Consider the following 288,358-nt stretch of genomic DNA (forward strand, 5'->3'; position numbering starts at 1 on the left):
CTAACTGGTTCCAATAATTGAAATATTTTATCTGTTTCTGGGAAGAGGGAAACTTGAAATTGACATTTCTTCCTTCAAGCTTTGTTCAAGGGGCTATAAGCTGCCAAATCTAATCAAAGCCAAATCAAAAGATAATATGTAATCATTAGTTGCTTTGACCCAAAATAAGTTTCCAGAAGTTTTCCGTATTAAAAAAAAAAGCATTAGCAAAAAAAAAAAAAGGCAAATTATACCATTTATATTTAATATCTTTCATTTTACCATTTTAAATAAACTGGAAATAAGTTTGAAAATTAAACAACATTTGTAGCTGTGAAATCAAAGTCTTCAATTGTAGAACATATTGGAATGTTTAGAAATGCTGAAATGAAACAGGTTTTTGGCCATTTTTTTTACTTTTTTCCCCAAATTGAAACAGTTCCCTACAAGCAGCGAAAATTTATTACTCTCTTTGTTTGACAGAAAACTGCATGCTTTAACCAAGAAATCAGTTTCAGATGAAACATTTGACCCTCTCCTCTGATGGCGAATATTAGTTTACCTTCATTACATGTGTGCTTATTGTGAGCTCTGACCTGTTTGTAATAGGGCAAACAATACTTTGCTGGAATTTTTATTTGTTAAATAAAAATAAACATAGTATTGTAATTTAGAAAACTAAATAGCTCACAGATCTTTTCAAATAATTCTTCAGATTCTGGGTCAAATATGAGGATCATCAACATTGACTGACTTACTCTAAACATAAACATTAGGTAATTTTTTTTTTTTTTTAATTTCCAAAATCCACCTCTTGGAGAAAAATAGTGATCAACCTATTAAATTTTCTCTAATGGCAATAGGAAAATACCAGTCAGTGTACAGATATTAATCAAAGCTGTGCTGATAAAGATGCCTGAAGGTGAAAAACCCTGTATATTCAAGCAATTGATTTAGCTGTTATTTTTTACCATCATACCCTTGCCAAACCAAATGAGATTTGAAACAACAGTGCCTGCCATTTTTCACTGTTAATGGCACAGGATTGGCTGTGAGTGTAATCAGTTGCTTGGTACCCACTAATCATCTTGAAACACAGGTAAATGTAAATCCGCATTTGTAAGAATATAAACACGTAATTAACACGTAGCTGCAGAAAAAAAAACTACTCAGACATAAAGACTTAAAGGTTTTGACATTGATCCATAAGGAAGGAAGGAAAAAGTTGTTGTATATTTAGGCTCTTCATGTTTATTTTTGTTCAGTGCCAAGTGCATTTGGTCCCAACCTGATGGTACACAGTAACCACCCCCATGGATTTTCATTAAATACCAACAGCCAGAAGGAACCAAGGAGCCAAAAGAGATCTTACACATAGACACAAATAATCACAGGGAGCTCAAATGAGACAGCTAATAGACTTTTTCCTTTCTGTAATTCTCTTCTTGAGGCACTTCAGCACACACTGATTTGCACAGAGGCACAAGAGCTCTGGGCTTACCCACCTTTCACAGCAACCAAGCAGAGCTGGAAAAGCTCAGTGTGCTACAAGCTAGGGCAAAGTGCAGTGGACAAGTGGGCATTCTTTTACATATGGCCAAAGCTACCTTCATTTTAAAATCCTAGGAAGTGCTCTCACCTATTTGATCAGAGGAAAAAGTGTTTACTAGCGTGTTAACAGGGCAGGGTTTCTGGCTGCAGTGACTACACCTCAGAACCCATTCTTGTCCTGGATTTAACCCGGCAATGTTGTCTGGCTTTCTCGTGCTGCCACCTGCCCAAGATTGTTCCAGAGCCCAGCCCAGAAGGTCCAAGTCTTGAAAGAGGGAAGATGAGGAACATCAACTGGGGGATTACCAACATGTTGGGAATTGACTATCACCTAGATTTGAGAAAATCTGCCCTGTGGACATGAGTTCTTCATAGTCAATATCCAAGAGTGTTCCAAACTACCAGGAAATTTCCTACAGTTTCTAGCCAAAGGGTAGCTTGAACTATACCTGCAAAAGGTGAATCTTTTAAATCTGGCACAGTCTGGAATGAAGCCAGGACATAGAACGGGAGCTGTTCAAGTGGCATTGATGGATGACACCCTCCTGTCAGTGGAGAGAGGGCAGGCATCCATCCTCATCCTCCTTGACTTCAGCATTAACCATGAGATATTGCTGTCTTGCCCGATGGGTGGCAGAAGTCCAGGGTAATGTACTAAAATTATTTTGAATCATTGTTGCTGGTACACATCTCCTGACTTGTGAAGAAATGTTATCTCCAGTGCTACATTCCTCTCTCCTGTGGACTCCTGATCTGTATTCTTTGTGGTGCCTCCCTGTTTCTACACAAAGCTGCTGAGTGATATGGCATGGACTGAATTGTCAGGTGAAATACAGCTATACCTAAATTTCTCTGTGAAAACACACACTGCTACCACAACATGGCAATGAAAGAAAAACAGCTGGTTAAATCCAAGCAAAACAGGGTAAGACAGATGGGAGACAGGAAAGCTTATCTGAGAGTTTGTCACTTGAGTGCACTGTACCTGGCCGGATGGTGTATTTCCCCAAGTGGTGTGTTGGTTTCGTAATTTAGGTGTGCTCTTGGATTTGCTACTGATGCTAAGCTTTCCCATAGTGACCTCTGCAAGAAACACTTCTTTTCCATTGGCTAGGAGGCTCTGTGCCACCCTGGCAGGTGATGACCTTGTCTCTGTTATTCATGGCTGTGTCACTTCTCAGCTGGACTATAGTCATTTGAAATACGCAAACACACAGCATTCATGCTTAGAAAACTTCATTTACTGCTGCAATGCATCTCTTCAGTGACAAAGGCATATCAAACCTGGCAATGGGCCTGGCACCAGCTTACTGTGGAATTCCTAATTGAGTTCATGGTCTTCATTCTTATAATCCTCATCACATCTAACACTGCATGAAGCTGCAGCGAAGGAACATTTGACAGATTCACTCCACCAATCCTATGAGCTCTCTGCAGAAAGAGTCACATGCATCTGTCCAGAGCCCTCAGCTTGTAGACTGAGCACCTCCAGGAAATGCAAACCTTCACCAAACTTCTCCTCCATCATATGGCATATTTGACTTGCATAAATAGTAACATCAGAAACACAGAAACAAGATGCACCATTACATCCACTTCTCCCTTGGCAGGAAGGTGGGAGAGGGAATCTGAGCGACTGATGAATGGATACAAGGCTCACTGTATAGTGCAGGGAGCTGGCTGTTAGGAGCATGACCCACTTGAGCTCATTCCCCACCAGCACTACTGACCTCAGCCACCAACAACACCTTCACAGGCCTCTCTCCCCATAAAAGTCTCCTTGTTGTGCTGCGTGATTCCACCAGAAAAACCTTTTCCACAATGCCTATTCCCCATGAGACTCTCTCCCTGCAGGTAGCACCAGTTCCACCAACCAAACTAAAGCTTAGTGAGCATGGTACAGCTGGCTTGGCATGACCCTGGCACCAGCTGTGCTATCCCTCCCAGGGAAAGGTGGCCACTCGGGGGGAACCAGTGTGCAGGGCACACATTTGAGTCAGGAGTCCATGTCAGACCTATCATGCCTGGGAGTTAGCCTAGATCTGACTGGAAAGGAACCAGATACGTCTCACTTACATTGCATTCACCATTTCTATTTTTATTGGAAATATTGTTCCAGTTCAAATAAGGAGTTTGCATTAATTCTACCCCTTGCCAGCTTCTTAGGATGGATATGATGATTGTTTAAACTGAGAGTTTATACATTCTTCTCAGCATATTAAACATGATTTTAAAGAATGTTAGCAGTTCATCTGGCCTTTAAAATCATGTGTTCTTCTCTGAAGTATAAACTTCAATCCAAATAAGGCTTTTTAAAATTGATTTTTAAGTGCTGCAGTATTTTTAAAGCATTATTGTAAATCCCATCTTCAAATACTGAGCTATCTCTGAGTCCTGTAATCTGAAAAATCACAGCAGATGATGGCAAGATGGCAGTCACTCTACCAGGAAGCACATGGAAATTATTTACAGTACAAGAACTTGTAAATATAATGAAGACCTGCATAAGGGATGAAATCACTTTGCTTAAAAGCACTTTTCACTGAAACTCACGCTGATTAAATTATTGTGGCAACAGTCTCTTGTTCTTCCCCACAGCTAACTTACAAGTGACTTACAATATGGTTCTTCCTAATATGTTTATATCTGGGAACCTAAGGGTTACATTGCACCTACTTTTTTTTTGCTGCAAATACTCTTTACATTCAAGGAAGATTAACACTTTTATCAATGTAATGGTCAATTAGACATATTTATTTTACCAGTGTATTCAAACTGGTACAATTCCTAAGGTACACCAGAACAGAGTATTTATACAGTACAAATCTATTTGTGTTGTAAGTAAGAAATCACTACCATAAAGCACCTTCCTATCAACTAAATTGCACTCACACAATGGAGGTTGAGTTAATTTAACTAGACTAACATGATCTGAGACAAATTATGCAAAGCTTGCTAAAGTCACTGCAGTTACCTGCTTGTAGTCTTCCTTGGGGAGAAGGGTCACCAAAGTTTACATTGTCTGGAGTGTTTTCAACTCTGTTAGTGTGGCTTGCCCAAATCTCAAAATCAAATGAGAGGGGGGAAAAAACCAAAAAATACCAAAGGACCTTTCCTCTCAAAGATGACGAGACCTGTGTTGAAACTTTGGAAAACATGAGTTGGCCAGAAAGTTTGCCAGATATGATCTACCCACTCAGTAGAAGACAGCTCAGAGTCTGGGGGAGATGGCGCTTCCTGACTGTCCCATATCCCCACGTAAATGCCTTACCTGGTTTTATCCACCATTTTGCTGTCAAAATCCCACCACCTCCTGCTCCACTCTTCTCCCAAAACCAGGTACAGATCAAAGATCACACAGCTATTTCATTCTCTTATTAATCTTACTTTTTTTTTTTCTTTTTTTCCTGAGGAAAGATCTCAAAAAATCCATGCCATAGTCCATGCCCTGCCACCCCTCACCCTGAGGCAGCCCTCATCTCCACCAGGGGCCTTGGGACAACTCAACAGGTTCACCCAACCCCATCCTCCTTTTCCGAAGTTTTGGAAGGAAAAGGGAAAAACACAAAGCTGAATCTGCTCAGGAGCTGATGAGCACAATCACCACAGGCAGCTGTGTGGGTGTTGGCTCCAGGGCGGGGCAGTTAAACATTCTGAGGGACAGAGTTACAGACAGAAACATATGCCAATAAGGGGTGGGCAAATTCCTCGAAATTGAGGATTTGCAGGGCACCTCAGCTTTTCTGCTCTTGTGGGTCCTGGGCAGCCCTGAAGGGAGGTTGCCTCAGTGACCCACAGCCATGTCCCCAGGCAGGAAAGAGACAGTGACATGGCTCCAGCCATCAGCAGTGGTGAGAGGAGCACCACTTTAGGATGCGGATTACTGTTCCTCATATTCCTTTGTTTGCCATTGTAATCTCGGCAGTCATTCTCCTTGATAAACAAACAAGTGAAAAGATGCAATGAGGTGTAAGAATAGATTTGCACAGGGCAGACAACTGAACATTTAATTTATTTACCTCTCCTAACAGATACCTGGGGTGACATTTATTAATAAACGGCATTATCAGGTGTCTGATATGTAGCTCACAGAAATTAATTACCCAGCCCATGGTAAAACCATAACAAGCCTGCAGTGCTGTAACATTTGTGCTAATTGAAAATGAGATAAGTGCTGTGGGTGCAATTTGCATTCAATGCAGTGTATTAATTATCTTCAGTTCTCTTCATGATAAATATACCTGACTGAACCACTCTGCTAATTTACTGGGTAATAGAGTCATAAGTGGATTCCCTTAGGTGACCAGCTACAGGCATCGGGCTCTTTGGAACATCAAGGCCTTCCCCTTTCCTGAGCACTTATATAGGTTAGCAACCATGGATCACTTTCCTTGTAGGCTGGGCTGGAAGTATATGGCAGCAAACGCTTCTTGTGGCCACACAGCCGTTCAGTACAAAATTGGGAAACAACACCCCTCACCCCAAAACTTCTGCGCTGAAGAGCAGGCAGTGTGCCTCTGTTGATAACACACCATGGTGTCTGATGGCAGCTCCATAAGGAAAGGATTTTCCCACTCTTCTCCTCACTCCCCCCCTCTTCATTTCACAGTCAGGTTATCGTGGGATTTAATTACATTTTGTGTGAAATATAAATTAATTGACTCTTGTAATACCCATAATGATCAGGAAAATTCAGATTTAAAGATACTGTGTAGTCCCAGTAGATTAAGGCACTAATTGTTCTGTTCTCACGAACTATGATTTACGTGGGGATCAGGTTACAAAACCAATATGTGCTCAAGTTAAAGCTCTGTGGTACCATACAATTAGGGCTAAAGCTTTTTGTAAATGGGCCCAATAATGCAAAAAAAGCTCTTTGCTAATCCTGGTCTTTTAATTCAGAGGTCACGCATTGTCTAAGGCAACCGCTTATACTGTACACAACCACTGTCCTTTATTCACCCTCCCCGTGTAGCTTGGGTATCTGAATTTGCCACTAACCTTGGACGTACTGTTACTAATTTCAGGGTAGGTGATGGCAATGCAAGAAGATCAGGGCCAGTGCTTTGCTGTGCTGCCCCTGGAGCAGCCTGGGCATGTTGTGACTGAGAGGTGATATCTGCCTCCCCCAGCTCCCCTTCAGTGTGCAGCCTGCAGATGGGGTCAGCTTTTGGGCTCTGCTGTCAGGCAAGCAGACATCCGGGGCAGCAGACGGATGGAGGTGACAGTCACTCTCACAGCTGAAGGGGGCAAGAGGTGGTGCAGGCAAGGAGAAGGGGCAGCAACAGAGGAGGGGGCAGCAACAGAGGAGGGGGCACAGGCCCTGCTCCCCTTCAACCCGCCTACCCCACGGCCAGCAGCACATTGTTATCTTCATGCAGACGAGTGCTTTTCCATCATTTTGTCCTTGTCCCTGGGGTGCTAAAATTCAGCTTAGTTTTCCCTGCTGAACATTACTAGGACAGCTCTCCACCACTCTTCATCAAGTACTGATTCCTGTGTAGTGAACGTGTGCTCACAGGGCAGGAGGTGGCATGGGACGAGCACGTGGTCAGTATACCAGAGGAACTAAAAGGTGAGAAAGATCAATTCAGTGCCAGAAGAATCAGTTTGCTTTTTCAAAAGATCATCTTAGAGCAAAAGAACTGGAGAGAAGGTGTGTCTGACAAAGACGGGTTCACATGTTCCAGTTTAAGACAGAAAAAGCTCTCTCAGCTCTTACTCTGGCCGTTTCTAAACACATCAACAACAAACACAAGTTGTGTGGCTGCCCAAATACTCCTTGCTTCTTGAGTTTGGTCAATTTAATATGAAAGGAGCACTGTAACATTTTGAAATTATTTTTATGGTGCTGATAATATCTGTGCCAGAGACATTAGCAGTGACAGCTACAAAGGAGGCATCAATTATATCTCCTCATCCCTTTCATATTCTTTAGTAAGGAATTCTTTGGAAAGATACAATCAAAGAAATCTTATTTTTTAGAAAACTCTGTGTGTTAGCTTAGCAGTATCACTTGGTTCAAATGATAGCCCAAAACCAGATTTCTTATTTTTCCCTTCAGTGGGCAGAGAAAAGGAAAACCTGGTGGAGTACCAGTTCTCCCAATCCAAATAATTATCTTGCTACAAGGACAAGGGATGAAGAGGGATCTTGTAAGGGTGGAGTACCTGAACCCAGGGCAAGGGCAGGGTTATCCCACTGACATCAGAGCTGTCTGACATCATTGACTTGTGGAAACAAGCAGGTATGGGAAAACATTCACTGCAGCCACCTTGCTTTACTACCATCCACTCCTTATTATCGCCCAGGTCCAAGCTGAGTTGTTCTCAGCTGTAACTCTTCATATGGACTCCACATTCTTTTTCTGGAGAGGAGAAAAAAGCTCAGAGGGGAAGGAGAGCCACAACATATCTGCAGTGCTTAAGGACCCCCAACACAGATGTCTGAGCTGGCATCCCTTAGTGAAATGTGCTGCAACACCTGCCTCTCTCAGCACCATGCAGCCCACCTGCATCTTTACCACCATGGAGTCCACCAGCGGCTTCAGCAGGGTCACAACCCCTCCTGGGGTGAGCAAGATGGCTGCTGTGCTGTGTTGTGAGGGCGTCAGCATCCTCACCCCTTGGGCAAACAGGACACAGCAGAGTGCAGGCACACAGCTTGCCCAGGGGTGCTCAGGAGGCTGCACCAGGGCTCAGCCAATGCCCTGCCCTGCTTCGTCCTTGTTTTGTTCTCAACATGCCAGACCTCACTGCCTTTGCACAGGTGCAGTGGGTAAAACACTTTCCTGCTCTTTCAGGCAAGCCAGCACTGCACAGAATAGGACATGAGATGCAATCAAAATCATGGCAGGGAAAACATGAACAAAAAAAGTCTTAACTTTTAGTGTGAAGCACACATTTGCTAAATAGAATCCTAATGGCATTATTGTAGCTAAAAACAGAGACTTGAAAATGCTGTATACATTATTATGTTCATTATCTACCAACTGCAAGAATGCTGTACTAAAACTAACTCAAAACACCTCAGGTAAGGTAATTGCTACTAATGGATTTGAAGTGTGCAAAATTGAGCATTATTACACAGACATCACATTCTCAACTTGGTGAAGCTGTTGGATATTGTAGCTACCAGCTCACTCATCTCTTGATCAGGGAGAGATTTGAGGAAAAGGGCAAGCTCTCTTTCATTCGGCACTGGAAGGAAAATTCAACAACATGATATTGCAGCAGCCTGTTTGCACCTCTGTAGTTAAGAGGGGGTCAGTGCTTGCTTTCTGAATCAATGCTTCAGAAAAACATCTACAAAAATTTGCTCCAGGATTCAATATATCAGGAAAGACCTGAAAGTAGACTTTGCATTTATAAACTTTTGCAACTTGCAGGTCAAAAGAAAAGAATGGAAGAGGAGCCTGCAAAATTATGAGGGGATCCATAAATCCTACGTCATATTCTGATGCAAATTAAGGGCTGGCTCTTCAAGTTATTCCAAGCCACTATAAAGCCCTCCTGCCTAAAGACAGAAAACAATTTTAATAGACTCCCTCCTGTGCTAGGATATGTCTGTGGGTCAATCACAGCAAATCTAAACTTCAGCAAAGTCCAGGTGTGTTTGAAACAAGATACTTGATTCACCTGCTGGAAAAATCCCATATAACAATATAACTAATACATTTAGTTTGCTTGATATCTTGATTTTCAGGGAGAGTAGGATTCATTTTTTAAATTAGTGACTCTGCATAAAAATCCATTATTCCAGTTTAACTGTTTGTAGCTACATCAGTAGTCCCCAGGTTATCCTCAAAAAAGGGCCTCCCAGGAGTTTTGTCTCTTTCATGAAAACAAAAATTGAACTCTAACAGAGCAGATGATTTTCTAATCTTTGAGAAGTTAAGGTACTATCTTATAAATTATTTTAGTAGTAACACTAAAGCTATGAATTGGTGTTTGGATAAAATTATGTAAAACATTGTCATTTCAGTTAATATGTAGAAAAAAATATGTGGCCAGGAGCTAGTAAGTATTCAATTCCTTCTGATTATGTTGAAGAAAAGAAATTAAAAAGGCCATGTATGTTCAAGATTAAAGCAGTCTCTATCTGAGTACAGAAAGCACAAAGAAATTTGAACTCACAGCTGCAACCGAAGGCAATGGGAGCTGTGCTTTGAACAGATAACAAACTAAGTCCTCTGAAAAATCAGACCATGCATCTCAGATGGGGAACTTAAAATTAGTGAATACTTTTGTACTTAATCTCTTTCTGCCTCAGTTCTTCATCATGAAATGGGGATAATACTACCACCCAATGCCTCACTGCAGTGCAGTGAAAATAAGTTCATTAATGTTTATGAAACATTCAGTTACCATAGTGATGAGTTCTATAGAAAAGCCCATGTGGAAATTAATATTTCTGTCTTCAGAGCAGGGTTTGAATGGAACACATTTAGTAAGGCCTGGGGCCACACAATGGGGAGAAAAGTAAACAGTAAATAACTTGCCATTGAAAGATAAAAACAATAATCAAATCAAAATGGCCTGTTAAATAAAATATTTTTAAAGAAATCTTGTATTTCTATAAAGTGAAATTTTAGTTTACAAATTTTTACCAATTTCTTGGTAAAAAATCCAAGCTGTTTTGCTTTTAACTTTCACTACTCTAGTTTTCTGCTTTTGTCCTCCTAGCCTGGGAGAGAGAGTTTTTCTAAGGAGATTATTTAAATAATCTGGAAACCATTATCTTCCACTTTTCAAAAATCAAAACTTTTACCACTTTGCTTTGGCAAAATACCTGAAAAATTTGTGACATTGGTGGCCTCAAGATTGCAAAGATGGGTTCCTGAACAATCCTGACCCATCCCATCCAGCAAGTCTTACCAAGTCAGTTTGCAAAGTGGGGACTATAGGTTTATATTTTGAACCATAAACCCAAGTACTTGGTTTGGATTGCTTGCAGGCATATCAGGTGCTGATTGGGCAATCAACACAACTATCTCTGAATTTGAGCCATTAACCTCTTGGCCATAAGTAAATCACAGGCAAGTACAAACTGACTCTGCATAACCTGTGCAGATAAATGTGTAGGTGAGAAGACACCCCATTTGAAGAAGAGAGATGGTTCTGGCAGGAAAAGAGTCTCACCAAGAAACTGCCCTCATGGCCAATGGCAAGTTCCTATGGCAGGTACTGAGTGACCCACAGCAAGCACAGATCCGGGATAAATTTGCCCAGGAGTACATTTTCCACCATTCCATAAGCTGCTTTTGAAATTAGACCCCCATTTTTTCCCTTCAAGCGGTTTTGCAGTCATAGGCATTGCCTTTCCTTTATGAAAGAACTTTTGCCAAAAAGCAAAGAAAAATCTGAATACACCTACCTTTCATTGAAATCAATTATTTAAGTTTTTGTCCCACTTGTCTGCTTTAGTCATTGCTTTCTCACACATCTCTCCATTGTGCCCAACAGAAATATCACAGAATCGCAAAATGCTTTGGGTCAGAAGGGGCCTTTGAAGGTCATCTAATTCAAGAGCCCTGCAATAAGCAAGGACATCTTCAGCCAGAGCAGGTTACTCAGACCCCATCCAGTGGGATCTTGAACATTTCCAGGGATAGGACACCCGCCACCTCTCCAGGCAACCTGTTCCAGTGTTTCTTGTAAAAAAGTCTTCCTTCTATCTAATCTGAAGCTCTTTTAGTTTAAAACCTCTACCCCTTGACCTATCACTACCTGTCTGTTTAGAAAGTTTGTCCCCAGTTCTCTTGTAGCCCCTCTAGGCACTGAAAGGTGCTATAAGGTCTCCCCAGAGCCTTCTCTTCTCCAGGCTGAACCCCAGCTCTCTCAGGCTGGACCTCCTCCAACAGTTCCATGTTTTTCCTGTGCTGAATATAGGGGTAGAGCCTTCTACAGCAGCTTTACTTTCATTTAGCAACAATGCTATTTTCTGAAAAATGAAGTTTCTAAATGTTGCAAGGTGACAAGATTGAGGCAGGGATAATGAACTACTGGAATTATTTTTTGTGCTTGTTTATTGAATTTGATACCAAACTGGGTTGCTCGCCTGCTTTTTTCTTTCTGATGAGTAACACTGTTATCCTGTAAATTACCAGTTATTTTAAAGCTATGATTAATAGTTTTAAAATATATAATAACAGAATTAATAGAATATATTTCTAATGTTCTTCTGTAGGAAGCAAAGGAACCTGTTCACTCATGCAGAACTTCCACAAAGCCAAAACTCCAAGGTGTGTGGCTGCAACTGCTCTGAAACCCTGTTGTCTTCAGCTGTGCTGGGAGGTGCTTCTGCCCCCTTCATTAGCACAGGGTGACTCTCCTACCACACAGGAATTGCTGTGGAGCTGAGCCTGGGAGCCAGCACTCCAGGCAAAAGACAGCATTTCTAGTTAAGCACAGCATCAAATGGGCTTGTGCAATCCACTGTCACAAAATCCCCTTAAAATCAAGACATTAATGGGATTTTAAAAACAATAAATAAATATTTTAAACCAAATAAATTTTAACAACAGTTCAAGCAGATCTAGTTAAAGCTGTTCAAGTAAACAAAGGTAAGACGGGTATAATCTTTCCATTTCAAAGTGAAGTCTGAAACTAATTGGACTTTGCAAGGAACTCCCCCTACAAGAAAATTATGTCATGGTTCTTTATTATAGAGATGCAATTCTTAGGCAGGCCTGGTGCTGAAAAAGAGTGAAAAGCAGGCACTCCGGGCAGAGAGCACAGGTTTTATTTCAGAATGCCTATGTTTCTATATGGCACCTAAAGCTGAGGACACTGCAGCATCACTGGTGCTGCATGTTTGCCAGGACATGCAGGGGGAGAAAGAGCAGCTGTGCCTGGAGCCTTCAGTATCCTGTCACAGGAGTGGCCCTGGTCACAGGCAAGGACCAAACCAGCCCACAGTTATGAACTTGTCCCTCTGAGACACAGAATCATGCTGTCCTTTTTCACAAACTTTAGGGAGCTGCACCAGGATTACAGAAGCTTTCAGGCTTCCTTTGGGAAAAGCTCTTCTAAGCCGAGGTAGCCTAATTATGAGACCTGAGTCTGCTACACAGAGCTCTCGTACCAGAAATGATGTGTGGGCCAATTGCCAGGAATAAACATTTACTGCATCAACAGGTGTTACATGTTATGCATCAATGAGGTGTACATCACCGAAACATAAAGACCCAGCAAGCCAACAGCACAGCTATCAACCAGAACAACACAGCTATAAAATCCTAATTAGCCTCATACACATGTTATGGACATTTTTATTTATTAACATGGTCAAATTAACAGGCAGCAGCATTTATTTTTAATGATAGCTTTGAAATCAGCTCAGGAAGAAAGTTAGCATTAATGTTTAGAATACTGCATGCCATCCCCATTTTTCCAGATGAAGGTATATTTTAAAATAATAATTAAATATTGTCAACCTAATTAAGTTACCTTGAGCAGGTGAGAGAAACACAGTTCTCAGTCAATGCTAATCTTGTTTGTCCTATTCTCAAGCTGTACAGAAAAACTACCCAGCAGAAGAAACTCAGCAAGTTCCATGGTTTAAAGTGTGCACTTAATTTAGGTGAATGATAAGCTGTGTCTATAAAGATTTGTGTTGGTCGCCATGGAATGGAAGATTCCTGTGAAGCAGACAAGATGTAATTGCCAGTAAATATCAGTGCTAGCTTGGCCACACAACATTTACAGAGCAGGAGGGAATATCTTGGTATATTTATTATTACAGTGGAGAATTTTGACAGTCACCCTAATCACTCTTTGAGACAGGTAAAGAGAAAGGAACTGGGCAGCAGCACAATTATCAGCTGGGTTAGAGAAAGCACACAGAGCAAAGAAGAATGAAGAGCATTTCACAAGGTATTTTAAACAGATTTACATTTGGATGAAGATATTAGGAGTTTTTGGGTTTTAAGCACATGTGGAAATTAAATCATTGCTTCAAGCATTTAAAATTTACTCGCTAGAAGCGCCTTCACAAACCAGACTGCCCACTTTAAAACTTTTGATCTGCCCACCTTAAACAAGAATATTCTATAAATTGCAAAGAAAGACTGGGAAATGATCTGTGTGTAATAGCTGAACCAAGCAATTTGCATATTTTCATGAATTACTGTAATGTGTTCTGCTTGTAATTTCACTTGTATACAAAGGATCACAGTTGCAAAACGTACCAACATCTCATGTTCAAAAGTGATTCAGGAGTCTAATTTCATAGTCCAAAATGCTGAGACACTTAAAAATTAGAAGTTGAAATCATTGTTCTCTTCATTGCACTAGAAAGTTTTGCACTAAATCCTGCTCAGTGGCTTAGATATGAGCTGAAAATTAGAGGAAGAGGAAAGCCCTAAACCAGGACACACTATGAGAGGCTCCTTGGTTCTTTTGACTTGGCATTCACACATGTGCATGTAGATAAACCTGCCTCAATCTATTAAAAAAATAATAAATAAATAAATAAATAAATAATAAAAATTTTAAAAAAAAGTAGCTAGAAAAATTAATTTTCACTGAAAGATTCTGGGTTTTTTTCAGGGAATAAAAGGTCTGTAAGCTTACCTGAGAAAAAGTTACCACAACAATTTTCTTTTTAAAAAATGGTGATGAACGACCCACAGTGAAGGGAAGAGAAGGATCCAATTTCTGCCCACAAGAGAGAAGAGTGGGTTCATGGTGGGCATCTGAAGCTGCAAGAGCAGGCACAGGATAGGGCATGGGCACGCAGGGCAGCTGCCTGCAGCTCCTGGCCAGTCTCAGGCTCTGTGGGGTCCCTTAGAGGGGCTGAATTATTGTGCCCAGGGAGCTCCCCCCAATCCTGGCCAAGTCAGGATACATTTTACAGCCTTTCTTCAAGTGATAGAAATATCAAGGGGAGGGCAAAATATAGGGGAAGGGGGGAAAGGGAGGCAGTTTTCAGTATTTGTCATTATTATAGGTTATATATACAGGAAGAAAGTTAATTAAGCTTTAAAAAATCCATCACACATCAATGGGTGCATTTTAATGAGTACAAAAAGTTGAGATGTTTACTGCCAATTAAAGTGGTTTTTAAATAAGCATTAATTAACACAGAAATTCAGAAGAAAGTTATACCTTGTCAAAGAAAGGCCAGTGCAGTCTATGCCCACTTCTGCTCCCATTCATACTCAGATAGTAATTACCACCAACCCTATATTTTCCATAATAATGAGGAGAGGCTGTCATGGCTGTCAAACAAAAACAAAACAAAAAAAAAGAAAAAAAGGTGCTGCACAAAAATACCCTCAATCTGAAGTAAACTTTTGTTTTTAAATATATAATAAAAAGCCACAGGAGACAGCGGTGTGGGGCAAGACAGTGAGTGGGGCAGTCAGGCAGCCATGCCAGGGGCAGCTGCACACACATGGCTCCTTCCTAGGGAGCAGAGACTCTGGAATTCGGGAGGAAGCCTCTCCAGACAGTCCAGCTGAAGAAAGACTGAAGAAAAGCCAAAGAACAAACAGTTCATCCCTAGTTTCAACCCTAGCACTGGAACTCGTGGAGGAGCTGATTCCCCTGTTAAAGCCAGAGGAGCTGGTTTTTTCCACAAACAAGTGCAGACAGACCAGCTCCATGCTTCCCAAAGTCAGATCAAAGCAACCACTGCAAATAAATTCAGCTTGCATGTGCACTTCCAGCTGGTGCAACTGGTGACATGGAAAACAGTACGACCCTCAATTCTGTCACTTCTCCATTCTTGAAGGATTTATTAATAATTGTCAGGAGTTTCAGCTCTACTTCAGCTACTGTCAAATCCTGAGGGGAGAGCAAAGGAAGTGATTTCTCTGATTGTTAGTCAGGTGAACGTTTAAATATCTTAGGAAAACCTTCCTTCCCCCAAATGCGTCTGAGGCACCAAGTAAGATTTTCAAATTGCCTTATTGAGAATGGCTTCTCTCCTCATTTCCCCAGCTGTGGAGAGATAAAAACCCCACTGCCTTTTCAGCCAACAGAAGAGGCAGGTCCCGTTCCCAGTGGCCTAACAAATTTTAGACAAATCTTTGGCGTAGTGTTCTTAAAGTTGATTTAAAAAAAAAAAAACCAAAACAACAAAACCCAGAAAAGAAGGCTGTAGATATGCACAGACTCCTGTTCCTGACCCTTGGCATTTCACTCAGATAGTGTGCAGCTTCTCTGTAGCTTGTGTCTATCAGGGAGTATCTGGGAGCCTTTTTCCTACTCCATGTCCACAGGCAATATCTGCAGTGAAATAAAAAAGGAGGGCATTAAAAGCCATGGAAGTTTTGTTGAATTTAGCTGGACAGGGCCCTCAGATCTTGTACTAATCTTCCTAACATATCTGATGGCACTACAGAGGAATATTTTATTGCTAGAAATAGTTGAGTGATTACTTCAGAGAAAGGACGGACGTAACACAAAAGAGTTTCCAAGTGACGACAGGAAGGAGTGTTGCTCATGCAAAATTCCACATTAGGTGTTACAAAAATAATAAAAAAAAACCACCGGCCCTTGTGATGTCTGAACTCCCTGACACTGATATATGGACAGGGGAACAGAGGAGGAAAAAGACAGGGAGAGCAAAGCAAATACACTGGGATGCTTACGAACAGAGTACAGAAGCCAAGTGTCACAAGTTGACCCTCTGTGTTTGCACTGAAATTTGACCACTCCAGACAAATTTCCTTCAGTGGGTTTTACCTGGTTGGAGTTCGGTCGACAATGGCTATTTCTTACAGTATTGTGACTCAATGCTGGTGAATCAAGACTTCAGAGGAGGAGTTACAACTTCAATTCCTAAAAAAAAACATTGTAAGACCTTTATGTTTTCCTTAGAGGGATTTGACCCAGCTCTGATTAAGGGCTGGAATAAATAAGCATTGTGCATAGAGTGGCACACCAGGAACACGGCTTGCTTTGTAACAGATGAGCTGCACACATCCAAGGAAAACACTCTGTCCATGATGACTGCAGAAAAGCCCTGTTGTATTCCATGCTAGAGAATCTCTGACTTCCCACAGAAGAGCTGCCCGGTGCCCAGGGTGGATGTACTGTACATCATCCTCTGGGACTGCCATGGCAGCAACACCTGGACACCAGCATGGGGTTCTCATCATTCAGGAGCAAGGAAAACAAGCGAGAAAGTTGTGCTGGATATAAATCATCTACACCTTTATTATTAGGGTGAGTGTGGCACTGGGCTGGGAAATAATCAGGCACCTGAGGAGAGACTGAAGAGCTCAGTCACACCAGGACCAGTGGTAGCAAACACGGTGCCTTCAGCCCCAGTTTTTCAGGCCCTCTGATGTGAGGCCATTTGAACTGTCAGTTCTCTGGGGCTGAGAATGTTCCCTCCTTCAGGCTTCTACATGGGTTGTATGAGATTGCAGCATAAAGACAAAATAGTGCTACCTCACTGAAGACAGAACAGGGTTTTTTCTCTTATCCATCAGACTTTTGGGTTGGTGTTCTTCTCCAGCTGGTCCAATTCACACTTAGTTGGAATGGGGACTATACCAGCCCCACAAATGGCAGGAATTCTTGGTGCTTTGGGTTTTGCATAATAAAAAAAAGCTAGCCTCCAGCCAAAAATCCTGTTCAAAAAGACCAGTGGAAACATCAGTCATACTATCAACAGCAGGGTTAAAAGATGGAAACCTGAAGAAACCCAATCTACTTTCAGTCATCTTCTGGAAGCTGTACTGACCCAGCTCTGAAGGTGGACTCTGATTTCAACTGACTGTCAGAGCTCTGCAGTTAGTCTCTTAAAATGATGAAAGATGAAGGACAGAAAGAAAGCTTTTGTTTAAAAAGGCCTAGCTGAAGGTTGACTTATGCTTTAAGCCAAAAGTGCTTCTAATTCTTCCAAAGCTCCTAATCTCGTTCACAGTGTTGGAATTTTTTAATATTTCTCATTCATATAGAAATATTTTAATAGACACATTAATTTGTACAGCTCTTGGGGCTCAACATACAAGCTATAAGGATGTACTAAAAAGAAGGGAACATGCTTTTAAAATGTTAGAATGGAAAGAAAGCCAACATTCTGCAGCAAACTGCCCTTGTGGTGGCTAGGAGACAAGTCAGAACCAAGTCCATCTAGAAAAAGACTAAAAAATAAATGAAAGTAAAAACTGCTGTCATGTGAATGATAAAACCAACATTCAATTAATAACTTGGTTGTAAATGGAACCCCCTCAGGAAGCACATAGATGGAGAGAGGAGGAGGAGGTATTCCCTTGGAAGTAATGTAGGAGCTGTCCAGGCTCCTAAGGCTTCAAATGAGGGTGCCTGGTCTAGCCAATAAGCAAAGCTGTGCCATACTCCTAAGACTGTATTTTATGCTGGTTTTTTGTGGCTTTTTTTAGTTAAATCAATGGAAAAAAACCCCACCTGTACCCTCTGAAATCTGTGGAAACCTAATTTCTTTGCATGCTGATCTCTGCAGCCTCATCAGACACAGCTGGCCAGGTGAAGTGTCCTTGTATAGGACATAAGCATCATGACACAGGTGTAAATCTCAATATAACCAATGTCTTGCACCAACACCAGGACTTAAAAAAAATGAAAATGTCAGACAATGTTGGCTTGTCCTGCACTTGCCAGGAAACTGATAAAATGTCTCAAAACCCAGCAGCACCACCAGGTTCAGCTCCATAAGTAGTTGCAGCCATAGGACAGCTTGCTTGTACCAACCACTTCAAGCATGCACAGCTTTATTTGTGATCCTGGAAGAAATTTACATCTCCTTCACTGCCACATAAATATCCAGTGACCCATCTCTCTAAAAATCAACTTGACAGTTCTACATTTTTTGTACAACTGAACAATAGGTTCCCATTTCAGTGAGGCCTTCTCTTTTGGTCACCCCTCAATAATAAAGCTTTTGATTAGAAAATCACTCACACACCAGAAACAGTTTGAAAGGACTAAAGAGATGCCACACTGTAAAGAGGGTCCAATGAAAATCTCAAAAGACCTCTCTCTTTTTTTCTCATTGACTGTGTGGCAGGAGCCCTGATTTATACCTCTCTACCTGTTCAAGTGACAAAGGTCAACAGAAAATTTCCAAAACGGAAACAAATCTTTAATTTTAGATACTACATTTCCAGAGATGAGGCCAACAATGTGACAAGATAGTATGCTGGTATGAAGGTGGATATTATTGTGAAATGGGTGGGAGGTGAAAAAGCAATCCCCAGGCTACAGACAGGAGGTGACCAGTAGCAGAGGTTCCATACCCCTGTGCCAGAAAAGCCAAACCAAAACATAAATCCTCACGTGCCTTTGCACACGTGCTGCAAACCAAGGTGTGGGACTGCTAAAGGGGCCATGCTGGTGCTGGTGTCACATCGCAGACAGGACCTAAGGTCTGCCAAGAGAGCTGCTACCTCCATTGTAAAGAGAGCTTGCCAGATTTTTAATTGAAAACCAAAAATTATACACTTTCTAGAGGAAAAAAATAAAAAAGAGAGAGAGAAAAAAAGAAGAGAGTAAATTCTAATTGACAAAACAAAAAAAATGGAGTACTGTGTTTCCAAGAGGGTCTAAATAAAAAGACACCCTGAAAACCTCACGTGAAACATCTCTGAGCATTTAGAGATTTCTCATGCATTGTATTGTAAAACAGCAGCTCATTCTTTTCAGAGCAGCAGAGGTAAGAGCACACAAATGATTAAACAAGCAGGTTTAACTATCTTGCACTGATGAGGAATTTGTCAACATGGGCTCAGTATTTATGCAGCTCTGCAGCAAATACTGTGTGGCTGCAGGAGTCAAACAGCTGTCTGTCAATAAAGCTATTCTCCTCGCTGGAACATAATAGCACAGACTCAACATGACCCTCAGAGGCCTCTTTAAGCTGCCTGGCTGTCTCCTCCTTCCCTATCCCTCCAGAGTCCTTCACCAGCAAGCTCTGAATTAAAAGGGAGAAGGAAAAAAAAAAAAAAAAAAGAGAGAAAAAAAGTATTAGAGTCTTTTCTATCAGTCTTAATATTAAAAGTGACTTAACCCTGGGCAAGTCAGTCTACACACACAAGCCTGAGCTAAAGCAAAGTTAGGGAAAGACAGCTTTGATTCACCACACGTGAAGGGCTACTGACAATCCCTTTTAATAGAGCTTGCAACATTAATGTAGCCAGAGCCACATGTGACACCCATTAGGGCCAGGGAGAGCACCCACGCATATATTTCAAGGAAGCAGTAGATTCCCCGGTCCCAGAAGCTGTCTTCATTACAAAAGTCTAATGCATTTTTTATTATTCAGCCTTCAGTGGAAATGTCACCTTTCTAAAGCAAGCTGTTATCATGTGTTTCCCATGCCAAACACATGGCCTCTAAGGAGAGGGTTTTATCTCTACATTTTTTGTGATTTGTATTTCTCTTTCAAGGAGCTCCATGCCTTAAGGCACCTGAAACGCTCACAGCACAAGAAGGTGAGGTTACACGGGATGCTGCCGACGAGGACAAAAAAACCCAGGGCCGGGAGCCGGCGCAGCTTCCAACAGTAGCCGCCCTAGCAGATAATTCACCTCCTTTAGCAGATTTAATTATTATCCCTGTTCTTGGTTGGGACCACATCCTCAAAGAAGCAGGGCGCCCACCAAGCGCCGCCACCGCCGCCTGACAGCGCAGCCAGCACCACTGCCCGGCGCCTGCCAACCAGCCAGATGCTGCCACATATTGGCATCTGGGGCCTGGAAAAGCAACTGCGGGCTCCGTTTGGCGGCGAATCCTGACCCCGACAACTGAAGGAGACAAAAGGAAGATAGACGGGAGTGGGGGGCGGAAATCTCTCCTGACAATTTCACTGGTAAAGATTTAGACAAAAACCTATTGTTTCATCGCTCTCCAAATGAATAAGTTTCGGAGAGGAGAAGAAAGAAAACCGGCCCGGCATATTCTAAATGCTGTCAGAGTCCAGGGTGCAAGGACAAGGGATTATTTATGAAAAGAAATAATGAGGAAACCAGATGCCTGCCTTTCTCAGCCCTCTGCGCTCCAGTCACCCTAACGGGGCTTGTGCAACCCTGCTCATCAAAGATTTCTCAGCCTTAAAACGCAGGGCAGGCTCTCAGTAACTCTTCCCATCTCTGCCACCAGCAAAATGCCCTCCGTGTTTTATAGGGAGGCCCCCACAGTAAATCAGAGGCACAGCAAAGGCTGAGGGAAGACTAGCAGATCTCACCCCAGCCAGGGAGAGTAACTGAACAGCCATATTAACTGCACCCACCAGAATAGCAAAGAAAGCAAAACATAAAAAAAAAAAAAAAAAAAAAAAAAAAAAAAAACCCACAAAAACCAACCAAACAAAAAACCCCCACGCTTATTTCACTAACACCAGGACTGAAACTACATGGGTGTGCTTAAAGTAGGAAAGCAAACAAGCATTCTATACCTGTTTCCAATAAAATTGGCTTCTCTCTGTAATTGAAGGGTATGCTCCTGACCCCAGAAAAGTCAATGGGAAAACTCCCAGTGATGTTAATGGGGCTGGGACTTCACACTGTGCAGTTGCTTTACCCTTGGAAGGTGATTAAGTCAGGACTCTGCAGTATCCCAGAGCACCTGTCGAGGGGCCTGCAAGGAGCCAGAGCAGCCAGGGTCCTTCTCAGGGGAACTCCCCTCTCACCTCACCCTATTGTGTTTGCTGGGCCCGGCAGGGGCTGGTGGCAGAAGAGTTCTCTGAGGCCAAAGAAGACATGATGCTGGATAGGATGGAGACCAAAGCAGCAAAGTAGCAAATTTTAAAATCTGGAGAAAGGGTATGTGCCACTTGGCTCATGATCCATGCTGTTGAAATAGCTCTTCTCCATGCCTGGTTTGTAAAGGAAGATTATGAGCTGGCAAATGTCAGACCACAGAGCACAAGCATGACCCCAAGTGAAGCATAGCTGGCCAGCGCCGTGCTCTAAATCATGGCACACCACCGATCTCTCTCATGGAGGCTCCTTCCTCGTTATCCCACCACCGCGCGAGGTGCCATAAAACTCTCGTTACTCACACACTGCTGGGGGAACCAATTTCCTAACGCTTTTGCAATCCCTGTACTTTCATATTGTGGGAGTAATCCTCTCTCTTTGCTTCACCAGTACATGGGGATAACAGCTGCATTTAAAAATCTGCTCCTGTGTCCCAGCATTTTGGGGCAGCATTTCAGAATCAAGGGCACAGAAAGGGCAAGAAAATCTATGACCAGGGCTGAAGGATGTAACACAGGACACGGATGGAGAGAGCTGAGCAAACCTAAAAAATACCCTGGAAATAAATGGCTCAGGTCATGGAAGGGGATGGGAGAAACTGGCACAAGTAAGGTTGCATCAAGGCAAAACATCTCTTCTCCAAGGCAAAGTAAAAAGAGGTTAGCAAGGCTCTGCTAAGGAAGACCACTGATCCCAACAACTGCTCATTCCTTGTCTGGTCCATTTCTATCCAGCTCCACCACTTGGCAGCAGCCTAGTCTAGCTTATTACCCCCAAAAGACTTTTCTCAAACTTGCCACCCTTAGGATCTCAGCAGCAAAGCATCAAGGTGACCACCCAAAGCCTACCCAAGACAACACCAATTCCCCAATGCCCAGAGCTGCACGTGTCTCCAGTGCTCCCACGCATCACAGAGCCACTGCAGTCCTCTGGCAGCAGCCCTAATCCCTCCTGATGGTCCCTGGGCCAAGAAGATGGAGACAGAGCGGCCTTTGGAGAAGGAGAGCCTCTGATCTGCCAAGAGACAGTGAGGTCCTGTTGGGGCAGCACATCAAGCTGTCACCCCCTGCCAGGAGTCTGGAGCATCCTCTCTGCTGTACCCTGATTAGCCTCCTCTGCCCCGCAGCAGGGGTGCAGGAGATTTCACTGCACAGCACCAGCAAGCAGTGGGATCACTTCCACCGCTTTGCCACTCCAAGTTGGGATTTTCTTGAGGACAACGCAACCTTTGGGCCAGGGCTGCCCAGCTCTGCTCATGCAGATGGCTCAGGCAGGAACCAGCCCTCCACCGGCCCCGCGGCGCAGCAGCCAGCCCTGTGCTGCCAGTCTCAACCCCTGCTGCCAGCAGCAGCTGCTCGGCACCTTTTAAGCAAGTCCCATTCCCCCTCTGGGAGTTGGCTCTGCCACCCCTTCCCAAACGGCAGCTGGAGCCACGTGAGGCACCCCGTCCTGGGGGCTGCCAGCATCCCTGCTGCTGCTTGGCCCAGTCCCTCATTTCCCCCCTCGCCCCCAGACCCATTCCCCGAAGCAGGAGCTACCCCCCAGCCTGGTAACCTTGCACAGACCTCGTCCCCATGCGGCGCCACGGTGTGACACCCACAGGGGGTCCAGCCCTGGAGGCAAAACCACATGGAAAGTCCTCCGGCACCGGGGTGGCCAAAGCCCCAGATCTGGTCCTCACTACACCCCAACCACCTTTGTTGGTGGGCACATGCCAAACAACCACCATTAACGCACGTGGTGCCACGAACCACTGCAGAGCAGAGCCTGTGGGAGGCTGCTGGGCAGGAGAATGGCTGAGGGGAACAGGCCCTGGCCACACAAGGGGCCTCTCCAGCAGCATCTCCCATAGTCCCCTCAGGACACCACGCAGCAAGCGCAGCAGTCCTCGGGGAACAAGTCACTGAGGGGAGGGAATGGGCAACATTCAACAGGGCGCTGCTGCAGGCAAACCAATCCTGCACACCAAACTTCTTGGGGCATGCAAACAGCTGTGGGGCTCGGATTTGAAAGCCACGGGTGTCTCAGCGCTCACACAGAGCTGAGGGCTGGCTGCCAGAGGTGCTGCTGACTGGAGAAGGACGTTGGGTGCCCAGCCACAGTACGGCACGTGCCGGGGCCCAGGAAATGGCCCCTCACATGAAGCACAGGACCAGGCAGCAGCCAGGAGCTACAGCACTCAGCTGACAGCACAGCCCTCACAGAAAGCACAAGCCCAAAGAAACTAACAATTGTACTTTTTCATTTTATTGCTGAAATCGCTACCATAAATCTCACCACAGAGGAAGTTTCTGTTTCTCCAGCTTCCTACTCAGTGTCCTTGAGAAAACAAATGATACCACACTCAAAAAAAAAAAAATCCCATAGTGGTTTACTTCACACTTCCCTGTACCTTGTTATGCTGAGTGCTTTATTTAGAGAGGGCTGACCTCCCCAGCCTTCTTCATCCCAGTGCCCTTCGCTGCGGGGACACACCAAGGAACAGGTTAGCACTGGAGAGAGGAGCCGGGTGGATGTTCCGGCGCAGGTAACCCTGCCAACTCAGCATCCCAAAGGTGCGCCCAGAGTCAGCGTGACAGTCACTGCTGTCTGCGAGGTGATTTTCACAGGAGACACAGGAGCTCTGCTACAAGAACAGAAGCTGTGAATACAGCCATTCAAAGTTATGTCCCTTGTATTTCATGAGATGCAGTTTCTCCTATAGGTCTGGGCAGGGGCCCAGCCTTACCTCACTGCAGTTCTACCCAAGGCAAGCCTGCAAACATTTTGTATCCCAGTTTTTCTTAGTAGGACACAAAGAACATTACAGGGTGGTTACACAGGGTGCAAAGAATTACCAGTTTGAGATGCCCCAAGTGTGTAATCTGCTGTACCTGAACATCCACAGAATAGGAAAATCTATAGGTTTATTTTATCGTGTTTTTCATAGACTGTAGCTAATTCTTGTGGGAAAAAAAGGGCACTGATTTGTTTTGCTGTTAGCTATTAGGTGTAACAGAAGGAAGTGGGAATGAACAGTCATACAAATGGAGATTTGCATCACAGGGCTTTGTAACAGGCAACAAAAAGAGGGTATCTAGAACATTTCAACTCATTAAAGCAAAGAACAAAAAGCACTGATCAGGTAAGGTCAGTCTTCAAGAACTAAATGTGAAGTTCAGAAAGCCAAGGTCTGAATTAGGTTTGAAAGGTTTTGTTTATTAAAGGAATACATGTAAACACCAGTACAACATAATACATGTTCAAGGAAAAAAAATAAAAATAGAAGCAAGATTGGTTTTGTGCAATTAACTCCAGACCGTGCTTCTCTTGACAAACAATTATGTGAGTCAGTGGAAATGTTACAAATACTTGTAGCATCTCAAAAGCTCATTTCTGGCAAGTCATATTGCCATTCCTTCTACCCTTCATGATCTAGATTTCCTCACTACTAACATACTTGACAAAAAATTATGTTGGTGGTATTAACTAAACCGAATGCTTTGCAGTGAGAGTGACTGATCATCTGGTTTCCGCCAGAACAGGGTTCTCCTGCTGCTGCTCACAGAAACCAGCTTGTGCTCCCGTGCTATCTTATCCTGCCTTTGCTTACGGCCAGCACACGAGCACAACCTGAACACAACAGCATTTCGAAGTAACATGGAAAATACTTTTTTGTACAGTTATCACCAGGCAAATGCAATGGGACAGATCAACACAGGCAGTGGCATTATCTGGTGGCTGGGCTAGAGAGCCCCAGGGAGGGAGTCAGGTGGCCGAGGGGAGGGAGGCTTTCCTTGAGTAACGAGCCATCTCCAAAGTCACAGCCAGGGCAGTGCTGGAAGGAAGCTCGGGATCAGCTTGGTCTCTGCATTAGAGATTTCCGACCCGCTCGGCACAGGAAGTTGTTCCTGTGGCTCACCTGAGGGAGTTCCTGTTATGAAGCCAGAGGGTGGCGGGTTGAAACGCAGCTTCTGTGAGTGATGTAATCTTGGACGGCACTGGGTAGGCAGTGATACTAGTGACCTGGTTACAGCCTGCAGTGTTGTGACAGCCCCTCTGCTGGCCTGGCGATCACAAGAAAGGGAAGAAAAAAAAAAGGAGGGGAGTGGAATAATTTTAAAAGGAAAAAAAAAAGTTTCCAGATTTCCTTTGTTTAAGTGAAGCATTTTCCTTTTCCACTTTATTTGAATACATCAACCTGGTGTCTAACAGATGGAGACTGTACAGATGCACTTTTGGGAGTGCCCGTAAAATACACTGCTAAAATACAAATGGAAGGATACCTTTTTTTTTTTTGAGTTGTAAATTCAATAATCGTTGCTGTCACCTCACTTTCCCAAAGGAATTTGCCCTTTGTTCTCCGGATAAAGCTGGGCAGAAGAAGAAAAGAGGGGGGGAAAAAGAGTGCAAGCAAAGGGAATATTTAGGAAAAAACCCATGGATACATACTCTGTACATTGCAGTGTACAGCGTTTGTACATCAGGAACCCATACAGGCAGAGCTGCTTAGCAGCACTCAGCAAAATATTCTGCATGTCTTATATTCCTCTCCCATTCTCCAGACGTTTCTAGCAAACAAACAGGTCAGCTAATTGGCTCCTGCCCAAGTCTTACCCACTAGGGTTTGCTCAGAGATGTCACTTAGTCATTTGGCATGAGCAAATCCCAGGCTTCTTCCTGTCCAAGCAGCAGAGTGGGTGAAGGCTTTCTTTGATTTATTAAGACTATTAACAAACAAACAAGGAGTTCAGAAGCTTCCTCAAGCACAAGAACATGAGCAGAAGGGTTTTTTTTCCTGAACTAGCAGCTAAAAATAGGACACTTAGAGGAAGTAAAGTTCATTAAGTGATAAAGCAGTGGCTGCAGCGATGAAAGAAGAGTTTTTCCTTTTTTATCTATATATTTATTTAGTGTTATGTGTTCTTGCTCCTTACCAGAGTGCTAAAGCAGTGTTTATCCAGCTGAGGAAAAGAAGATTTCCCTTTCTGTAGTGACTTTAACATGTAGCTCATCAAATACAATAGTCAAGAGTTTTAAACAGACAATGCCAGCCAACAAAGTACAACATTTGACAGCATTATTTGCCTTTTATATGCTTTTTCCAGAATGGGAAATGATACACTATTTTCAAGACACATTCCACAGTATTATGCAACAGCTTTCTTAATTTTTAATGGATATATTACTTTTAATGTGTCAACTTTTGCATAAAGCATTTTAGTATTTTATTTATTTTCTTTAGCGTATACCGTTAATAAATTATTTGCTTTTTCCTTCCCTACCCCCCCAAAGAGCTGCACTTAGCATAGGGAAATGGTCTTTTGACACAATAAAAAAATACTTTCAACTGGCACAGTCTATAGACACTTCCATCACCAGACAAAGCACCAGGAGGACATTCATGCCCCTGCTTATCTAGCAGTGCCAAACATGCTGCCCAGGAGTTGCCTCACAAACTTTCCTTTGATGAAAGGACTCACACACACGTAGCAACCAGCTGTGGTAGAAATAAGCCAGCACCCTATACAACCAGTGATTCCTGTTAAAAGTGTTCACTTTTGGCTCTGTTGCTCCAGCATCCTTTAGCCATTACATCCAAAGGAAGCGAGTCAGGGTGCTCCTGTGCCAGAGAAACCTGTCCAGTTGACCTGAGTTTGTTCAGAGGGCACGTGTCTCTCATCTCTGCAGATCTGCCCATTCTATAAGGGCAAAAAATGGATGAGATTTGATGTCTTCAACACCAGCAACACCAGCACCAAGACGCTCCGCAGGATTAAACTGCAAAAGCTTGACATAAAAGAAAAAAACACATGACTCAGTGAGTAAGAACAAAAACAAGTGCTTAAAAGTTCCAGAAAGGTCTAAGGTAAGGGACATCCTACTGTTTTCCTGCTCTATGAATTACTTTCAAGAGTGCAAAAGCATACTTGAAATTCCTAAAATCCAGTAAATGGAAGAAGACTCTCCTTTCCTTGAGTATCAGTCTTGCAGTCTTCAGAGACTACTGATCACAGCATGCAATTCCCTGAAGCACTGCACACTGGGACTTCATTTTAAGTGTAACCTCATTTTAAAAAGAGACAGCAGCAGCCAGAGCCTGCATCAGTAGAACTCTGGACGCTGAGCTTACTTCATGTTAACCTTTGCTCACGCCACTGTCTTATGGCTACATCAGGGATAGTGGTCTGTAACTTTCCGTTTCATAAATTTTGAGTTGGTCCTAAAATATCTGGATAATATAGCCAGCTCTCCATTTCCTAAAAAAAAAAAAAAAAAAAAAAAAGTTTTACAGAGTCCTACAAATGGCCTAAAACTGAAAAGTCAAAACCCCAGTGAAAGAAACAAAACAGTCTAATGGCTTCATGGAAATTTCCTGAAATTCAGCACCTCGTTTGCTTTTTAGTTGTACATCACATGCTGAATTCATGTGAAAAGGAAATCACAATATTTACATCTGTTTAAAGATACCAATCCATATAAAAAGGAATGCAAAGGTAAACTCCAAAGAGACTAATAAAGACACGCAAACATATTTTGCAGTTTTCAAGAAGTGTTTATACGCTATTCAATTACAGCCAGTACAAAGGCATGATCTCTTGCTTGCTTTTTCTGCAATAGCTAATAGGCTAACTTCTCCCAGTTGTCACTTGGAAAAATGTGTATTCATATCTCGATGCAGTCAACATCTAAGTGAGCCTACATCCATAAACATAGGAATGGCTCTGCTATTTGCAGTCATTGTCACACAGTTAAAGTAGCTTGCTGACAGTGAATGGTGCTGCTCTGCTATCTCCCACAAGCCACAGATGCAGCCAGGGTGTATCTGCCTTCCCTGGAAATACAGGCAGCACCAGCACAGGGAAATCACGCATGGTCACTTACTTTCTGGAGTTTGTCTTTCTAGAATAACTTTAATCTCAGAAAACAAATGTAAACTGAAACAGACACCTATGGAAAAGTCACATTACATATTTTGTTGGTAGTAGAACTTGAAGGTTCCTGAGAACAAAAACCTGAGTGCAAAATACCTAACCAACATCAAAAAACAAACTTTATCTTTCAGAAGAAATAAACAGATCTCTGTTTTTCAGATGCTGGCTAAATGAAGATGATGTTTACAATGAAGTCACCTGGACTGGAAGCCACAGCAGGAGACAACGCCTGACACAATTTTCTGTATAGCTGAACACTGATCCCGGAGAGTTACTCTGTGATGTTTTGACCTGTTTACCCTTGGCAGTGGGGGGAAGGAAAGTCGCAATGACAAATTGCTATCCATGCCAAGAGAGCTCTCTTCCTTTTCCTGACAAGGCTTCCTCAACAATGAATGGCAGCTTCCTTGGATAGTCACACAACAAAAATGTGATTTACTGCTTCATATAGCCAAACCTCCACCAGATAAGTCACCACCCTCCACTACACAACTTGATCTAACAGGCACTGGGGAGACTGTTCTCTGAATAGACATGGCCTTGTAACACAGCTGTGAGTGACAGAAATACATCTGCCACTTAAACCCACCAGTGGCAAAAGAGACATCCTATGGCATATGTGAAAATAGGCAATACATTAGTCTACAGCAAAAAAAAAAAAAAAAAATCCTGCACTGGCAGGGACACATGGACTGGACAACTTTGTTTGTCTTCTAGTCTTAATGGGAGGAATTCCCTTCATTAAATGTGATTTTGCTTTCCTTCAGCTATTTGTCTCTTATAGCATCTGTGGATGAAGGTAAAAATTTGCTACCATCCAACTATATAAATGCACATTATATAGAAATGGGATTTTTCTTCAGTCATTTCCCTTTCTACCTTTGCCAGACATGTATTTTCACCTTCAGTGACTTCATGTCACTTCGTCAAAATAGGTGGCGTCCAAACATACAGTGCCATTTCCACTAATCATTTCACAGTAACAGCGTAGAAATCAATCATCTGTCACTGGGTCTTCTCACTCACTGAATTTTCAAAATCTGTTTCCTTTGTTTTCTTCAAGAAATACTTTGTTCACTCTGCTCTGTTCAAAACTGCATCTAAGTCATGCCACTATTTATGCACCCACTAGCAAGATCCTCTTCAAAGCTGAACAGCATAATTCACATATATTGCTTCTCCTTCTCAAGTGGAACAGGTCAGATCTAGGCACCACTTCCACAGTTATGTCAAAATTAACTAGCAGAAAGATTGCATTAACTGAATTTCAAGACCCTGTACTACATGTTCAGTTATGACTACCTAAATCTAAGAGTAAACTAAAACCATCAAACAGTACTATTCCCATTAATTTAAAAATGTTGTATCAGTCTGGAAGCTTGTCTGTATTCTACAATTTTGCCTTTTGTCTGCCCTACCCACTTATCTTCTGACTACAAAAGTCACTGGATTCACCATTTAAAGTACTTTTTTTTTAAAAATGGCACCCAGAAGATTTCCTGGAATAGAGCTACACACTTTCAACCACAGCAAGGTTGTAACTTCAAATCAGGGTGCTACAGGTTTCATAGCACTTTGAGCTATTTTGCTGAATTGGCATCAGCATTTTTCACTTTAGTTCACGACAAATGTTTCCATGAACATTTAGGGCAGAATTCCTCAAATGTTCATGCATCACCAGCAGGTGTTTCCAAAGCATTTGCCAAACTTATTCTTTGAAGAAATGGCAAAGCACTCCAGTTTTCTACAGACCCAGCTGGCAGCACAAGTCAAAGTTTGCAAATGCAACAAAACAACTGGGCAAAACTCATCAGTGCTGACAAAAGGGCCACCCACGTTCCTACCAGCAGCTTTCTGTTTTTACATTTACTTCACCAGAACAAGTTAGGTAGGTAAGTATTTGTCCCATCCATACATACACATAGAGAAAACAAATCCTCCCCTCACCTACCTGCTGAATCAGTGATCTGGCCTCCTTTGATACATGGTCTGGTATATTCAAAGAAGTATGAGTGTTTATTCCTGATGGATGGCACTCAACCAGAGACTGGAGGAGAAAAGGAAAAAGGAAAAAAATAAATCAAAGCAGGAAGGTATATTTATTAATTTCAAAACTGCAGCGTTGGATTATCTCCTACTATCCAGGCAAATTTAACACACAAAGCCAAAATTCAGTGCTTCCTAGTATGAAGTACTGGTTCTGGGAGGAATGTCTACAGGTGCTGATGAGCTCCCTGAGATACAGCTTTAGAACATTTACATCTTAAGGCTTCTGTTTTATTACTCACATTTGAAGAGGCTGGGAATTTGCTGGACTTTGCTTTCTTTGTGCAGAGCTTGTCAACCAATCACCAGTTTGATTTGGCTGAGCATTCTTTGTCTCAATATACTGAATTAATGTGTAACAGCAATATATGGCTTCTACGCAGTTTCTGGAAATAATACTGGAAGTATTAAGGCAAAAGTTTTGTACATGTACAGATGGAATGTTAGAGAACTTGGATTTTATGGTAGCTAAGAGGGCAGCATAGTTTTGGTTATTTTTTTTTAGTCCTTAGTTTGGTACAGCTCTATTAAGTTGTTCTGCTGAAGGCTGAACATGTTTTGTTTCTCTGGCAGACTAAGCAAATTGAGAGTGTTCAGGTTGGCAAAACTCATCAGAGAAAGACAATCAAGGGAATCACACCTGGGCACACCACTGGTAAGAAACTACTGGCCAAGAAGTCACTTAGAGTCACTTGCCCCCAGCCATACCTTCCCAGTGAGGAGTTCAAAAAGAATGGCACCCAGGCTCCACCAGTCACAGGCTTCTGTCTCTTCTAGGATAGCACCAACCTCTAAACATGAGACATTTCAATTAATATTAAAAAGGTCAGTTACACCTTCAAAATTAACATATATTTACAAGGTGACTGTTTAATGCTGACAGAACATATACTAAATACCACAGAGCTTTCATTATGCCTGCAATTTAGTTAGCCCTTTAGCCACCTACAGATTGCATTGTTCAAGCACAGCAACACCATACATTTCATGCATAATTTGTCTTTTCCATGCATACATAGGCACTTTTGAGGCTTGTAGGCATTACAGTTATGATTTTTCTATTCTGGACAAAACTGAACAATGACAGACAGTAAAGCAAAGCATATTTAGAGATTTTACCGTGGCCAGAAGAGCTGGACAGATGAGAGTGGCCTAAAACACCCAGAAGAGCAGCACAATGGAGAGTGCAGTAGTCTACTGCATGCCTTAGTTTTGCCTTTGAGGGTAGGATTTGTCTCAAGGCTAACCCACGCCCTTTACTGGGATCCCCATGGGAGGCTTTTCACAATGGTCTCATAGAAAGATATCAAATCTGCTTCCCACAGCATAACCACAGCCAGTACTCTGTATTGCTACAGCCCAGCCCAAACTGTACATTGGTATGAAAAGTCGTTTCCCCTTGCATCCATCCCAACACTGCTATTGCTGCACAGGCACAAGGGACAGCAGGGAGGGGAGCCAGGGGTGACAGTCCCTGGCCATACACACACACACCTATTCAGTAGCATGATGCATGCAGAAAACTTGGCCTTCACTGACTCAGGCTTTAAACTACAAAAATTATTAAATACAAACACACCACGCTGTCTGCTCTAAAACAGGCAGAAAACCAGATTGCAATGAAGATGAAATCTTCATTTTGACTGTCAAAAAATTGCAGAAGCTGCACTAAAACAGCTTTGGTGGCAAAAGCCACACCAGCTCCCCAGCAGAGGACAACAATTAGCATACAGTCACATAGCTGTTGCTGTGAAGAGCAGTACAGCATAGGCAGAAAAATCCTGCTCATCATTTTATGGAGCTTAGCATGAGCATGGCCAAGGAGAGCTCCAGATGAGTCCCAGCCCAGGGTCAGGGAGAGGGAGGCGTCACCTCAGAGCTCCCCAGAGGCAGGGAAGCACAGCCATGCTGAGCTCAGGGATGTGCAGCTGCCACACAAGCTGGAAGAAGCTCAGCAACTCACAGAACTAAGCTCAGGCTGCTGTTGCAAGAGCAACAAGGAAGGATGGCTCAGACTTTGTTTCTTGAGGTAGCACATCCCTCACACTGAAAAGCTGGCTACATTTAACAGCCTTGGAATGACCAATACATTACTATAAGGGTGCCACACATGAAAATTTATTCCACTCCTTATAGATTAATGCTCCTATCAGCACCAAGAAACTTTTACAAAGATGTAACAGCAACCACATGAGGAACTGTATCAGGATAGTTACATGAATTTTTAAAATGTTATAAGATCCTATGCAAGCACCCAGATGAAGCTGAAATTACTGTAAATTGAGAGAATTTGTGTAAAAACCAAAATGTGTTCTTGCAATTAATTTTAAAGTCCTTCAGAAAGGCAGAGCTTCTAGGTAGCTATCCTTTAAAAAAAAGTAAAAAAAAAAAAAAAAAAAAAAAAACCAAACAAATGAAAAAAAAGCCACCAAAACCAAAGTTGGGCCTTTGCACACAAACCAGCTGGTGAAAGGTTTTCACAGCATTTTTCACTGAAACCTACTAAATAGAAATGCCTTTTCAGTTCAAGGGAGCTTTCTTCCCAATAAGTGAAGATTTTTATTTCTAAATTAAATTACACACTTATTACAGAATAAGGACAGCAAAGCCAAGAATTAATAAGATTGACTACTACATTCTCAGTTCCATTAACTATCCCATATTGACACACTTTAAATTTTAGAATAATGCCACAGAAGGAAATAATCCATTTTTCCCAAAGGCGTTCAGTGGGAATGGGCCTTATGAGCTACAGCCCAACTGAAAAAAAAATTACCTAAATGTGAAAGAAATACATCATTCAGAGCACAGGGAAAAGAAATTCTACCAAAAAAAAAAATTACTCAGTTTTGATGTTATTTTCCTTTATGCTGGCAGTCAGAGATGCTGATCCAATTCCCTATAGAACGGAAGTTACACTGCCTTCTTTCACAGAACTGTTCATTACAGGAAGTAGCACTGATGAAGAAAATCGACATATATAGAATAAGTCAAAAAGCAAACCAGAATCCACTTCCTCAAAATCCAAGCTCATCTTTTCAACTGGAAGAACACTTTCAATATATGCCAAAACAAATGTCACTGCAGTTCTCTGACAAGAGCAGCACTGAACTGTTCCATCCACTTTTGGCCATGACCAAAATGATACAAGTGGAATAAATTAAGAACAGGCAAGTAACACATATTTCTCCCAGGGCTGAAGGACTCAGCCCGTGTTCTCATGCACAAGCAGAAGCTGCATAACAAGTCATCTGAACCAACACAGAACACAAAATGGAAAACTCAGCTGAGGGCAACACCTGAGTCCCCTTCTTTACAAAAACTAAATTTTAGCTCAACTTTTTTCCTATTATGCAATGTCTGCCTTCCAGCTTCTTTCCCTAGGTTCCAAAGTTTCCTTATTTCAGGTTAAAATCAATGTTTTCCTTTAAAAAATAAAAGAAAATTTAAAAATCACTGTGTACACTACAAATAAACATGTTGTTTATATTTCCTTCCTTCAAACAGGTCTCATGACTTCTGATGAAATACTGATCATAATAAGGCCAGGATACCACATCAATATTACTGCATTTTATCTTGACTAAACATCATGGGAAAATTTAGAAACTGTAGATTATGAAGTGCTTTTGAGGAACACAGAGTAGCTGGCTAATGTAATATACCACACAGGGCATATGCTTTTTTTAAAGCTTCAATACTGCAATAAATCTGAACTACAATATCTGCCTTCACTAAGAAAACATTTTCATCTCAATCCATCAGCAAAGTAATTTAGATAATAAATGGTAGTGACACATAAGCTTAAGTGAATAACATGGGGATATTTGTGCCAGATCTTTCCTCCATGAACCTTGAAATGAAGGACCTTACCCGGATTTGTACAAAAAATAAACATGTGTACACATGTACACAGTGTTGGGGCTTCTAGGACTGGCAGAACAACATTTGCAGAAAAACATTCCTATCATCCTCAGATAGAAAATCAGAGAAATAATAAAGTAGGGTGAAAAAAAGTCAATAGCTCTTCCAACTTTACTGCAATTTCATTAAAGAGAGAGCTTTCCTCTTTCTCCCTTCCAAAAGCATGGCCATGACATCCAGCACCACAAAGCACAAGTCAACAGCAATGCTAAATTCTTGCACAAAGCAATTCCAAGAGCAGCCACTGGGATAACTGAAGGGAAGGAGATTTGTAAAATGCCATCAGGTTTAGTCAGAGACAGATGGTGCAGGTAAACAGCTTCACTACCCTGCACTGTCCTCCTTCCAGAGCAGCTGGTCTCAACTGAAAGGCCATTTCTTTATGGTTTCCATACTTATCTCAATATTTGCATTATACACAGCAATACCTTACTTCCTGGTAAGAGAGACATAGCTGACAACATTCTGTATTTTAAACAGAAGTGCCAGTTCCAAAGAAAAAGCAGAACTTCCCCTCTCCTGAACACATATTCTCAATAAAGCTATCTATGGCAAACCAAAGCTTATTTTCTCACTCTTCACACAGCAACGTGAACTATATACCCTATATATACCCTTCTTGCTGAAGGATTTCAAAGGCTTTTAACTACCACACCTGCCACATTTTTTTCCCAACACAGTTCCCTCCAGGGCTGACAATAATGCCTCATGACCAGCACATGCAAACAGTAGTTAACATGGAAGAAGCCAGGCTTACAGGAGGCCTTAGACATTCACTGTGCAGCTCAGGCCAGATGGCTCGTGAATCACCAAGAACAAAAACTTAATCAAAAAAATTGTGGGACAAACAGTAATATAAAAAAAATGCATCTCCAGTCAGCTCACAGGAAAACTGGTTCTAGGTGGATGCAGTGCATCCCCGGACACCTAAGAGTAGGGAAAGGCTTTTCCCTTACCCCACACTGCAAGCAGAAACAGCACACTCTCAAGTATCATTTCTGCACTGATAAGAAAATAAGGAGACCCATCTGAACTACCATCAGGTGTCTGAAAGTGTTCATGAGGAAATGGACTTGTTCAACATCCTGAAAAGAAATACAATGTTTTCCCCTTCTGTGGCCATTAAAATAACATTGCATGAAAAACCATTAGAGAGTCTGGAAATTCTATTTACCTTACAGTCACTTAATTTTAAAAGATTACTGTTTTATCATATTTTGATATCTATATATGTAAAGAAACATTTGCAGAGAATCAACTAAAATAATTCCAATCTAATTCACCCTCATCAGACTCAGTCAGCCAAGATACCATAAGATACAGTCACTAAATGAAACATTCCACAAGCAATCTGGCCATAATGCTTTGCCTAAAATGCTTCAACAATTTATAAAGCACAGTATTGAACCATCTATATTTAAGTATAAGAAGTTTATCATGGTCTTTAAACAATAAAGTAGTGAGGCAAGTCCAATGAACATTTGCTAAGATCAAATGGAGTATGAAAATAGGAGGTTTCATTTAAAAGTTATTAAAAAACATATGAGCATCTATGTTCCTCTCTGGAAAAAAAAAAAAAAAAGAAGAAGAAAAAATAATAGAGAGAACAGTGTTTGTTCTTTCTTTAAGCAGCAAGATGGAATCAAAACTTCCTCTAAAATAATCATGTGATGAAAGAGACAAAGTTTTATTACTGTTCTGTTATCAAAACAAAGCAAACACTAATTAACCTCACAGCTCCATTTATTTTCACAAGGCATCTTGTATGCTATCTTCAAGGTTTAGTCCCATCTGTAATATTAATATTACTAATAACAATAGACATAAATAAACACAGGTAAAGTATAGCTTCTTCTGGAGTTAAAAACTAGCTTTTATGACAGCCAGACTGAAACATCAGATTTTTACAAATCAACAGCTTGGCTACATCTTACTGCTTATTCTAGTTACAGAGTCTAAGAAAAACCACAAGATCATGTACTTCACCTGAAACACGTTGTGTACTTACAAGCCCGAGATCAGATTTTTTTTCAGAAAGTACCTGATGCTCTCTCGAAACCTATGCTTTCGATTACCAACTCCAAGTTCATGACATTTTGCTATTCTGGGAGCAGTCAGTTGTCACTATTTTCTGTGGGACACTCTGGGGTCTTTAGAGAGCTGTCCCACTCCAAATGGTTGCTGTAAAACTGCTACCCTAAGCCTCACAGGAACTTTCTCTGCACATCCATACCTTATTCACACCAGCCATGTATTTTTCATGTTTGTGTTTGATCCTGTTGCCTATTACCAGGGCTTTTCAAATCAAGCTAGCCCATCCTTCTGATTTTGATACCCAAAGCTCCTTCACCTACCCAGATATTTTCTTTTCTTTTTAGGATAATCCTGAGACATTAATGTCACACAAAAATCTAGGACAGAGTCAGAGATAAAAAGCAGGAAGTCCAGTCTTACACTATAACCAAGAGACCAGCCCAGCCCTCGACACCTCTCAGGGTCAATGGCACTTTAATCTACCACAGTTATTTTGCTTCTTAAACAATCTACTCAAATTAAATTACTATAATACAGAATAGCAGATTTAATGAGTGCCTGCAAACTCCTACTGAAAAACACATACACAAATAATATGCAGGTTTTTCTGCATCAAATGTCTATTTGGTAAACAGAGGCAAATAATCTTTTTCCTTATTCAGTAAATAAAAATTATAGCATGCAGGCTAATAATATCAACTAGCAATTTTTATTTTCGTGCCATCTATTTTAGGTGACCAGCTGCACTTTGCATCTGTATTTTCAATTGTTTAAGAGCAAAAGTGACATCTTTATTTGTGAGTACAAAAATCAGGTTGCACATTGAAACATTTTTGTCTTTTTTTTTGGAACAAAATCCTTTACACACAATGCCTTCTTTTTGCTTAGCTTTTGCACTGTGCACAAGTAACAGCAGGTTACATAAAACCAAATTTACCATATATTCATGTGCAGGCTTCTGTGAATGCTAGTTTGTGTAAATAAGACTTGATTATAGCACACAGCTTATGAAAGCATCAGAATAATACGATGCATTACTGATGGCCAGTTTCCTACTTACATTTTCTAGGAAGCTAAGCTCCCTTTGGCTTTAGGATCTCAAGCAGCAAATCTCCAGTTTTTAGTAAACACAGTCTGGTGAAAACTTGTTTAAACAAAAAATAAAAAAGACTCTAAAGGCAGCCCAGTTCTGAAACCTTGTCCTCCAAAAACACTACAGGGATGCAACAGAAAGCATCCCTGCTGCTGGAACAAGAACTCGGGGAGTGTAAATAAAACATCTCATTCACACATCATATTTACACAAGATGTCAGACCAGCAAGCTGCTTCTACAACATGACACTTCACAGGTTAGACTGAAAAAGTTCCTGAAAGATTTCCCTTCATGAGAAAATCCTCAACTTAAATCTGCTTTAACCAAAGATAGCCTTGACTAGGCAACAGCTGTAGACAATTCTGTCTTTCTCACAGGTATTAACCATACTGAGAATGGCTTTTTATAAAAAAAGTTACCAATTGCATTTTTAAAACTGTGACTGTCAAGAATGGAATACAATTATTACTGTATTTAAAATTTAACAACTCTTTATATTTAAGATCACAATGTTGGCAAAACCAATACTTAAAATAACAGAAGGTGATAATTTGCATTTCAAAATTCATCTATCTTGCTTTTCTCTCAATTAGACCAAAACATGTTGATTCACAGATTTGTGTGTGTGTGTTTCTTTTTTAAACTTATTTATAGAGCAGAATAATGGCCCCCCTGCTAGGCTGGCATTTGCTCAAGTTTCTGTCCATGTAAATTGAATCTGTTACTGGAATTTTCCCCACTTCAGAATACCAAGGCACATTAACCAAGAGATAAAGAGATACATTGCTGATACAATCAGCCACCAGGCAGGTGGATAAAGCAAGGGATTTTTTGTTAGTTTTCGTGGGGATTTTTTGGACAAATATGTGATAAGAGTTCTCAGGGGGCACGGAGAGCAAAGGGCTGTTTAAACAGAAGTGAATCATTCTCATCTGATCTGCTAATAACTTTGTATTCAGACATCAGCTGCTCCGCACACTTTTAAATGTTCAGAAAACAAAATTACTATAAAGAGGAGGAAAGTTAAAGGGAAAAAAACACATAAACCTCACTATAGTCACCTTAGCCATATTAACATAGCAGAAATTCTCAGTTACATGTGTTTAACTTCTTATTTAAAAGCAAATAGGTCATTCTTAGCCAAACCCCCACAGATTTACTTGAAGTGGTGTTGAGTTTATATGTATGATTTATAATCCAACGTTTCCCTTGTGAATTAGAGAAACAACATTTGACTTATCATAGGTGAACAGCAAAGATGTAGTTTGGACATTAATCAAAGTGTAGCACAGACACTATTTTAAGCACCTGCAGACACTTTTGTCAGTGCCAGAGCTGGTTCAGGAACTTTTGGGGTTTTTTTAAATTGAGCAGAACTGTACAGCAGTAAAGAGTTGCCCAGCCACACCAACCGATTCAGCAGCACCGTAACACACCTCGAGCTTGCAAGCACAACTCTTGATGTGCAAATCATTACAAATGAGCCGCATCTTCCGTCTCCAGCTCTTAGGAGAAGTTAAGCAAATTAGGGGCAGCCAGAGCGACAGCAACATCCATTAATGGTACAATGCCACCTCCCGTCGGCAGCGGGGAAGTGCCGCTCCTGCAACAGATGCAGCCCCGCTCGTAACTTACGCACGATGCAAAATGACCACTGCTATTTCCTACAGAACTAATTATACTGCTTGGGGAGCGGGATGCAGCTTTTTCAACTATTCCCTCTCCTCGTCTTTTTGACACTTCTGCATTTATAATCGTTGCAGGTGTTCTGTTATTTTATATATGCACTGCATGATGTCTTTTTGACATATGCATTCAAATTGCCTCTCCACTTTTTCTAAGACAACAGGAGCTGAACAAGTCCCTGCGCTTCACCAGGGCAGGGATCTGATCACTGCTGCTGTACCCACACTGCCTTGCTTTACCTTAATGCAAGGTTACACTCTGGTGCACAGAAAGCCTTCAACACAACATCCTACATCCTGCAAGCAAGTTCCACATAGGTGATCCTCTATTTTACTTTGGCCCTGCAAAGCTTCCACACTAATACATTATTATCCCTAGCCCATCCAGCCATTAGTTTTCAATATATTAATTGTAGAATTCAGACTCCATGTTTTTCTTCAACAAATAAAACAGCTTAAGGTTTAAATACATTTTCATGCACTTTACTGCAAAACACTTTAAAACTTAAACTGTGCAAAAGCAACATCTTCAACCTCAACAATTGAAAAGACACAATTAATTCAAATACATGTTTAAAATTTTCATATAACTCTGCAATACAATTTCCTACCTATTTTAAACTGAAGATATCCTGCAATGTGTTTAAATTTCACATTCATCCTCCCCTTTTTCTGCCTCTAAAATTTAATCCTCAAAAATCAATGCAGAAAAAGAACTGCAGCCCTAAACTCATCATCTGTTCTCAGTCTCCAACAGCACACCCTAAAAAGCAATGTTTATTGATAGACACCTTTCCTTTCTTGCATACATTGAAAGAGTGCACTAAATTGTTGAAATCAGGTAGAATACAAGTTATCATATCCAAATCTATTCTATCTCGAATTCTGTTAAAAGCACACAGCAAGCTAAACACACGATTTTTACAGGCCAAGTTTCAGTGCATCCTTCAGCAGGAGAGAAAAGGAGAAGGAAGGCTGACTACCCAGAGGAAAGGCAACACAGCACATAATCCTGAAAACACCAGGAAAATTCAAAACAATATAAAGACTCACTTTCAGTCACTTATTTTAGACACTGTGTTTTATTATGGTGAGAGATCTTAAGACCTGATAAAATTTTGTGAAGATAATTGTTCACCTCTACAAAACTACAGCCTTTCCCTCAGGAAAAAAAAAAAAGGCAAAAACCAAGTTGTGAGAAACACTTATATTAAAAAGAAACTTAAAAAATAATAATAAAACCTAAAAACTTATTCCTAGTGTACTGAACAGAAGCACAAATAATTTCAAAATCCTTATTCCAAGAAGCATCTTGAGAAGCAATGCTTTCATGATAAAGGGGTTCCAGGGACATAGTACACTCCTCAAAATGAAAAAGAAATTATCATCCAAATGAACCTTTTTTTCCCCCTGTAATACTGGAACCTAGAGAAAGCTTATTAACGCGATTATTTCTTTTAACAGTGGTCCAAAGTTCTTAAGCAACATTTATCAGCAGCAGTAGCTCTAAGAAAGCAGCTATACACCATTACTGAATCATACCTCATAACAGAATGATACTTGACTCCAAAATGTATTTTGTGCTGCTAAATTACGCCAAGTATTACTCTCCTTCTAAAAATTAACATGTTACAGATACAATGAAGTACAAGCATGCTTCACAGAGATAACACTAAGATCAAGAAGTATGAAATGCAAGAATCATGGAGCAGTACCAATTCATCCACCTTGAATATATCAAATACTTGCATTTGCAAATCTTCACCTTGCACACACACAAAGCAAATGCAGCCTGGGGTAGGGCAGAGAGGGCACAGAGGGGAGGGCAACTTGAGTAAAAAAAGTCTGGATGGGTACCACACCTGTGCTGTGAGGTGGAAATAATGATGGTGTGGAAAACTTTATTCTTCCATCCGGGGACTTCTAAATATTATTTCAACTGCTCCCTAAACACTTAATTACTGCAGGAGTTGGCTGGTTGGGGCTTAGGGGGCAAAAAGCACCTCTCTTTGGATCCTCATTAAAGTACAGAAAAATTAAGCTTTGACTTTCACAATTCATTAATGATGACAGGGTGGGAAAAGGCTGCACTTCCGTCTTTGCTAGAACTCAACTGGGGAGCGCTTTATTCGCGGCTGCGTCAGGGAGACAGGGAAACACCTCTCTCTAACAGGTTGTCACACATCTTGGCAACCAGGACAGCCATCTATTTAACAAACACAGTAAATGCTGGGATTTCCCAATTATCTTGTTCTTGAATAAAAGTGGCATGAGGGTAGAACAAAGGTGTTGGATTTACTTTGATAGCTGAAAAGAATAATTTTCTGTAATATCTGCCCTTTTGACTTGCATAGAAAAGATGTTATTTTTCATTTATCTCAAGAAGTTGACATTCAAAGTTTGTTGAGACCCTACCACCTTTATTCACAGAGGCATTTCCTTGCTGCATTTCACTTGCAGAACAAAAGCACAGAAGAAACACCTGATGCCAAACTAAATTCAGAACTTCCATGGCTGGTAACTCTTATTCTAAATTTTTCTAAGCACATTTGCAGACTCTGAGCTTGAGGACTACCTGCATGCCAAGTTGCAATGCCTGGCCAGACCACGCACTCAGCAGAAAGTTATGTTGGCATTTCAAAGTTGGAGTGAAAACATAGTAATTTCAACTCTAAACATAGTTTTTATAAGTTAACTATGAAATTTTTAAAATATGAAGCTGTATGTGGAACACCTGATTTTTGTCAGTCACTGCCAAAAATCACAGACCACTATATTAGCAGAAAATAAACTGGAAACAGGAAAAGAGGGAGGGCTCAGTTTCAAGTGTCATCCTTGCTATAAGATCCCAAGAGATATTGATTTTATCACCCTCATGATTGATGAAAGCAGTTCTAAGGAAAGAGCTCTCTAAACTATTTCAAAGCCCACTGTAGCTCATCAAAAATGTCAGAGGCATCTCTGAGCCTATTAGGGTTGTATTTTTCAAACCTCTGTGGTTCTCCCCCCACCACCCATGTCCTTTGCATGTATAAATTTTTGTATTTTTAAGGGTCTTAGTGCCACCTTTTCATTTGCTCTTTTCGTTTACCAAGATGTACTCACACAGGAAATAACTGGAAGAAAACAGAACATTCCTAACTTGCTCAAACAAGACATTCAGTACAATTACACGTTATGGAAATGACATAACAAACACCGCCACAGTTCAACAATAAAGCAGTTATGAGCCCTGTAGCTTTTTAAGACATTAAGGAAAAGAAGCAAAGAAAACTCAGATTGCATGATCTCAAGCCGTATGCCACAGAGACTACATGAGAAAATGAAAGCTGCTAATCTACTTTCCAAGTGAAACATTGTAGGTGATTGCTCTAACCTGGGGCACAGTACATTCTCTCTATGGCATCGTTGTCACAGGAATCTTCAACCTCCCTCCACCTGCTAAAATACGTTAGCTGAATGTGTCCTAAAAACAAAACGACAGGAGAAATCAAAACATTTTCCCCTTCCATTTTCTGCAGAAGTGAACTGTAATTACTCCTTTTGTAGCTAAAAACAGTATCATTAAGAATAATGGCATCATTAAGTACTAGAAGCTATTACTGGGGGTGAATTTGCTGCACTGATAATGAAGCTCTAGACAGGAAATGAAGATACTAATTACAAGATAAAACGCCTACTCAGTTAATTGGAAGCAACAGCGAATAAAAAGAAATGCATTTGCAAAAGTTCCTGACCTCTATCATTCAATAAGATGTTGTTTGGGTTCAAATCGCGGCACACAATTCCTTCTCTATGTAAAGCATCAAGGGCTACCACCATTTCAGCTGCCCATCTTTGAATGCAATCCTCTGGGATATTAAACCTGGAGGTTAGCGCTAATCTTTCGTCGAGGTCCTGAAAAATGTGATGTATTTCCTTCTGCCCTGCTCCTGCTACTTTGTCTTCCTTCTTTGGTGTAGTCTTTTTACTTTCAGCTGCTGGTGACATAGCTGAGTCTGTCTCCTCTTTCCTGCTGTCTTCAGTTTGATTGGAAAACAGCGACACTCCTTCATTCCTTAGCACGTCTGTGTCCAAGCTAACCTCTGGAGCACCTGAGAGCGGGTTGGAAACACATGAACTTTCTTCTTTGCTTGTCTTGTTTAAGGAGCAGGCCCCAAGCTCTTGGAACAGAGCCCCATCTTCTGAAGCACCTACCTCTTGGTCAGATGTAAAGAGGGTCCCAAGAGCTCCCTGAGTGATACCACTTTGCTCACTTGCTTCCTTGTAGGCAGGATCGCCCACTTCTGGTGCCACATGATTTGGCTCTTGATCAAATGCTTTGCATGGCTCTGCAGAATTATTTAATTGCAAGACATCAGGTGTTTCTAACAACTTTACTTCTGACATGTCCCTATCAGATTTTGTAAACTTTGCTGGCCTTGACACGGCTGGCTCCTCTGTTTCATCAGACATGCCTGGTAAGTTTATTAGGAGATCAGGCCTTCCTTCATCAATGCTATTCACATCATCAAAAGCAGCATCCTTAAAGGAGATAACTGGCACAGAGTCATTTGAACCCCTGCTCACAGTGTCATGAGCTTTCACACCCATTTTGCTCTCCAGGGCATCCAAGCTTCTGTCGTGATCTGGGACAGAAAACAATGGCTTTAAAGGCTCTGATTTCAGGTTATATAATTTTTCTCCAAACTCAAGCCCTAGAAGCTCACTAGTGCTATCTTTGCTGTCTATCCTGAAGAGCTCCATGGGGCTGTTCTTGGATCTAGTTAACGAGTCCAGTATCCTAGAAGGGCTGGCTATTTCTGACTCGGCATCATCGATGAACAGCTTTCGTTCCTGAGGTGCAATCTGGGAGGTGAAGCTGTCACTGCCAACAACACCGCACTTCTGCAAGGAACTCCTGTCTTTGGTATGCAGCCCTTCACTCTCTGCTTTAGCCACTGGTTCCTCATTTAGGGAGCCAGAGTCAATTTTTTCCTGCCCATATTCATTGCATAACGTTAAATAACTAGTGGTGCACTCTTCTTCTGAGCTGGATGCCGAGTCCATCCACTTGGAACTCTCCTGACCATCTTCCTGGTTGCTGCTGTCATCCTGAGAGCTTGGTGTCAGGCTGCTCCTCAGTGGGACCACCTTCAGCATGCTCTCCCCATAGCTTTCTCTGGAATCAGTGCTGCTACCAGTTTCTTTAGGAGGAGGTGTTGGTTGCTCCAGGTAAATTTTAGTTGAACTGGATGTTCTGGATTCAGGAATTTCAAAGCTCTCTTCAGGACTTCTGTTTAAGAACTTACTGACATAAGACCACAGTTTCCCTCCTGAAAAAAAAAAAAGAAAAAAGGGAGGGGATCTCTTAATTTCACTCAAAAAAGAATTTTTTTTTATGAAACAGAAAAATATCCTCACTCTCACTATACCCTTATGTCCACAGAGTTATTTGGATCTGCTACCCAAGCAGGATATAATTACAGGGACCACAAATTGCTTATCACACAGATTTGTATTATTACATAAATATTTAAAAAGAGCTGCATCTGAGATTCAGGTGCTGCTTTTTTTGTTTTTAAACTTCAGTAAAGTCTCATTTCAGAGTGTGTCTCAAGTTGCAAAGTGGTCACTACTCTCCACCTGCTGCCTCTAAAGAAGCAGAAACTAGGGAAGATCAAATTGTTTAGTGCCCATCACCCTCTGCCTACGCTGAATAATTCTGTATCACAGCTCTAAACTCATCAGCAACATTAGTGGAAATGGACTGAAAACTAAACAGCAAGTTCAGTAAGGCAAATTACCATATTAGCAGGATATTTTAAGGGTCTGTGTCTGTCTTTGAGGAAATTGGTGTTTTTAGTTAAATATTGATATATTTCTTCCATTAACTTTAGAATTCAAAAAAAGCTTTTTTATGCTTTGCTGCACCACACAAGGATTTATCAATACTTTAAGTTACACAGGCAAACAGCTCCTTCACAGCATCTAAGAAAGTTATATCTCCAAAAATAAGTTACATTTAAAAAATACAAACCAGGACTCTTCATGTTTCCAAATGCTGCACATATTAAAAAAAGCTCACAGACTTCAAAATGTAATTTTAGCAAAATAAATCAGGAAGTTACTGTACCTCTTATATGTGACAAAGAATTTGGCTTAAAGCTAGCAAGTCTCCTTTGATAGGGAGAAATGCAATATCAAGACATTTGAACTTAAAAGACTGTACAGAAATTCTGGAAAATGCAGGAGTTTGAACAGAATCTTTGTAAAAGAAAAAATAAGTATCCATCCCACTGGGCATCTGCAAAGTTGGCGTTTTTCTGTTGGATTTTTGTTACTTATTTGGAGAAAACAGAGTTTTATATTTTTCCAAAATACATTCCTTAATATTTTGGAGCTTTTTAAACACTCTCTTTATCAGTCAAAATTTCTTTAAAAAGTACAATAAAAGAAGAAACTATTTATCATTGCCTAGGAACAGATTTTCTATACTCCCAGGTATTTCAAATAAAACTTAGCAAAGACAGAAAAACCTTGACACTTTAAAAAATTAATTTGAATAATATAATGTGAAGTTTTCCTGCCCTTCATCCCCCTGGCTAAGACAAGACTTGTTTTTCAAGGGGAAAAATATCTCACTCGTTGTGGTGAAAGTAAGTATATTAAAAACACTAAGAGGGAATACTATCAGCTTGAGCCCAATGGTAAAAATGAAAATTTAGGTCTGTTAATCCACATGGGTTCTGCCCTAAGCGCAAACAGAGTTAGCACCAGGTCAGGATGACCCTTGCCACCTTCTAGAATGCCATGAGAAAGGATGCCAGGTAAACCAACAGGAGCAAAGGGAAGAAATGCTCACAGAGAAAGGAACAAGAACTGCTATACTGACCACAGCAAATATAAGCAGTTCAGATGCTTAACAGGAGGTGCACTCAGAATGTGCACCCCAAAGTGTGCCCTGCCACAGCAGCAGGGCACAGCCCCTGGGTCCCTCCCAGCAGAGCAGCGAGGCAGGGCACTGACTGACTCTGAGCCTGCCGGGGCACAAGTGACCCCAGGCCCTGTGCTGGGGACACCAAGGGCCCTGGCCCTGCCAGAGCTGCCTCACGAGCAGGATTTCAGCCCTGTGAGAAACAGGGAGCCCTTGTAGGCTCTTCAGGTGAGGCCACTTGCTTTAAACACAACAGGTCACACAGCAGCGCAGCAGGGCAAAGGCAGAGGCAGCCTGCCCTCAGAGCCCTGCAGCTTACACAGCACTTCAGGATTACTGGTCTGCAGGTGATTTGGTGAAAACAAGAGTTGTCCATCCCATAATCACCAGCAGTTATTTTCTAATGTTATACTTCTACATTTATTCATATTTTTGCTATAAAATGGCAGGGAGATAAAAAAAACAGAAACATGGATGAGAGAGAGAGCGAGAAGGTACATAATTTTTACACATATGAGAGTTTATCCTCTTTTTCACACTTTTATCCATAACAGTTAATTTCCTTTAAAATTTCAATTAAATTACTTCAAGTACTATAATAAAATAACTTTGCCCAGTTTATTAACTAGGCATGGAATTATTCAGGTCCATTTTATACCAAAAAATAAAATCTAATTTGAGAACCACCTACAGCATTTAATAAAGCACACTCTTTAATAAAAAATTATATAGTCTCCCCATCCCACCTGCATTAGGATTAATTAGTACAAGCTAAATATTTTCACCTACATATTACTAGTGTTTATCACAAATTTCTTCTGAAAACACAAATCTCAGGTGTCAAAGTGTGTTTGCAGACCATGACCCATGAAGACTCATATAAGATTTCTGGAGCTTTGGGAAGTGTCTGGCACCTCAGCCTCCAGGTATGGCTTTATCGCAAGTATGAGCACCATCAAGTGCTTCCTCTGCAGGAAATTGTAAGAAAAGATCTTTCTAACAGAGGCCTGCCTTGAGCTTTGACCCAGGGAGGCAGAAAGCTCAAAACCTTCTTCCTGTGCTCTTCTTGTCACATCTTTTTCCTGTGTCATTACTGGACACCAGGTGTGCTTTTACATGTGACACCTGAACGGCTCTCACTGACCCAAATGTTTTGTGCTCCTACACTAAGATAAGAAGGGGCTGGGCTGCCCAGCAATATGAAGAATGCAAGAATTATCCTTGCACAACTTAAGTTTTTCACCTATTGACAAGTCAAGCTGCTCTCAGGACAACTCCTGTCTTCAGCTCTCTCCACCTCACTTCATGCAAGATTTCATGCAGCCTCCACTAGATTTGGGCTTCTAAGAAATTGGTTTACTGCAGCTTAAGGGAAACCCAAGAAAGATTAAGGAAGGAAAAAGAGACATGTTGGGATCAAGACTTCAAAAATCCACAGAAAAATCACTGGCAGATTTGAGAGGCTCAGTAAACATAAAAATTGCAAAAGAGAAAAAAAAATCTCTTTATTTTTACAGTGTTGAGGAATTCACCACTGTCCACTTGCGAAAACAGGGAGAACTGCAACAACTCATTTGTTTTTGCAAATCTATTATCTTAGGTTTTCAAAAATAAGTTTTTCATTATTAATGACTTGTATTTAAAAACCACACTGGAAATGACTACTTATTGCAACTCCAAACTTAAGAGTTAAACACAAGCAAACAAAATAAAACAAAACAAAAATTATGTCCAAATATGTTAACATACATATATTTCAAGATTGGCCTCCTGGTCAAGTGGAAATACGTAAATAAATGCCATGCAATAATTGTGTTCTATAGTGAAAAAACAACAATTTCATTCCTTTTTGAAAACATTCAATCCAGGGTCAAACAAAAGTGATATTTGTATCTGCGTATGTAATTATGCCTTTATGAATGACATACTAATAATCTTTCCCTCTCTCCCCATGTGTTGTGTAAGATCAAGAAAACCCATTAGCAAACCATGCTAATATAGTATCAGGAATCTATAAAAACTAAAATTACAGAAATCAATCCAAACAAGTAAGCTTCAGTCACTGTCAAATAGTCCAACAGACTAAATAACTATAAAAGCTACAGTATTAAGCTAAAGTTTATTAGTGTTTAATGCAATTTCAGAACTATATTATTAACATAACGAATTATTGTTTTCTTCTACCATGAACTGATTCTACAGCCAGCCTAGTTCAGTCTTTCTGATTTTATAAGCACATGAAAATCATGAAGTTCCACATTCTTCTGCAGTTATTCAATGAAAAATTTCTTATTTGCAGTGCCATACTTAACCACATTTCCAGCATTCTGGAGCTTATACGTCTGCTTCTAAAGGCAGAATCTAAAAAGTTAGTGTCCAAAATAATCAACAGGAAATTCAGCATAAAGTTACCAAGTGATGAAGCTGAATAGGAATCTTTTGTATTCTTTGAAACATTTCTGCAGCTTTTTTATTAATAGCACTTGATGTAGGACCACCAAAAAGAAAATAAAGAGACTATACAGTCTGTATGACAGAATAAAACGAAACCTAACAGATCGGCAAATTTGTTTCCTAAACATATTTTTGTTCCAGCTGACAAGGAAAATTCATGACCAGTTGGATTCTTCCTCGCCCAGTGCTAAGACATTTCCCATTTCAGCATCACATCCTGGAAGACTGGCTGACTAAGGAGACATATTCCAAAATAAATCAATAGCTTTTGCTAGCTTGGTCCATGAGATTATTCCCAAGGATGAAGTACTGCAATTCTCAAAGAAGTGGAATGAAGCTAAGAATGCAGCAGTCACTGTATTTAGCAAATCCCAAACAAAGTCAAAGTGAACAACCCAGGCTTCCAAATAACTGTACTGTGATAGGGAAGAAAAACAGAGTACTGAAAGACATATAATTCAATTATTCTACAAAACTGGGCCCAACTCTCTACATCACTGCATAAGGATTTGTGTATGGCCAGGACTTCCAATCCCAAACCATGCACCTCATGAGAATCAATAGCCTTCCTTGCTGGAAAAGGAATAATTTCATGGTTTTCAAAGAATCACTGTCCTCCTTTTGAACAGAGACACGCCTGCTGGTAAACTTCACCACGCTAATGCAATGGCTACAAAAGTGAGGCTTGCACAGTTCCTAGGCCAAAAGCAAAGCAAAGCACACGGGCACTGCCACGGCACAACAGTCTTCCACAGCATCCCAACAGCAGGCACAGTGCAGCTGCAGCTCCACGTGAACGGGAAGCTGACCTCCTGCCTAATCTCTAACATGACAGTAGTTACAAGCACCAGAGTCCTGTATCTGCAGTCCTGTATTTCCAGTGCTGCTGCTGAATCTCTGCTGCAAGGTTTGCTAGTTTAGGCAAAGCTCCAATGCACTTGGAGCAAAAGCAACTATTCCAAAGCAGCCTCCTGAAAAAGTCACTTGCCAAGGAGCATATCACCTTCCCTACATTTTCTGATTGCTGTCAAATATTTACAGCTAGCATTATCTCCTCTCCTAACAACAAATCCCCAGCTTTGCAAGCCAGAGCGCTACCGTGGCACTGTCTATCATTTGCTGCGTGAAGCAAGCCTCTTCAGCAGGAAGTTTCTTGAGTGCTCTCCAGATTGATAGGAACTCCAGTTTGTTTATGCTTAAAGAGATTTGACAGCTTCTAACAGCCACTTAAACTTTGATGTCCCATGGAAGCCCCCCAGCCTATTTTTGAAGCATCTGTTTCTAAAATTTCTGTTGTTAGTAGCGCCAGGAAGAAGCGAGGCCTTATTAACATCAGACTGGCTCTCTCCCACACTAGAACTTGGCAAGTGCTTTCCAAAAAAGCTACAAGATAACTTTATGGACTTTTGTGATTCTGATGCATCCTTGAAGCCTCTCGCTGTGGCCAGGAGAAAAATCTCTAAGAGAATCCAAGACCTCGCTCACCAATTCTAGGCATTCAACACCATCATGATTTACCAAAACAACCCACCATCCAAAGTCTTCCTCTTGAGCCTGTGGTCAAGCTTGCAGAATTCCATACAAAACCCAACAGTGCTGCTCTTAATAATACAGTTAAAATATACTGTGATCAGGAAAAAGTGAGCAGCTTAGCAAATATATATTGTCCATTCATATATTGTCCATTCAAACCTCTGAATTTGCTACAATGAGCCACTGCCCATTTAAATTAATATTTTACCCTTCAAACTCACAATGGAGTAGTTAATATACCTAACATCATAAATCAGTACCACTTATAAATTTGACTAGCACAATCTGCTTTCTTATTGGAATAGAATTACTTGGAGTATGAATATTTAGAGCATTCTTAAGTCATGAAATAAAATTTCAAGAGACTATAACTTAAAAAGTATTGTCCTAGAAATTTTTATCCTTTCCCAACATCAACTACAAGCACGTTCTCTATTCATATCTGATCTGAGATGGACAAAATTTAAAATAGGTTTGTCTATAGGAATTCCTGGTATTATTATCCATATAATTTATAGAATAAGTACTACTAATGTAAGACTGATCTGATCAAGACCATCATCAGTGGGGTGAGAAGACTACTCTGCATATAGTGCAGCACAACTTTAGCCCTATTTTTATTCATCCTTTATTCACACAGAGTTAGGAGCCTTTCTCCTGAATCACTTTCCAGCATCAGTGTCATAGCAGGGTGAGGACCAGTGGCCATTGCCCCAGTTTGGGATTTGGAATCAGCCCCTACATCTGCAATACACTTATTGAATATATTCTCAGGCTATTTACTCATCACTGTATACCCCAGCTACCCCTCTTTTCAACAGAAATATTATATCACTCTTCCTCTCCCTTTGCATGTTCTGAGCCCAGACAGTAGGTTCACAAAAATGAAGGAGCTCTGTTCATGCAATGTCTCTGTTTTTCTTACTGTTATCAAAATAAAAATTAACACTTCCAGAAGACTGTCTTTGTCAGCTGCTCACATTAGGCCTTCCCTAAAATTTTTGTTCTTATATCTGCCCACTTCTCCCACAAAATTCCACTACTACTCCACTCACTTTTCCATCTGTCTCAAGGAAGAACATTCTTCCTAAAGAGAAGAACAAAACTGTAGGACTTCTGAAACTACAGAAGTATTACGAAGACTTTTTAAAATTATGTAATTATGCTAGTCTTAAGGGCAGCTGGTATCTGACAAGGGTTGTGGGTGGGTTTTTTTGTTTGGTTTGGGGCTTCTTTGGCTGTGGGCTTTTAAAAATACTTTTTCTCTGAACAAATTGTAACAGCAGCTTAGGTGAGAATCTCCCAATTATCTTGTGCATTATTATATACACACCTCAAAAAAAGTGCTGCACTGTACAGAGCAGCACTGTAAATTCCCAAGATCACCATCAGGCACTACTGCAATGTGAGGCTTTTCTTCCTGCATCAGTGCTCATGGCAAAACCAAGTCACACATTGCAGAAACATTCATTCCTGTTGCAAAGCTAACTTTAACTGGCCCCATATGACAAATTGTTCAAGAAAAAGCCAAAATCTAAGTTATTAGGGGAAAAAAAGAAATCATATTCAATGTAATAAAATTATCTTCTCTATCAGTCAGCTTAGTTCCTTCACATCACCCATTCTGTCTGAGTTATTAACATTTCCTAAAAAAAAATTACTATTAGCAACCCCAAAATTTATATTCTGCACTCATTCTAAACAAATATGGGTAATTACATTTAGGGACTATTTAAATCCAGGTGTTAGACAAAAAAATCAAAATGTAATTATTTTGTGCCACCTGTTCCCTGTACATTTAACAGGAATTTTATAAATAGTTTGAAGGCACAACTCTGTGGTTCTGCTTTGAACTCCTGTGTGATGCCACTAGCTATTTTCTTAAAAGTCCAGATCAGAGCAATATTAACCAACAGGAAAATGCTCATGGTTTTTAGCAGAGCTATTAAATTCTTGTGCAAATACTTGTCATTTTAACTAGAAGATGCTAAAAAGATTTACTAGTCAAAGTTTACGAAAGTAGCCAAAGACTTTACTGTGAGAGATAACTGTAAATAATGCATATAGTTGTTGCAGTCAAAGCACTCCCTCTCCTGTAGAAAATAAACAGTTGGAAGCTTTCAATACTGCTACAATTCAAGTAACCCATCAGGATTTGAGGCCATTTGAAGCAGAAATCAGATCCACCACAGAATGAGAGAGGATAAGGGGGAGGGACAGAGGAATGGAGTGGGGTGCCTTACATGACATCTCTCTGCCACACTAAAAATATTTTAACTGGATGTATGAAAGATTAATTTGACAATGAAGTGCACCATTGATTAAAACTGAAAACCTTTGACTCTTTCCAACAATATGCTTAAAGGAGAGACAAACCTTCTGCGTGCTGCAGCACGAGGAAGACAGACTCCTCAGAGATGATGTACTTGTGCAGACACACCATGTTGGGCACGCAGCGGGGGATGATGGTCGTTCTGCTCCTGCTGCACTCACTACTTTTCCTTAGACCCTGACAGAGAACAAAAAGGTCAGTTGTACCCTCAGTTGCCTTTGGAGCCTGCTGTGCTCTGTGTTTATCAACCAAACTAATCTATCCGAGTTACTCTGGGCTTCAGAGAAACCACTCATCTGCTGCTCTATGCCCCTCGGTCCCCCGAGGCTGTGCTGATGGCATCTGGCGCGTTTCCAGAGAACAGAAGATGGCACAAAGCTGCCATTAAAATCAATTACATGGGTCAATGTTTTTATTAGAATCTCTCTCAAACTAAGTCATCAGGATGACACTCAGTTATTTCCCTGTGACCTTTTTTTAAAATTTTATTTTTGCGCGTGACCAAAAGACACTATTAAAAAAATTCAATTCAAGTCTTAATGACAAAAGAATGCCTTAGCCTCACAGGTAATCCTCACATTTCCATTTTACTTTACTAAAGACAGCAACCACCTCAATAAAAAGGAAAGGATTAGTCTCCTTGAGAGGAAATGATTTTTGGGAGGTAGCTCAGGGATGAAGTTGCCAGAAGTGAAAAAATTGACGTGGGAGGGCGGAAGGGAGGGGAGAGAGAAAGAGAAAAAAAATTATGTCAATAGTGTGACCTATTACAATATTGATAAACATAGGCATTTACATGGGAAATTCAATGTTACCCTATCTGCCAGTAGATAATGTGAAGTTCTAATATACAATATTCACAAATGAACCTTTATAAGAAACAAACAGGTTTGATGTATCCAACACATACAAATTCAAAGGCCAATGCACAAAGTTAAGGAGGGTTGTAAGCCAGATCTGAAGCAAAGTCACAAAATGTTAACAAGTAATTAAAGCTTCATGTTTGGGACACAGCTTTTTTTCCATCCTTCCTGCCATTAGCAGTGGAATTCATGTCAAGGGGAGCCTGAAGTAAATGGCCACAAAAACAATACTCATAACTAAACCAGTTCTCAGCATCACAGATGTTCTGAGCCCACTGGGGTCTTGATCTGAACACTTTCTGAAACATAAAAGAGTAATGCAAAAAATTTTATTCTGACCAAATAAGTGTACAGACACGTGGTGGGTTAGTAACATTAAACTCAGTTATCTCAGACTATTGATGTAAAACATAAGGAAACAAATTTGAGGAAGGCTAGTTGTACATTTCATCCAGAACCCACTTTGGCCAGCAGGATATTCCTCAGCTAAAGAAGACCAAACACAAAGTGAAGTGGATGTGCTTGGATTAAGGAGAATTTTCACCTTTGTCAGATGTCATGAGCCACCAGATGCTTTAAAGATGTTTTAAGCAGCACATTAAATGTGTGATTTTTTACCAAAGTCTGCAAAGGTGTTGGCCTCAATAACCAGAAGCATCTCAGGTGACTAAACCAGCACATCTGAGCACTAGGGATGTTAGAGAGAAAGGAAAGGAATGCAACCAAATACTGACAAAATAATTCCAGGGCACTTAATATGTATTACCATAAAAACAATATATTGCAGGGATACCTCTATAAATTACATACAAATTGATCTTTGTGTGGTGGTATAATTTCAGAGGCCATATAATAAAAGATTTTACTCACCTTCAATATAAAAGTCTGCTGTGTTCTAGTATCCATTACAAGTAAAACCTAAGCAAAAAGTAATCAGAATTTATTTAGGATTCACAGGAATAAGCGAACAAAACATAGTTCTCGAATCTAATATTGAATACTCTTACAAAGAAAGTGATACAATCAATTTTAAAATTAAACCCCTGCAGCATACAGACTTGACAACCAATCTTTTTTTTTTTTTTTAGCAAAAAGATGACAGGATATAGATCTCTAAAATTAGGGTAACAACAACAAAAAAAGAGGTTTTATTTAGAGAGAAAAGTGTGGATGGGTTTGCTGCAGAGAGAAGAACACCTACAGCTGGCAAAGAGCATCTCTGCTAGCAGGGCATCACCTCTACTGAAAGCACTTTAAACACAGCAATGAGAGAAGCACTAAATAGCACCTACACTCTTAGCAAGCTCTATTTGGTTATGTGTTGAAAACAAAACAAACAAAAAGATATGTGTGTGTTTGTGTGTGTGTATATGTGTGTGTGTGTGTGTGTGTGTGTATACATTTAGGAAATTGCATCTTTAGAAAACTGGAACCCTCCACCTTCAAGTCACCCTGCTCAGGAATTAAGTGTTTTCAAACCCTAAGAACACACATGTGCTTAAAAAGCACCAGCTGCAAGACAGCCACACAAGCAGCACAAGCTCAATCCTCCTCTAGGAACAAGAACGTGCCCTCATTGTTTGTTTACAGCAGACATTGTAAGCTTCCAGTATAAATATTCACATATAGTTATAGCAAAATATTTAGGCTGCAAAATCAAACTCCTAAAGGGCTTCTCTCCCTTGCCTGCACTGGGGTTACCTAACACTGGGTTGAACAGACAAGATGCAGCAACTCCAATTGAACAGACAAGGAGCAGTGAAGATCAGGTCAGCTTGCACCCACAAAGACTTCTTGCAGAGGAAAGACACGTCAGGAGCAACACAGCTTCATCGGGTGGCAGAAGGAGAACACCACCCAGCCTCCCTCAGCTCCCTGCTGCAAGGGGCAGCAATGCAGCCATGCTCTGCTGTCTCTGGATGGCAGCATTCAAAACCTACTTCTCTCCCCATTGCATCTCAAACATGAGAAGGAGAACTGAAGTATTTTCTAATAATTTCTCTCTCACACTCTTTCTCCAAAGTAAATGAAGTCACAGACTCTACCCCATTTCAAAGACCTCCTCTTTTACTACGGTTGCAGGTAATTTTAAAGCTTTTCTGTATCTTTGGGGGGAAAAATATCAACAGAAGTTGGTGCTACTGAGATTTTTTTGACAAAGGAATGACACACAGTTTCCATTTCAAGGGCATGGTAAGGAAAGGCAGATATTCCCAGTCTTTTGAGATTGCCACACAACTTTTCAGACCTCTTACACAGGGCTTCCAGAAACAGTGGAAAGCAACTCAATAAATAACAGCTATAAAACCGGTTTTGTTATCCTTGCTTAACCAAAAGGTGTAAAATTAAAATTAAAGAAAAACACAAAACCACACCAACCAACCAAAGAAAATCAACAGAACAAGAGAAAAATAAAAGGCAGTTTACAAGAGGTGCCAAAAGAAGATAAAAATCGTTTGGAAACATCTATGTGTTTACAATCACTCTCTTTCCTCTTCTCCCAAGTTTGTTTGCAACTAGACACTGTTCACATTGAGGCAATAAATACGAGAACATATGTGATTTTTTTTTTAAATGTGCCCTTTGACTGTCAATATCTCCCAAACAGGTGTTGGCTAAATGATTATAAATTGGCCTCTGGATACACCTCTTCAACTGAGCCGTACAGGACTGGCGATAATATAATTAGACCTAAAAACATCAGGCTGGTGAATGCTTTCCATCTGTTTGGCAATAATGTTTAGTTAACAATAGTCTTTAAAAGAAGCACCTTCAACTTCAGTTCTTAAAGTTATTTATAGGGCCATTCTTAACACACCACCACTCTTGCTAACAAGAGCTTTAGCCACTTGGAAATTATTAGCCATACAGCTGTATATGAAAAGGAATGGCAGCATTTAACATCTGTATCTCTCCAGATTTACAAGCACCATCCTCATTTAAAGTCATTTCTTAATGAACAGTTCCATGGTCTGTATTAATATTATAGTTGCATGCACAAAAATCATAAGGAGCCAAACATTTTTTTAATACCAACAGTAGGCCAATCAGTAATGAAGCTGTCAGCATAAAGGACAGAATAATAGCTTCTTTAACCCTCAAACAGGATTTGTTCATTTGTAGAGTAGAAGACACCAATTTAAAAACTGCTCATGGGTTTGCTCACCTTTATAAAGACAAAAATCTAATTTGGTACTAATTTGATACAATTGTCTTTCCAATAAAAGGCTCCTAAAGCCATCTTTTATTCCATGATAAAACAACTGCTATAACTAAAACTGTCATGAAATAATTACCTTTGATAGCATACCTTATTGCACAAATACAATTAATGTATTCCTCCCTTTCATTTTTCACACTTGCTTATCAGCACTGTATTAGCATATGGTGCAACAGAAGAGATTACTGAGCCCTCTCCCCGTAAGTTGAGGTACAGAACCACCACACCAAGGCCAATAAAGCAGGCAGCAGGTCCCTGTAGGGTAACTTCATCTGCTGCTATATTGCAGCATCAACACGAAAGCAGCAGTTACTGTTTTATACCTGCAATTACAACAACTAAGATGCCTGTGCCTTTGAGGTTAACTACCTACATGAACTACCCAGTCCAACTAACCAGCTCCTTTCTTTCTGCTTCCTATCAAGCATCCCACCTTCCCCGAGTGACTAACACCTCATATACAGCTCCACTTCATTTTAGGAGCAATTATTTCTTTGTTGATTCAGTACCAACCTTTGGCAAGACTTTTTACTTCAAAAGGGACTCCAAGAAGCCCAGGAAGAGCCCTGGAAGTAACTTCAGAAATTAATGTACTAATGGTCCATTTGGCCCTGGCAGACTGCAGACTTTACATGGGCCCACCAAATCAAAAACTTGTTTCAAGGGAAAGCATGTAATAATGCATGCATTATTACAAAGATGTGGTTAAGCCAGATTCTCCCAAATAATTAAAGAACAACATGAATGAGTAAGTCACTCAGAAAGCTATTTCAGGAAGGGGTAAGTCCAGGAAACAGAGGGTCACAAGTATATTTGCTTGACTTTTTATCACTCATCCAGAGCACAGAAAGGTCAGCAGCTCTTGGATGCATTACAACGCTGCTGCAGAAGGGTACAACTGACCCAGGTGCCAACTTACTCTCCTCACTTCATGCTATAGCAAATTTATAGACAGCAGTGCACCAAGTCTCTTGTTTGCATTCCTTCACACTTCTCTCCCATGGCAAAAGTGTTTTTGTAACTCTAAGATTCCTTTTTAAAATGCAAAGTGACAAGTCCTCATCCTAAAGGCACGATGGGACAAAACAGGATTCCACAGAGCATTCCCTAGGACAGAACTCTGCTTTTCTCCAGAGCATATCACACAGAGATGCTGGCATTAGCCTAGGCTGCTTCTAGCTCACAGAGCTGACAGAACCTCTTTCACCATATAAGTTGTAATATTTAACTTCTCCTAACAATGAACTGTCAGCTGTAACATTCAGCATCCTGTCTCAGAGAGGAGGGAGAAGAAGGCACAGCAGGGCACTCCTGGACACTGAGCAACTAGACTGTGACACAAAAGGAGACAAGGCAAAATCCTATTTGTAATACTAATGGATGAACAGAGTCAAGGTCCACATGCTGGCTCTTACAGTTCTGTTGCTTACTCATTCTTTCTCTATTTTTTTGCACTGATGACAACCTCAACACGGCCAAAACCACTGACACACAAATAGCAATCACTACAAATAAATATCTAATGTAAATAAGTATCTTCAGCAGCACAGACATCCTAATTTTGTACAAGCACTGGAGCTCTCAGGAACATCCCAAAAAACAAGTGAACACAGCAGCACTGCATGACAGCATCTCAGTAAAGTGCAGACAGCAATACCCCTCCATGATGCCAAGTAGGATTACCTACTTGTGAATTTTATTTCCCTTCCTAAGTCAAGAGTTAATTCTGATGCTGACAGCAGCTACTTAAAAAAATTAGCTTCTTAGATTTGATTTACAGTGTACCAAACAGCTTAGAGGAAAATAAATTCAATTCAATTCAATACAGTAGGTCCAATTAATTGGAGAAAAATAAAATAAAACCTTCTTGGTAAATAACCATAGTCTAGCTTTAAGAAAACAGTTAATTTTAAGATCCTTTAAAAGCACAGAAATTAGCAAATGTTTCGGTATGCTAATTTTTTTTAATTAAAAGATATTTCTGCAGTAAAAGCTCTTTCATATGCACTACTGATTCTTCATCAAACGTTAAGTTTCCAACTTAACACCAGTATAGCCGGTGGCAGCCTGAAGGTTTACCATCTGCTGCCACCCAAAGTCACGGTGGCCACCTTCAGAACATATGCATCAAAGCCCTGAGATAAGAGACTGAAGGAATACTGCAGAAGTCAGCATAAGGGGGAGCACAGACCCAGGGGCAGGCAACAGGCAAGTCACCAGGAAAAAAGAACACCGTGAACCAGCAGTCACCCCAGCGAGCACCCAGCCAAGGTCATGGGGGACAGCACTGGGAGAAGGAAGGGCTGCTCTGAAGCGCGCTGCTCTCCCGCGGGTGGCTTTAGCACTAACACACAAATCTGTCATACTGCACACATTTGCTTCTCCAGCTCCCCTTCCTTTTCTGGGGATTTTTTTACCTCCTCCCTTCTCCCCTGACCAGCATCTCAATACTGATTTTTTTCCTAGTTTCTGTTCTTTCAGGACATAGCACAGAACATACCTATGCTTTTTATTTACCAGAGCAGCTTTTAACGCTAATCAAAACAAACACGTCAACACATTTGCTTACAAAAATGTGACTTTAAGTTCACTAACACTAGTGAAAAATAGCTGGTGCCTGATCAAAGACAATTGAATAAGATCTCTTACAGCAGTACCAGATAGCAGAAAGGTTTCTAAAACAAACCACAGCTAAGGGATTACTTTAAAACCAGCTCCATTTTGTTATTAAATTGCTGCTTTACACTGAAAACACATCATGTAAATATTGTCACCAGTGGTCCACCTATTAGCTCTGCTTATACCCTTATCTGCCAAACAAATGTACCCTTATCATAGGATAGATACTCTAGCAAAAGTCCTACAAACTTGAATATGTATCAGATGATCATCTAGGATTTTTTTTTGTGTTTACCCCACCAGCTGGAAAATGCTGTAGTGACAGATGACAAGGAATGAGACACATCATCCACCTGATCCCTGGCACAAGTATTTGGGACTGCAAGAAAACCTCAGCCGGGGCTGGAGCTCAGCTAGCTGGGTGCTGCACTCCGGACACGGCTGTGTTGATGGGCAGGAGCAGGGGTGCAATTCCTCCTGCTCTCCTCAGCTGTGCTGGCTGTCACAAGGCTACCAGGATTAAAAGATCTACTTAACACAGATTTATTCTTGTCACTTTTCAGATTACACCACCCGGACTCTCACTCATCTCCCTCTGTCGTTACAGAAAGAGATTACATTTGGCTAATATGTATGAAAAATGTGATTATTCCTTATCCTTGTACCTGTGCAATATGAATTATCTTCAGTTTGCAATTATTCCTCCTTTCAAACCATTATTCTAAGGAACTTACAGCCTGTATATTCTATGACTTGGAATAATAATGTACTTATAGGACAAATGGTGCAGCTTTAAATAATGAAAATGCTAAGAAAGCAGCATATATTCAAATTCGAATTTTTAAATACTTGGAGTCAGTTGGTAATAAAGAGGAAAGTCCATTTTCTTAAAGTAAACTAAAAACTGGCCAATAAATTACAAATGGTGAAATATTAACCTAGAAAATATATCTGGCAGGTTTTACTAGTAAAAGCATTTTACAATATGAAATGCCACTGGCATCCCACAGCAATTGCCCGTCACAAATTATGTATTAAGCAACTTAGTAACAATTAGGAAGACAAACTTGTATAATCTTGCTTTAAAAGAAAATATCTCAATAATTTATTTCTTTCTGAAGGCCTGAAGACATATAGTACAGCCTGCAGAAGAACATTCAACAATGCAATTTCTTTTTTCTAAGGGCAAGGGCAAAATTTCCATTACTCTACCAAATCTCACTCAAGTCAAAAGAAATTTTAGTGAGACAAACAAGAAAGAAGTTAGAGAGAAACTAAGGGTTACAACAACAAACACAGAGAAATATTCAGATTTGTGTAATTGGAAAGATTTCAGGAAAACAAGTGGCAGGTGTTTGGGGGCAGGGAAGAAAGGACAGGATTCTTTCTAGCTGGAAGAGAGACTACATTTTAAAGTTGAGCAAGCTTTGTTACTTGGGGCTTGAAACCTGACAGTAGCTTAGGAATAATCCCACAGCAGTAGAGAAAGGAAGGTGGTGAGCCAAGAAATCAGTTTTGACAACACTGTAGTTGGTTTGATTTTGCAGGACTTGGCAAACCACTTAAGAAAATAAAAGGTTACCAAAACATAAAACCAGCTCTTAAAAGTTTATTTATATGAATAGTTACTATTATTACTCAGTTTCAGATTTTCAACATTTTTGCCACTGCTATTTTCCATTATGCCCCATTTGTATGTACATTCCAGTTCCCTTTCCCCCACACTTCTTAGGCACACACAGTCACTCATTCAAATCTGTAAGATGATCTAAAGGTGCTCAACAGAGTGCACCTGAGAGCCAGGGGAGAGAAAACATCTGCTACGGTCAACTCAGTTTCACAGCTGCAACAGTCTTTAATCTCACCTGACAATAAAAGGCTGAATATTTAAGTTCCTAACAAACGCTAACAGGACATAGTGAGCTATGTTTGTTACTTAGGCACAACACCACACAGGCTGCCATAAGAAGGGACTGTTCCTCCTACCCCTCTGATTAAATTTCATTAGAACTAGCCATAACCTGTTTGAATTCAACTCTGGGTCTGCAGATTATGCATGTGAAGTTGACATATATTCTACCTATTTCTGCCTTTTGGCACTTTCACTCATTAAGCAGACAAGTAGTGATCACACTTCATAAATAATTAATAATATTAATTTGGTTCTCCTGTGTATTTTTAAAGTCACTTCACCAAAATGTACAGCCACCAGAATTAGGACTTCTCAGGACAGCATGTGAGACACAAAAAACCCTATATTCACAATTAACAGAATTGCTTCCATTTTCTAAAAAAGGTTATCTGTCGCAGAAACTCCAAAAATAATTTTACCACAAGGCCCTGATGAGAGTATGTGATTTTATTAGGTTTCATAATAAAGCTTAACAGTGTATTGAACAACAAGCTCAAATGGATGGACAGCTGTGGAAGAACTGAACACAGCCAGTACCAGCACCGACAGTGTGCCTTGATGGGGGACCAGGGAGGGGATAGAAGAGACATGAAAGACAGCCATTGGTTACAGAGGCATAGTTATTACTTAATGCACTCTGCTTTCAAGGTGAATCTTTAAATTGAATGAATCTAAATAACAGAGGGTTCTAAAGAATAAGAAATTGGGTTTGAAACAGCATTGTGAAGGTATCCAGCAGCACCATAACAAAGTCGCTTCTTTAGGGGCCCGTTGTAGCTTCAAAGGAAAGATTTGCCTAGGGCAGAAACTCAGCACAGAACCTGCAACCTTGATTTTTAATTAGGCAAATTTTGAAAGCAAAACTATTCCCTATTCCAAAAAAAGAAGTTTCCTACTTTAAGGTACATGAGATGCTGAAATAATTGATCACTTGTAATTGGTGATAACAATAGCTACAATATTTAGGTATTTGTTTCCAATGCAGTACCTCTGGTAACATTAATAAGAGCCTTGCTGCTCAAACAGCAGCACCTCACATTCCAAAACGCTTGCAGGACAAAAGCCACCTTTACAATTAGATTACACCTCCATTTTCAGAAACCTACTCACAGGCAGTCTCTTTACATATTAAACATATAAAAAAACCTGCAAACACCACCTCCTTACCTTTTGACACCATGAAGTGAGCAAACACAGCAGCAGCAGCAGCAGAACTCAAAAAGGAAAAAAAAAAAAAACCAAGAATGGCTTCCTCAAGAAAAATCTAAGTCCATTTTAGTCTACTTAAATAGTCAGATTTATACTACAGCCTTTGCACAAGAGCAAAAGCAGAAGGATGGGAGGCAAAGCACATATGGGCATAATTCCCTGAATTTTCACAATAATTTAAAGAGCTTAATAATGTTAAGATCGCTAACTGTCTCAGATTTAGCAGAAAAAGGTCAACGCAACAAAAATTATTGAGGTGACAAGGAAGGTGAAAGGGCAGACAGGGAAAGAAAGATTGCACATGGGGAATAAACTAAGCTAAAATTAAATATCTAATCATTCTGCCTGGTCTAAAATAGTTTGAAAAACCCGGAGTTTCAGGTAGCAACAAGCATTTTGTCCCTGAAAATGAAGCCAATTCAAAACACTTGAAGAGGCTTCAAACGAAGAACAAAGAGTGACATTACTCTAAGGGAAAGCACTGAACCTTTCAGCATTTGAATGAGGGAAGGTTAACAGCTGGTTTTCTCGAGGCAGCACTGTAGCAGGCAGACACCACTCTGGGCTTCAGCAGTGGGAGAACAAGTCTGCAAACCAACCAACACCATTTTCAAGTCGGTGTGTTTAAGCCAGTCTTGCACAGGGTTAGTCAAGCCAGCAGTTACAATGCCAGTGGCTCATTACTACCCACACACCCATTCTCTGCTGAAACCAAAGCAGCTACCTTAGGGTTTGAATGGAAGATTATTTTCCAGCAAAACTCTGCGTGGTGCTGAATCAGTTACAGCCTTGTGCCCAAAAGCACAGCATCTTCAATGCCAGCCCTGAAAATCAAAATCCATTTTCAGGAACAAGCACACTATGTCATCTACTTGGCTGCAGCAAGGATACTTACACATTGATTGGATTTCTCCATGATGAGAGCTTTAGGCATAGAGCTTCCATAGCTCTATGGAAGCAGAGAAGGAAGGAAATGACAGTGGTGGTGAGGAAGGAAGGGAGATGGTGCTTTAAACCAAAGGCAGGGCCATCATCTCCAGCCCGCAGATACATCTGCACACTTTTGTTTCATACTCACGTGCATTTTGTGTATGCATTATAAAACCAAATAAAATATTCTCTGGGTTTAGAGCAGGTTTTCATTTGCCTCACAATTTTACAGACCCCTAGAAATATATGCTAAAAAGCAGCATATTCAGAATAAGGCTAAGATTGTGATGTGAGAATCAGGAAGAAGGAACTCAAGAGTACAAAGACACCTGAAAGAATTTTCTACACAATAATTAAACATGAACTCTGAGCCCTATGATACTGTTCACACAGGAGCATTCCAGCTGTATACACAGGCCTGCTACTCCTTGCATACATCTCCAACTCTGAGAATCTTGTGGTTTTGTCATCATTAGAACCCTCATTCTCCCCAACTCTGCTTCAAAGATCTGGACATGTTCAGCTCACACCTGGGACGCTTACTGAAATTGCTCAGAGAGAGCTAAGGAGATCTGGTACCACCAAGGATTGCAAAAGCTTCATTCTGATCAAGCATCTTTTCCAGTAGCGGTTCATTAGCACTACACAAGAATGGAGATATTGAGAAAATCTTTCTTGATCCATTTCCAACATTTCTGCAGGCTCACTCTGTCAGAATAATTCACAAAATCCATGCATACCGCATCCATTTAGTGGCTACTAACTTAGCACCTACTAACAGGTGCTACAGATAGGTGGTCTTTCCAACATGTCTCTCTGATATGTATACAGAGTGGAATACAGGTTAAATTCTGTACTTACAACTGAGGAAAGAAGATACAATGAATATGAACTCAGAGATTAGAAAACCTTGTGTGCTATAAAAACAACCATAATACCTAATGTATACAGCCCCCTAAGGAGAAGTTATCAACTTATGCACACAATTACAACCAAACAGGCAAAGAAAAACAAAAACCAGTCCCAATAGCTAAGTTCAGTCCAACAAGAAAAAGAAACCAAGAAATACAGACCTCAAGGGATGAGCCACAGGTTTTTGATGCATGTTACAAATGCATAAATTGACCATGCATCAGTAGCTCATGCACAAACTAGGGACTACATAAGGAACTATCAAAAGGCACAAGGGATTTGGCACAGCAAAAAGGAAACGAGCCGTTACAGTCTGCATTAGCCACTGTCACACTGCTGAATAATGCATCATCTTAAAAGTATTTGGTAAGGTGGTAACTAATCAGCATTATCAAAACAACCCAACAATTCTTCTGGTCTCTTAATTAGGCTTGCAAAAAAATCCGTATGGCCCTTTACTGTTTACAGAGGGGTATTATCCTGGGATTCTGGAAGACATTATTTGTATGACTCAAAAATAAGCTTGGCTTCCATGCTGAATCTCTGTCTTGGCAAGGGATTTCAATTCTGAATTCTCAGGGAAGGAGAACAGTCATGTGTGTCCCCAGCTCCCATTTCAAGTAAGAGTTCAAAGGTAAGAATTTCTACCCTTCTATATTTTCAGTATCCACCAGACTGTTCAGCTGAAAACACATCAACCTGTCCTTACCCCAGAACAGCAACCATGATTTCATTTTCGAAAAACAGGCCTCATCCTATTGAATGCTACCAAACATGTACCTTATCCTTTAAGCTCAAATACATTTTGCATGACCTTACATGAATTGCTTAGATAAAAGCCTTTTTTTCTTCTACTTTTGTTATTTTAAAGTGCAGATGCATTTGAGTCATTTTCCCCTTTTGTTTCATATCCTTAAGATCCACAGCTTCAAAGACAAAATGCCAGCATGCAGTCGATTTATGACTGAATTCTTGAAGAGACACTGAAGAATTACCTTGTCAATCACCCCAAGGACTCTGAAGGTCTTCAGTTCCTCGGCAGGGCTCCTTAGGTTCCAAGAGGGCCTTGAACTTAGTGATCCTGGAGGCTAATGGAAGATATCAAAGATTACACATCAATCAGGGTGGTACTTGAAGGAAGACTGCCTGCTGAAGCAAATGCCAGGCCGAAGGAAACTAAATTTATCATAAATCAGAGAGACTGAAGATGAAAGGAGAAGTTTTCTGTTTGTCCTTAGTGGGGGGAAAAAAAACAACCTGCAAGTAAATAAAAGTCAAGATAACACTGAAAACAAAAAATTAAAAAAGAAAAAAGCAATGAATTTTTGTATTTTCTATGCTTAATGGAACTCAGCAATTGATTACTTAGTTCTTACCACATAATAATAATCAATCAAAGCCTTATAGGTATTCTGGGTACAAAATAATTCAGAGATCACTGAGGAGGAGAAAGCAAATTAGAGGCTTTTTAAGCCTGAAGAACATAAAATATAGAATTATAAATAGGGTTCTCTTGCTCTCTGGTGGGCTTTATGAAATCCTTTTAATAATAAGGTGCACAACAGAAACGATTCGTAAAGCTGCCTTAGAAAAAGTAACTAGCTATGTATCATTAATCTAGAAATTAACACCACAGCAAGAAAATTGGCACAGGTGCTAACTATTCAAGTAGTTAATATGCAAATACACATAGATGTTTGTCCATAGTGTGTTTTGTAGTTTCTCAGAGCAAATTCAAAGCTTGCATGTCAGAGGGGGGAACAACGTTTCAACTGGAAGCCTTTTGGGACAAACTTCAACATTTTAAGCATCCCATATACCTCTGGCATGTGAACAAATATTTTCAACAGTTTCTAGATGCCAACTGAGAGAATTTATTAGATCTTCCTCCAAAAATTCAACATGTAGCTTCTAGTAGAACCACAGACCTGTACCTCACAAATAAGGTAACTTCATCTGCAGAGCTGCTGAATGCCAAACTCCTTGGAAGCATAATCTGGCCTCCCCAAGTAGCTTTCTATCACACAAAGGTGCAAAGGAAGAGGAAGGTGAGCATTCTGAGGCAATATTTAACAGCTGTGTCACAAAGGAAAATGGTTGGTAAGCAAATATGCTGTGGATTAAATGCTTGAGTATCAGAAAAAAATCAAAAATGTTTCCCCAATGATGAGAAACTCCAAGATCCTGAACTAGGCAGAGCGATTTCCTGCCCCCCTATTTTTACCCCTCAGGCATCCTTACTGTGCTATCCTCAAAGGCCAAAGCAACTCCTTGAAGCCTTCCCCATTCACTCAACAACATTCTCTCCTTCCAAATTCCTTCCTAAAAATCAGTACTTATTTAAGGACTGATTGCCCACAAAATCCAAAAGAAAAGGTCATAAATACATGTTCAAAAAGCTTAGAGAAAAGTGTGCTTTTCTGGGCTCGGTGTTTGGGAGTTTATAAGTTATCTTCATTTTTTTTGTATGGATCTGATAATTGTTTTGTCACATAAACCACTGCCAAGCAGGAATACCAACAGCAGTTGAGAGAAAACAGCTCAGATTCTACAATCTAAAACTAAAGCCTTTAACAGGAAGAAGTATAAAAAAAGAAAACTTTACATGAACTATCTTCTCCAAACCTAATTTCGGTTCCACATTCCAGTGAGCTGTTGAAAGTATTTTGAAAGTGTGCAATTTTTCTGCAATAATGAAATACTTCCTTTGAAACAAAGAGTTGTGCTAACACAGTTTATTCATGACAAGATTTCAAAAGCATTCTAAGGAAGACATTTAAAGGAAGAGAACGTTTCCTAATCCTCTAGAATACTATAAAAGATTTTCACTTCTATCTGCTTGCTATTACATTGTATAACCATTCCTCAATAATCACGCTTTTAAAATTTTCTCTTATAAATAACATTTCAACCATTAATTACATTCATGCATCTCTACAGAAGTTAATAGTTGTCTAATAATGCTATACAATCATATTTCTGCACCCATCCTATCCAAAGAGCCAAAAAACCTCAGTATATATATTTTAGGTCCTTCTCTAAAATGTGATCAGTAGTGGCACAGTTGGTAATAGTGTGTATACACACTGATTTTTGTATGTGTGCTCTACAGTCACTTCCTACCTTAAAGGGATTTACAATCACATCCAGAGCGCCAAGCATGCTCTCCATTTTTATCAGTTTTGCTCTTTACAGTACTTTAGTTTCACTGTTTCAAAAGTCTAATAGAAGAGCCCAATGATGGGAAGGCATCATGTTCTGCTGTGAAGCAGGCTGGAAGCAGACTCTAAATTCCCAGAACAATTCCCAAAACTACAGCAATTAAGCACTCTATGAAACAGCCTGCTCCTCTGAATAGAGTAAAAATCCAAGCTCAGCATCTAGGCAGCAAGAAGAAAAATAACTAAAAACCCTCACTCTCATCAAAAAACAGAGGAACAAATATATAGAGGAAGGAGGATAACAAAAAAAAAGCTTCATTTGCCTTTAGAAATGAGACAAATATTCTGAACAAAGTGTCAGGCTACCTCTGCCTGCAGAAGGCCTTCAACAGCCTGTCCAAATGCTCAGCATGCTGCTCAGGTATCCCAGGATCTTCTCTGTTGTGGTCAGGCCCTCCCTATTTCCAGACTACACTGTGAGCTGCATAGCTGGATTTATCCAGAATTAGGATAGGCATCACCAGTTCCTCTCCCACCATCACCTTTTACCATGTGTAGATTTCAAGTAGAAAAGGCTGATGCTGATTGTGATGCCCCTGCAAGGACCCAGCAGCCTGCGGCCACTGCTCACCTTTGGAAAGTTCTGGTTTTACAAGCTACACAAGGAATATGGCAATAGCACTTGCCTCAGCTTTGGCATCACTGCCAGCAGGTAGAAGAGCAGAGGGAGACAGAGGAGAACTCCATCAGTCAAGTAAGAGAAAGGACATTTCATTTAAAGCTCATTTAAGGCAAGAGCACTATCCCTAGCCCAGTGACACAAACACCATTTGATGGGAAATCACAGAATATCCTGAGTTGGAAGGGACCCACAAGGATCCAGCTCCTGGCCTCACACAGGGAAACCCCAAAAACCCCACCATGTGTACATTTCAGGCTGGGGGCACCCCAGCATCTGTGAGAGGGGTTCCTTGCACCCTTTTCTTCCTGGGATGCAGTGAAACTCAAGGAATGGTGCAGTCCTGGTCCTTCCTTGGTTGCTCAAAGCAATCCACATGCTCAAGCAGTGACGCTACTCACACTGGTCTCTCAAAGCTTTCCCAGCACAATGCTATTTTCCCTGGATTTCCTCTAATTAAATATTTGATCTTTATTTTCCCCTCTTCATTCTTTCACCCAGAAAGCTCTGCTAATTTAACTGCTAATGCTGCCACCTTTGACATCAGTCACCACAGATCCTCAGGATAAGAAAAGAGAACTTTCATGAACACCAGTGCAGATCTGCACATCAAAATGCAATCTCCCCTTGCCATTCAGAGGTCTGAGTCTGATGATTTCAATAACTGTCTACCTGTAGCATAGCCAGAGTTTCACTTGCAGCAAGGAGATGCCTTGTTTTGATGCAGATACACTGGTATCTGCTTCAAGGGTGTGACAGTGCTTTCAGCTGTCCTGGTATGGCAAACATGCTGGCTTCTTCCTCTCTCTGCACCAGGAGAAAACCAGGTTGGATTTCTGCCTGCATCTGAACCAGACAGAACTACAGAGTGCTTCAGAAGGCCCCAGTGAGCACCCAGCTGGGGAATGCACGTTTCCTGAAGCTGGGACACACCTTGAATGTGATCCTAGAAGTTGAGACTGAATCTCTTATTTTATGTTAAATTTATATCTCACAGAACTACAACAATGCATTTTCTTTATACTTCATGTAATTTTCATGCACATTTAATGAGAATTTTAGGAAGATATCTTATGGAAACCACAAAGACTGCTTCTTCTGTTCGGGCATCAGGCTTGCATGTACCTCTTGTTACTAAATTACTTTGAAAATCAAAAATAATTGACATTTTAAAAGACAACAGCTTTCATGATGATGCAAAAATAAACAACTCTGAATATACGAAGTTAGGCGTAAGTAGAATCAGAACTAATTTTAAAGAGTGAATAAAAATATGCTTAATAAAAACTACCAAAGTTAAAGCAGCCCCACAACCTGTACTGCTGGGCTTTGCAGCTGACAGCTATGCAAGACTCCAGCTTTCTGATGGGCAGTCCAGTGTGATTCAGAGGCTGTTGCTGCAGCTCCCACTCAGGCTTGGAAGTGGCTCCCCAGAGATGCTACTTATAAAGGGGCAGAGGAGAAAATGCAGCTTGAGAATCTGCAAAATGACCCAGTGCTGCTCTTACACAGTGCTCTGCAGCATTTGTCCAAGAGAGGGCCCTTGAGGCTGCTGTGCTGCACCAAAGGAAGAAGAAAAGGACAGCATTTGCTGCAGCTTGTTTTTCCAGAAGGTTCACATGCCTGTTTAAAAGCTCCAGATGCTGGTCTTCACATCTCCTACTCTTATAGGTCACAGCAAGGCTTTTCTCAAGGTTTACAAGACAGTCAAATGAGTTCCCAGCTCAAGGTCACAGCTGTGTCAGTTCCATATGTTTCTTTTAAGACCTCTACCCAAAACCTTTCTTTAACAATGCCAAGGATTCTCCAAATACCACCTTATTGTGTTCCTCTCTTTGCCACTTGAACTTGCAAGCAGCAAGGTGGTTGCTAAGGATGCTATCCTTGAGAGCTATACTGCTGAAAAGTAACAAAGTAGTTGTTCTTCATTTGGTTTCCATGACATCAAAGAAAATTTTGCTTCTCAGCTCTCAAATACCAGACTTTTGCCTCTTTAGGGAAATCTGGTCTTGGAACAGGCGAGGGCCTGGCATTTCCAGCCACAAAAGAATGGCTCACTTCCTCCTTGCCTGGGCCCCAAAGAAAAGCCAGTGCTTTGTGCTTTACCTTCAAGTGGTGTTCAGATGGCAAAGGGGTACCTTGGGGCACATTTAGTGAGCACAGTCTTCTGAGACTGCTGCAGGTGGCTCAGCACATGGCTCAGCACATGGCTGGCATCCCAAGCCTTTGGGAGATCCAACAGGCTGAGAAGTGCGGGACAATAACTGAACCTGCACTTCTGAGCTTACCCCTTCCCTTACTGGACAGTTCTCTGGCCCAGTGGAGAAAGAAGTAAAATTCCATATGTAAGGAGGACAGGTCAACCTAGTTCTGATGCCCATGACTGCTTCTTTTAAGGGCACAGTAGGAAACACAAAGCCAGCTACAGTAGACAGGTGTGACAAAGCAGTTCTGCCCTGTGACACCAGGTCATGAACAAGAGCACTTTGCCTTAAATGCCCATGCCCACTTACTAGCTAGACCTCTTCCTCCAAGGTACAAATGGTCTCAGCACTCCCACTGCCCATGACATTCCCTGTACTGAACCATGTTTTCCATAACAAAACTGCACTCTGCCACTCCTAACAGGGGCCCAGGTACTGCACTAACTGTGCCCATCATGGACTTAATATCTTTAGGAGAAAGACACAAAGTATCAACAAGTTGCCACTGGTATCTCCCAAGAATCACGCTGTCTATAGATGGAGGTTCTTCCAGTGCACTGATCACTGTCCATATGGGGTGGAATAATTCATGCAAACTCCAATATAAACTATCTTGGGAAGTAAAAATAATAAGCAGTAACTAAAGTGCAAGAATTCAGGCCTGCTCAGCAACCAACATGCAGGAATAGTCACATTCCTCATTTTCCTTGAGACATTATGCAAAAGCACAGAGCATGCCAACTCTTTGTGGTCCCTACCACTACCCTCACAATAATTTTGGAAGTCCTTTTCCCAGGTAACTTTCAGTTATGAACAAGAGACAAGTTGTTCCTCATCACAACCATCATGACCCATAAGCACCATCTGCCCTTGACATCAGCAAATTCCAAAGTTCTAAGATAGAAGTAAAATTTATGCATTATGAAGAGCAGCAAATAAAGGACATTAACATACATGTACAAACTTAGGAAAAAGACAAGGCTAAATCATAGCTGCATGACCTTTTTTTGTAAACAGGAGAATCAGCCAGGTGCAACACTTTGTACAAAACAAGATTTACCATAATTTGTCAATTTTGTGTTTCAACGCAGAAGGAGAATGTTTATTTATTCTGCTTTTTTTTTTCCTTGTCTTATCCCAATTAAATCTGGTTTTCTTTGGACCTGCAAAGAAGGCATGTGTCTTATTCAGTACAGCATAAAAGAGGAAAATACTTTACCTCTCAAGCTCACACAGAAAAATGCAACCTATTTCTTCCTCCTTCCCAACTGCAGTTAGTTTTTAAACTTATAAAAAGGCAAAAATAGGTTGTTCGTGGATTTTTTTCTCTTGTTCTTCAGTTTCCAAACACACTGAGGATTCCATTCAATATAGCTTCTTCCCCATTTTCAGGGGTGTTTGACCCAAAGAAAGAATACCTAGTAGGAGTTCGTATCTGTCCAAAATATTAAATTGTTCAAAGTACAGTTCATAGCAACAGCAAGACTCCAAGCCTCACAAAATATATCCCATTTGGAACATCCTCAAATTGTACTTGTGGGCTCTCAACATGAAAAAATCTACCCTTAAAAATCAGTGTCTTTGCTTTTTAAATTTACTTATTAGATAGCTTTTAGAAGGCTTCCAATTTTTGCAGCAGTTGTCTCCTTAAAGCATTTTTAGATCTGTGCAATGTAAGAAGCAATAATCTTCTATCCCTTTTGTTACCCCTTGATATTAGAGAGTCAGGAAGTTTGTAGCTTTTATACTTACTGCAATAGGGCAGTCATTGACAATAACACAGTTTAACATGACTGCAGTAAAAGTCTAAAGCAGAAACAGATAAATCCTAAAGGAACTGTTTAAGGAAGGGCAAATTAGATATTTATCGAGAGTATCTTAGAACAAGCTTTGTTTGTCTTTTGTACAAGCACAGATAAAGGTATTCTGCTAAAGAAAGTGGAAATTAGCACAGAAACTTCTCAAAAATCAAAAAGGAACTGATCCCACAAGCATATCCAAGAGAGACATTTGAAAGGATCAGGAAGAACCTTTGCTCTATTAAGGACTTGTTCTGTGGAAAATTACCCTGATCCCCTCTACCCTGTGCTTGACTCACTTGTGATAGATCACTATGTGCTAGGCGAAAGAAACCAACAGGTTTCTCACTCCCTACAGGACTGACCAACATTCTCATGGAAAAGTCAAATTAAATGTTACATTCTAGCATGGCTTTTTCCTTTACCTTTAGATTCTTCAGCATGATGAAAAATGTCTACATCATCAACCATGAGCAGTAGGAAAGCATGTGAAAAGCTGTTCTGTATTAAACCAAGCAGTCCGCGTAACATTATGAAGAATCAGAAAGAATGGCAACTTAACAGAAACACAACATCATAATACTCCTCGGGCCTCCCAAAAGAGAAATTCTTGACAGCTTTTGAACCTTAAGCTTGAATATGCTTTGCTACTTAATTACACCAAATCCTGAAAAAAAATTAATTCAGAACAAAAAATAATTATAGCCTACCATAGAAACAGATACATCTTCACAGGTTTTATGGTAGAGACTGGAAATTTTTTCAGCACGCATAAGGTATTCTGCCGTCTTCCTTTTCACTGCTTCTCGACGAGTTGGACTTGATTCACCTCAATGGAGAAAAAAAAAGTTGTTTTCTATAAAGAGAGAGGTACTAAGTAATCAAAGCACATGACTACTTTGATTCTACCTCCTTGATTTGTTTTTGATTATTCATAATCAAACCTAAAGATATGCATCTTCTAAAGTCTAGTACTATGATCTCAGAGTTCTACAAAAATAACAAATTAAGATTTGCTATAGACTAAGGTAAATAAAAAGCCTTTCCTAATATTTCTGTGCTTTAGTATATGTTCCTATGGTAACACAGATAAGAACTGAAACAAGCCACTGATCCAAACCCTGCATTCCAAAAAGCAAAATCAATAAGAACAGACAGAATAAGATGTTTACAACAAAACAACAAACTTATTTTTTCCTCAGGTTTCCAGTATAGACTTTATTATACACTTTAGTATAGACCTTATTATACACAAAGTCTAGAAATGCTTTTAAAAGCAAGAAGGCAACAGAGGAGAGACACTAAGAACTCGTAAGAACTCCATAGCTTTTCAATGCTAGACAATCCTTGCCTCTTGTCTTGGGGTAACATGGGAAGAAAGCAATAAGCACTTGCACCAACTACTTCACTTTCCTGATGGCTAAACAACCATTTCTGATATAGCTAAACTCTTGGTGAGAACCACACAGTACCACACAAACTCTAAATTCACTCTGAAGCTTTCAGTTTGGTTTAGGCATTCACATCCTGAGCAATATTGCTGTAACAGACTCAACCTGTGATGGCAACACCCAACCAGTCAACCGGCCAGCAAAGGCAAGAGACTGTGAGACACAATTGTTATAACAGAGAAATGAGATTATTATGCTGAAAAAAAGACAGAGACAACTGTCCCAGAAGAAGACTGAAGGACAGCAGAGAGTTGATATGGCCCTGACAGTGTCTCCCAGCCCTAAGTGAGGCCATCCAAGACTTGCAGAAACAAAGCCTTGATTGTGACAGGCTCTGAACTGCCAGGTGCAAGCCAGCACCTCTCAAACCAATGCTCAAACAGGGCAAGGAACTGCAAGGATATCTGCCCAACAGCTACTCCACATGAAAGACAAGGCAAGGAACGGGAGAGGCAATAAACTGAACACACAAATACACAAACCCCAACCTACGGCAGATAACAGACATTATTGAAGACTGGAGCTCTTAAGACACTGATCACCAGGCCATGAAAGGAACCCGAGTATAACCTTGAAGGAGTTCAACCAGAAACTTAGTAACTGATAAGAAAAAAACAGGATTATTGTGGGTTATCAAGAACGAGTCTCATAAAAAAGGGCAAGCTTATTATGGAACTTCTGATAGAGAACTTACTGTGTGAATGCTTGCATTCAGACATTACTGCGGGAGGTTTTGAAGGGGCAGTTGTGGCAATGTGAGATTTTCAATGACAGAATTAAAGGTAGGGGTCACAGTGGATTGTTTTAATATAGAGACTCCCATTCCTTTCATATCACGACTAGAAACTACCCAAACACACAGAACCATCACACCCAGACTCCATCAAAAGTAAGCAGAAGAGACTTTGGATCTACTCCAAGTTCTGGGATAAGTGATCACTTGTAAATTTTACTATCTACCTCACTGCAGGAGGAAAAAGTGATTGTCCCCTCCCTGGATATAGACACAAAACTGTTCTGCAAAAATCTTTGTCTACACGTTGTTTGAGACAGACAGAAATTCAGTGCATTTTCAGGACACAATATTATGGATATTTATCAATATCTCAGTAATTTATCTCATTCTAAAGACCTAGGGAAATCTTGGTAAAAAGTTCCCTTCATAAGACTGCCATCTAGGATTAAAAAAAAAAAAACCATCACTCAACTCTTTGAAGTTGTCATTATCAAAAGAGAGTAGATACACAGTATTTTTTTCAATAAGCCTGTGTTGCAATTCCCTAAAACAGGAGACTAACTCTTGCTTTCATCTCTGCAGGTAGTGTGAAAGCACCATGCAACTTCCTTGTGCCGAAGCACTGGTGAGCACCCACGTTCTCTCAGACACACCGAGTGGCAGCCGCTCAGGGAAAACAAGACATCTGCACAGCAACAATGAACTCTTCAGCCAGCATTTCCTTCAAGCAGGCTGCTAGAAAACTGCTAGGTTAGTGTCTAAGGCTATCATAAAAGTCAAGCTTACCGCTTAATTGTTAGTTATGTGTATTTAGTTGGGATGTTTCTTGCTTTTTTTCAATGCTTCAGTAATTTTACAGTAATTAACGCAAACCAGCTAGGATGTCCCCTTAAGAGCTGTCTTTGTTCTCCCTATTTTCACAAGACATTAATTTCAGTTTTCCTTCTACTTTTCCTTCCCGAGTAATTCGTTAAATAACCTTTGCAAGCTGTTCCCCTCATTAAAATCTTCAGCCATAAAAAGGGTGTGAATTCAAAAAATAACATTTATTCAACAAGTTCCGGCATCATATTTGTGGATAAGATCATTAACAGTTCAGTCTCTGAATACTTTAACAGGTGGATGATTGAGAATTAGGTTTATGGAAATAGGATTTTGGCTTTTTATTTTTTTGCATTAGTTTAACCAAGAAAATGTAAAAAACTACATTACAATAAAAATTCCCATTTAAACAGCCAATATCTCACAAAATCTGTAAATACAGGATATAAATTTAATAAACAAATAAATGCTACTTAAAAAGCTTCGAACACAGAGTAACAATAAAGACCCCATTAAGCTAAAAATAATCTTTAGCATTTATGCCAAATTCAAGGTCATAGAACTGTTCACTTAAAACCAAATAAATCACTAAAACACAGAACTAGAACAAATCCTTATAGCTGACAGATGTCAAAGCTGTGATTCAGACTCCATTTTTTTTTAAATGCAATGCTACATTTTGCCATGAAATATTGGTTTTAGTTATGCAGGATGCATTTTCAAAAGCATCAATTTTAGTTTATAATAAATTAGGAATAATAATTTATTCCTAGTTAAGAATTTAAATATTGTGTGAGCATATTGAGCTCCTATTTCCATTCTGTGGTTAGCCCACAATAATCTAAAGAGGTATCTCTCTAATTACAATCTAAACTTGAAAGGTATTTTTCTTTAAATGCCAGCAAACAAGAAATGTTTAAACTGTGTCAAAGCCTTTGATGAATCTTTACAACTGTTCATAAAAGCTCATCCTGCTTAAAATAATATTGATTTTTCATTTATTTTCCTAGATACTAGAAGATTTATGTTTCATCTGATCAGGATCAAAGCTTCTCCCCCCTCCTGATCACTGGGATTAAATCAGCAATGTCATTTTACACTTTTAAAAACTACACTGTTAAAGCAAGATATAAAAGTGAAGCAAGGCTGATCATAGGGACCTTAGAATAAAAACCCCTCAAGATTCCCCATCTCTCTCTCTCTCTGCTTTTGCTACAGAGCAGCTGTGCCTCACACAGATTCACATGAATGAAAATATTAAGGCGAGAAACCACCCACTTAGTTTATTTTCCATATGACTTTCCTGTAATTATTTTGTAAACTGTTCACACAACAATATATAAAAACATCTGCAAAAACAGGTAATTAATGTGTCAAGCCAAACTAATGCATTTTTTATGGTGTCCATGCTTCGTCAACTGTAATTATAACTCTTTTTAAGCAAATGATGATGTGTTTGTTGCAATGTGCAAGTGGTTATTTTAGATGCTCTGTTTACTATTACTGCAAACAGAATATAAAAACTCTACAGCTACTTTGTTGCACATATAAGCCTTCATCCACACACAAGCACAAGCAGGCTGTTCCCTCATTTTCCAAAGGCCTTGCCTATTTCAAAGAAGTAAAAATATCCTAAAATGAAAATTGGCTTTGAAAAGGCTGACCAGGCCACCCACTGACCAAAGTAACAGTAAGCCAGGACATTAGGACAGCAGCCAATGATTTAAAATTTGTTCTTTAATTTATATTTCTAAAGACAGCTCAGCTACAATAGATTTACAAACATTGATATTCCAAACAGCATTCAAATGATTTTGAGGGCTTGACAGAGGAAAACCACAGATATCAGAATAATTGTGCCATTGATTTCTTCTGTGACTTGTCTGATTGTTTGCCCATAGTTCACTGACTTGAATGAAAAACACAAAGAGGCAGCACTTCCACAACATACAGCAGTGGCAATTGGAAAGCGAGCAATATTTTTCTTTATCTTCTGCTCAGAGTCTTCACTCATACTTCACAGTACCTCAGAAGAGGACACACCTTCGAGAGATCAGCTAACTCAAAGCTGAAGTATTCAGCTGTGCTTATTCACACATCAAATCTTCTGTAATTCTATCATATGGTAAAACTAACTATGCTTAGGTAGTAACAGCAAAAAGCTATTGAAAGGGGACCATATTCAATAAACTTAGACAAATTTAAAAAATTGGGTCAGTAAAGACGGTGGACAAAAATCTGTCCTTTTTCCTCAAATAATCTGGGATACTACAAAGAGAACTCATCTCAGATGCATAGAAGGGCTGTCAAACTTGCCCTGGTCTGTAGCTATTTTCCTCCAAGGATCCAGGATGAAGTCATGCTGAAGATCTGTTCCTCTCTGGATGATAAAGATAGCTCTAGATGCCACTTGCTACTAACAAAGACAAAAAAAAAAAAAAAACCCAAAAATCATCAGTAAATCATGATATGTAGCACCCACCCAGGAATTCTAGATATCCTTTCCTGTCTTTGTGCCTGACAAGGTCCAAATCATCCTCATTAAGGTGTTAAGAGGTTTTCCTCAGCAAGAGTTAATCTGTCAGGGCAACACAGGTGCACTCCCTGCCTGAGTAGGTAGTTGGCCAGGACAGGGATATTTTCACAGAAAAAGTAAGGCCATAAAGTTAGTATTACCTGTCCCAATCCTCTGTGACCTCCTCTTCCTGCTTTTCTCTCAGACTTACTAAAAATACATGTGGGCTGCCTTCCTTTAAAGAAGATATCAGAAGAGATTTGCTCCAGGAAGGAATATCCTCTTGCAGAACAAGCTACAAGGAACTTGTGTGAGACTGCCTGTTGTGCCAGCCCCAAACTCCACGTTCTTAACAATTTAAACAGTAAAACTTTCTCTAAATACTGAAATCTTCAATGAAACATTTATAATTGCCAAATCTAACAGCTATAATACCATTTTTTATTTTTAAAAGTTTCTTTATCTTCTTCACAGTCTTCCTGCACATATCACCCAGCTGGATTGCTGAATTTTTCAAAGAATTGCTCTCTATAAAAATGCAAGGGAGTAAGCCTTAAAAGATTTATTTCTTCTCACAATGAAAAGAGGTTTAGCAGCACCTTCCTTATTAGTGGGTAGCCCAGCTGTTATTTTTGCCTAATTGGTTCAAGAGGACCTCTGTTCTTCTTAGGGCAAACACTTCTTACATCATGTGAAGCAGACTCCTTTGTCCATATTAGCCAAACAAAAGCTCAGGCACACCGTAAGTGACAATGCAACTCATAATCCAGCACAGGTTTGTGATGACTTTGGACACTGTTTTATAACCCCAAAATTTATTTCAGGAAGGGGAAAAGCTGCTGATTTTGGAACGAGTCTCCACCAACTTTCACAGGAGGGTGGGTAACCTTTAATTTTCAAACAATTACTTAAGTGAAATGTGGCAGGTGCTGGGGTAGACGGATACTGCAGCATCAAGGAAAGAGCTATAGATTTGAGCAGCAGGTGGGGGCTTGGAATTGTGAAATAAGACCACTACCTCATCAGCTCTAGTATGCTTTACATTATATTAACAGCAAGTTCCTCTGAGGTGCTGATCAAATTCTGCAGCTGAAAAAACCTGTAAATACTAAATAATAAGACAAAGGTTAAGCCCATTATGATAAAACAGCTTGAAATTGTCTTTTTTCCTCTTTTTTTTCCTTAACATTTTGAGAGAGTCAAAATTTATTAAGATGCAACACATTTATCAGAATCATTCTTTCTTGCTTTTCTGAAGATTCAGGACAGTACTGCAATCTATCAACCAAGAAGAAAAGCCACTTAAACCTTTCACACTAAAGCACAAATTTGTGACAGTGAGTGAATGCCTACAAATTCTTCTTCCAACTTTCTAGTGTGCTGGTAACTATTATGTCCATATGTTACATACATCATCTTCACTGCAGGTTGCCTGAGACCCTTAGAGATCTATATTTCCTAAGAAATTGCCAATTCTGCATCCTGTAGAAAACCTATGGCTACACACCTTTCATGTAAATGTCTAGGTAAGCATCCCTCTAGGGGAAAAAAAATGTTGGCACATTTGCCAAAATTAAGATTACACAGAAGAATGGTGTGGATGAAATGTGTTTGAGTGACCAGTAAAGAAGGAGACAGTAATGCTGAAGATAAGAAATATAACTTGCCAGGAACGTTAACCAACAAACATCTACTTCTAGAGAAACTCTCATGTTAAATCCACAAGGTGGTGGTAGCTTTGCATGTGCATGTACAGCTACCTGAAAAAAAATAAAATGAATGGTCACAGAACCCAGCATTTCAGGGAGGAAAGTCTTAACTTCCCATCTATCTGCTAATACTTGTAGTCTTAATTGTAAGGTATTTCACCAAAATAAGACTTAATATGACAAATATTCTTGAACACTCTGCTGTTGAACTACTTCAGAAGGCAATAAACCCTGTAAGTGTTTCAAGACAGAAGGACAAGCAGTGACATTCTAGCACAGAGGAGGGAACAAAATGGTGACAGCAGCAGCAAGTCCTCCAACACAAGCATCATGGGAACAGGGGAAGAGCACTACCACCACAAGAGAGGAAATTTCCAAGTTCTCTACACTCCTCCTTCTTGACTAAAAGGACAAACTCAAGTTAAAATTAGCATCCACAAACATCCCTTGCTTCAGAGCTGAGGAAACCCACACACACAGATACCTACTCCTTCAAGTAAGAACAGTTCACTGCAGGGGAAAAAAAGAACAAGGCAGATTAAAAAAAATAATAATGAGATTCATAAATCCTGACAGTCTAATACTACTCATATTTATGTATTAAATGCAATTCATATGTACTTTTATATACTATGGGAAATGGACCTTTTCCTCGAGCAATCACAAAAATCTCTAAAACAGAAGAGTCAGCAGCAGGCCTTCTAGAGATCAAACCTATACTAGTCCTACACAGCTCTGAAGCTAAGGAGTCTATTTTAAGATACTGGAAGAGTTAAGAGGGAAAGAGGACAGGAAAAGAAAAAGGAAGATGTGAAAAGCGACAAAGCTGTATATGCAAGAACTGTTTAGGAGAGAATTAGAGCACTGATTATCATGCAGCATCATGCCCTTAAACCTATCTATGCAATTTTTTTATTCCAGCTAGCAATTTGCCTCAATTCACCTACAGTGCCTAAGGCATTGAATTCTGCAGCCAGAGACTTCAAATTTCTCACCTGAAGACAGCAGCGGCACTGTAACCTAATCAGTCTGCCCTGTCTACCCTGCATGCTGCAAGAACTGTGGCAAGCCCTACTGGGTCTTCTGATGGGAGGCAGAAACCCCACACAGCTATAGTCAAAAAAAGATTCCTGCACTTTGCAGCTAAGTGTTGTGGCTAACAACAGCTGAGATAAAAGGCAGTGCAGGCTGGAAGAGGTGTCTGTCAAAGAGGCCAGGCACAGGCAGCAACCCGGCAAGGAACTGCTATGAGGAAAGACTCAAATCTTGGAAAGGTCAGAACACCACCAAGTCAATGGATGTAGCTGTGTCCCGAGAGGGAAAAACAATGAGATTTCTAAGGCTCACCTGGTAACATATTTATTAATTCTTTAACAACTACATGCTAAGTAATCTCTGCATCACACCCTACACACTGGCTTGCAGGAATTGCTATAATTCACTTTCACATGTATTGCAAAGCTCTAAGCTCTGCAGCATGTATTAAGCCTCAGACTTTTATCAGCCTTCTGATGTAGAGAAGTCTTAGAGTTTAAATGGAACTTTGCCTTGAGTGTTTCTTTACATAGCTGAATCTGGCCATATTTATTCAGTAACTAGTTTCTGGCATTAACTATATACATTAAGCATTTATACATTTACTGGCACACGCTGTATTTTACTGCTTTGCCACAACGAGGTGTCTAAACCCAACACTTTCACATAGGGAATGGCATCACTCAGGGTAGTCCATCCAGCATCTACTGCACAGTGAAGGATCCTACAGCACTGATCAGCTCTGAAGCTCTGTATGGTCTGCAATGGGCTTGGAAGACAACACATTCCAATTATGAACAGTTCCTAGTCCACACTAGCATCTGTTTCAGTATCACTGGCAGCATGGTGAGATGTGACTTTTTTTTTTTTTTTAACCAACCACAGTATTTCCAACATCCATTCTTAATCCAGCTGCTTATCAACAGACAAGTCCTGTCACACACTTTTCTTCTAAAGCAGCAGCTGTGACCTCAAGGTTGTATGAAGCACTAGGAGAAAGAAAGCACTTTGTATCATTTTCAGAAAGCTCAGCCCAAACAGTTCTACAGCAAACAGGTTGAGGGATAACACACCATAGGAACACAGAAGCCTAAGATCAGGGCAAGGAGAATTACATTTCCATCAATCATCCCATCACCAACCTTCCCCGTGGAGTTCAGCCCAACTCTGAGGTTTCCCTGCAGACATCAGCTCACACCTCAATTCACCTTCTCAGAAAACAGGTCTGTTGTTTCCGTAAAGACATTGTCACAACCAGACACATCTGCTGGATAGCTCAGAAACTGTTAACATCAATGAGGAACGCTACTCAGAGGCCTTCCCGAGTGAAAGGAATTTAAATAGCTACTGTGTGGTAACAGAAGTTGTCTTCACAAGTGCCATTCAACAAACAAGCAAAGGAAGCCAGAAATGCGCTGGTGGAACACCATGGCTGCTTCCCTTTTCATAAAGTACTGTCTTCTTGGCATTCTGTCAAGCATGCTCCTGTTTGCATCCCTGGCTCCATCACAAGTTCAAATCATAGCCCATCATAATCCCAGTAATTAGACACAAGTTGGTTTGTTTTCAGTATATCCAAAAATATCATCTAGTTGTCCAAAGTATTCGCAGCATTTCATTGTATATGCATTTCTGGGTTAAAAGTCAAAGTCATTTTAGCAAGGTTCCAGTAATTTGTGTAATTTTTGTTCCAGCTCTGTTTACTGGATAAACATTAGAATAGCAGAGAGCAGTGCAAAACTGACATTCACAGCCTGCTTTCAAAGACACCAGCAGCTTATTCAGAACTTGCAGATCCCTAACACAAAATAGAGATACCTGGAAAACAGCTTGTGGATGCTGACCCTCCAGAGGCATCACATACTCCATGCAACAAGGTTCATGTTGCCTAAACTAAATCAATATTCATTCTGCCCAGCCACAGCTGCTACACATGTGAAAATAAACATCCCAAAACTCCGACAGAGTAAATGGATCATCTCCCTTCAGATGTTAACGTGCAACATGGACAGAGCAGCAATAAACACATTTGGTTTCTAAAACACATGGAACAGATCCCACCTGTACTTTTCCACACAAATTAGGCTGGCCATGTTGTGCAGCATTCTTGCTTCTTCACATGCCTGAAGTTATTGAAACACAGCAATAAGCAGAAGCATTAACTCTTGTTTATCACACACCTCAGAATGCCCAGATCCATAATTGATATAACTAAAGAAAGGCTACAGTTGTAAAAAGAGGAGAAGTTTATACAAACAGGACTCCCTTCTTTATTACAAAAAAGTTCTCCATAATTTCAGTCTCATGATCTGCTTCTTCCCAAGATAAACTGTGCCCTATACCAAAGTCACGGAATGCACTACTTTGCATAAAACAGAGTTAACTTCCAGCTAGAAGTTGGTGGCTTGCTCTTGATTAGTGCATTTTTTTCCATCACTAGGCCTGAAGCAATGCACTGACCTCAAAGTGCTCTCACATGCTAACAAAACAAAGGAACAGCTATAATTGTGAGCCAAAGTTTCTATCACTTAGCATACATACTCAGTATGCTTAAAAAGGCAGAAAACCTTGAATTCTAGAAGGTTTCAGCTCCTAAAGAATTGCTGAACCATCCTACACAACCCTTACAGACCCATCTTCCAAAAGCTTCCAAACCCTGCATGCAGCAATGACCAGAAAAGACAAGAGGAGCAGCAGAATTGGTATATATTCAGAAGAAAAAGGAAATTATAGCAGCTAGTCCCTGTCACTGCACGTAAGGCAGCTCTGCTATAAATGAAACAGGAAGGCACAAAAGGTGCAGTTTAAGGGCTACACTGCCAATCCAAGATTTCATTCTTCTTCCCACTGACAACTGGTTAATATTAAAGATGCATATGGAGCAGAAGTAGGCCAAACATGTATAAGGAGCAGATGCCCAGAGTCCAAGGTATACACCAGTCTCTGAGCACACAGGCAGCAGTCTTTCCACAAGGGACACAAATTGGGTCTCTTGGCAGGACTACAAATAGGACATGAAAGGATTTAGTACTAAACTCTTCAAGAGACTAGCAAAAGAAACTACATATGCACCGTGCCCAGAATAATTAACACCACTGTACATCTGAGAGCATGTGCACAGAGCTGAAAACAAAGTCAAGATGGCCATTTCTCAAATATACAAATATACAACACCTGCCTCGCCCAACACTCGTGCCAGCAGCACAGAGAGCTGGAAAGTCTTCAGGAATATAACAGGCTCAAGTGTGCTCAGCTGCCTTTAGGAAAGCCACCTACCTCAAACTAAGCAGCACAGGTCTATAAACCTGCAGCACTGAACTTTCTCGTGCATGGTTTTGACGAGGCAGCCTTGAGCAGCAGATCTTGTGCGGAGCCTAAAGGAGCGACTGCTGCCAGACCCTCACCTTCAGATCCACCGAAGCAGCTCACAGAGGCGCTGCACCTGAGCAAGCGGTCCTGAGCAAAGCCCAAGCTGGAAGCTCAGAGGATGGGCGGCATTCCTTCCCCCATCTCCGTGCGCTGCTACAATCGGCCGATTCCAAGTCTCGGGTGGCAATTTCTATTTCCTTGGCGCCACCTCGTGGCCAAAGTCCGTATTCCCGTGTCACTGTGCTTCCCAGGGAAAAAGCCACCTGCGGTTCCAGAGGCCACGCATTCTGCAGAGGCTGTGCAGAGACAACGGCACTGCACAGGTGTGCAAGGATCGATGAACAAACACTGTGTTTCACTCTCAGCTGTTACGAAGTTTTATTTACACTGAATAGGTGCAAAATAATCAGTGGCGGACGACCAGAGCGTTTTGTAATAACTGGACCATCCTTATCTTTGAAAGGACTATGTTATTATCTGTGTGAAATACATAACTAGGGGTGTTTAAATAACCGAAGTGATTAGGTAGAAGCTTTGTGGGTTTTTACTGCGATATGCATTAAATGTTCACATATTTATGCTAAACACACTGCCTTCACAAAGCAGCTACAGTAAAAAGTTTTGTTTGGGTTTTCTTTTTTTTTTGCTATTTTCACTGTCCTCATAGATCATGAGATGGCACATTTTTAGGAAGATATTTGGACCAGCCCTGTCATCATGAAGAGGGCAACAGTGTCTCTGCCAGCTTTCAGAAGCTTCAAGGAGAATGGGACAAAATGAGCTGGATCTACAGAAATCTAGTGTGAATGCTCAGAAGAGAATGAATATTCCTTCACAGCCATGCAGGGTAACACAGAGAAATGAAAAAACAGCTGACTGCTAGGAACCACCCTGTGTACAATTATCCCAAGGGATAAGATGCCACCTAAAACGCAACTCATTCCCATTACTCCCTCTTGTGTGATATACAGACACAATGTGAGGGACTGCAAAGAAAAAGGTGCCGGTGCTGATTACATGTTTCTTCATCCATCAGGAACACTGACACACACCACACAAGTAACCATCACTAAAAATTTATTAGTAACTCCCACTGCACTGAGCGGCATCAAGAAAATCAGGAAAGAACAAAACAATTTTCTAAGATTCCTTTAATTTCTTCCTAGCCTGAAAAGCAGGGATAAGTAGGTGATAGAAAAGGATTAACAGTTATCTGAGGCAGCTGGATGAGCAGCTAGTGAACAGCAAAAAAGAAAAAATCCTTGGAGGAAATTTTGGCAAATATAAGTAAGAAGTTCAGCCTAGTCTGGTTTCGCAAGTTCATATGCGTGAGTTGAGCATGTCACCTACATGCAAAAAGTCTTTCACAACTTTAAAGCAAACATATTACCCTAAAGATTACCATGAATTCAAAGCCAACATGTTTAACCACTGCCACAACTCAAGTATACACAATAATTACCACAGCAAAACTGATGTGCAATAGACTGACTTGTTTTCATGCCCTAACAGTTTGAAACTGTTTAATAAAGAAAGCTTTTGAAGTTGAAGTCTGAACTGTCAGTTCAAAACAGCATCATGGCAGCCTTGCATCATGGCTGGCAGACAGAAGTGTTTATGACAAAACAGGATATCCTTCAGAAGATCACAACTGAATGGCCCACAGGTCTATGAAAAAGTGTACTTGCAAAGAAAGAATAGCTGGGCTCTCCAAAAGAAGACTGCCAGCATATTCAACACTAAGAATGAAAAACATTTTGACAACATAGGCAAGAAAAGGTAGGATGTTATTGAAAAGCCACCCTGCAGTAGGGTTTGCAGCAAAGCAGCAACCCTACTGACATCACTGAGACTTGAAAAGAGGTGGGTTTACTTTTGCCAAAAAGTATGAGACACTTTAAGCAAAGGCTATGCACATATCTTGGCTCACACCTCTAGTTCTCATCAGTAACCTACCCATTATTTTTGCCAGGCCCCATTAAATCAGCTCAGCAGGTAACTTCCGTTGCCAGAACTGTTCAGAAGGTCTGGACAACTGCTGTGCATCCCACTGGGATGCAGCAAAGGTTTCTTGCTTGTGTGTGTTTGGTACATTCATGTCCAAGTCCAGATCTGGAGCAGCAGAATGCACCTGTGCTGTACACTGTCAAACAAAGGCACAATTCTAATCTCACTCATTTGATCTGTGTGGGACAGAAGCACAATACACAGACCCTTAATTCACTCCAGGAAAGAACAAATCTTTCCCTGTACTTTATAGCTTTAAGCCACTGTTGGACAAAACGCAGATTATATGAGGTTATCACTCAAGATTCTCAAGAGCTAGAGAAGGGAAAAAATTTTTCTCCCTTACTGACAAGGTGCAAAGAGGCAGAAATATGCAAGTAGTTGCATCCAGTCTACTAACAACAGCTTCTGCAGAAATATACTGACAGACCAAAATCTTTTGAAAAGGAAAAAAAACCCTGTTCTCTCCTAGCCATGCAAGCATGTATGTTTCTATGCATCCTTTAGCTAGAAAAGGAGAACAGTTTAATGGAAGAAGCAAGAGGCTGTGAGACAAGAGCAGTTCTAATCCTTTTGTGATTGGGAAGTTAACCTGAGTCTGCCTCTTCCCAAGCGTAAAATGGGGATAATTAATCCTCACTTAACCATGTAAATTAAATAATGTTTTAACAGTGCTGCAAGTGCCACATATTAATTAATGGCTAGGCAATAAAAAGGAAAGAGGCAAGAGTGGAGCACTTTGCTACTTACCTGCAAGTTGAAGGTTGTGCTGCAATTCTAACAGAGGAGATATTGGGCACTTGGAAGATGAGAGCCTAAATTATTATTCAGTCTTAGAGAGAAAAGTTTCCCTCTCTCTCACACGCACACAGCTATCGAGTACATGAAAGCCAAGCACATGTAACTGTGCATTTCAGATCGCTTCTTTGCAAGGCATAAAGCTGATGTTAACCATGGAAATGTCATAAACAAACATATGCAAGGAGAAGACAAACATCATGAGAAGATCCATACCTTGAACACCTTCCAGAAGTAGATCAACCCCCTTTCTATAAAAGCTTAAGGCAGTTTCATAATCTTCCTCCTCCTCCTTCTTCAAGGCTAGTTTTATTAACTCGCCTGCTTTCTCCAAGTAATCTTGTTTGCCTGGCTTGGATTTTAAGCTTCCAGTAAACAAACCATGGCTTTCCTTTTCTCCTTCAGGTTTGTTCCACTCCTGCTCAGATGCCTGTGTGCTTTGGACTGGGGGTTCAGAAGTAACAGAAAGGCCAGCAGCTCTACTGGGAGAACTTTGGTTGGATGCCATTCCATCATCTACCTCAGCAAGAGAATCTACATCGACTGTCAGAGAGATCAGGTCGCTGTCACTGGAGAAGCCTGAAAATCAGAAAGACATCCATTACTCTAGACTGCTCATATACCTTAGGAGACTTCAAAATTCTTTAACCCATTCAAAGATTTAGCTCTTTCCACTTATGCAGTTTCCTCAGAATGCCCACAGAAACTCCCTGATTGCAATGCTGTCGCTAAAAAAATTTTGTACATATAGAAACATATTTTTTAAAATTAACTACAAACTCTGCAGAACAACTGGTCTTCATTTCAGTACTGGGAATGAAGAGACCAATATCTAACACCCAACTTAAACTTCCAACGCAGCCCACCACTGGGAAATTACAAAAGTAAACCTGTGTGACTGCTATTAGAAAAGTCAACCAGCAGGAGCCAAATTGCTGTTGCAAGAAATCCCAACATACTGTTTAAAATCAGTAAGATGAAGCATCCCCAAAATAGTAAATTAGGAGTTTGAAATAACAGAGTTACTGTCAGCTTACGCATCATGCAGCACTCAGCTCACATGTAATACATATAATCTTCCTTCATTGCTAACATGTGGTAAAATAAATAAATAAATTACTTAACACCTCTTTCATCACTCAAATCTGAGCTAACACATTTTATTTTACATTTGCCACAAGTCACTACACCCTTACTGCAAGCTGACCTTCAGTAACTAAACCACAGGTACTTTTCATGGTTATTTGCAAATAAATGACAACAAAGGTATTTTATATATATATATATATATATATATATAATTCATTCTGTAAGGACTATCATCCACAAAAGGCATTCACTCAATTATGGTTTTCTAATTATTTAATTTCCACAAATGTAATGGAGACAACTTCTAGATCTCACCTCCACATTCCGACTGGCTTGTAAGCGTCACATCATCAAGCCCACTTAAATCCTTTCGAACTGAAAAGAAGGACAAAAATGTTTCTGATGCCCATGTGTACAATAGATTACAAGTTCCTTTACCATCAGAACGAAAATACATGACCCTCCTATAAGTAAAAGTATATATTATGAAACTGCTCTTTGACAGGCTATCAGAGATACCCATTTGTTAACACACCATTAAAATTAGGTATTAGATTTGCCATTTCTCACTGCTTCCAAGATTTAAAAACAAAACACAGGTCCTTGCTTGGATGGGGGATTATTCAAACATCACACTCCACCTCATTTCAACAGCAGCAAGACTATAGTCCCCTACCTCTCTCTGCTCTCACAATTTATGGCTAAGGAGACTTAAAACTGGAAGTTTTCAAAGCTGGGACCTATACACCAAGGGAAAAAAAAAAAAAAAAGCCTGCTTTCAGTCTCAAAAATGCCATTCCAGAATAGTACTCTGCATGAGACATATGGAGCAAGCCACAAAATTGGCAGTGCCACCTGGATATCAAGTAGCAGTTTGTTTTATCACCTTGGCACATGTACCCACTGAGGCAATAAAACAGGCAACAAGGTCAAGACATTTAGCTGTTTGCATGCACAGAGAAAGTAAATTCTGAGCTAAAACCTGGTGTCTGCTTTCTTCTATATTATTGTCAGAGTGACAAGTTTAACCACATTTCCAGGTAACAAATTCTGAATTACTTTCGAAAAGTACGTGGCAACAGCTAGAAGCTGACTCAAAAGAAACTAACTCAAACTTTATTTTACATTTTGCAGTTGTAGAGATATAGTTTACAATTTGTGGAAGAGGAGTAAGAAGGCATTGTAGAAAAAGCTAGCAGCTCCTTAACATGAGTGAGAGGAAAAAGACATGAAGGAAAACAAATTACCAGCCACCCTTTGTCTGAAAAGCAAGGGACTGATGACACTATACTACTTGAGAGGAAGGGACAGGGTGCACAGAAGACAATACTCCTATCTTCTCATGAAAGGGACATAAAGCGAAGTGTTCAGGCAGAGAAGAAAATTGCCTGTGTAGCCCCCCATCCTCCAAGAAAGAAAGAATACTCACAAGAGAAAAGTTGTAGGAAGACAGAGGATTCATTAACTAGCATAATAAAAATGGCCCATTCACCTGCTCAGTTTAGGGACAGCAATATCAAATTTGGGGGTGGAGAACTGAGCATTTATTAAACACCATTTAGAGCTACCAGGTGGTGGAAGCAGATCTGATTGATGGAGAAAGACTGCAGAGAGAAAGCATGAATGGAAAAGCTGGGGGTTTTGGAAGGGTGTTCAGGCCACCCAGGTGAGATGAATTAGAGCCCATCCACACAGCAGATTTCACACAGACTCAAGTTCCCCTCCCTACAGGCCAAACAAAACTACGTTTGCTCTTGTCTTGTAGCCAACTGGACCAAAAGCTGTATGAACACAGCTAGCATGGCACAGAGCCTGAGCTAATAAACTTTTCTTTAAGTCAGGTTTAGAGCCCAGAGCTGGCACCACACAACAATAGTCATGGGGTTTCCAGACAGCTTATGGGGTAGGAAGCATCTCAAGTGCACAGGATTATTTCTGGAAGGAGAGGGGAAAAACAGAGAATGAAAAAAAAATTACTTCCTGATGAAGTTCTCTAAAGAACCTGGTAAGTTAATTGATACAGAAAGATTTATGAAGAGAAAGTGGGATATCTGATCATCCAATGTACTCAGAGAAGACAAAGTGACTGTTTGTCAGGAATATAAGATGAAAATAATGATGTTGAAATCGAACACAAATCTTTGTACTTGTCTCTGCCTTGCGCAATTTTACCAGGTATCTGAAAAGTAAACACAGCTTCCAAAAGCTGGTGGAAAGCTTGGGTAACCTAGCCTCTTGAAAAGCAGATTCCTATGAAATCATGAACTGCCAAACTCCTTTTACAAGCAAGACAATTGTTGCTTATTTTGGTACAAAAACATTTCTACTACTGTCAATTTGCATCTTCCACCATTAATGTGCACACCTTCTGCAAAATGAACTTTGTCCGGAAAGAATAGATAAAAGTGAGAAAACACAACCGACCCTTAAAAGCAAACAGCAGCACCTGTTAAGGGATGGATTTGCTACTTCTCAGTAAAACAGCTTGAAGGAGCAGTGCCCACGTGGAGGCCTTTGCATGCCCACAGAAAGTGACAGAGTGAACCAGCCACAGTTAACTGCCAAAACCAGAAAAATCAGATGCAGGCAAGAGGCTGTGAGGAGAGGCAGGGACTCAAGGCCGAGTATTGCCACTGCCATCTAGAGGTTTTAAAGACAGGTGTTTCCTTCTGTCCACAGCCTCCCCCCCACCATAATCTGCTTTCAAACATAAGACGATGAGCTGGAAGACACATAGGTTTTTAGAAATAAGTCCACAAAATTCACATTCAGCATCTCCAACACCAGTGCTCAAAGTTGTTCCAAGGATCCTGTAAAAGCACTCCAGCCGATTTAGAAGGGTATCAAAGAATTTTTCTACTTTACAACATTTTTTTCTTTTCAGTATTTTATCTGACATAAAGGAACTGCTAAATCTGCTAAGAATGAGGCCCTTGTGAGTAATGAATAGAAACGTTCACATTAAGCACTTTTAGAAGCACTCTATTTTGTAGGGCACAGTGTAAAGTGAATGCATTGTCAGAATCTGAAATGTTAAATTTCACAGAAATCATTAAAACCCTTTAAAACTAGTTAGTGCTATTTATCATAACTGCCCTCTTCAACTAAACAACTATATATGAACATATATGCTATATGTGTGTATATACATATATAAACAACAACAACTTCTATACCTTTCCCTTCACAGAGCAAAATATTGTGGGGACATTAGTTCATTAACATCATAGAAGGTACTACAAAATAATTTGCAAAGCTCATTTCCTATGTAGAATATATTGTACAACTAAGCACAAAGTTATTGACATAGAGAGATCCCAGTGACAAGACATATAACCTCAAGAAAAAAGATGGGTTTTTTTTGTCTCCCACTCACTATTAGGAGACAAAATCTGTAGGAGTGTGGGTAGGTAGGACGGTTGGGACGGATGGGAGATTTTTGAAGTTAGGTTTTGGAATTTGCGGTTTATTGTAAAGGGTTTATTGTAAAGGGTGTGGGTGTAGGGGTTCTGTTTGGAGCTGCCAGCTGCAGCTCTAAGTAGGCTTGAAAGAGAGTTGAAAGAGTAAGAGAGTAAGAGAAGGTAAGAGAGTAAGAGAAGTTTTTGTTACAATATAATAAACTTTCTTTTGTGTCGAGTATTTTAATTTTTACTAATTTAGTACAAGATACAAATCTTATAGCATTTACATATAGCTTATAAGAATTATTATATTACTATACGGTGTTACATTTTAAACCTTAAAAACTACTCTTCGGACACTTTTTGCTAAGCTAGTAGGGTCTGTTCTGACCCTTGGACTTGTCTGTAAGCAGAGGGTATTGTTTAATTAAAAGGGGATTACCTTCAACTGGCCATACTATTATTTTTCAGTTGTTTAGTAACTAAGGTTTGGTATCTCAAAGCCTGCTTTCATTTCAATTTTGCTTACAGTTTCTATATTCTCAAAATCTTTTGCTAAGCAATCATATTTATAAGGTTTTCCTTTTTCATCTTCTCCAAGAAAAATCCATTTTTTGTTAGGACTGTTTTATCAAAGTAAATTCTATGCCAGAAAGATCAGATCCCTTCCTAAATAAGCTTAAGACGTGTTTGTGTAATAATGTGGATTTATACACGAGAGCTAAGCAATTCCAAAGGAAAACTTCAGAGTTAAAGAAGAATTTCCTAGAAATCACAAGGACCAAGAATAACTCAGAAACACATAAATATCTAAAAGATTGCATGGTACACAGAAATGCTTGAACTGACTCAGCCTAGAGACAGGCAAGAAGCTCTAGTACAGTATTTATTTGGGCTGACTGACCCTTCCTTACAGCTATACTATTATTTAGTGCAAGTCAAGTGCCACTAAAATTACTGCACAGGTGGTATCCAAGTCAGCATGCACACCTTTAGAATAAAACTTCCAAAAGTGCAGACAGCTCTGCTGAGCCAAATTTCTCTCTTGCCAATCCCAGCTCAGCATTTTTGCCATAACAAGCAAACAGAAACTGGAGGCCAATGCTCCATGAAGAAATCTGTCACTTGCCATTTTCGAGCTGCTTTCAAACAGATCATGCTATGAGGTTATGTGGAAAGAGAAAGCAAACCTTCAGAGCTGCAGTCAGACAGGTTGTCAGTCAGGTTGTCAGACAGAGGCTCAACAGGACCAATCAACTCAGAGCCATCATGCACCTCTCCACCCTAAAAAAAAAAGAGGCAAAGGAATTACTCAGCTGCTTTGCTCTACAGAAATTCTCATTGAATAGAAGTGATAGCCAAAATGATATTTCCTAATCAGTGAGTGCTCCACTACTTTAGAGTTAATGAATTTAATTAAACCATATAAGCCTGCAAAATTAAACAAGGACTTTCAGTTAAGCCATGTTTGGTTGCCACAGACTGATTGGGTATCCAAATATTTAGCCTACTGCAGCTTCAGAATTTTGAACCACACAGACCTGCACAACCAAGTCTAACAGGGAGAGAATAATAATGCTCATCTCTTGTGTCACATATAGTCTGTGCCCTTCAGTGGTGCTCCCAAGCACAGGACTGTCCATCAAACTAATGTCCCACTCATGACCCACTATCTTGAGTTCATTTGTAGTTGAGACTTTACAAAGATACAAGGAGGACATTCCTCTCCAAGCCTAAAAGGAATCAAAGCTAAGAGAAGTAACAATAACACTAGAAATCACCTAAATGTTTTCAGTGTTTTTTTTAATTTCTGCTTCACATCTCAGGTGCACACTTTCCATGCCACTTTAACAAAAAGTGCACCATTTTCAAAATCATATTACAAACAAGCATTGCTAATCTGTCTTGAACCAGCCCAGCACATTTTCACACAAGCCAGCTCATTCTTCTGGAGTTTATAACACACGGATGCACAGAACACTCCCTTCAGATGTTTCTAAGAATTCATTGTCCAAGTCTCTCCCTCTCCACAGCCACAAAAATCTGAAAAGGAACAAAACCACCCATGGGTAGAGCTAAAAGCACACAGCCTGAGCTGGTGACAGACCATACCTAAGATTCTTTTACAGGAAAGCATGACCACCACATCAGCTAACAAATGATCCTAAATTATTACATTTGCATAACCCCCCTGCCCCTTGAAGACATAGCTTGTCCTAAAAAAACATTGATTTTCTAGTTTTATTCAGTTCCCTGCAAAGCCAGAAAAGGTCCATTGGGAGGCTAAAATTAACACTTTTACTAAGCAAAGGAAGGAAAGAGAGGTCTGAAAAACTACCCAAAGCCACAGAAGTATTTCCAAAGAACTGAAAAAATGCAAATGCAAATAAACCAAAAAGTGAAATTGTCTAACTCAGTCTCCCAGTCATTTATTGACACCAAAGCTTAAAGAATATTATTTTAAGTGTTTTAAAGAACACTGCAATAACTTCATCACAAAAGCAAGTGAAGAATCTTAAGCTTTGATAAAATTTTGCCCTTGCATATATATCCTCTTAAATATACTAAACACATTAATATGCTTAAGTCCCATCTCAGCCAGATGAACATTTCCTTAATTCCAGAGAGTTACTATCATGGGTACATGTAAATTTATGCTTATGAGTTTGCAGAACATTAGACTAAGCTTACTGAAAATAAAGAGGTTTGAAGGAACCATTGAATAGAAACTGCTTCAGCTGTAATAAAGAGGAAGTCCACATCAATGTACTGTCCTAAAATTTGTTATGGAGCTGTTATGGTTCTCACAACACTGTACAAGCAGCAGGTTCAACTAGATACATGCCAAGTTTGTTGCTGTGGACTTGAATCCACAGAGACCAAAAGGAATAAGTGTAAACAGTCCTCACTTCTTTGGTTTGAAACTATTAACTCATACTGAAAATATAGGAACAGTGACAATATTTTTATTACTTCCCACTGGAATTTATCATCACAAATTTTGCTCATCATTCAATTAAAAAAATTCAAATCCCTTCACCTGAAGTTCCTGTGAAACTTTCCACCTTGTAGAGGTGTGGCATGGGGATTTTTAAAGCCACACTCCCAGAGCAAACGGAAAACTCCCAGTCCCTTCACAAAGCATGTCAGACCAGCTCTCTGTCCTTCCGTGGTTTATAAATTAAAGCAGAATCAGCACTATACTTCAGTCATGTTGGTAAGAACCAAATACTTCTGCAAATACTAACCAACCTTAAAAAACTCTTCCAGCTGTTTGCTGTTATAGAGAGCAGGGATATTGGCAGAAAACTGCAAGAGATCTTCAGCACATTGCCTTCTTTCTTCAATCACAGTTTCATCAAATCGCCCTGGAACAGACACACAGATTGACAGTTTTAGAAATAACTACACATTTATTTTGCAATAACAACTATGTCGAAAGAAAACAAACGAGACAAAAGCAACCTTCTGGAGACAATGCCCTGAGTCTATGAAAGTCACTCCAACGCTTCAGGAGAACATAGCAAATCTTCAAACTTCCTATTCTCAGTTGTCCCTAGAGTCCCATCTTCTGCAATCCGCTCGGATGATGAAAGCTGGCAGCTACGACAAGAATCCTTCGCCCTCTCACCGTAAGAATATGTGAAGCAACACACTTGATTAGCCAAGAGACACTAACGGATGTCCAGTGTTATCTGACAATAAATGATACATGCACAATTTGACAATATGCCAGTCAGTGTCAGCCTTGATAATGGCCCAAATCCTGTAAGGAGCTGAGCAATCTTCACGTATTCTCAAGAACAACGCACAATATGAGCGGGTAGTAAACAAAGTATTGCTAAAAGCCCCCAAACAGATCTTCAATTCCAAGGTGCCATTTATGGAGGAGACAAAGTGTAGGGGAGATGGTGAAGCCCTGCTACCAGACACTGAAGCTTTCCTCTGAAGTAACTCCATGCAGACAGGGTCTCATCTCCTTCTGGATTCAAGAGGTAAACAGAGCTGGAAGCATCTCATTTACTAAAATGTATGAACCTTCCTTTTTCTCTACCCAGCACCCAAAACATTCCAATTAGAAAAAACATACTTAAAAAACAATCCTACAGTTCACCTGAAGAGATTTACTTCTCAGGAGAAAACCCTTGGATTGCTACCTTAAATTCACATCCTTCACAATTGCACACAACTTATTTTAGCTTTTTATATCAACACCACTTTGTTGTTGAAATAGCTACAAGTTTACAAAAGAAAAAGGGCAGAGGTTAACTGTAATAATTGGAGGAGAATAGAACAGATATTGCAACAGCTATACAGAGGGGAAAAAAGGACTAGGAAGACAAGTTCAAGAAACAGTACTGCTATAACAGCATGACCAGAAAAATAAGAACCACCTGTGACAGCTCTGTGGCAATAACCTTTGAAGAGGACAAAAGAAACATTGAATACAAAAGCAAAATGCATTTATACTTAGAGCAAGCAAAAAAATAATCCCAGAAGAAAGTATCAAAGCAGGAGTCTTTCCAGAAATTCTTCAAGTAAATAGCTCCTGCCCATGCGGTATCAGAAAAAAGAAAATAAAACTAAAAAGACACACATATACTCACAAGATCACAAACAAAGCTTTTGGGGCTTATTTTTCCCATGAAAGAAAAGAAAAGACATCATTGGGCTAATTTTCAGCTGGATTGGTTCCGTGCCTTGCTCACCCTGCCGTTTCAGCTGTACAAACAGGAGCAGCTGTACAAAAGAGTGAGCAACAAGCAAGCAGAAAGAAGGCAAAAGCAATGCTACCACGGTGAGTGGTAACATTGAAATCAGGCCCTATTAAACTGCTCACCAAACTTCCTAAGTCTTCAGAGCAACACTGGGGGTGCATTAGGGCCCTTGGTTCATTCCATGCAAAATTGGACATCATGGAAAGAAAACAACTTCCTTCAGCAAAGCACAGCAGCATGGGCCAGCTAAATGAATCTACAAATTCACACGAACGCTGTTACAATGCAGTAGAAAATCAATGGTGAAGAAGTAAACACTTAACAATACCAGAAACACAAAACTTCTGCAAGAAAGAAAATTTTTAAGATATTTTTCCTTGTTTCTCAAGAATCTCTCCCTGTTTCATTTCATCAAACTCAATAAAAGCTAATTTTGCTTCTCTACATCTTCTCAGTATCTCCACTGGGCTCCAGATAGGACACATCAGGACCAGCTGTGCCAGGGTGACCAGTGTGCATTCACTGACTGCCAGGCAGCTGCAAACCTCACAGGCATGAGCTGAGCATGGCTGGCCCTCAGCAGCACCAAAACACATGCCCTCTTCTTACTCAGCTGTCATTTCAGACTTTGCAGAAGTATAATTACATTTGCAACCACCTTCACTCTCAAATTTAGCTGATATTAGCCGCATTATTAAGGGCTTCGACTTTCTAACAGCACAATTACACAAGCCTTAGTTTCTTAGGACAATGAGCTAAAAAAATAGAAATACATGTTTGAACAGAGCTGTTGAAACATTAGTCACTGTCGCATTTTCCAGCCCATTAGCATCATGATACACTATCAGGAAAACTGCTTTTAGAACTAGAGGGCTTTAGGGGAAGGAAGAACATTAGTCAGTACTGGTTCAGTTCACAGACCTCCTGGCATCTTGCTGGCAGTTTAATTCCCAGGCAACCCTGCCTAACTCCTTCCTCCTTTTCCTTTTTTAGTACTTTCAAGCAATGTTGTATTGCTCAATACTTTCACTGTCACTCTTCTCAAGAAAATGCTCAAAGGTACTTATACAGCCAGCTGACTCTTCCAGCATTTCTATCAGGATGTCACTCTGCATCTAAATCAACATTATTTCTGCTAGTCTTTACAATTCTCAGACATACACACACTTCATTATAGGTATCACATCTTTCTGATATTTTTAAGAAGTGTCAACTACAGCTTTAGCATATAACACAGTTCTTACTCCTCCAGCGATGATCCAGTCAAAATTTCCTATTTACATAAAAAATAAATGTAAGTTCCTGTTAAAAGAATCCACAATTAATTTTGTGGAGCAGATCTGAACAACTAAACACGCAGCAAAGAGTGTGTTCATGTTTCAGTTAGCTTCTCACAAGACTTCCTACTGTACACAACACCGAATTCATAAATATGTTACTTCATTCAGTGTCTTCAAATACAAAGAGCACCCTTATGTGAGCTTTACAATGAAAGTCATCTTTCTGACTCACTGCTAGCAAGTTATCAATATCTGGGGGGGTTTTGTTTTTTTTGGTGTGTTGGGGGGGGTGTAGTATTTTTTTATACTAGAGTCCATTTCTGCAGTTGCTAGATACATTACATGCAGATTTACCCATATTTTGGTAAAATGCCATGTATAGTCAACATATGGCAACAACAAAAAAAAAAAGAAGTAGCTTGAAAGTACTGGAAAAAAAATGTTAATGCGTATTAGGATAGGACAGTAATCACATCCCAGATATAGGTATCATAATTTTAGCTGCTGGATATGTTAAGACATTTTAGATTTCCATGATCAAATTCACTGAGGTTTTTCCTATAGAACAAGTAGGAAATGTTCACGTGAAGTACAGAAAAAGTCAGATGATTTCTTTTTCCCATCCATAGCAATTTTTCTGCTTTGATAAAGCAGCTCTACTGCAACAACATAAAAATACATACACTTTGTGGCAAGTCTTTAGTTGCATGAAATATGGAAGCACAGCACTACACATTTGTTTTTAAATGCATCTCAGTTCCCCACACCATCTCCTGAAACTCTGAGTGCTGAACTGGAGATGCTCCTCAGCTTTAACACTTCTACTACAACTAAGTGCAACTGTCAGAACCACCAATGCCCATTTTGCAAACTGTACCCTCAGCAAACAATAGGTAAATACATTATTTAAAGCACAGGTATCAAAAAAAAAAAAAAAAAAACACATAACACCAGTTGCCAGCAATTCTACTCAAAGGTTAATTAGAAAGTAGTCTAAAAGCTGCAACAATTGTAACATTTCCACAGGGAAGCAACACTGCAGAAATGGTCCATCAAAGCAGCGTGGAAACAAAAGATCTTGAGAGAGATGGACCTTGTAGGTCATCAATAACAGAATGAGACTGAAAACGAGTTTATCAAAACCTTGTTACCTATGAAGATTGTATTTTTCCTCCAGTACAAAAAAAAACCTTAGGATTTTTATTTTAATTTAAAATAAACCATATGGCAGTTACTATGTGCAGTATTGCAATGGAAGGATACACAGTAAAATTTTATGTTGTAAGTACAAAAATAATTCTTAAATTGGAGAGTCAGATAGGGCTGTTCCTTTCAGCTATGTACCAATCATTTAAAATTTGTTTTTACATTACTCCACTTTTCTGTATTCTTTTGTGTCTCAGTTTCATTTAAATGTAGGGGGGTTTGTTTTCATTTAGTTTTAATTTCAAAGAGCTTTTTAGTAATAACTGCATTGAATGCTTCTGTGTATTTCCCTCTCTCACAATGTACATTTCAGTCACTTTTGTTCACAAAATACAATAGAAGAAGGAGGTTTTTCAGAAGGCATTTCACTCAATTCTTCCCCTCCTTACAGAGGAAAATTGTAAAAACGGTTATTTGCAATTGTAGAATTTTAATTTCTTTTTAAATATTTAGGCACCTATACGAGGCACCTATACTCTCATCCACCCTGATTTTCTTTTACCCCTCTCTTTACTCCCCTATGAATAGCTATCACATCTTCTACCTGAAATTAAATTATACTCTGCAAATATTAGCTTTGTAAATCATTTGTCCATGAGAACTCTACCCTGTAAATCAGATTTTAAATAATCTCATAATGAAACTAATACTATATGCTTTATTCAACAATTATTGCCCATGCTCTGACAAAGCACCAAAACTTACCCCACTTCCAACTTCTTAAATAAGCAAAAATAAAATTACATGAAACTTGGACACAATTTGGCTGATGCGAAATACAATTTAAATCAGGAATTTCACCCAGCTCTATGTAGAGAGCCACAAAATCTGCATCAGAATTCAGCTTCATAGGTGAATATTTGCAGGTGTGTCCGAGTCCAGGACATCCCTCTGGCTGCCCTGGCTGTCTCGAGACCCTGGCAGTGGGCTCAGAGACCCTGGCATGAAGTCAAAAACATCTGTGGCTTTGATTTTAGCCTGTGGAAAAAACTGCCAACTTTGTATGAGGAATTACAAGCCACAAGGGTTTGAGTAGTGTAGTAGTTAAATTAACATAGGGTGAAAAAGTAGAATTTTGGGGTTTTTAGAATGTGGTTCAGGGGTACAAGATAGAGGGATTTGGGTATGTCCTAGCCTTCTTCTCCTTCTTCTTGTCCTCCATGTCTTGGTGTGATGGTGACACTTTTCTATTGGTTTAAGGTAGACATGCACTGTCTAACATAGATGATAGGTATTGGCACAATACTGTAAACATAATACACATATTTTCTAGTATAAAATGTAAACACCGCCCGAGGCAACACACAGAATGCCATGGCCAACCTGCTACAAGAGACCTCGGCAGGTCAGAGAAAGAATGTTATAGATAAGGAAAAATAAACAACCTTGAGAAGATGATCCTACACATTTCAGACTCCTTCTTTGGCTGCACGGGCTGGGAAACAAGGATTTTTACAATCTTGGGGTCATCCTGACACACAGAGACACTATAGACCCTGAGACAGGTGAACAAATGTGAAACATACTGGATGCTAAAACATACCAATCTGAGACACATGGAAAATTTGGGAAAATAGCCTCTAGATGACTGCCCAACACTGCTAAAAAATGCCACACAAAGAAAACCTGCAGAAATCAGCAGTAGATATGCACCAAAAAACACCAAATACTGTCTGGGTGCTAAAACGTGCACAACACAGCCAAACCATGCAAAAGCATGTACGGCAATAAACACAAAACCCAGACACAACACATGGAAACTGCAAATACACATGAAGCATGCACTAGAGGTGTGGCAAAAAAATGCCAAAGAAACTCAACACTAAAAATGCTAAAAATATGGTGGAGGAGGGGGGAAGGATGTGGTGGCAGGATGCACAAGGGAAAAAAAAAAGGCAAATCCATGCTGAAGTGTACTGCATGTTAAAAAAAAACACCAAAACATATTCAAAACACATGACAATGGAAAGCAACACTGCAGCAATGCCTAAGAAACAAAATACATTTTTTAAAAGTGCAAGAAGCTTAGAAAAAAAGAGCACATTGGAAATTCATGGCAAAAGATGCCAAACATACTGGACACCCAAAACACCACTGCAGTAATGCCAAACATACTGGGACAACACTGTAAGAAGCAAAATCCACACCAAAAAACACACAGAAATCCCAGACCAGAAACAAGAGCATATGGCAGATGCATTTAAAAAAATGCCAAACATCCTGGACACTAAACCCCTTACAAGGTACATAGAGAAACCATAAACACAAATGAATGGTAATTAAAAAAAAAAAAAACTAAGGAAAAAAACACCAAACTAAACCAACTTGTAAACACCATAAAAAGGATTTAATAAGCCCAAAACGCCTTAGGCTCTGAAAAGCCTGCCTAAGAAACACCTCAGAAACTGAAAACCTCAGCAAAAAGGAAAGAAAAAAAGGATCTGGCAGACACATGCCAAAAAAACCCACCAAACGTGTTCAAAGATTAAAAAACTTTAAAATGCTCAATGGTGAATTGCACATGGTAAATTCATGCTAAAAAGGCCCAGCAAACATACTGGATACACAGAAAAAATCCCACTGGATAACTCACTGAAAAATCATTCAGTGTATGTATGAAAAAAAAAAAAAAAAGAAAAAAAAAAAAAAAAAAAAAAAAAAAAAAAAAAAAAAAAAAACTAAAGAAATCCTGAACAGAAATAACATCATAGTCATGACCTAGGGACCATAGGGACCAAAACCACACCTAAAAACAGACCAAATCCACACTGGAAACCTTTAACCGCAGAAGCACATTAGAAACCAAAAAGCTCATCCAAAACCAAACCAAATGCACATGACAGATGCATGTAAACAAACGTCAATCACTCGTTAGACACTTTAAAAATACAACTTTAAAGTTCTTGGGGAAAAGGTTTCAAAAACAGGTGGTAAATGTACACCAAAAGCAACAGTCAGCAACACCTTAGAAATGCCTCAGAAACACTCAGAGAGCATGCAGCAGATGCATGCAAAAAAGATGCCAAACATGCTGAAAACTCTAAAAAATTGTTGGAAAACACTTAAATATTGTGTGATATATATGTACACCAAAAACACAGCAGCAGTTTGTACTGAAAATGAAGAACATACACTAAAAAAGGTGGTTTTATAAACACAACACTGCTAATTGTGGTAGGTAGAATTCTATACAGTCACACCACTTCACTGGAAGTCCACCTACAGCTCATTCATGAGGACATACACATCAGGATGAAGTTAAGACCTGTAAGAGCTAATTCCTTTTTGTCACCTGTTTCTCCTGCAGAGTCACAATCCTCTTGCAGATTGAAATATGTAAAACTGATCTCAAAAACCTAGCTAGATAAAACTGACAATTGCAATCAAATGGCCATATTTTTTTTCTTTAACTACCATTTAATACAGGCTCATCAATAAAAATCAAACAGCTCATCTATAAAATACTTTATTTGCTGTTCAAGCGCTGTTCACAAAGCTAATATAGACTTTATGCTCCTGAAAACAGGGAGTGTATGTTGTAAAGATGCAAAACTTATACATCAATAAATATCTCAGCTACTATGTCTAACGTGGAGGCAAGGAGATAAACCCTTATACATTACAAAAACAAATAAAAGCATCAAGTTATGATACCAGCACACCTACAAGTTGAGTAGAAAAAGCACAAGGAAAATTTTTGATCCAGCTACAAAACAAGATGTATTTATAGATATTGAGTTATCAAAGAATTTCAGCAGGTCAGGAAGAAATCATGCTTACCAAACACTATTGCTTTGGCAAAAGGTGGGAAGAGCTCTGTGTGTCTGCATAGGTTTTTATGAATTTGCCAAAGATCTTTGTGCAGTTTCTTAAAGTCACTGTATCTCTTCCAAACGACTATCTGAAGCAGAGAAACCAGAGAGGAGTATTAGTGAGGCTCATTGTTCATATTACATCATACCACAAATCCAGTGGGTTAATCACATCAGACCACCAACTCCAGCAAATTTGTTTAACAAAAATATACAGTCTGAACTGCCAACTGTAGCAAGCAAAAACAAAAGGTCATTACCTGTCCCCAACTTGCATTTTGGCTAACAACACTACAGTGCATAGAGAAAAACTGAGTAAAAGCTGAAAGGAGGGCAAAGGCAGTGCTGTTTCAGTCATTCTGAGATCCAGACCTACACAGACAGCCAGTAAGAGAGGAAAAAACACCGAACAGGAGTGTTGCACTATCCAACAGCACACTGTGCCTGGTGCAGCTGCAGGTGTGGGGAAGAGACACAACAGCTAAAGAGAAAACCAGGGAAGAGAAATCCCAACACAAGCAAGGGACTTTTAAGGGCAATACATTAAGCACCCAGGACTAGAAAACAGCTCCTAAGTTGTGTATGTAAAGCGTTGATCATATATAAATGCAAGCCCTCATCTTAAATGTCTTTTTGTAATAACACAAAAAAAAAAAACAACAATATGCTCCTTTTGTAATCTAGACAAAAAACTCCATCTTAGGAATATAAAGATGTTATTGCTTCATTATACCAGCTATTCCTGATCCATCCTTTCCAGAATGTAGTCATCTCCCAGTCAGGTATCTACCTTATCCTTCTTCAATCTCATTCTTTCCATTCAAGAAAGGAGGAGAACCCAGTAGGAAAATCAAACCAATGAAAGGAGTAAACTATGAAATTTACACGTGACTGCTACTGGATTTGTTATCAGGATGAATAGATATTAAAAAAGATTTTTTTTATATCCTGACCTCATTTTTGGCCAAACTCACTAAGCCATCACAATAAACCTCAACACTAATGTAAAGTGATTAAAGCAGAACAGAGGGAAAAAAACAAGGAGATAGAGTGCAAGCATTCAGCAGTTAATTCCACAGTTGCACCAGTCAAATGTCTCAATTAACTTAAAACAACAAACACAACTTTAAATATTCCACATATTTCTGAATGATTTACCAGGTTGCCTTCTCATGAGCAATCATAATTGAAAAGGCTGATTTTTTTTCAAGCAAACCAGATTTAGAGCTAAGCAAAAGGTTTAGTCTTAGAGCATTTTTGTAGTGTATTTTTTTAAATACTGCAATCAGAGGCCTTTTAAGTTTCAGCAGATGCAAATCCTACCTACAGAACGATGTAGACACAAGGTAAGAGGACTGTCAACAGTGGATATGCAAAGCTTTAGTGTGGCAACACTCTACCCACCTTATAAATTCAGCTGTACTGGAACCATCAGTCCTGATTCAGGCCCCCTTATTTTGGCACACATTTTCATGACTTAATTACAGCTGGTACTCAGTGAAGTGTAACATGCAAGTGAGGAATCTCAAGAAGGCAAACTAGTCATCTTGCTATCAGAAATAATAATTTTTCAATGTTATATTTTTATCTAATCCAATAGCCAGAGAGTGCATGATTAGCACTTCTTGAGCAGCATGCACATAGAACACAAAATTGCTTAAGATGGTGAATTCTTTAAACATTAAGTTACTGTATTGTCAGTACTTGGAGACAACATGAAAATCTGCCAGAAAATAAGAGCATGAGATTTCATTCCACTAAAAAAGCATCATTTTTCACTGCTACAAGTGATCACTCAATAGTCAAGAGGAAAAAAATAAATATCCCTAAGTAACTTGCATAGCAAAAGCAGTAAAGGTTATCCTAAACCTTTTAGACGCTCGTGGAAAACATGCCTTTGCATGCATGTGGCCCAGCAAAGTTAGCAAAGTTCCCACTCTAACATCCTCATTAGAAATTAGATTTGGAGGAAGGACACATTGTACTTTAAAGCCCAATGAAGCACAGCAAGTATATCATAAAACATATGTTACACTTGTAACGCAATAAGGTGCTTGTCATGGCGAGAGCCAGTAGATCTCTATTAACTCATGCACCTCATCTGTTCCACAATGAATAAGCCTTTCTCCCAAATGAAAAGGAAAAAAAACCCACAGGACTACCTTAGATGCAATTGCCTTACACACCACATTGTCACCATCAGTCTCCAGGAGCAAGGACATCAAAGTTAGGTCTGGCCTTTCTGTATCTTCTGTCCCCACACAAAACTTCACATTGATCTATTTCATTCTTTCAAGAGGGAAGCCCTTACAAGGTTCTCTTCCTTCCTGCCCCAACAACAACAAGCTGGGATTACACTGAGCTCTAACTGACTGCAGTGGGACAAGTGCTGTAATCAAGATTTGTATCCCAAAGGGCAGCCAAAAGATGTGACAGAAAACTGTCAAGTGGAGTTGAGGTCACAGCACACAGCCTTATGAGCAGCTGTATATATGTAAAGAATGTATTAACATCACAGCAGCAGCATTAAGAGACACCTGGAGGAGGAGGCAGGCACAGATAAGTGGTCCTACATGGATGTGGGAAGCAGGTTGCATAAGACACATCCTAAAGCCATGAGGTGGTTTTGTGCACAAAATTTCCCATTCAATTACTCATTGAGCATTCTGGAAAACTGAGGTAAATTTCTTTTCAGTGGGAGCAGGTTAAGGGCATATTCTTTTTCTTCCAAAGGCTGCCCACAGTTTTTTTTTTTTACCGTAAGAGGCCATCTAACAGAAAAGTTCTCAAGGTATGAGGGTTTCTGACTACAATTCCCCCTTACATCAACTACCATTTAGGATATTCCTTGTAATTATCTGTTCTCAGATAATGCTTATAACAGATTCATCCTGCACTTAACATGCTGTCACATGCAGAATAATTAATATAGTACAATGCAGGGTGGAAAAGGGCAACTATTAAGAAGTTCATCTCATATTTATGTCCTCTTATTGTCTAGAGCATGTGAAACTCTGCATGGGTAACCTATAGCCACAAATCAAAGCAACAGCTAAAAGATATGTTTTTGCTATTGTGTCAAAACTACTTAACACATATTCATGCAATACTCTAGCTGAAAGACACTTACAATATATTTTTCTGATGAATGGACTCATCAACAGCTCTTATAAAGTGCTTTTCCTCACAAATGAAGATTAAGGTAATGGCAGAATGTACTCATGGATAGGTTCAATTCAGGAGTCTCCCTGGAAAAGGTGAACATCAAGCTACAAACTACAGTAATACACTTCTAAACTAGATCCATGATCATCTCTCATTCTGATAGGTTATTTTAATCTCCTAGAGATTTAACAAAATGCAAAAAGTACAGATGCTCATGCTTGCCTGATCCTCAAGATTTCAAAGAAGGATGCATAAAGGGGTGTTAGATGTATTAGCTAATTCTCACCTCTGCTAAGCCACTAATCAGTAACTCTTTGTTTGACCACACAGAGATCCAATGAATTCAGTTATGATCTCTTCTTTCATCAACTATGCAGGTTCTCCTCAGCTGTAGTAAGAGACTGCGCCAGAAACTGAACATATGCACGTGTTACACAATGTCTGAAAAGTTATAAAGTTGTGCTTTTGAGGGAAGATTTTGCAGGTACATAGTATAATAGTAACCATGTCAAGTCACTAGTCCAGAAAAAAACAATCAAGGGGGGTAAAAATTTTTCTTAATTAAAAAGAAAAAAAATCCACAATGCATACACACAGTGTATTTTTCTCTCTCAATAAACGACTCCTGTGACAGACTTTTGAGGTATTTAAGAGGCACAAGAATAGAGCAGACCCTTATTCACAGACTCTTCAGAAGAGGCAAAGAACAAGCAATTTTAAGGTTTGTCGAAATATATCACTGGAAAATACTAAAGGAACCTCGGAAATATCAGCATAATATATATGACTTGCAGTCACGTATAACTCCTAGACTCCTCCATTCTCCCTCTTCACTAACAGACAGAAATGGTGTGGGCTTTTCAGTGAAGCAATGGTTAAAGAGAAAAAGAGTACCTACAGCTGAGACCTAAGACTTGAATTGTGGACTGATCTCTAATTTTACCAGTAGGAGTTAAGTAACCATCAATTTGCCTATTTCAGCCCCGAGAAAAGAGCTTGTAAAGTTATCAAAGCAGTTTTGACATCAAAAGGCACTTTACTCCCTAAGACTTTGTTTCAAGTCACCATTCATCACTGAGGGATGAAATGCATGGTGTTACACTCGCTACTGTTTTTAACTATGAAAGCTAAAACAAATGGAAACATACAAAAATTGTTGGCTCAATTACAAGGATAAAACACACAGAAACTGCTAAATTACATCAAAGATGCTTCAAAAGGCATAGTGTAATTCATAAAAACATTTGCACAAGTTTAAACTGTTACCTCCTGGACATCCTCTGGATTTTTTCTTGAAACAATCTGAAAGGTAAAACAAAAATGAAACCACATAAGTCCTTGGATTTTCAGTTTGGAAGATAAAGAGTAACATACAATGATTTGTTGCTGAAGAGAAAAGTCTGGAAAAAGGCAAACAGCTGCATGGTCCTGCGCACTCAGGAAGTTTTGATTTAGTTTTAGAGAAGTCAAATACCCAAAGACAACTCAGTGAGGGATTTCAGCAGCAGTCAGTCATGGTCACACATAAAGACATACATTCTAGGCAGAATGGCACAAAGGCATCTCTCAAAACAAACCTACATACAGCACATCTCCTATCATCTTTCCAGCCTCTTCCTATTAATTCATATTAGGGCCACATTACTCCCAATAAGAAGAGCTCACTAAGGCTACTTGGCTTAATAAAAGCTCCAAACAACCTCGCTGAGAATGTGAGGATTTGTATTTAGTAAGACAGTATTTCCACTTTACTTACAATCACCAGAGCGCAGACACGTCTGACTATCCTTGCGTATTTGTTTCTCCTTAAAAACTCTTGGCCTAATTAATTATAAATTACTTTGTCCAGGGGAAAACTGCAGTGAAAATCAGGCTTGGCTGCACACCATAAAGAAGGCTGTATTTCGTCAAGATTTTTTTTCCTTTAAATAAATATTGATCACAAAAGCCTTTGTAATCCAAGTTTTGTACTGGTCTTATAAAGAGCAGTAAGAGCATATCCCCCCAGACATACAAATCAAAGAGACACATCTTTAATTCATAACTGCAATTATCTTCTGCAAGTCAGTATATCCTCCATCGCAAGAGCCAAAGCTGTTTAACAAAATAATTAGTCTATTGTTAGCTAAAGCAGAATAGGGCATTCTTAATGCAACTGGGACTGTCCTCAGCGACACACCCCGGAATAATTGATGCCCTGAAGAGGTGATGCGTGCAAGGAAGCGCAGGGAGCCCACAGCACTTGCACCCCAGAGATTCACACATTGTCCCGCCGCTCCGCAAGCACCACACAGCTGCTGCTCTGAGATGGAAGCCACCGAATCCACACTTTCCTCTTGCTAAGTGACAATAGCATACCTCTTACATCTCCCACAAACTTAGCCCTCTTCCTCACTTCCATTTTGCAAGAATCCTTGCCAAAGCCTCCCAGATTTTGTACCATCCGTTTACTACAGCCCAGCCACTCATCCCTCACACAGTTTGGAGAGAAGATGGAAAAGAGAAGCGTTTCCTTCTCTAGCAATCTCCCAAAAAACCTGAAACATTTTCTTTCACAGCTCCATGTTCTCTTTCTCACCTTGCAAACCAAAGTCCTCTTCTTCCAGCGTAGTCTACATTGATAAATCCCTTCTCAACTTTTCCTCACTCTTGAGTAATCTAACATTTGGCAACTTTACCAAATGTTAACCTTGGTGGCTGTTGCTCTTTCATTCACTAGCAGGCAGTTTATAAATACAATTGGTAAATAATCCTAACTTCCTTTTCTAATAGCTGGCTTACTAGATGCAAGGAGTCTGTAGAGCTGGGGGAAGAAAATATCACAGACATGGCTACACATCACAGAGAACACCAAAGGGCAGACACCAACTGTTTTGCTTTGCAGTTCACCTTTAGTTAAAGCCTTGCAACAGTTTTGGCAGCTAGGTAAGTTACCAGATGGGCAGAAGGAGACCCAGAGAGATGAGTAATTACCCAGCCAGTTAGTAAGAATCTGGAATAAAACCCAGAGGCCCTGTTTCACACTTGTTCTTATGTTACACCGCCTTCTATATCTCCCAGCCATGCCAACTTTAAGTCAGTATGTAATAATTTATGTGTTGTCCTACTTTGTTCTTCATATCCTTTTCTGAAGGTCAATCTCACAAGAGGTCTGCCCCTTCCTCCCAATCTATAGTCAACCTAGAGACTTGGCAAAGATGACCCAACCCCCTAAATTTCCCCATTTACTTTTTTTAATCCTTCCCCAAGGATCAATGCAGTCAATTCCTTCTGCCAATCTGTAACACAAGCAACTATAACCTATTTTCAAAAATATCATTAGGATACCCACCAATGAGCTAAGCAGTGTGTAATTACTGCACAAGACCCTGAAAACAGAGATCCTACAAAGATCCTCAACGTCAAGAAAAGTACTTCAGATTATCCCATTCTTCATCTGACATGCAGATAGCCAACATAACTCATTAGAATTTTAATTATCATTAATAACTGTAATCTTCCAAATTCTCTAAACTTTTATTAGTGCCCTATATTTTCAGGTACCGTTACAGAACACTCCTCATATCATAACTTGCTAATATATATCTGTTTCTTTGCATTTGGAAATGGGTATTAAAAAGCCAATATTCATTTAACCTTGTCTGCATTTACAATTATGTTACAGTTTACAAGTAAATAAAATATATATTCTCTGCTATACAAACAAAACTTATAAGAAAAAAGCTGCAATAATGATAGAAGCACCCAGAAGAGACTGCATGGGGAGTTATGCCGTGGGCCAGATGTTTAGGACACACTAAACAAGTGCTTTCTTATCCATAATTATTTATCTACATTACATTGCAACAGAAAGTTCCTTTCATTTAATTTCACATAGGATTCACTCACATACTACACTAAGGAGCCACAAATCTCCACTAATACATACTGACTACCCTAGGTCCCAGCCAGAATGATATTCAACACAATGGGAAGGTCCACCTCACTTTTTTCCTGGCAGTCCCCCAAAGTTGCTGAGCTGATGCTCAACAAATACAGCTGGAGTGCTGTGATATCAACCATGGAGCCAGATCACCACAGGAACAGGAGGGAGGAATAGGAGGAAAGAAACAGAAAGGGTACTTGATATGTACACTAAATCCTTTTTAAATCATTTCATTCAATTTCCCAAATCCTCATTTCAAGTACTGTATAATAGATTACCAGACAGAGCCCTGCAGAAACAAAAGTTATTTATATTTCAGCACTTGGGAGTCCAAAGCATCCTTTACTGCAAAAAAAAAAAGAAATAATTTTTCACTTTAAGGATTTTAGCTATCAAAACACTGTGAAGAATTAATGATCTCTGGTTAGGTCAGTTGAATTTGGACAGCTCACACACTGGTCAGCTCCTTGCTCTGCGCTAAATCAAGCACACCACCTGATTCTGCACTGCCTCACTTGGAAAGGCACCAGAGCACCCACAGTTTGTGGGACAAGGAGAGAGAATGACATCCCTAACTAGGCAGCCACAACTTGATTTTGAACAATTCTACAGAAACCAAAACATCACAGAGAAATTTAACTGGCCTTAGCCAATAAGAACAAAGCACCAGAGCAAAATAAGTAGCAGAAGTCTTGGCTCATTCCTGTTAGCCCTTATTTCACTGACACAACTTTTTAGTACACACACACACTTGGGCCATCAAGAGCAACTGCAGAAAGATGTGATGGTACTGTTTTCCTCTCTGCAACTACTTCAGGAAAGGCTTTTTAAATTACATACACCATAGGGAAAAGCAACTCTTTTTCCTCTTCACAAATACTAAGTTGTATTGGACTAAAAAGAACAGTTTAAACATATTTGTGTCTGGTGAACTTGGAGAGATAGATGGAGAGATAGATAGATAGATAGATAGATAGATAGACAGATAGATGGATGACCAAAACCAATTTTTTTAATTTTTCATTTTACAAGTCATACAAACTGATCATAGGCTAACAACCCCTGACATTACAATCTGTATACATAATACAAAATGTTGTATTCTTTGAATTAAGAGGAGGGTGCTTATAAGCATACCTTGCTCTCACAGGAAGGATGTCTACCGCTGCAGTAACTACGAGATCACAGGTCATTTAAAGAAACTCTGTCTCTCTGTGATACCTTCTGATGCTCTCAATATATCCACCACATCTGTGAGCTAAACTGCTACTCCCCTTGAACCTATCTCCACGTTATTGACTTACTTGCCTTTCTTTTTTGGTTTAATAGGAAAGTGGAAGAGAAAAGAAAGCAAGGAATTTCCCTAAGAGAACAGCCGGAGCTTTCATCAAAACCAGCACCACAGCAGCTCTCCCAACATTTGCAGCAGCTTTCCTGCTTCCCATGCTAGGCCTGAGTGACCCAGAGCGCTCGGCCCGCCCGGGCTGGCCCGTCCCGGGCGCGCTCAGCCTCCGTGCGCGGCTCTGGCAGCTCCGCGCCGCCGGCGTGGGCGAGCGGAGCCCCCGCGCGCCGCTCCCTCCCGGCTCCTCCCGAGCGCGCTGCTGCGCTGCGGGGCTGCCAGGAACGCTGGGCAATCCCACCGCAACCTACCCACGACATCTGGGGCGGAAGAACGGGGGGAAAAGAGAAGGAGCTGTTTGTTTTTAAGCTACTCTCGCATGCCCTGCAACGCACAGCAAGGAAATCGAGAGTTAATTGCAAAGCGCGTCTGAGGCCATTACACCGTTGCGAGGCTACAAGTTTGCAGGAGGCGACCGGGGCTCGGCTCGGGAGGTGCCGCCGTGCTCCACCTACCCACCCTCCCTCCCACTCTCCCACCCGTGTCCCGCACAGGGGCTTCCACGCCGCGGCCGGGCACGGCAGCCGCGAGCGCGGTTCCGCACCCAGCGGCGGCTTTACAGCCCGAATGCGGGGTAGGCCGGGCGCGGGGAGCTGCGGAGGCGAGGGGCTGGGCGGCGGCCGCCGACTCACCCGCGCCGTGACCTTGTAGACGGTGTGGCCGCGGGGGTGGCGGCGCGGCTCCGTCACGGTGTAGAAGCGGGCCAGGTCGGCGCCGCGCTCCCGCGGGCTCAGCATCCTGCTGCTGCCCCCGCCGCGCCGCCCGCCCGGCCGGCACAGGCGGAAGCGGCGCCCGGGAACGCCCCGCCCCGCCCCGCCCGGGCGGTGCCGGGCGCCCGGCCCGGGGAGCCCCGCTCGGCCGCCGCGGGATGCTCGGGTGCGCGGGTCCCCGGCTCGCCGTCCTTCCCCGAGGCTGACAGTCCGCGCCGCAGGGATGAGGCCGAGGTGTCACGGCCCAGACGTGGCAGGCACGGCCCGGCGGCGGCGCGGCCCCGTTCCAGGCGTTCTGCGAGGGCACGGTCGTGGGGGATTTACACTTGGCGGGGACTGACCGCCGAGCCCCTCGCTCACACGGGCGCCCGTGGCCTCTACAAATCCGTAATGAGCCCCTGGTACGGCGCTCCCAGCGTCTGCCGTGGGCTATTTTAGGCTGTGCTGCCCTAAATCCATAGGCCTGTAATGCAGAAATGACTCACGAATTTTAAAGAGGAACGCTACCAGAAAGGCAAGTTTGATGGTTATCGAGTCACCATGTTTTGTGTGTTCTGTCTCCTCCAGGTTCTCCAAGCTGCACCTGGACTTCTCCCTGCGAATGGGCTCTCGTGCGTGCACAGGTCTGCAGAACACTTTGGCTTTAGGAAACCCTCCAGGGTTTGAGGGGCATTGCTTCAGTGCTAAGGAGCATAACTTTGTGCCGCAGGACCTTGTCCTTTTGTAAGATTACCTTCAGTTTCTTTTCTGTAGTGCGGTCTGTACCAATGTAGATCTTACACCTCATATTATATAAACTGTTTCGATTTTTTTTAAATCCCTGTGCTTTCATTCATTTGATTGCAGATGTTAAAAACCAGCTTTTCCTTACCAGGTTATTAATATGTCTGCTCTCATGCAGGTTTTTGACATAAAGTATTTAACAATACTTAACTGCATGTCTTTGTGAAAGATGAGTCTCTTGTACTGAAGTTCATAGTAAGCACGTGCCTCTCCTTTGAGGAACATTTTCTTGAGGAAGAGGGAAGAAAGAGGACACTGGTTGTCAGCAGCTCACTTGTCACTCTCCCTTATCCTCTGAGAGGGGAAGAACATGTCTTTTACATCTTGTGCTGGTATGTAGAACTTCATGGAAGTTCTATAAGTTATCAAAAGTTTGCAAATTCAAGTACTTGGGGGAGAGAGTCAGTGAGTAACTAAAGAGACAAACACATCAGGCTTAGGAAATGCATGGAGCTGAAAACAGCAAGAGGCAGGGAGAGTGTTCATTTGAAGTTTGCCCAGCCACTGCACATTTCTAGGCATCTGCTGCTAACAACGTTTAGAAAGCAGGCAACTGAGCTCAGTGGACCATTGATCTGAGCCACCGTGGCTGTTCTTATGTGCAGTGTAATCAATCAAAGCATCCCTCAGTGAGTCAGTAGCCTCCATTCACTAGGGAGTTTCAAAAATGCAAATGACTCATAAAATAATTTGGCTTCTACTTACAAATCAGAACTTGGAAATACCTAATTCTGCAGAATATCTTTTCACATGGTATAGCCAACACTAAGTAGTAATTAGACGGGAATAAAAACCCCACAATTGTTACTGGCTTATTAAGACTTTTCTAGGTCAAGGCAAGAAAATCTAGAAATACTGAGATGAGAAACAATTTGCATCATATTAATAGGTTACTATTTTTCTTCTGTCTACTACACAACTTCCATGCGTTTCAGCACATCTTCATTTTCATTAAAACCCAAAGCTTCCATGTTTTTTTTTTTCCAGCATCAGTACTGAGATTACTACTATATAAAAACCTTTGAAGAGACAGATCAATTTGGATGTCCCTGTGCAGGTCAAAATACAGAAGATAACTGCATATTATGTGTGGATTCTGCTCCTAAAAATAACAGCAGTTGTTGTTGCTACAGCTATGGCTTACTGCCTTCTGTCCTAGAAATACATCTAAAAGATAAGAATACAAAAATTCAGAAAATAACAAACCACCAAAACAAGATGGTCTTGAAAATGCATTTGGGAGATCCTTTACTACACATGTGTTATGGGGTTAGTAGTTTCATTCTCATATGGTGAAGAAACTAAATCCAAAGTGGATCTGACACGTTGCCTAACTAGTGTGCTCATTACTGCATTATTTCAATAGCAGTCTTCCCTACCATTCCTGGGAAAACTTCAAATGTTATTTAAAGTCACTTTTATGACAGATATAAAAGGAATGCAGAGAAACAGTATTTTACTTGATTACAGTTCCTGCACAGCATCTGCACTATTCAGCACTATAATTTTTCATATGCATTGCGCTGCGTTTCCTTACAGTAAACAGGGCCAGCATTTCCTCTGTCCTCAGCAGACCTCAAGAAAGGTTCTAAGTGCTTATTCGAGCAACATGGGCAGAGGCACAGGATTGTTGCCGCAGCTGGTAAGCAGCGGTGGGTCTGTCAGCGAGGGCTGCAGGGCGGGCAGGTCTCCCACCCATCTCTCAGGCCGGCTCTCCTCAGCAGAGCACTTTCAGCTGCATTTTAAAACCTTACAATGTTGAAATACTTGCTTGGGTGAGCAGGGTTTGGTTTTTTTCTGTAAACACTAAGCATGGTGCTACTGCCCTTGAAATATACTATGGCATCTTGAAATATACAGCAGCTCTTTCTCGGCCCCTTTGACCTTGCAGGAACACACGGTGATCCCAGGGAGAAGACCACTTTGAGTTCGAAGGGATCCACAAGGATCATCAAAGTCCAACCCCTGGCCCTGCACAGGACACCCTCGATGGTCACACCTTGTGCCTGAGAGCGTTGTGCAAATGCATCTTGAACTCTGCCACACTTGGTACTGTGACCACTTTCCTGGGGAGCCTTTTCCAGTGCCCGACCACCCTCTGGGTGAATAAACTACTGCACGAACACAGTGTTACCTCCATTTAAACGCTTCTAAAGCCCCAATCGGGCTGCCTACGCGCGGGTTTTGCTGCGCTCCGGAGCGGGCGCTGCCCCGGCGGGGAGCGCGGGCTGGGGGCCTCACCCGCCCGGGGCCGCGATGGCGGCCGGGCCTCGGCGTCGGCTGCCCGGACTAAACATGGCCGCGGGCCCGGCCCTGGACTACAAGTCCCAGGAGCGAGCGGGAGGGCGCGGTGCGGCCGCAGCCCGTGCGGAGGATGAGGCGGCGGCGGGGCGGCCGGAGCGCGGCGGCCGGAGCTGGCGCTGCCCTGGGCTGACCCCATCGGGGGGCGCCGGGGCTGCGCGGGGCCGGTAGCGGGGCCCGGGCCCGCCGGGAGGTAACCGGGGCTGGGGGCGCTGGTGGCGCTGGTTGTAAATGCCCGCCATTAGGCCGAGCAGGGCCGCGGTAAACAGAGGACAGCGCGACGTGGGGCGTTCTGCTGCCGGGGATGGGGGGTTGTGGGACCGGGGCTTTAGAAGGGAGCAGTTTCTCAGTGCTTTTCTTTAAAGCATGTGGTTCAGGGGTTGTTGGTTTTTTTGGTTTTTTTTGTAAAGGAGTGATGCCTCTTTTTGTTCCGCTGTAATGCTGTGGTGTCCGGGGGGTGTTTTGTTTTTGTGTCTGCCGGACTACGTCTGGTGCGCTGTGGCGGCGATTAGAGGGTGTCCAAAGGAGGGCAATGAAGATGCTGAAGGGAATATATGTGAGGAGCGGCCGAGGTCGTTTTCAGCCTGGAGGAGACTGAGGGAGACCTCATGGCAGTCAACAACTTCCTTATGAAGGGAAGAGGAGACACTGATCTCTTCTCTGTGGTGTCCAGTGACAGGACCCGAGGGAATGCCCTGAAGCTGTGTCAGGGCAGGTTTAGGGCTGGATATTAGAAGAACGTTCCTCACCCAGAGGGTGGCTGGGCGCTGGAACAGCTTCCCCAGGGAACAGCACCAAGCAGCCTGACAGTTCAGGGAGCCTTTGGACAATGCTCTCAGGCACATGCTCTCAGGGTGTCCTGTGCAGGACCAGGAGTTAGACTCGGTGATCCTTGTGGATCCCTTCCCACTCAGCATGTTCTGTGATTCAGTGATTCTGTATTTTGGCTTATTTGCTCGGCTGAATGGCAGCTGGGAGGTTCTCACTTCAGTGCAACTTCAAGCATACCAAGCTTTGATATCTTTTGCTTAGAAGCTCAAAATATACCTTATTTAAACAATAAGGAAGCTGAGATTCTATTGTCACTCAGCCTTCCTTCCTGTGATTTTGTTGAGAGACAGATTTCTTTCTTCTAAAGAAAAAAAAAAAAAGAAAAAACCCCACCTTTTTTCATGGCTTTAGTTGCTGAGCTGTAGTTTGCTCTCCTGGAAAAGAAGTAAGAATACAGATTTAGTCTTAAGCTGGTGCTAGTGATGCATTGAGACTTAGTACCTTTATTTCCCTGTTGTGTTGGCATTGGGATTTGAGCCAAATCAATGGCTTTCCAAACAAAGTTCTGACAGCTTGCAGGAAAGTGGTTCTCATTCCTTACAGATAGCCTTATGATGAAGTTAATGCAGCATGCAAAAATGACCTTTTGTAAAGGTCATTCCTCTGAGCACTTGAAAGATCTGACACTTGAATTCAACAAGGCAGAAAATGAATTTTAAATCATTACTGAGACAGATAGGGTTTGGACACTAAATGGCACTTGTAAATCTGAGGGGGGGAAAGGATGCAAGATCACTTTGTAATGTCCTATTTTGCATATGATTTAGATAAATGTTTAAATACCTTGTATATAAGTGTTTGAATATCTTGTATGCATTAACTTGTAGAGAGAGAGTATCTTCTGTAAGTCTTGACCAGGATGACCTTGCCTCCACAGCTTTCTACAGGCAGATGTAGTTGTGTGCTAGTAAAGAAACTTGTGCTTTTTTGGTAGACACTCCATGCTGCCCCGCCATGTGCAGAGGCTGGGCAGAGACTGGATCACCCACTGGAATGGCTCCCAGATACTTGTCTTGAACAGCCCAGTTTCCAGCTGTATGAGATGGGCCGGACATTATCCTCCCTGGGCCTCGTTTCCACTCCCCATTTCAGCTGATTTTTCAGCAAACTGGAGAGTCCCTCCATTTTTTGGACCTTGGAGACAATTTCAGAACTCTAATTGGCATCTTGATAACTACACACAAAGTTGTTGCTTTCATCTACACAACCCTAGTATGAAATCTGAGGGAGAAGAACCATTGACAAAGAAGAGAAGACTCTGTGCCCAGGATGATACTTCAACTCCTGAACAACAAACAGACTTGTCTAATCAGAAGGAAGTATCTTGTCTTTCTGTAGCACAGAATGAAGAAAAACACGGCAGCAAGAAAGGTAAAAGATGCTCTTTGCTCATTTGCCATGTTTATTTGTAATGCTAAATACACCAAATGAGTTAGAGATATGAGCAGTAGCGCCTGCTCCTTTTGAGTTACTGTTTTTCTTGGCACCCCTCTCAGGAAAACATGTCTTTAAAATGATCCAGTTTTGTAATGCTCTTTAGTCTGTAAACTTGTATTTTGTGCTGTCAGTCTACCAGAACTAGGTTCGCTGCACTTGGCAGTGGAGCACAGTCAGTTGTGTGAGGGATTGCCCAACCTGGCAAGTCCTGAGCTTGGTTCAGACAACACTCTCATGTCTCTGTCACCAGGTCATGTCTGTTAACTTGTTAGCTCTGAAAAGCAAAAAGATTTGGCTGACTTGCTTTAGGGCTGAGCTGGACTGGCAGTTGTATAGCTTCATTCCTTGTGCTCTACCTGAGCTCCTAAACTCTACTGGACCTGAACTGGTTTCTTTCCAGACCAGTTGAGTTATCTGTGACCTAGAAAACTGAGAATGAATGCACTGAGTTTTAATGGTGCATACTTCCAGTGTGATTGTGTGATTTTATTCTTACAGCTGTATTCTGCCACTGGCATGTTAGCAAGTTTTGTGTCAGATCACGTCTGACAGAGCAAGCAGCACATGTGTTTTTCCAGAAAAGTTCAGGAAGAAGTGCAGAGTTGTCTACTGGGCTTAGTAACAAACTTCCATGAAAACAAACTTCCATGAAAATTCAAAGTGTCTGTGTTAGCTTGTTACAGATACAATCTTGTACATAGCATCCAGATATTTTACTAAGTCTTGTGTATATTTACAGTTTTGTCTAGTGTGAGACAAATAGAGGGACACAGTCAAAATTGTTGCCCTCTTGCATAAATCTCTTCCTTAGCAAAACAAACTGGAAATTGTATTATGACTAAAAGGGGCAATAGATGTTATCAGCATCCCAAAGGGGCATTTGGACCCATAAGGTTTAGAAATATCATATTCATCTACAGGAGCCGAAGGAGAGGACTTTGCTTCGTGCCTTAATTAGTGTGTCCTCTCTTAACCCTAGTTGACTTTTATCAGATAGCTTTATCTGAGAGTGTGGTTGGCACTGTGGTCCTTTCCAGTCACCCTTTGTAAGGTGATGCTAATTAAAGATATCTGCTGAGGAGCAATGTGGCTTCTCTCCCACCACAGAAACAGAACTTAAAGCCTTGCTGTATTCATTGCCAACACTGTAAAGTCCTGAATAATCTAAGCACAGCAATGAAAATTACTACTCAAATAGGACAGGTGGTGACAGCTATAGCTGCAGTCTGCCACTGGTTGTTAGCACGGATAACTGGACCTCAGCTTGGTCTCAGATGAGGTCAGATATAAAGGGTGAAAAGCATCTCTGTGAGTTTTTAAGTGGAGTACATTTCTTAAAAAGTAATTGAATGCTTAATGATGGGTAATATGTTATTATAAATTTGCCTATTTACTAATCTTAAGTAGGCAATATCTACTTACTAAAATGTCTGAAAAAGGAGGAATTGGGGCCTTCTTCATAATCTTAGGGAGCATTTATACTAATACTAATAGTAGTACTAATAATAGTACTATTTACTAATAGTAAGTATGAAATTAAAAATGGCAGAAAGGTGGAGGAAGACTTTTCAGAAGTTCTTGATAATTCTGAAACTTAATAATTTCTTGATTTCTCAACTCAATGAGGAAAATTTCGTTTATTATTTGTTTTGAGACTTCTGTAGTAGACCCTGTTGCAGCTTATGGCTGCGTTTTACAGACTGTACACGCAGTAGAGGTGATTGATATATTCCTAACCCTTTGTTAGTCATGGATAGAGAGATCAACAAGGTGCCCATATGCTGCCCTAAGGAGTGCATCCCAGACTGGCATATACCATCTCAGCTGAGGAGGCAGTGGCACAAGGCAGTGTAAGACTCCCAACAGACTGGATTTGGCTCACCAGTTTGGCAGCCCTTCTAGAGGGGCAGGGGGTATAGTCTGATTGCAGCATTCTCCTTAAAACGTGCCAGCTCCCCAATTTCAAAGCCATTGAAATCCAGGGCATATAATGGTTTTGTGCTGTTTGTCTTGAGATTGGGATTTTTTTGTTTGATTTTTTTTTTCATTGATGCTTATATAAAATCGATCTTAAACAGAGGGTCTGAATCACTGCTAATTGAATAAAGTCTTAGAATTATTTAAGAGATTTGAAAGACAAATAGTTCTCAGTAGAATGATTTCCAAGAGCAGTAAGAAGTCATATGGTCTATAACATAACTTTTTTCTGTTTCATGTGCTTTTAACAGGAGCCATCAAAAGACACTGGGAATATTTCTGTCAGCAGAGTAAAACAATGAAAATCGCAAAAAATAAAGGATCTGACCAAAGCAGCACAGGAAGTGAGGCAACATTTGATTTTACAGTCATGTCCTACAATATTCTCTCGCAGAATTTGTTGGAAGACAACTCTCACCTGTACAAACACTGTAGGCAGCGATTGCTATTCTGGACATACAGATTTCCCAACATCCTACAAGAAATCAAAGAGCTGGATGCAGATGTGAGTAGAAAATGAGCATGTGGATATTTCTTAAGAACTGATAAACTGAAGTAGCAAGCAGGGGTAACTTGTTGCCCTTTGGGATCTCAGTCCTTTATCCCAGTGGTGGTTGTAGATCTGTGTTACTGCAGCATGCTGGGGGAAGGCTTAGAGTCCAACTCTAGACTCACAGCTAGAGCTGAACTCAGTGACCCTTGTGGGTCCATTCCAACTCAAATTACTCTGTGATTCTGTGAACTCTCTTAAATGAATATTTTGAGTTTGATCTTTGGTTCAGGTTCTTATAGTATGGAAGCCTGTTTTCCACCCTGTAGTACGCCATTTGCCTCTTCATCCCTTCTCCCTGAGCCTTCCTCTGAGCTGCTGAGAATGTAGGAGCGAGTTACTATTTTGATTAAATTGAATCTCTCCTCTGAAAATGTCTGTCTGAAAAAGGAGGAACTGGGGACTTCTTCATAATCTTAGCGAGCATTTTCTATAGAAGAGTGAATTCTTTTGTGGGATTATGGAATCAAAAAGCTTCTGAGTTTGCTTGTTTTAATAACTATACGGACTGGCCGACAGAGATATGCTGTAGTAACATTTTGATGTACTTACTAATATATTTTAATTGTAAACCTTTGCCTTAGGTGCTCTGCTTACAGGAAGTCCAGGAAGACCACTACAGAACAGAGATCAAGTCAAGTTTGGAATCCCTGGGTATGATGAAACTCTTAGGACCAATACATTGTCTTCTCTCCTTTGGAATGCAGCACTAGTTTTCTCAAAAAAACCTCTTGTTATAGAATCAACTCTTTTGCTATCACATGCAACAATGTTGTGTATCCTCTTTCATAAATTCATCAAGGGCTCTCTTGAAACTACCTTAATCATTTTTACCAGTATTGCTGTTGGGTAGCTCTTTAAGGGCATGTTTTTTCTGTCTTGAAGCCTTCCAAATATCAGCACTAAGTGTTATCCATGGTCAGTATATGTTCATTAGGTTTTTATACAAGTGCTGTCAGTCAGTCTGAATAGACTGTCTTGTCACTATCCCTCCTGTGATTTTATGGAAGGAATGTGTTGCTAAGAGTTGATTCCATGGTGGTTTAAACTTTTATGGAAGGAATGTGTTGCTAAGAGTTGATTCCATGGTGGTTTAAACTGATCTAAATCTTTTGTGCCCTGCAACACCTTCCAGTTCCAGGGCCCTGCTTCCATCCTGGCACTGGGTTTTGTCTGATGCCAGGAGGACACGGTAAAGGAGCAGCACTGGACTGATACTTTTTTCTTTTGTGGTTAATTGAGGTAGTCTAGCTCCCAGAATTGAGTGTTTGCAAAGAAGAGAGTAATGGCAGTACTGATTGAAATCCACTTGAACCGTGAAACAGCACTGTGAGGCCAGGCTTGTGGGGACAAGTGAGCTTGTAGCTACTGTACAGGAGGATCTGGAGCTTGCTTTAGCTCTTCCTTTCCCCATCCCTAGCTCCCAGATGTGTGTCCTGCCCCTTGTCCTGGGCTAGTTCTGGCACTCACTAGTGAAATCCACCAGTCCAGCAGAATACTATCCACACTAATTTTATTGTTCTGGGTTAGTTTTCTGTTGGATTACCGAGTTAGCAGTATGTGCCACAACAAGTGGAGAGGGGAATGGGAATCCCCTGTTCTAGCACTGGTGTGAGCTCAGGTCAACTCACCCTACTTCACTAAGGCTGTACTTCATGAATTCATGTGGTCTGGGCAGGGCAGAGAACATTTAAAAATGGCAAAAACTATATACTGTTTTAAGATCTATTTTTTTTCCCTACATAGATAAGGTCTTGTTTAAATCTTGTTTAAATCTTGTTTAAATCACTTTTACATAAAATGAAGAAATTGGCAAATCACTATTTCTAGATGGACTTGTTTGAACTCCAGTGCTGTCATTTGATAAGTGTCTCTGTTTCCTTGGTGAAAGCTTGCCACTTGCTGCTCACTGGATAATTGCATAATTATGTAAATACATTTGAGACCTTTGTTCCATTAATAATTTTAGACATTGACTAATGACTTAGCATGATGAAGGCTTTTGATTGGTAATGTTTCACTGGTATTACCCCTAAGTCATTCTTGTAGCATCCAGAAAAAACTTCAATGCACAAGGCCACTTTTATGTGCCTTGTGGGGGTTTCTTTGTTGTTTTGGTTTGGGTCATTTTCCAGATGAGGAGATAAGAACATGACTGGTATCTTAGAGTATGTAGATGTTTACACATTGCATAAGGTATTGGACCACGTTTCCTGTCCTGCCTTGCCTCAGCTCAGATTAGGGCAGAAGGAAAAGTGAACACAAGTTTATGTGAAATTCACACAGACTTTGGTACTTGAGACTGGGGGTTGACTGTGATGTGAGTAAATCAGCATGAGATCTTTCTGATTTGTTTGTTTGTTTGTTTTAAAATCTCTGTTTATACTAGAGTATTTTATGTTCTTAATTGCCTTTCTTGCAGGGTATCACTGTGAGTATAAAATGAGGACAGGCAGAAAACCTGATGGCTGTGCCATTTGCTTCAAAACTTCCAAATTTAGCCTGATTTCTTCAAACCCAGTGGAATTTTTTCGCCGTGATATCCCACTCTTGGACAGGGACAATGTTGGACTGGTGTTGCTGCTGCAGCCTAGATTTCACTGTAAAGCCAGTGCTGCCATCTGTATTGCCAATACACACCTGCTGTACAACCCAAGGAGAGGGGACATCAAACTGACCCAGCTTGCAATGCTCCTGGCAGAGATTGCCAGTGTGGCCTCTCAGAAGGATGGTTCTTTCTGCCCAATTATCATCTGTGGGGACTTCAATTCTGTTCCTGGCTCTCCATTGTACAGATTTATAAAGGAAGGAAAGTTAAATTATGAAGGACTTGCTATAGGGAAGGTAGGCTGTGCTTCTCACTTCTCACAAAAAAAATGGTTAATGCTGATTAAAGAGAAGTATTTGAGTGGTGGTGTGATTGTTTCCATTGAAGTGCCTCTCTTGGTGCCCTGTCAGCAGCCTGCAAAGCAAAAGTTACTGAATTTAAATAAGCTTGGCTATATTAACTGTGCCTTAGGGGACATCGTGTCCTCTCCCAGCATTCTGAAAGGAAAAACTCACCAACAATAATTCCTGAAATTTAGTGAATCCACAAAACGATTGTATTCACTGTGTTCGGATGATTTTATCACTGTGTTTAAGTGTCCCAGTCTTTAAGTAGGATAAAATAACCACTTAATCAAAAACCTACTGTGTGCTCTGTAGGAAGATGACTTACTGTAGATAAACTTGGTGGCTACAGTAATTGTAAAAGCAAAGCTGCAATTAGATGCTAAATCTCAACTCTTTAATGTTAAAAGGTGTCTTGTTGTGAGCTCTTGAATGCAGCTGTTGGATATGTCACATGCTATGTAATAGGAATGACTGAACTACATAAAATGAGGAAATATGACCAAACAAATAGCCCTGCTGGGTGTTCTTTGCTAGTGGGGACTTGGTTCAAGCCCCATTTGAGTTGACTTGCTCCCAGAAGGATCAGCATCCTGCAGCTGAAGTGTGTGCTGGGTAGCACTGTATGCTGAACCAGTGCTGTCACATTGCTCAACACGTCCTTGAAAGTGTCTCAGTGTCACGGGAACCATTTGGAAAAATTGGGCACCTGCAAAGAACTTGCTATGGATAAACAGAGCGAATGTACATAAAGGGTGTTTTACAGGGATTTGACTCATTATAAAAGAGTTATTCCAAGGGGATGGGCCTTTTCCTTTAAATTTCACAAAAATGTTCACTTATTTCAGGTTTGTTTGGTGGGGTTCTTTTGTTTTTTTAAATCATATTTCTGTCTGAAAAAAGCTTGTTTTCTTTCTCAGGTCTCTGGACAAGAACAGTTTCCACGGGGACAAAGAATCTTATCTATTCCAATTTGGCCAAAAAAATTAGGTATTTCACAAAACTGTGTATATGAAATAAAACAGCAACAAAAGGAAGAAAATGCAGGTCAGTTTTTGAATGAATGAATTTTTGTGAGCCTTTGAAAGTAGCATTCAGCTAGTACTGAAAACCATACATTCTGTTTTAGTGGGGGAAAAACAGTGAGTCTTGAGCCTGCAAAACTTCCTTGTTGGACTCATTAGAGCGTAAAGTTTATTCACTTAAACGTTGCAAATTTGAATCTGTATGAGATAATAGTTAGAAATTTCCCTTCAGGAATTGATGTGTAATGTTTAAACTCCTGTGTTTGCATCCTGAAAGCCAGCTGTGCTGTGACTGGGAGAGGGAGGTGAAGGAATGCAGCACATGGACATAGTGTGGACCTGCATTCTGCCTCAGTGTTTATGAATTATAGTGTTGGCACTTCATGGGACAGTTGGGAAAAGCAAGTGATTCCTTGCTGAGTATGGCTACATTTTTCATCCACTATTTTTTCCTTTGACAGGAAAAAACAATTTAAAATGAATGGGATATAATATAAAAGAGTCTTTAGAGGGGATGTTACTAATGGAACATAAGAATTTAATCCAGCTTGGTGAATTGTATCTTGTCTGCTGCAAAAAAATAAGTGTACTTAAAAATACTTTTTTTTTTACTGTAGCTTTTCTGTAGCTCTTCAACATTGGTCTCACTTATATCCTATTTTAAATATAAATTGAATTTATTTTTATTTTGCAGGAGAAAAATTGGAAGCAGCAAAACCAGACAACACTCAGGAGATTGTAATAGCATCTGAAAAGTATGTATTGGTAAAAATATGGAAGCCCCTGGCTGGTTACTTGAGGGTTGGTTTTGGTTTTAGACCAAATTTATATCTGATTCCAGCTGTGGATACCTGATGATCACCCAGCCTCGTCTGCCCTTTTGGCAAAAACATCATTGTTCATTTAAACATGAAAAGGCTGATGAGACAGCAAAAGACTACAACTGGAACTGATGGAATGTGTGTTCTTCAGGAACTTGCCGATATTTTTTCAGAATGCAGGGCTGAGGTGTCAGTGCTGTTTAGAGGGTACTTTCTGATTGCTTATTAAAAGAATACTTCTGGCATTTTTATCACTCATTGACATAAACAGAACATCATCCTGTGTAGGGACATGCCAAGAAACGTGTGAACTTCAGTCCTGTTGCAGAAGCCACGTTTTTAAAACTGGGAGAGGAAAAAAATAAGCCAGTGTTGTCCAGCTGCTGAAGTATTGGCACTTCTCTCTCTATTTATTGTTTTTGATGCACTGGTTTATGGATGTATAAAATCCTATAAAACAGTGTGAGACTGGGAGGAAGGAGGGAAAGGAGCTGGAAAGGTCATAAAATCTTCCTTGTCATGAGTTCTGTGGGAGTATATAAGTTCTTTGAGTCTGAGAAATGTGGAGTATTATGGACTTGGTAATACAACTTTCACTCAGAAGGAGGAAGCCATGGCTAGAATGCTGAGGAGGAAAACGTAACTGCTTTTTGAAAGCAAGAATATATTTTCATTTACCAAACTGGTAAAGACATATAAAGTAAGGCATAGAAGAAGGAAATTGCCCTCAATGCATGTATGGGATGGTAGGCTCCAAGCCAGCTATTTCTTACCAGAAATGAGATTGTGGTATCACTGCAGATAGTCATATTAGAACGCTTGGTGATTTTTGGTGATGAAAAAGGTGTCATGGCATTTCTGAGAGAAGAAGTAGATAACAAACAAGAGGCCCTATGCTACGGTTTAAATCCATAGCATGCTAAATGCTTCCTGCAGGACTTCTTCCCCTCATCTTAAAAGGGATGTCATGGAACAAAAGCAGAAATTACTACTTGTCTGTGTTGTACCAACTGGCATGTTTGTCTCTGCTCTGAATCAGGCAAGGTAACATGCTGATTATTTTTTTTTTAATTGCTTGGGTCTCAACCAGAACACATTGCAGCCTAGGTTTAAAATGCAGGATGAGGCAGGTACAGCAGGTACAGCTGAGGGTTGGATGATTTGTAGAGATGATGGAAGCAAATGTTTGAAATACAGGAGTTCTTTTGCTGAAAGGTGCAGTTTTGCAGTTTGCTTTCAAGATTGAAAAGACAGGTGAGACAAGATGGGCTGAACTGAAGAGGAACAGACAAATGATGGGGAGACAGAAAATGGGAGCCTGAGGGGAAGACATAAGCATAGCCTAACTTGGAAGCTTGATACCTCTATCTTAGGGGAGGAAAAAACCTCTAAAAATCTGAATTTCTCTTTATGCTGAAGGGTCTGGTTAGATGAGTTTCTGTTTTGTTGCTTTCATATGAGCTGCTTTCATGGACATTTCTGCCTGCATGTCAGGGAGAGATTGCTGAGTGAGGACATGTGAATGCTTACAGAATGTATATGGAGTTGAATGCTATCTATTGAGTAAAGTGTCAGCTAAGCCAGTTCTGATCAGCAATTTTACTTGAAAATGCTGCCTGCATTTTGCCTTCAGTGTTTTAGGCCTCTCACACAAAAGGCTACAGGATGGTTTGCAGGAGAGAAACACTAGTTTGCAAATCCAGATAATTAATATTGTTTGTGACCAAGAACTATTTGGTATTTCTTGATTGCTTATTCCTTCTTGGTAATGGAAGAAAATAAAATTATTTTCTTTGATGTCTCTAGGTTGTCTTCGAAATTGCGGCACCATTTTAAATTGTCTTCAGTCTATTCTCATTACTTCCCTGAAACTGGGATACCAGAAGTGACAACTTGTCATTCCAGAAGTGCTGTCACTGTGGATTATATTTTCTATTCTGCAGCAAATGATGGTACTGCTGACCAGCCAGGTAAAGAAGCCACCTTTTAATTTTCATAAATGCTAAACAAGAATATTTGTTTGCTGTTGTAAGAGAAGTGATGATTTCATCCACGTGAAGTTCCTCAGAGGTTCATGGTAGTGCTTTGAATGTCAGCTGTTACCTGAGAAACATGGCTGCCCTTGTCAGCTCACCACAGCTGGACTTGGAGTGCCACACAGGGCCACCCTTTTCATCTGACTGAACATTTCTGTGGTTCCTGTCTCAGCATGGATACAAGCTGGAGGTACAGGAAAGCAGCAGTGGAAGTAGCACCTGAGAAGTACTGCTGTCAGTAATGCAGGCCAGACCTACAGCAAGGCAGTATTCCCAATCATCTGATGAATACAATGAACAGCATTGTGATGTGCATTAAAACTGATAAACGAACCGTTTCCTGGCAATTTACTTCTCAGCTTGTCTTGCAGTAATTTCTGCCAAGTAACAGACTCTTGGCCTTTGCTCTGAGCACGGTCACTGGCACCGGCCCAGCTGTCACTCTCCGGTTTGCAGTTGCAGCTAAAAGTCACCAGATGGTGCAAGAAAGTCGCGGTACCTCTGAGGGAATTTCGTGACGGGTATCAGTGATTCTGCATGCTTTACTGCTCTGGGACTCGTTCCGTGGGTGCTTCTGAGCAGTTTGCTTTCCATGCCCTCATGAGTTCTGTGTTTCATGCCATCAACAAACATCAGTGCAGTGCTAGCACATAAATGTCTCTGCAGAACTTGAGCAAAGAAACCTGGATTCCATTCCTGCTCCACTGTACAGTGCCACTGATTTTTATAAATTAACATTGTTAATTGGTGGAATGAAAACACCACCTTCATCTCTTGTAACTTGAGACTAGATTGTTAAAATGCATTGAGTCAATTCACAAAAATCTCATTTGTCATAACATGCACAGCAAATGCTACCTTAATGTAAAATGGCAAATACAAAAGCTTTGACTGAAAAACCACAATATGGGAAGTATTTAAATGACTTCTGAATGCCATGTGATTTAAGAGTGCTGTGTGATTGCAGAGTGCGTCCCTGCACAAAATTTAATCCTAATTCACGTTTATATATTTTTGTACCATCATTGCTCCAGCAAAGATACAGCACTTTTTTTCTTTCTGCATTTGTTTTTCAAATAGATTGTTCCCACATCAGAGCACAGAATGGAACCAAACTTGAATTTTCCAACTACTTTAAACTAGTATAGTTTGTATTCATGAGCTCTTAGAAATTAAGCCGTTGTTTGGCTTTTCAGTTTTCTAATGACCTGAGCCTCTGTATTTAAAATTGCCAAAGTCTGTACAAGTGAATTTTAAATGTGGTCTAGGCTCAGTGATTGTTTTTTTTTTCCATTTAAAGAGTTTTGTTTTAAAATAGTCATGCTTTATTTTGTCATGTTTAGCCAAATATGTGGTTTGGTATTCAGGATTTCCTGTAACCAGGGTTCAGTATCTACCTGAGTCCTGCAGGGCACAGTTTTGCTGAGTGTTCTGAGTGACATTAACCACTGCGTGCAGACCAAGCTCTCTGTGGCACCAAACTGCTCCTTTGTAGATGTGCAGGTGCTGTCCTACATGATAAATTTGTCTCAAGACCTGGTGGACATGTGCTCTAGAGCTGCCAAGAGATCTTTGCAGTAAAAAAGCTTTTCTTTAGAGCAGCAAACAGCTGCTGGGTTGTTGAAGGGCTGGAAAGTTGGCAGATGGCAAAGGATGAAGCTGTTGAACTCTCTGAGGAGTTCAGCAGTTGCTGGAAAGTCCTTTAAAGTATCTCTTGGGAAGCCACTACAGGAGTCAGCCAGGAAGTTCTGAATTTGCTGAGAACTTTCACACAGAAAGGATTTCTGTCAAAAGTTACAGCTGCAGTTTGTGCTGGTCCTGAAAGCACTAAACGTGCCCAGTATCATCTCTGCACTCTGAATGCAATAGGTAGGGTTGCTGAGTAGTTGTCTAACTTGAATACAATAGCTCAGACAATCTAAATTGTACACACCATGGAAGGATTTCAGTGGAATTTCTCCACCTGAACTGAAAAAGCTGATTGCTCTTTGATGATGGGCCAATCATGACGGACAAATCTAGTGGCCTTTAGTGGCAGGGTTACAGTAATCGTGGAAAAGGGAAGAACAACTGAACATCTACCTGGGCTTGTGCAAGGCATTTGACATGGTCCTGCCCAACAGCTGGAGAGATGGATTTGGTGGCTGCACCACTCTATGAATTGGCTGGAAACAAACAGTTGCCATCAATGCCTCAATGTCCAGGTGGAGACAAATGGCATTCCTCGGGGATCAGTATTGGGACCAACGCTGCCCTATCCCTGCAGGTGTCCAAGGCCAGGTTGGATGGAGCTCTGAGCAAATTGGTCTAGTGGAAAGTGTCCCTTGCCCATGGCAAGAGGATTGGAACTTGATGGTCCCTAGGATCCCTTCCAACCCAAACCATTCTTTGTAATTGTGTAGTAATTGCAAGGCTTGAGTCATGTTCACTCTTGCATGAGCAGTGTGGTGTTTCATCTGGGGAAGGAGCTGGGAGTGGGTTTCTTAGATAGTTATAGGAATAGGTAGCAGGAGATAATGGAGATCCCTTTCTTATGATGAACAGTTAGAAGGGGATTAGAAAGATAGAATACCTTGATCCTTACGAGCAAAAGTGTCTGTATGACCTGCCTGCTGGGGAACTATGTGCTTGAGGATACAGAAATAAAATGTTATGTGAACCAGTAACTCTAAAAAGATACTTAACTTTGCAAGTGTCAGCTCTGTTTAGCAATGCTGTTGTCGAAAGTAATGGACTGAATTATATGAGGCTTTTTCAGAAGAGTTAAAGTGAACAAATAAATGCATTTTCCTTTTTATTTCTATTTACCCCTCCACAAAATAGTGTCCTTCTGAATATTTTGTGCTGTACTGATGAAACTCTATTTTGAGAGTCATAAAAGAATTTCTGAATTGTTTTATTGGTGATTTTGCATGGAACAGTAATGACTTTGGATTACTGCTGCCATACTGTTTTCCTCCTTCTGCATCTGTATGAATGTGTAATATTTAGCCCACACTGATGAACATTTCCTTTTGGTTTGTTTTTTCTAACAGGAGCAGAGGATTCTTTTTGTGGAGGTCTGAAACTTCTTGGCAGGCTAGCACTTCTAACAGAGAAAGATATTTGGACTGTTAATGGTCTTCCCAATGAAAATAACTCTTCTGACCACCTGCCACTGGTAGCAGAATTCAGGCTTACTGAACGGTGATATCCAAAGGACTTGTGATGTAGATAAAATTCCCTTTATCTTCTCTCTCATGGGATGATTATCATTATTTTTTTAAAAGGTTAATTCAAGCACTGCTGGTCCGGCTTAAATAAGATCTCCTGCATGCTGATTTATTAGTGTTGTGTAAAGTAGACTTTCTAAAGGGACTTCCTTTTTAAAAAAAAAAAAAAAAAAGTTTAATTTACTTTATGAAGTCTTTTAGGGAGAAAAAGGATTTTACATTAGCTTCCTCTTTGATAAAGGAAAACATCTGTGGCAGACTCCAAATGGCATTATTTTTCATGAGTATGTTGTAAATTATTTTTATTGTAAATCACAGTAAAAAGGACTATTCTGAGAACTGTGTGTTTCTTCAAGAAAAGGGGAATGTTTTTGTGCACCTATAGCATTTCATAATGAGTTGAAAATAAATGTTTTACTACAAAGTGCTTTGTAGACACTTCCATCTTAACACTTCTGCAAAGGAATTTACTCTGTTGTCAGTGCAGAGGCTGTAAGATTGAACTTTCAAAGGAAGAAAGGCATAGAGGCAAATACTTACGCTTTAAGAATTTGCTGCTTAAAATTCAAAGGGCTTAAATATAGGTAGCATCCACTGAAATATTTTTTTAAATATCTGAAATAAAGCTAAGCTTAATGAGCACACCACATCACAGGAAATTTAACTGATCTATACAGGAACAAAAAAATTAGTCCTTGACATCTTGAGGTTTTATACATATTGAACAATTGGTGACGGGGTGGGGTTTTTTTTCCATGTCATTATTGAAAAGGCCAGGTTCCATTTTGAAATGACAGATCCTGAGATTAAATTATCATGGTTTTATATTTACTCTCACTATGCACTCATAAATATTCTGTATAAAATACAATTTACAAAGGAATTTAAAAAACGCCAGACTGCCTGAATACGAAATGTAGAGTGGCAAAAAACAAATCTTGTAACTTGGTCAAACTACACATGGATATGTATGTAGAACCAACTTTGAAATAACAGAATTGTCTTTCAGTGTAGTGCTGGAAAACCTGCACCATTCAGACACAGTTGTCTCCCAGAAGCACTTGTGGAATTTTCATCTGTGTTGCCTTTCCCTGACTGCAGACAACTGCAATTAAAGAAGTTCCTCAGTCCATTACAAAATATGAGCACCTGCCAAAACATTCAGCTTACATTGCTGAAAATTTGGAGGGGGCTACTTTTATCACAGTCATAGGTAGTTGTAACTGAAGATCTTTCTTCTTCCTATTAACAGTGAGGTTGATGCTGAGGATGACAGCCTGTTTGATCCTGAATGCTGTCTGGTTTCAAGCATCTGAGTAATCTCATAGATGCCAGACAGAGGCTACAAGTTTCTGAGTACACCCACATTACAGCTAAAAACATTGTTCAGTTGTAGCAACCCTTGTTAAGAGCAAAAACAAAAAAAAAAAAAAAAAAAAAACAAACAAACAAAAAAAAACCCACAAAAAAACCCACCACACATAAGTCATAAAAAAAGACTACCATGATACTTTTATTGAAGTTTCATGCTGTGCATATACAAGTGATGAAAAAAAGCCCAAAAAGTCATGCATGTTTTTCTATACTATTTGACCACTTTGCTGTCACTTGAACCACACTTAAGACAAATGCCATCATAAGCAAGTTTCAAGAGAATATTTCAGCAGAACTTTACACAAGGACCAAAAGCAATTTGTCAACACACCTCTACAGCATTAAAAAGCTTCAGTATCAGTTAAGAGAAAATAAAGTGTAGAAACTATATACAACCATTATTTGACCTGTAGTAAACAATGGTTTAATAGAAAAAAGTTGCAACATATCAAATAACATTGTGCTATAGGATACAGCTGATCAAAAGTTTTTCCACATCATTTTATCCATGAAGTCATTAAAAAATTATTTAGGTCACAAGACACTGGGCAGCATGAAGTTTGAAACCAAAACTCTGCAGCTGATGTCAAATTACACAAGAATTTCTACCAAAAGAGTATTTCCCTCTCTTCAGCTTCACTCCTTAACCAAAAAAAATCCTTACTGTGAACACAGGAGTGGGAAAGTTTAGAGAAAGAGGGATGGGAAAGGCCTTCCTGTTACTGATATGGTAAACTTGGATAAAGAGGTGTCACAATTTTCAAAAGTTTTCTTTCTAGAGCTTCTGAAGTCTTAATTAGTAGAGAGCCTTTCATTGGCTGTAGAAGGTTGCTGGGTCTTGGCTTTTTCTTCCTGTCCTAGGCAGGTGAAATTCAGTTTTTTGAGCAATGAGGTCTGTGAACAAGCAATTCTTTCCTTCTGTATTCATTAATTTTCCGGCTGATGGAAGTGTTCTAGGCGCTTACATCATTCTATTTGAATAAGCATTACTGTCAGTCTCTAACAGCATCCATCTTCATGAAGATCCCAAGAGTAAGTGCCCAGGAGGAGAGGTACACCAGGCCCATGGCAGCATCATCTATGAGCACAGCACAAAGGGTAGAGGCTGGACATGTACAATAATCCAGTTTATATTTAGGCACCTAATGAAACATTTCCAGGAATGCAGCACTCAAATGCTTCCAGAGAACTTCACTAAGTCGAATGGTGGACCCCAGTGAGTCTAAACCACGTCACTTAAGAACACTGCTGTCCATCACAGGTCCTTAGCCAAGGCTTACAACAAAACAACTGAGCAGGGAGGAGGCAGACTAGCTTGATTTCCATCTATTTCAGTCATACTTCCTTATTCAAGTCTGACTAAGCAGTTGTTACTACAACACATATAGGAAAACTCCCTGCACAGCACAGCAGAAGGTTTAACTTCAGCTGCCATGCCTGATTTAATACAAGGTGTCAAGGCATCACCATCAGAGACTGCTCAGCCTTTCAAAGACAAAGTTCAAATTTGCACATAAATGTGGAGAGAAAAGCACAAAGACTCAGGTTAGCAATTCCCACAGTTTTTCCATTAATCCAGACACTACATATATGAGAAAAAAGCTGACTTGTCTCTACAAAACAGCAATCTCTATGTTTTGTGCTTCAGCGTTGTAGTTCAGAAAGACTAAAAGCTTGTAACAAAAGTGTAAAAAATTATGAAAGTTTAAAAATTCATTATTCATCAATTATCATAATTTAAAAAACCTCAAACCTTATACCTTGCCTAACAAGATGTCAGTGTTAAGAATACAGTTGCATATTACTATTACTTAACATCTTTTGGCAACATGCAGAAAATAATAGTACAGGTGGCAGTAAAACATCCAGTGCTGTTTTAATACTCCCAGTAATGCTGGGAAACAGTACAAATTGGTTAGAAAACAATAATACTGACAGTTTTGCATATCTATTAAGTCTAGTGAGGTAATATTGATACTTTAAAAACTTATGCCACTTCTTCACTGCTTGCTTTTATTGCTGAATTAAAGATTTCTAGTGAACATGATTTTTTTTAATTGCACTGCACCCCAGCACATCTTAAGAATATGATTTGTTAGTTATTCCAATGCACCCACCCAGCACGAGGCCAAGTTCAATTAACACTGGTACAAGGAAATTCTATTTGAAGAAACTCGCACCACTGAGTCACCTGCTACATGATGGGAGAGAAAAAAATCTCATATCCTGGCAAATCTAATTTTAGGTTCTCTTCACTGATACCTTTTCTATAAATTGAAATAAATACTGCCACCAAAAAAAAATTACCCCCTATTTTCTAAGTCAAACTTTTATTGTGAGAGTACATAAGTTAAAAAATAGTCCCATTCCTTTTTCCTTCCAAGGGAGTGCAGGTAAAGTGCAGCGGCAGCAGCAGGAAGCCCTCTGGAGTCCGTGGGATGGCTGTGCTAGATGCGGAGCTGGTAGCCCACCTCGTTGAGTGTAGCCAGGTCTCCTTTCTTGTCCAGAACCGCCGGCCTGCACACAGGGGAGGGAAGAGGGCATCTGGTGACCATGCAGGTGTGGAGAGCACAGCAGCCACGCAGGGAAAAGCTTGCCTCAGAGGAGGGCTGGATAGAGCTAAGGCTGTCATGTTAAACACAGTCCTGGTAAATCTGCTACAGGAACTATTGTGATAGAGCTATCTGTGTGTTGTCTCTGAGGCCATGCACCAGTGAAGTACAAGCTGTGGCATGCTGGGATGCAGGATGCGAGCCTGAAGCACCCCCTCCTCCTGACTTGAGAGAGGGCCTAAATGAGTAGCTAAGACTAGACACACCCCACCTGTCGTCCACCCGGGAGCAGGACTCCGGCTTTTAGAACAAAGCTGAAACAGCTGAGAGCAAACAAGCAGGGCCTCTCACATGGCCACTGCGTGTTGGCTCTCCCCCAGCCTGCCTGGCTGGGTCTGTGTGAAGGGCTGGAGCCCAAACAGAAAACACAGGGTGGACTCCCTTCAGCCTCCTGGCAGCCAACATTCTGATACCATTCACCTGAGCAATCACACACACACATGGATGCTGTTAGGCTATTTAAGTATTCCAACAGCCTGAACCAAAGGAAACCTTGAGCTATCAGTCTCTCTCTTTTTAGCAAGCAATGGAAAAGCTCCTGCAACAAAGTTGTCAAACCAGAACTATCCAGCTGATTTATAGTCTGGAAGGGTCTGAGAATTTATTGCAGGCTCTTGGCTGCTTTCACACTAAGCCGTCTGTTTGCTTTTCTGAAGACAGACATTGTTTAAAGCACACATTTCTCTAGTACTCTCTAGCATGTCTGCTGCCCTGCAGAGACACAGCCAAAGCCCCAGCAGTACAATGGGAGGCTGATCATGGCTCCAATGTTTTCAGCACCTCAGCCCTGGTTTCCAGCTCTGTGTGCTCACTCTTTGCTCGCTCTGCAGCAGATGTGACCCCTGAGTTTGCACAGCCAGGCTGGTGCTTATCTCCCTGCTGCAGGCTGCCAGCCCATTCCCGCTGGAGCAGCTCAGGGCAGACAGCAGCGCCCCAGGAGAGGCAGCAGTGTCACAGGCAGGCTGGAAACCAGGGAAAGCCCAGCCCTTCCTGTGGCACACTGCTGGGGCACACACCAGGGAAGAGCTGTACTGCTGCAGCCCCAAGAACTGGGGGTATATGTATAGCTCACACATACATGTGTGCAACAGAGCCTCTGAAATATTTTTTAATTCCTCAATTCAATAAGGATTTTTTTTATTTTTAAGAGCAGAACTGCTAATACCAGATCCCTGCTGAGAATCTGCACAGCATTTGAGAGCTGGGAACATTGCTATGAACAGCTAATGCTCTTCTGCCTAGCGGCACATTGAATGAAACCTGTTGCTTTGCCATTTATCTAATCAATCACCTCTCACAATAACCTCACAATCCTCACTGCAGTACTGCCCTGCACCATGCCTCTTGTTTGTCCCAGTTTAAGTAGTTCACAGAAGTGAAGGAGTCTTCACTGGTCTCTCTCACTTGCAGGAAGGGATCACACTTAAAGAAATCACTGTAAGACAGTTCACATTTTTCCACATTATTCCTTCAGAGCAGATGGCATTTAATTAACCAGTAAACAAGCTACAAGCTGCATCCCTCAGAGTCTGTGTAGGAGTCAGAGACCAGCAAGAGATGCACTGTATGAAATTTCCAGTGTCCTTCCTTCCCCCTTCTCTCCAATTTAGGGATCCTCTTCACACCTTTTTCTCCTTCCCTTTAATTAAGCTCACAATATGGTTTTAATTAAAGCATGCCTGGATGGTAGTACCTTCTCTGATTATCCAGAAGACATGGGGAGTCACTGTACACTCATGGTGACATGCCCATTTCCACCCATCCACAATTGTCTGTAGCTTTTAGCCACAAACAGGCTGTCCTCTGTAAGTTTCAGGAAAAGAGAAGAATTGGACCAGAGGCACCACAGATCCCATTCTCCTCGGCTGGCAAATGACTTTATGCCAAACTCTGAGGCAAGGGGCTTCTGCTTTACTGGCCCATCAGATCACACCTCCTGTCCAAAGCACCCTGAGCAGCTGAGCAAACTGTGCCCAGCTGCTGGGCACACAGGATTCATGAGCTGTCTGCACTAGAGCTGCCTGATGTTACACATCCTAATGTAATCCTGCCCCCTTGCACACCCTGATAAAACAGACTAGCAGAATTTCCCTTTCAATATCTACACTGGGCTAGAAGCACACAAGGCCAGTGTTGCCATGCCACTCACAGAACATGCATGTTAAGGCTCAACATGAAATTGAAAGGAAATAGATCTGGAGAGCTGACATTTAGGAGCAGATATTCTCCAGGCTACTGCATGACCCTCCCTTCCAAACTCATAGCAACTCTCCCAAACCCCTCCAGCTCCAAGAACTCCTAGTGAGGATGAAACACTGCGTTCATTGCCTGTTCCAGCACAGGTCTGCAATTTACTGCACCCTTCTGCTTTGGGACTTCAGACGATGGGCAAGTGGACACTGTAAAGCTTCAGACTTACCAGAGAGATTGACACCACCCTATCTATAGCCTCTGTATTCATGCCAGATCACACCAACTGTGGGCTAAGAGCACAGGGACTGCTGCACAGCTCAGATAACAAGCTGCAATTTGACTACACACCAGCCTCCTAGGCAGGCATGCACTGGGTATTACATTGCCACCTGTCCTGCAATGTGCCCCACCTGCCTTGCAGCTGCATTTCCAGGCTGAAAGGCTCTCATGGGCTTGCTGGCAGCCACCACTGACATTTACCTAATAAAGTTGAAGAGCCAAGGATGAGAAGGTAAACTTTTGTGGCTGTGAAATCCTCTTCCATCGTTAAGCAGTTTCAGCCTTTGTCCTTCGGAAACAATCCAGCCAAGACACTCTAGTTCACCACTGCATATATCCTTCAGAGGGAGATTTCTCCCAGCAGGCCCATATAATTTTACTGTTGACAAAACCCAGGCTGTAATAACAGCTTGTCATCAGCAGGTGAAGCCTTTCAAATGAATGTTATTCTGACCCTGCCAGCTCACACTGAAGCAAAATACTTCTCTCCCCCTCCCCAGCAAGCTCAAGAAAGCTGTAATTACAGCACGTGAGTAAGAGATCCACAAAGAAACATAACAGTGTTGATAAGCACAGCCATTCTCTTGCTTGGATTCCAGCCTAAAGCCTAGCAAACCTGACTCTTTCCTTTTCTGTAACACAAAGGCCTCTCACTCCATCAGGTTCTCAGAGGTCTACCAATATGGAGAATACCACATTTCTCCTCTTGTATTTCTTGCCTTATGTCAACCGCTGCATGTGCTGGGATGTATCATTCAGCTCATCCCTAACCTGGGGATGCCATTCCCCCTTCAGGGCTCACAGCTCATCACACTGTGTCTGGGTCCTGCATCTTCTATCAGGGTGACCCAGGGTTTATTTTAGAGTTACATATAATTTGCTCTTGTTACAGAGCAACAGAGCAGAACCACTGAGCAGGGAACAGGTGTTGAAGCCACTGTAAGGCCACCTGTACACTCCCTGTCTTTCTGCCCTGGAAAAGCAAAGCTGCCAAGGAGAGATCAGTCACTGCAGAGCAGCCACATGCCCAGCAGCTTTTTCAGGAAGTCACCTCAACTGGAGAGTCTTCAAGCCCAGTGACACTCATTCCTCTCCAGAAATACTTGATCCTCTCCAGCAACTGCAGCAGCACTATCAGAAACTCAAAAATGAAACTGCTCCTCAGAGAGAATCTAGGAGGTGAAGAAACCTGAAGCAGCTGAGCCCGTTAACAACTATAATTATCTGTGCACTAAACAAGGAACTCTCAGTGACAAAGCCCAAAGTACAGCATCGTGGACTGAGTGTGAATGAACATGTAAAAATAAAAGCTTGCTGTGAAATCATCTGATGCTAATATATCTTGAAGTTATCTTTAGAAGGTTAGTCTAATGTCTTTGTTAGCTGTTTAAAATAAATAAATAAGTGCTGAGACAGTAGTCTGGGAGCCTATTTAAAAAGCAATGATTATAAATATGTGACTAATCTGGGTTACGTATAGGCTTTCACAGTTGTCAGCTTCCTGGCATGGAGCACTACAGCTAGAATTCAGCTCTTCCACATCTAAGGTAGGGGAGTCTGAATTGCCAGTGGCTGTAAAAGGCCTGTGGATCTGGAAGCATCCATTTAGAGGTATTGCATCCATCCTTCCCCACACGGCTGAAGAACAGCTCTTAGCTATGACACACGTGGAAAGCAGCCTGGGTTTTTTCTAAGCTGATTCAAATCAAAGAATACAATTCAAGTGATGTTGTCATTTTGGAAAGACAAGTTGACTTTTCCCGTCTCTGTAAGCTCCACAGTGCAAGGACCCTGCACAGAGGGGCCATTAGGCAGCAGGAAACACAGCCATGCCAGGACATCAGCAGCAGCACCAGCAGCTTCTGGAGCCTCTCTGGTGACAAAGGCACCTGGTGCCGTTTTCCTGTATGTGCCAGTGAGCATGGAAGTTTTGTCCAGCAAAGTAACATCACCAGCCTCCCCCTCTGCTCCAGCAGGGATGGTGGCAGGAATACTCACGATTTATCTCTCCTGCAGGCCCGTCTCTGAGGGCTGCCTTGCCTCCGGCGAGGGGACAGCGACTTACCCCGGGGTCTCTCCTTCATCGGAGAATGGGCACTTGAGGGTTTCAGAATCTGTGAGAGATGGGGGAGGGAAGGAAGTGGCAATAAAGGCAATGATTCACTGCAAATAAAAACTTAAAATAAAGGGCCTCATACAGTAGCAGGGATGGCACACAAAGAGGCTTCAGTCCCTTGGGGCTTATTCAAACCCTGCCCAGGTTAAGAGAAACTCAAAGCTGTTGTCATGTGATAGCTGTTCAAGGGCCCCCTGCAAGAATTAGTTGGTGTCACCAGTTCAGTTCCCAGCTGAACACTGTCTCATTCATGGCTTTCTTCAGAGCTGGCAACAGCAAGAGATAAGAAAAATGGCTTTGAGCCTCAGCTGAAAGAAACTCAGGCAGCCAAATCACCCTCTCCAGCTTTTCTCTCAACAAACAGGGGTGACCATCTCTCAGGCTGGCAGCTGAACCCTGACAGTCAGGCTTTTCAGTAGGTCTCCAACCTGCCCCCATCCTCCAGGCCCTCCAACATCAGAGGGCCATCAGCATTACACTCACAGTCTGAACTGCTTTAAAGACCTGATCCTCCAAACTCAACCTCACAGTGCAAGCCCTCTGAATTCTGTAGTAACTCGAGGGAAAGGTCAGATGGGCCTTCAGCCTTCAAGGGTTCAGGGCTGTGGTCCTGGCCCTGAGGCACTCACCAGGACAGGACCCAGTGTCACAGCTCAGTGCACACAGAGAGCTGGTCCCTCTATCAAAAGCAAGTACAAAATTCAGTGAGAGTCATCCACCCATATAGACTTCTTCAACTCGAGCCTGCTTCAGCTGTTTGCTCTCTGGACAGTATTAAAAGCACATGAATAAAGAAGAAGGAAAAAACCCAAACTTAATTACATCAGTAATCAAGCCCATATGCTTAAGGTGATAGCATGGTACAAGGTGGCCCTCAAAACACCTTGGCAGGGCAGGAGAGATGGCAGCAGAACACGGGGGCTACGATACCACTGGCAAGGCTCACTCCAAGGTCAGGGCAAGGGGGCAGGTGCCTCAGCCAAAAAGTCACGTGGCTGCTACGTAGGAGCCGTCCTTTAGCAGGGAAGGGGACAAGAACCCAGAATAACTTGGACACGATATCACATACCTCTCCACAAGAGCCAGACCCATACTTAGCAACACACCTGCTCTGCTCTCGCTGCTGGCAGCCAGCTGGACAGGCATCAAATCTGCTTCCTCGCCCATGCCAGGCTCAGAGGCACGGTCAGGGACACCCCTCATCCCCAAGGGCAGCCAAACTCTCCAGGCTCCTGGCAGCCTGCCTTGTCTCCCCATTGTTTCCCAATGAACTCTTAGTCCAACCAGCCAGCAGGGAAGTCTGTCAGGGAGTCGCTTTACTCGCCTTTCCTACATAACCTACTCTGCAATTTAGCTGAGGGTAGTAGACATCAGCCCCGTGGCATGTCCTGCAAGGAGATACAACCACTGACACAGATGTCCCATGGCACCTCCTGCAGCTCAGGTGGAAAACACAGACCTCCCCCACCTGCAACCAGGCCACTCTTCCCAGCAGTTCCAGCCCCAGCCATGGTGAATCATGCTGATTCTTCCCAATCACCTTCTTCTGGAGTCATTGAGGAAAGCAAACTGGGCAACAGCTCCCTGACAGCCATGGACAAGTATAGGCTCAAGTTTCCCAGGCTAAAGGGGAGATCCTTCAACTAAACAGCTGTAAGGGCTTGAAAGCACACCAAATCCTGCAGAAGCAGCACCAAGAGAGATGCAAGCACCCCATCCAGCACACCTGATACCTCCATGATCTCAGCCTGACACACAGCAAGACCCATCTCTGCAGGATGGGACAAGGCACAACTGCCTCCTGAGCCCAACACCCAGGTGCACAGACCTACCTTCATCCTCATATCCCTGGCAAACTTCTCCAGCTCCTTTCTGACTTCTGTGCGCATCATTTTGGACACATTGAGGACCAGCTGTTTCCACTCGATGGGCTGGAAGCTGTGCGGCTCGTGCGGGACGTACAATCCGATTTTGACTTTTTTGACTGAATGCAAGTACTTTTTATAGGAGTCTTCGAATTCAAAGATGAGGTCGCTCAGAGTTCGGTAAGTGAGAGGTTTGTCCATCAGATCCGATCGCCTGCTCATGCCCAGCGAGCCGTAGCGGCCGTTGCAGTAAATCCCAAGCACCACGTGATGAAAATAGTTCCCTGAGAAGTGGGTTTTAAAGCTGATGGGGAATCGTTCCACGGAGGGCTGCCCATTTGTTAAGTAGCTGGGGTGCACTGCATCAAGGCAACAACGGTGCTGGGAAAGCAGCAGGTACAATTACACCTGGGAGACATCTTCATCAGGTTTGGGGTTTCTAACTGCCAGGGCAAAGAGCTTTCCTGTAAACACAAACTTATTCTCACCGTGAGAATTCATTCATCTCACATTCATCTCTGTGCCCAGATACAGCCAATGCTGCCAAAGCCTATTTCACTGCTTGGAAAATGAGATGCAATGGTTCCGAGGGGGAAGGGCATTACTCTTAATCACACTTAGGGGAAAGATAAAAACCACAACACTGTTCAGGTCAGCACACCCAAAGAGAGACCACCCTCCTTAGATCTGTGGAAGCTCCCCATTTGATACCTACATCAAACTCCCACGCTTTCAAAGGGAAACGTGTTTACCTCCCTTTCTTGAGGATTTGATACAACTTAGTTTACTGAGGCTCATTTTCTCATGTCTTCAAATAGTACCAAGAAATTTGGGCTTATTCCTCACCAAGGTGACAGTCTGCCTTTCCTTCTGTAAACTGGCCAACACTGCCACTCCTCATACAGTGTTTTAGCAGGTTATCCTTGTAACATGCTGCTGAGAGGAACCAAAGGAAAGGTCCAAGATGAATAATTAATGAGGTAAGCACAGAGGCATGGTCAGAAACAACGCTCTTAAAAAGTAAACCCTGGAATCACTGACTGGCCATTTCAAAGGCACCACGTGCAGAGGCCAGGACCAAGTTCTGTGCCAGTGTAGTGTGTGATCTCAGAGGGGAGCTACGTGCAGGTCACCTCCTTGGGAGGCTGCTGGCCCGTGCCAGGGAAAGGACAGGCTGAGAATCCCTCACACAAGCAGCTTTGCGTCAGCACCTACGTTGCACACAGCTCCCTGCTGCTAATCCTGGAATAGCTGAAACTCACCCTGGCTCCACGTGCTGGCACCTGGCCCCTGGGACAGCAGGTGCCCTTCCCCTCTGCAGCTGAGGCCCCCACCCACGCCTGGGGGATGGAGGAGGGATGACCAGAAAAGGCTGTAGCAAAGCGCTCCAGCCTGGGGTTACTCCAGCCAGAGGCACCTGCTGTAACCTTGGAGCCATCCCTTGAGTCAGCTGGTCATGCTGCCACTACAAAATACACCAGCCCAAAAGGCAACACTGCCAGGATAGTGCTGGGGCATCCTGACAGATGGAGGAGTGGGCTCAGTTCCCACTGAAGCTGCAGGAACCTGCTTTGTCCAGGATTCTGCTCTGGGTATCGCCGCATTCCCTCTTCTCCCTACCTCATGGCCAGAAAGGAGGTATTTAACAGCAGTGAAACAAGAGCCACCACACAGTTGAAATATCCTGGGATGTTATTGTGACCAGCCTTCCTCCCCTGCCTACATAGCACGGCTGCCTGACAGCTGCTGGGAAACAGAGTACAAAAAAAAACCTTTGTATCAAGACTGTAAACCACAATTTGGGCTCCATTCTGGTTCTGCCCAGCTTGACATGCTACCACCTCACCACCAGTGTGACTCCCTGGGATGCTGACCCCTGCCTGCACCCCCACATTACACCTCTTCATTCTATAGGGTTGTATGAAAAGCATCCAGAGGCTCTTATCTCTCTCTAAAACATTTTCTCAGGGGGATATTTCACCCAGTGTTTGTTGAATTTCACAAATTCAAACTTTTGGCTTTTGGGTAAATGCAGAAACAAACTAATAAGAGGTCCATGAACTGCCCAGAATCTGAAGTCAAGAGCAAGGAGTTTCACAAACAAACAAACAAACAAAAAACAGGCAAGAAAAACACATTGACACAGAACTTTCGGAACAGCCACAGGGAAGCTTTTCAGTTCCATATCAAACATGTTTAGCTGTATTCAGTGCTAGATGTCATCAGCTTTAGCAGCCTGGAGAAAGTGTATTAGAGGGTAAAGGAACAGACAACACTGCGGGCTCAGCTCATGGTGCATTTCACTGGCTGTATGACCATGAGTCTGGAAGACTGTGCACAGCAGAGCACAGACCTCCCTACCACACACATCTGTCACCCAGCCAAGGCCACGTGCACCCACCTCCTGCCCCACTGCCATCAAACACAGACACCCTGCAGCGTCAAAGCCCGCCCTGACATCACCTGCGAAGAACAGAAACAGCTCTATTGGCTTTAGATGGTCTCACTGGATCGCTGCTGCCTTAGGACTAGCTTCTCCAAGAAAAATAGCTCCACCTCATCATCAGTAGATGATTTATAATTAAAGATGATCAATACACTGCAAGGGCAGAATGGGGCCTAGCACCATTATGTCAACTGGAAAACTCAGCACACACTCACCCCATTTAAAAGGTCACCTTGCTTCGGGCCTTAAAAGGTGCATCCTGTGTACATCAAAGTCATGTTACAACAATTTTTGTCCTGCAGACTGATTCCTGCAAAAGCCCATTGTATTTATCATTCTGTGTAACTGAAAAAGCACTACCTTTTATTAACACCTATGAAGCTTTCAAACATCGCCACTATTTTTCCCCCTCATTATGAAAGGGTTTTCACTCTGCTCCCCAAGTGCCTTTCTGTTAAGTCCATACAAAGCTTTGGTGGCCACCTGCCACACATACACACTTCCACCACAAGGGCTCAGAGAAGTTGCAATTTAATCTCATTAAATACTTAGTAGGAGTAAAAGAATCTTTTGAGGGCAGAAATTACCCACCATCAAATAACCCAGCAACAACTGCTGTGGAAATTAACCTTTAGGTACAGGTTGCTTCTGCTGAGGGACTGGTTAATGAGAGTCCCCACCAGAGATGAAATACAGAGCAAATGGGCTGGAAAGGCACATCAGATCTTCTCCTCTGTCCATGCATCATTATTACAGCTTTCCTTTCTGCTCTGCCCAAGGAGAGCTGTATTGTGGCAAACAAAAGGCAAGCACACAGCAATGCTGCAGCTGTAATCACACTTCTGTGAGCTGGGACTGTAACTGCAGGATGGAGAGTCAGGGAGTGAATTACTTGTCACAATAGAGAAGCAGTGCAGAGCAGGAAAGGGCAAAAGCAGCTACAGCAAAGCTCAGTGGCCTCCTAATCCTGGGTCTTCTTGACAATCAAGATGATGGAGCCAGACTCTTCCCAGTGGTGCCAACCAACAGGGACAAGAGGCACCAGGCAGAAACTGAAGCACAAGAAGCTAACAGGTCAGGCACAAGAGAGTCCTAGCGAATTGACAACATCAGCCCAGAGGCCAGTCACTAGAGGTGTTCTGCAGGGCTCCATCCTCATCCCAGGTCTCTTCAACATCTTCATTATAACATGGACACAGAACTCAAAGGAAATCTGGGGACAGCACCAAACTAAGAGCTGTTGACTCCTTCAAGGGCAGAGAGGTGCTGCAGAGAGACCTCAACAAATTGGAGAGACAGGCAACCACCAACCACATGAAATTTAACAAGAGCAAGTGCTGGAATACATACCCAAAAAGGAGCAGTGCTTCATGTCTTAAGAGCCCAGCAAGGGTGTTTTTGCTGAAGTCTGCTCAAGATGAGCACAGAAAACTACAGGCTGTCTGGTTCTCTCCTCTCCTGCCACTCCCATGGGCTGGGCCCATGAACAAGTGCCACTGAGCAGCAGTGAGCTGGAGGGATGGCATCAGGCTGGGGAGCAAGGAAGCAGCTCTAGTTACATCAGCAATGCTGAAGCTGCTAGCACAAAGCAGCATGTGGAGCAGGAGGAAAATAAATCTCAAAACCATCAATAAGGCTTCAGTAAAACCAGAAGAGTTGGTTTTCCAAGTAACTGCTTAGAGGGCCCCCAACCACCAGCAATAAACACTTGGAGAGGTTTCCAGCTGGAGTCAGATAACATTTCCCATGGGCTTGGGATTGCTTACTGTGAGGCAGAGTGCTACTGAGCCCACATCTGGATGTTGTCTACACAGAGGGCCCAGAGTTCCTCCTGGCAGCTCCAGGGTCCATGTAGGAAAGGCTCAAGCAGCTGGTGCAGCTTCCCAAAGCAGGACTGCCAGGGCAACATCCCTTAGATTGAGAAACCTACTCTCCAGTGCCCAGCTACAGTGAGAGGTGGGACGATCTAAAGATTAGACCATGACAATGTAAGCAATTAAAAGCTCTCTCTCAGCTCTTCACAGCCACCACAGGAGCTGTAGACATTCAGCACCATCTTCCTTTCCCATATTTCAGTTAGCAAGTGGGTCAAGCTGTAGACAAGCAGGTAGGAGGCAAAGAGGAGCACTACACAGACATCAGTATCCTGCAATGGCTGCAAGAAACTTTCCCCTTACTGAAAACACTCACTTCCAGCCCAGGGATGTACCTGCTGGCCTGGAGGAGATGGATGGACCCAGGTCTCCACTGGTGATAAACATCATCCACGGATTGCATCCACAGTAGGAACAGTGCAGCAGCTACTGAATAATTTCTCACTCCTGAGACACTTTTGCTCTTCTCTTCTTGTTTAATGATATTATTGGCCAGGGGCTCTAATACCCTGCGCGGGTCCAAGCGTTACCTCGCGTGAACTGGGAGCAGGATACTGAAGGCAATGGGAGTGATTTATGTGATTTATGCTCAGTCAACGCAGACGCGCTCCGCAAGACTCCCTGAGGAGGGATGCAGTGTGCAGCTTCCCTCTCCCCCGCTGATATTTTGCTCTCCACGTTTTAATAAAGTGAATGCAGCACAGATAAAATTCCCATGGCACCTTCTGGTTTACTATTCCCTTTCATGAGCTCAAATCAATTGGATCTTTGCTCAGAAAGAGTGGGCTGAACGCACCATTACTCAGCTGATTTACAACTGAACTGAGAAATGCCCTGGGGAAGACAGCAGGAGGAATGCTTTTGGTTAGGCACTGACAAGCAGATCATGTAAGCAGAGAGATATGAAGCCAGTTCAGACAGCTACACAGAGAAAAAGAGCTGTGCAGACTGCTACAAAATAATACTGGAAGATCTACTTGAGCTTTCAGTCATCTCAGAGCAGCTGCTTCCTTGGTGCATGCAGACAGGGTAGCTCAGTACTGCCCTATAAAAACACTCCAAGATCAAGTGCATAGGCAATTATGCAAAACTTAATTCTGCACCAAGAGGGATTATAGAAGCATTTTATAAGAAGTCACACAGTAAAAGGCAATTGCACAAGCCAGCGAGCAGCTCAGTTAAAGTGACATCTCACTAAGCCGCTCTGCGCGAGCCGGCCTTTGAAGGAAGGCTCACACCGAGAGTCTGCGGGAGTGGGCTGTGCTTTTTCAGTGGCCAAGCAACACTCAAGGCCTGCCAGCACACAACTTACAGCAGTACCTTATTTCCAGATACATGGAATAGAACCAGAGGTTAACACACACAGGGCTGCTCAGCACAGGCCTGTGTGAAGGCACTGGCTGGAAACTCAAGAGAGGGTAAGCACATCTTCCCTGGAAAGTACCTGTCCTTGGAGCACTGCTGGCCTCGCCATGTCTGCAGAGGGCAATGCTGAAGCTCAAAATCTCATGGCTGCCAAAAAACAGCAAACTTCCCCACATGTCATGCCAAAGCTGACTCCCAAAACCCCTCATGCTACACATGCATCACAGCACCGAGAGGTTCCACATTGGCACAGGCTCCATACCAGCCACTTCCCAGACACACAAATTCAGGTGGCCCATCCATTCATCACTGCTAAACTCCTTGTGTACCCACACCTCAAGCAAAATACCTGGAGTTTATAGTGCATGAATCTTGTAAACCTAAATGCATCTGTTACTGGACCACCAGCCAGCAGACAGTCCCTGCTTTCAGACAGAGACTTCCAAGACTGGATGCAGAAGACCTAGAAAGATAAGCCTGTCCCATACACTCCACTGGCTAAACCTTCTCAATTAAAAAAGTTTGCCTTAAGTTTGGGTTTTTTTAATTAGTATCTAGAGACAGAAAAATTCATACACATCTTAACTCTGAAGAAACCTCAAATGACAACAAATAGTATAAAATATAGTTTTCAACTATTTTGCTTCCTTCATTTCTCAAAAAAAAAAAAAAAAAACAAACCCAGAACCACCAAACTGAACCCACAAGTCAGGTTTGAGGCAAGCAAAAAAAAAAAACCCAGCAACGACACTTTCAGGTTATCATGGTTATCCATAGGCCACTAATCACCCTTTGCTCCCATGATATGTGGAATAATCAGTTCACTGCTAGAAATACAGCACTGCAAGCCACATTGACACTGCAGAGGGGCATCAACCCCACCTGGGGATTATTTCCCCCTATTCCTTTCATCCTTAAATGGTTTGGGACACAACCATGACACAAGGGCAAGCGTAACAGATCCGCTGCCATCATATCAAGGGAAATCAGTTAATGCAAACTTTTTGGGCTTCAGGAAAGCTTTCAATACTGTTACTCCCAGTATTCTCCTGGACAAAATATCCAGTATACAGCTAGAGAAATACAGAACACAATGGGTGAGCAACAGGCTCACAGGTGAGACATGAAGGATTACAGCAAATGGGGTTACACCAGGCTGGCAACCACTCGCTAGTGGGCTTCCACAGAGCTCCATTTTAAGGCCGGTTCAACATCTTCACAAATTACTTGGATGCACGACTCAAAGGTATGCTTAGAAAGTTTGCAGATGAGACAACATTAGGAGGAGCTGCTGACTCCCTCAAGGGCAGAGAGGCCCTGCAGACAGACCTTGACAAATTGGAAAGCTGGGTGATCACCAACCTATGAAGTTTAACAAGGGAAGTGCCAGACTCTGCACCTGGGACAAGGCACACCCAGTTGTGTAAACAGACTGGGGAATGAGACTGGAGAGCAGCACCACAGAGAGGGAACACGAGTAAGCAGTGCCCTGGCAGCCAGTAGGGCCAACCATGTCCTGGAGGACATCAGGCCCAGCATTGTCAGCCGGGCAAGGGAGGGGAGTGTCCTGCTCTGCTCTGCACTGGGACGGCCTCACCTCAAGTGCTGGGGGCAGGTTTGGGTGCCACAATATAAAAAAGATATAAATCTATAGAGAGCATCCCAAAGAGGGCAATGAAGATGGTCCTTGAGGGGAAGCCATACAGAGTGTAGCTGAGGTCACCTGGCTTGTTCAGCTTGGAGGAGACTGAGGGGAGATCTCACTGCAGTTACAACTTCCTTGTGGGGGGAAGAGGAGAGGCAGGCACTGATCTCTGCTCTGTGGTGCCCAGTGACAGGACTTGAGGGAATGGCCTGAAGCTGTGTCAGGAAGGTTTAGGTTGGATATTAGGAAAGGGTTTTTCACCCAGAAGACAGTTGCGCTCTGAACAGGCTCCCCAGGGCAGTGGTCACAGCACCAGGCAGCCTGACAGAGTTCAAGAAGCATTTGGACAACACAGGGCTTGAACTTTGATGGTTCTTGTGGGTCCCTTCCAACTGAGGATAGTCTATGATTCTATGATTTTTCCTTCTGGAAGGACTTTGAAGGCAGTTTGAGTCTCTTGTTGACATCAAGCCCTCAGAACCCCAATCCTTCCAGCTCATGCAGAGCCTCTCAGCATTCCCAAGGGAATCCCTGTCAGCCAGAGCCACCTCTCAGACTCCAATCCGAGGCCTATCCCTGGCACATATTGCTCAGCCCATCCCCTTCCAACCCCCCAGCAGCCATGGATTGTCACAGGCACCACCTGCCAGGCTCTGCCAGCTCCCTCTCCCACGGGAGGGGGCAGCAGCAGCCAGCAAAATGCTGCAGAGACATCCCAGGGGACGGTTTGCTTCGAGGCTTATTTTTAGTTAGGATTTGTTTTAAGTGAAACTTGATCATTTCTGACAAGATGTGTCTGGCAACCTGTTCCTGCAGCCCTGCCTTGCCCTCCTCCAGCGTTTTAGGATGGTGCAGGTTGATTTATCAGTGACAGCACCAAAGGGCAGAGAAGGAAGTCAGTGTCTAAATGACTGAAGACTGAGTAGGAAGCAAGCATTATGTTAAGGGGAAGCTCAAATGTTCAACTGTAAACACACACGTTTCTGCACAAAGCACAGCTGTGGGTTCAGAGACAAAAGCTAACACGACTTGGGCACATAAACATCAGACAAACACAGAACAGAACCCACCTCCTCGGGTGTTACCAAGCACCAACAACAACCAACAGAGAAATGCTAACAAAGAAAACAAGGATTGTGTAGAAAGGTCTTATCTGGACACTTTGGGTCAGATCCTGACATTATGCAGATTAGCAGGGCAGGAAGCAAAGTCTGTGTGGCCAAATCACAACACTTGTGACCTGGCACACAGCATCCCAACTCCTACCTACAAGCTCAGGCACCTCAGCAACTTGGTGATGAATACCAGGGCAGCTCCCCAAGCTGCTGGCACTCACCTTTGGCTGCAACGCTCTCCAACACCATCTGTGAGGGGCAATGTATTCAACAGAGCTGCAGCAGAGCAAGTCACAGGCACATGAAAGGATACATCCCCAGGATAACTGCTTCAAGGCATTTGATAGGTAAAGACTCCCTGGTCATTTCTTTTGCTGTCTCCATTAACCTAGAACAGAAACAAAACAGTTTTCAGTCCTTCCAGCTAGAGCAATTAACAAGAATCAAAAGGTCCTCTCACACAACAAAAGCCAGGCACCTCCAGTTCTTATCTCAGCAAGAGCTGGGGAATTTGATTCTCCCCTTCAGTGACTTGTTGGAGTCTGGTTAACTTCTGGAGGATGACTGTGGGGGAAAAAAATGAAAGAGGAAAAAAAAAAGATATTGAAGGTGAATGGGAGAAATGCAGTCCTCTCTGCAGCTTACAGCAACTCCCTGAGCATCACCTCAGACTGTAACACAAAGCCCCGCTGAACTGTACGAGCTGGCAGTCATGGAAACCCTAGAGCAAGACTGAGTTTAGCTTATTTTCAAAATAACCCTGGCTCTCCTCTGGAAGAAAAACAAACAAACCAACCAGGAGAGAGAGGATGGTTACATGGCCCCCTAAAAGCTACAAATGCCTCCATAATCTCATAGCTACAGCTGCAGACCAGAATTTATTGCCTTTTTATCAAAACCTGCTTTGCAGAAAGCTCTACCAACTCAGACACTCCACATCCCTGCAAACTGAGTTTTTGACTTGCTGCTGCTCCACATCTCCTGTGGACAGGTAAAGTGGCAAAATCCACACAATTTCCTGCAGGAGTGCAGGAAACAACGCCTGCCCAGGATTTTGCAAGTTCCCAAAGTTTAGTTACAATCTAGACACTATCTCTGGAGTACAATTATTTGACAGGGACAACACTGTGACAAGCAACAAGCAGCCTCAGGTCAGCTGAGAAAGCTGTTGTGCCAGACTGACACTGCACTATTGGCCTAGTAGGTATCCCCTTCCACAAACAGATCCTGAAACCCTGGACAGTTTGGTAAAAAAAAAAAAAAAAAAAAAAAAAAAAAAGGAAGCAGCCTAAAAAAGGCCAGAAGAACCACATCCACTGCCACACCTAAAAACCACCCCCACAAAAAAGCACAGCTGAAAACTCAGCCAAAGGATAACTTTTATTTTTCAGTCTTCTCTATCCACATCCTTTCTCTGGGAAGAGCTTTGTAAACAGATCCCTACTCTAAGGAAAAACAAGATTAAATGACAAAAATATTTGTATTAGAGAAGATTATGAAAATATGCATCTGAAACCATCAGTCTGTTTCCCCCACTTTCTGATTCATCCACCTCATGCATTTTAAACCTGGTGTTGAATCCAAGTGACAACAGAGCTTCCACTGCTATTACAGCCTGTCACAGCCATTTCATGTCCCATTTATCCAAGTTAGAAATTATCTTTTCATTTATAAACAACCACCCCTTACACCCTGCCTGCAGTACAGAAGACTAATGAGAGTTTGCCTGCCTCCTCCACACTCACAATCAGGCACAGAATCCCAGAGAACTGCTGGAAGCACAGAGCAGCCCCGGGGAGGGCACACAATGGGGCTCCTTCATTGCCCACAGAGGCTCCCACTGGTCACCGCAGTGGCCACTGCAAAGCCCAGTCTCTGTCTCAGATTTGTTATGTGCAGATGAGGCATGGGAGGTATCCATAAACAAGATAATTCACTGGATTTCCCATCTTCTAACTACATGGGAGTTCCAAAAAAAATTTTTTAAAAAGCTGATAATGAATGTGCATCATGAGGAAAAATGTTGAATTGTAAAACCATTTACCTGCAAGCCATTTGGTGTGACACAAACCAAGCATGCCTGGTTAACACAGTCTGAGGGGCAGGGCCAGCATCACACAGCAACCTGCACCTGGATCCAGGAGCTGCAGTGGGACCTGGCAGCTCAGAGATACCAATGGAGCAGGACAGGGACAAGGGTCTGTGCGAGGGGAGCATCACCCAGGAGGCACCAGCAGCTGTCAGCAAAGCAGCATCCACCTGCACTTCTGGGGCAGGCTGTGCCCTCACACACACCCAGCCAGGAGTCCTGGGGAGTGCTCTGCAAACAGTTTGCTTTCTCTCTGCATTTACAGCATGGACCGCAGGGTTTATGTGTGTGACCCAGTTCAAGAGCCACTGAGCTTTTCTGCCACTTTTAACAAGCTTGAGTCAAAGCATGGCCCTAAACCCTGTGTTTGTATTGGAAGCAGAGCCCCTGGAGAATCCCCAAGCCACTGCTCCACCCAAGGTAGCACAAGCCAAATCTAAATCACTCCCCACAGATTATTTTTCAGTCTGCTTTCAACTGGCTTCCCAAAAGCCTGGGAACCCACCAGCTAATCTATCCTATACTTAACCTTGCATCTAAGAAGGTCTCCTAATGTTTAAACTAAATCCTTCCCTTTTTGCAAATCAAATCAGGAGCTATTTCTGCTCTCCACAGTGGGCATGGAGACCATTCATCATCTCTCCTCTTGCCACAGAATTTGGATATGCAAAAGACCCTCTCCTCTGTAAAAATGAGAAAGCAGACACCAATTTTTATTTCATTCCTCCCTCACTCCCCCTGAGGTTATGATTTCAGGATAACATTTCTTTCAATTTTGGAATCCCTTCAACCAACTCACTTCTCACAGTCCTTTGGCTAAGCCAACAGTATAAACAGACCAATTTCCTTCTGAATCCATCTTTCAGTGCATATTTGCAACCAAGCCAACATGCTGCTGGCTTTTCCCTGTTGGCCTGCAGTGAATGGGGTTCTGGTGGCTTTTTGCAGTTTTTTGTTGTTGGTGGTGTTTTTGGTGGGGCTTTTTGTGGGTTGGTTGGGAGGTTTTTTTGTTAGGGGTGGGGATTTTTTGGCTGGGCTTTTTTGGTGAATTTTATTTGGTTTCTTTTATTTTTTTTAAGCTCAGCTGCTTCTTTGCAAAACTAGCCTTTTGCTCTCCACAGCTAGCTACTCCCAAACTCTCCTACACATCTGCCCTCACTAAATTATCTCCCGTTTGTTCCAGCCCAAGAGATCACTCTGAATATCCCAGTCTCACTGTTCAAAGCCTTGTCACCTTGTCCAGCCTGGACTGCAAATCACCCATCAGCAAACAATTAGTCTTTCCCATACCATTAAGGAAAAACGAAGCTGGGACAGACACTGCACACCTCAGCTGACAATTTCTGCTAGGCAAGAGTGGTAAAGTGCCACTTTCTAAGGGCTGCTTTTCACCAAGTTGGGTCCTTCCATTAAATAGTTTTATTTAGACTCAAGGTCCCTGCCTTATCTGCAGAGATAAGATGTGGCCTTATCAAAAGCCACACTAAAACAAGGAGTTACCATATCCACGTCGTCTCCCTTGTTGACAAAAGCTCTTACACGCTGATAGAAGGAAATTCTCAGAAACTAAAAGTGCCCAATAATATTAATGCTGCCTTTCCCTTCCCTTGAACTGCAGATAAACTCGACGTTCCTAGACTTATCTTTTCTCTTATTCTTTTTAAAAGCTGCTATCTCTGACTTCCCCAGCACCCACCCTCCCCATGTTCTCTAACACAAATATTAAGGGTTGAAGGCTGCTTGTCAGTTTTCTAGGGGATCTATGGCAAATGAGAGAGCATTCAGCTCATTTGAGAACAGCTCATTACAGGTGCTCTTTGATTCATCCTTTCCCTCACTCCCAAATTCTTATCACACTAAGATGTTGATAGTGACCAGAAAGTCTGCAAGTAAACTTGTGAAAGGAGATTTAAGGGAGGTGGAAAAGAATTAAACAGCATCAAGCATTTCAATTCCCTGCCTTAGCAGGGTTTGCTTCTGGGATTTTCTTTAAATCTTGACAGTTGCCTGAAAAGAGTCCACATATACAGCTATTCTTTACAGTCTTATATCAGACAGCTGGGAATTAGCCCAGTCACCCCCTCCCCACACTCCAGTGAGCATTGGGGGCAGCCCATCTCTTCAGGAGAGACTGCTACAGTCAAAGACAAGCACCCTGCTGCTCCCCTCTTTGTGGCATTTACACCCCTCTCTGACGTCTGCCAGGCAGATCTCTATTCCAGACCACAGCGAACACTTCTGCTTCTAACAAATGTAGCCAAGAGGAACAGGCTGCTTGTTCCTCCCTCAAGACCTAGTCCTTGGCAGATAGTGATACTTCCTTGTTAATGTATTCCAATTTCTTTCAGTGTTTTCAGGAGCCAGCCAGGACTATCTCCCTTGCTTCCTGCAGTAACAGAGGCCCTGAAAAGAGTTGACTTTGCCACTTTAGGATGCTTTCTGTTTAAAATGGCAGTGTCTAAATACAGCTCATAGGAAACACTAATTCCTTTTGCTTCCAGATTTTTCACTTGGGCACCCAATTTCATATACAGGTTAGAAAAATCTTAAAACCATTCAGCATGCCCAAAACTGGAGGATCTCACCAGCTGGCACCGATCACACTGGAGTCCTTTCAGGGATGACCATGCTTAGTCATGGTCATCCCAGCTTAGATGCTCCCCTTTACCTTCACCAGAAAGACTCCTACAAGACAGAATAAATTTTTTATTAGTGAGATCCTCCAGCACATTTTTCCACAAAATTTTCCTTGCACAGACCCATGTATTTGCATGAGGTCTATAAAATCTCCCTCTCCCAAGTCTTTATAAGGCTCCTGGCAGTTTCATTCATGATAATGAAGCCAATAGAGAAGTGAAAGGCACCAGCAGGAGCAAAAGGAGATAAAACAGCAGAGCAGATAGATACAGATCTTGTGAATCACCTCAAAAACAGTGTTTCAACAGCAAAAGCATTTCCCCCACATGCTGAACACCACACCGTATCTGTAACATCCTCCTTTGTGTGAGAGAGAAGCAGATGTTCAAATGCCTTCTGCAGTCTATTGTCTGGAAATGCTGTGAGCCCATTTTTCTTTACAGCCCCATCAGTGTTCCTTAATAACATGGTGTGTGGAAATAGTATTATTTCCCATCTCCCCTTCCCTGTTATTTGGTGGCATCGCTGCCACGTGACAGCTCCTATCGTGCTCCTTTCCTGCAATTGATTGCACATTCTATCTCTGCTGCCACTGAATGTCTCTCCCTCCTCACAGAGCAGCTTCTGGGCTCCAATTCCTCAAAGACCACAGAACATATCCAAACATCAGCTTCTGCTTCACTAGTAGGTCCCCCTGTTCAGCTGGCACTTAACTGGAAGGAACAGTACAATACTGCACCTCCCCAGATCCTCTGTGGAGCACAAAGATTTGTTTCTCGTTGTGCCTCATGCGTGCATCCCAGAAAAGAAGCTTCCAGAGGGCTTATCTCTCCTTGTAAATCCACTAGTAACAGCTTGTTGACATTGAATTCACAGTTACAGATTTTACTAGATATCCAGACATACACTGAGTTCCTAAAGCTCTTACATGATCTAAGCCTGGAAGTTTTAAAAATAACTACTATGTCAGTCAAAAGTATCATTTCTATCAGATTGGTTGTACCAACAAAAGACTAATAAAGGTTTTGCCAGCATAATCCTGCATGGGAAAAGGAAAACCAGTTCTACTGGCGTCTGAAACATCCATATCACATGCATACACATATGGATCAGCAGAGCTGAACTTCACAGGGTGCCCTTTACCTCTTTAGTACAAAAAGTTACATCATGAAGCCTGTGAAGGGCACTGTCCCAGGATACCTATATTAGCAAAGCACTCCTACAGTGGATGTAGATACACCCATAAATTTGGATTTTATGCAAATACAGCCAACTCAGGAGAGGTGAGACCCAGGCACATTTTCAGACACAGTTTGCCAGTACAACAAGAACAGCACACCAAGTTTACAGGTTCACAGCTCTGCCACCCTGACTTGCACAGCTACACTAACAGAAATGTAGCTTTTCTAAAAGTGTTATCTGTAGTCTAGGCAAATCCACGTGGGGTCTAGCACTCTAAAAGTTAAGTTGATAATAAGAGTGACTTTTTCTTAAAGAGATTGTAAATACTGAGTTATAACAAGACTATATCCCTTAATGAGCTCCTATAGATAATTTATGCTCTTCTTCCTACACTCAGCCACGCATTTTTATTTTCTCATACATCACACTGATGCTGGCAGTAAATCTCTACAATATCTAGTCCTCCTTCCATAATAGAAAAACTCATTAATATGCCCCAGCTGCTTTAGGACACTTTGACATGAATTTATGAATATTCAATTTCCATCTAGTACTCAGCTTCTTTGTGTCCAGCCACTGCTGTCATGAAGAGAGGCTGCCAAAGATCTCATAATACTTTCACTAGCTTTGAGCCCTCACATAATGAAATCAGCAATATGTTTAGTGTCAATAAAGCTCTGGGAGCAGCCTCATTTTTCAAGAGCCAGAGGCAATTGGAGGCCTTCAGCATTTTGCCTGATCAACTTGCAAACGCTGTGCTGCAGCAAGTGAGGCCTTTCACACCACAGAAACTGCTCAGAGCAGCTCCTGCCACCTCAGCACAAGACACCTGTCATTGCCATGCTGGGAGCAGATTTCTTGTGAAGTAGAACACACCTCCCAGGAAAAAAAAACTTGGAGGTGCAGGTGATTTTTCAGCTTTGATGAAAACTGGACAGATGAAGGAAAGGGAAGCTTTCATGCACACCTCAATGCATTATTCACACAGATTCACCAAATCTGGGGTTGGAAGGGACCTCCAAAGACCATCTGCCCAACCCTCCTGGCTAAAGCAGTTTCATTTAGAGCAGGTTGCACAGGTAGGTTTTGAATATCTCCACAGAACGAGACTCCATAACCTCTATGGGCAGCCTGTTTAAGTGCTCTGTCAGCCTCAAAGTAAACCTTTTATTCCTCATATTTAGATGGAACTTCCAGCTTCTGCCCATTGCTCCTTGTCCTGTCAGTAGGGACCATGGAAAATAGTCTGGTCTCATCCTCCTGACTTGGCCAGGTAAATTTTAAAGATCTGAGATCTAAACCAGAAACTGTAAGTTTCATAAAAACTGGAATTTTGGTTTCATAAAAATGACAGGAACTTCAGACAGCCTTGCATCCGTTCTCCTTCTCCTTGGAGAAACTAAGATCAAGCAAGTGTTGAGCCCTACAGCAGAACAGCAGGATCCAGGCAGCAACACATGCTCCTGACAGCTCCACTCCTCCCAGCACTCCCATCTACCCAATCCAGGAGCAAAGCAGCACAGGCCTTAGGACTTTACACTGTTTGAGTCCAGCACACACCATGTTCAGGCAACTGTGCCTGGAAAGCTGGCAGCCCCTGAGGGGTTGGAACATTTCCAGGGGCACCATCCTTAACTCCACAGAACTCCTGACACCCCATTCCAAGAAGTTCCAAGCAGTAACAAGGAGAGGAGTCAGATACTTGCCCCCAAGCAAACACTAAGGCAGATAAACAGAGGAAAAGGCTCCACCTGGGAGATGATTCAAAGCCACAGGCACATCTCCAGCTGCAAGCATTGTATCTGCTCCCTTCTAGGAAAGAGCACCATCCTCGTAAGCCAGGCTTTTATCCAGCCCAGGAAGACAAAGACCTTTTAAGTGGTAAGTGCTGAGCATAATTCATTTTCACCCTTCACTTCCTTTGAAAAAAGTAATGGGACAAATTTAAAAATGAGTGAGCAGCTTGAAAATTGGTTTAAGCTTCTGTAAACCCATCTATCATTCAAGGCACAAGATTTGTTTTAAACTAGTTCTACCAGAGCAGTGAACGTTAGAAAAAGGAGGTGAGAAAGACTGCTGTCAGCAAGATGAAAACCTGAAGCACAAAGCTGAGATGGGAACTGGAATTTTAGAGTGAGGGACAATTGGTTTAATGACAGAGAGCTGGGAAGAGCTAGAGACAGACCAGTCTACGGTAGTAATTATATTCTGCTTATCTAAATTTCACCCTAAAATAAAAGTATAATGTCAACAACTTCCTGCTAATTTATTAGGTTCTGTTTAAGAGCTGTCCTAAGTATGATGCAGTTCTAACATGCAAGAGACCCCGGCTCTCTGCTGCCAGGCTCCCTAGGCACATGTTCATACTTGCACTGCACAACTCATCACCAACCAGCATAAGCCCACCACATGGATGGAACAGCAAGATGAGCAGCAAGGCAGAAGCACAGACATGACTTAAAGCAGTCCATTGTGAGCCTCCAGGGAAAACTACTGTGCCCAGGATGTCAAAACTCCTGCTGCATTTCACACAGCTAATCCCTTCCTACCACCTGCAAAGAGCCTTTCAGCACAACCAGAATATCAGGACTTACTCAGTTTTCAGAAAAGCAGCCCAGTCCTCCCAGTGTAACACCAATAAGCAGAGAATTTTCCCACCCCTGTGCACGCAGCTCTGGCCTGCAGCCAAGCAGCTCCCACGCAGCTGCTGAGCAAGAACAGCCCTTCCACTCGTTGGTTCTGATGGTCCTTTTGCCACTCACAGCAAGCTGGGACACTCCTCACAAAGGCAGCAACAGAGGCAGATTTGGCCCTGCCACAGGAGCTGTGACACAGTGGAAACAGCCCTCCCATGCCATGGTGCTGCAGTGCTTGAATGCCAGGTGATCAGGGACAAGGGCACTAGACCAATTCCAGTGACACTTACCCACTCAGAGGTCTGGTTTTTCTGATCTCGAAGAACTGTGTTCCTGTGTGATTGTATCTGTATTTTGTCTGTTAAAGGAAAGTAACTTGAACAGTCAAGCAATAAAATAACACTGCTGAAAATGTGAATTTCAGTTCTGAGTTCCTGTGGAAACACAAAACAGGCAGTAAAAACCATTGACTCTCAGATATGAAACACATGGCATGTGAAATAAAGCAAAACTTTTCACTTGTCTTTTTATACGACCTATTATCAGCACTAAGTGCAGAGTAACGTATTAAGGTTGGCCATCTAAAATGACACTCAAATTCAGCATTTGAAGGCTATAAATTCTCTTTTCCACTAGATTGCAAGTTTGAAAGAGTCTCACACATGGGCAAGAGAAAGCTTTCATAGCCTACCCAAACCAATCAACAGAATCCACGGTCTGAAAAAACTTTATTTCCTTTAGAAGTCTTTTAGCTCCATCAGCCTCATGGTTCACCTGTGACCTGTCAACCAAAACCATTGCAGGTGTACCATTCACACTTAGAAAATATAAACCATTCTCTAAAAAATATGATGCTCTTGAAATGAAAACAACCAGCTATGTGCAAGTCAAGGTCATTAGCTAACACTAACAGTAGAAAAGTTCATCACAAATGATGCCAGCAGACAATCAACCAAATCTCAGCACCACTTGCCTAGAAGCACAGGCTGCCAAACAGCAGCATCACCAGAGGCAGCCTATTCCTTACTCCCTGAGCATTTCTGTTCAAGCAGCAACACAATAACTCAGACCAGGAAAACAATCTGTTCAATGAAAACAAAAACAAAACAAAAAACACAATTAAGTTTTGTTAAAAAAAAAATCACACTGCCTTTATTTTTGATAGGTTACTTTTCCACTTGAATCTCCTTCCTAACCTAGTACCCAAATTACATTCCCATCAGAATGTTCATGCCAGTAAATCTGGTGATACAAAGGCAGATACCAGGGCACAAGCAGGTGACCCCATGGAAGCTAAGAGTTGCTTGCAAGGCATAAATAGCACAGCTGCTGGATGTATAACCATAGCCTAAATAAAAACTCCAGCTCTCACCAGGATGCTCTGAACTGACTTCAATTAGAGTTCAGAGTTCTCCACAAACAAGGCTTTACTTCCCTCCTGCCTTCAAAACTAATTCATGAGGCCCTTTCAGGGTGCTCTGCACAAAGCACACATCCTCTTTCAGCCCTCAAAAGAAGCCCAGACACTGCTCCCCAGCCCACTTTGAAGCTTTTCCGAACCCACATCCAAACCCTGTGCCTAAAGCCTGCTCCTGCCATGTAGCAGAATGCAGGATTTCAGAACTACTACGGGGTCAGGTGGAGGATAATGTAATTTTTGGAGCTCTGTCTGACATGGTATCCTCTCTGGCACAATCCCAGCAAGCATGAAGCCTCTTGTCCTGGCCAAGTGGCTGCCATAAAGAAGAGAAATGCACCATCCCCCTGCAGAGCAGGCAGGCCCCAGCCTCCCTCCCCACGGCAGCTGCTGCAGCTCCAGACCCGGCTGCTGCCTTGATCCCAACCACGACTCCCCACCAGGCTAACCACACCTGCTATTTCTGCATGGTCCTCCAGCTGCCTCCCATACCCTTTCTTAATCCTTACCAGCACTTTACACTCATTCCTCATCCCCCCAGTTTCCCCACACACACGTACACAAAAAGGCAGAGTTTAGGAAAAAAGGAAAACAGAAGAGCTGCATCTGGGTCAGCAGCCTTCTCTGAAATTATCCGTCAGCGATGGAAAGGCAGGAATTGGGCCTGGGGCAGCGACACACAGGCTAGACAGATGTGTAGATCCCTGATGAATCCCCCAAGCAAGGCGGAACACCTGGAAGGGAGATGCCTTTGGTCTGTTCCTGTGTCACAGGCAAGCCTGCCCACCTTGGGGTCAGGACAGCTGCTTGTGCCTGGTCACCCTAGTGACAAGCACTCCCTGCAGGCTGAGCACACGAGCAATCCTCAGGGAACCCACAGGGGCTGCTAAGGCAGAGGGAGAAAGGGTTTGCCACAACACTGGCTCTCTCTTAGTCGCTTTATGAGAAGATGCCATATTATTTCTCCAGGCATCGTGAGCCGATCATAATATCCTCATACATCAACTTCAAAATAAGCACTTCTATTCCCACCAATGTCACTTCGGTTAAATTTTTCAGTATAATTTAAAGTTAATTACATCTCCCAGAGGACTGCTATGACAAGCTGCTGCTGCTGGTGCTATCACAAATCCCTGGAGGCGTCTCTTTACCCCCAAATGATCCCAAGCCCTCGCAACTGAAGCTAAAGCTTCAATAAAGCTCTGTTAATTCACATCAGGCACAAGTCAGCCTTCTTTCTGGAGACCACACACTCGAGAAGGATACTGCAGCATCTTCATGTAGGTCTGTATTGCCTGGAGCCACTCTGGGATTGACATGGAGAGCTTGTAGTTTGGCACTGGCGGCACTGAGGGCTGGACACAAGAAAAAAATATAAAGAGGTTAGACAGCCACAGCTCCCCGCAGAGCAGATAAGTGATTTACTGAGCAGTGGCACGTGCTCAGTGCAACACAACGCGGCAGCACAGATGGCTCAAGCCCCACGTGAACTCAAGCATCAGGCAAAGTCATCCTGCTGACCACAGGGGCTGCCCCAGCAGCAGAGCCAGCCCTTCCCTGCACAGAGAGGCCGTGGCAGGCTGATCATCAGAGCCACCAGCATCCCCCAGATACCACCCTATGCAGGCAGGCAGTCCAGCACAGAAAGCCTATGCTTCCCATTCCCCTCCAGCACAGGGCAGTTTGGATGAGCTGAGTCCCAGTACTGACTTTGCTGTTCTCCCTCCCCCAGGAAGCCATTTCAATTCTAATTTCTGGCCTCCTTTACCAGAGGAGAAAGATAAAAGGAGACAAGGATCCTAGGCTGCATAATTTCCCATCTGCCATATGTCTGCAGCATGCTTGCTGGGGAGGGAGAGCACAGCACCTAGAAGACCACCTGGGACCCAAATATTGAATGACATTAAGACACTTAAAGATATAAACTGGCAACATAATAGGATTTTTCCAAAATCTCATAAGACATCTGCTTGTGCCTAAGCATTTCAAGAAGGCAGGCCCTCAATCCACCTTTAATCCCCACAGTTATTTGGCTCCTGAGCCTGCAGCCATGCAGGAAAGCAGCACAGCCTTGTCCCAAGTCCACTTATTTCAGGGGTGAGGCTGCAAAGTATGGGGTCAGCAGATATTAAAGTGGGCAGCATGGCTAAAAAGAAGTTAGCACAATTCTCACACAGTGGACGAAGCAGTTTATTTGAATATTAATACCAATTCAAATTCAGGAACCAGCAATTTGGGCAGCTGTGACAAGCTGCAAAGAAAAGCATCTGTGGGAACATATTGTCATAACCATAGTTTAAAGCTCATAATGTGACATATCACTGTCCTTAATACACTTCAAGTCAGCAATTACTGATAAGAACAGCCAGTTCAGGTGGTATGGGGCCATCTCTGGCACAAAGACTTTCCTCTCCAGTTCCCACCTCTGTTAAGACTGCACTTGCTTTCAGAGAGTGAGCAGTGGTAATCCCAAGGCAACAAAATAGAATTTACTATATGCAGCAAGTTACTACAGTGAAACAGTAAATACACCTTGGAGAAGTGGGGGGAAACACCAAACCAGAGACTCCCACACTACTGGCACACAGAAACATACTGTAAGTGGCAAGCAGATGGCAAGGCTTCCAGCTCGCCCCCGCCATCCCAGTGCTCCATGCCAGCACACATGGGCTTTCTCCTCTCACCAGTGGGAGTTATGAACAAGACTCATTAGTGCTTCTTAATCACGGTTTTCATGCCTAAGCTCTTCATTAGTGGCATTTTCTTGGTTCCACAGGTTGCTTTCTCACCCAGCCCCTTCGAGCTGGATGAATTATTCACCTGTCCCTTCCAGCAGAAAAGCAGATCTGGACTCCACACACCTGATAAGATTCAAGTTTCAGAAGCAGCAAGGAGCTGACAAAGGGAATTATGGCAGGGCTGCCACACCTTCCTGGGGTGGCCATTTCTGCTCCAATATACTCAGCCCTTTGCTTCAAAGATACAGAAGCTCTAGGTGCATGCATTGCACTTACACAACACACGGAGGCAATGAGAGCCCCAGCCAGTGAGACGCCTGGCTGCTGCAGAGGTGGGGATTTCATCCTTTTCCCAGCCCTCACCCTGCTGTGGGACCCAGGACAGCATCCCATGGGGATAGCACCAGTGTGAACGGCCACAGCCCTTCCTGAAACCCACAGTGGCCACCCTCACCAGAGGGGACAGGTTCACTCTCCAAGTGAGGTGCTCCCCATCTCCAAGGTAGGTGATCACATTATCCAAGGAGGATGATCATGTCGGATACCAGAGCATAGCCCAGAAAAGAGAGCCAGGGTTTTCCCACTGGCTAGAACATATTCCAGTTACCTTACCAGGCCTGCTGGGCCAAGAGACCCAAGCCCCTCCAGATCCCAGGCAAGAAGGGAGGAGCATCCATAAGCCTGAGCCCACACAGGGCAGCACTGCTCTCCTCTCTCCAGTGCAGGGCAGGCAGTACACACACCATGCTGCCAGCCAGGCCAGGCAGGGGGGAGCCACACACCACTCCCACTCCTTTCCCTCCCTGATTCCTGCCCCAGCTGCAGGAGGACTGATCCTGGGCACCCACCCAGCATGAAGCAGAAGCCAGGGCTGCACAACACAAGTGAAGTACAGCTTTGTTGTGATTGAGGATGCAGCCCTCCAGCTCCTGGTATACATCCACAGCAGCAAGGAACAGGCAAGAGGTCATGGATGGCAAGAGGAAATGCAGACACAGCACTACAGACCATGAATTTGTAAAGCAAGTGAAATTCAGAGACAAGTCAGATGAAAAGCCTTGACCTTTTATCAGTCTTTCCAAGGAACAGCAGCTTCAGACAGTGGAGCTGCTGCAGTGCAAGACCACGTGGCAGAGCTAGAGACTCATCCCATGGCTGGAAATGCTGTAGTCTCACTTCACCACTGACATCCAGTGTGAAACTCATTTTGGCCGATTCCACTGTCTCATTTAATGACCAGAAAGTCATTTTCTACCATCTTCCCCTGCAAGCACTCTGTTACTCAGCATGGATGAAGCTGACAGGCAAGAGTCCTCAAAGCTGCTGAGAGGTTTAATTTATTACAATCTCCAAGTACCTCTAAGATCACAGAACAGGTAAAGGATTGCACAGCCCTTCCAGACTGTGAGCCTGCACTATTCCCAGAGCTCAAGCAAACAGTCAGAGGGGGGATCCCACAGGTTCCAAAACTGCCCTTGCAGACAAGCCAGCTTTTTGCAAGGACTCTGCGCTTCCCAAGAGAGACGCAGCCCTGCACCTCCGCAGTTTGCATTTGTTCCAGTAAGGGCAACCTCACAGACACAGTCAGAAGCTACTTACCACCCTGAGTGTATGACTGCTGAGACTAATGCCAAGATGATTAGAGCAATCAAGTGGAGCTTCTTGGAGAGGGGATGAAAACTCTCTCCCATCACCAGGGATTAAGAACAGATCTCATGCAGAAATGGAGCAGTTGCACATGCCGCTCACTCAGCCTGAACCAACTAGCAATGCAAACAGATTAAAATCATCTTTTCACAGGCACAAGTTTCCCTCATCACTCCCAAACAACAGTACCTGGTCTTTTGCAGGGTGACACATACAAGTCTCCACTCACATTCCTACTCTGACCCAGAAATCACCATCACAACTTTGGTAATCCACTACCACTTTGTGGCAAAAAAACCCAGCTCCTAACCTTCATTTGCTCACCTGAGCTGTGTTGGCCCTAATAAGGACCAGGTAGCTCTCAAACTACTCTCTGACCCCAGAAGTCCCACACTTAGCCAGCAAGAGTTACTTAGTCACAGAGGGCACCAGGTCGTCCAGCCCCTGAAGAAACTAATCACTGTAACAGGCATTTTACCTCTGGGCAGTACTGGAGGAGTACAATTCCTACAGCACTGGGCACTGACCAACATCATCAAATGATTTAGCCAGGTAGATTTCAAAACATTTTTATTCTGCCCAGCTTACACACATGCTACAGAGAGTCAGCCCAGAGCTGTGGCACTGAGGAAGAAGCCATGGGCAATGCTCTCAGGGACATTCCCACAGGAATACAGTGTGCAGCCACTGGCATGTCTCTCACCAGATGCTTTCTCAGTCACAGTGTCACAGTAGAAGTTACATGCTCTGGAGCTGGGAAGTAAAGGATGAAAGTCAAGTCTAGCGCATGCTTTGCCATCTCTTAATACTAAATGGGCTTGCAGGCCATCTAGACTGGCATAAGCTGGTCAGGCTGCTGGAACAAGAAGTTCTGCCCAGTCCCTGCCCCTTCATTTCCACCTCAAGTGCTTGTGTAAGTACAAGATGAACCACACCAAGGAACCACAAACTCAGCATAACCTGATTATTCTTTAGTTGGATATACTTCCCCATCCAAACAAAGGCTGGTTCCAGCACAAGGAGAGCAGAGTGGAGAGAGATCGTCTTTTTGCATCTGCACTGGACTGAACATTGCAGAAGAGAGATGAAAGGCCTTTTCAGCCCGCAGCTTATTTGACAAGCACCTTCGCAATACAGCCTTATACAATAAGATTTTGACTTCCCTGTGCACAGAATCTCCTCTCTGCTCCAAGAAAAGAACAGGCATATGGTTCATATCAGTATCACTGACAGCTTGGACCATGACAACAGCAGCCCAACCATCTCACCCCAGCACGCAGAGGGGTATGAACCAACCCAGACTTCAGCGGTCAGCTCACATTAATGCTGCTTGATGTGAGGAGTGAATCAAGCTCAAAGTCTGCCAAAGCAGAGAGTGTTAAAGACATTGTGATCAGTAATGCAGCAGTGTCGAGAAGCCTTGGAACAACAGCAGACATCAACATTTTATTTGCTGTCTGGAGGAAAAAGACTTGGGTGAGGCAAAGCTATTTGGGGCTTGCACTGAGGAACGTACCAGACAAAAGCATTTGGAATCTTTCCACATACTGGAAAAGAAATGTCTGAGTTTTAAATCCCTTGTTACGTTTGAGGAGCAACGCTGTGTTTAAGGAAACGCCTGTTTCCAAAAGGAAAAGAAAAATCTGCTTTAAATTGCACGAAGTGCTTCACTCAGTCACTGAAGATTTCTTTTAACTCTTGTTTTCTGCTTTTTTCTCCCCAAGCTAAAAGGAGCAATTTTCTTCTTGCTTGTTCCCCAGGACATCCACTGCAGCTCCTAAGCACCCCGCAGCCCCCGTACCCCGTTCTGGGCGCTTTCGGACAGCAGATGCCCCATCCTTCTCCCCGGTGCCCCGAGAGCATCCTCCGGGCTGCGCTGTCACACCCTCCCACCCGGCCCCGGAGCCTCCCCGGCCGCTCGACGCGCACAGAACGCGGCAGCCGCCGGACCGCCGACCTCGGGCTCGGTGTCACCCGCTCCTCCCGCACGAGGAGACACACGGCGGCTTCGCCTTACCCGAGCCAGGCGGGCGGCGCTCCGGATGGCCGCCGCCACGGCACCGCCGTCGGGGTGCACCCGCTCCACGTGGCCCCACATCCGCTCCCAGGTCTGCCCGTCCATGGGGAAGCCGCTCTTGTTCACCAGGAAGAGCGAGCCGCCGTCCCGCTGCTGCTCCTGCTCCTCCTCCTCCGAGCCCCCGCCGCTCCCGCCGCCGCCGCCCGCCGCCCGCGGCTGGGCGCTCCGCGACCGGCCGCCCTCCTTGGCGGCCGCCGCACGCCGGCTGCTCCCGCGGCCGCCGCCGCCGCCCGCCGCGCCCGTCATGGCCCCGCGGCCATGCCCGAGCCCGGGACCGCTGCCGGGATGTGCCCCGCGGCCTCGCCGCCGCCCGGCCGCTCTTTATGTATATCTGTGTGTGTGTGCCTGTGACGGGCGTGCGGAGGAGGCTGGGCGGGGGCGGTCCCTCGCTAGCGACGCCGGCCCGCTCGCTCCGGGCGCCCCGTCCCGACCCCGGCCCTGGCCGCGGCCGCGCAGGGGGCGCGCCCCGCGCCGCGCGCCATGCCGCGCGTTACCGCGCGACCGCCCGCCCGCCCGCCCGCGACGCGCCCCCATTGGCCGCCGCAACAAAGAGGGGCGGGGCCAGCGGGGCGGGGCGGGCCGCCACTGGCGGAGCCGCCGCCGGGCGGCGCCCCCTGCCGGACAGCTCGGGACACCGCAACCGGGCGGCGCAGTCCGAGCGCTTTCGCCCGCAGCCGAACCGAACCGAGCCGAGCCGAGCCGAGCCGAACCGTGCCAGGCCGAGCCCAGCCCGGCCCAGCTGAACCCAGCAGAGCCGAGCCCGGCCCCTCCGAGCCGAGGTGATCCCCCCAAGCCGAACCCAGCCCAGTCCAGCCCGCGCCGAGCTGTGCGTCCCGGTGCCCACTGCGTGATGGACGCCGGAGGATGGAAGTCCTCCTCGGAGAGAGCCGGGCTGTTCCGTTCTTCCCAGAGCTGGAAGATCCCCTGTCAAGCGCTCAACGGTGCGGTGGTGGCAGCGAGATCCCGGCCTGAAGGCAAAGCGCTGCCGAAGAGAGGCACCAGGCGCTTGTGAGGGCGGGCAGAGGAGCGCCCCAGGCCCGGGCAGAGACCGCCCCGGCGGTGCTGCCCGCTCCAGCGCCCGCTGTGCTGACGGCTATGGCCACGCTCGGACAGGAGTTTTCAGCTTTTCATACCAAGCACAACAGTGTCAGTAATGCATCTCCTAGAGCTGTGAGTGACCCCCCATCAGATACAAATAGTCTGAAAAACGTTGCTCCCGTCCTCTGCTAATGCGCTCAGATATTGCTGCCGCTCTGATCTCCCCTGCTCCCAGACAGGAATAAATTTCTGCGGTGCCCTAATCAGGTTCCCGAAGGCTCTCAGGAGCCAGGAGTGTATGTTGAGTTGCTAATCACTCTCCACAGGAGCCGATGTCTCTGTGAGTCCTTCCAGTAAATCCTCCCTGCTGTCCCCTGGCCACATGCTATGCCAGAATCTCATCAGGGGGTTTAACAGAAGGGAGGACAGAGAAAAGCTGTTCCATCAGCTAAAGCAAATCAAGGGCTTCAGCTTACATGGCTTGCCCAGTGTCAGCTTTCAACCCAAGAGACTTTGGTGTAGGAAACCCTCCGAGCTGAATGTGGGGGCTCTGTGTGTAAATGGCAACACAATCTGGGGTAAAGGGGTAAAGGTCAGAGTGGATTTAGAGCTTCTGTGAAGTCTTCACTGTCCCCACTGTGTCTGCATATCCCTAATCATCAATTAAATGCTGCAGTTGGAGGGAAAATGTGCCTCCATGCTGGGCAGAGACGACACACATACACACACCCTGGTGGGCTTGGAAGCAGGATCCCAGGGGAAGCACAGTCTCTCCTGGAGCACAGATGATGCTGAACATCAGCAAGATATGAGAGCACCAAGATGAGTTCCCAATGGGAGATGATGAAACAGAGAACCAGAGATGCTGCAGATGGCTGCAGACACAGAGGAGAGGACTCTCAAGGAGCCAAGGGAGGCTTAGGCAAGGCAGTGCAAGGAAAGGAAGGCCAAGAAAGTCTGTGAGTTCACTGGAGCAGAGCCAGGGGAAAGCCTGAAAATCATTCAGAGCTGGATCTTAGAACTAATGGGACAATGCAGGTGGTGGCATCCACATGTGAGCAGCTGAGGGGCACACAGCATGTGACAGAGCCTGGAGTGCTAGAATTACACAGCAGAATGTCATCCTCAAGGATGCTGATACACAAGCTGGCAGTCACATATATCCCAGAGCCTTGTTCCCTGTTGGAATAGGCAACCATGCTGAGGCTGTCACAGCCTTGCTCAGTGCTGCTTCACTGCGTAGAGCAGCCAGGAACCTTCAGATTGTGTTTTCCTACACCCACCCACCTCTTAGCCTGGAAGGGTGAAGATTAGAGTGATGCTATGTGCTTTGCAGTTCAAAGCCTGCTGCATCCACCATGTCAGGGCATGCTCCATGCCAGAGGGAAGGACTCTCTCTAGCCAGACAGGTAAGGGGCATAGCAAGGTTTGGACAGCACAGCTCTGCTCATAGCAGTCTGCAGCATTCAGACCACTTCCAATCAGGACTGAAAGAAAGAAGATTCTTACCAGCTCCTCCCTGATGCTCAGGTGGAAGAGTGACAAGTTGAACTCCCAGTGGTCAGTCAGTGTGTCCAAGGCCAGCTGTGGGCTGGACAGGCAGGGCAGAAGTTAGCTGAGGTCCTGGAGCTAAAGGCAACTTTGAAGCAACAGCTTAAGGGAATAAAAGTAGACTCCCTAAGTCCCTATGACTAAGGGAAAGTCTTAATAACCCTCTCACCAGCTACAAATTAAGTGTAAAAATAGAGTAATGCTGCTTTGGATTAGCCAATGCTCTCCCTGGTATTAGTTATGAACAGATATTGAAGATGAGTAAAAGCAGGATGAGATATGCATCGTGCCCCCAGTATCTAATGGTTTTCACCTCATAGGGCCACCTAATGTTGATACTGTGACTGCTGGCAGAGCTGCTTTCCTCCCTGCCCTGTTTGCAGGTCTTCCTCTCATACCAGGTTCCTGCCCAGCCTCTGTCCCATTGTGCCAGACCTGTTTGACTTTGAAATTCAGTCACTTTGGATGGATGTACCTTTCCAAAGCTAGCTCTGAACAAGACCTCCATCTACAGTCTTACTCCTAGTGCAGAGCTCATTGCTACCACAGCTGCTTTCTGGGTCAAATGAACTAATTTGATCATAGAATCAGCATGTAAGAGGGTTTTAACCATCATTATTTCCAATTGCAGACTCATTTAAATGCAGCATTCAAAAGGCCCTGCAGTGCAATTACACAACCAAGTGCAGGAAACTTAATAGCTCTTAATTTGCACCATGGCAGCAAGGTGATATCAGCATTGGCACTTTTTCCAAGTAGACTTTTTCTCCAAAGTGCTACCTCCACCCCCCCACAAGGAGTCCCATTATCCTCTTCCTCTGAGAGCATCCTCTTGAAAACCGCAATGAATTCAGCCCAGCCACAGAGCAAACCCTTACTGCCCTGTGATATTGAGCAGCGGAAGTGCATTCATGTATTTATTTGGACTTGTCTGGGAAAACACTTCCTCTATTACCCATTGTTTCCAAACAGCCCTTCTTATGCAAGGAGCCAGCAGGAGAAGGCTTTCCTGGGCAGCAGCTCCAGCCTGACCTGGCCTCAGAAGAGGGAGCTGCAGCCAGGCTGGTGTCATTTGCTGTCTCATGGCCTGCAAGATCTCATGCTCCTGTTTTGCTGCTTGGAAATTCGGTGGTTTTCTGCTCTGCAGATCTTTTGCCAGCACATCTCCAGTCTTTTCTAAGACCTTTGTAAGGCCTCGTCCAGACTCTGCTATCAACAAACCTTGTTACATGAAAATACTTCTCACTGTGAACAGGAATGCCACTCTGTGCTACCAGGGCCACAAAGGGGACTACAAACCCAAAAGTGAAACAAGACAGCAGCAGCACTGCAGCAAAAGATGGGCTAGTCAGCAGATTGCCCTTGCCCCTGCCCTGCCTGGCCAGCCCTGGCTCTGCAACCTTGGACCCCTCCAAGCAAGACCATGTGGCAATTCCCCGGGTCCCAGTCCACAGCAGCACCCTTCTCAGAGCCACAGCCGCACCACAGAGCTGGCCCTGGTGCATTGGCTTTGATGCCTCTGCAGGCAGGCAGAGGGGAACCGCTCCAGCAGCCCAGCCAGCAGCGCCAGGAGACACATTTTATTCCAACCCTCCTAGGGAGAGATGAAGTTTTCTTTTCTGCAAGAAGGGAGATTCCTCTTTCCTTCCATCAGGTGGCAACAGGACAGATCTGGACCTGGGTTGTTTCCCAGGTTAGTAAAGTGGACACTAATGTTGTACAAGTATCAGGTACAGGTGGAGCAGGAAATGTGCCCACTTCTTCCAGCTGGCAGCACTCAGTGCAAAAAAAAAAAAAAAAGCCTGGGTACCTTCCCAGTGAGAGGAAAGCTGACGTCTTTACAATTTCATGGGTGAAGGTGTGGGTGTTAACATCTTTGAAATGGGGCTTAATGTCCCTACTAACTCTGGGCAGCAGGTTTATTGCAAAGCCCAGGCAGCTCGGCTCCTGAAACAAACAAGTGGGGGTCTGGACAAGCCTGAGTTTCTGAACTTTGGGGTAAAATAGTAGGCTCAGGGGAGAATATGTGATAGGCATTTAGGGAAGGCTGTACCTTACTAGTACCTCAGCCAATGGGGAAAGAAAGGGAGCAACGTGTGGTCAGGAGTTTAGGATAAAAGTAGGCTGCACCCTCCAAAACCTCAGGAGAGAAAAGTTTGTGGGCATGTGCTTTGGTGGACTCTCCCTTTATGTGAGTAAAGTTGCAGGATTCCTCTCTCTCCTTTTTGGACATAAACCTCTGGTGTTTGTAGATTTTCCTGACACCAGCTTGGGCACGGTCTTCCGCTAAAGTCAGGCCAAGTGATCTTAATGGCTTTTTCTGCATTTAGCAGCCAGCAGAGCGGCTGCAGTCCAAAATGGTTAATCCTACAGGCGTGCTTCAGCTCTGCAGAGGGCAGCAGAAAAACACAGGTCAAGAAAGTTTGCCTGCTGTAAGTAAATGGCATTATTGCAATGCAAATATTAGCCCATAGTGACCTCACTTGATCCTTTGAAAAGAATATAAAATTTGTTGGTTTGGGGCTTTTTTCCTAAATTGAACATTATGCTGGAATGGGATTTTTTCTAGTGATGAAATGAAAGGTCAAACTGTGGTAAGGATGCAACCATGGCAATATGGGAATGGCTGTTGGTATAAGTTTGCAGGAGCGATTTGCATCATCAATAAGAACAACTTTCTGTACTCTTAAAATTTCCCTGTGATCACTGGGAAAATAAATATATAAAGCAGACTTAAAAAAAAAAAAGCAAGCTATAAAAGAAATGCCTGAGGGTGTGCTTGCTTGGAGCTTTCCCCAAAGTAGCCCTTTCTGAGAACTCTTAACACACTGTTTATTTTGCAATGGTCTAGCAGAAAAAATATCCACCAGTTGCTTTAGCTGCACCAATCAAGAACTTCAGCAGCATATTTTGATTTCTGCTTGAGCAAGTCCAGGATCTCCTGCAATAATTCTACTGCAACAAATCATTACAGTGTTTATTTTAGATGGGGCTGGATGGACTCCAGTTGTTTTCAGACTAGTCCAACAGGCAAGATTTTCTTCCATTAAAATATTTTTAAAAGCTAAAACAAAAAAAAATCAAAGTGTCATGAAAAGTCTATAAATCAGACTAGTTTGCAATTTTTCACTTTCCACTCCCCATTGCAGGTCAGCATGTCCTAGTAACCTGACTGAGCCTTTGCTGACAGTGAAATAACCTTTTCCATACTTCTACAGTCACCTCACTCTGGTCTACAACTGATGGCATCAGATACAGCTGAAACTGTTGTTCCAGAGTGGTACAACATCAGCATCCCAATTAGCCTGCCTTACTCCTGTCTTGTTCCAAAGTTTCAGTCTCAAACATTGCAGTAGCTTGGGAAAATAATTATATCAATACAGTTTGCTGTGAAGGTCTTACTTGACACCATATCACATGATTTGTTTTCTGCAGCAAGGTCTGCTTAAAAAAAAAAAAAAAGAAAACACTAATGTAGCATTCCATGAATATTGCCATATTGGCAATTTTTTTTTTTTTTACTAATTACTTCTTTAACATTTAGTCAGAGGGTGAACTGCCCAGCACAATCACTTTTTTTTTCAGGGGAACTGCATAATAAAAATATAGGTAGTGCAGTGCCTGAATGGCAGTGCCTGAAAAAAATCTGCTACCTGGAAATGAGATTTCTTTTCAGCAATCATCAGCATCCACTGGCCTTGTCACAAGGGTGGCACCAGAGGTGAGAGTCAGGACTTACCTCACTGCCAAGTGAGCACCTGAGCCATCCCTGCCTTCATGGAGAGAGGAATGCACTGCAATAAACTGCAATAAAAAATGTCTGCTTGAGGTTAGAAGCACAGTTGTTGTTGCTGATCAGAAATAAATTAAGCAGTCTAGTTCTGCTATGGCATAACCTGTGCCCTCTAGGAATAGTATGATGCTGGTTAGGAAACACTCACCAAATGTTGTCCTTATGTATTAAAGTTGCTCAAATGCATTTTCTTTCCAGGAAGAAAGAAAAGTAGGCTGGAAAAGTTGTTAAGCCTAGCAATAGAATGTGTCACAAACCCAAACACCAAAAGCCTTTGAATTGAGATGCTGTGTGAAATCTGCAAAGAGAAACTTGTGATTGACTGTTCTCAATGCCATGGTGCTACAAGGTGTCATGACGATACTGATGATTTCATCAAACTATTTTTGATCTGAAGCATCACTTCAAGCATCCCTGGGAGACAGTGCTCTGCAGATTAAGAGTCCCCTTTTCCAGAGAATGATTGAAGAGTAATCAAAATGCTGCAGAAGTGCCTGAAAGTGACAGTTAAATTCAAATACCGTGTTCATTTTAAAAATAAAGCTTTTAAGGAAATACAGTAATCTGGAGCAAAATTACTTTTTTCAGCCATCTTCATTATTTGTCATGACATGAATGATAGTAATTTTCAGAGGAAACTGAAGCCTACAGAGCACCTTCTGGCTTTGGAATCAAACCCAGGAATGCTGTGTAATCACACAAGCTGTAGACTTCAAGAAGACTCCCTAATGCTCTCGGTGTACACAGGCATTTCAACCCTCATGAGATTCTTGCATTCTGAGCAGATGAAGTGAGTCAGAGAAAAATCACACTGACCATCGAGCATTCTGTTCCCCAAAAGCTGGGGGACCTATGTATCTCCCCTGATGACAGTCTGGTTTGGACAATTTCATCAAGCTTCCAAGCCTTTGAGGCCTTATCTATCCTTTTGAAGCTTCAGTGGGGCAGTGACAGGATGAGAAATCATGATATTTCTAGGCTTTAGGCAGTAGCCTCTAAGTGATTTTTTTTTAAGCATTAGGGCCTGAAGAAAATTCAGTTGTTCATTGGGAGCAGAAGATAACACAAATTCAAGTTCCCTGGAGCCAGTTAATGATCTCTGGGTGAGTCATTCTCACCCCTGTGGGACAGTGCCTCTTCATTCCACACAGGATCTACATTCTGTCTAATGCCTGCAGGGTTGTTCAGATCCAGCTGATGAATTATTCTGAGAAAATCAAGTTGCCTTCCAATATTTGGTGGAGAAAATGCCATGCACAGCCTTGCAAGCTGCACTGTTATATTTTATCTTTTTTTATCTTGGCAGCAAGCTGGACAATTCGATTTCTAAAAGAATAACTGACTCTGCAGTCATCTGCAGTCCTTCTATTGCCTTAGCCAAACTAGTGTTCAACATCGAAAAAACCTTAGGACTGCCCCATTCTGAAAAAAGACAGTGGGAACTCTCTGATTCAGCCTAATGCAGGCTAGAAAAACTTCTGAAGCCTTCAATACTTCCCCAGGATTTTTCCATCTCCATGGAGTTTGTAGCTTTTGTAGAATCTTGTGTCTGTTTCTGGAAACTCGTAACACAAGGCCACAATACTGACAATGCCCTTTAGATGCTATTTACTGCCTTTTTAATGGTCTAAACACTGTTATAAGCAGAAGCAGTTTACTGAGGAAGCACTGGAAATTAACATCCTAGAGGCTGAATTTTGATCCCTGATATTAAGCAGTATTAGCTCGTTACTCACAAAGATACAATTACTCACAGATCAGTAATTATACCCAACCATTGCCAATACTTAGCCTTTGTGACATATCTGCTGAAGTCCTTTCTACAAAGTTCAGGATATTATTGTTTTGTTTTCTGAAAAGTTGTTGTTAAATAGAGCTGTAAATATTGATTTAGAACATGGTCAGAGAGGGTTAGTTCATTGTGAAGCACAGACAGAAAGAAATCTAGCAGACTTCTAAGAAACCTTTCCAGCCCAGGAAGCAGCTGGACTGTTAGGCATCTGCCTGTTTTATCCATGCACAAACCACATCACCTTCTGGAAGGGTTAATAATTGTTAGCTTTGGATCACAGAGCCTCCTCCCAGCTATAGAAACAATTACCTGACTAATCATAGCTGGGACGACTTAATATTTCCCATTTACCTGATGAGGTTTCTAGTGTTTTCTTGGAAGGATTGAGAATCTAACCAGAAAAAAAGAAATAAAACTACCAACCCCAAAACTCCAATGCCAAAGTAACTGTAGACAATAATAAATTTCTGGGATTGTTCCTTCCTAGCTGTGGGAATGTTTAAACTACAGTGGCAACTGGGGGGTATTGCCTGCAGATTTCATAGAGGTACCTTAAGAGGAACATGACCTTGTGGTCCTGGTTGTAAAACAAAGAACCTACCTGAAAGTTCAACCCAGTGTTGAACTGCATTTGCTTTATGACACAAGGCTTGTGTTTGCTGTGCTCTGCAGCACGTGTAGCCTCCTTCTGTGAAGCATCTCCTATACCAAAATAGCTGAGAGAGAATCCCATCTTTGTGGAGAAGTGAGATTAAAAAAAAAACCAACACATTTTCTCACCACGACTCTAAATACTTTGAAGCAGGTTCCTCAAATTTACCTGGATCACACCTTGGCTAAATGCCTGAGGGCAGGTGACAGAACCCTTGCAGAGTGTTCACAATAGTTCTATTGTGCTCCCACTGAAGACAGCTCTGATTTTATCCATAACTGAATGTAATGTCTCACTTCTATCCTGTCTCAGAAGTTATCCTATCCTCTCTCCCCAGATAATCTCTAGGCAACCAAATGCTTTATTAAAATAATATCTGCACTACTCTCAAGAAGCTGCCTTTGGATCACTCTGCTTTAGGGGTTAACTTGCCCTTTCATTTCCTCACAGACCTTTTCCAAAGCAAAGGAGAAGTCTCTGTGCTAGAGCAGTACAACTCAACTACCAATGATAGTATTTTAATTCCACACCCCAAGAAAATGTGTCTGGATGCCAATACTCTTGTGTAAAATAAATTTCTATATGCTGCATACATGCACTCTGCATGTACAAGTATGTTTATTAATGACACAGTTAGTCATACACTTATATTTTCCTACATTAAAAGGCAAGTTCTAAGGAAAAAAAAACCACTTTAGATTATCAGCTGTATTAGCAGCTGTCAAAAATATTACTCTTGGCTCCAATCAATTTAGGCATTATACACTTTATTAGTAACATAGAATGGTAAGGAATGATGTCATCCACATATACACATACATACAGTATTGCAATCAGAGAATATTCATTAAGAACTTTTAATTTTCTCTTAAAATAAAAAATTGGACACTAACAAAACCAAAATATTACAGCAAAACACACTTGGTATGTTCATGAGTAGAACAAAGACATGAGCAGTAAATAACATGGGTCTTACACAGAAATACATTTCTCTTAGGAAGTTTTTTTGTTTAATTCATTCAAGTTCCTGCATTAACATCACTTCTCCCTCTTCACAGAATTCAGACCGAATGGTGGGGCTGGGGGCAATCACGTATTATTGTGTAAAATGACAGCTTGTGCTCCATGGAACATCAATAGCCTGTAACACTTGACAAGGAGGTACATACACATATTGAAAACAACTGTAAAGGTCACACATTCCCATTCACACAGAAAAACTAGTCAGCTCACAAAATGGAAAAGGAAAACAATAAATGTTTACAGCTTAACCCAATTTCACTTGGTTGTTGATGCACAAGGTAGTACAAATATTTCTCAAAAAAACATTTTTCATTAGGCAACATGGGCTGGCAGCTCTAATTACACACTCCACTGATTGTCTCTGAAACAACAGATTGCCTTGAACAAAAGAGATGACCAAGAGGCTGAAGTTAGAAAAGCCCTATTGATGCCTTAAGTTTTAGCTTTCATATTTTCCAGATTCTGTACTGCATTATTATATAACTCTGAAGTTCATATAAAGTGTTAGCAAATTCTCTTCACAGTTTAGTTTGACAAAACAATCCTTTTTCAGCTTGAGAACCAAGGACTCCATTGCAGCTTCAGACTCAAAAAGCATAAACAGTGAATTGAGGAGAGCAATCTGGGAGGGCGACACTTCATAACCTGAAGCTGTAATTGGACAATTAACCCAAAATGTAAATGGACCAAAACTTAGAAAAGTGCAAAAACATGTGAGCCGTCACCCATCTTGGCTGTAGCCCTGGCCAAGCTCTTGTAATGCCTAAGATGTTTCCTTTGAAGGCCTTTTTAATAAATACCTACTTTATTCCTTTAACACTGTCTAGCCTGTGTTCTAGGTAGCCTCTCCAGACATCACTACTAATCTGAAATGATTCATATATATTCTTGCTACTTTTTCCCTTGCTCTTTCTTCCTCATAAACCATAGGCATTTACAAACAGAAACAGACAAGCATGCATCTACAAATACTTGTTCTGAGTGACTTACCTACCAGCAATTCCAGACTCCATCCTACAGGTCTGGTATTTTCACACCCAGCCAATAGAAATGAGGGGTTTAAGGCCATGGCAGGAATCCTAAATAAAAATGTGTCAATGTTCTCTGAGTCTCTTCCACTGAAATTACCAAAAGTTTACCATGGCTGGGAAGAAATGCTAAGATAAGAATTAACGTTAACGCTAATCTCTGAATTTTGTAGCTGAAAGTTATCAACTGCACAACCTGTTGGGCTCCTGGGAACTTGGGGCAGTCCCCTTGTTTATGCTTCCCACAGTGTGTGTTCTCTTGCATCCTCCAGAGCTCTCCTGAAACACTCGGACAAAAAGCAAATTGAAAAGCAAAAGCTGACACATGGGACTGGGATGCCTCTCCTCCCTTGGTTTCTTACACCATCCTCTCCTAGTTGATGTGCAATTCAATTCATGATACAATTACTTTTTTTAAGCAGCTAGGATTTGTAGCCCCCAGCTCTACTCTTGCTGGAGGGCTGAGCCAGGATCTGAAGGCTAAGAATCAGAAACCCTATTTGCAATTCCAAATGCACGTGGAATTTCCAGGTTAAGAAGGTTGCTTGGAGAACTCATAGCAATCTTCCAGTATCTGAAGAGGGACTACAGGGAAGTGCGAGGGACTCTTTGTCAGGAATTGTAGTGATAGGACAAGTGGAAATGGGTACAAACTGAAAGAGAGGGAATTTAATTTAGATATCAGGAATAAATTTTTTACTGTGAGGATGGTAAGACACTGGAACAGGTTGGCCAGGCAGGTTGTGGACACCCCAACGCTGGCAGCGTTCAAGGCCAGGTTGGAGAGAGCCTTGAGCAGCCTGGTCTAGTGGGAGGTGTCCCTGCCCAGGGCAGGGGGATTGGGACCAGATGATCTTCGATCCCTTCCAATCTCTTAACATTCTACGATTCTATGTTTGATTGAGTGGATGTTGGCTGCTAAAACCCAAAAATTAAAAAGCAAAAACCACAAAGCCTCAACTACTCCAAATTTATTTCTGCCATGAGCTAGAACCTCAATTTCTTGGCAGATGATAATACTATCACATAAAAAATACTGATTTGCTCTTTATTTGCTCTTTATTCTCCTGCTGAGCCTTTCATTTAAATACTTTATAATTGCCTGAAAATAGCTCATAGGTTTCCAACTTTCAAGCTCCTTTTAGAAGGGGAATATTAAATCCAGGATGTAATTAAGCCTTCATTATTAGGAATATTTTCTTTTCATGGACCCAGCAGGGTTTCCAGCAAGCCAAAATCTTCTTTCAACCTTTTCAGAAGGTAGCCAAGTAATTTGGCAGAAGATAAAAAACACAAGGAGCCAGAACTAGAATATGTTTTCAATAATCAGCTGAACATAACTAAAGAAACTGGAAACTAGTAGTGAAGAAAGGAATTGAAAAATAAATTTTAAGACTGGAACAAAAATACTCACTCTTTTATTTTGAACAGTGTATACTGAACAGGTCAGCGAACATCCTGGATATTGCCCAAGACTGGACATTTGAAAACAATTCCCCAAAACTACAAAAATACTATCTTGTTAAGATTTTGCAAAACCAAAAGTCAAAGCAACCATGCATGGGCCATGAACATAAATATTATCTGTATCTTGGTGAAAAACATATATATATAGGCACACATTATTATCATTTTTCCAAAGCTAAAAGCCACCCACATATGTCACAAGGCAGAAACTTTCACTTTTCTGTCTCAGGCTGAAAACCTGTACATCCCTTGATAGGGCAGCTTCAATGTAAAGGACTGACATAATGAAAGTATCTCTATTTTCACTCCTATACACTTGCCTGCCATTTGAATAGCCAAGAGTGACTTTTCCTATATTCAGCTGCTTCAGCAGTGGACTCTTCTAGAGTTCACCTCTCCAGAAGCAGCAAGGCCTGGTCATTTTCTCCCTAGCACTGGACCTGGCAAAGAGACATGAACCCTTTTTGGCAAGGCAAGTGTTCCAAGTGTGCTTAGTTTATTCTGATAGGTCTTCCCCTGTCTAAAGCATTTATCATACAAAATGTTTAAATCAAGATCATCACATTTAGAGGCTAAGCTTAGAAAGATAAGCTTTCAGGGCCCTTTTTATACAAAAGGATTCTCCTGAGTCTACAGCAAAATAAGAAAAAGAAAAGCTTTTAACTATATTTATTGTACTTAGAGACTAAACTTGGGAGTTTGTGGTTGTTTAATCCCAGCCATCCACCAAGCCCCAGGCAGCCGCTTGCTAGCTCCCTTCCCCACCAAGGGGATTGAGGACAGAATCAGAAGGGTAAAAGCTGGGAAATTCATGGGTTGAGATAAAGACAGCTTAATAGGGAAAGCAGAAGCCATACACACAAGCAAAGAAAAACACGGAATTAATTCACTGCTTCCCATGGGCAGGCAGGTACTCAGCCATCCCCACCAAGTGCAATGGCTGCTTGGGCAGAAAACACCATCACTCCAAACATCCCTCTCTTCCTCCTTCTGCCCCCACTGTATACACCGAACATGATGGCACATGGTCTGGAATATCCCTTTGGTCAGTTGGGGTCACCTGTCCTGGCTGTGTCTCTTCCCAACATTCCATGCACTCCCAACTTCCTCACCTTTTCTGATGTATGAAAAGCAGAAAAGGCCTTAGCTCTGTGTAAGCCCTGCTCAGCAACGACAAAAACATCTCTGTATCATCAACCCTGTGTTCAGCACAAATCCAAAACACAGCCCCATGCCAATCACTATGAAGAAAATTAACTAGCCCAGCTGAAACCAGCACAGAGTTAAATAATTCCCCATCCTCAACGGCAACAATCTGTGGGAAACTTCGAGCAGGATTCCACCTTCTGGATGGCACTGCATCTGTGGGACTCAAAGACACAGCATCATTGATGGCCCTGAACTTGCAGGCTCAGTTTGCTGAGCTAAAAAGGAAATGTTTCCAAAAAGTCCACTAACCCAGGTCTGACTTTCCCAGCAATAGCATTATTGTAGTGCTATCAGTTCTGTGGGCGTGTAGACAGAGCACAAGGTAAAGGAGAAAATTTTCAAAAGCACTGCACTGAGAAACCCCATCCCAGATACACATAAATGAAGTAACAAAAAGTTACTCTTAATAATGTCTGCTCATTTTGCAGCTCAGATGGTATAAAAGAAAATACTTGATCAGAAAAAGTGAAAATATCACTATTTTCTTTTCAGTCATCTTTACGGCTTTTAAAAAACAGCAAAAGACATTATTTAAGTTACACAAGCACAGGAATTTCACATGAGACAAGTGATACAATTCATAAAAAGGACAGAACATGTTTTCTGATACTCCACAAATATTCAGAAGTTTAACACACAAAATGGAATTTCTTCAGCAGCACTGATTAAACTCAAGATGAGGCAGGGATCTTCTTTACAAAGTAAAGGCACTGGCTCTTTGTAAACACGTACTCCTCTCTCTTTAAATGAGAAAGCACTCAAAATATTCCATGGAGGAAATTTGTGTGGTAGTGTTCCACTGCTTATAAATATTTCAAAACAGAGATATCAAAGGCCTTTGTCCCCCTTTTTACTGTATTTAATAAGAAATGGTTTTTCTCCAGTTTATCTAGCGAGAAACTTTAAATCTCCCCAGAAATGCTACAGTAAAGCTATAGCAAGAACAGTGTTTTCTCTTATCTGCCTTCTGATACCTATAAAGAAGTTTCAAGGCAAAAGAAATGTCAGATGCCAGTATGAAACACACACATCATCTCTTGTTTTCAGTATTGTGCTATCACTTTTCCAGAAGGAATCATTGGCTTATATTCAAATACAGATACATTTAAAATAAAAAATAAACATCCTCCTGCTGTGCATTTCCCTACTCTGACTTTTCAAATGCACCAGCAAGACTGAACAAGAAAAAAAGATTAGACACTTCTGATCATGACAACTGTACTTCAAGATTCCTTATTTTTTCAAGTATGCATCCTGAATGCACATCTCCCTACCATGGAGTGTTCACACAGCTCTTTACTAATGAAACTGCAAGACTTGAAAATGTTAGAATAAATATTCCATACAAAGGTGAATTGTTTGCATCTTGACCAAAATGAACTGAGCATCTTCATAGCTTCCAGTACACAACTACCACCAATATCAACAAACACATTTCACTACTCATACACCCAAATCCAGTGATTACACTAGCTCATATCATTCTGTATCTAACCAAACTTGTGCGTTTCTGAGTCACCTTCCTTCAGCTTCATAAAGCTGACTGTATCTTTAATGTAGTGCTTTCAGGTTCTACAGGACTGTCAACTGGTACCTGAAGAGGGAGATAAAAAAATAAAAACACAACAGGAATTAAGCTGTTATTCAACAGAATCATTCTCAAACTCAGTATTCTTGGGCAATTATTAGGTTAGACTCCAACTATATATGTAGTTAATTAGCCAAATTAAGCAAATTATATAAAACCCTATTTTCCTTTCTTTTTGTAATAAATAAAGAGCCCCAACATAGAATTTAGTTTCTTAGTATAACTCTAAAGTATATATTTATTGCATATAAATATCTGTCACATGAAGATTAACTTCCCTTTTTTTTCTCCGTTACATTTAACCACAGTAGAATCTTGACCAAAGTTCAGTATCTAAGTGTTATTGAACATTATTAACACAGGCAGGTCTCAATCATGCATTGCAACATCAGGGCAAGGACTGCAGCTTTTCTTACACACCCAGGGTAATATGAATGAAGCTGTGTGACGATCTAGGTTAGTTAACGAGGTGATAATGGAAAGCAGATAAGTCATGCACAGCCCCGGCTGGGAAACCCACAGGATGCCACACTGAGCGCAAGCAGTGGCACAGGTTTCAGGTTCAAGTTAGCTCAGGCAGCACCAGCTCGAAGTTTCTGAACCTCACACAGACACTAACAGTGTGCAGTTGGTCACAGATGATCAAAAGCTGGTGGGCATGCAAGACACCTACACAAAAAGAAGCATGGCAGAGGATCTTGCAATATCTGACTCCAAAAAGCTCTCTCATATCTTGATCCAAACAATCAAAAACCCACAGCACTGAAAAAAATTTTCCACTGAGAGCTTTATTTCTACTAGTAACTGTAGTAGTTTGGAAAAGCTGCTGAAACATGGAGCCTTGTGATCATCAGAAAATGCTATGCTCACTCTTCCTTTAAATTGAGAGTGTCAGCAGAAGAACAAACCCAGCTCTTTATGCAGCACTGCATAGACACTCCAGCATGGCTTCTGTTTATCAGACACTGACTTCATCTGAAGGGACTGCAGGTATTTTAAATAAAATACATAGTCTATAGGATGGCCTCACAACTCAATAAACAAAGAGGCTTCACAATTTACAGTGCTACCCCACTATTGTGAAAAAGCAAGATTCGAGCAATAAAAAAATATTATTAGCCACTTAAAATTCAAATATTCAAAAAAATTAAAAAAAATTCTGAGAGCAGAAGCTTTTTCAGTTTTTTTCATGGGAGTTAAGGAGAAAAACAGATAAGTGCAAGCAGCATCCCATGTGGCTCTGTCGTTCAAAACCAACATGGAATCAGTCATAAGATTTTGTCAAGTATTCTTTTGCAGCTGATATTGTTATGCCAGTAGAAGTCAAGCATTCAATTAGGTAATACAATCATGGTAAAAGAGTCACCACTTACAGCTTTAACGTCCAAGTTCATAATCCCTGAATTCACATTGTGTCTTCGCAAATCTGATTTTATTAAGGCTGAAAAAAGAAGGAAAAGGAAAAGCTGGTTCACACCTTTGCAGTGACATGCTCTTCGAGGGAAATGCTTGCAGGGTGCAAGCACAGAGAAGCTGCTTTCAGCCCATTTTCAAAATACCCATATTCGCTTTTTGCAGCTTGAACTCACTGAAAATTTGAACTTGCTCCTCACAAAGCACACAAAGCAGGAAATGACAATAAAATCTTTTAAACCACAAGCACTTAAAGAAAAGCTTGATGGTTCAGCACATTTGTGATTAAACGTGTGTAAACACTGGCACAGTTCCAGAGTGCATCAGCAATTTCTTGCATTTGGAAAACTGCAAACTGCTTCCATTTGTGCATTTATTTCTATTTCTTACCCCATTCTGGAGATGGACATCTGTCTTAAATTCAAGACGTCTCAAGAAATGGGGGTCAGATGGCTGTCCATATATTAACAACATCATCCTAAAAGCACCTACATTCTTACAGTACTTGCACTTGTAATTACCTGTTAAAATAATGCCCACAAAAATCCAAGCACAAAGAAAGATGTTTCCTGCACGAGGACTGTAGTCTGTTGTGAGCTTTCCTTGAACAAGTGTAAAGATAATTCCAAATATCTATAAACAAACAAGTAACTTCATCAGGATCACACAGAAAAGAGTCATCATTTTACCTTTAAAAGTTCCAGGTCACATCTTATAGAAATCAAATTTAAAAAAAAAAAAAAAAAAAAAAAAAAAAAAAAAAAAACAGGACTACAGCAACAAAACAGACTTAGCTAAGTTTAAGAAAGACTTCCTAGACTTGAGCATAGTGGTATTCCTGAACATTACTTCACTTGAAGAAATAAAATGCTGTAACCTGTGCTGATGCATTAAGGAGACCTGAAGAAGTGCCTTCAGACTCTGGATATGTAATTTCCACAGCAAATTCAAACCCAAGTGGAAGATAGCCAGTCATGAAGAACCTGTTGAAGAGGAGAGTAAGAGGATGACAGGCATGGCCTTCATCTGTTACTACAGCTAAGAAAACCTAACATGATATTCTGAACTGTCATGTGTTCACGACTTAACAGAATTCAGTAATTCCAAATAATAGCGACTGCTTCATTCCCTCAGTAGGATCCAAGAATTTTAGCCACACATCTTTCTCTTTAGGGCAAAGCTGTTAAAACATGTTTGTCCTATTTCCCAAAACCACCATACATATGAAACAACCTTTGCAAATGAGTCTGCAAGCCACTCCATACTTGAAGCCAATTACTTTCATATCAAAGACACACACAAACAACATCATTTGATCAGCCCAAATATCCATGCTGGAGGACAAAAAATTGAGTAGGGAGTGAGGCTGTACACTTGAACACCTGCTGGAAGCTGCTATGGAAGAAGCTGAGGGGGCCGATGAATCATGGGAAGAGAAGAAGCTTAATGTAGCTGAGGTTGGTTGACTGGCTTTTAAACTAAAACTCTCGAGACATCTCTGGTTTCATCTTGACCTCTGTGTCTGAATACAGCAACACTCCCTCAGCACCTCTTGAGGCTTTTAGATCAGGTATCTATGAGCAAAGCAACCAGCATGTTGCCTGACCTATCAAAGTATATAGATTAATGAAAATGCAGAGAAGCCAGTCTTCCTAGATCTGCTCAGTTAAACTCTAATCACCTACACACTGGTCAAGAGAAAGCTTCAACTTCATTGCAGACAGCTTTTTGAATAGAAACCAAACAAATTGACCACATAGAGACCTCTCTTAGGTCCATCAAATGGTAAATGAAATTTACTGAAAAGTGAGTTACTTTAGCTTTTTTTCTGATATAACAGAAGGTGAAACCCTAACTGTACTGTGAGCTAAAGGCATAGGCTGAGACCATGGTGACAGAATACACAGCAGAACTATCTAGGTAAAACATTTAAATATGTTTCAGAACAGAACTGCAGTAAGTCTTGTAGTACTCTTTAATTGCTCACCCAAGCACTCCTCCAGTCACGAACACTACTATAAGGTATCCGAGGTCCAGGGTGAAGGTAAATACCAGCAACCCAATGAAAGAGAGAATGTAAACAATCAAAGTAGTTTGCCTGCAACCCAACAACAGCAACAAAAAATTAACATTGTTAATAGAAGGCCATAGCACACTGCTGAAGCATGGAAGGATAACATGAACATCACATAAGCCACTCTAAAGCTATAAAATTTGCTTCATGTAATTCTGCCTCAACCTTAGCATGCAGTGAGCACATATTCATTCCCAAACCCTTCATTTGTTATCTGGCTGCTTCACTCAAGGATAAGGACACTTACTCAGACTCTCAAAGAATGGACAATCACAGCACATACCTTAAGACTATTTTAGTTCTCTGCTATGTTGTACCTCTTGGCCATTCTGCAGTGCTGCCCATTACACAATACATCAACACAGGAGCAGCTGAGTCCAGCACTATTAGCAATAAAAGTCAGCCTACCAAGAGGCAAGTCAAACAAATCTCATTACAGTGTTCTATTTATTTTGAATCTGGAAGAAGGGATGTCTTCCAAATTCTTGAAACACATATTTGTAAGCCCAAACACATGCATTAACAAAGCCAATCCACAGCATTAACATCCATTACACTTGTAGAGGCACATAATGTACTAAGAGTCACAGGGGAGAACTACTCCATCACAAATAGTGCTCCAGGGCAGTGCTTGCTCCTGGGGGCACCACACCATGGATGATGGACCCAGGAGCTCCTAGGCCAGAAGAGAGCTCTGCTCCATGGATCGTCCCCTGAATTAAAGCAAACATTATACTGACTAACAGGATCAGGAGTAGCATAAAAAAATTGAGAATCCATCAGTTGGCCATTTGACAAAACAATGCAGGGTAGGCTTTGAGACTTTTTGCTTTCCTAGGAGAAGAAGCCCACTGGGCCACTGTATGTAGGACATACAGTGCTTTCTTTACATTCCTGAAGAGACGGGAATAGATGACAAACCCCTTTGCATTCTGCTCCCTCACTTCTTTTGGCCAATAACCAGTAAGAGTCTCAAGCTTTCACTGTAGCTGCAGAAATTTCTCTCCATCAAGGCCACTAAAAGCTCAGGGACCAACTGCATTTCATCAGCAGTTCATTTCAGCCCTTATGTTGGAGTATTTTCCTAATGCAATTGCATCACTCTCCTACCCTTAACCCCACACATGCCTACCCACACTTACTTGTATGTTTTAGTGTAATCCAGCCACAAACCACAAATAATCGAACCCACCATTCCTGCCACCACCAGTGTCAAGCCAATTCTCCCAGCGTTCACTTCTTCTCCCTTTCAACAAATATTTATATGGTGCTCATTAATAATTGCTTCCATTCAGAGTCAAGTTCAGACCTCTTGGCAGTCATAAGTGCAAACAAACATTCCTATGACTCCCACAGCTGTGTGGTACAAGAAACTGTACAGAGGTATAAAAGAAACCAAATGTCTGAGCACACATAGTACCTACAAAATAAATATCACTTCTGCAAATGTACAGTGAAAAAGAGAAAGATAAGTTCCAAGAAACTTACCTCATAATGAGTTACTATCATCTGGTTTAATAATGTGGAGACAGAGTAAAATGCCCCAGTCATAATACCTGCAGTACCAAGAAAAAAGCTTCAGTCATTCCAGGTGCAGCCATGTTGATTTGTTACCCTAAAGAATTCATCTTCTGACATTTAAGACTCACAACACAAAACCTTTTATGTGCCAGGTAAAATCTCTTCACTGGACCTATAAGTGATATTTTGCATCCTTACGGATTTTCCAGCACTGGCACCTGAGTAAATAAAAGTTTTACACTCCCTCCCCCATTAAAAAAAACCCCACAATTAAAATTCTATGTGCTTCTGTCCCACATCTGAACATTTCTACCAGACTACAAGCAGATAGCACCACTTACCATAACTGATTAGCAAAAGTATAAATGGAATATTTTTGAACAAGTTAATAATGGACTGCTTGTAGGAGTAATCCTCAGGAGGTTTAGTTTGCAGGACTGCTTGAGAGTGACTGGGAGGGTATTTTGGCTTTTCTTCAAACACTGGGGAAAAAGAAGGAACAATTTTTGATTCATCTCTACCAAACTAAAATGTGCTTTTTTTATTATTATTATTTTTATATTGGAAATGCTTCAGCTTGATGAATTTCAGAAGAGTGACTTGTAGTTTTAACAACTGCATGAAAAATAATCCTAGATTTTCTCATGGAAGAACTGAGTCAGCCACAAAGGATGTTTTATCTGGTCACATCTGATTGCCACCAAAACAGGGACAAAGACAGCTGTCACCTGCAATATGTCAAGACCTTTGTATATAAATTGTAAGTTTAACAGAAAATTGTAAGATTAACAGAGTGAATTCACATTATATCACATTTATCACATATATTATAAGTCCTTGCAGCAAAGAAACTAAGAGAACTAAAGAAAGAAATCACCCCATGTGAAGCACAACATAGAGGGAAATGGCTGTTGCTTAACCCTGGCACAACAGGTAAGTGAACGCAAACTGGAAAAATTGTAACCTCAACTACTTTGAGCAGTCAGATGCTTTAAGTGACACATTGTAAACACCCCCTGTAGCCAGCATGTCAATTCCAGTAATTTAAACACTTACCAACTCCTGCTAAGAAGAACAAAAGTGTGGACACTATCGCTGTTCCGTAGAACATGATGCTGATGTTGTGTGCCATAAGATCAATATCATTTGGTGTATTTGGGACCAAAACAGGTGGCAACAAAAAGCCAATTGCAGTACCAAGCTGTAAAGCAAGGAAAAAAAAAATCATTTCCCTCTGAACGTACAAATTAACTGAAGTGAGAACTCTTACCAGGTAGAATTCAGAATTGTTAGCATAATAAGCATTAATAAAACTTTAGTATCACACTTCAGAGCCAGTTGCTCTCAATGTTGTTTTACAACCAGATCTTCCATAACTCAGGTTTAATCTTTGCACTTCTCAATTGAACTACAATGCCGCATTTAGTGTATATATTTACACCACACATAGTACTTACAAAAGAACCTTCATACTTATACAAGAATTTTTCACAGACACTAAAAGTAGCATGCATGAACATAAATTTGTATCAGTCATCCTGCAAATGAAGGGCTACAGATGGCACACAATTCCAGCTACTCTTGTAGAAATGTTCTTCATTTGATGTCATGCTCCTGCCACTACAGTAGCAAAGCCTCACTGCAAGGTTTACTGAAGAACAGACAGAGCAGAGCAAAGGAATATCCTTATTAAGACCAAATTCAACAATTATTGCTAAGGAAATAAATAAAAATCACAGAATGAAGTTGTAGTGGGTTTGTGTGGGGAGTAAATTCCATCATAACAATTGATTTTGCATGAAAGAGACATAAAACAGGAACTGAATACATACATATAAAGCATTTTAAAATATGAAGGAACAAGTCCTGGACTATTCTCCAATTTCTCTCTTCTGCTCCCCCTAAACTTAATGGCATTTTAAAGTGTTGGAACATTTATTTTAGGTAAAATTAAATTTAAAAAATAGCACCAAAGACTGTTACGAGTAGCAAGCCAACAATCAGCACGCACATTAGAGGTGCGCCACTGTGCTTACAAAGCACCCTTCGTGCATACCCTGATGAGGGGTTTGCTACCTTTTTTCCCCCAGGCCATCATATTGACACAGTATCCAATGGTCACAGGAGGAATTTGTTTCCTTTTGTCCTCACCCTTCAGTATATGAACCCTACAAACACGAACAGAGCACACAGTTACTTTTTGTCTTTAGGTATATTTTTTCCTTGCCCAATAGGAGCCAATGCAGTACACACAATGTTCCAACAAAGTCAAGTGATACCATTTTCCATCACTTACATCTAGAGAGGTTAAGGCCAGAAAGAAGAAAGTGTTCCAGTGAGTTTGGTGTGCCTCATTTAAGATGCTAAATACTTGTGGAGATCTGGCACTCCTAACAACCCTTGACAGGTACATCGCTGCGTTCCCAGTGATTTGTGTTCCAGCTGCATCTCAAAGAAGTGAGATCTAATTTTTGATAACTGCTCTGTTCCTCCCCTGCCTGCTGTCCCGGCGTTCCCTGTAGCTCTGAAGTTTCACACAGTATCTGATAAGTAACTGGATGACCAACAGCTGAGTGGGTTATGGCAACACGGTTGACATTGTGCAATTAGCCAGTACAATGACGTGCTGTGTTACACAGTTCACATTGTGCAATTATCAGTACGGTGAGACCCAATGGGAATGCATATGCAGAAGAGAACTGCAATGGGACACAGAGACACTCTGAAATATTCAGTCCAAAAGGGACAGTTGATTTGTCCCCTGGAATCCTTTGATTAAAAAAAAAAAAAAAAAAAAAAAAAAAAAAAAACACCAAAAAAACAGTGTTTTGGAAGAACTGCTAACAGCCAGGTACCAGCTAGGTTTAGGTACACCCTAACTATAAATACTTAACATTAATGTCACTGCTGTCATAATCCAAAGTGCACAAACATAAAATCATTAGACTCACATGATAAAAAACAAATCCCCCATTATCTTAACCAAACTCTACCTATGACCTCAGCCTGCATCAGTGATGCTGATTTGAATCTCAGCAATTTTTTGCCACAGGAGGAAAAAAAAAGCTGTGACAGTGGCAGGAGGAGAGAATTAGGCTACAGGAGGAAAAAGTATCATACCTGCACCTGTGCTTTCAGATGCACCTGTTCCAGCTCTCTGAAACTGGCCAGGACCAGGGAGCTGGAGGAAATCCCTGACTCAGTTATCAGCTCCCAACAGTGATGTGAACTATCACAGCGTTACCCAAAACTTCAGGAGTCACCAGGGTATTGACTACTGGCACCTGGCAATTAGAGGCCATATTTTAAAAAGCAGAAACCATGTTGTTTCCAGAACAACAACCAGAATGTTGTTGCTGGGGCTCTTCGTGAAAGTTCACGTAGTACACACCCCTCCAACCGGGGGTGGATTCAGTAAAACGAATCCAAGTGCCAAAATGCAAGAGAAAGAGGAAGTGGAGCAGGACCACTTCAGAAAAGGGTCTCGACTGATGTACGGCCGGCAGCTGCTGGAAGCGTGCGAGCTGCCACACGCCGCCACATGGCCCGGCTCCTGCACAGCCAGGCTGGCCGGGCAGCCGCGCTTCCTCACCTGGCCACTCTCCCAACACCACACCCCGGAGAAAGCCTTTTCCCCCTTAAGCACCTACTTTTTAACTCGATGCCGAACTCCAAGGAAACCCACTTCTCCGAAACCCCCCTCGCTCCCCTGCGGCCCTACCTGGTTGCCCAGCACAGCCACGGCGCAGGCGGTGGAGACCTCGGTGGGGCCGAACCAGACGGAGGCGATGCGGGAGGGCAGCCCCAGGATGAAGACCTGGGCGACGGCGCAGACGGCCTGGGCGGCCAGGGTGAGCGGGTAGCGCTGGGGGGCCAGGCTGCCGCACTTGAGCCAGGCGCCCACCGCGTTGAGCCCCGCGCCCAGCAGCGCCGTGAGGCGCAGCCCGCGGGCATCCAGCAGCCAGGTGGCCGGCAGGATCAGCGGCACGTAGGCCACCATGTACACCATGGACAGCCAGTCGATCTGCGTGAAGGAGACGCCGTAGAAGCCGGCGAAGACGTTACTGAGGATGCTGTACTGGATCCACTGGAAGGCGTTCACCAGCGAGTAGCAGCTGAAGACGGCCAGCACCGCCAGCCGCCGCCGCGACAGCCGCGTCTCCAGCCGCGCCTCCGGCCGCACGCCGCCCGCCGGCAGCATCTCCTCGGCCTCCGGGGCCGGCTGCTGCCCGCCGCCCGCCGGGGCCGCCCGGCCGCCGCCCGCCGCCTCCTTGCCGGGCAGGAAGCCATTGCAGCGCTGCAGCGGGGCCGCGGCCGCCGGCACCTCCCCGCTCTCCCCCTCCGCCTCCTCCTCGCCGCCGTCCTCCACCATCTCGGCCGTCTCCCCACCCAGCTTTCCCGGCGGCGGCGGCGGGCTCAGCCCGGCTCTGCCTGCCAAGGTCACTTGGCTGCGGCTCCGCTCGCCGCCGCCCCGCCCCGGGGCCGGCCCGGCAGCCGAGCCCGGCGGGCGGAGCGGGAGGCGGCCCCGAGGGCGGGCGGGTCCCGCCGGAGCCGGCAGCGCTGCTGTGGCCGCGGTGGGCTCGGTGAGCGGGGACTGCAGTCCGGGCTGCTGGGAAGTGTTGGGGGCGTGTGCATGTGCATGTGCATGTGCATATACACAGAGACAGAGATGGAGATAGAAATAGTTGTTTTGTTCGCACCTCTGCTTCCGTTTTCTTTGTCCATCTTTCTCGTGGTCCTGTCGTGCTCCACTTCACTCCTGCTCCTGTCCTACTCCACTTCAATCCTCACATCCCAACATCTGAGTGATGTATGTGCACACACACACACACAGACTCACACTTCTTTAAGTCTTTTAAACTGAACTTACAAGTCACACACTTGCTGTGTGACTTTTGCTGGCTGCATGAGAACGACGGGGCAATAGTAACGATGTAAATAATCCCCACAATATCTCCAAGGAAGGAGCAGCGTCACCTCATTCCTGTAACCTTTTTGGTGGCAGGTGTGTCCGGCCTAGGCAAGGCTGGGTGGGCACAGACTGGTGCTTTGTGGCTCATCCCTCACCTCTCCTCCTCAACACAGGCAGGGCACCTCGGCTGCTGCACCATCTGTGCAGGGACACATAGGCCACACCACTTCCAGCACATTCTGGGAAAATCCAGGGCCTTCCCCTGCCACATTAAGATTTATCTCTTTGCAGTGGTGATGCAGAGAAATGTACTGAAATCATAAGAGATGGATAGGCAGAGACAGAGGCCCAAATTGCAGCAGAGGGTGGCCAGTACAGTGCATTATCAGGGCATGTGCATCCAGTCCTCCATTGCCTCCAGAGCCGCAGGCAAAACATTCCTTGTTTCCACTCAACCTCTGAAATTTGATTTGACGCATACCCCAGAAAACTGACCGTCTGGCTCATGTGCAGAGGCGGGTAGATATCACTTCAGTAAGCAATCTTCCCCCAAACCCTGCCCGGTTCATGTCTGCACAGGAGCAGTGTCTGGCAGCCCTTGTCACAGTTTGTAATTCTGCTGCTGCAGACAGTGTCCCCTAATAAAGAGACAGATTGTTCTCCAAAGTGTAATGAGAAAATACAGAAATATTTAACTTTGCTAGCAATGTTAATAGTATTTTACTGGTTTCTGTGGAAAATTGTTTGGAATGTGTTCAGAAATAACACTGCACATTGTTCTGGGTATGCCAGAGCCTAATCAGATCTGTCTGGGCTGTGGATACACTCAGCCACCAGTCTTAATTACCCTCACTAATTTAGAGTTGGTATTTTACTCAAGACCGGTTGACCTATGTAAGCCACAGTTCCTGATCTTATTTACAGTATGGATAATAATATGGACACGTGCTTCAAACTATTAATTTGGCTATGTTTGCTTTCCCTGAGCACATAGTTGAGCAGCAGTAGCGATGATTACAGGCACCATGGAATTTTAGATACTACTGCAAGTAGTCCTGAATTTGCAGGTAAGAGGTGTGTGCAAGAAATCTACTCTTTAAAAATAAAGTTACCTATGTCAGATTCAGGCCCTTCTTGCCTCTCTCATCCATGCCAAAAAAAAAGTGCCTGATTTATTTTTAGTTTTCTTCTGTAAGATCAGATGCTTGGTAAATTTCTCTCGGTTTCTCTACCTGACATGTTCTAAGTACTGTAGCAATGGAGATTTTTTTTTTTTTTTAAACAGGACCTCAAGAGGAAGAAGTATAGTGAGAACTGAAACAAACATTATCAAAGGAACAGAATAGCTGGCTTTCACTTTAGGAATGTATATCCATATTACACATTGTATGCTGAAAACACAGCTGAGACTGTCTGTGCAAGTGCTTGCAGCAGTGGCCCTTCATGATCTCTGGCACAGGCTGTGGGTTGCTCTTGGGGTCAGGGAAAGGGCTGTGACACTTTGGCTGCTGAATAGATGTAGTGTTAGCATTCTAAATTATTCTTGTTCTTTTGGAAGAAGGTACAAGCACTGATCTACAGCTGACCTAATTTAACATTTTTTCCCCTTGAAACTCGGATGATCTCAAAGTCCATCCAAAGACAGCATTTACTCCTTAAAACCTGATGAAAATAGGCTCTGTTCTCCCATTCTTTCTTTCCCTGCTGTTGCACCCTTGCCTGCTTACAGCAGGCAGAGCTGCTGCCAGCTAACAACCTCAGAGAACGGTTCAAACTCATCCTGTGCTAAGAATGGCTGGCACATCTTGGGTTTCACCGCTGCCGTGGCCACAGAGCATCATCTGTCTCCCCTGTCCACCCAACGGCTCGGCACACTCAGGGTCATGTGCCTCCTCCGCGGAAGAACTCACGAGACACCAGGGAACTGTGGAGTAAAGGAAAGAGGGCGTGGATGCAAGAACTCCGAGAAGGAGGCTTCTTCCAGAAAGAAGCAAGTTTATTTACAGCAGATCGACACAGAGGCAAATCCATCTTTGCTACTCTGCGCTGGTCTCAGTGAAATCAAGCCTGTTTGATTTTGATGAGGTACAACCAATGTGTTTGCATCCTGGGGACATTTATCTCCAGAAGCACCTTCCTAAAAAAGAAAGGAAAACCAAATTTTCAAAATTATGGCAAAGCTTTGATATTTTTCTCCTGCTGTATTTCACAGGCTTCATGAGCGTTACTTCTGATTTGTAGCCATTTGTTCAAAAAGCAGGGCCAAGGACAAAGTTACCCAGCAAGAGAAAGTTACCCCAGGAGAAACATCCATTGTAGCAGTTCACTTAAAATGCGAGTCCCTGGATTCCTACATTTCATGGACAATTAATAAAGCTAAAAACAGAACACGGATATCAAGGTTTACAGCATAGTTTAGCTAAAATTTCTATCTGTTTTAAATTTACCCTCTAACTGAAAATTTAGGCTCTCCTGAATACTCCTCTTGGTGATAGAGCCAGAAATTTCTCATGTATACCCAAGCTTTAACAAAGTTATTTTCCTGAATGCTGTGAAAAGGCCAAAATACCTTTTATGTATCAGGCAGTCACTGGGAAGTAAGTGATACAAATTTACTCCACAGAAATTATTTTCTTGTATCCAAATTCTAGAAGTCAGGCAAGGACCTAACACTTAAATTTTTGGGCTTGGAGAAGGTTAAAAAGTAATTAGAAATGCCAAATCCTTACTTGCAGCAGTGTTGTTGTTTCTTCTGTAGCATATGTGCCATTGAAAGAAGAGTGTAACTTCACAATTATTTTGAAACTAAAAATTCACCTTGCATCTTTGTAAAAAAATGGCTCAGAAGGAGCCTTTTTGTTTCAATCCAGGGCATTTCACAAAATACAGGAAAGTCAGCTGTAGAGTGTTGCTTTCAGGATGTTATTAGCTTTTGGACACCCCTAGCTGGGTTATCTCAGTCATATAAATTCCTAGTTATGTCCTCCTTCCAAACCTCAAAATGGTATCTAAGCCCCCATAAAAACCCCACAAGGCAATCCATCTTTGGAAAACATGAGGCCAAGGTTAGGAGTCTGAAATGGAAATTGTGGACTCTTGCCAAAAATCTAGCAATTCTAAAACAACCCTAGAAATTTTATGTACATCAGACACACAGTTAAGACTTCCAGATCTTCTGGCATTAATGTTTCAAACCATGTATCTCAGTCTGCAAGAAAAAAAAAATAGACTATTTTACAATGCATTTATCTCTTGGTTATGATTTTCAATGCAAAGGCTCATCTCTCCATGCAGAGAAAACCTACATGACAGGAGTGCACCAGGTCCTTGTCTCCCAGATGAGTTGTTTAAAAAAATCCACAGCAGCTCAAGAAAGGGATCTCAGAACAAAAGATCTGAAGTTCCAACTGGGCTAGAAATGAATTATTTTAGCTGGATATTAAACAAACCTCAATAAGCTGGACTTGAAATAAAATAGTTGGAAAGTCACACGCCTAAATATCTTGGTGCAAAGCTCAGAGAGAATCCAGGGGAAAACGTAAACATCCTTTTCCTCTTATGCAGTCCTCATTCCAGCTACATTTGCCCAGTCTCCCCACAAGGTAAAGCCAGAACCCTCAACTGAAGAAAAAGCATTTTCAAGTCAAAGCACTTGTCTGAAATTTGTTTGTAGCTCCACGAGTTTGCCTGGCCAGCACAGTTTGGGAATATGACTGCCCACAGTAAGCACGTTTGCCAATGACTTGGGTTCAATTTTTGATGTACTGACAAGAATATATAAGTGCACCCTGAAGTATCAGAGAAAAATTCTGGATTTTAAAATATGGGTAATTAACTTCTGTACTGTAAACAATAGAAATTTGTGTTCTTGGGTGTCCCTATCTGTACAAAAGATGTTGAAATGTACATCTGGTACATCTGCTTGGCTGCCATCTGCTTTTCTTTTTGTAGCTAGCTGTCAATTTCATATATGTAATGGAATTTTACCCCTGAGTTTCCTACCAAAGCAAGCAGGGGGAAAATTACAGACAGAAAATAAATTTTTAATACAAAAAAATAATAATGTCAGCAAATACATTTGGCAAAATTTATTGGGTTCTTATTCTCCAAGATTAACAACCTCTTCATATATTACAAAAAATGTAACTTCCATCTGAATCCTTTAGGCAGAAAAGTGTATACGCCCACCAAAATATAGTAATAAAATGCATGATCTGTAGAAGGGTTGTCTTAGATGAACATTCTCTTTTTTGATCAGCACTCGTTCACTTGAAGGTTATTAAATTTGGGGGAAGGCTTGGAGGCATTTTCAGTGTTACATCACAGATTCCCTCCACTGATACATCAGCAATGTGCTGTCAGGCAATCCTGATGTCTTGGGTTCAATTCCTTAATAAAAGATTAAAAAAAAAAGCTTAAAAAAAGCTGACAAGTGACATCAACCTATCAACCTGGACCATCAGAGGGCTGTGGAACAGGAAGGATTGGAGAGGCTGTGCAGATGCTGCCAGATGCATCTCTGTGTGTTCATCCCATCCCAAACAGCACACCTGGGAGATATGGCAGGATTCCACTAACACGCTCCACTTAGCAACTCAACTTACAAGAATTCAGTAATGTGGGGGTTTTCTCTGTTGGCTGCAGAGGACCACAAGTGACTAAGTCAGAGGTAGCTTTCTATGGATGCAGAATGTCCACTGAGAACTCCTGCTCCCTGCTCCCTGCCCATCTACATAGGAATGGTGAGCAATTAGCTGGTGAAACCACTTTTCAGAGCAACAACAATAAAATCTTCACTTCTACGATGTCTCAGAGTTATAAAAAAAGAGCACTATGCTCTTGAAACAACATGGTGTAACTCTCTTTCACTACCTGATTCATTACACTTTACCTGCCTGGTCCATGCATACAGATCCTTTGAAAATTAAAGGGAAGGGCCACGTGATTTTGGAGCCACTAAGGGCCCAGTATGAAAATGTGTTTTAGAGACAGACTGCTCACCCAAGCCTGAGAAATATTGCTACTTTTACTATTAAGGAAAACCAAATATTTAGTAACAGCTTGAAGTTCCCAATTTCTCTCTGAAGAGGTTATCAGCAGGATGAGAGCCTTTAAAGGTCTACATGCATTTGTTGGGGAAGAAGCTGGCTGACCTCAGCTTAACTAAAAATCAGCAGGATTTTTTTTTTTGTTGTTTTTTGTTTTTTTTTTGTTTAGACTGAGTAACAATAAAAGATTCCTGCCCAAGACCCTGGCTGTGAGAGTACATTATGGAAAATGCATTGACATTCCAGCAATGTTAATCATTTTAACAGGAAGTCAGACAGACAGACACCAGGGACTCTCCTTGTTGGAGCTCCTGTGTGGGGAAAGCACTCCAAGTGTTCTCCAAAGACCTTTTTGAACAGTCCTTTGCGTCACAGTTACAAGATATAAACTATTTCAGATTAGCTGCAAACCCAGAATCTTTCATAGAAAATTCCCACTCTTTTATTGTCAGAGGAGACAAACTCAGTGCCCATATCAACCAAAGGACAGTGGGCAGCTCCTGTGCCAGAACATCCCTATAGCACGTAGAACTTTTTGCATGTGAGTGACAACATCTACTTCATCCAGAAGTTTATAGAGCCTGGCCTTCTGCTCTCACTTCCAGCCTGCACACGGACCACCTCAGCACCATGCCCAGTTCCCGGTGGCACCACAGGGAATGGAGGGCACTTGGCACCTCCAGCAGTCACCCAGCTCCTGACATCCCTGAGGTGTCCACAAATACATTCATGGTGTGTTTCACTGGAGCAGCAGACATATGGTATCAGCCCAACAGCTGAGTGTCCACCTAAAAATCATTTCTCTGTCTTGTGAGTACCCTGTGGCTCTTAAATACAGGATGACAGAATTTATTTTGGAAAAGACTTTTAAAATCATCAAGTCCAACTGTTAAACCAGCACTGCCAAGTCCACCAATAAACCATACCCTTAGTGCCACATCAACATGTCTTTTAAATACCTCCAGGATGGTGACTCCAGCACTTCTCTGAGCTGCCTGTTCTAACACTCAAAAACTCTTTCAGTGAAAAAGTTTTTCTTAATATCCAATCTAAAGCTCCCCTGGTGCAACTTGAGGCCATTTGTTCTTATCTGCACCAGTGCAGCTGGGGAAATAAACATGAGAGAATGGCCCATGAGAAGCAGTCTCACTACAGCAATCCATGCAGCAACATGCAAAATACATCCCAGCTCTGCCAGAATGGCACTCAGACTGTTTAGGCCTTTGGAGATAATCCTACATTTCCAATGAACTGCAAACACAGGGTGAACAGAGTATTTGTGTCCCTTAAGACCCCAGACAGTACCAACAGTTCATAGCTTTTAGAAACTTTAGGAGGGGAATGAAGTGGAAATAACTTGAGTCCTGGGAACAACTGTGCTTTCTCTTCTCTGCTGGCTGTACAACAGCCTCGGGAGCTATGCACTGGGCAAAGGTGATGTTGGATGCCAGAAGGCAGACTCACAGAGCTGCTGAGAGACACAGGGCAGTTTCACACGCTGGTGAAAGACCATCACAGCCATGAGCTGGCTGGCAGCTTCAGAGTACAGGACTCAGAGACATCCCTGCATCCTCCTCCCAGCCTAAGTGAAGGGACAGGGAGAGCTCCGATTGCCTCCCATTACCTAGGCAGATTTGGCAGTTTTGGTGACGCTTCTGTCAGCTCAGCTAATGCCAGGATAAATGTCAGTCCTGGAAGCAAAAGGCCTTGTTCCCCTTTCTCAGACCAGAGGGAGGTGATAGAGCAGCCAGAGCCTGGGGCAAGAAGAGAGCTGGGTGATGTTGGGATGGATGGTGGTGAAGGTGGAGCTCCCATTGCTCCCTGACAAGGAGTGGGCTTGGGAGAGGTTGCATTTTTTTAGGAACTGAAGATACCTAGATGTTTGCAAAATTTTGTTTACAAGCACCAAACTGTTTCACTGAGAATGTCATATTGAGCTTTCCCTTTAGAAGTGTGGAAATGTTTGTTTTTATCTGGGGAATACTGAAAAATAAATGTGCCTCTAGTTTCAAGATGGGCAGGTTTTTTTCAAAACAACAGCCTATAGGAGGCTTAGCTTCAAACTGCTATGTGACTTCTCTTTCTCGTTGCTTTTTTTTTTTTTTCCAAAATCAAAAAACCCCTAGTGTCTCATTATCACTCCAAAGGGAAACATGGGCATTGATATGCTTCATGGCAGCCATAGCCAATTCCTCATCCCTGCTAATATTACTTTCCTTTTACATTGATTCAAACTCTGCAAGGACTAACCTGATTAAGTCTTGTAATGGCAAGAGGGGAAAAAATAACAGCAAGAGAAAAATTAAAATAATAACCAGCTTGTATCTTTTCTAGGATGACAGACTGTGTCCCAGCAAAGTTATGGAGCAGCATGTCCTGAACATCCACAGTATACATATGAAAGCCAGGGAGATGGGATCACGCTGCAGAATTGAGCAATCCAAACCCTGTGTCTCAAATTTTCTTAAAGCAGGATGAAAATGCTCCAAGACTTTAAGCAGTACTACAGCCACTGAAAAATGCAGAGCTTGGATTTGTAAACTCTGCCCTCCATATGGTGCAATGGCTGCTGAGATTCCCTCGGCTCACTGGTAGGTAGGCAAGGACCACCAAATTAACTTACCAGTCACCAGAGGACTGGTAATGGGCACATTTTTCAGTTGGCACCTTCCTGTTCCAAAATGAGACTTGCAAATACAGGAGAAGTCTTTGCTGCAATTGCTCAGCTGCCTCTTTTCCAGGTCCATGGCACTTTTTTCTGTCCTATTTTCTTCTGTCATGTTTTATTTTAAGATATTGGTTTTTAATGAGTGGAAAGGATGTCTTTTTCCCCATTAGATGAGTAAAATTTGGCGTATACATACCTGCTTAAAATAGTCCACATGTAGAAAAAATACCTCACAAAATCATGTGATGTATTTCTTTCTTCCATAATTCAAAAAAAAAATCCAGTGTACTGGAAAATGCTGTGGCAGTGGCTGTTTTACTCCACTACCTTCACGACTCCTCCCCCAAAGTTACAGTGCTTTTTTCTTGGTCTTTGTTTCATGAATTTTCAGGTGTATTTTGGAATTCCTTATGTTACTAGGTCTGTACTAACCAGCACCCCTTAGCCTCTGAGATGAAGAACCATAAAAAGAAGTCTCCTTTGGGAGAAACTTGAGGAAAAGGCTAGGAAGTCTGCCACAAACTCATCAGAGGCACAGCTGGAAAGGAACAGTTTTCCAGTTCACTTTTGGCAGACACCATGCTCCTAGATGTAAGTACTCAAATGGTTATCTTTTCATCTTAAACCACTGAACACTTAGATAACCTTCAAAACAATCATTAGTGTTCTTTAGGGGATGCCTGTGGAGCTGTGATGCAGGAAACAGGTGTTGAGCCTAGTTAAAGTCCCACATACAAAGGAGACACTCTGAAAGGTTCTGACTCCTACAGGCAAGCCCCGTTGTTTTGCTGTGCCAGCTGCTGCACAAGGGCTCTCTGCTGCTCCTCACATTGCTGAGGCATAGACACAATCCATGGAGTGAAGTCCAGCCCAATCCAAATGACACAAAAAGTCATTTAAGAAATGTGTGGACTTCAGAATGGGGGGATCTAATGCCTTTGCTAGCTTCATTTTCTCAGGAGAGTGGCAGAAGCTTTTATCAAAGAAGAAACAGAGCAGAAAACAGCAGCCTTCAAAAGATTACAAACCTTGAAATATAGTGACTTATAAATAATAAAAATCAAGAAAACATGGTAACAGCCAGAAAAAATACTCCTGGCACAGAATAAAGTAGCTTCAGTAGCTTCCCTACAATGTCTTCATTGCAGGAAACCAGCCTTTCAGACATCTATCAATATGCTCCCCTTGTGGGATTATGCAATTTTCATTTTACTCTTGCAAGGATGTTTAGTCACGAAAATGAAGTTTTGGGGTTTAATCTTAACTCATTTCATATCTATCCATGCAGACAAGTGTAAGCAGTCAGAGGTTACAATGAGTTATCTTCAGACAATTTCCACATAGCCAAATCAATCACCCTCTGGTTCTGCAGAAATCAGAGCACATTACCTCACCAATGGCCACCAGTTTTACCTTTGTGTTTCTTGAAGAGCAGGACGGATTCCATAGCCTGTAATAAACCAGCTGAGCCATGGCAAACAAAGCCACAATACAAAACTGTATTCTTGTACAACTTGAAAAGTAGACCATGAAAATGACTGTCCAGGACAGAGACTACCAGTCTCCTGTGCTGCTGACAGCTTCTAAATAACCTGATTACTCAGCCCTTTGAGAACAAAATTAAAAGATAGATTCAAAGGGGGTTGGAGGGATGTTAGTCCAGGTAGCTCTGCTAGTAAGCAAAGATAGGCCCCATTCTTCACCATTTGGCTGAAATGAGCCTCATCTTTTAAGTTCCGAGAAACCTCTGAGAAACCTTTTAAAAGGTCTCTGGCAGCTGGTCCCAAGTGGTGTCCTTTCCAGAGGAAAGACAGTTGTCAATGCCAGGGAGCAGGTCTTGCTGAACCACTCTTCCAGACCAGTCCCACAAATCACTGCCTTTTCAGCCAAGCCCTTCATCACTTTGGGCTATTGTGCTGGCTTGGGCTGGGATTGAGTTAACTTTCCTCAAAGTGCCTGGTACAGGGCTGTGTGTTGGATTTGCTTTCTGCACAGAACTGTAAATAAATCAAATACCTCGACTCTGTGTATGGATTGGCCTCTTGCACACCGGGTGAAATAAAGTGTAAGAAACTATTTTGGAACAACAACAGCAGCCTACACGTGCTGGTCAAGAAATGCCAGCTTTGGATAAATGTCACACACGTGGGTTGTCAGTGGATGTGCTGCACTCACTAGGAGGATAGGAGGGATTATTTTGGACAGTGCTGACATCTGTTTGTGCACATTATACACCACATTAGCCCACTGCACTCACCATTGCTTCAACTCAGCACAGAGGTCTTGTGTAGTACAGAGCTGAGTTTCCACCCTGACTTTTCCAGGCAGGAATAATGACCCCTAGAGAAATGGGAAGTTATCTGGTGATGTTGTGATTGGAACTCCCAACATGGTGCTCCATTTAACTTGTTCCCACAGCATTCCATTTGTTTGCTTCCTCGCCCTTTGTTGTATGTCCAGAAACGATCTGAGCACAAAAGCACAAAAACACTCTCTCTATATGGTTATAACAATAAAGCCAGTGCCAATCACCACTTCAAAGCTGCCCTCTCCAGGCAGTGCACTTCACAAAGACAGACCTTCCTGCTAGATAACCTCAGGTCCATTTCACAGGTTCACTAGTGCTCAGAGGCTGAGCAGACCTAGGAGGCTCCAAGAAACAGGTCCAATTCCACCCAGGAGATGCAGCATCCCATGTACACATATTTCTATGAAATTCACTTTACATGGTCATGCTGATCCTTAGTCCACATCCACAGCTCAGAGGTTTTGACAATGGTCAACAAAATCTGGCAAAGAGACAAACATCTTGGAGGTACAACGTCCCTAGAAGTTTTGTGGGAGTTTGTGTGACACCCCATTCCCTCTCAAGGCCACCAAGAGGAGTCACACACCCAGCTGCTGAGTCTGATGCCAGCAGCTATCCAAACATGATCCACACAGACTAATCTTGCCTAAATAACAATCCAACAGGCTCAGAGGGGCACCACAGAAGAGAGATGAGGAATTATAGGGAGATCACAGGGACACAGAAGAAAGCCAAGGTGCTGTGACAGGCAGAGCCCAGAAGGTACATGGAGGAGCTGGTGGTACCATGACAGAGATCAGGGAGACACACTGGGAGCTGGAAATGCAGCACTGGGATTGCTGGCCTCTAATGGGAGCATCACAGGACATGGGTAGGAGATTGGGATTGCTGTAGTGAGGAGATCATAAATCTCTGGGGGAAAAGGATTATTGGTTGTGCTGCTTGTGAAACAACTTCTATCAATGTTGCATCATGTACTTTAAGATGTGATTGGGCACCAACAAGGAGCCCAGCACCCATTTGCACTATTGGGTGACAAAGCACACAACCCTGGCACAGCCAAAAGAGTAGATGCAAAGTCCATATGGGAACACTAAACAAGTGTCCACACTCTGCCGCAGAAATACAAAATAGATCTGGGCACTTCACCTGGACTGTGGTGCTGCCCATCTGCTCTGCTCCGAATGGAATGAACCCCACCACACACATGATGGAGTCAGGATACCTTAGGGGGGCTGAGGAGGCAGGGACATGTCAGCAGCTATTCCCTGGCAGCCAGAGCAGCCCAGGTGCAGTAAGTGCAGGCAGCCACGGGGACCTCGCAGCAGATGGAGAGGAGAGAGGACAGCGGCCACGGGGAGGGCTCTGCTGCTGCTCAGCAGAAGGGCTCGGTGAGAGGGACTGAGCAGGGTGGGAGCACAAAGAGCTCTCCCTGCACTGCAGGCAGGCTTTAACAGCCAGCCCAGGCGCAGACCCAGCCTGTCTGCCGGTGATATCTGGGGCAGCAGGGCCTCAATCACACTGCCCATACTGTCACTGTTCCATGTCTCACCCACTGCACTTCCAGAAGAGGGGGATGTGGCCCTGCCTCCCCCCATGTTGCTGCTGCTTCGTGGTCATTCAGGCAGCCATACTCGCCCTTGCACAGGCAGCTGAAGGTTTGCTGAGCCTCAACAGAGCCGGTGCTCTGCTGTGGCAGGCTGGGCTCATCTGAGTCCCTGCCCACAAACACCACAGAGCTGCCTCACCTGCCCTCGGAGGCAGGGTACAGACACTGCAGACAAAACCCATATGTTTGATTCTGCCACTTTGGTTGGACATCAGATACTCTCCTCCAGACTCCTTGTCCTCAGTGCCATGCCTCAGAGGCACTCCAGTACCTCATCATTTCTGCTTTCTCAGGGGAATTCCACCCCTGTTTTCATCAGCACACCTGAGCAGGGTAATGGCACTGATCTCCTGTGCTTGCACCAAGCAGCATCTCTCTGAGCACAGCACTAAGCGTCTGGGGAGATGGGTATCAGGTCCTGCCCGAGGGTTCACCAGGACCATGATCCTCACTATGGTTTCTCATTGTTTTGTCATTCACAGGAGCTCAAAGTGGCATAAAAATCCACCAGCTCCTGGAGGAGGCACTTGGCACTCACGGCATGGTGGGGCCACCACCCAGTGCACTCAGGGTTTACATGCCCATGCCCCTTCACACTGATAGAAAAGCCAACCCCAGCAGGCAAAATGAGCAGATGGATAACCACCTGCTGAAGAGGAAAATGCTGAGACAAAGGGATGCTATGGCAATTCATATCCTTTCTTTGATCTCAGCAGTACCTTTGTACTGCATATAGAAAGCAAAGAGGAGAACAATAAAGATTTATGCTAAGCCAGTGACTCTCTAATTCACTTTCCTGCTCTGTAATGGGAACAGAGGATTGAACCCCAGCCTGCATTAATGAAAAAACAAACAAAAGCAGAACTTCATAAGTGATGAAAGTTGCATTGCCAGCCATTTATTTATTTGCTTTTGCCTCTTAAGACCCTATCGATGCATTGCATAGGAGTCTGTTGGAAGCACCTCCAGTAAAAGCCTTTAGTCAATTTGTCTAAACTCTTATCATGATAAACAGCAGGAATAAGCAGCATTTCATCCACTTGGCCTCATCACCATCTCCTCACTTGCTCCCATATCAAATTCTGGAAAAATTCAGAGTTCAGGAGATTCAGGCCCTGTTAATCTATGGCTAGAAATAAATTTCAGAAGAAAGGCCCTGGGAGGGTGATCCACCTGCAGCCCACCAAAGACTATTTCAGTGAGCACAGATAGAGCCCTTTCTAGGTTTTTTGTCACTCTATGTACATCCTGCAAGGTAAAACGACATGAGGAATCCTGCAAAGTGCAAGCAGATCCACTGCTTGTAGCATCCCAAGGAAAGCTGATGGCTGAAAGTATGATGGAGATTGAGACCTACCACTTTCCACACTGCTGCAGACAATCTGTGCCATTCCTCTTTCTGAGACAGAAATCACCTGGGCTGTGTGCGACCTCCAAAATTGATAGTACGGCTGAAAAGAAAATTTGGGTCACCACTAACTTTCCCAAAAACTAAATTGCACTGTATCCTTCCTCCAATACATCCTTGACCACTTCAGTCTCCTGTGTTACGTAGGGGAAGGCATGGTTTATCCAGACACCCTGAGAGGCTTGGAACAGGGTTCAGGACACACACTGATGTTGCTAAGGCACACCTTTGTGGGGATGCAGGGCTTCACAGTGCGCAGCCATGCAGCTCCCCCAAAGCCATCCTGCCTTCCCCAGCCTCTCCAGGCCAGGTGTTAGCGTGTGAATGCAGGCAGAAATCCAAGCTTTCTGTTAAATCCCCCTTTTGAGGTAAAGTTACAGAATGACTGCTGAGGATCAGCAATGTTTTCCAGCTCAGAAACTACTTCCTCCTCACTGCACAGCAGTACCACCAGCTCTGAGTGAGCACCTTAAAGAGTTTCCTGTGCAGAGTAACAACTTTATTTCCAGTGCCCACTGCCCACCCCCAGCGCTGACTGCAGGGACTGGGGCACAACTTGCACAGCCAAACCAGCATACTGGGAAAAGGGTGCTGCTTCTGACCCTTGTTATGTGTCAGGGATGCCAAGGCAGGGTGGGAGTGACACTGCATTTTCCTTTTCTGGAACTGCAGGTCACCTACTCCATGACTTAGCTCCGGCACCACAGGTCTAAGGAGAGGACAAAGCCGGTTTGTTTTGCCATGGGCCCCTGCCAGGCTCGCCCTGCCCATGGCTGTTGCAATGCCAGCTCTCCCTGGCCCAGGGGAAGCAACTCCGTGCCTCCTTCGCCAGCCTCAACCACATTCCTGCACCAACAAAAGCAGCTCCATGCCTGCTGCTGCAGGGCCCAGGGACATGGGCTGTCCAGAGCCTCCTGGCCCCCGGGGGGCTGCCCATCCTCAGCAGTGCCCTGCCCATATGGGAGCTGCAGGATGGGAGTATGTTGAAGGTTTCTGCCACAGCAGAAGGGATTCAAACACTCAGGAATCATCCTGCTGCAAGGCTAAGGCTGAACCAGAGTAATGTCACCCCCCTGCAGAGACAGGGATTTTGAGGAGATTATTTAATATTCCCCTTTCTTGCAAAAAGAGTGTTTTCATCCAATGCTAAGAGTTCCATAGAGAAAAATAATTAGGTCAAAACTTTGCAAACATTTGGATGCTGCCTGACTTCTTACCCGGAACATCTCCTCACATAATTGCATTTCCAAGCAATACTGGGAGACTTCCCAACACAGAGGCAGCAGGAAGCACATGTAAGGCTACCTGGTATCTATCACATGTTTAGTATCTCCAATGACATGATTATTAATTAAGTGAATCACGCTAATATTCTGACTATTGCACACCTGTTCCCTAGCACCATCTGCAGGCAAACTCTGTCCTTTGCCCCTTTGAGTGGAAATGGTGCCTACAGATCCAGGAATAGGAACGGCCCCAGCTCCTCTGGATCAAAGACTCAGCAGAGATCCAGGTGTTTGCTGCTCTAAATACACATTGCAGTAGAGACAAATCGTGCAAGTTTGGTTGTTTGCTGCAGGTTGAAATCTGTTTAGGAACACATGTTTAAACTCAATAAGCTACTTCTAGTCAAAAGGCAGAACAGCTGTTCTGATAAAGACAGCAAAAAAAAAAAAAAAACAAACTCTTGACAAGGTGGTTTTAAGAAACTGAGGAAGACGAGGTGAAAGAAAACAAAACTTTAGGATGGGTCATCACTTACACTGCAAGCTTTTGCTCCTTCTCCCCCCTGAGATGGTAATGAATTAAGTTAATGCTTTCCTCACTGACCTGGTAAAACTCCCCATAGTGAGAGAAAACCTTACTTTTCTAAGTTCTTAGTTTCTAAGGGCCTTCCTTAGTAGCCCTCAGAACAGCTGAGTGCCATGTAAAATCTACCTCGTTCAATTGCTGGTTTATAATCAACAAAGTTTTGATCAGTATTTCACAGGCCCACATCCACACAGGTGCTGTGGGGGAGCACCAGATTCAGCTTTAGGACACTGGACAACATAGATGAATCCACAGAGACCACCTCCAAGATATCACAAAACTGAGCTTGTCTCCCTTGCACATCCTGTGTCTCCTGATACTGAACAGTCGGAAGAGTGAGTCCTTGAACTAAGACCAAACTCAGACTTTTTTCTTTGAACGCAATTCAAAAAATAAAGTATTTTAAAAATACAAGAAAATCCACCCTAAAGTAGCCAAGATCTTAGCAACTACTACTTTATACAAGGGAAAAGAAGAGGAGTAGAAGGGCTATAATTCTTTCCTTCCTACAGTATTTTGAAAGGATGTTGCTTCTGCACCCCTCAGAGTCCAGTCAGTATGGAATACAGAGAATGTGCATCCACCTGGGTTCTCTCAATGGCTCAGAAAGGGATGTGTAGTCTGCCAGTTGTAACAGGAGCTTTCTTATCATGACTGGGTCCACAGTTTGTGACTTTCAGTCAACAGAAACAAGGAGTGAAGGGGACATCAAGCACTGTACAGGAGCAGCTGGCAAGCAGTCTGAGAAACTAAACTGACAATTTTATGGTGCTATTCTTTACAAATTATTTGTTCAGAGACATGAAAGATGCAAAGGAACAACATGTCTTTATCACATTCAAGAGATTATAACAGTGCACACCAAAGCTTTCTGAGAAATTCCCTATTTTCATCCTATCCAGCTATATAACACTCCTTGCTTCTTGACCTCCCAACTGCAACATGCCACTTTAACACAAGATGTATGTTGGTTTTATTAATTATACCACAAGTAATACTTTCTGCAACATTATATATTTCAGTTTCTGAATCTATATCCCAATAAAGTGACGAAGTCTAGGGAATACTTTCAGTGCATTCTGTGTAGTCACTTCTATAACTTCTCCAACTGGAATTCCTTTAATTTTGGCAATGTATTCAGCAGCAATGTAAATATTTTTGGGTTCATTTCTCACCTGAAAAACAAACAAAGCCAACCAAATTACAGATGCCTGGAGATCACAAGTGTTTCAGATTCAGTACTTTCTGACAGAACTTTTGTCACATTGTGGCATTTGTGGCATAAAAATTACTTGTATCCATTCCTCTTGGATTAAGTTCCCACGGTAACCTCTTTTCTCTCTTGTAACCACGCTTAAGACTACTTCAGTGTCCTGTGCCAGTAGCTGACCTCCTCAAGGTGTGGGTTTGGATACAAATACACAGAAGTCCCCCCCTCCCATAATTTACCTGTTTTTCAGGCCCCAGAGCAGGAGAATCAGTTTCCAAGCACATATTTTCCAGTGGCAGCTGTTTCACAAGCTTCTGCTTCTTGAAGAAAATAAGACAGCCATTAAATGCTTTATGCACTTCAAACTGTGGGAAAAAACCCACAGGGAGGATATATGAAGGGAGGATATTCCCTACATTTAAAGGCAACATCAAAAGACTTTGGCGCCACTGTTTACATTTTATCAATGATTTCTGAATGGAAGCAAGAACATGGGGAGCTGCTCAAGAAATCCCTTCAAATTAGAGTTCTCCTGTTCTCTAAATATCCAAAGTACTATTATCTCAAAACTGAATTAATTGTTATTTATTAAATAATGCAGGTATATTGCAGTTATAGAGTTGCCAATGCAATTCTAACTTGCTGTTTTCTGTGCATATAAGATGTGTATGTTTCCCTCCTCTCTGCTTTACCTCTCAACCCTAGTTTGCTTTCCTTCCTAAGTACCTAACCTCATCCCCATTTATATCCACCCCTCATGCTGCCTCCACTTAAATCAAACTTTTTCCTCTCTTACATTTCCTGAGCTTATCATGGAAAGCAGTCCTATTACAAAAACTACTCCTTCTCTACATGTCATGTCCCTACTGTAAAACAATACAGTGACAGAACCTTCTGAAGAAGAGTTCACTGAAACCACAATAAAATGAGAAAAAACCCCTTGTTTCTCAGGAATAGCTGAGCTGTTTTAGCCAGAATTCCCCCTCTGAAGTCCAGCTAAGGCAAAAGCCCCAGGCAGAAATTCAGCCAAAGTAAAAACGGAGAAGGAGCAGACCCTAGCCGGAACCAGGACAAAACGTTACCTGTTCACTCCTTATAATGGAAGGAGGAATGGAGAAGTAGTATCCAGCTCTCACCCCTTCCATGGCTACAGATGGCTTCCCATCAAAGGCATGGAGCAACACCTTGGTAGCGCCTTGGAGAAACAAAGCAAACCACATCATCAGCAGGGTTACAGCAGGGCTGCCATGTCAGCTTCCAATGGGACCTTGGTCCCATACAGAATTAACACAGAAACTCTGCACTACTGCTCCTGAGTTAAACACACACAAACTGATGTGAGGACATGGCACAACTGGAGAAATCCTGTTGGCAAAAGCTATGACAGAAGAAATGCATTAAAGCATACCTTGTTCCTTCAAGAGATTAATGGTTGGTCTTCCAGCTGAGCGGGAATGAACATTTCTGCACAGCAAGGAAAGGCCCAGCATTAAGAAATGTAGCCAAATACTTTTTTTTTTTTTTTTGCAAATACAAACAAACTAACAGTATCTTGGGATGAAAATAATTAATCTGTATTATAACTTTTATCAAGAAAAAACCCCGGGGATGTATATATTAATCCTTTCAGCTATGGTGAAGATATAGGAACATGATATAGCATGGACAGGGCACATAAGATGTCTGTACAGAAGCGCAAACATAAAGAAAATTCTAAAATTAAACCTCAAACTGGAGACTGACAGGACACTTATGCCAGTTTAATCCATCTAAGAAAAGTTCTGTGGGTACTTAATAACCATAAATCCTGGGAAGTATTTCGACATGTTACTGAGACCTGGCAAATTCTCCTTCTGGTATAAACAAAACCTACAATGGTAAATCCAGTCTTCTTGCCAGCTCAATCTGTTTGATCAAAACCTGTCTTTGTCCTTCCTTCTGTTCATCGGTGCTGGCAAACCTGGGAGTGAAATCTAATCCAACCTACAGTACAAGAAGAGAAGGGAAAAGTTTTACAGACCTAACACTTAACAAAACCATAATTATACATACAAAGGCATAACATGCTTCAAAACTGCAAAGCATTTCAAAATATGCATACTAGGAGACTGCAATTAAAATGAGCTCAGCTGCAGCTTAACTCAAAAAAGGAATGCATTCTCAACCATAAGCTTTTCAACTATGAAAGTATTTGTGGGCAGACAGCTACTAACAAGAGTATTTAACATTTTAGTCTGTAATTGGTTTTCTGGGGGTTTATATTCTATTGACTATTATGTCAGATTAAGTCTCAAATGTGGATCTCCAGTATAAGTAAAATTTCTGACCTGAACCTATAGCTTTAGTCCAATTTCTAGCAAAAAATACCCATTAATTTTATACTTTTTTGATCTAAACATATTCAGGCAAAATTTAAAGTTTGTCAATACAGTCGATTCACAGTTAGATGAAGAGAAGTTCTTCATATACAGTACAACATGGCAAATTTAGCTACAAAGCTCTGCCAAAACACACTTTTTCTGTAGCCAGTGCAGAACCAGATATAAGTCCCTTAGGTACTAACACACAAATAGAGGTAGACTCCATCCTAAAGTTTCAATTCATTTATAAACCAATGTAAGACAGGAGACAACAGATGGATATAGATAGATGAAGGATTGAAAAAAAAAGAACTGTACAAGTCACTGTGGTGTACTGAAATCACAGTTTAGCCTAACTTTGTCAGAGAAGAAGGCAGGAAGGATCTGCCTTTGGGTACAGCATGAGAGAGCATAAGAATGTAATCTTCCAACAACTCCAGCAGCATAAATTCCATCTATTTTCTAATAGCGATAACAAAGGAAAAGAAGGAATCAAGCAAATCTATAAAGCAAAGCACATTAAGAGAACTACCAATCAGACTTAGTGCTTGTTCAGGCTGAGAGCAATTCTTATCACATACAGAAAAACAAGCATTGACTCAGTTTTTGTAATTCCAGTGACAGCTGCTGCTGTAGAGATTTAAACAAGTTATAGAATTCCACTCACTTCTCCAATCCCCACCAATTTGTCTTTGTAAAGTTCTATAAGAGGCAGCGCAGCATCCAGATCCTGCAAGAATAAAAGATGCAACTCTCACTGCCCTTACAAGAGGAAACGGTTATGAATCCAGCATCATGATTAAATTCGCGTTTCCTTCACTGCTCTGAAATTCTATACTTTAGAACTTGCCATTACGGTGAGCTCAGTGCAGACAAATTTTAAAAGTCTGAATTATTTATCTTCTTTACTTAATAACCATTTTGTTATGTATTACATTCTACATCTATTTCTCTCTCTCTCTGTATATATATATATATATATATGTAAACCTTATTCCAAATACTCCTAAGCTAACTTTTCACAGTAGCAGCAAAGGTAATTAAAACAAGGCCCATAAATATCTTGGTAACGTTAAATAGATGCAGACAGCTCCCTGAGATTTTTAGGATAAGGCCACAAACAGTTGCCTCCCAGTTCCCATGTTAACAAAGGAATATCTGCACATGTTGTTTGCTGTAAGCAAAGCACACTTGGGATTTTTAAAACCATTTCACTGTAGTAATACAGCCAGATGACTCCAGAGAACAACTCTGCTTTAAGGACTAACAGGGACAAATGGATATGCTGAGAGAGCCTGGGATTTGATCCACTGGGTCTCCTGCATTACAGAGTGCAGAAAAACCACTGGGCAGACCCAAAGGTAAATCAGGCAAACTGGAGCATCCTGTCGTCTAACCTGAAAAGTCCCAGCAGTATCGTAGAGGCTGCGTTTTACCTTCAAAGTAACACTGCGCTGCTCCTCTGGAGAAATCTCTTGAACGGGGTGAACTCCCAGGCATGGCAAGACAAACCCTGGGAATCTAGGCACGGAATAGATAGCGAGAGCGTGAAAGACCACAGAGAACCTAAGTTTAACGCCAAGGGCCCACAGAGAGCGCAGGTTTGAAGACAAGAAGGGCCGGCCTGACTGAGGAGGGCAGCGCATTCCTCGTCAATCCCCAAGGCGCAGACCCACGCCCGGGATACGGGTGGGCGCCGGGATCCCCGCCGGCCTCGCACCTCTCAGACAGCTCCACGACGCTCCGGAACTCGCCCGCCTGCTCCGACACCACCACCAGCGCCGACACGGCCGCCTGCGGCACACAGAGACCCCCGGCCCGCTGAGACCGGCGGGGCGGCGGCGCCGCGGGCAGAGGGTCCCCTCAGGCCGCCCCGCCTCACCTGCTCCGCCGCCCGCACCACGGCCGCCACGTCCTGCAAGAGACACGCACCGCCTCAGCGCCGGGGCCGCGCCCGGGACTCCCCCCCGCCCGCCGCGCCTCACCGGCTGGAAGCAGGGCGCGGCCAGGTGGCAGTGACAGTCCACCGGCCCCGCCATGCCGCGCCCGGCGGGAAGGCACCGGGCGGCCGCGGGTTCCGCTTCCGGGCCGGCATTTTCCCCGCGTCCCAGGCGGGAAATGGCGGCGGCGCCGCCGGGGCCGGGGCCGGGGCCGGAGCCAGAGCCAGAGCCAGAGCCGGGGCCGGGGCCGGGGCCGGGGCCGGGGCCGGGGCCGGGGCCGGGGCCGGGGCCGGAGCCGGGGCCGGAGCCGGGGCCGGGGCCGGGGCCGGGGCCGGCGGACGCGGCGCGGCGGGACGACCCGCGGGTGCGCTGCTGCTCGCGGCGCGGGCTGGGCGCGGTGCTGGAGCTGTGCGCGCCCTTCGTGCGGGCCCTGGCGCAGGGACAGCCCGGCGGGGCCGCCGCCGAGGCAGACGCGCTCTGGGTGAGCGGGGAGCGGGGAGCGGGAATGTCCTGTGCCGGCACAGGGCCTGGCGGGCCCCGCTTGCAGCGCTCGGCACCTGGAGTGAGGGGGCGGCTTGCCCCGGGGTGGCTCTCGGGCAGGGCGGTGAGGCGGGACGGACTGTTCCTGGGGGATGGATGGATTCATGGATTCACGGATTCACGGATGGGCAGATGGATTCTCAGTCTGCTCCGTGCCTTGCAGAACTTCGAGACAGCGGTGCGGGAGAACGTCACCATTAACGGGCAGCCCTGGGAGGAGGTCTCGGATGACTCCTGGCTGCAGAACGGTAGGCGTCGGTTTCCATTCGCTTCCTGCTGGCTGGGTTTGGTTTGGTTTGGTTTTGTCCATAGGTGAAAGGGGTTCGATTGAAAGGGGAGGTTCTGACTTGATATAAGGAAGTAAAAACTCATCAGGATAACAGAGCATTGGAAAAGGCTGACCAGAGCTTGTCTCCAGCACTGGAGGCTTTCAAAAACCATCTGGACAAAAGTGCTCTGAGCAACCTGCTTTGAAATGGGTGTTGACCCCGCTGTGAGCAGGAGACTCTGGAGGGCCCTTCCAGCCTGCGTGTTGGAGGTAGTGACCAAGATCTATCAAAGGACACTAGGAGACTGTCTGTTGCTGCTATTTTATATACAGATTAAGTGTTGAACATTATTGCTATATAAATATATGTAATATAAACAACGTATTTATAATTACTGTTTTTTGAATAATAGTAGTGGAGATTCTTGTTAGTCTGGTGTCCAAAGAAAATTTCAGTGCGGTTCAATCACTTGTGTTGGTTTAGGTGCTCTTTGCCTGCAATTTAATGCTTTTTGCAATTACACAGATCTGAAAATACAGATACTGTGAGCTAACTATGGAGCTGTTGAACCAAAAACATTGAACTGTTTTTTGGTTGGGATGCTCTGAGCAAATGTGGGCTCTGAGCAGTGTGATCTCATTGAAGATGTACCTGCTCATTGCAGGGAGCTTGAACTAGATCACGTTTAAAGGCCCTTCCAACCCAGACTATTCTCTGATTCTGTGAAGCGTCTGCAGTTGTAGTTCTAGAATAATAAAACTCCAGCTAGTTTGACTATAAGGTCAAAAATGCACTGATCTCACAATGCAAAATGCAAAACTGAGACACTGTCATCTGCCCACAGCTGGCATAAAGCAGGTATAAGGACTATATTGTGCTTTTTAATTTGATATGGGTTTACTCGTGTACCTATCTGATCCAGTTTGAGTCCCCAAGAGATCTGGCAGTTTGTGCCTTCCATGTCTATGTTGACCAGTGGCTTAAGTCTTTCCTGTCTGTATTTAAGTGGTTTCATGGTGATCTTAAAACAAACAACTAAAACCCACAGACTCCTAAAACATTGATTTCCTTTCTGAGTTTTGCAATCACTTGATTCTGCACGGAGCGATTTTGCACTGAAGCAAAACATTAAGTTATGCTCCAGTTTCTGTACTCTCTTAGCAAGGAGATTCAAGACATCCATTTATCTCTATGTTGATAATCGTGTGTGATTTTTTTTTAATTTGAGATCTAAAGCTTCTTTTTCTTGATAAATTTGTCTCAAAAAAAGGTCTGAAAATTCCACGGTAACTGTGTGCGTTTGTCACTTTCAGATTCAAATATTCAAATTCTGGAGGATCAATTTGATGAATTATTAGTAGAGACAGCAACTAAGCGTAAACAGTGGCCGAAAAAGATCCTGGTGCATGCTATCCAAACCATGAAAGCAGAGCAAGAGATGTTGGTGAGTCACCTAAGACTTCCAGAAAACTTTTGCATTAAGAAATCAATCATCCAGTGTTGACCTTTAAGCTCCTTCCCATGGTTGCTTTTGATTCTTTATCATTAAATGAAATTGCTTTTTTTTCGTTAACTGGTTTTGCAGTAACTAAGGGTCAAACTTAGTAAGTTTACTAAGGGTTGCTACAAAGCATTGTGACTGTGTCTGAATTGGGTCTGTGGCACAAAGAAATTGGAACAGATTGCTTCAGCCTGGTGACTCAAGGTTTACAAACCAGTAGGCACCTCTTTGTCTTCCAAGTTCTTGAAGTCCTTGCCCAAGGGCTGGTTGAGGTACTAAATGTTGCACTACATACAGATAGATAGTATCACGTGCAGTGTATGATTTAGAAAAATCAGTGGCTTCCTAAGCACTTTTTTGGAGCTTGTAACTACATGTAGTAATAACTTTCAGTAAAGCATGGGAAAAAAAGGCAGTGTGGATTAATGAATCAGCACAGTAAATTCTGTGGGATTTTTGACACACAGATTTTTTTAGAAAGTTGTGTAGGAGCCTGCATTGCATTTCTGAGGACTAAAATTGACAAATGTTAACTCTGGGTTAGCCAGGCAGAGACGATTTACTAAGGAAAAATGCATGGGTGCACTTTTGTCTTATACCTAAGATATTTTCTGGTATATATTGCCTTTTGTGATCTCTCTTTTCTGTCAGTATATTAAGTATATGAAACAAACAAACAGAATCAACTTAAATGAAATATGCTATTGCACAACACCAAGATTTAACAAGACCTTTTAATCTTTCTTCTACCTGAGTGCCACAGTGGATTAGTTATTTGGAATGCCTCTCATGTTACTTTTTTTTCTCTTGCTGATCTCTTCAAAGTTCACACCACCACAACTAGATGATTATTTTAATTAAAATTGTCTGCAAAAGTTTAGTTTATCCCTGTAAGAATATGTAGAAATATGTCTAAGAAATACGGAAAGCTTAGTTTATCTCTAAGTGGTCCTTTTTTTCATCTCTCAGCTATTTCTGTAAAGGTACCAGTGGTTTCTTTGGTTTTGGTTGAGGATTTCTTGTGTTCTTTCATGACCACAGCTAATTGTGTGATGCTTTCTGAGGCATAAAGAGCAGTCATGAAGATGTGATTTATCTGTAGAGAACCACTCATTTATTGTGGTGATTTCCTTGTAATTGCCACAGCAAGAGATCATCCTGTGGGTTTTCAGTCAATATGTTCTGTAGAGTTTGAGGCTAATGCAAGCCATGTTTGCTCTCCTGCTTGGAGCTGTTACTGCAAACTTGCTAAGAAGTTGTGTGACCTGTGAAAAAATTTCTCTGGCAAAACTGTAGCAAGGAATAATTAGCTTTCCCTACTTGGTTTTGATTGAAGAAGGTTGAAGGACAGCTCCTGAAGTGGAGAACACTAACTTGCAGATGATCTAACTTGTGTTCCCTTGGCCTTGTTTTGTTTCCTTCTTCTGTGTTAGCTGCTTCTAATTCCACCTTTAATGTAACTAAGTATGGGTTGTATTCAGTTATTTCTAGTTTACTTCATGTCTCAGGTAATTGATGTAAGGTCACAAGACTCACAGTTTGTGAAGCAGAGTGTTCTTAGTTCTATATAAGTAATTGCAGGGCTAGAGTGTAGTTGTTTAAGTACTTTTCTTTTTCTAAGCTTTTTGTCTTAATGTGGCTCTGTGAAAGCATGCTGGTTCTGTGAATGGCTCCTGAGAAGCTAGAGCAGGTCTTTTTCCTCAGTTGTGCAGCAGGTGGCAATGCTTCTTCCAAAATGCCTGGATGTCAGTTCTCATGCTTTAATAATTAGAATTCTGCAAACTAAAGCAGATTCTGGAGATGTGTTTAGAGTGAGTGTAACTGTGTTAGCAAGAATGTTGTCTTCAGTAACTAAGTATCTATAATCTGTACCTCTAGTACATTCTTGATCTAAATAATTTCACCACAATCTCCATTGTTCTGACTGCTATATGTATATTAGATATCTATTAAACCAAGGGGGTATTTCACCTTTTTTTTTTTTTTTTAATATGCAGAAGCTCTACCAGCCTGTGGTAAAACCAGCAGACATAAGACCTCAGCCCTCTCAAGGTAAAGATTTTGTGGGGAAAGCAGCTGTACTGAGGAAACACTGCCTCACTTACTGGCTAACTGTAAATGTTCAAAAGGTTTTCTTTCTTTAAGCTTGGTTAAAATTGGCTGTTTATAAATTAACTAAAAAACTAGAAGTTTGTCCTAAGTGAATGTATTGCTGCCTGAGTTTTACTGTGTCCATTTCTCTTGTTCTGAGTGCTGCCTGCACTTAGGCACTGTACTTGAAGGCAAAAAGCTGGCAAAGGCCTCTGTGTGTGTGTGTTGGGGAGAAATTGTCACACAGCTACCCCCAGAAGACTTCCTTTTGTCTTTCCTTCACCACTGGTGGAGGCCAGCTGGGGAACTGGATGGATCACTGACATTAAACTTAGTCTATTCTTGTGTTCCTTTTGCACGAGTACTAGAAATGCTTCAACCTCTCTTCCTAATCAGTCAGTTCCTTTAGGGAATTGAAAGCTGTTGTGTAGGACTCAGTGGTGGCAGTGTTGACTCTCCTAACTTGCCAAATAGGACACAGATTTCATCCTGCCTGTGTCACTTGTGAGGGGTGATGAAGGAACAGAGCTGCAAACAACATTGTAAGTTTGCTGCATGCTTTGGAAAGATGCCTTGTAAAGACTCCTTGGAACAAGGTGTTGGATTTTGAAGTGGATGATTGGGATGTCCTCCTTTGAGGCTGGCCTTAATAAATGAGAAGTTTTGTGTTGCCTGTTGTTAAGTATTGAAAAATGACAGAATTCAGCAGTGCATTTCTAATTTGAAAAGTGAGAACCCTCACTATGAATTACTGCACATGATGTAACAAGCAGTGCTCAGTGTTTGAGGAGCTGAGCTGAATCTTCCAGTTCTCACCCTGCTGATCTGACTTCATTCTAAACATCATTTCCTCTTTGTAGATGGGGGACATGGCTTCCAGCAGTGCCAGCCTGTGCAGCAAAGCAGCCAGCAGGAGCAGTGCAGTGGTCACTTTATATCTGAGTTCCTTTTAGTTTCTAGTGTCCAAATCCAGGCTTTTCTGATGTCAGTCAACTACTTGCAAGTTAGTAGCAGCTTGCACTATGATATTGTAGTTTTGGGTTTGGTAACAGCAAAGTTGTAGCAAAGGTACTGTGGAGTTTATGGAGAATTTTGGTATTATGTAGTCTTTGGGAAGTTTATGTATCCCAGTTTAGCAAGTACAGTGGCCAGAAACCAAAAATGTTTAGATTACTCAATACCTTTCATTTCCTTTTTTCATTTCCCTATGTTTTGGGAAGCCTTGAACATGAGGAATATAATGCCATCTATGTCAAGCCAAACTCTTGCAGGCAAATTTCATTTAACTGTGTGTCAGTCTTTCCATGCAATAATCCAAATTATTATTTCTTTTACTTTGTCCTTACCATTTCATAAGGTCACCAGTCTCCTCATCCCAATACTTTACTGTAAGAATGCTTCATTGTAGATATATCCTTCTTTTAGAGAATGCCCTTCCATAGGGCTCTGAGATGAGTTTAAAGAGGTTGCTTCTGGATTGCTTATTCTTCCAAACTGAATGACAGTGCATTTTAATGTCCATGTTCATGTAGGGATCATGTGTTCCTAAACCAGCTCTGACCAGCACATTGGACACATGGACAGTTCAACAAGCACCATCCCTTGCTGGTTACCATGTTTCAGCAGGGAATCATTGTAACCCTGAGCTACAATGCAGTGACTGACTTCAAAATACCTTCAGCAGCACTAATAAGATTGACTTCAAAACAGAATGCTGTGTGTAACCCTGACAGGGTTCAGGGGTGTGTGCACCACCTGACACTGTGTCCTACTGCAGGCACTGGTGAAACCCTACAGAAAACTAATAGTAGTGGAGGTGAGGCTCCTTACTTCCCAGAAGCATGCTAGTCTGCTCATTTTAAGTTTTGTGGATGGAGAACATGCAAAACAGTTTCATAACAGGCTAGAGTTTAACTTTTGAATACAGATTTAAAGTATTGGAGATCTTATCATATTGCTATTACAGTCGAATCTATGCTGCATTCTCCCTGGTGTTCTGCACCTGCTACCTGCTTCAGTGTTCCTGAAAGCTGGGGGTTTTTTTCTTTCCTTATTAGCACAGCAGAATTAATGCAGTTCATCTTATTTATTTTTGGTTCTTTTTGGTGTTAATGCTTGGTAAGTTAAGCCAGAAGAAAAAAAAATAGCCTTTATTGTAAAAGCCAACTTGTCGGAGACATAGGATGATTTGTTTGCCCACTTTAAAATGGGTTTTCTAAATCTCATGTTCTCTACAGTTCTGTGTGGGTTTTATCAAATGTAATATGAGCTTAAAAGTTTTGAAAAATCTTTCTGTTTAATTATTTCTTTACAACTGTTCTCTTATTTCAAATACTGGCTTTGTGTTTTCTAGGTAAGAACTTTGGGGCTTTCTGTAGTTGAGACTGCTAGCCTCTACTGCAATTTGAGTGATAAAGAATAATACTAGTAAGATAAACCATGCCAGCTGTCATCCTCAGTGTTACAGTGAAGTGGATGTGCTGCAGGTTTAGGTTTTGTAGAGGGACTTTACTGGTTTTCTGTCAATTTTCTGATAGTGAATAATGGGGGAAAGAGTTATGTTTCAGAAGCTGATTTGGGCTGTGTTTGTCTGTAGATGCTTACATCACAGATCTGAAGCAGGTGACAGAAGCAGCATCCAAACAGATCAGCGAAGCAATGCAGGTGAGGCCTCAGTGTGCTCCAAGAGAAATATGTTTTTATCTTCTTGATCAGGTAATACATCACAAAACAGGAGTTCTAACTCATCTTCCATATAGTTTGGTAGAATAAAAGCCTGTGTGTGTACTTAGGAAGCAGGTAAAGCATTGTGTTTGTAAAGCATTCCCCCTCATGAGGTAGTAAGGGAGATTACCCAGGAAATATTTCTACTGAGATTTTGGAACATGCAGCATCTGAAGAACAGAACATCTTTTGAAGACTTGTATGACTTCATCTGGAGTTTGACATTTTGTTACCTCAGTACCTGCTTAGGCATCAGCTGTGGTGTTCCTGTGATACTGCCTGAGCTTAGAGATGTCATGAGGGAACACTTCAACTTGGCACACTCTTTGCATGGTTTCTGAGTGCAGACACCTCACTATTGGGGTGGTAGCTCTGCGTTCACAACCCTCACCTGCCATCCTGAGCATCATCTCTGCAGACAGTGAAGCTTTTGTGCCTGTCAGAATCTCATTAGCATATTGCATGCCTTATAACCATTGCTTTTCCCATGTAACCTGAGATACTTGGGTTTGTTTTTGCAGTCTATTCCAGCACTCATAGAAAAAGCAGAAGGTTTTTCCCAAGCACTGACTTTGCAACCAATCTTGGAACTCTGCAAGCTGCGGCAAGAAGTCTTTTCTGGTTGCAAGGCAAAGGAGGAAAACAATGTCCAAAATTTAGTACCACCAGGAGAAGTCACACCAACAGGAACTGTTTCCAGTAAAAATCCTTATGTTTTGCTGAAAAGAAGGAAAGCTGCAGATTCCCCCGAGAGAAGGCGCTACCCACTGCGGCGGAGGAAGATCACTCTCAGTGCATGAATTTCTCATTTTGTGTTTTCACATCGGAATCTCAGTTGTACTTTTGTTCCATGTGTTCCATCTTTTTTCTTAGAACTCATCTCCCCACAGTGCTATACATGGGAGCTTCTTTAATTAGTCTTTGGCCTCTTAAATATTTCTACTTTTGCTGTCATGCTGATGATATATGAAAGCCTACACATACCAGTAGCATCCAATATCCAGCAAGTGTATTTGCCATTTAACTCATTTTTTGCTCTTATATTGCAGTTTTTAGCTTGAGTCCTTGTGCTTCTCAGAGTTTGTGTGCATGCTTTATGTATATGAGCAGTCTTTTAGGAAACCACTAATTGCTCATTTACATTCAGTATGCCTCTAAAGAGATTGGAGAATGTCTAGTTCTCCTAATCCATCTTCATTAATTACTGAGGTATGTGGCTTTTATATTAATGAATTAATTGACACTGCAGCATATTGAAATCACCAAATTTGATGTGATGTTGCAGTTTTAAGGAAGTCCATGCACACATGTGACATTAGTCATTGCCATTCTACCTTTTCTGAATGTAGGTCATCTAGCCTTATTTATAGTCATGTTTGTTGAAACTTGGATTTTTAATAATTGGATGTATTTACTTGCAGTGTGCTCTTCTGAACAGGAATTCAACCATCAACATCTTAGGGTCTGATATATCATTTCATGTAATCTAATTATGCAGCCTGGGGTTTTCCTAAGCAATATTTCTACCCGGGAAAGGATCTTGACTTGGGTTATGTTTTCATTTGTGTTGTTTGACTAAACTTTAAAGATCAGTAGAGGCTATCAGTAAATGCTATTCACTTGAGCTAGCTTACTTTTGTTTTCTTTACTCATTAGTACCTAGAAGATTGCAAATTAGTACTAAATTGAGCACTGTGCCTTAACCATTTATAACTTTTTCTAGTTTATGGTTGCATGTGCCTGCAGTAAATACTCCTGTCTAGTATGTAATATATTTTTACACAGTAAGTGGAGGGGGGTTTTAGAAGATTTATTAATGACATGTTTGGTGCTAAGAAGACAGGTCCAACCTAATGTCTAAGAGGATGAGAATTCTCAAGAAAACAGATTTTAGCATTTATTTTGTAAAAGTGAGCATCTGTACTGAGACTTTGTATATGTAAACATATGTAAATATTTTTCCTGACCTTGTATATACAAATGTGTGTTTTTATATGAAGTAAATTAAATCAATTAAGGACGATAAAAGCTCCAGATAATATTGTCAGTTCTAATTCTGGAATAGATGGTGGCTGAGCAGTGAGCGTACTTCAGAGGACATCTGTGTTAAATTCTGGCTTGAGTAACTGAAGTAGTTCCATTTACTGCCTTTGAACTTCACAAGTGTTATTAATCTCGGGGCTGCAAAGCTTCTCATGTAAGAGAGGACAGGATGTGAGAGGGACTGGAGCTGCAGGGCTGTGGAACGTGTGGCTCAGACGGCTTCTCACACAGCCACTTGCTATTTTGAATGCCTGTGCTGTGTGCGGCGTTGAAAATCCCTGCTGCGGCTTTCTTCATACAGATCCTGAGTGTTGCTAGGCTAAGGTGAGCACTGCAAGATTTTGCATGGCAACTATTACAGTATTTGGCCATTTCCTCTGCTAATAGGAAGATTCTCTAGGAATAGGTATCTCTTTGAAGAAATTCTGTCAGAAATAGCTGGGGTAGGACAAATGCCCTAAGAAAGAAAAAGGGAAAGCACTGTGGTTTAAGACTTAATAAATAAATTCATAGGTTCATGCTACAGTGAATGTTTCTGTTTAGAGACTAAGGGCCTGCACAGGATTTCAATAGGTGGGAATGGATGCCCTGAGTTAGAGCAGTTGATCTTTTGTTCCATAGCCCGTGTTGCAATTGCAACTGGGTGGAAGAAGAGAAATGCATGTGGAAATACTGGCCAAGTGGACTGTGTAAAGAAAAAGATAAAGCAATCAGGATTCCAAGTGCAGCATATAAACTAGGAATTTAAAAATCTGATGGCTACTTTTGGCCAAGCAGCAGTGGAAAGAGAGCCTCCCTTAAAATGCAAGTTCTGTGATGAGCTAAACTCAACATGAATGTTCAGCAGTTTTTCCAGTGGTTATTAAAAAATTCTACAGCCAGTGATGCCTGCAACTAGCAGTTCTTCCCATTGGCAGAAATATATAAAACACTTCATTTTCCCCCACTCTAGTAGCTTTTGTCCTGCAGTTAACTTTTCATAGGAATTGGCAGTGTTGTGCAAGACATGTCTAATCAGGCTTCTACTGAAATGGCACAACAGCCAAGCTTCTTATTTTTAACTTGGGGTGAATTGGGATTGCATCAAGAAATGTCTGGTAGTTTTTCTTTATATAGCCTTTGAATTTTGTAAGACAGCTCAATGGTGATGGATGCTTGGATTCATTTGCAAACTGAGTTTGAATTTCTTGGCTTTTGGGGGCAAGACAGAACATCTCACTGTTTGTTAGTGTGTCCTGTCTGCAATGTGCTTTCTGCTCATGAGGCTAGGCCATCCCTAACCAAGAAAAACTCGCAAATTGGAGCAGTGTCCGCGCATGCTTTTGCTGTGTGTACTTTCTGAACAAAGGGGATTACAAACTGTAAAGGGGAAGCTCCTCTTCCAGAAATCTTCACATGGACACTGACATCTGTTTGGAAGCCTGGATGCTCTGAGACCCAGTTCTGACATGTACCATTCTCCATAAGAGCCATGCTGTGCTAAGCTGTGATCAGAAACTAGTCTGCATGTGTGTAGGCTGCTTCAGTGCAGACAAAAATCACTGATAAACTGCCATTATAAAATGTAAGCTCAGCTGACTAGGCTGCTTTCTGGGCTGGTTTTCTCTCCTGCACAGAAACGCTCTGCCTTTACTGCTGCACTACCTGGAATTACTGTGTAGGCATTTCTACAGATGTACCAGAGATAGCTTTAATACTAAGTAGAAACTTGTTCCCACAAGCAAATTTTGATTTGTCATTTCCTTTGTCATTTGTTCTGAACAAGAACAGACTATTCAGGCTCAAGGGGACTGTCCCCTGGCTTGTCCCATGCTTGTGTTATCCTGGAAACCTTATTCTGCAGCTGCTGTGAATTATTCAGTGAAGTGGATATTTATTCAGGACTAATAAATTCTTGGTGAGCTGCTCATGATTTGATGCTGTCAGGTAGCTGGTGCAGGTGCCATTTGCAGCAGCATTGCTCCTAGAGCATGGAGTTCAAAGTTCCTCTGTGGAAGGGGACTTTCTTTCCCACAGATCACTCCAGAGGGCTGTTGAGGTGTTTTACCCACATGATTCATAGCAAGAGAACATACCTGTTCCCTGAGCTTGTGAAAATACTGGCTTCTAGTCCTGTTTATTTCAACTGAGCTTAAGCTACAAAGGCAGCAAGATCCCAGTGCTCTCTTTTTAAGCAACTGTCCTAAGTCTCTGCTCATGTCCTCATGTACTGCTTTCCTTTAACTGCATGAGGTGTAGATAATGCAAGATTAGGCTTTTTCAAAGGAGCAGTTGAGAGCAATTCACCCTCTAATAACTCTCTGCCTGGTGGCCAGGGCTGCTTTCCAGGATGTGCTGGCTTGGATCCCCTCAGCTGGAGAATGGCACTGAACCCACACCTTACTGCTGCCTCCATGAGCAGCCCTTGGTGAACATCTTGCTCTTGGCACATTAGATGACAAAGAGAGAAAGAAGCAAGACTGCTTTTGAAGAAACCAGGGCATGCCCTGTGAGATGCTTGGGTGACCCAGCACGGTCTGGGGCTGCAGGTTAGGTCAGGGTATATTGGCAAGAGTGTGCTTCCCAGCTGTGGACACCAGCCACCTTCCCATGGCTGACAGGGTGGGAAGACTCACAGGGTCTCCGTCCTCCAGGGTTGGAGAAGCTCTTTGAAAAGTGCAAAATCAAATAAATGCATGGATAGCCTGGAGGGTGGAGACAGAAGCTGCTTTGAGGTGGAACAGCTGGGAAGAAGCACTTCAAGGAAGTCATGCTCAAGTCTTTTAGTCACAGTCCCAGATCCTACCAGGAAACCTGTGGCAGAGCACAGACGTCAATTTGACTCTTGGACTCTGGGGAACATGGTTCCCTCACCTTTAGCATGAACTGTTAGCCAGATCTTCCTGGAAGGATAGTCTATATTTACTCAGTTTGCCAACTCTTTAACTTCATCTAAACTGGATGACTCAAGCTGCTGAGGAAACCAGAAAAATAGGGAAGTATCAGATTTATTGAGATACCTGGGACTTTATGACCACTTGCCCCGCAGTTTGGGGGCACGCACCCTCCTCACATGGTCATGTCTTCGCCTCTGTGACTTGAGCACAGCCAGGAGGGTACAAGAGTTACAAATCCTTTTGCAGTAGAGCAAGGATGTTGAAGTAGCTGTCAGTGCAAATACCCCCTTTCAGAGCAGAAGGCCAAGGTAACTGTGCAATTAAAATGCAAGGAAGGTGTTTTGAGAGGTAAAAGAAACAGTGTTCTGTTAAAATACTCTCGACAGAATAGTGGAAGAGAAAGATTTTTGTCTGCAGCAACTACATTTCCAGCAGTCTTTGTCTGGCTTTGCCTTTACAAGAAGTCTGTCGCATTTCCTTATTATTTAAAGGAACAGGGTGAGTAGCGAAAGTGAAAATCACTTTATCCCAGCACGGATGCCGTGTCCTCACACCCACGATCACGATCCCGGGCTGAGCTGGCTGTCCCCCATGTGGAGCTGCCGCCGCTCCAGAGCGCCGATGTCAGAGGAGCGCGGCGGGCAGGAGCGGCCGGAGGTGAGCGGCGGGAGACTCACGGGGGCGAGGCCGGCTCCCGGGGGCAACCTGGAGAGGAGAGAAACTGCGGGGAGTTTATTTCTGCAGGAGAAAGAGCGAGTCGGGCCTCCCGGAGGGGCGTCGAACCCAGCCGGCCCCCGGGGCTGGGGCTCTCCGGGGGGATTTTCAGGCAGCTTCTGCCCGGCAGCGCCGTGACCCGGACTTTCCCCCGGCTCCCGGCGGCTGACGAGAGCCGGCGGTCCCGGGGGGCGGTCCCCGCGGGGGAGCAGTGCGGGATGGGGCGGCCGGGTGGTCCCGGGTTCCCGATGCAGGCGGGCGCCATGTGACAGCCATGTGGGCGGCGGCTCCGCCCCGGGCCACTCCGGCACCTGGCGGCGGCACCCCCGGCCCGGGGCGGCGCGTCCCCTGCCCCGGCCCGCCCCGGCCCGCCCTGCCCTTGTACTCCCTTCCCTCTGCTCCCCTGCAGTCGCACCCCCCGCGGGCCGGGGGAGCCCTGCGGGCGGCTCGGCGGCGCCGGGATGTCGTGCGCCGTCCCCGCGGCGGCGGCGGGGGCCAGCGCGCTGTCCCGGGGCGCGGCGGCCGAGGGCGGCCAGCAGGTATGGACCGGGCCGGGATGGATGCTGCGGGCGGGCGGGCACATGGGGCTGAGTCACGCCGGGCAGCGCCGTGGAGTGGGTGCCCGCTGCCCCTGCGCATCGGCCCTTCTTTTCCCGGCTTTTCTTTTTCAGCGCGGCCGCCGTGCTGGCTCTTCCCGGGTGGGAGCGCGGGCGAACTGCCGGCGGTGCGCGGAAAGCGCCGGGGCACGGCGCGGGCAGCGGCTTTTCCCCAGCCGCGGGCAGCCGGGAAGGGAGCAGGGCTTTCTTCCCCGCTGCTCGCACCTCCGCCCCGTCGGCCGCGCTGGAGCGAGGCAGGTGTAAAGTCCTGCCCGCCGGGCAGAGCGGGAGCGCCGGTCCCCGCTCGGGTACCCAGCTTCTCCCATCAGTAGCGGTGCCCCTGCCCGCGGGGCTCTGCGGCATCCCCCGGGCAGCCTGCCGGCTTCCACCCCTCCGCTTCGGGTCTGCCTGTGCAGTGGGGCAGAGGGATGCGCTGCACTTTGCAGGGACCGTAAGGTCTCTGGGAGGCCGAGGATCAGCGCTGTAAAATTGGAATTGTTCGTTCTCAGAAAGTTACACACCCGACTTCGAGCATGTTCTGTGTGCATCTTACAAATTAACGAAATGTTTCTGGTTGATGCCTTCCAGAGTCGTGAAGAAGATGACAGAAAAGTAAGGAGGAGAGAAAAAAATCGAGTTGCTGCACAGAGGAGCCGGAAGAAGCAAACTCAGAAAGCAGATAAACTTCACGAGGTGAATGGATACTTGGTGCTTTGCAGGCATGGCTTGGGTACCAAGCACGGGACTTTACAATAAACAGGAATTCTTAAGCAGGCGTGGGCCTGTCTTCACATAATCCTGCTCAGAGAGCTGTGGGTGTAAGGCACAGAAAAGCGTGCTGTGGGATGCCTAGTTGGGAACTCCCAGACACTGTTGCTGCTCTTGGACAGTGCAGCTCTGCCTTCAGTGACACTGCTAGGAAGGGAGAGACATGGTCCAGCCCTTGTTTCATCCTCCCTCTTTTGCTCTTCCTGTGACCACCCAAAGAATGGGATCACAGGGCTCCTTTGGGCTACATTTTCTTCTGTACTGGTGTTAAGCTTATCCCATTTGCTGTGACAGTGGATGAATTCTTGCTGTCTTACAAGGTAGAAGGTGATGGAAGAGGAGGGGACCATGCAGTGGCAATGCTGGCTTAAATCAGTTCTAGAACTGTGGTGTGAGCGCTGCCACTCAGCAGTGGGGTTCCCAGACATACCCAGTTGAAAAGGCTTCTTAGGAACTTGGGAACCTGCAAGCGTGAGAGCTCGGCTTGGCTAGCTGTTGCACTTATATGCTTTGAAAAGTGACAGTGGGTGTTCAGACAGATAAAATGAAAGTAACTGATTCTTCCAGCTCTTAATATCACAATGTGGTGTGCTTTTCTTGTGTCCCCATTGCAAACACTGGAGGACAGGGATCCTTTTTCTCTGGTTTTGGATGTTACCTCACACCACAGTGCTCTTGTAGCCAGGAGTCAGCTTTTGGGATAAGTGTCAGTTTTGCAGCACACTGCCACTGTGGCTGAATCAGTTGCTCAGCTCTGAAGGTTCATCACAGGCTTTTTTCTTTCTCACTGTGGAAGGATCTGCCAGCAGTTAGCAGAGACTAAGAGGGACAATGTGGGGAGTTTTGGGCTTGGTTTTTCCCAGATCTCCTCTGAGTCAGCGCCTGAAAAAGCCAGGTGCAGGGTAGTTCTGAAAAGGGGTAACCCCTGGCTTTTGTGGAATAATTTTTGGGCCCTGTGCCATCCTGCAGCCTCTCTGATGTTCCTCCTGAACTTCAGGATCTTCCTCATGCTGGGAATCTTCATTTTGAGTCACACAGGTTTTGCCAGGTGTAGGCAGATCTGGTTGAATAGACATTCATTCTTAGCACCAACAATGTGACAGTCTCACCCCTGAAAATGGGACAGAGCAATGGGACAGCAACATTTATTCCAAAACCCAGGACCATGGGGCTTGGGGCAACAAGAGATGAGCAGAATGACAATCGGGGTTGGACAACTTGGCTGGAGTTCGGCTGCAATACTGTGTTAGGAGGACTGTGCCTGTTTCACTCTGTGAGAGGTGGTGCAAGGGTGTGAGGGAGGGCAAGGAGCCCAAAGTTCTGCAGCAAAGGGGAGCAAGGCAGAGCCAGGCTGCCCAGAAGAACATTGCATGAGAGGCTCTCCCTGCTGCCTTTCAAGGCACGTGTAGGCTTTGAAGTTTGCTCTGAAGCTTTCCTAGTGAGGTGAGATTGAGTGGGTGGATGTTGAGCCTTGGGCCAGCAGTGAGACATCCATCTACAGGTTTTCAGTGGGCTGGCTCTGAACCTCTAGCTCTCTTCTCTTCAGGATGGGGAGGCTTAAAGGCAGGGACACTTGAGACACACAGGTATCAAAAAATGTGACACAGGAGTCTTGCATCCATCACATATATGCTGCACAGCAACTCAAAACTCCCCTGCAGTTAATAGCAGCTTATTTATTGCCAGAGAAGCCTTAGCTCAAAAGCAGCCAGGTCAGGGATAACCAAAGGCAGTGGTCTGGCTTTCTGGTGACAAAATGAGTCTGGCCTCAAGCTGGCATGATGCTTCCCTCCTCCTGAGTTCTTGGGCTTCTGAGCAGGTGGCTACAAGCCCTGGCAGGCCTGGAGGAGAGCACTGGACCTGCTGTGCTAGCCTGGATAAATGGCTTTTCCCTGCACTGCCGTGGGGCAGGGGCTGCCCTTCTCTCACCAGCAGTGCCAGGCACCGGGTTTTCCCAGCACCTCTCGGCAGTCAGTGCTTTCATTTTCTCTGATCTGACCGTGCAGAGTCCATTTTGGCCCTTCCCATCAGAGGCAGCCCAGGGTGGAAGAGGGCACCATGGGGACACAGCCATCCATGCCTGCAGCCCTGGGCTCCTAGAGGACTCTGAGGGCAAGCGGTGCCTCCTGGTCTTCAGGGCCATGAAAGGAATTGCAGTGTGGTCAGGCCACAGGTCGTAAAGCACTTGACCTGTTCCAGCACCCAGGCTGGGTCTGTCTTTCCTCAGCACTTTGTAAGTTGTAGTAAGAAACCACACTGTTTTTCTACTGTTATGTGAATGTACTCAAGGTGGAAGCACTGAAAGGAATGTTTTGACTGTAAGTTGTTGTTTTTTTTCTTTCCCCTCCTTCCAGGAATATGAGTCTCTTGAGCAAGAAAATACCTCCCTGAAAAGAGAAATCGGAAAGCTAACAGATGAAATGAAACACTTGAGTGAAGTGTTGAAGGATCATGAAAAGATCTGTCCACTATTGCACTGCACCATGAACTTTGTGACCATACCAAGGCCTGATGCACTTGCCAGCTGCCTACCAAGATGAGTGCTCTCCTTAATCACCTGTCAATGTGATGTGTGAAAGCACCATTAACAGGAGGTTTGACAAACTGCCTAGTGTGCAGTTCTTCCATCGAAGAGGGCTGGACTTGACCACACAGCTCTACTCCACAATGAAATGTTACAGTCTTCTGAATCTCAGGAAAACACCAGTATGGAAAAAAAGAAAATTTGAACAGCAGCTTCTAACTTGGTAGACTCTTCAAGCCATGGTTTTGCCTTTGGAAATGTCAAAGTGCCGTGCAGCCCACTATGGAGCGATGGAGTGTAGACAGGGAAAAGTACCGACCTCAGACTGGGATGCCTTTCTCCCACACATCCACTGCCAGTAACCCTTTGTCACTTGTCACCTATGCATGGCATGATCTGTCTGCTGGGTTTTATCTCTCTAAACAGGTTTGGTTAATAAAAACGATGTCTCATCTCTATAATGTTCACCACCTTCTTCAATAATCGATGTCTTTATAGCATCTCTGCTTTTCATTTGCCGGTCAATGCCAAAGTCTAGTGCTAATCTTTGTCTTAGTTGTTCTGTTATTTACTTATCACCTCTTCATTGGTTCCTCTTTTGAAGTGTGTGTAACAAAAGAGTTTCTTAGTCTTTAATATTCCAAATCATCAGCCCTGCTGGCATTAGTCCTTGGATTGTTTTATATCCTAAAATACGGCTTGGTCAGTTTCTGATGATGATTGTCTGCTCTGTGTGGAAGAAAAGCAAACAGAGTTTGATGGTTTTAAACATTGTTTTAAAAAGCAGGTTTTAAAATTTACTCTTTTAATGCACCTACTGGAAATGAACAAGTATCTTCATCCTTCCTTCATCTTGCTTATTGCCTCTGGAAGATTATGTCTGTGGATTGAGTTTTGCTAAGCATTTTGTTCTATGTCCACACTGAAGGTGTTTGATAATTGCTTGAAAGAAAAGCCTTCTGTTTTCTTTTTCTCTTTAGTTACAAAAAGGAAGTATGATTGCAGTGTTATTGAGAAATACACAGAAAAATGTGTTTACTTTCTCTGAAGATTCCTAATAGTGTCAACCTCTTGAAATGTAGATGCTGTAGCTTGGGATCCAGCAAAGAGTCTTTTTCTCACAGTATTTCACAGTCAAAGAGCACCTTTGGATAATAAAAATCTCCTCCCCATTGCCAACTCTCTCACTTCAGCATTTGGATTTTTTCCAGTTAAACTCATGGGATTAATTTCTCCCCTCACCAGGATCACAGTATTTATCAGTAGAATATGATCTGAAATGTCTGAATTTTATTTTTTTTTAAACTTTTTAAAAAATTTCTTTAGTGGAATGGTGCACTGCTGATCAGTGCCAAGACAGAATTTGGGAAACCATGTAGTCAGCTCTACCTTCTAAAGGGCCCTCTTGTACCATTGTCTTAGGCTAGAAACTCCAGATGAGCTGTTGGCTTCTTTAAATTATTTGCTAGGTTGTTCCCAAGAGAATTTCCAGAATTTGCATCTGCAGCCTAAATGCTGTCTTCAAAGTCCCTTATGGTCCCATAAGAACTGAGTCATCCCACAGAGAGAATCTGCTGCAGTCCCTCCCTAGTAAAACAAAAGTCTCGGTACAGTTCAAGATTTTGGGTAATGTCCTTGAAACTATTCTCTGTGTCACCCTTATGAATGGAAGCTATCTTATGAATATTCATCCACACACCCACATTGCCTCAGGCACTGGATGCCACTGTGTAATTTCGGCAGAGTAGAGATGTAATGGAAAAGGAGCATGGTGGAAATCAACATTCACTCTGGGAAAATCTGTTACAATTTAGGATGAAGGGAGAGAGGGAATGTTTCATGTCTCTTAACTAGGTATGTGCAGCTGACTGGAAAGTATCTAATTGAGGTCAGGACTGTACAAAGCTGGTCTCACATATGGAGCCCTGTGGACCTTCAAAAATGCGAGGAAAGATCAGCTAGTCCAAGACAGTTCATCCCAGCAGAATCCTTCTAAAGACTTTTTTTTTCCACAGGTGCTCTCTTCTAGAAGTAGAAATCTAGTTCCCTGTGTAAAATCCTCCTCCTTACACATTTATTCTTCTAAATATCTGTCTAGAAACTGACTCCTGCTTATCACTTGGTGTTATATCCAAGTTCTGTGGTAGATTCCCCAACAGTAAGCACTGTTCTTGTTCTGCAGTTAAAGTTTTAATCCATGGTATCTGCACTGGAGTTTATTGCTTTATTAATTGTATAATGTCTATGCAGAGTGTACAGGGGAAGTCAGCAGAATTCTCAGCAATGTTGCATGATGGTCCCAAGTCCAAGAATATGTTGCTGTTCCTTGGAAGGGCTGGGAGCCCTGTGGGAGCCTTCACTGTCCCCACTTTTTTTCCCACAACCTCAGGGTATAACTCCAGCTCTTCCTGTGCATCATGTCCATTAGTAACAGTAGGGCATGGGTTGCTTCTTTTTCCATCTCTTGCATCACTTTTTTTCCCAGGAAAATTTCCAAGGGGCCTTTTGCATCATTCTTCTGTATGATAGAGGCAGTAAGGCACTTCACCAATCAGTATATTGTATGACTAATGTTCAAAGGCAGCTGGGAGCCTCAAGTAAAAGAAGTGAGCAAAATTAGTATCCCAAGCCACTTAAGTCCAACATTCTGATATATTTATAGAACTAATGTGATAGCTGAATCATGAGTCAACAAAGACCATGAGCTGTTAAAGCACAGACTTATGTGTCCCTACACATGCAGTGATTACGCTTTTTGCATGAGCTCTTCGTAAGGATATTGATTTACAGGAACCTTCAGAACAGAAAGTATGTTCTGGAGCCTGGGATAATTTTTACATGAATAGGGAACCAGAAAGGAGAACAGAAAGGAAAAAGCCCATTTGTTAAGGAAGCAACAGAAAATTCTTTTTCAGATCCAAACCTCTCGTTTTGCAGCAGTGTTACACCATCAAAAAAAGTTTTCACATCTATATATGGCTAAAATCCCACTTTATGTACTGTAGCTTCAAAAAGCTTTCAGTTGGTTTGACTTGTTTCCCACAAAAATGTGGTCTGTATCACATCCACATGGTTTTCAGATTCAGGTAAGTAGGGAAGATCTTTTCTATATACAGATCATGGTTCATGTGAGGTGCACTGTGAACTGCATTCTTATTTGTGGATGTATCATGTAGATGAGGGTTGCTAACAAAGCTGGATTTTGCCTCTTAGGTTCACAGTGAAGGTTACAGTTTGTCTAGATCCAGTGTAGATTTCTTTTTTTTTGCATTTTCTATGAGTCTAATGAAGAAGCAAAGTGCTTGCTGCGAACTTACGGACAAAAGTATTTCTTTGAGGAACAGACTGCGTCCAATTCAGCTATTTATCTATTAATTTCTTTTGGGTTTAGTTGGGTCAGATTGAAAATTATTATATTTTAAAAACTGAATTTTAGCCTCCAAAGCTAAAAAAATCAACAGAAAGACTAAGTCAAGCTTCCCATTACTGTTCGTATAACAGAGATCAATGGTTATACCTCAAGAGAGCTTATCAGAAAGTCTTGCTCCTTCCCACTGGTATTTTACATTCATCCCTGTGAACATTTATAAGTGCCTTCATGTACTCATCCAGTCTCACTGAAAGTACATCTTTAGAAAAAACTAATTTAAACCAGCCTGTTCTACAGACTTTGTGTTCTTTGCCCTGGTACCAGTTACTGTAATTAGTGCTCCTTCTGCAGTGTCTCCTGATCTCATCTGCATTTGGTACTTGCACTAGCCTTTGTAGTCTCATTATTTCAAATGCCACTTTTTTTTTTCTTCTTCCTTCTGTTTCTACATATCTTGGTGAAACATCCCTTAATGGAATCAGTATTAGTGCTATATAGAAATTGCACTTCACTTGTATACCCTGTATATGATTAAAGGCTTTGCTGTGTGCCTTGTTTTGTTACTCAAGGAAGGTGTCTGTGCAGTCTTTTTAAAAGTACTTAAAGGTGGCATAACCTTTACTGTAGCCTATCAAACCCATACTATTTCCTGTCCATAGATGAATGCTTTGCTGCATGGCATTTGGGGTTTCCAACTGTGAATCAGTCTTGAATTTCTGTCTCAGTGAAAGTGATAGATAAAACAACCATTAAAAAAATCCCTTTTCTCTTCTTCCCATCAGTGCAGTGATATAATTCCTGTTACAGGAAGGAAGCATATCTGATTAGCAGGAGAAGTGGGGGGTTTATTTTCTATCAAAAAGACTAAATGTTATTCTCTTTATAGGAGGGTAGGAATTTTCTGTTTGTAAACCCTGGGTCACTGTCAAGTGGTCATTGGAGAAACATGTTACATGTACATACAGCATGTGGTGTGGGCACACATCCATAAGGGAGTGAAAGAATTTGGATTCATTCTTTGCAGAAATGTGGGATTTACGTTGATTTCACTGGAAGTAGAAACAGTCCTACAGCTGCCTCAGAGGACATGCAGTACTTTGCTTCCTCACTTAGGTAATATTTAACTCAAGAATAGCTACAGGCTCCCTGGAAGTGGGTACTTCTTAATAAAGAAACCGTAGTAACAATCATCCCTGTGATTGCATACTCCATTTCTGGCATTCATTCAGGTATTTTTTCCCTACATAGCTCCTATGGAAAAAAACTGTAATGGTAGTGTAGGAATCTTTTCTCACTGCAGAATTTTGAAATCATGACATCAAATGTATTGTGAAAATAACTGGCATAGCTTTTGCAAATAACCTGTTTCCTGCTAATTATGAGATTGGTCTGCTGTAAAAGAATCATTACTGTTCTCTTTAGAAGTGTTAGAAGTGGAAAAACTAAACCACAGAGGTCTTGGTGTAGAATAAAAACACTCATTCATGGAGTCAGTACTGAATGGCTATCATGTTCCAGTGTCACAGCTTATCTCATCCTGAAGCAGCTTCTTCATGGAGCCAAAGAGAAAGTGACATCTGTAAAATGTGTGTTTGCTTTAAATTTGCAGTAGGAGAACTTTTATTGTGTGTGTTTAGAAAGTTCTACAGACTGCTGGTAGAGCTTGCTACACCCATCTGGCTGCAGTTCAGTTAAGTCTAGCCAGCCCATTCCCCTGGAACACAGTGTGGGTACATCTCCAGTCAAGTGGAAAAGCTTTCTCCTTTAACTGTCACATAATGAACTTATTGCAATGTTTTCATTATTCTAAATTATTAAAAAATCAAAGCTCTTGAAATTCTACGCAAAGGTTGTAAGTAGTCTCTCTTGGGATAAGCAGATTAATAAAATTTGTCTTCCCATTATAAACTGAATCTTGGTACTAATTTATTATCTGTCTCAGGTAAATAATTGACAATAAGGACTAAGCAACAAGACACTGCTTCAATATTTGATGCAGTGCCATATAAGATACAATTGCTTCAGCTGAAGAAGTTATGCAAGAATTGATAAATAGCACTGGCTGTTGAAAAAGTAGAATTAGCTGAAGGAAAATGGCAAAAGTTATTTTTGAAAAGCAAGCTATTAGGCTAAGAAATTGTTTATAAGTGGAGGTTCTCAAGGATTGATTACAGACCTCTCTTGTTTAGTATCTTTGGTAAACACTTTGGGTACAAAGGGACCATTACTACAGAAGAAGATTGAAATATCCTGCAAAATAGACTGCATGACCTTGCAGAAGGGAATAGAAATGCCATTATTCATAGAATCATAGAGTCATGGGACAGCCCATGTTGGAAGGAACCCTGAAAGATCACCTGCTCCAGCCTGTTGGGGAAAAGGAAACCTAGACAAGATTATCTAGCGTCTTGCCACAGTACCAAGTGTACAGTCACACACTTGAAGAACAATTCACAAGAATTTCTGTCACAAGGCAGAGACTCTTGAGTTGGAAATGCTAACGGAAGGAACGAGCAAAAGCATATTAGCAACTGATGCTGAGGCACCAATGCAGTGGAGCAAAAAGGAGGAAAAATAGGCACTCAGATGCATAGTGGTGGGGTTATTTCTTTATTTGTGTATCTGTGTTCTTAAAGAGAGAAATATCAATGTAATTATGTGAGAGCCTGACCAGACCTCATCTGAAATACTATATACATTTCTGCTCAACCATGATAAAGAAAGGTGAACCAAAACTAGTACAGATACAGAGAAGGGCTACTGGGAGGGTTAGGGAAATAAAGAATCTTTTTTTTTCAGACTTCAGCAACAAAGTCTGAAAAGTGGTGGGATCATTGTCTATGTAACAACATCAGAGTAAAGATCATGCAAGGGCTGTCATAGAGAAGAAGCAGTGTTAGTAGAAGAATTAATAGGTATAACTTGTACTTGGTTTTGATCTATATGTGTGAAGAAGTTTCCACCTGTCAGAAGAAAGACATCAGAAAGCCTTGCAGCAGAAATGATGCATATGAGCAATTTTGTGGGTTGCTGTGTGTGTGTGCAACCCACTTAGTGTTGGGATGAAGATCATGTATTTCATGAGTACGCTGGTGATCCAAAATATTTCCTCCTGTCCCCGTGTCCTTATTCTCTTTGGAGAAGGCTTGCAAGTGAACTTTAAAAGAAACAAACAAAACAATCCCCTAAGATTTCTTTATCCAGAAACTCATTTTCACAGGAGGTCAGATGTAAGGTTTTGTCAGAGGCAGAGTCTCTTACTAAATTGATTTCTTTGATTAGATCCATATAAGGAAAGAGCATTAAAAAAAGGGAGTTTTCTAAATGCCTACCATTGAACCATAATATGTTCCCAGAAAAAAAAATTAGAACACTGTTCACAGAGAAACAGAAACAAAATCTACCAGGAATTTGGGGAAATTCCCAAGCTGTTTAGCTGTTTACTTTAAAAGCTGAGTTACTCCATCTCTGCACATATGCATTTCACAGAAGACTGCAGGCCATTTTTGTTTGTCTTACATCCAGTTCATTGATTAAATATATAAACAGGATGTCTTTAAGAGCAGAAAGTTTTAAAACAGGATTTGATACTAAGCAAGAGCTCTTTTAGTTCCCTTTTAGCTATTTGAGTTTCATCTTTGCTTATCAGAGCTGTTTTAGGGTACAGTAATTTCCAAGTGCACTATTGGGTGCGAGGTAAATAATCTCTAGAAATGAATTTTTTTTTTTCATTTCTTACAGTAAATGACAATAGTACATAAGTTTGTAAATTTCCCTTGTAAATTCTGGTCATCCCATTTGTTTGCTGAGTTCCAGTATGGACTCGGGACCTATTCTGTGGGGGCACTGAGAGGTTAAGCACCCTTGCTTATCCCTTTCTAGGGGTGGGTGATTCATCAGCTCTGTTAAAGGACTTGATTAACAGCCAAGAGCAATCAAATTTGAAAGAGTTTTTATGAGGAAATTACTGACCACAACTTAGGTATTAGGTCCTGTTTTCCAGGTGAATAAAATGTTGAGGGAGCCTTCCTGTGTGTGAACCTTTGTCCTGCTGGTACTTCCACCCTTCTTCCATCTGGAGTTTCAGATCTAAGTCAGTGAAGTTGGCCCAGGCAGAGCAGCTTGAAGCAAGAACAGGATCTTCCTGTGGACACAGTTCAAGTAGAGGAGCATAAATGGGGATATGGGTGGTTGAGGGCTGTAAAATAAATTTACATAACCAGTCAGGCTTTTTATGAGAAATGCTGAATGACACTCACATGCAAACACACCTGTATTTTTACAATCATGTAAAGAGACTGTAATCAAAACATTTTCACTCTAAATTATTAGAATATCAGCTTTTTATTTAATTTTGATTGATATTTTGCAAAGCTCCAAATATTCCACTTAATTCACAGGAAAAACGATTCCCACAGTTTCCACTAATTGGTTTTCCATCATTATTTGTTTCAGGTTTTCTTCTGTACACCTCCAACTACATATTCACAAAACAACATACATTTATAGATAATTACTTTGATACCAAGTTATAAATTTTATGATGTTCAGGAAAATTAAATTATTTTACTTTTTAAGTACCAGGTGTATACAGTCAAAAGAAAAACCAGATGATGTATTTTCAATTTCACTTTTATCTCAATATCTGATATCAGATGCATATGCAGAGGCTCTTAGCTGTCATTTTCCTGGTTTGCTGTCAAAAATTTGAGGTATATACTACCACAAATGGTAACATAAGGATATTAAACTGTTGCATTAATAAATTAATATTTGTTAATTATTAGTAAACAGTATTTCTTAATAAAAATCTCATTGCACATCTGCTGCTTGTTTTATACCAAAACCAGTGTTTTATATGAAACTGTAACATTTCAAGAGCAGTGATTCAGTTACTGAATGTAAATTAAAAATAGCAGTGAGTAAGAAAGCAAAAATTTATCCCAAGTCTATATGCTGAGTCTTTACTTTTTGTGCTCAGGAACATTCCAATTTCCCTAACAATACTGACTTTTTTTTCTTTTATGCTATGCATTTTCAACTCCTGTTTAATATACAAATGTTCTTCATTTAGGTCCATCGTGCTTTGCAAGGTATTTTTCTCTTTGCCATTTATCAGGTTAGATATCTCTCTTCCCATGACCATCTGCCCATTTTATCTAGCAATACAAGTTCTTCAAGGCAAGGGGTTTGTTGCACTGAGTATAATTTAGGGAAATGCTCCAGTACTTTCCTGGTCTTTCCATGCCCTGATACACCTGAACAAAACTCCTCTGCTTTTACTCATGCTTTCTCATGCAATAATGATGGCTGTGGGAACATCAAGCTGTATCATGTAACCTGGGCAGGTTGGTTCTGTTTCATGGACTGAGGCTTCCTAATAATTCAGTGAAGATTTCCAGAGCCTCTTATCTTTTATCAGCCATATGCACTGCCTGTGACAGCTGATCCTCTGTATGAGTGTGCTTTGATTAATTTTTCCTTACCATCCCTTAAGAATACATAGTGTCTGTTCATGCTTGGCTCATGTTGTGATATTCAACTGTAATAATTCACTGGGATTTTGTTTTCTCTGTACTGAAATATTTTCTTAGCTACAACAGAATCATGTCCATATTATGCACAAATAGTGCAAATTTCCTCAAATTACCTATGCTTTTGCTTGGATCCCCTTCACCACTGGGTTCAGTGAGACTCTCATCAGCCACATGGCACCCAAAAGGCAGGCCATGGAATATGGCATCTCATTTATGAAAATTGCTACATGTTTAAAAATGTGTCCAGTCCTGCAGCATATTCAAGAAACTCGGCACATCCATAATGTATTGGCAGAACCTAGTGCTCTGTTATAGCAGCAGAACGTGGAGGGTTATGCCTTAAAAAAATGTAATTTTCTGCTTTGGGGTTCCTTTTTGTTGTTTAGAGGCTGGATTCCTGCATTTTATCTCTTCTTTCTCAAATGGTTTTATTGCATGCAATGTTTGCCAGCAAAATCTTAAACGGTCCCCAGACACCATTTAAACTCACTTGTCATGTTTTCTACACTTTACCTCACTTTGTAATTACTGCCTCCCATTGCCAATAATTCATGCCCTCCAGAAGGCCCTGTTTAGGTCTGAGTAATAAAATACTGAGAGATTAATATTCAGTTGATGACAGATCATTTAATGCAACTCTTGACAAAGCTCTCCAGCGTCTAGGAAATTGGCAGAACATGGCTGATGGCTGCTTTCTGATGTCATTCAATTTAGCAGCCATGGGTTAGTTCTCTGAGGTTATTCTCTGGAGTTTAATTCTGCTTCTTTTCAACCTTCAGTCCACTCAGGGAATTGTATGAGGCAAGTTTAATTAATCTATATTTGGCATGAAAGTGGACTTTCTTGGATTGCAAAAAAAAGATTTGCATCACTGTTACAGCACTGCAGTTAGCAAATTTAAATATTTTAATTTAATTGTGTGCTGATACCCCCAGTGAGGGAAAAAGAGTTTTGCATGCACTGATCCATATTCAGGCTGTGAAGCTGCACATTGCAGTCTAGATTTTCTCAAAATTTTGGGGGAAATTGCAAACAGCTGTTTATGTTGTTAAATGCTTGGATGATTTGCCTTGCTGTTCTCAAAACCATGGTCCTACCAACTTAACTAATAAAATGAAACATCACTCCTGCTTTTCTTCCCTATACCCCACCTTTACGCCATCTTGGCAGTACAAAGGAGTTTTAAAATGGGTGTGGATGGCAGCTAGTTTACAAACTGATTTCATGAGGGGTGTTTACGTGGGTACATTCCAGCTGAGTAAGAGCACTGAGAAATAGCTTCTGGTAAATGCAGCAGCCACAGTTTTGACTGCATGGATGTTGCTCTGCTCCTCTGCCCATTGATTACCAGAACTGACAGAAAGGGACAAACCTCTGCTTAACCCACTTCAGTTCTCACTCAAATGTCTTGGTTCCTTTGAAAGGCCACTGAGGCTTTAAGGTAAGCATACCACAGTATGCTTACTTGTGGTTTATTACTGGTGCAGTCAAAGAGTGAGAAGTTTTGGTTTTAATCTTGTGAGAATTGCCAGGTGAAACCTGCTCCTCTCCACCCCTCAGGTCAGTGGTATTTGGGAATCAGGGAATGCCTTTCTGCCAGGGTTTCAACCAAGATGCTCTGCTCCTACTCAGAGTGGGAAGAGAGAAAGAGAAAGGGCAGAGACTTCAGCTATCCAGAGGAAAAAATGAACTTTGTCTCTGAAAACTACCTAGCCTAGAATTTCAATCCTTTGCATGAGAGAGTAGGTGCACATGCAATTTTCCAGGTGGCAACAACAGCTAAAGCAGGTTTTGACTTCGCTCTCCCACCCTTCTCCCATATTGCTCTTCTCCCTCTGTTGGCAGCACAATGTTTATAGGCTGTGTAATAAACTTGGTCATTGAATCATAGATGGCTGAAAAGAAATCCTGTGTGAAAAAAGAGCCTTTTTTGAGCAACAGTTGCCTGATCCTGTTTGGAGTGACTTGGCAAACAACAGACATGGCACAGCTGAAAGAGGGGAGATTGCTATGGCAGACAGACAGAAGTAAAGGCTGGGGAATGCCTTGAATTAGGAGGTTGTGCTTGCTACTGAACACATTGTGTTAGGAACCCCTTCACCCTCATTTGGCATTCAACATTTGTATACATAAACTGGACAGATCATCTGTCATTTGATAGCTGCATAAATATCTCAGCTGGCTTGTTAACATGCTTCAGTAATAGCTGAACTCCTGGGCGCTGATGGGCGGCCGTGCTGCTGTCACTGATCTCCTGAACTGACCACTTTGGCACAGATCACTGAATACCCTGAGCTGGAAGGGACCCATCAGGATCATCGAGTCCAGTCCCTGGCCCTGCAAAGGACACGCCAAGAGTCACACTATGTGTCTGAGAGCATTGTCTAAAGGTTTCTTGAACTCTGTCAGGCTTGGTGCTGTGACCACTTTCCTGGAGAGCCTGTTCCAGTGCCCAGCCACTCTCTGGATGAAGAGCTTTGTCCTGATACCCAACCTAAACCTCCCCTGGCATATTTTCTTGAGTCCTGTCACTGGTCAGGAGAGTGGAGAGATTGATGCCTGCTCCTCGACTTCCCCTCATGAGGATGTTGGAGCCCACGATGAGTCTCTCCTCAGTCTCCTCCAGGCTGAACTAGCTGGTTACTCAGAGCTATGTTCTTCATGGTCTGTGCTCCTCTGGAGCTTTTTTGATTCAGATGGAATAACCTGAAAAAATTCATTTCTTCTCCACTTTCCTTTGGGAATAAGCAAGGTGGAGATTTGGAAGTTTTCCAGTAACTAGAATGATGACTTCTTTATTTCATATATGGAGATATTTGTTATGGTTGTGTCTTCTTGGGTGTGTTGTGAACCTTTGGATGTCACACATAGCTTTATTTTCAAAGAAATTTGTGCCTTTAAGAGAAGGCATTAAGTGATAAACCCTTTTAACCTCTATATTAATACTTGCTATGGCAATACACTTGCAATATCAGTAAGAGATTACCCTTCATAATTGTTCACACCATTTCAAAACCCTAAAGTAGCCTTTGCAGTAGTGTGATCACAATATGCACACTGCATTTGAATGCCATGAATCAGGCAGGATAGGCAGCCCATCTATATGCCACTCTGCAGAAAGGTTTGCCAGCACCAATAAAATGGAATAAGCTCATTTGGAACTGAGAGCTTCTTGTAGTTTCCTCACTCAGTTTTTATTACAGAAGAAGTTGCATAATGCACAGTGGAAAAATCATGTCTAACACACATCTGATGTACAGAACAGTGTACCCAAGCAATGAGTCAGGGCTTCCAGGTGAGACATGAGTCTATGTCATGCAGGAATATGTTCCACACTATTCCCTTGGGAGCTGCAAATCATTAACAATTTTCTCAGGTGATGTTTAGCTCCCCAAAAAGGCACTCAGAATACTAAGTGTTTGTACAGAATCATGTGTATTTTCCCCTACATATCCCATATTTCAGTTCTCTCTGATTTTTTTCAGGGATATTCACATACAAAATAAAACCATTTGGCTAGTATAAATTCCTTTAGGACTTGCCCTCTATAATATTGTGTAAGGGACTGAAACAATCACATGGAAAGCAATGCCTAGGGAATCCTTACAGAGTTTACACCAAGTTTGCTGCCTTGGGACAGTGTTTTAGCCCCTGAATGTGTGTTATTCTTGCTGAGTAGGCATGACTAGTGCAGTCCAGGATTTATGTGTCCCTCTGAGGGAACTCCAAGCATTGACTGAAAAGCAGTAAATGAAATGTTAGCTACAGATTGTACAAGTAGCCATACAAGTAAAATATTAAAAGCATTAAGAGAAAGCTGTTAAAAAGAGAAATTGCACTTAATATGAAGTACATTCTGCTTCTGAATGAGAGAGAATAATTTAGGGTAATGTTTTTCTATTTAAACATTGTGTTAGTGAGTTTAATGTTTGCTTTTAAAAAGCAGATACATACTCCTTTGGTCATAATTTCAAAGACAATGTGGCTTAAGCTGTGGGAGGCCACTCCTGTCAAGATAACCTTGGAGATGTTTGTTACTCCCTTCTTGCCAGACGTTTCCAGTTCTGTAGCAGAATCAGCAGATCAGATTATTGTTTAGTAATGATCAAACTATTCCTTGAGCTGCCTCCCAATCATTGTACTAAAGTGACTACCAAGAGATGATGTGATTTGTTACACATACTCTCTTCTGAGTTGCTTACAGAATCACTGTGCATGCTTGCTCCCCGAGTGCACCTCAAGTGAGTGTGGCACAATGCAGTGTGCAATAAATGAAAAACCTCTGTGTGGGAAGCAATGCAGATTAATTGACAGGATGGGATAGTTAGCCTTGCTGAGCAGCAGAGCTAATGATAAAGGTTTTTTCTTATTCAGTGCTACACTGGAACAGTGCTGGAGCAGAAACTGCACCCCTGTGCAATGTTTTCAGTTCTGTGGCTTTGGCAAGATCAGTGTGTAGCAATCCTTGTGCTTCATCTGATGGCCATTCCACTCAGGGGATTTGCACTGGTGCTTCTGTGTGTGCTCTGAGGACACACTTTAAAGGTGTTGGCTCAGGGTTAGAAATTATTCTGTAATTGTGGTCCACAGCTTTGTTCAGTTTGTTCACAGCACTGGCTGTGCAGCTATCATTGGAGATGCTCAGTATCTCACGAGCCGTTCTGGTATCTTACCCATGCAGTGGAATAGGCTGCATGGACATGGAGTATTTTGCTGGCTGTCACCGCTGTCATCTTCATGTTCCACTCTCGTTAAGGCAGCTTGCCGGGCAATACCTGAAAGCCTTCAGAAAATCCCAGTGACCCAGTGATCGTTAGTCACAATTATACAGTCTATAAATTGCCGTCAGGGACTCTCCATCCAAATAACTAGCAGGCTCAGAATTTTCATTTACTGGACCTGGGCTCGCTGAGAAGAGGGGAAGTCCCCGTGTGTGCCAAAGCGCGGCGCAGGTTTGACATGCCTGGAAGTCCCTCGCTGGGACGTTCAGCCCGTGTCCATGCGCTCCCGCACGGCTCCTACGGGTGTTCCCCGTGCACGACCTGCACAGCAGCCTCCGGACACCCGGCCGGAGCCCCTGGCAGGCACAGCCGGGTGACCGGGCTGTGGTGTCCCGGGGCAGGAGGCGAGCGGCGCCGGCAGCAGCGCCTCCCACGCCCGCTCTCCCCTCGGGCTGACGGAGGGGCTGCAGCCCCTTCCCCCGGGTCTGGGGCTGCGCGGGGCCGGGCCGGGCCGCTCGGGCCCCGTGTCCCGCCGCAGTGGCGGTGGTCGTGCCCGCGGTGTCCCCAAGCCGTGCCCGGCGGTGTCCCCAAGCCGTGCCCGCGGTGTCCCCCGAGCAGTGCCCGCGGTGTCCCCCGAGCAGTGCCCGCAGTGTCCCCCGAGCAGTGCCCGCGGTGTCCCCAAGCCGTGCCCGCAGTGTCCCCCGAGCAGTGCCCGCGGTGTCCCCCGAGCAGTGCCCGTTGTGTCCCCAAGCCGTGCCCGCAGTGTCCCCCGAGCAGTGCCCGCAGTGTCCCCCGAGCAGTGCCCGGCGGTGTCCCCCAAGCCGTGCCCGCAGTGTCCCCCGAGCAGTGCCCGCGGTGTCCCCCGAGCAGTGCCCGTTGTGTCCCCAAGCCGTGCCCGCAGTGTCCCCCGAGCAGTGCCCGCGGTGTCCCCAAGCCGTGCCCGCAGTGTCCCCCGAGCAGTGCCCGCAGTGTCCCCCGAGCAGTGCCCGCGGTGTCCCCAAGCCGTGCCCGCAGTGTCCCCCGAGCAGTGCCCGCGGTGTCCCCAAGCCGTGCCCGCAGTGTCCCCTGGCGGCGGCGCGCCCGCCCGGCCCCGCGGCAGCAGAAAGCGAACGGCTTTCGGCGCACGGAGGGAGTTTCGGGGCCACGGTGAAGAGCTCGACACCGATCCCGGCTGCATCCTAAGCAGGGAGGGCAGCGGGGCGAGGAAAGGGATTCTGCCCCTCTATCTGCTCCACCTGGACCCCTCCTGCAGTGCTGCATCCAGCTCGGCGGTCCCCAGCACAGGGAGGACACGAGCCTGTTGGAGCGAGTCCAGTGGAGGCCACCAGTGGATTAGAGGGATGGAGCATCTCTCTTACGAGGAAAGGCTGAGAGAATTGGGATTGCTCAACCTGGGAAAATAAAAAATAAGAAAAAAAAAAAAAAACCGGCTTCGGGGTAACCTAATTGCAGCCTTCTGGTACATGAAGGGAAGCTACAAGAACGATAGAAAGGAACTCTTTACAAGAGCATGCAGAGATGGGACAAGGGAGAATGGATTCAAATTTAAAAAAGGGACAATGGCTTCAAACGAAAAGAAAGTAGGTTTAGATTAGATATTAGGAGGAAGTTCTTTGCTGTGAGGGCTGTGAGGCACTGGCACAGGTTGCCCAGAGAAGCTGTGGATGCCCCATCCCTGGCAGTGTTCAAAGCCAGGTTGGATGGGGCTCTGAGCAATCTGGTCTAGTGGAAGGTGTCCCTATGGCATGAGCTATGGCATGAGGTTGGAATGAGATGAATGTCCCTTCCAGACCAAGCCACTCCATGATTCTATGATCCAAATGCCTCTTCCTGGTGAGGGAAAGCTTGGGCCAAGCCCTGGCCCACCCCAATTTACAGGCAGAGGATCTCCCTGCCAGTGAGGGAGGCTGGCACATCCCTGAGCTGCTGTTAAGAAAACCTGCTGTGGGATTTGGGCCAAAGTAACCAAGTTTTTATTATTGGATAAAAATAGAAAATGTATAAACCGCCTTCCAGCCCAGCCAATTCAGTCTGACTTTTGGGAATGTGTTGAGCTTTAATGATCTGCTTCTGATGATTCTGCCCAGCCTGCTGCAAGCAGCCAAAACCAGCACTGTTACAAGAGAATAATCCTCATTCCAATAGAAATTCCAGCAGCCTTGGTGTGGGTAGACTGAGTATCTGCTTAATGTTGGCTTACCATGAAAGAGCCAAACTCCTCACAGCGTACTGCATGCAATGCTGTTTCAAATTAACTAAAGCACTAGAATCACATCCAGATGATGCAAAACAGACTTATATTTTAGTGCCAGAAGTATGTAAAGGTCCTGCACAAGCCATGCATAATAATTGCATCTTTTTGGCGCCAGCACTTGTCATTTGCTGACACAGTGCTGAGTTCATCTGAGAAGCAGAACACGTTTCAAAGAATTGCGCTTGTTGTTTGGAGGATGGGAGAGGAAACGGAAAGGCTACTTACACTTGGATATTAAGTGTTAATGTGCTGTCCTATCTTTAGTCAGTGGGGGAGAAAGAAGGGGGCTGCCGTGAGTAAAGTGCACTTGAAAGCTTGTTTCACTTCTGCTTGGTGCTGCCTACTATGCAAGCAGCAAGTATCTGGTTACTGTCCTTGAGCTGTTCACACAAGATGATCTGCCAATGGTTTGATTGAGAAACACATGCTGGAAATACCACATTTCATAGAAGGAGACAGTGACAGAAACCCTACGTTTGGGTTCTATCTTATTTCTCATTATCCTTACTAGAAATGAAACAGCCCACAGCTTTGAGACTCAGTGTTGTGCTGCTCATTGCGTGCTCCCAGCTTGTTTTGAAGCAGTGGAAGTGCTATGCACACGTGAGTTAAAAGGTCTCGGTATGAACTAGGCATTTCTGGGTTTGGGTGACCAAATTATGTACAACAACCAAGCCACCTATTAGAGGATCAGTGGAAGACTAGACTGCAAGAACTGAATTTTGCCTTTTGCTGTACCTCTTGAAATCAGGCATCAGTGTCATTTATGAAATCTTACTAGGAGCAAAAACCTTCATCCCTCATGCTGTCTATGAAAAGAAGTGATTCCACATTATGTTCTGCCCCTCTGATTGTCCACAGTCCCTGATACTTCCTTTTCCTATCTTTGTTCCTGGGGATGGTGACTGTTTTCCTTTAAAAAGTCAAAGGAGATGCAAGAAACTGTCTTCTCCACAGACTGCGTATTCTGATCCATGATTTATCAGAAGTGAGGGTATTTCAGGGAAGTGTCTCAGAATCATCTTTCTGGGAATGGTAATTTCTGAGGGGGGCCTGAAATAATTTTTCTATTTCAATACTTTTCTCTTATACTTCAGTCTGTAGATTATGTTACTGTTAATGTCTGTTCCTATTTAAAAAACAGATGAATATGTTTTCCTCTGCCTTAAATAGTCTCACAGCTTTTTGGCATAATTTCCCATCTTTACCAGCTCAGGATTGTAGGATATAAACCCCAGAGCCAAACTTCAGTTTCTTGAATCTTTCAATCTAATAAGTATTTCTGGCATTTCTCTGCAGGGGATGTTTGCCATCATTTGTCTTGTTTTTTATTCTGGTAAAATAATGTTCTCTGTTTTGCTGTATTAGGTAAATGGAAATTCACAACAGTAGAATCAAAGAGAATCCTCTTGCTTCTCTTTATGAAGACATGTCTACCTCTGAGCTTTTTATGGAAAACAAATCCAGATTTTCAGGGACTGGGACAATGAGGAACTGCCTGCTCTAGGAGAAGTTCTGGTTCAAGTCCTTCTAAGGAACCTGATGGTGCACAAGTCCATGGGCGCTGATGAGATGCATCTGCACACCCTGAAGGAAGTGGTTAAGCACTATCCATAATACTTGAGAAATTGCGGCAGTCCAAACAAGTTCCCACTGGCTGGAAAAGGGGAAACATAAGCCAAATTTTAAATAGGGAAGATCCAGGGAGCTACAGGCTAGTCTGCCTGACCTTTGTGCCTGACAAGATCATGGAGCAGATCCTCCTGGAAGCTGTGCTAAAGCACATGGAAAATAAGGTGATTTGCAACAGCCAGCATGGCTTCACTAAGGGCAAATTGTGCCTGACAAGTCTGGGATCCTCTGCTCTGCAGACAGGCTGAGACAGTTGGGGCTGTTCAGCCTGGAGAAGAGAAGGCTCTGGCTCTCACATTCCAGTACCTAAATGGGGGCTACAAGAGAGCTGGAGAGGGATGTTGTACTGGAGCAGTTGGTGACAGGACAAGCAGCAATGGCTCTAACCTCGAGTACCCTGTTCAGTAAAGGAGGGTGTAGTGAGGTGGGGATCTCTTCTGCTGTACCTGCACTGAGAGAACAAGAGGGGAGAACAAGAGGGAATGGCCTTAAACTTAAAACCAGGGATATTCTGGGTAACTATTAGAAAAAAACCTTCATTGTTAGGGTGGTCAGGCATTGGAATATGTTGTCCAGGGAGGTGGTGGAGTCACTATCTGTGGAGGTGTTCATGAGGTGTCTGGATCTGGCACTGGCTGATGTGGCTTAGTGGTTTCAGTGGTGTTGCTGGACAGACTGGATGAACTGGAAGATCTCTTCCAACCTTGATGATTCTATGATTCCATGAAAGAAGATGGCATCAGATCAGTTATTAGGAAGAAAGTCTTTACTGTGAGGGTGATGAGGTGCTGGAACAGGTTGCCCACTTCTATCCCTGGAAGTGTTCAAGGCCATGCTGACTGGAGCTCTGAGCAACCTGGTCTAGTGGGAAGTGCCCCTGTCCAGGGCATGGAGGTTGGAACTAGATAATCTTTAAGGTCCCTTCCAATCCAAACCATTCTTTGATGAACCGACTGTTTACTGATCAAAATCTATGATTTGGTCTCTAGCTGTGTGTAACCATCTAAAAACTTACAGTCAAGAGAAAGGTTCAAATATATACTAGGAAGAAAATGATACCTTCTTCTTGGGGATGAGCTAAACCACAGATGCTCCAACTAAAGCTCAGACTGATCAGAATTTTTTTGAAAGACTGAAGAGCATAACTTTTCTTTGGCTTGTCTCTTAAGAGGTTGATGAAAGATGAGGTAATAGGAAGCTTTCTGCCTTTTCCAAGCCTTAAGAAGCTGAGCTCGAGCTCACTGGGCTGCTTGCTCCTGGAGAAGCCTTGCATTACAGGGGTTTTTTCACCCATATCCAGTGGGAACCTATGCCACTGTTATGTGGCAGTTAGAGTTTACTGAAAACTAAAACTGGTATTGTAAAACAATACCAATAAGTTTTTAGTGCCAGAAATTTGAAACAGACTCTTTTGCTAATTACTTTTTTTTTTAAGAGTCCTTTCTTTTCCTATTTAAAAACAAAACAGTTTTCACTCTTAGTTATGAAATGTTCTACTGAATGAGAATGTGTGGAATACTATAGATCTCCCAACAAGCTTCATGGGATGGGCTTCCTGTCCATGTAAAATTGGAAAACTACCTTGTGATCAAACTCATTGATTCTGACTCATAAATTGGGAATTGAAGCAACTCTTTGTACCATGTCTGTTTTTTTCTAGATTGGATTTTTGCACTTCAAAGAATGGCCCATTACTTTGTATTTGTCTGCTGTTTGGTGGCATAAAAAAGCAACAAATTTAGGTGTGGTTTCTAAGTAGTGTTTAGTACAATGAAGACTGAGACAAGCTTAACAATGACTTATATCATGGTGTAAGTTTCTCATTGTGTGTAAATTATTCCTAAATGAGGAACATGTGACAAAATGCAATAACTGCAGCTAATTCAGCCCTCAGCAAGCATGCAAACAAGTGTACTGGAGATGCTTAAGAGGAAGAAGTGAGGGAAAATAACCTATATTTTTGGGAAGAACTGTTAAATCTTAAGCTCTTCTGTTAGTTATCCATGTCATCACAGGCTGGACATTAGGTGCTTTTGAAATAATTGCTGGTAATCACGAACTCAGCCTTCCTGCAGAACCTGTGGAGCATATGCTGAGGGCAGCACCACTGGGAAATGTGACTGAGTTTGGAGGGGCTGGTTACACATTAGGCTGAGCTGGGCGTCTTGGGAGCTGCAGGAAAGAGAATGGGTTGATAGATGTGTAGGTGGTTTGTGTTTTGAGTAGGGAGGTAGGGGCCCAGAGTAGGAGGGTAGGCTACCATAAAGCTAGGGCTGAAAAAGAGGCAGAGAGGGAAAACTGTAGTTTTCTAATTTCTCTTACCCTTCACTGTAATACTTCCAAGTTCTGCTTATCCAGAAAGACAGAATGTAAAAGAAATGTTTTATTTCTCTCTTGGCCTTCATCTTTCTCTGCCAGAATAAGTTTTTGTGGCATTGTTGGGACAAGACAGAATTTGTTTTTCAGCTTCAAACTGTAATTTACCTGCCTCGGAGGGTATATATGTGTATATATATATAAATATATATATATATATATATATATAAAATAGAGAGTTTAAAAGGAAAAACTTCCAGACCACTGTCACAATGCTTGCTATTGAGGTTGCTATTGCCATGGATATCATTGCTCTTTGTCATCAGTCAGATAATAATGTATTAATTTTATAAGTCTGTACATGTTAAATTTGTGCAGGTCACTCTGCTGTTCACCTATCTGAAAAGTTTGTTGTCTTAGTTTGATTCTTATCTTACATATCTTACATACTCTGAAGAATAGCCACTGAATTTGATAATTTATGTTTCTTGGACACCAGCATTGTAGTTTGTACTACTATTTAGTCACTGTTAAATGTGACCCATGCAGATTTTGGAGATGAATTTTCCTACCCTGCTTCTGAATTTAGCTTGCTGCACTCTTACTAAGTAGAAGTCTGGAAGGGACAAAAAGAGACCTCCCTCTGAAATTTAATCCAGATCACACATGTGGTGTGGTACGGAACAAGAACCACAGAGACCTCTGCCAGCCCTAGATCTTATAAAATCTAAACACACCAATAATCACTGAGGTTATTTTTAAATGTTTAACATGACTCTCCAAAGCACATACACATTTAACATCTGTATCGCTTTAAAGAGTTATTTATTCTAATATATCACAGGTCTGGCAGTAATTTTGTGTTAATTGCTCAGAACAGGCTGAACTTCAGAGGGTTATAAATTTCAGTATGACATGTACTGTGGTTCTTTTTTTTTTTTTTTCCCAAATTTACATATACTGAATAGTCAACTAACTTGACATCATTAGGAGCTCCGGATGGTTGGTGTCTGTCCATTTCACTCCACAAGTGTGGATTTATGGCCATGAGTCATGGAAGTAGAATTACCTTTTCATGAGGTTAGTGTGATCTGTCTTTCCATATAAGATGCTTCTATGGTAATGTTGATCATGTTACTAGGGTGATGTAAAAACATTAACCAAGTGTTTTACACAGACTTCATTTTAAAGGAAACTTCTGTTCCCTTACTAATGCATATGCTTATCCATACTTAGAAATACACTTTAGTGCTTGAATTTTAGTCCAAGCACTAAAGCACCTTAGTGGCACTTAAATTCCCAAAAGGATTTAAGCCATAATTCCAACTCTCTGCTGCCTAACCCCAAATTTCTGTTCTGTTTCTGCCCATGAACAAACATTAGGATTCATCACTTGCATTCTCCTTCTGTGTGGTTGCACGCACCCGTAGCCCTAGGAATGTGCTCTGAGTGGGAATCTGCCTGCCTGTCTGACCATCAGGATCTAACTTGGCTTGTATTTTGACCACACACACACATTTCATGAAGCCATGGAATGCTTTGGATTGGAAGGGACATTTGAGACCACCTAGTTCCAGTCCCCCTGCCATGGACAGGGATACCTTCCACTAGACCAGGTTGCTGAAGGACTCAACCAGCTTGGCCGTGACCACTTCCTGGGAGGGGCATGGAGCTGTGCCATGGGAGCTGTGTGTTTATTTAGAAGGCTTGCTTAAAAAATTCACACTCCAGTGGTTTTTCCACACTGATTATGTGGATGGCATGTGCTAGTCAGGGGGCTGTGGGTGTCAAAATCTCTCTTTAAAACTCAAGGTTCTTTATCAACTCTGGCAGGGTTTTTTTTGGCAGGATGTCTTGTCCAGCCCCTGCATTCATATCCTTCTTTCACTTGCGTGCACAGGAGTAGTACATTAATGCTTTACTACTTAAGGACCAGTCTGGAATACCAGACATAACTGGATAGCCTCTCAGCAGCTACAACACTGATCTAGCAGAACTAGAGGCTTGGCAAAGAGCATAGGATCCTACTGTGTGCTCAGTGTCTGTGAATATTTAGACTGAAGGGGTCAGTTGTGAAAGAATTTAATTTTTAAAATTATTTCTGCTTTTGGTTGTGGCAAGCTGGATTTCAGAGAGAATCCATTTCCCATATTTGCATTGCTGTTTCTAAGCAAGTAGAGTCGAGAATGACCTTCCCTGTGCTTTAGGAAATTGTTAAATAACAATCATGAATGCTGGTGGGGGACTGTGCAAGCAATTTGGATAATGAAACAAGGAAATGCATCTTAAAATACCTGGAAAAAAACCACCAATCTCTAAATGGCTTTAAATGATGGCACTATATTTTTGGAAAGAGATAGAAAAGGGTCCTCTGTCTATGTTCTGTGTCCTTCTTCTCTGATGCACTTATTGCTGTCCATGGACAGGTTTGTGTGGCCAGGTTTTGGTAGCATTTCCTCCTTTTGAATAAGTGTTTGTGCAATTTAATATCTGCTTTAGCTTCCTGTAGAATGGTTTCCCTTCTCTTTAAGGGAAATACTTAGCTCTGTGCTGTAAGCCAGTTTTGTAACATTCTGGTCATTTGAGTATCGACTCCTAGAAGGACAGGAAATGTCAGTGCAAGAGATTAGGAGGGGAAAAATGCTGCGAAGAAACTCAGATAAAACTAACAACAGATAAACAGAGTGCTTCTTGGTGCTTTTTGCTAGATGCAGGGCAGCATGGTATTACTTGAAAGGTAGGTATTTTTTTTAAAATAAGTATCTCCTTCCTTTTGTTACTAATTTGAAGGATTTTTTTTAACCTAATATTGGTAAACCCTTCATAATTAGAACAGATAGCTGGTTTCTCTAACCACCCTTTCCTCTGTCCATAGATAGTTTTACTGCTACAGGGAAATGTGGTGTGGCCAATCTCAGACATTCAAACAAATACACCCGACACACATCCATGCACAAAAAAACAAAGCAGAACATTTGATTCTAAATATGAAACATGAACAGTCTAATACACTAAATTTATTGTATTTTCTATTGGTTTCTGAAATTAGTCCACACAAGTAATTTTTCTAAGTCTTTTTCTACAGTCATGAGGAATGAGGATATCACACCATCAGATGTGGGGCTTGGAGAACATGTGGGTGTAATAAACCCATGGGGGTTAGCAGCAAATGTGGGAGTTACAAGCCCTGTGTGATCCAGCTTCAATGGTTGTAGTAGACTGAAATGAGAGGGGAAGCTCTCACCATGCCAGAAGCAGAGGGCTGTGCTTCTCCAAGGCAGGTGAGGAAGAATCCCTGGTTTTAGCCAACAAAAGGTAGCAGCTTCATTCAGTAGAGGGATTATTGTTCCCAGCTAATTCCTGTTCTCATCTCACCTCTCAACCAAGCAATTGTTGATAGATGGAGAGTTTGGACTGGGTAGTGCTTTGGATAACAGCATCCAAGGCACACGTGCTCTTCCCTCACAGAAAAGTATCTTCTGGGTGTCCAGGAGAACTCTGACTGAACTCTTTCAGTTTTACACGTGGGCAATTCTGCATGTAAAATAAATCCTTTGGAGGCGGAAAATCCACCAAATGTACATTTTCCACTTAGGTTACAAAATAGCCTGTAACTGTACTGTAACCTGGGTATTTGTATTATACAGAGGATTCTTTTATCTTTTAATGGATATTTGATTCACAGATTGTTTACACTTGTGGTGTCGATATTGCTGTTAAAGATAGTGTAAAACACATAAACAACTAAAAACTCCCCACCCAAATTCCCAAACTCAGACAAACAAACAAGAATAATAAAAGAAATCAAATTCTCCTCCCCCCACCACTAACCAAAAAGACCCCAAAACACTGTGAGTTTTCCTGGGGTTGAGAGGAGTACCATTAATTACTGGTGTTTTGGATGGTTTCACTTGATTGTAAGCGGTAATCACATGGCAATAAAATTTACTCTTCTGTTCAGGAGTACGGCCGTGCCACCCTGAAGCTCCCTGGCTTCGCCTGCCCGGCCGAGGCACAGTCAACAGTGGGGGACACTCCCCTGTGTCTCAATGAGAGTCGGGGAGCGGCTAAGACAGAGCGCTTCGCTGTCTGCTTTGTATGAAGGAGAGGTGGCGTCCGAGGAGGCAATAAGGGAGCCGACTCAAGGCCGGGGAAAAGGTCTCAGGTTTAATCTGAGCTCCGAGGAGCTCCAAATGCCATTGTCCTGACAGCCGAATGTGCTCTTGAGGCTCTCACAATCGTCATAAGTACCGGGGCGGTAACCAGGGGGAAGGGATGCCCACCACCCAGTGGGGGGATTCGGGGGAGTGGAAGGCAGAAGGACAGACAGACATACAAACCAATGGGGGAAGATCACGGGAGGGACCCCTGGCCCTCGTCCACTCACTCTACGCCCAAGGTGGAAGATTCTGGGAGAGTGAGATGGGGAACCAAGTGATGGACAGGGTACCAGGGAGGGGACAGGGGAATGACTGAGCATTTTCAGGGAGATTGGCATTGAGGGAAAGGCGGGAAAGCTCGGGGTGGAACCCTTGGGAGAAAATGGGGGGTGAAGGGGCAAACCATTACAGAACTGTTACAGAGATATAAAACCACAATACAACAATGGAGTTTTCTAGTGACTTAACACAATTTGTGAATCTTCATAAGGCTTGTTCAAAAGACCCAGCCTTCAAAAGTAAGGAATTTTATTTTCCTTGGGATGAAGAAAGGGTAGAAAGAATGGTATTGGTTATTATCTTTGTCTTTCAGATGGAGGAATTGAGGCATTGGGTATTCACAGAATTCACAGAATTCACAGACTGTCTGGGTTGGAAGAGACCTTCAAGATCATCGAGTCCAACCCATGCCCTAGCACCTCAACTAAATCATGGCATCGAGTGCCATATCCAGTCTTTTTTTAAACACATCCAGGGACGGTGATTCCACCACCTCCCCAGGCAGTCCATTCCAGTACTTTATCACCCTTTCTGTAAAAAACTTTTTCCTAATGTCCAATCTATATTTCCCTTGACACAGCTTGGGACTGTGTCTTCTTGTTCTGTCAGTTGCTGCCTGGTGAAAGAGGTCAACCCCCACCTGACTACAACTACCCTCAGGAAGTTGTAGAGAGTGATAAGATCACCTCTGAGTCTCCTTTTCTCCAGGCTAAACAATCCCAGCTCCCTCAGTCATTCCTCACAGGGCTTGTGTTCCAAGCCCTTCACCAGCCTTGTTGCCCTCCTCTGAACACGCTCAGGCATCTCAACATCCTTCTTAAACTGAGGGGCCCAGAACTGGACACAGCACTCAAGGTGCGCCCTCACCAGTGCAGAGTACAGAGGAAGAATGACCTCCCTGCTCCTGCTGGCCACACTACTCTTGATACAGGCCAGGATGCCATTGGCCTTCTTGGCCACCTGGGCACACTTGCTGGCTCATATTCAGCTGACTATCTACCAGTACCCCCCGGTCCCTTTCCGCCTGGGCACTGTCCAGCCACACTGTCCACAGCCTATAACGTTGCAGGGGATTATTGTGGCCAAAATGCAGTACCCGGCACTTGGACTTATTAAACTTCATCCCATTGGACTCTGCCCATCCATCCAACCAATCCAGGTCTCTCTGCAGAGCCCTTCTTCCTTCCGGTAAATCGACACAAGCTCCCAGCTTAGTGTCATCTGCAAATTTACTAATGAAAGACTCAATTCCCTCATCCATGTCATCAATAAAAATATTGAACAGAATTGGTCCCAGCACAGACCCCTGAGGGACACCACTGGTGACTGGCCCCAGCTGGATGCAGCACCGTTCACCACCACTCCCTGGGCCCGGCCATCCAGCCAGTTCCTAACCCAGCAGAGAGTGCTCCTGTCCAAGCCACGGGCTGCCAGCTTTTCCAGGAGTATGCTGTGGGAGACAGAGTCAAAGGCCTTGCTGAAGTCCAAATAGACAACATCCACAGCCCTTCCTGCATCCACCAGGCAGGTGACCTGGTCATAAAAGGAGATCAGGTTGGTCAAACACGACCTACCCCTCCTAAACCCATGCTGGCTGGGTCTGATACCCTGGCCATCCTGTAAATTCTGTGTGATGACACTCACTACAAGCTGTTCCATTACCTTACCAGGTACTGAGGACAGGCTAACTGGCCTATAGTTACCAGGGTCCTCCTTCCTACCCTTTTTGTAAATGGGTGTCACATTAGCCAGCTTCCAGTCATCCAGAACCTCACCACTGAGCCAGGACTGTTGGTAAATGATGGAGAGTGGCTTCACAAGCTCATCTGCCAGCTCCCTCATCACCCTGGGATGGATCCCATCTGGTCCCATAGATTTATGAATATCCAAGCATCCCAGCAGATCTCTGACTGCCTGCTCCTGGATAACAGGGGGACCATTCTGTTCACTGACGCTATTAACCAACCCAAGAGGACAGTTGTCCTGAGGGCAAGTCATCTTTCCGCTAAAGACTGAGGCAAAGAAGGCATTAAGTACTTCTGCCTTCTCCTTATCTGCAGATACAAAGTTCCCTCCCTCATCCAATAAAGAACAAAGGTTGGTCTTACCCTTCCTTTTACCATTTATATATTTGTAAAAACATTTTTTATTATCCGTTATGGAAGCCACCATCTTAAATTCAAGCTGAGCTTTAGCCTCCCTAATTATTTTCCTACATGCTCTAGCAGCCCTCTTAAATACTTCCTGAGAAACCTGACCGTCCTTCCAGAGATGATACATCCTTTTTTTATTCCTAAGTTCCTCCAATACCTCCTTGCCCATCCAGGCTGGACGTTTACCTCGTCAACTCATCTTTCGGCACACAGGAATAGTCTGTTTCTGTGCCCTCAAGATCTCTGTTTTGAAGTATGCCCACCCTTCCTGAATTTCCTTGTTTTTAAGGGCTGCTTCCCATGGGAATCTCTGAATAAGTCTCCTAAACAGGCCAAAGTCTGCCCTCTGGAAGTCCAGTGCAAGAGTCTTATTAATGCTCCTGCTGATATCACCAATTATTGAGAACTCAATTATTTCATGATCACTCTGCCCCAAGCGGCCTCCAACCACCATATCTCCCACCAGCCCTTCTCTATTAGCAAACAACAAGTCTAACATAGTCCCTCCACTGGTAGGCTCACCCACCAGTTGCAACAAAAAGTTGTCGTCTATACTTTCTAAAAATTTCCTGGACTGCTTCTTATCTGCTGTATTAAGTTCCCAGCAGATACCTGGCAGGTTGAAGTCACCTACAAGAACAAGGGCTGATGATCCTGAAATATTATCTAGTTGCTTATAAAATAAGTTGCCCACCTCTTCTTCCTGGTTGGGTGGACGGTAACAGACTCCCAGTAGGGTGTCAGCCTTGTTGGCCTTCCCCTTAATTCTTACCCATAGGCATTCAACTTCATCTTCATTAGTTTCAATACCTATGGTGTCAAAAGCCTCCCTAATATAAAGGGCCACCCTTCCTCCTCTTTTCCCTTTCCTGTCTCTTCTGAAGAGCTTGTAACCATCCAATGCAGTGCTCCAACTATGTGAGTCATCCCACCACGTTTCAGTGATGGCAGTGACATCACAGCTTCGCTGCTGCACCATGACCTCCAGCTCTTCTTGTTTGTTGCCCATGCTGCGTGCATTGGTATACATGCACCTCAGCTGGGCTACCGATTTTACCCCTAACTCAGGCTTACTGCCCTTGGGCCTGCTTCCAGACTGCCCAGCTGCATCCCCTTCCCCCTTCAAACCTAGTTTAAAGCCCTGTCAATGAGGTCTGCCACTTCATGAGCTAAAAACCTTCTGCCCCTAGCAGAGAGATGTATCCCATTTGGATACATCCCATTTGGCAGTTTGTGTATTGAAGTCACACAGCATGCAGGAATTAAAATCTGATAATTAGATGTGTAATGACTCTTTAATGCCACAGAAAATCTTGGAGTAGCTGACAGACTCTAAAAGCTCCAAATGTGATTGAGGATGATGAAGACCCCATTGCAGGGGACATTTAGGAGATGGCACTTAGGTCAGAAGCCTGCCAGAGGGAAGCTGGGGGAATAGAGTGGCTAAAGGAACTGCAAAGAACACTAAATCACCCTTCAGATGTATTAGTAATAATTAACCTGTCTAGTGAGAACTGATGATCAAGGTACAAAGAGAGCACTCAGAGGGCTGAGAAGCTGAAGAAATAGAGATCATTCCCCAGCCAGAACCTTCTCCAGGACAGGACAAAGTGAAGAACACAAGCAGAGGATCTGTCTGACACTGAAGTGACTGTAGGTTGAGTTTTTGAGAAGAATCAGCACTAACCACGTGAGTTTTCAGTAAAAGGCTGAAACAAAATGGAAGAAGAAAATGGCTTAAATACTAAAAATAATGCATAACACTCTTACTGTCACTCTGGCTTAATCTTTGTTGGTATCTGAGGACTGGAGGGTGGCAAATACGCCACCAAACTTTATGAAAGGTCCCAGGACAATCCAAGGAGCTACAGGCCTCTAATCTGAACAGGGAAGTTAATAGGAATTAAGATAATGGAACTGTCAATTAGTAGGTACCTAGATAAATACTTGAAAATAGTCCAGATGGATTTTATAACATTTAATTCAGGCTTACAGGCACATCTGGAGTTCTTGGAAAGGGCTGGCAGATATGTGGATCAGGGATATTCAATAAGTGCATTTTATGACACCTCTAAAAAGGTTTCAGTAAATTCACTCAACAAATAATTATTTCAAGCAACTGAATAGAAAATTGCATATATGTGATTAAAAGGTAGAAAAAAGAGCAAAACTAAGCTATGAACTCTCCCATGAGGGGCAGGTCATCTAGTGATGTTCCACAGGAAACTTTAGTGGGACCTGCACAGCTCAACACTTTCATAAATGATATGGTAAGAGCCTGAGTAAAGCAGCAAGAAGGTTGATGATGGTACAACTTTACTCAGAACAGACAGGAGAAAGGCAGTTTCAGAAGACTAGAAGGAAGACTTTATATTTGCATTTTTGGAAAAAAAAGGCAGATAAAATTTAATATAAGTAAAGATGAGGTAATGTATACAGGAACAATCAGTCCTAGCATCATATATGAAGAGTTGGCCTTGAGTTTATCATCACTACTAGGGAAGGAGTTCTTGGGATTATGATAGATTGTTGCATTGTTTGGGACTTGATGCTGGGCAGTCATCAAAACTGCAAACCTAATTTCTGGAGTTCTTAGGAAAGGGACAGTGAACATCAAGATCCTTCTCTGTCAATATATGGCTTGACTACAATTTGAAAACTACATGTAATTACAGTTCTTTTATGTTAAAAGGTGAGGAAAAGGTTAGGGAAAGGGTTTCTTTTGTTTCAGGAAAAGCCATGATTTTTCCAGAAAAAAAAAATGGGTAAGAGGAATAATCAAGGATGTAAAATGGCTCCCAAAAAAACCAAAAAAAACAAAAAAAAAACAAAAAACCAAACCAAAACAAACCAAAACAAAACAAAACAAAAAAAAACCCAAAGATTGCTTAGGCTAGGAGACAGAGTTACTGGGAACAGGGTCAAACAAGAAGTTTTCTTCTTTTAAGTGGTGATAGCCCTATGGAACTTGCTGCCAGAAGTTACTGCAGATGCTGGTACTGTGGATGAGAAACTGGTCAAAACATTTGACAGAAAGATCTGTGGAAGGGTACTACCTAAAGAATTCATGGAAAGCATGTGTGACTCACCAGCTGAAAATAGTTGGTGTGGGAAAGCACCCAGGAGAAGCATACTCGCCCCGTTCTTATTCTTCCTTGGACAGCTGCTTTTGATCAGAGCTGTAGGAAGAGAACTGGGCTGCGTGGGCCCTTGGAGTGAGCTGGTGGGGCTGCTCAGCTGGAATGCAGGCAGCTACGTGCCATGCTAACCTGGGCAACAGAACGAGAGCCCAGCTGGCTCTGGATGAGCCACCTCAGATGCCGGCAGCAGCCCGAGCTCCGGCTGCACAGAGAGCTCATCCTCCGCTGGCATCAATCAGCCTGAGCTGGGATTCTTGCTGTCATCACTGGGATGTTCCCAGCTCCGAGCTAGCTGATAGAAAAGATTGCTATTTCTCACTGCTATTTGCTGCGTGGGCATTCCCACCAAGCAGGCATGGTCGTGCACCAGTTATTTTGGCGGAGTATACAAATATAAAGATGCTAAATTCTCAAAGGAGGAGAAGTGTTCCAGCTTTAACTCTCTCAGTTTGTTTCCATTTTCTATTTATTCATTTCATAGATCTAATAATTTTGTCTGAGTGTCAGCTCTAGTACATTTACATTGGGGTCTGAAAATCATTAGGTTGGGGGTTTTTTTGGTTAATGGATCACTGTCAGCAATAGTAAGTATTTGCAGCCAGAACTGATGCTGTATTAAGAATAGATTCCAGTGTATTCTCTTTTTAACTGTGATGGCTTTGAAGATATAACAGCATTGAAAATTAGCAAATAACTATTTTTATCCCCAGAGTCAGCAGTTCTGACTCAGAGTGTCTATTAAGGAAATGATTCTTAAACAACAGGATTCTTAAAAAATATTGTCACTCATTATCTTAAATACACTTAAAAAGGAATGGCATCTATTATAGAAATGAAAATATTCTATTGCTGTAATTAGAAACTAATGAAGATCGTTAGAAACTAATAATGTTAATTAATATTATTGCGCATTTAATCGCAGGATGATTCTCAAGGTCTCCAGCTGGGGGCACTGGGCAAACATGGAAACCTGGCAATGGCCAGCCTGAGTGAGACTTGCACCTAGACCACAACTGTGCTGGAGGGGAGGAGGCAGGGAAACCAAAACCACCAAGGGAAATGGATGTGAGATACAGTCATCATCCTGGATTTGAGAATTTCCTAAGATGAAATACATTTTATTTTCAAAACTCTTTTGCTAGTGACAAACAGTTGTACACTTTTATTTTCATTACTCAAAAATCATCCAGATTCTTTAGCAAAGCTATCCCTTTAATCAATAACTTCAAATTCCAATGGACCCAGGCAGAAAAGTTATTGTAAATGTAAGTTTGTGGCCATTCAATTTCATTAAACATTTCCAGCCTTGTATAAACCATTGTCTCTACTCACCTTTAATATTGCTATTTATTCATTTATATCAGGGAAAGAGCTAGAAAAGAAATAGAAAATGCTCCTTGTTGAAGTACAGTGTAAAGCCCAGTATGCTTTGAGGTCTACATGGGCCTGGAAAGAGAGATTTGGCATCTAGAGCAAGACCTGAGGAGAAGGTGTGGCATATAATTGCTCAAGGAATACCAACTATGCTATTAGGAATATGTCAGAGACCAATGGTGGTTTCATGCTTTCAACACATACCATTAAAAATAAATTGTAAAATACCAGTGCATGAAATCATAGCCCTAATTTTGTTGGTAAGGTTTTCTAAACCAGGCCAGGCAGATGATTTTTAAGTTAGCCAATTTAGTGTTGAACTGAGTATTCAAAAGCAGAGTTTAGTAGCAGCTATAGGAGAATGCATCAAAGGGTGAATATACTTATGGGGACTGCACAGCTGTAAATGGATGGACCAATAAGGAAAGCAAACATTCAAGCTCAGAGTGGCCTAGATCTTCCTTCCAGATGATATTTTTAACTGGATTTTGCAATAGAGCAATGGATTTCCTGATCCCTGGAGCTCCTGGCCTTCTATCTGGCTTCTGTGTTACAAGTTATGACTGCTTGCAATGGATTGAAGCCAAAAGTTTTTGTCCACATCACCGGCTGTCAAAACACAGGGACTTCTGTCTGGGTGTGTAGATACAGAAAAGCAGGAGGGAACATTTTGTTCATCTTTCCTCTTGTTTCTCCCCACACACACCAATACACAGACACAGAGAAAAAAAACAAAGCCCTAATCATGCCATACTTCCTTAGTATCTTCCATGTAATTATAGAAAGCAATCTAGAAATATTAAGGCTTCAGAGGAGCAAAAGTATTAAACTCATTAGGGAATCAGAAAGTTGAAATAGCTATCAGCTAGTTGGTTGTAAGGTTAAGAAAGGTTCAGGAGTTCTACTTTCCAGCTCTAGGCCACTAATAAAAAGTTAGCCTGGAATTCACAATCAGCCTTGTAATAACAGAATTTTGTTTATACCTTGACAAGCAGTGAACAGTACCAGTTTCACTTTATAAGATGCTCATTGTTGCAAACCTGCAAAAAGTGTTTGGGTTTTAATATCTCAATATTGTTTCAAGACAACGAAGTTGCTCTTGGACCTTGACATGTAGAATGAATTAAATGACACATGAATAAATATATATTAAGTCTTTTTTATTAAAGTATCAAAACAAACTTCAAAATAGAAAACAAACTGCTTTTTAATGCGTTTAAGGGTTGTCCTGAATAAAGGATACTTTGAGAAAACTCATGCAACATACTGTGTAGCTGTTTAAACACTCTTTTCCTGGGCACACTCAAGTGACCCTGAGTACCATCATTTCCAGAGCAGCGTGCAGGAGCACGCACACACACACACATACAAAAGCAGTACAGAGCAGCTATGACTGCACGTGTAAAGAAATAAAAATAGATTATCTTCTGACAATAGTAGTGGTACCATATTGACATTTGGCATGCTGAGTAAATAAGATCAAGCAACAAAAGCATGACGCCTGCGTCACCGGTGATATGGTTAAAAGCAACCATATGAATTCCCTAAGGGAGACACATGAGTTCTGTCATTACAGTCACTGTGGTAACACTTTATAACCAATTATGACACAAACAGCCCTGTCTGCTGGTATTTGAGAGGCAAAAAGCAAAGCCAAGGTGTACAATACTGGGGCAATGCCTTGGTTTTGTATTTCTACATTACAGAAGTCAAATAATGAACATCTTTTGACGAGTTTATTGTACACTCTTCATGTAGATCTGTTGTCTGGTAAACAGCTGGCCCAATTACATGTAGAACTTGCCCTTTAAACTGGAGAAGTTGCCACAGAGGCTCCAAACTCTGCTTACAGGACATGAAAAAAACTCTCACTGAAGTCAATAGAACCTCCTTCCAATATACAGAAAGATCACAGATTCTTAAGACAGAATTGGACCTAGAATGTCATCTTTGTAATACATTCACTTTTCAGATACATGAAGTACATACCTTTTACACGTGATATAGGACATTATAATATATCCAGATCTTAGGAAATGGTACTAAGTAGTTCTGTTGCAGAATATAACAATCATATGAGGACCAGGTACAATATGTGATGGACTCATGCAAGACTTGCAGGGTAAGAAGCTCATGGCTGAGGTATCGTCAAGTTTAGCCTTTAGAACACACAATTTCAACACTGCAGAACTGGTGTAAAATATTATGCACTGTAAGCTCCACTTGTATTCTGCTTTGTTTAAATTGTGACATTGAACAGTCAGACACCACTGATGGAGATACAGAATCTTGGAAGGTACAATATCTGCACCCAATCATTCAAGACACTCAATGCCTCATCTTCAAAAAAGATGAAGGATAAGTGTTTGTAATAATGGTGTCTCAAATACAACTGGTGAAGTTTAGAAATATATAATATTAAACACCAAGAGATAAAAGTAAAAAGACAGCGCAACACCTGTGTTTTCAGTTTTATCTTGCTTGCAGTATTTATTAGCTCTGCTCATTATGGTATTAGTGATAAATAAGAATAATATTTTCTTTTACAAAAAAATTGTAAGGGTATATTTTATAGAAATAAACAATCTGAGAATTTCACAGAAACATCAGAATTTCAACACTCATAGCTCCAACTGTTTTGTCCAGCAGCTCTTCTACCAGTTCAAAAACATCCAAGGTTAGTATTTAATAAAAAATTAAACAATTATTCACTACATCAAAACTCTTGCCTCCTTTAGATTCTAAGTAACACTTTTGATCGACTGTAGTTGCCACTCAAATGTATAACAAAGTAGCTACTATCATAATTTTTCCCTCTGAGTCATCTTGCAAAAAGAAGCAATCCTGACCAGGATGGAAAAATCTTTGCCAAGCTCTTATGCCTATAAGAGCTATCTGCATGAGCAGACCCACTGAAATCCATGGAACCTCTTCTGTGACTGAGGGGTAATAGCATGAATTAAGGCTTGAAAGATTAGATCCTAGATTAATTTTAAAAAATGTTTATTTGTTTCAAGGTCCAGGAGCCTGGGATTCACTCCTGCAGTTCTTTACTTGAGCAAAACCTCTATCAATACTCCTGCACAGTTAGTTTCCTCTTTCCAATTCAGTGGGTTCAAGTCACCAAGTCATTAAATGATGGTACAAGCTGCTCTTCAGCAACTCAAGGAAAAATTTAGTCCCCAAGGGCTAGTATCTGGGGTGATAGCTCATAAAATACAAGCTAGGCTACATAGATGTTTTGCAAGAAACATTTCTTTGTCACACTTACTAGACCCTTCAAATTCAGTCACTACTGAGATGAGTCACAGAAAAAACCCACGAGTGTTGTGAAAAAAATAACAAAGCTTGGTTGGAACTACAGGATTGTTGTTTTTTCTTTTTTTGTGTGTGTGTTAGGTTAGAATGCAACATTACACATCAGTACATTCTGCCAGAAACCATCCTCCTGGAAATTCAAAAATGCTCAGTCTTCTTTCCCTACCAGCAACAAGGAAGAGTAGTGTCCATCCAGCACAGCTGTCTGTACCACGTGCATCACTGGAAGTCCTAGTGTTCTAGCACAAACCTCGTGAGTGCAGTTACTGTATACTAGCAGAGAGCTAAAACTTCAGAAGCTGTTGTCTGTAGCTCCTAGGAACAGCAAGTATGACAGGTGCAAACCCTACATTGGAGGCAGAAGGCTCTTCAATTTGATTGAGACCAGATCTTCCAAGGGCAAGAATCACTGGCAAGCCAAAATTATTCTTTCCACTTATGAAAGCAATCTGCCCTTCCTAAAGGCTCTTGACTAATAGAATCCTACACATTATGTCAGACTCCCCCATGGACTCTGGTAGCTGTCAAAAACATTTTAAATATTTCCACGTTTGCCGTATCACTTAACCTTGTAATGTGCCTTCTTTGATCTGTTGAATAAAAAGATTTCTTTCATCTTCAGGTGTCCTTCCGTTCTGTGCACGGACTATACACGTGGGCCTGTGCAGATTTAGCATGTATATCAAATGCTGCTTCTCATTCTTCAGCTCCTCGATCTGGGCTTTCAACTCCGCGTTGATCGTTTCCAGCTTCTCTGATTCCTAGCAAAAAGGACACACAATTTTACACTGAGAAGTTCAAATAGTAAGTCACTGTTTTTTTTTTTCATATAGTTGTTGTCTTTTATGGGTGGAAAAGCGTATGGCTGGCAGAGAAAGGAATCACATGTTCTCAGTGTGCTGTAATGATGAAACTGTACCTTCCCCAACCAGTAATGGCCTGAAAACCAGATTGAGAGCTACCTCCTTTGGCCTCTAAAGAATGTAATGGAAGTTGAAAAGCAAAATTCAAACTTGTATTCACTTACTGTGACAGGTACCCGAAGCATTATTGTTATCTTCTGCAAAATTATTCTGAGCTTTTTGGGTCAAAAATTGCCCCAAAATTATCTATGCTGCTTCTTAACTCCCTGGAACATCGGGTCACATACCTATAAACCCATGTTAAGCTAGCAAAGTACAAACATAGCTTTTTTCCCTGCCCGTACATATAGGAATATACAGGTCTGTATACCTAGATACAGGCCTGGTGCTACTGAAATACAGTTTTCTATCACAGCATTTGAGGTGAAAATGTGACTGGGCTTCTAGGACAGAGAATTCAAGCTACCACACCACTCTGTTCATTAAGATGTCAGAAATTACTTGTAGGTGCTTGCAGGCTCTCAACAGTGAATATTTTATGAAACGTGATTTTACTTCTTTTTGTATTCAGTGTACACATTCAAATTAACATTATCTCCACAGACAAGATTGGTCACTGAAGCAGTAATCTCTTTTCACTCCTACCATGCTTTCACTTTATGCCAGTTTCACCCAGGTTTGGATTTAATATATGGCACATTTATTTTTCATAACTAATGTTTTTAAGAGTTTACACAGTTTTGGGGGTTGTCTTTCTGATTTCTTACTATGACAGTACCCTATACTATCTGTTTGGATCCTGGCAGGATGACAGATTTATAACAATTCTAGCCAGTCACTTACTTTTTGCAAACATTCTGTTTTTTCCTTCTTTTTGTTTCGGCACTTTGCCGCAGCAATTTTATTCCTTTCCCTTCTTCTCTTTTTTCTTTCATCCTCTTCAGGAGAAAACTGTCCCACAAAAACAGATGCACAAAATCCGTAAGATGTTGTAAACAGAAGAACTGTATTTTGATAACTTCTGGATTTTTAAAATCAACATGGAGAGTGCTGTCAGTGCTCATATCCTGACTTACATAAAAATGTGATTCTGACCTTGTTTGGCATACAGTAGAAGGGTAGGAACTTCATTAGAATTGTCAATAAAAACCTGACTGGAGCAGGGCTGTATGTAATCTATCTGATGGCTCATTTAAAATCAGTGGTACTCAAAAAACTTACTGAATGTCTCCCCAGGCTCCTACACATCCATCTCTCGTCCATTTCCCAGGGAGGAAAAGGAGGAGGGGCACAGGGAGCAGAATGGAGGATGTGTCATGAGTTTGGCAGCGAGGAGTGAATTAAAGGCAGCACCAAAAAGGGAATACTGTCACACTTCCTTCTGCTTCCTGCAGAAGCTCAGACCAAGGTGTAACTCTTTCCTTAACCAAAGCTATTTCTTCACTTTCAAAGAGCAATGTCTTTCATGGATAGTGTCATCTTTAAGCAAAAACATAGTGTGGACATAGCAGATCCATATCTTAACCCCCACAGGTTCTGCTGGACTGTCCTCAGGGAAATAGAAATTTAGCAGTGACTTATTCCAAGTTCAGCCACCACTGGGCAGGGAAACCAGATTAGCACTTGCTCTAGTCACTGTAAAACATTGTCTGTAGTCCATAATTGAAAATCAAATTTCCAATTATGAGAAATACCAGAGGGTTTGCCCAAAGCACTCAACAGAGAGCCAAGCAGCTGGCTTAAGAGGAAACAAGTATGGTACAGAGGGTTTTCTATAGTTAATACAATTACTGGTCTTGTGGCAAAACTTTGTTAGAGAATTAATCATTCACACCAAAACTCTGTTTAAAGAGCCCTACCTCTGTTTTCAGCACCGATGTTTCAACTGGCCTTTCAGAAACAGTCACCGTGTCCAAAGTGGAAGACATCCTGTGGAACTGACGCTTGTTCTGAATGGCAAACCTCAGTTCCTCCTTCACCAGGGGGGTTAAATTTGTGAAATCATCAAACCCCAGTGACCCTGCAGGGGACAAAGTGGGAACAATTGCGGAGGCGCTGACTTCTAATGCAGATACTTGGCCTGAGTGTTGGACCATCATTTTGCTGAAAGATAAAAAGAGATAATATTTATAGTCTTTCAACAGCTTTAGAAAGGCAAATAATATCTCTTAGAGCTATGTTTCATACTGTGAATAATACTGCAGTTACATTGCTTCAGTCCCCATTCCTAGTCTACCCCAATCTCTCAACAGAGACAAGCCGTTAAGAATTTGGACACTCAAAAGAAACTTCAACTTTATGTTAAGTCAAAGTTAGTATTTAAAAGTAAGAATAGTATCAGCACATGACACAATTTCTAGGTCTTTCTGAAAACTTAATATTTTAAAAAATTGTGGGCAAGTATGTATACTGTTAAGACTTAAACTGGTAGTGTGTGGCAAATGTGAATCGAGTGAATAGGAAGAGAAAGAAAATAAGAACAAAAATCAGAAAGCCAATAAGTAGTATCATTATTTAAAGCATAGAAGGGGAGTATCTTCATCTTCAGAGCGATAGCACCACAAATTCCAGCTTCAAATGGACAGAGCATACCTTGTTCTCAGCTATTCTTAGCTCAATGAGTTCTACTAGAAAGTGAAACTTGCTAACCACAAAAGGGTCTGTCACAAAGTTATCACACTCAATTTTACACACAGTTGTATATTTGGCTATAAACTCCTGAAAAATAGTTAATGATAAGAGCTGGCACACAGGCAGAAGTCTCTACATGCCCTGTGGCTCCACAGCACAGGCTGAGTTGGAGGGATTGACTCATGAAAAATGTGAAGCCGTTTTTTTCATTCCTTTGGTCTTGTAAAATTTGAAACTGTCCTTATGTGCACTCTATGAGAGGCTTGAAATTCTTAAATATTTATGGATTGATCTTCTGCTGACATAAAACAATGTGATTGAAGAGTCTTTAGGGGAATTATGCAAATGTAAACCCATGGAGAAACCTCATTTCTAGTAGATTTCTGAAGAAAACAAACCTATCCAACAGTGCTCTCTACTTTTCTCTTTTTAGTCATTCTCATTATTTATTTTTAGCCAGTTTTGAAGTGAGAGAGGCCCTATGTGCTTTGTGAAAACTGGTGGCCCCACTGAGGGAGAAAGAGGCAAAACTCAGCAGTCAGTCATCCAAACACAGTGGGTTTGCTGATGCACACATCCCTGCAAGTCACAGCCTACCTCTCACACAGCAGAGGTGAGATAAGAGGTCTGGAAGAAAACTGAGCACCTTTTGTGTGTGGTCCAAGGGACAAACATGCAAATCCACAGAAAAACAGATTGTAATACTTCCCAGGTTCATAAAGTGACTTGTGTTAAACTGGATTTTACTATGCTGGTTTTCCAGCTATCTTTGGTTTGTAGATTTTTGTTGTTGTTTTGGGTTTTTTTTTAATAGCTGTATGGATAATTACAGTATGTGTTATCTACTCTGGATTAGAACCACAATAATTACAGGAATGTCAATTGTAATTAGTGCAGGTAAGCAAACATCTGCCTTGGGGTAGCAGTGTGGGTAAGCTAAATTTCCACATGGTCAACCTAGAACTGCACAGGTCCCTGTACGTTACTTCTGGAACCCAGCAAGAAATGTTGGGGTCATGTGCCTTGAGAAGAAGATAGAATTTGCTCAGAGATATCTAAAAATACACTGTAAATCCACACTGGTGCAAATGAGAATAGAACCTGGTTCATCGCTGAGTCAAACACAAAAATCAGAGCAGAGTGAATTAATTGTCTGTTGCTGGAAAAGATCAGGTCCAATTGCAGTCTTCCTCACTTCTTCCTCACACAGTCACCACAGAAGAGCTGAACATTTCCCAGAGTCTCAGAGTGAAATCCTGACCCCAGTGAAATCAAAAGGACTTTTTCTGTTGACCTCAATGGGGCCAGGATTTCACCCGTAGTTATTCAAGATGGGGAAATTATTTGGAACAATTTGTTATTCAGAAAGACCTTGGGAAATTTATGTAATTCTCTTCAGAAAGCCCCTGCTCATGAGTCACATTTAAAGTACTGATACAGTTTAATCCTATAATCTCAGAAAGCTAGCAGTTACCCTTTTCCAGCGAGTCAGAAATGGCCCTATTAATTTCCAGCTGAAGTCCTCCCAGTATTATTTACCATTTACCAACATTCAACCATTCAACTAATTTAAACAGGCTAATTCCAGATGACATTGAACCCCTCACTGCCAGCAGAAATTTCAGTTATTTTCACTGAGTCAGTGTCCTTGAATGCTGGTGATGGCTTCATTCAACAAAGTTAATTCTGTATAAGTCAATCCAACCAGGAGTCTTAAAGTAACAGTAAAACTGTTTTTCCAACCTCCAAAATAATTAGTTGAGCTCATAGTTTTCAAGCTCTGCTTGTTTATTCAATTATTTTTCAGTTTAGGTGAACTTTTAATTAAGGTCAGCAGCAGCACCAGAGGAAACCAAGAATGTGCCTGAGAAATTGTGTTAATTGTGGATTTCTAGTAGTTAGTGCTAAGTGTACCACAAACACCACTAAAACCCTACTGTAATGGCTTCAGGTCCTCTCACCCACCTGTCACTAGTGTAAAAAAGAGGAGTGGTCAGGTGCCCACAGCAGGAGAAAGTGTCCTTGACCATAGGAAGTTGCTGCTCTCCTGCCCAGACAGCTCACTGCCCTCCCAATCATCCTGAAATGCACCTCTGATTGCTCCAGCCACGTAGATGCTTTGCAGTTTCTGAGGAACAAATCTGTTTTCAGAAATGTTTTACAAATAGGAAAATTCTATTTTACTACTTTTAAAAAAAATGCGACAAGTTGCCCTTCCTTGTCCCAGTTTTTGTACAAATTGTCCCTCTGTCCAAAAGCCATGCAGAGCACTATCTCACTTCCTCTGGGTCTGTGAAGGCTGGGGAAACAGTAGGAATAAGAGTATCAAGCCTTAGAGCATGATTCCATCGTGGCCTTTCTGATACAAGCTCTGTTTACTGTGTTAGACTATGCATATGTTCTGCAGTTACTGCCACTGGAGGTGCTGATCACTTCTCAGCCCTGCAGTGCTACCGGCACAGCTTGTTCCCGGGCTGTTAATGCTTCGTTGCTTTAGCCTTGCTTTTGGAATTCTCAACAGTTTTACTACTGATGGCACCCTCCCAATTCAGGTAGGTTCAAACAACTCTATTCATTCGTTCTCCCCCTGCTTTTTGTTTGTTGTTTTAAAGATGATTCTTTTCATCTACAGTGAGTTTTTACATCTCATCTGCCAAGATTTTAAAATCCGAACAGGCTTCCTAGCTGTGCACTTCCATTATTTAAGGATACGCTTGCTTAATTTTAATATTGAAAGTGACTACTTTCAGTTTTTTCTTGCTTAACAGCAGATGGCTGACTGTGCTTCTTGGTTTTATTTCTTCATACAAATTCCTTTTCCTCTGGTGCTGATGCAATAAACCTTGATAACCACTGAGGTTAATCTTAAACAGCATTAAGAGCAATTACAGTTCACAACCTCTGTGCACGCTAGTTGACCTTAAGCTTTCTGACATCCCACATCGCTCCCGAACAATTTTCTGCTGCCTTCCAGCTTCTCAAATGCTGTTACCAGGAGCAAAATCGATTTCCAACAGGAAACTCGTTCTCTGAAAGAAGTTGTCCGTTGTGTCACGCCTGATTTGCTTAGGCAACAGTTTAGCAACTGATCAACTTCACGTCAAGACACCGGGACAGCAAGGAGAGTTGATATCCCTGGCTGTCACGAGAATTTCCCGGTCGGTTCATGGGAACTTCAGCGATAACTACGCGCGGCAGTGCGGGTTTGTCATCGCCTGGGCTGTCCCGCCACGGCTCCGCCGTCCCTGTGCCCGCGGTGCCGCCGGCGGCTGCCCGCAGCGCCGGGCGCGGCCGCTCCTCTCGGGCATCCCGCGGCTCCCGGGGTGCCGGGACCGTGCCCCCGCCGCGGCCGCCACCGCGCGGTGCCGAGCGGCGCTGCCGGCCCGGGGACGGCCGGGGCTGGGCGGGCTCCCCCGGGGCTCACATCTGGCGGCAGCCCGGGCAGGGGGTTCCCCCAGATGTGAGCGCCGGCACGGGGCCGGCGCCGCCGGGCGGCCGAGGGGCTCCGGCGGAGCTCGGCGGGGCCGGGGGCTCTCCCGGAGCTCACGGCCGGCGGCGGCACCGCCGCGCCCGACTTCGCCCGGGGCGGCGAAACTTTTGCCGGCGGCGCGGCGCGGGTCCCCCGGCGGGCATCCCTCCCTCCGCGGCGGGACAGCCTCCCCGGAGCTCAGCCCCTCGTCCCGCCGGCACGGGCAGTCCCGGGCGCTCCTCTCCTGCTTCCACCTACCTTCCTCCCGCCGCCGCCGCTCTCCGGGCAGGAGGGAAGGGGCTCCGCAGCCCCGCCGCGGTCCGCGCTGCTCCGCCACCTCGCGCGGGAGAGCAGCTCCCTCGGCTCCCCGCTCCTCTGCCGCTCGCCCGGGTTGCATCACCCCCCTTTTATAGCCGAGCGGGCAGCGCTGGTATTTACTCTGGCGGCGAGTCCCTGGCTGATGTCATGCTATTAATAGCCTCTCCGAAAGAGAGGGAGGAGGGAAGCGGGCCGTGGCGGTGATGCAAGGCTTCCCCGCCGGCACGGCACGGCACGGCACGGCACGGCACGGCACCGCACGGCATGGAACAGAACGGAACGACACCACCGCGCCGAGCCGGGCCGAGCAGCATCCCTCGGCACCCCGACAGACCCCTTCTCCTTCCGTCTTCACCATTCTCCCCGTTATTTATTTATTTATATTAAGACTCCGAGAGTTTCTTTCTCTGGGCCATTTTGCTTCTGACAATAAATCAAAGTCCCTCTAGCGACAACAACAACAATTAAAAAAAAAAAAAAAGAAGAAGAAAAAATAGTGACAAATGTGTATTTTTCGAAAGGACTGAAAAGTGTGATCTTTCTCTAGAGGAAAAAAAATTGTTCATGACCCCCCCAGTCCCCCGTTTCTACCATTCTCCCCCCTCCTCCCCTCGCTACTTTAGATGACAGCTAAAAGTTCCTTTCACGTAAAGGAGAAAGCTTCGTTTTTACTCTGAGGAGGAAAGACCCATTTAATGAAATTATAGAAAGCTAAAAATAACTCTGTTTGGGGTTTTTGTTTGTTTTGTTAGGGTATTTTTTAAACTTTTCTTAAAATACAGCAGCATGCGATTTCCTTATGATCTCACGAAAAACCAGGGAATTCCTACAGCAGAGAGGGAAATACAGTTGTGGTTGTGGTAAAGGAGTTTTTGTTTAGCTCTTTTTTTTCCCTCTGGTTTGTTAACAGACAGAAATTACCTTCTAACAGCCTTCAAAGTGCTAGAAAATATGATGTTAAACCCCCCCCCCCCCAAAAAAAAAAAAAAAAAAAAAAAACAACAACGATAAAACAAAACCAAAAACAAAACATCAAAGAAAACATTTAGCTTGGGGAGACACAGAAAGCTTACAAAGACACATGCATGGGATTATCCAGTACAATAATAATTCATCTATAATACACACAAACTTGTTAATAAGCTAGTCTTCAAGCCTCTGCACTTGACTTGGAAAGAGCAGGACATTTCATGCTTGAGTATATTGTAAGTAAACCAGCATGAAATGTATACCCTAATATATAAAATGTATATCCCAATCAATTGCTCCAAATGGTTGATTAATTTTATAATGTTCAATATGTCAGTTTTGATAATAGGTAATAAGTCTTGAGTGGTATATTCTGGGATATTTTAATTACTTGGAGCATTTTGTCAAGAATACAGATTAGTAGTAGAATAGTAGTTTACAGAATTAGTAGAATAGAGAATAGTAGTTTGAAAGTCCCTCTGTATCTCCCTTCTGTGTGCATGTGGTGGTCTGGAGATATATGTGTGTGTACATACATAGATAGATAGAGAGATATAGATATAGATATAGATATAATATTGGCCACACAGTCTGGAGTAGTAAACTTAGTTTTTTTTAATGTCCAAGTGCCAGCAACTTTGCAAAATTAACACTTCTATTTCACATTTAGTTGCCTGCTCTTGAAAGAAAACTCCTGATCTGGTGGGAAAGGAAGGAGTCTGGAGTAGTGACGTGGGCTTCCCTCCTGTGGAAGGTGCAGTCGCACCCTGTTCTCTGCAAACAAAGAAGTGCATTTTGTGAGGGCAGCAGAGAACTCCTCTGACCTACCTGGCAGCTCTCCATTTACAGCTCCTGTGAGCTGCAAGCTTTTTGTCTTTTTCACTCACCTAGAGAAATCATTCTTAGCTCTATCAAAACATAGTTATTGCTGCATTTTTATTAATCTAGCTAAATCAATGTCAAGTATAATGCCAGGCAAAAACTTTACTCTTCAGAAGGGTCTAGAGGAAGCTTTTTATTTCACCTTGTTACAGCCTAATAAGTTCTTTTTACTTCAGAGGCACAAATTTATAATTCATGCTGTGCTCGAGGACAGCTGGCACTGTTTTTCTCAAGCCTAGAAGAAAAAAAAATCTTCTCAAGCAGAAGCCAAATGTGGAAAATTTCTTCCCAAAAGATAGTTGGTTGGAAAATTTTAAGCACTGTGGAAATGTGTTAGCAACGTTGGTTTTAGTGGCCAAGAACAGGTGCCTGCTGCAATTATGACAGAAATTTAGCAACTGTCTGTCCTTATTTATTTAGGTAGCTGTATCAGAAGTGGGAATGTATTTAGAGTATTTTCAGCTAAACAGAGCAGTGTTGCGGAATAATGGAAAAAAAAGCAGCTTTCTCCTTCCACGTGGGTAGAAGTACCTTGGAAATCCAAGTGTTGTTATCCAGTTGTGGATGGTCACCAGCATCTACTTGTTTGCTACACAATGCTGGTCCCATTACTTCCCATGAGCTGCAGCCAGCACTAAAATCTGACAGCAAACCAGTTGTATTCATTCTTAAACTTGTCCTGAAGTGAGCCAGCTCCTCCCTGCAAAGCAAACAGAGAAACTGTTCCTGTGCGCATTTGAGATTAGGCCACTGAAACAAGTCCTGGCTTGAAACTCTTCAGTGAAAAAAGAAAATGAAACCACAGTGAAAAATAAACCCAGCTCCACTGCGTCATATAGGTTTTAACCAGATCCCTTTTGAAATCAAAGTTAAGTTAATCTCAGTTGGATCACACCCCAGTTAAAAAAAAGAAAAAAATTAAGACTATCAGGAAGTTAAAGTAACAGCCAGTAGAGCCACCAGATGCTCTGATGTTCTTGCCAGTTTAATTTTCCATCTCATAAAATATCTTTCATTTGCCTCCCCCTGAACATTTACCGGTCCTTTTCCAATCCATGTCTCTCTTTCATCACAAACTGCAGGGGACAGATCCCCTGAAACAGCATTTTTTTGACAGAGCTAACATCCGTGTTCTTAACTGCTGTTTCCCCTAAGCCAGGTACAGCAGCTCATCACTCAGACTGATTTTACTGAGTTCTTTTCCCTCTGCACAGAAATCAGGCTGAATACTACCCCACAGCGTGGTCCTTGCAGCCCTCCAGTAGTCTCCAGTGTGGAGACTTTACCTCTTTCTGACTAAGTCCTGCCTCCACATCACTTGGCACTACTTCACACACTGTGGATATTGGATTAAAATTAAAATACGGCTGTCTCATTATTAAAGAGAGCTACAGACATACAGAGGAACAGACCCCCAGTCTCACAGCAGAAACTTTCTCTTGCCCTAACATTTATGCTACTGCAGGACATCAGTCAGAGCAACACAAATAAAATCTCCATGTCCCATCCAGATCATGTGTTAGTTTCTGGTCACACAGTTCCACTAAACCTGTTCTGTCTGATGAAAATATAATGAGATTTCAATAAATCAAATGTGTAGTGATAACCTGAGTAAAACCTGCCTCTCTGTGTGTTTTGTGGTTTGAATTGTTTAAAGTTTTGAAATTACTGTAACCCTGACAAGACAAATCTTTCCATGCACAGCACATATAAGAGAAATAGGTTTCCATATTTCAGAGTTATCATGTGGTAAAATCTGCACAGAATCAGGTTTTCTGACTCTGCCTGAAATATTGCTCTCTACTTCTGTGATGAGAACTAACCTTCATCATAATTTTTGCTATGTGGTACATTCAGGTCTGAATCTATGTGGCAGTACTCCCTTGTACACCAAAACATGCAGTAATTTTGAGATAATTTTCCCATCTCAATGGACTAGCACTGGGGGTGAAACTCGGGACTAGTTTTTCCAGCATGTGGGTTGTTACTGCTGGAACTATGGGAGCAATCAGCAGCAGAAGTAGCATCAGCCAACTCCACCCAGCCCAGAGTGTTTCAGCAGCTGTCTGGGGACTCTTTGAGCATCTGTGGGCTACTTCCATGGGTTTCTTCAAAAAGTGAATAAAAAACCTCCAAGCCTACAGTAGCAAGGACAAAATTCACTCTGGAAGAGTTGGATCCCTATGGACTGAAAAGGTCCAAAAATGGGAGTTAAAAACCACAGGGTTAGAGAACTGACTCTCACTGAGACTGTATGGCAAACCCTGCCACTCTCTTACATTTAATACCTCTCAAGCAGATGAGCAGATAAATATATGTATTGTGGAGGGAAATTGGTGCTCTGTTTTAACAGCTTTTATTCTTTAACACTGAGGATAAAATTATTTTGCTCTTTGTTTTTCTCTCCACAGCTTATCTTTCTTTCCTTACTGCCTTCTCCATCACAATCCCTCTAAATCCATTTACTCTTCATTTATTCTCTCCTTTAAAAATCCTATTCCCTGCTCTCTTTTGCTTTGTTTCCATAAGTTACATTTCCCATTTCTTTAAAACAGCAGCTTCTCCTTTTCTTTTGCCACTTCCCTGTTTCTACTCTTCTCACTTCTCTCTTTTCCCTCCCTGTATCCCTGGATTTCATCATTCCCCTTTTTTCTGTTCCTTTTTTCCTAGAAATATTTCTCTCATTGATCCTTCTGGTTCTGCTTGGAAGCTTCCTAAATTTAAATAAGTAATTTTTAATTTCTCTTTTGCTTTCTGTCATTTTCATTTTTGCTTCTTCCTTAATTAGATGAAGGCACTGATAAAAAAATTACCACTGGGTGCAACATGTACATTTCAGGACCAGACTCTGGGGCACAACATTACCATGAATTTTAGTGCAACTTTACTAAATTAAAGTTCCAGAAGGTTGTCAGTCATTGTTATAGTCAGTGTTTCAGAAGTGTGGGGTAGAGGTGCAAGTTATACAAACATCCCTTCTCTCTAACTGAGAGACAGCCCTGACACTGGCCCAGCCAAGCGTATCTTTAGTTCCCTTTTGCTGAAGATTTTCAAGGCTTTTTTTTTTTTTTTAATTAGATGGACTTTGTGCACCAGCCTCGACCAAGCACAATAACCTGCAATTAAAATTTTTTTCTCTTTGGACACGTCCAGGCAATAAACAAGAAGAAAAATAGATCTCACATATGGAAGAATCACATCTTAAACCAGACTGAATATAGCAAGCTCACTGGCTTCACTGAACAAGCAAAAGGATAGGTCAGGTATATTAACTGCCCTCAGGCAAGTGCAAATTGTATCTCCTCAAGGTGCCTTTATTGTCCTTTCCATTTCATGGCAAGAAAATGACTTGTTCACAGATCCTGCCCTTCATCTCCCTTCCCCCATCCTTTCCACCTTGTAAAAGCATCCCAGATTTTGTTTAAGATCAGTTACAGGCTCATTCGGAGCTTCATCAATGTCTTTACACATAAAAAATGATCACTGATGAAAGTACTAAGACCTGATCCAACAGTTAATTACGTCAGTGGAAAGATTCCCATTGACTTCAATGAGAGATAAATTTAGCCCCCAGGGACTATGAAAAATCAGCATTTAGTCACACTGGTTGTCAGCATACAAAACTCTCCTCCTGAAGTAACTTGGAAGAAAGGCTAGGAATTATTTGCTGAAGGTGTATGCTTCCCTTGGGTGGACTAATGCAATTATGGTTTGTGTCCTTGTTGTCTTCCAGGTGAGCACCAAGGATGAGAGGAAGCAAGAGAGAGAATATATCTATTTTTATAGTGCTAAGTTACAAGCATTTTGGACACATTGTGGAATTAATCATGCTGCTGCACACAAATAAAAAAAACCACACACACACACACACACACACACACACACACACACAAACCCCCTATAAAATCCAGCTTTTCCTATTGATTGTCTTTGGAGCTGTGCACATATATAAAGAATACTTTGGAATTTAATATAACTTATGACACTTTAAACAGCCCTTCTCAACAGTCTAGTAAATATGTAAATGACAATTTGTCATAATAATTACAAATTAACATTTTTAATTGTTAAACATTGATTCCTACATAAATACCATTTCAAATAAAAACACTGTATGGCACAGATTCCAACCTACAGAAGATTGAAACAAGGCTGCCACTGCAGCTTTCACTGTGCTTATCATTTGTCCTCTCACCTACTTCACATGTGCCTTGCCATGAAAGGAGCACATGAATGATCATAACGTTCATTCAGCCTCTTATCTTCCTTGGTTTATTTTTTTGGCTTTGACTGTACAGTAACTTGCCCAGATAATGAGAACAAAGTGTAAATAAAATTAAACCAATAGAGCTGCACACAGCTTTAAAATGAGACTGCCCCGATTATAACCACAAAAGCACCCCCTGAACCCAAACTCTGATTGCTCTGTGGCCACATGAGGCTGCTGCGGGGGCAACCCCAGCAACGGGGGTAGATGTGGGGTGCCACTACACCCACTACACCTGGGCTTCCCAAGAGATGCCAGTCTGGCAGAGAATGCTATCCATGGTGGGGTAGGGTCCACCTTCTCTGCAGTGACTTTTAGAAGCAGAATGGTTACAGAGAGAGAAAAGCAGAGTGCAGGATGCTCCTTGTCCAGGGCATGTCCTCATCACAGGACTGAAAAGTCAGGCACCATCTGGTTTCCTGTCTAATCGGCTCGAAACTTCAGGGCAGGACAGCTTGAGCGAGAGACATGCAGAGTAAGAGTCCCCAAACAGCACGGATGATCAGCGTGAGGTTAGATCATTTCTCCTCAGAAAGAGGAGGCACAAGTTTCACCCCACACAGTCAGATGTGACAACTTAACTCAGGTCTTTCTCTCCAGACCCAGTGCTCTTGCTGATGGGGTTTTATTAGAAGGCCAAGCCCAAGTTTAGAAGAGAAGTTTGGGGCTATGAATGTCCTGATTCACAGCAATGCTCGACTCCATGTTGCAGGTTAGACGGTTAAGTGGAAGAGATGGGAATTTATTTTCACCATGCACAGCCTCCTTCTCTGGAGCTGGGCTTTAGTCCCACACTGGAAATAACATGAGGATAGCTGGGAAATAAGAAGGCTCCTTATTCACCATCTTTGTGAAGATAACCTGATGATCTTCCTTTTGTTCTGTTTCCCAGTCTGCTGAAATGGATAATATTTTATATTTTAGGGCAAAGTAGCTGAGATTCCCAAATGGATATAATGGATAAGGCTGCTGTGTTTTATTTTTATATCTAATTTTAATTAGCACCCTTAGGGGCCTTTTTTTTTTGCTTTCTTGATGCATTATTATCTATTCTTACTACTGAATGTATGCGTGGCAGTAGTATTTATCAGCCCCAGTAAAGATTATTGGTGTCTTTTTATTATATATACAAGAGTCTTATTATGTATACAAGAGTTTTATATTGAGCTCTAAAAATGATGACAATATTTCAGCTGCCAAGCAGAAGCCCAGATTAAGCACAGCAATTAAATACATGGCTAAATAGTCTCTGTTTAAAAGCCTAGACTAACTTAAGACTTGCTATTAACAAAGATCTCATATAAATAGCCTCTATAAATATTATTTCTTATTTCAGTGGAATTATATTTATTCTAACACATTTGGGATGAGAGCACCTGGCAAGGTCTAATATCGTGGTCTCTTGTTAGAGGGATATTTTCTTAAATGTATGAGCTGATTAATTAATTAATTGCAGATCTTTGAAGAAGAATAATTACTATTATTTTTCTAAAAAACTGAAATGTTTATAATTTTGGTAGATCCTGAATTTTTTCCCACAAAGGGAAAGTGTAGTTTCTTGTAGATGCCAGTGAACCCAATGGGAAGAATGATGATGTCTGACTCATTTAAGAAGGCTGAATGATTTCTTTATTATAATTATGCTATAATACATTAATATACTATATAAAGGAGGGTACTAAAAACTACATGCTACTTTCTCTGTCATATCTAACTAACTCACAACTCGTGACCCTGCTCTCGAGAGTCCAGACACAGGTGGATCTGATTGGCCATCAGGCCCAAACAATCCACCGTGATCCAACCAAGAGATCACTCCAGGTAACAATTCTCCAAACACATTCCACAAGAGAAAAACAAGGAGCAGAAATAGAAATTGCTTTCTCTTTCATTTCTCTCTGTGCACCTTTATGAAAAATCCTGAGAGAGAGAGAAATGTGCTTGCCACAGTAGTTCAATACTATTTCAATTTATTGGGGGTTTCTTCCTCATAAATTCAAAGCTGATCAAAGGAAAATGCTCTACCATCCCATTTTGAAGAGATGTTCTGGAGGAGAAGGTAGTTTCCTTGTTAGTGAAGAAATATTTCTTGCCCTTGCATAAACCAAGATGTTCTACATTGTATCAGAAAAAATGTCAGATAAATCATCAGCTTTGTGGCTGGAACAGAAAGTACAGATATGACAGAGCACCCAAAACAAGCTACAAATTCTCCACAGATATAAAGTGGCCTAACTTATTTAATTTCATACCCAAAGATTTTACTTGGGATGGTCTCGCTTGATATTTTTTGTTGATGATTTGTTTTGTGATTAAAGAATCTGTATGACGTGGAGAGAACGTGTAATCTAGCAGGCAACGCTTCAATTCACCAGGTGTTTTTTTACAGGTGATTTGTGCTTTGTGCAAAAGTGGATGTTTAGGCTCCAAATCTTCTCTAAATTTCCTTAGTGGTCTCTGCAATCATTTGAACTCAGGCTGTAAATCAGCCACGTGTTATGCAGCGAGTGCTTGCAGGGAAAAAAGGCTCTCACTGCAAGTGCGAGGTGCACATTACTTTCTTTGCAGAGCAGGGTCATTAAACTTGGATTTAAGTTGCTGGGGGTTGGTTTACAATTATTAAAGGTCACTCATATCATATCATATCATATCATATCATATCATGTATAATGTAATGTAATATATCAATTCATTTTTCCAAAAATGTTCTATGCATTTAAAATATTCACGCAGATGTCTAAGCATTTGTAGGTTTTGTAGGTTTCATCACCAGCTTGAATATGTTCAAACAGGGGCCCTTTTCTTGTTCTAAAATGCCTCTGTCGTGCATATTTTTACAAATAAATAAAGTGCTGTAAAAGCAGCATTCCTGGCCACAGCCCTGCTCCTCAGGATATCCCAGAGCATTGACGCAGCTTTTCCCCCTTCATGGGTGTTCCTACCACAGGGTATTGGTAGGACAGACCTCTAATTGACCTTCTCTCTAAACTCATTCCTGTGTAACGGAGAGAATTCAGCATCCTTTGCTTTCCTGACAAAATCTATTCATTGAGTCTTAGTTGTGCACGTGCCTGCCCTAGAGGGACTCTTACAAAACCCAGGGGTTGTGATCACCCTTCTTCTGCGATCTACACTAGCCAAGAGCCGTCTGTGTCGCTCCCAGTGTCTGCTGCATACCTCCCAGAGCTCCACAGGGGCTTGTTGGGTGAAATTCAGCAGACACGGGAGATGAGATGAAATGAGATAATCATCACCAACTTTTATCATCATGGTGACTGTCAGCACCATGACTGCCTACCAGCAGAGTCATCACCTATTTTTCAAATCCCCTCTTTGGTCAATATTAGTCTTTGCCCTCAACTCCCAATTCCAATTCATTTTGCTCCCAATTCCCTTTTCACTTCCTTACGTGAATTCCCGGACTCCAGCTCAGCTGCAGCTCACCTGCAGTCATGAAAAGAGTTGAGCTTTGAGTCTAAGTTCTCAAAGACCTTTGGCCTAACATCCATATATACTTATGTGATAAGACATCTAAATATCCTGCAAGGTAGGAGAAATAAGCATTTTCTTTAGGCTATCCTTCCTTCTACTATGGCCTGGATTATTTCAGACTTCACATGTATACCTTATTCTCTCTATGATCTGTGAGGCCACATTTCCATCGATGTAAGCATGAAATCAGTGGCAGGGTTAGAGCAAGCCCTAATTATATTACAGTTTAATAGGGAAACAGATCATGTCAATGGGAGGTCAGCAGCATATTTTTGGAGCACATCTCAAAGTTCACCCAGTACACATCCTTTCCTTATACAGGAATATTTATAGTTTGTTTGTTTTACACTGGAAATATTCCTTCTGTGAGCTCCTCCTAAGAGACTACTCCTCCTCCTTCTCAAACTCTCCTGTGATGGATTAGAATGGGAGCTTTAAAATGGACTAGCTGTAGTAACCCGAGGCAAGCAAATCCCAAGGTCCTTTACACAAACCCCTTTCCCAGGGCTATCAAACAGCCTGGCACCCATATGTGCTGCAATGATCAGCCTTCATGTTCCTATGCACTCAGAGTTTCATTTCTGCATGGGTGCTCAAATACATCTGCTACCCAGTTAGGAGCCTTCCTCAGGACAATGTCCACTGGCTTCCTGATATTAAATCTTTCCCTAGGTCCTCCAAAGTGTGTGTTTTCTGGCCTATCTTATCCAGGGGGAGTAAGCAACAGCATGGTGTAGTCATGCCTTTCAAAGACCAAGTGCCTTCTCAGGCACTTGCTTTAAAGGACTGAGAACAGGGCTATGTTTCTGCTCCTAAGAAATGCTTGTATGCTCCTAAAAAATCTTGGAGCAGCCCTGGGAGAGAGAATTAGAGTGTCCTCCCCCTGAATCAACTGTCCACTCTCTATTTTCTGTATGGCCTCAACAAGGAACATGGAGGGTGCTCCTGTCCCCATTTAGAGCCTGATAGCTCAGGTAACCTCCCAGATCAATGGAAGTAAGAGATTAAACCTTGTCAGGCAGCCACTGGAATTGTACCTGGCTTTTACATATCCCTACTGAATGCTTAAAAGAAGCAGCACCACCTCAATCCTTCCTTTTTGCAAGCACTTACAAGAGAGGAGTGATGCCTTGCTAAACTAAAAAGAAGTGGCCAAGGCACAAGCAGGGATCTCAGGACTGTGTCTCTCAAGAGGAAAGAGATGCCTCCCTATAACACGAGGGAAAAGTGGTCCCCACCTCCTGCTGGGGAGGCTGAGCTGCTCCCTGCACACTTTGCTGGCTGATTTGAGAGCCACTTCAAGGGGCTGAAGCCTTCCAAGCTGAGAAACAAGTCATGTAAGACAGGGGATGTAGAGTCAGGTATTGCTGTGACTGGATTTTGGGTAGTTGAGGTTTTATGGGAACTCTATTGGCTCCTGAGCCTCTCCAGTTAGTTTCCACTGTACAGTTAAGAACAGCAATTATTAACAAGGTGTGAGAAACCAATTTGTTTTCTATTGTGGTGATCCAAGTGCACCATGACCAGAGACAATTCTCTTTTATAAAGAGGTGGGGAAATGTTCAGAGAGCAGAAAGTCTCAGTACTTTCACACCCATCTATTTTGAACTTGTAATGTGACAGAGCTATCATGTAAACATTTTAATTAGTAATTTAACAAAGTTCAGTACCACTTGTAAACAAAATGTGTATTTCAATACCAAAGTAAAATACTGTCCAGAGTTTTTTCTGAAAACATTAAACTCGTGTTGACAGAAGAATGAAATGTACACATGAAAAAAAAAGGTTCATCTCTTCTTAGAAACATGCCACCTTATTCTAAAATAACCATATTAATCTCAGCTGATACTCAAAGTGTTAAAGAATCAATTTCTCTTTCCTACTAGAAAAGACAGCCACTCAGGCAGGTAATCACAGTGCTGGAGAGTTTCATTTTGTTGAGTAAAAATTTGTTTTATAAGCTACTTTGCCTATCGAATGACAGTTAAGTCCCTTGAGTGGTTATTGGTTTGGGTTTTCTCTTTACTCTAAACTAGTGAAAGAATTTGGAAATCCTGACCTGAAAGGGTTTCACACATGCTTAATTTTAATTGTGTATGTAATCACAGTGAGTTTGGTACTACTCATATGCTTATATTTAAGCATGTGCATAGGTGCCAGCAGGACAGGGCTTTAATATAGCACAAAATCTAATGTCTGTTTTTTCAGTGTTAAAAGTTATGCCTCGATAAATTCATTTTTCTAAGAGAAGTTGTTCTGTGAAAAAAATTATAAAAATAAATCTGTATATAACATAAATTTAAACTGAGACATATATTAATATGTTTAACATTTCTAATGTTAAACATAACTATTACAATATGTAATATTTCTGAAAAGTACTGAGTCACAAGAGGGACCTTACATGTGGCATCACAGAATAAACCCTTGGGGAGAGGGTTATTGAAAGCCAGGTAAGAATGGGAAGAAATTATTTTCATTGCTAGCATGGGTATGTACTTCCAACTGTTTTCTGCTGCTGCTTCGGGGTAGCATATTATCAGTTATCATCAAAATAGCTATTTTCATTACAGACATTGGGCCTTGTTACAATATATATATACTCTGAAAACTCACAAAAAAATTACTATCAGCTAATTTTCCTATATTTTAGAAAATAAGCCAAGTCTTGATAGACCTGTTTACTTTTACATGCTCTCTAGAGCCATAACGACTTTCTGTACTGCATAATTGTCTGTGAAAGTTTTGTTTTGGGAGCTCAGCTTGAACAACAAGCTAACAACAACAAAACTCAACCAACAAGTAAGGGCAAGCAGTACTTGCAAGATGTTATCAGTTACTTCCAGAAAATGCCCCTTGGTGCCTATTTCACTCTGCTATTTTAAGTTAATTTGCAAAGCTTTGACAAGGAACAAAGGTTAAACACTTGGAATTTGCACAGGTTGCATGTTCACCGCAGAATGTGAAATAAATCTTATAAATACATGGTAGTTCCCCCAAGAAGAAAAAAGGTGGAGCATGGGTACAGCTGCTCTGAACATCGTTAAAAGAAGACAACTCTTCTAGAGCCAAGTGGGAAAGAAAGAGGTAGAAATGCAGAGTATTGCAGAGGTGTTGCTATATTAGGGGACTCCAGGTAGGTATGGAGCTAAGCAGAACTGTGTTACAAACATCTCCTCTTGTGTCACTCTAAGGAATAACACCTGAAGTACAGGAAACTGCTTTGGTAATACTGGAATAATTTTAGCAACCTGAGCTAAGGGCTGAGCTTTGGTAGTTAGGGATATTGGTAATTAAAAGCGGCAAAACCAGATGAAAATCCAGTGGCACTGCATGCTACAGAGGTGGACGCTTGTAGTAGTTATAAAACTGCAGTCCTGGATGAGCTTATAGCAAATCAGCTTAAATTTAAGACTGTTAAATTTTGCTGTGAGAATTTATTTCTATTGATAGGGCATGGATTGTTCTGTTTATGTTTTGTTTGGGTTCTGCTGGCTGATTTTATCAATACTGTTAAATACATTCATGCTGGTCACTGTAGTAGCAGCTGGAATGCAAAGCCATCTCCACCAAGCCACCCCTTAGTAAGTAAGAAGTGGTCAAATTGAATGAAACAGATTTAGAGTTTGCCCATTTTCATGCAGCATGAAAACCATAGCAGAGAAAACAGAAAACCTCCAAGTCCTGGCTCTCCTGGCAAATGGGGAATGTTGTAAGTACAAGGTACTGTGGCAAATCTTTCCTCCTCCAGCCTTCCTCAGCCATGAAACATATTTTTTTCCCATTTCTGGTCCTCATCCAGCTCTGAGAGTCAGTGACAATAATCAGAGCATGCCAAGCATCTGACCTCAGCAGATTCTCTTGTGAAATAAAGAACGCAGTGTGATGTGCAATTTTCTTCTGAATTCTTCAGATATGTCTCCTGGAATACATTCTTTCTGCTAACAGTTCTGCTATCAGCACTGTTTTCTGCATTTGACCCTCTCCCCTACTTGTAATGCTGAGGTATTTTATAAGGAAGTTGTTAATGGGTTATTTTCCACTCTAGTACTCTAGCAAATTGTAGTGGGTTTGAGTTGGTATTTCAAAATTAGCTTTCTACCTTCACAGCTAATCCTCGTGGGACATATTGAACCAGTGATGTTATGGGTGCTCAGCACATTACTGAATTAGGCTTCATCAGAAGGATATGCAGCCAAAGTTGACAACATAAATACAAAGTGACCCAGTTTCAGTCAGGAATCTACTTGTATGCAAATAAACAAACCAAGTCAGAAAAAATAACTTATTTTTCAAATTACTTTTAAAAATCCTGAGAAGTCAGTAATGTCTAAAAGTTTCAGGAAACACTTGAAACAAGTCTTGACCACTAAGATTTTGTTTTATTTTTAGTTTTTTCATATAGCTAATACATTCTGTAGTTACTGTTTCTGCTATTTGTCCAGAACATATTCATTGTAATTCTTCTCTGTACTTTTTATCACTAACCTGCACAGATACTTTAATTACAGTGAAAAGATCTCATTGTGGTAACAGTACTCAATTTTGCCTTATCCTTATTGGTTTTCTTCTTTTGTGCTATTCCCATACACATGGTTCAAAGCACTTGTGAGATGATCTCATTTTTTTGTTGTTGTTTCATTTTGATCTTGTTTTCCTGGCTGACAGGATGTGTGTCACTTGTGTTTTGAAATGAACTCTGGTAAATACAGCCGCTTCTTGAAAAGATCACTGCTCCCCTTTGAGCACGACTCTGCCATAAATATGCAAGTGGGAAGAAAAGTATGAAGAACTTGTTGTGTGAACTGCCCACGGGCTCGCTCGTCCCCTCGTTTCAGCCCTGCTTCTGGATCCTTCCCCGCAGAGCACACGACACCTCCCAGCCGTGTGTGACACCGAGTGCCAAAGAAGGGTAATTGTGTTATAAGACTTTTTAATTCCCCAACTTACTTCAGCTGTTATCAGCAGCTGGTTACTTCAGCTGGCTGATATGCCTCGGTGTCCTGTAAACATTCAGTCTAGTGCTGTGCATTACTCATAGTTGGAAAATCACTTTGACTCCTGTAGCATAATTATGTTAATGTCAAATGAGTCACAGGGAAACAGAAAACTTTTATCAGAGCTGCACCTCAGTGCCAGTTTCTGAATGCTCCTGTTGGCATGACAGAAGTAGGTTAGGGGATTTAGGGGAAAAAACAACTTTCATTTAATGAGTGACGTGAAACTATGATAATAATTACTCACAAGGAAGCTTAAGTGACAACCAAACTTAGATTCACTGAAACATAAAATTGGTAAGAGAATAGCCTGCCTGATTATTTATAAGAGCAAGAATGAAAAATACTGAATTTTTTAACCTTTTCAAGAAAACGTCAGATCTCTTTCACACATAAACAGTTTTCACATTCATAATTTAGTATAATTTAGTTTCAAATCAGTAAGTGATTTATTTAAATTGAAATCTCAATTAGATTGCATTTCAGAGCCAACCTCCTCTGATATTTTATTATTTTTACCTCTTTCTTGGTTTAGTTAATGCTAGTGATCAGCTAGGGAAAAAAACAAGCAAACAAACAAACAAACAAAAACCAAAAAAAAACCACCAAAAAAACAACCCACTCTTTCAGCTCATGTTTGGATCATAATGCAAAAAGCCAGAAGTCCTTCAACAAGCTAAAATTTCTTGTAACATATCTTGTCCCAGCTTAAAGCAGACAAATGGCCAACGAGAGCAGAATTTGTTCCAGAGTTTAAAGACAAAGGGGACAAACATCTGTGACACACTGGCTATCTCAGGGCTAGGCTGCAGCACTTCTTTCTTTCTGGAACATACAAGTTCCTCTGGTATTTGCCTACCAGGATTTTACATGCTCAAACATATATCAATACTCGCACGTGCCATCCTGATGAATAGGATATACCATCTGAATGTAAAGGGAAACTTTTTTTCCCCAGATGGCTGAAACATCATTCTCAGAACACAAGAGTTGAAGCATTCTGACAGATTCCACTGTGCTATTCAATAAAAAGGCTCAAAAGTAAGCAAAAGGCAAAAGCTGAATTGAAAATCATAACCATATAATTTTAGTCAGAAAAAAAATCCCCTAGGGCAATGGAATAAAAATCTCTTATTGATAAGCGACTGCATTTCCATTTATGTTCTATTTGAGGGAGACAAGACTTACATTTCTCTGGGAGCTCCATCCCTCTGAGCATTTTCCTTTCATCTGCTGACTTCTCGTCTCATGCCTTTTCTGAGTTCCCTCCACTTATCCTAGAAACTGTTAATAAATTAAATCTCACATGTCCTATAAGAAACCAACTGTTGTTACTAAATTGAGTGGGAATATAAGGTCATGCCATAGGTGACTAAGTAGCCCCCAGATTTCCCTACGAGCCATGATCTAAATATGATGGTACAGCATCATCTCGACCTTATAATGAGTGAGGGGCTTTATTTCAGAGCACATCCCCGACCAGAGATAACCTACTATGGACAACACCTGCAGCTGGAAGACCTCAGCTCCTGGCCGAGTTAAAATTGCGTTTTATTATGTAAAACAGTTCATTCCTGAGACGTCAGCAGAAAGCCTTTACTTGTAGTATTTAGTTCTCTCGTGTTTCGCGTGGGAATGTACAAGAAATACATTAAGGCATTCTTTGTTTGTAAATTAGCATCGTTTTATTGGCGATGAGCGTTTGCGGTTTGCCCCACGGAGGCGGCCAGACGCTGTCCGTGCGCTGCTGCTGCACCGGGGCAGGACCCGGCGTTTCCCTTCTCCCTGCGCTCGCCACGCTCCCGCGCTCCGGGGGAAGCGCAGCGACAGAGCCGGGAGCGGTGATGGAGGGAACCGCTCTGGAGCACACGCGGGGAGCATCACCCGGGGCCACCGCGGCGGGCACACTCGGGCTGCGCTCGGGCCGCACCCCGGGTCGCCGGGCACCGGCCCGCGGGTCCCTTTCCCCGGCACCCCCGGGCGGCGCGGGGCGTGCGGGACACAGCGCGGCCGCCCCGCGCCCCCCCGGCGCCGCAGCTGCGCCCGTCCGTCAGCGCCGCCCCCCAGGCGGGGCCGCCGAGCGCTGCCCCTTTAAGGCAGCGCAGCCCCGCGCGCATTCCAGCGGCCGCGTCACCGTTCCGGGAAGCGGGTGGCGTCACCCACCCCTCCCTCCCTCCCTCCCTCGGTGCCGCTGTCCGTCCCGCGGCGGCGGGGCGGGCCCGGGGAACAAAGGCGGGATAAAAATAGAAGGTGAGCGAGCGCGGGGAGCGCCGTGCCCGCCGGGCGGGGCCGCGCCCGTGTCGGCGGTGACGTCACGGCGCGGGCGCGCGCCTGCGCGGCCCCGCGCAGTTATTTATAGGGGCCGCCGGTGGGAGCCGGGCGTGGTGACGTCATGCGGCGCCGCGCGTGTGGCGTGACGTCACGAGCGGGGCTCGGGCCCCGCGTCCCCCTCAGGACGGCGGGGACGAGGAGCGGGACCCCGAGCCCTGCCGGTGGGCCCGCCTCGGACTGATGGCTCTTGAAACAGCGGGGGCGTTCTCTGCCGGGGATCCGCCTTCACTCGGCACGAGCCGGGGAGCCGCTGCCGGAGCTCCCGGTGCGGGGTAGGAGTGAAAGGATAACTGGGTCGCTGCGAGCGAGGGCAAACGGCAACGCGTGCTGCTCTTGTCCGCGCTGTGCCCTCCCTGTACAGAAAAGCAATGCGTTCCCCCGGGGCATGGTTTCTACGCCCGCTGGAACACGACATTCCCCGCAATTAATTATTACATAAGTGCCGTGTCAAGGATGCCATTGATATTACGGTGGCTCTCTCAACTGCGGCAGTGACAGCAGTAGCTTCTATCTAGAATCTTAAAAGGATGCTGGTTAATTTCTGTTCCACTTGCCAAGCCCGCCTCTCTGGAGCAGCCCGAGGATGTTCCATAGCCTTTGTGGTCACGCACTCTGTGAAAGGCTGAAGCCTGGGATTGTTTACAGTCCCCTGCTGGGGCTGGCCTTGTCATTTTTCTGAGAATCAGATAATGTGAAAGGGTACTGGGCCACACGTGTAAGCTTTTCATAGTAGTATTTGGTAGACAAGGCTTACACACTCCTTACTGTAACTCTTTGTATCACTACTGGGTATTGAAAAGCTGCTGGGTCCTCTTTGATCCCTTCTGAATGGGGGTGGAGGGGCAGTGGTTTGTGGTTGGTTGGTTTGGTTGGGGTTTTTTTGCGAAATTGTTCATAAAAGTCAGTGACTGTCTGTCTCCCAAAGCTGTTGCTTTCTCTAGACAGACTAGACAGCAAATAGGTCTCTAATTTGAGATGGCATCTTCCTAGACTGTTCATGTTCAAAGAAAATGTGGTGGACCACGTGAAACAAGGAACTGTGTCATCAACAAGTAACTTCTGGTACACTAGTCACTGTGAGCATCTGAAAGATCTAGAAGAAGTTCACTAAGAGTTACCCAATAAGCCAAATAAAACACCAAATAAAGGTCCTTGTAGAAGAGCTGTAAAGTCAGTTGAAATTTCCAGAAGACAAAACTGCGTGTGCCAAGTTCTGTCCCCATAGGGCTGATGTGTCTGCATCAGTGTGCTCTCACCGTTAAGCTTGGGGTTTTTTTAATTTGAAAGAGAATTATTGAACTAAATATAGACTAAACTAATCTGAACAAATCTAAACCAAGGATGTTTTCATTCCAGAGCTTTAACCAAATAGTTAATTTGGGATTGTTCCCAAGTGGTTTTGAGTAGGCTTAGCCAAAGTCTCGACTAGAAAATTGAAGGAAGTAGAGGTTCAGCTCTTTTGTGTGTCAGTGCACTGTTCAATGTTATCAGTCCTCCTTTTTCAGCCTTTCTTTGTGATACAGCAGCTTCTGTTTGTGAAGGTTGAATGTGGCATTTGGAGGGCTTTGTTGTGCAGTGTAGTGATGTCGTGGTGCATTGCAAACCTGAGCTGAATTGTGCTGTCCGAGAGCATTCCAAGGGAGGATGGTGTGGTTATTAGAGAGTGGCTGTGTCTTTTATTAGATTGAGTCATACAGAGGAAGAGAGGAGAGAAGTGGGCAAGCTTTCAGGAGCACAAACCTTTCTCCTTCAGCTGCCTTAAGAAAGAAATTCTGGAAAACCGTATCAGTAAATTTCTGCTGTTCTTAAAATAGTGTTCTCCATCAAAAATCTGGATTACTCATTAGCTTCTAGAAATGTAATAGCTGCTAGTTTTCCACTAAGGTGTTCCTGGTTACATGCTGCTAGGGACACACCTGTCAAACAGAACTGTGTTTGGACCCATATATGTGTAGTTGCACAGATGACTGCTTGAAGTGCAGCAAAGCATCTCTGGGATATGTTGTCTGGAGATTACACTGCATATCCTCTGAAGAGGGAATTTGCAATGCTTACTTCATTATTTAGTCACCTGGATGACTGTATGCTGACAATAAAACAGGCTTCTGGGTGAGGCACCAGAATATCATTGCAAAGCTTACTGTAACCTGAAGAGAAAACCTGTACCGAGTGTACATCTCTGCAGTAGTGTACTAGCCTATGCTAGAACCTCCCTGCAAAATAGTTAAATAATCTTCTTAACCTAGAAAAAAAAAAAAGTCCTGTGATTTGAAGTGAAGCTTTCCTGGAATTTTCCATGTGCCCTTCATGGCTTTGAGGTGGTGCCTCCTATCAGAAACAACCTTCCAGGAAGTCTGTGAGCACTGAGCAGTATCAGTCTGTGTGTGAGTCTTGCATAATAAATGCCCTCGACTGCAGAGTTGTGGATTCTACTCATTTTCATCCCAGAATGTGAGCTATTTGCTCAATGTACTGAGTGTCCTCATGGAAGTTATTGGGATGAACCCAAACAGCTACCAGGCATGGGATGGCTCCCACAGGCTGAAGGACAGAAATGGCTCGTTAGCAGCTGGAGAATATTTTTACAAAGCAGTCCAAGTGGACCAATAGACTACTTCTAAAACATAAGCTCAGAGCTTAACTTTTTTAACCCAGGTGGACACTTAAAAATTGTGGTTTCAGCAGAAACATAAGTTTGGCACCTAATTTTGTCCTCCTGTCAGCCCTTTGCTTTCTAACAGGTAATAATTAACAGCTGTTCAAGTTCCATGATGGCCTCTCTTCACTGCTAAGTATCAGTTACCCTTTTATCTGAAGACATCTAGCTTTTCAGCATAATCAAGGCATTCTGATTCTTATGAGACTTATCAAGGTCCACATACATTTAACAGCTCTATTGATCTTATTTTAAAAAAGGTTCCATATACTTTCTGTTGCTTTCTATGTCTGGAAACCATTTTTCAGGGCAGACTAGAAGAAGTTTCTGGTGGAAGCTGGATTCTCTGACTCAACAGGGCTCTTTGTTTTCAAGGAATAGAAATAAAGAGGATCTCTTTTGAGTTTCCTTTAATTATAAGCCTGAGGGCAGAGGGAAAGGAGGAGTGATTTCGGTTTTTCAGTATGATGTTTGTGATTTAGTTCTGCCTGGAGGAGTTGCTGTTTTGTTGCTAAATGATAATTGTACCTTTCCTGTGGCTGTAGAGGAGATTTGGCAGTGTTGCACTCCTCATTTGTGGGAGTTCTCCAAAAAGTTAATTGGGAGTTTCTTCTGTGACTTGAACATGCTACTCTCCTTCACAGTCCTAAGGATTTCCTTGTGGTATGATCCAGGGCTGAATGTCAAGTCAGTTCTTGCAGTCTGGCTTTTTCCTTCTGGAGAAAATGCGATGCATTTGAAATGTATTTGAGATCCCATTTTCTCATTAGATGGTTACGTTATGCAAGGTGGGGAATGGCAGTTACCCTTAGAGCTATTTATTACACTCGTGCCTCTGGAGCTAATGAGGGAAGATGGGAGTCAAGAAGAGACATGACAGTTTTTGTGGAAGTGGGGATAATCTGGATGGTGAAGGTATACGAGAACATTGATGTTTAAAAAAAGATTTTTAAAAGTGTGTGCAGTTCTGCTGTTACTTATGAACAGCCCTTGATCAGGCATGGGCACTAAGTCAGTATCCTGTCACTTGCTTCATGGCAGTCTCCCGTGTTTCTAGCAGTACCGAAGTAAAGAATTCATGGCTTTTTGAGAAATAAAGGAATTTATCTCATTCCTTGGATGATAACTTCCTTTCTCGGAGGAAAGCAGAATTGTCAGTGATGATGATGACTCCTCT

The 288,358-nt window shown here is 42.5% G+C and overlaps 8 protein-coding genes and 3 long non-coding RNA genes across 42 annotated transcripts; 5 read left to right on the top strand and 6 right to left on the bottom strand.

Moving 5' to 3' along the window:
• Positions 1-14,808: 14,808 nt before the first annotated feature.
• On the bottom strand, positions 14,809-19,006 carry LOC137471403 (uncharacterized). Its single transcript, XR_010997570.1, has 2 exons — positions 17,916-19,006; positions 14,809-16,611 (listed from the first exon to the last, which is right to left on the bottom strand). It is a non-coding gene; the product is annotated as an uncharacterized lncRNA (long non-coding RNA).
• A 5,394-nt stretch (positions 19,007-24,400) lies between these two features.
• RPS6KC1 (ribosomal protein S6 kinase C1) lies at positions 24,401-110,899 on the bottom strand. Of its 6 annotated transcripts, none has more exons than XM_068185709.1 (16): positions 110,733-110,898; positions 106,043-106,078; positions 101,580-101,700; positions 93,848-93,963; positions 91,786-91,879; positions 87,510-87,569; positions 86,322-86,684; positions 72,374-72,492; positions 64,816-64,908; positions 53,889-53,936; positions 52,200-52,332; positions 42,658-44,235; positions 42,297-42,386; positions 30,892-30,974; positions 30,089-30,184; positions 24,401-26,992 (listed from the first exon to the last, which is right to left on the bottom strand). In XM_068185709.1, exons 1-16 carry the CDS (start codon positions 110,835-110,837, stop codon positions 26,882-26,884), a joined length of 3,246 nt encoding a protein of 1,081 aa, XP_068041810.1. In that variant the 5' UTR covers positions 110,838-110,898; the 3' UTR covers positions 24,401-26,881. The 6 variants fall into 6 exon arrangements, with proteins under 6 accessions (XP_068041810.1, XP_068041813.1, XP_068041815.1 ...); XM_068185710.1 differs by having other exon boundaries at positions 26,903-27,462; positions 110,733-110,899; XM_068185711.1 differs by lacking the exon at positions 24,401-26,992 and adding an exon at positions 28,080-28,204 and having other exon boundaries at positions 110,733-110,899.
• A 2,970-nt stretch (positions 110,900-113,869) lies between these two features.
• Positions 113,870-129,014, top strand: ANGEL2 (angel homolog 2). Of its 3 annotated transcripts, none has more exons than XM_068185718.1 (10): positions 113,870-114,087; positions 115,660-116,096; positions 118,391-118,644; positions 119,274-119,343; positions 121,112-121,533; positions 122,502-122,628; positions 123,301-123,361; positions 124,364-124,471; positions 125,234-125,397; positions 125,488-125,801. In XM_068185718.1, exons 2-10 carry the CDS (start codon positions 115,667-115,669, stop codon positions 125,514-125,516), a joined length of 1,665 nt encoding a protein of 554 aa, XP_068041819.1. In that variant the 5' UTR covers positions 113,870-114,087; positions 115,660-115,666; the 3' UTR covers positions 125,517-125,801. The 3 variants fall into 3 exon arrangements, with proteins under 3 accessions (XP_068041819.1, XP_068041817.1, XP_068041818.1); XM_068185716.1 differs by lacking the exon at positions 125,488-125,801 and adding an exon at positions 128,499-129,014 and having other exon boundaries at positions 113,877-114,087; XM_068185717.1 differs by lacking the exons at positions 124,364-124,471; positions 125,488-125,801 and adding an exon at positions 128,499-129,014 and having other exon boundaries at positions 113,884-114,087.
• Positions 129,015-130,164: 1,150 nt separating this feature from the next.
• On the bottom strand, positions 130,165-164,462 carry VASH2 (vasohibin 2). Its single transcript, XM_068185719.1, has 7 exons — positions 163,923-164,462; positions 158,787-158,875; positions 156,394-156,450; positions 147,873-147,947; positions 139,082-139,463; positions 137,132-137,247; positions 130,165-132,566 (listed from the first exon to the last, which is right to left on the bottom strand). The coding sequence occupies exons 1-7, from the start codon at positions 164,226-164,228 to the stop codon at positions 132,497-132,499; spliced, it is 1,095 nt and encodes a 364-aa protein (XP_068041820.1). The 5' UTR covers positions 164,229-164,462; the 3' UTR covers positions 130,165-132,496.
• A 5,882-nt stretch (positions 164,463-170,344) lies between these two features.
• Positions 170,345-174,119, top strand: LOC137471406 (uncharacterized). Its single transcript, XR_010997571.1, has 2 exons — positions 170,345-170,864; positions 170,953-174,119. It is a non-coding gene; the product is annotated as an uncharacterized lncRNA (long non-coding RNA).
• On the bottom strand, positions 173,559-188,587 carry FLVCR1 (FLVCR choline and heme transporter 1). Its single transcript, XM_068185720.1, has 10 exons — positions 187,853-188,587; positions 185,188-185,332; positions 184,473-184,613; positions 184,099-184,166; positions 183,753-183,856; positions 182,524-182,634; positions 181,414-181,519; positions 181,058-181,169; positions 180,497-180,564; positions 173,559-179,129 (listed from the first exon to the last, which is right to left on the bottom strand). The coding sequence occupies exons 1-10, from the start codon at positions 188,501-188,503 to the stop codon at positions 179,067-179,069; spliced, it is 1,569 nt and encodes a 522-aa protein (XP_068041821.1). The 5' UTR covers positions 188,504-188,587; the 3' UTR covers positions 173,559-179,066.
• Positions 182,631-185,876, top strand: LOC137471407 (uncharacterized). Its single transcript, XR_010997572.1, has 2 exons — positions 182,631-184,353; positions 185,626-185,876. It is a non-coding gene; the product is annotated as an uncharacterized lncRNA (long non-coding RNA).
• A 1,533-nt stretch (positions 188,588-190,120) lies between the features above and the next one.
• TATDN3 (TatD DNase domain containing 3) lies at positions 190,121-209,576 on the bottom strand. Of its 22 annotated transcripts, none has more exons than XM_068185731.1 (11): positions 209,452-209,576; positions 209,349-209,381; positions 209,187-209,260; positions 208,903-208,987; positions 208,134-208,196; positions 206,980-207,089; positions 206,515-206,570; positions 206,189-206,301; positions 205,346-205,471; positions 191,048-191,180; positions 190,121-190,967 (listed from the first exon to the last, which is right to left on the bottom strand). In XM_068185731.1, exons 1-11 carry the CDS (start codon positions 209,503-209,505, stop codon positions 190,819-190,821), a joined length of 996 nt encoding a protein of 331 aa, XP_068041832.1. In that variant the 5' UTR covers positions 209,506-209,576; the 3' UTR covers positions 190,121-190,818. The 22 variants fall into 22 exon arrangements, 13 of the variants coding, with proteins under 13 accessions (XP_068041832.1, XP_068041835.1, XP_068041834.1 ...); XM_068185734.1 differs by having other exon boundaries at positions 205,346-205,420; positions 209,452-209,575; XM_068185733.1 differs by having other exon boundaries at positions 205,346-205,423; positions 209,452-209,575.
• An 8-nt stretch (positions 209,577-209,584) lies between these two features.
• On the top strand, positions 209,585-219,261 carry NSL1 (NSL1 component of MIS12 kinetochore complex). The gene is made up of 6 exons (XM_068183008.1): positions 209,585-209,887; positions 210,110-210,194; positions 211,529-211,659; positions 213,714-213,768; positions 216,404-216,471; positions 217,053-219,261. The coding sequence occupies exons 1-6, from the start codon at positions 209,585-209,587 to the stop codon at positions 217,329-217,331; spliced, it is 921 nt and encodes a 306-aa protein (XP_068039109.1). The 3' UTR covers positions 217,332-219,261.
• Positions 219,262-221,607: 2,346 nt separating this feature from the next.
• BATF3 (basic leucine zipper ATF-like transcription factor 3) lies at positions 221,608-227,239 on the top strand. Of its 3 annotated transcripts, XM_068185749.1 has the most exons (4): positions 221,608-221,758; positions 221,942-222,107; positions 223,349-223,453; positions 225,883-227,239. In XM_068185749.1, exons 2-4 carry the CDS (start codon positions 221,988-221,990, stop codon positions 226,066-226,068), a joined length of 411 nt encoding a protein of 136 aa, XP_068041850.1. In that variant the 5' UTR covers positions 221,608-221,758; positions 221,942-221,987; the 3' UTR covers positions 226,069-227,239. The 3 variants fall into 3 exon arrangements, with proteins under 3 accessions (XP_068041850.1, XP_068041849.1, XP_068041852.1); XM_068185748.1 differs by having other exon boundaries at positions 221,717-222,107; XM_068185751.1 differs by lacking the exons at positions 221,608-221,758; positions 221,942-222,107 and adding an exon at positions 222,505-222,703.
• A 30,894-nt stretch (positions 227,240-258,133) lies between these two features.
• Positions 258,134-267,679, bottom strand: ATF3 (activating transcription factor 3). 2 transcript variants are annotated; one of them, XM_068185722.1, is made up of 4 exons: positions 267,528-267,679; positions 263,029-263,189; positions 262,013-262,120; positions 258,134-261,067 (listed from the first exon to the last, which is right to left on the bottom strand). In XM_068185722.1, exons 1-4 carry the CDS (start codon positions 267,664-267,666, stop codon positions 260,870-260,872), a joined length of 606 nt encoding a protein of 201 aa, XP_068041823.1. In that variant the 5' UTR covers positions 267,667-267,679; the 3' UTR covers positions 258,134-260,869. The 2 variants fall into 2 exon arrangements, with proteins under 2 accessions (XP_068041823.1, XP_068041824.1); XM_068185723.1 differs by having other exon boundaries at positions 263,029-263,272; positions 267,528-267,656.
• Positions 267,680-288,358: the final 20,679 nt, after the last annotated feature.

Source organism: Anomalospiza imberbis, chromosome 3, assembly GCF_031753505.1.
Source record: "Anomalospiza imberbis isolate Cuckoo-Finch-1a 21T00152 chromosome 3, ASM3175350v1, whole genome shotgun sequence".
Taxonomy (NCBI): domain Eukaryota; kingdom Metazoa; phylum Chordata; class Aves; order Passeriformes; family Viduidae; genus Anomalospiza; species Anomalospiza imberbis.

Coding starts and splice junctions, on each gene's coding strand:
- VASH2 (XM_068185719.1), bottom strand. CDS start 164,228: ATGACGGGCGCGGCGGGCGGCGGCGGCGGCCGCGGGAGCAGCCGGCGT. Junction 158,876..163,922: donor GCGCCGCCCGCCTGGCTCGG/GTAAGGCGAAGC, acceptor TCTTGTGTCCAG/CCCTCAGTGCCGCCAGTGCC. Junction 137,248..139,081: donor CCAGGGATATGAGGATGAAG/GTAGGTCTGTGC, acceptor CATCTCTCACAG/ATTCTGAAACCCTCAAGTGC.
- FLVCR1 (XM_068185720.1), bottom strand. CDS start 188,503: ATGGTGGAGGACGGCGGCGAGGAGGAGGCGGAGGGGGAGAGCGGGGAG. Junction 181,520..182,523: donor GTGACTGGAGGAGTGCTTGG/GTGAGCAATTAA, acceptor CCTCTTCAACAG/GTTCTTCATGACTGGCTATC. Junction 180,565..181,057: donor TGTGGGCATTATTTTAACAG/GTAATTACAAGT, acceptor TTCTTTTTTCAG/CCTTAATAAAATCAGATTTG.
- NSL1 (XM_068183008.1), top strand. CDS start 209,585: ATGGCGGCGGCGCCGCCGGGGCCGGGGCCGGGGCCGGAGCCAGAGCCA. Junction 209,888..210,109: donor CCGAGGCAGACGCGCTCTGG/GTGAGCGGGGAG, acceptor CGTGCCTTGCAG/AACTTCGAGACAGCGGTGCG. Junction 213,769..216,403: donor AAGACCTCAGCCCTCTCAAG/GTAAAGATTTTG, acceptor GTTTGTCTGTAG/ATGCTTACATCACAGATCTG.
- ATF3 (XM_068185722.1), bottom strand. CDS start 267,666: ATGCAACCCGGGCGAGCGGCAGAGGAGCGGGGAGCCGAGGGAGCTGCT. Junction 262,121..263,028: donor CATCGGTGCTGAAAACAGAG/GTAGGGCTCTTT, acceptor TTTGTGGGACAG/TTTTCTCCTGAAGAGGATGA. Junction 261,068..262,012: donor AAACAGAATGTTTGCAAAAA/GTAAGTGACTGG, acceptor CCTTTTTGCTAG/GAATCAGAGAAGCTGGAAAC.
- BATF3 (XM_068185749.1), top strand. CDS start 221,988: ATGCCGTGTCCTCACACCCACGATCACGATCCCGGGCTGAGCTGGCTG. Junction 222,108..223,348: donor GCGGGCAGGAGCGGCCGGAG/GTGAGCGGCGGG, acceptor GATGCCTTCCAG/AGTCGTGAAGAAGATGACAG. Junction 223,454..225,882: donor AAGCAGATAAACTTCACGAG/GTGAATGGATAC, acceptor CCCTCCTTCCAG/GAATATGAGTCTCTTGAGCA.
- RPS6KC1 (XM_068185709.1), bottom strand. CDS start 110,837: ATGCTGAGCCCGCGGGAGCGCGGCGCCGACCTGGCCCGCTTCTACACC. Junction 53,937..64,815: donor TCCTTGGGGTGATTGACAAG/GTAATTCTTCAG, acceptor CTTTTTGCTTAG/GTTTTACTTGTAATGGATAC. Junction 52,333..53,888: donor AGCAGACTTTTATATTGAAG/GTGAGTAAAATC, acceptor GTTCTCTGTCAG/GGTCTAAGGAAAAGTAGTGA.
- ANGEL2 (XM_068185716.1), top strand. CDS start 115,667: ATGCTGCCCCGCCATGTGCAGAGGCTGGGCAGAGACTGGATCACCCAC. Junction 116,097..118,390: donor AAAACACGGCAGCAAGAAAG/GTAAAAGATGCT, acceptor TGCTTTTAACAG/GAGCCATCAAAAGACACTGG. Junction 118,645..119,273: donor TCAAAGAGCTGGATGCAGAT/GTGAGTAGAAAA, acceptor CCTTTGCCTTAG/GTGCTCTGCTTACAGGAAGT.
- TATDN3 (XM_068185731.1), bottom strand. CDS start 209,505: ATGGCGGGGCCGGTGGACTGTCACTGCCACCTGGCCGCGCCCTGCTTC. Junction 191,181..205,345: donor CTCTGGGGCCTGAAAAACAG/GTAAATTATGGG, acceptor TTTCTTTTTTAG/GAAGGTGCTTCTGGAGATAA. Junction 190,968..191,047: donor TGCCTCTGTGTCGATCTGCT/GTAAATAAACTT, acceptor TTTACTCCACAG/TTCCCTGGTGTCTCGTGAGT.